Consider the following 263,559-nt stretch of genomic DNA (forward strand, 5'->3'; position numbering starts at 1 on the left):
GCGGAGGGGCGGAGCAGGCAGACACGACGGGCGCGCTCAATAGCTCACCCGGCGCGTCCTCCAAGCCCCCCCCCCCCCCCGCACGCAGGCCCCGGGGAAGGGGCGGGAGACGGCGGCAGCACAAACAGACACAAGCGCTCCACGTCCCATCCCAAAACAACATCACAAAAACAAAATAACCATACAATGATAATTATTATTCGCAATTAGAAAACGCCTAACATATGTATATGTGGCTTTGCAAAACAACAATGATAAGTGAATAATTTAAATCACAGTGTATATAATTCCGCTCACTCTTACGTTTAGACTACCCCCATCATAAAAAAGAAGAGATGTGCATACATGCACATCCCTGTCCAAATGGGGATCAAGCCAATTATGGCATAAACACAAATCAAGAAATTTTCTCCATAAACATCATGCGGGAAACTAGATATGAGATGCCCCAGCAGGGAGCCCCCAAAGCCCCTCCCACTAGAAGAGCAAAACAGACCCTTCAGGTGTGGGATGCTGCACCAGAAATCCCTAAGGTGGCAGAAAGGGAACATAGCTTGTGTTTTCATTGAGGCCTGGTTCCTTAGTTGCCTCCAGATCAAATATCCACCTTGCTTCACGTTGTAGAAGCAAGCGATCCATGTTACCACCTCTTGCAGAGTTATCAATTCTGTCCAGACCAACAAAGCGCACATGTTGAAACCTACCACCGTGAGCGGACTTAAAATGTTTCGCCACGGGAGTAAGGTTGTTATAATTTGGACTCTTAATACTTGCAATATGTTGCGAGATGCGTGTACGAAATTCATTCTTGGTCTTTCCCACATAAAAGGCCCCGCAAGTGCAGAGCAACAAGTATACCACAAGAGTAGTACTACAATTTACATAGTGTGAGAAACACCAATCCCGGCCATCCGGGAGGCGGACCGATCTGCCCACCTAAATGTAACGGCATACCGAACAACCACCACAGGTATATGTACCAGTCACCTTACAGTGCCTTTTGTTGGCCCGAGGATCGACAAAATGACTGTTAACCAAAAGATCCCGTAGGGACGGTGCCCTCCGGAATGAATAAAGGGGAGTTTGTGTTAACACCGTGCTCAATTTGGCATCGTTAGTGAGGATATGCCAATGCCTATCCAATATATACTATATACAATTATACTATTTTAATAATTACAAGCCTTTATTTACAACCCCCCCTCCCCCCCCCCAAACCAGTTATATATCTTCATGACATACATAGTAAAATTCCGTAAGGTAACGATTTTTAAAATGTCATTTTTTAAAAAATTTTATAGTGCATTATTTTGGCAACTTTAGGGTAGGGGTGAAAGGGGTTAAAAATTGTCTTTTTTTTTTTCTTGATAATCGCATGTGGGTGCATTTTTTACTTTTTGGCCACAAGATGGCTTTCCGAGTACTGTAAGCCAGTGTTCCCCAACCCTGTCCTCAAGGCCCACCAACAGTGCATGTTTTGTAGAAATCCAGAGGTAGTTTAATCAGCTCTGCTGAGACACTTATTACCCCACCTGTGGTAGTATGTGGTTTCCTGCAAGACATGTACTGTTGGTGGGCCTTGAGTACAGGGTTGGGGAACTCTGCGTGTAAACCATATGTGGAAGTACCGTTTGCTTTCACTTTTGTGAATGAAAGCCTATGTCTCGCTGACGCTGGCTCTCATTCAACACAGGCTCTGTGATCAGGCTCTCATTCAACACAGGCTCTGTGATCGGGTTTGGGAACAAGCTTTTCCCATTCACCGATCAAATTGCGATGGAAACGAACGGCAACAGCTCAGCGATCGGGTAGAGCGAGGTAAATAGACAAGTATGCATATTTACATCCCTGGTGTGCAAGTGAAGTTTCCAGGGGCGTAAATATGCATACCAGCGGGTGGGAACTGGTAAAATAGCATAGTAAGTTCCATCCTGCATACTGTGCGCAAATGGCATGCGATTTGGATGCAATGCTATCAAAATTCAAAAGCTTTTGATGTGTTTTTAAAGGAAGGGGATTTGGAAATGACTTGATGTATTTTTAATGTGTAGAGCTGTACAGAGGCACCAGTAGGATAAAAGTCATTAAAACGTTTAAAACGTTCGGGATGCGGTGGTGGACCAGCCAACCCAAAACAGACACAGGTACTGTCGATTCAAGTAATAAATAATTTATTTATATACTCCAAAGACAAGTTGCAACGCGTTTCACGGGCAAAATCCCGCTTCCTCAGGCAATAAACAACTGGAATGATACACAGCACGGAGTCCAAAATACCAGAGGTGCCAAGCGTATTTTGGACTCCGTGCTGTGTATCACTCCAGTTGTTTATTGCCTGAGGAAGCAGGATTTTGCCCGTGAAACGCGTTGCAACTTGTCTTTGGAGTATATAAATAAATTATTTATTACTTGAATCGACAGTACCTGTGTCTGTTTTGGGTTGGCTGGTCCACCACCGCATCCCGAACGTTTTAATGACTTTTATCCTACTGGTGCCTCTGTACAGCTCTACACATCAAGAATCCACCCTTGGTGGAAGGGTGGTACACCCTCTTTTTTTCCTCTATCCACAGAGAGCGACGTCTTAATCCTGAGTGGGGACAGGCTTGGTCTCCCCACCTGCCTTTTCAGTGGTTGCCTTGGAGGTAACCCTGGTTTGTAAGTACAATACTTACGTTTCATCATTATCATTCGCACTCCTCCAATACAAGCTACACTATATTGGGCTCTCGGTTTTCTACCTTTTATTGATGTATTTTTAAATATGGTTGTTAAAAATAGAAACGCATGAAAAATGCAAATGAAAAACAAATGCTGAAAAAAAGGCAGAAACGCACACAGCAGAAAACTCATGGTTTTCCGCACATACAGGCTAGGAACACACTAGGCAGAAACGCTAGCGTTGCAGAAAATGCTAGCGTTTTTGCCGCTTATGAATGTCTATGGGCCGCATGTAAAAACCGCATATGTGTGCGTTTTTAATATGCACAACTTGCTGCATAATTTCAAAAAAACGCGTGTATGCACGTAATGTATATCAATGGAGACGCAGTGGAATGTGTTTTTACACACGGGTTTTTTTTTTTTTGTTTGTTTTTTTTAATTATACTGTATTTTACTCCATTGATCAGAGAAATAATAATGTTAAACGCAAAACATAAACACAAACAAAACCACAGCAAAAAATAAATGCATGGTTTTCTGCACTGCCTAGTGTTCTTCCAGCCACAAGTGTGCTCCCAGCCTAAATCAGACCTTCAGTATACTCTGGCATAATGAAAGCTCCCATTTCTGACTTTATTCTAAACATACAGTCCTGCCCATAATTATTCATACCCCTGGCAAATTTTGACTTCAAGTTACTTTTATTCAACCAGCAAGTAATTTGTTGACGGTAAATGACATAGGTGTACATAGATGATGTGCAAGAGACATTGCGTATAAAAAAAAAAATTCTCAGATTTTACTTACATTTGATCAAAAAGTGTCCAGTCCAAAATTATTCTCAATCAATAGAAAAGCCTTTATTGCCTATTACAACAATCAAACGCTTCCTATAATTGCAGACTGGCTTTTTGCATATCGCCACATGTATTTTTGCCCATTCATCTTTAGCAATGAGCTCCAAATCTTTCAGGTTGGAGGGTCTTCTTGCCATCACCCTGATCTTTAGCTCCCTCCACAGATTCTCATTTAGATTCAAGTCAGAACTCTGGCTGAGCCACTCCGAACGTTAATGTTGTCTGCTAACCATTTCTTCACCACTTTTGCTGTGTGTTTTGGGTAATAGTCACGCTGAAATGTACACTGGTGCCCAAGGCCAAGTTTCTCTGCCTGATGTTGTCATTGAGAATCCTCATGTATTGCTCTTTTTTCATGGTGCCATTTACTGTGATTAGGTTCCCTGGTCCATTAGCTGAAGAACATCCCCCAAAGCATTAGGTTCCCACCACCATGTTTTCCAGGGGGGGGGTTCTTTGGGTTAAAGGCTTCTCCTTTTCTACGCCAAATGAAAAAAACATCATTGTGACCAAACAATTCAATTTTTGTTTCATCTGACCATACCACAGAAGACCAGAAGTCTTCTTTGTCCAGATGAGCATTTACAAAAGCTAAGCAAGCTTTTGTGTGCCTTATCTGGAGAAGTGGCATCCTCCTTGGTCTGCATCTGTGGAACCCAGCAGTGTGCAGTGACTGTTGGATTGTCTGCCTTGAGACATTGCTACCAGCAGAGCCCAGATTCACCAGGATGGCCTTGGTGGTGATCCTTGGATTTTTTTTCACCTCCCTCACTATCCTCCTGGCCAGCACAGGTGTCACTTTTGTTTTCCGACCACGTCCCCCGAGATTTTCCACAGTGCGGAACAGCTTGTAACTTTTAATAATACTTTGCGCTGTAGCCACTGGAACTTGAAAACCTTTAGAAATGGCCTAGTAGCCCTTTCCTGACTTGTGAGCAGCCACAATGCACAGCTGCAGGTCCTAACTGAGCTTCTTTGTCTTAGCCATGACTGTCCACAAACCAACTGCAGAGAGCTGCTGTTTTTCACCTGTTGAGTTGATTCAAACAGCTGTTCCCAATTTATCAGGATAATTAGGATGCTGTAGAACAGCTTGGACTATTTGGAATGGTATAGAACTTTGAATTTTACCACAGACTGTGACAGTTTGTGAAGGGTATGAATAATTTTGGGCTGGACACTTTTTACTCAAATGTAAATAAAAGCTGAGAATTTTTTTCCCCAAAATATTGCCTCTTGTACATTGTCTTATGATTAGGGAGGTAGTCATTTCCTGTCAAAAAAAATACTTGCTGGTTGAATAAAAGTAACTTTTAAAAGGGCCCTGAGCTCTAAAAATAAACAAAATTGGAACTTGTCTGGGGCATTCTCCAGCCCACCGTAGGTCGGGAGGTCCCCCGGCGTCATCCTGGCTCCTCTCCCGATCCCTCCGCTACATACCGCACCGGCGACACCCGGACACGGTGTCGAGCTCCCTCTTCCATAACGGTGACCCTCTTCATCATCACGCCAGCCGCTGCGCGTCATCACGGCGGCTGGCATGACAGTACTGCGCATGCGCGATTAAACCGCATGTGAAGTACTGTCACGCCAGCTGGCATGATGACGAAGAGCATCAGCATTAAGGAAGAGGGAGCCCAACACCTGGTGCGGTATGCGACGGAGAGACCGGGAGAGGAGCCAGGATGACGCCGGGGGACCTCCCGACCTACAGTGGTCTGGTGAAAGCCCCAGGTAAGTACCAATTTCGTTTATTTTTAGAGCTCAGGGTCCCTTTAAGTCAAAATTTGCCAGGGGTATGAATAATTATGGGCAGCACTGTATGTTGCTTTTCTGGTCATAGCCTGATCCTGTGCCTTTAATACTGTGAGTTGTTGACCTAGAACGCTTATGCAAGTCATGAATTTTGCCAGCATAGTGCCAACCTATGCCAAAATTTAGCTGCTTGCTTGATTCAGGTGTGTCACTGAATCTACTGAAAGCAAACACTCTGCATACAGACCAAGCAATAAGCATTTTTTTTTTTAAGTATGAGGTCAGTCTTAGCAGGTTTAATAACCCCTCTAAACAGGCATGGGCAGATTTGTTGAAACCCTTACAGCTGACCTGTGAAAAGCTTTAATTTTACTGAAAGGTGATTGAAGGAAAAGTAATTGTCTGTCTTGTGTATATCTGCATGCCACTGATATGTCACCAAGTAATGCAAGGATGAAAAGTTAAAAAGTACTGTTCTTTCTACAAAGATATCCTAAATGGCCTGGACTTATTTTTTGGTACCCCTAGAAAATATCATATTAATGGGAATAGAATGTTTGTTCTAATTACAGTAGAATCTCATTATAGTAAACATCTGGCTATAGTAAACTCATTCCGCAGGTCCTGACCATGCACCTATATGATACAATGTATAACCAATTCTGATAAAGTCAACTTTTGATATAGTAAACTACTTATGCACAGTAGGTCCCTTGAAGGCTACCTGTAAGGGGAATTTACTGTAGCTATTTAACATCCACATGTCTAATCCTACAATTCATCATTCAGATTATTTTAAACGGAAAGAAGTAGTTGCTGTATTTGCTGTCCTTATGGATCATGGGACCCGAGCACTGACTAGAGAAAACAAAGGGGAAGTTGTCAGAGTAGGCAGAAAAATGATAGTTAATCACATTGACGACAAAGGATACAATAACCTTTCCAAGCAGCTGAAGGCTATCTGAGAACAGTTGCATATACAGTAGAATTTTGTTATAGTAAACGAAATTTCTAGGTCCCAGCCAAGCCCCATTATACGTATATGGGCGTAACGCCTGGTATAGGAAACCCTGATATAATAGAACTTCTGTTATAGTAAACCATTTTTTTGGGTGCCTGCGGTATTCTGTATCCGGCTATAGTGGGAAGTGGGCAGGCACATGCATCATACATCAGTGGGAGACCCAAGAGCCGTGGGCGGGCTGGTAGCCACTTGTAGCCTGCTCGCTATCTGCACACTACTCTGGGCCTGCGTGGATTACCTCAAAAGCACCAGCCAGTGAGACCTATGCTTCCTGTGTAAGCTGCTGCCTGATTACTGAGGGAACTGCCGGTCATCTGCGACTTGCTTGTGCATGGCTGCAATGCTACAGTAACATCCAGGCTGCACAAAAATCTGGACAGAGAAGCACACTATCTGTATTGTACCTGAATTAAGTGGTGAGACCTTTGCTTCCAGTGCAAGCTGTTGCATGACTGCATGCAAATCCCTGCATCTTGAGCATTGTGGATTCTGTGATCTAGCTTAGGCTCCCTGCACACTGCAAATCCGTTTTCCGATTCCGATTCCGTTTCCGATTCCGATTCCGATTCCGTTTCCGATTTTCCTTGAATACATTCAACAGAAAAACGGATCAAAAAACGCAGCATGCAGTTAAGATTAAAAATCTGAATCGGAATCGGATGTAAAAACAGATTAAAAAGCGGAATCGGAATCTGAAATGCATGCAGTGTGCAAGAGGCCTTAGACAGTGTCTGTGCTCTCTTGCTGAAGCATTGAAAAGAAAAAATGGCACCATATTATTGACTGAATTAAGATACAAGACTATAGTATACTTTTGTGTTTAAGTTTAATAGTTTCTGATATAGTAAACTAATTTGCCTGGTCCTTTGGTGTTTACTATAAAGGGATTCTACTGTATTAAAGAAAAGTTTAAAGGGACTCTATAAAAATAAACAAAACAGCCCCTGGGTGTACTTACCTTCAGGAGGGGGAAGCCTCTGGGTCCTAATTAGGCTTCCCCTGTCCTTTTTCACCCTCCGGGATCCAGCGTTGGCAACCCCGGAACAGCGGTGATGTAAATATTTATCTTCCCGGCTCCAGCTCATGAACTCCGGTGGAAATAGCTGAGCGGACCCACCAGAGTCCATTGCAAAGCTCTTACTGCGCTGGAGCCGGGAATGTAAGTCTTGCCTGCGCTACATTTTCAGGGCTGCCAGCTCTGGATCCTGGAGGGTGAAGAGGACGAGGTAAGTCTCATTAGGATCTTGACGTTTCCCGCTCCTGAGGTAAGTAGCCTCCAAGGGCTGTTTTTTGTTTTTGTTTTTTTCTACAGTTTTCCTTTAAAGAGTAACTGTCGGGCAAAAATTATAAATCAATTCTTTATTTTTATCTAGTAAACAAGTAATAAGGATGCTAATCAGGTAATCCAAAAGTTAAAATCACTATTACTTTTATTGTTAAATTATCATTCCCCAGTTTACATGACTCTTATTTTGGTACACAGAAAATTTGGTACACAAAAGAGAAGTTGCAGGGCATGCTGGGTTGTCTTTTTGCTTTTCTACTTCCCCCTCAGACTTAACTAATGCAGCCTGATTGGCTGAAGCCTCTTTCCCTCCTGTTTTCCCCTCCCACACCTCTGTTCCTCTCTGATTGGCCAAAGTTTCTCAGGCTGAAACAATGCACTTTCTGTAGTGAAGGGCGGACAAATCAGGCAGAGGAGACTAAGGGCGGATATTACATCACGACTGGCTTCAAAATAGCCACAGTAAATATGGAAACTGTCTAGAATAGGATTCTCTACTCTTCCTTTATAAAATTCACAGAAATCATAACGTGGACAGTGCAATACATATGTTATGTAAGTAGAGCAAGTATTTATCTACTTATATATTTGTTTTGTTTTTCCTGATAGACGCGACTGGAGGCAGGGCTGCAGCCGTTAGCCCTGCCTCCACGAACGACCAAATCCACGACCGAGTCTTGCGGGGAGGGGAGGGATTTGTGAAGGGACCTCCGTTTTAGTGGTGCGATAGCGGCGGTTTAGCAGGGGCACACATGCCCCTGCTAACTATGAGCTCTGAAGCGAGAATTATTCTCGCTTCAGAGTCTCTTTAAAGGAGTTATCAGGCAAAAAAAAAAAAAAAAAAAAGTTTCACTTACCTGGGGCTTCTTCCAGCCCCATGCAGCCATCCGGTGCCCACGTAGTCACTCATTACTGCTCTGGTCCCCTTCCGTCAGCTCGTTTAGTTTTTGCCGACTTAGGGGTCGGGTGCCGCATTGCGTACATTTTTACGCATTCCCGCTGGTGCAGGAACATTAACACATACATTTTTACGCGTTAGTGGTTTAAGGCAGTGTTTCTCAACATTTTATCGGAGTGTACCCCTTTTAAAACCCTGTACTCACCAAGTACCCCCTAGCATAGTAAACATTGTCACAAGTACCCCTTGACAAATATATATTTGATCGTAGTACATTATAATTGGTTCTAAACCATTTCCAAGCCTTTACTATTGCTTTTAATTAGCTAAAATACTAATTTGGGGTTGTTTAAAATAAGATTTATCATTTTCTAAAACTCTAAATTTGTTATTCTTGGTTAAGTATATCAAGCCCGAGTACCCCCTGGAACCATCAGAAGTACCCCCTGGGGTACGCGTACCACACGTTGAGAACCTAGGGTTTAAGGCATAAAATGTTATGCATTAAACCACTAACGCGTAAAAATGACTCCTTTTAAACTTGTTTTTATGTGTAACATGGGCAATTGGCTCGATTTCAGACTCACCTGCGTGGAAAACATTCATCATTAGATTGGTTTGTTCAACAATTTCTGCAATAAAAATATTGTAATATAAAAAGTTTAAAGTCCGTGGCACTGTAACCATCTGCTTGGAAGTGGAGCACTAGGAAAACGCAAGCCTCAGAATGAAAGGAAGGATAGTGAGAATGGCAGAGAGAAAGCAAAGGACAAATTTCAAAGCGATGTAACCTGAAGTCCAAGATCAAGGTCCATCAAAGCCTGATCACTCTGTGGCTTTTTGAGTGACAATCGTCCCAATGAAAGACGATCCAGGAGAAAGAAAAATATAAAAAGCCAGGATGGAATTTGCTGATTGTATGCTGACAAAAGTGCAAAGTCACCTCAGCTCTATGTTCACAGAATAGGAATAGGAAACTGTCAAAGAAAACAACCACACCTAATGTGAACATAACATCTTGAGTAATGGTCATGCCTAGGAGAACTCCTGGAGAGCATGTGATTTATTTGATCAGCTGCTAGATTCTGAAAATTCTGATGTGCTGTGATCACATCCTGTTCTAGAACATGATCATGACTTGCAAATGTATTACCTGACAAAACTAATCACGTGCTTCTCTATGCATTCTCTTAGACATGACCGTCAGTGGTTGAACTGCAATCTTGAGTCTGTGCAGGGAACAAGTCTTTCTAGCTCATAATGATAGTAGCCCCCAGCCCCCCCCCCCCCCCCCCCCAAAAAAAAAGCTCCCTATAATGGCTAAAGTACATAGTGTTGTCCTATTTTTAAAGTGATAATCTATGATCCCAGGTGTGATGCCTGCTTGGCATCTGTGGGAAGACATGTAATGTGCAGTTTGATTAAAGCACGTTTAACCACTTAACGACCGCCTAACTCGGATAGGCGGCGGCAGGTCGTAAGTGGGTTTACATGGAAACAGCCGCTCGTACGAGCGGCCTTTCCATGTCAGTTCACGGAGGGTGTCTCCGTGAACAGCCTGTGAGCCTCCTATCGTGGCTCGCAGGCTAAATGTAAACACACGGGGAAGAAATCCCCGGTGTTTACATTCATATGGCGCTGCTGCGCAGCAGCGCCGTAAAGGAGATCGGCTATCCCCGGCCTCTGATTGGCCGGGGATCGCCGGTATCTGATAGGCTAAAGCCTATCCGTGGTGGTGCAGGACGGGTCGCCGTCCTGTGCCGTCTACAGTGAAGAGGAGAGGGAGGGTCCCCGCAACACGCAGATAGCCGGCGGCGATCAGACCCCCCCAGCAGGACATCCCCCCTAGTGGGGAAAAAAGCGGGGAAGTCTGGTCTCCCTGGCTGCAACACGATCTGTGCTGTGGGCTGGAGAGCCCACACAGCACAGATCTAGCAATACAAGCCTGGTCCTTAAGTACAGTTGGAGAAGTTTGTACTGAGCTACTATTTGCTGAGAGATGCAGAATTCTCATTGGGAGCCGCATGAATCACTTGTTTGTAGTGATTGCCGCTAAAAGTTGAGCAACAAAATATTGAGTTAGGAGTCCACTCATTTTTATCCATGCCACTTTCAGTTGTGTATTTATTAAAACATCCTGTTGAATCGGGACTAAAGAAAAGTCTGATTTTTTTTTTTTTGTTACATTTTGAAAATAATGATGAATGCAGTTATTGTTGGCTTTATGCAGCACTGTGTAATATGTTGGCGCTTTATAGATGCAATAAATACATTTATTATTTCAGAGACAATTCTGGGTTCTTTTTTTTTATGAAGTTTCCCACAAATTTGTTCATACCTCCATTTTGTTTAAAACCCATCTCCAGGAACAGGTGTAGAAACCCAAATTTAATAGATGTGTACTTGCAGTGCAAAAAAGTTACCTTTTCAGCTTTTTGCAGCTAAAAATGATATCTTAACATTTTTATCACATGACCAGAAGCTGTTGCAAGAGAGATTCAGATTTGCGGCTCTATGGGTTTCTGGATCACATCCTTAAAGTGAATTTAAGACAAACCTGGATCCTGCAGAGGTTGCCCACGCCGTCTTCCCAACCACCACGGCTGCCTGGGACACTCCTGAAGATCACAACCGCACTCCTCCCCATCCACAGGTGTCGCTGTGCTGCACCTGTGCGAGCACGGCCTTGCTTATGCAGTTGCACAGAGCTCCTCTTGGAGTGGCCCTGATATACAACGCAGGTGCGCCTGTACTTGCACACGGGCAGAACAGCCATGCACATGCATGAAGAGGAGCACAGTCACAATCAGAAATCCAACAACCTCTTGTTGGATTCCATTCAGGGGTCCATGAGCAGCAACAGTTGTCCAGAGGATGGCATGGGAAGCCACTGCAGGATCCAGAGGCTTCCCTCTTAGCTATCTGTTTTTTTATTTGAGGTTTGACTCAGATACACTTTAAACTGCTTAGAGTGCAACGTGGCTGGCACAGTCAGCCTGAGACGATTGCTGCCTAATGCACATAGAGGAAGTGGACAGTGTGTGCGCTCCTTACAAGGCACTTTACAAGTTATTGATTTGTAGCATAAAGCATACCTGAAACGAGATAAAAAAAAGTTACTTATCTCAGTAGAGTGAAGCCGCTGGATAGTCCAGAGGCTTCCCCTATCTTCCTACGCCCCTCCGTTCCAGCGCTGGCACCCTGTGTAAAATATTCTACATTAATGTTAAATATTGCTCCTGGCCGAGCTCCCCTCCGTGTGTACGAGCGGCCACACTGTGCTGGTGCAAAGTATGGTCTGCACAGTTGCAACAAGCCACTCGTTGCATCAGTGTCTCCATGCTACTGTTCAGGCTGAACCCTCTGGCACCTGTGCAGTGCTGCCGCGCTTGGACACAGGCGTGCAGCTGGCAGTGGAGGGGTCGGGGAGGATTAAGGAAGCCTCCCTCAACAATGTTATCTTTCTTTTTTTTCAGGTTTACTTATAAAAAGCATAAACAAGGCTCGACAGCTCTGTGCCTTCACAGATCTAGAAAAAATGCCCAAGTTAATAATCACTAAATATCTGTTCTGCCATTGCCTCTAAATTATAACTCTAGGCAGCTCTTATGAACGTATTACTGTTGCAAAAGAGAATGAGGAAGAGGAGCAGCACAGGTAACTGAGATGTCATTGCCTCAGTCACAGAGTGTACAGCGGAGAGAGGAGATGAAGGGTGGTGAGTGCTGGGGATGTTGCCAGCTGCTATAACAGCTGTACACTTGTGTGACTGCATACTTATTCACAGTGCCTCCTTGTTCTGTGGAGTAAAATGGAAGTTTTCCCCTAGCTGCAGTGTCTGTCTCCAGTGTGTAGCTATGGGCCTTAGTGCCGGATTTACTTTGGGCCTCCTCAAACACTCCATGCCTAACAGAAGTGCAGCCACAGTGACAAGTTTAAAAGCGTACATTTGAAATTGACGCATGGTGAAGCTGAAAGACGGATTACCCTGCGCCTGCTGAAAGTCTGAGTTGTTGCTTTGGCAATCAATGACACCAAGATTAGTCACTGAGCACTGCTATAGCCATTACATCTATGGTGGTGCTGAAATTACCCAACATGGCTTAAAAGGACACCATAGTGAAAATTTTTAAATTCTTATTTACACACATATAACATACATTTGTCCCAGAGTAAATGCACTATACATGTTTTACTTCCTATGTAGCTGTTGCCTGTAGTGGGAGTTATCTACACACTCTGTACCTCCTATGGACAGGTTTCCAGGTTTTCTCACAATTCTCTTATTTTCAAATGTACTTCTTGAATGGCAGTGGCATAGTCCAACAACCAGAACTGTGTGTGGACATGAGGAGGCTGGCTGGACAGCAAGACCATTTCTTGGGCAGGACGGCCATCCTGGGCGCAGACCGTGAAGTAGAAGAAGGGGGGCGCAGGCAAAAGGACATAACCGCTAGGGAGCTGGTGACACGCGGTGCAGCCAAATGGAAGAAGAAAAGATTAGTAGCTTGATCACCTTCCTTGACACCTCCTGGGCTGCCTGTGTCAGACGTCAAGTCATCATCATGTCATCACCACGTGATGTCCTGTAGCGGTACTGCAGGCTGTCAGTGCGCGGCGCCTATGGAGGATTCGGCTTTCCGGGCTCTCTTCGCCTGTATGTTCTGGCCCCTGCTTCCTCCTGGATGAGCGGTCACTAGTAAGTAGGCAGATCTACTTGTGACTTGTGGCTGTGTGACTGTCCCTAAAGAATAAGGGTTTGCAAGTCCACTGGAGAAGGGGGTGCAATTTTACACCCTCGCTCTGGGTGCAGTTTAGCCTAGAAACTGCCCTGCCCGACAGCATCTTTGTGTAGGTCTTTTGAGGGAAGACTTGTAACAATGAAGGGCCCATTTCCAAAAGTGCCAACGTATCTCTGACATGCACATAGGCACTTGCTCTGATGCCAGAATGCTTACAAATCCCTGTAGCTGAATCATGGATTTCTTCATTGGGCTGCATTTCACTGTCCATACACACAAGCAGGGAAACACCAATCGCCCCAAGTGAAATGAGCCCTTAAAGAAACTCAGCATCTCCCAAGAGATGGACTAATCCAAAACCTGTAGGTAAGATGTTCAGAAGTGCTAGATTTTAATACCTACTGTAAGTGACAGCTACATAAGAGTTTCAATAAAAATGGTGCATTTACGCTGGATGCATTAAGGATTTTTTTTAGGGGATATCTTCTTTTTCCATGAACAACAATCTACAGTAGTAAATTTACTACAAAAATTCATTTATAAAAATATAGCCATGTCCTCACGGTCTGGAACATCATTGTACCTCTAAACCATGACGTGCATTATAAATCACTCATGAATTTTTTTTTTTCCTTTTTACAAATACATCAGTCTCCATTTACAGAGAGCTGGGTTCTAACCAACCCTTAGGGCCCTTTTCCACTAGCAATCACTAGTGTTTGCGCTAAACGCTAGCGATTGCGATTCAGCAAACTCCTAATTTTTCCTGGCGATTGCGATTTTGCTATGCAATGCACTGCATAGCAATAATTGCTCCGCGGCGCGATCGCACTTTAGTAAACAAATTGCGGTAGTGTAAATTACCTACCGCGATTCTTATGTTGTGTAGCAAACCCTGGCGATTTTAAAGTCGCTAGCGATTTGCAATTCAGCATCACAATTGCCTCTAGTGGATAAGGGCCCTTACTGTTTTGTGTCTCGTTGGGATTTTAGAGTGAGACTCTTTTGGAGGTGTCTGTTTCCTTTGGTGAAGGGTCTGTGAGGGCCCATTCACACTAGAATCGCTTTTCTGAGCGTGTTGCGATTGATTAGCATTTTTTTTTAAATCGCTCCCATTCACTTTCATTAAAATCAATCGCAAAACGCTCAAAAGCGCTTCTAGTGTGAATGGGCCCTTATGCTAGGTACACGCCATACAATTTACTGTTACAAGGAAGGTATAGGAAAAACGCACACAATCGCTTTGTGCAGCTATTGCACTCACGGTTTTAAGAATACATACATTGTATTTATTGGTTTTTCGGGTCAAAGAGTTCACTTCCTGACTTGCGTCAGGTGGTGAATTAAAAAAACGCTCGGGAAAAGCGCTTTTCACAAATAAAAAAAAAATTGCGTCAAAATCCCAACGCGAATGCTAACACGAGCGGAATGCAATGTGAACGAGGCCGCAGTCTTCTTTTCAGGGTAAGTCTTATTTTGTGCAAAAACAGTGTCCGCACTATATAAATACATAACAATAATCATGTGTTGAATGTGTACCCACTCATTGTTCTGGACCTAATCTGTTACACTAGCTTCATCATTTTGGGGGAAATGCAACAGGAAACTATAAATGAGCTTTAAAGGTAAATATGAAAAATACAGTAGCAAGAAAAAGTTTGTGAACCTTTTGGAATTGTATGTATTTCTGCACAAATTGGTCAAAATGTGATCTGATCTTAATCTAAGTCACAACAATAGACAATCGCAGTCTGCTTAAACTAATACCACACAAATAATTACATGTTTCTATTGAACACACCATGTAAACATTCACAGTGCAGGTGTAAAAGGTATGTGAACTGGTTGAACCTCCTGAGGCAGCAATAACTTCAACCAAACGTCAGGGCCTGGACAGATTGCCATAATCGAAGGAAAAATTACTGCCAAAGTTTATCAAGACATTTTGCAGGAGAACTTAAAGGGAACCTTAACTGAGAGTGATATGGATGTTTCATGTTAAACAATACCAGTTGCCTGGCAGTCCAGCTGATCTTTGTGACTGCAATAGTGGCTGAATCACACCCTGAAACAAGCATGCAGCTAATCCAGTCTGACTTCAGTCAGAGCACCTGATTTGCATGCTTGTTCAGGGGCTGTGGCTAAAAGTATTAGAGACACAGGATCAGCAGGCGATTCAGGCAACTGGTATTATTTTAAAAGGAAAAATCCATATCCTTCTCAGTTTAGGTTCCCTTTAAGGCTATTTGTCCACCAGCTAAGGCTCAGCAGAATATGGGTGTTCCTACAGGACATCGACCTAAAGCAGTGGTTGCCAAACTTTTTTGTGTGAAGGCACCCTGGAAGGCTTTGAAATTTTTTCAAGGCGCCCCTCGGCAAAAAGAACTACCAAAATGATGTTATGACCCTTAGGGCCCTTTCACACCAGAGGACTTTATCGGCGTTTAAACACCACAGCCGAAGTTGGCGTTTTCTAAGGTAAAATGAAAGTCCATAGACTTTCATTTTACCTTTCACATCTAACTCGGCGTTTTGGAGCGTTGCGTTTCAACGCTCCCAGGAGCTTTTTCAGGGATGTTTACAGCCGAAGTTGGCTGTTGGCGTTTCAATGATAGTCAATGGAAAACGCCAACTTCAGCGTTTTCAAAGCGTTTTACAGCTGACTTTTTCACTTATTTTTATAGGAAAAAAAAAAAAGGACGTTTTCATATGAGCTGTAAAACGCTTTGAAAACGATATGTATTGGCGTTAAGCAAAAGGCTGACTTTTAGCCTTTTCTACCGCAGCCTCTAGTGTGAAAGAGCCCTTATCAGGTGACGCCCCGCTCCAAGTAGATAGTGATGCTAATTAGGCACCACGATTCTTCATGTTCAACCTCAACCATGATTGCGGGGACTAAAGGATAACTAGCAGGTAATGCAGCCGCATTGCATATCAATGCGTGGTTGCATTACCTGGTGGTATTGCATAAAGGATGGGGATGCATGCCGAGGCACACCTGAAAGGTGCCCGAGGCGCACCAGATCCCGTGACCTAAAGCATAGAAGTAAATCAACAACAGAATGGCTTAAACAGAACAAAATCCACCTTCTAGAGTGGCCTGACCTCAACCCGATTGTGATGCTGTGGCATGACCTCAAGATGCGATTTACACCAGACATACCAAGAATATTGCTGAACTGAAACAGTTCTGTAAAGAGAAATGGTCAAGAATTACTCCTGACTGTTCTGCACGTCTGATCTGCAACTACAGGAAACGTTTGGTTGAAGTTATTGCTGCCACAGGAGGTTCAACCAGTTATTAAATCCAAGGGTTCACATACTTTTTCCACCTGCACTGTGAATGTTTACGTGGTGTGTTCAATAAAAACATGGAAACATTTAATTATTTGTGTGGTAATAGTTTAACCACTTGAGGACCTAGGGCTTTCTACCCCTTAAGGACCGGCCACTTTTTTTCCATTCAGACCACTGCAGCTTTCACGGTTTATTGCTCGCTCATACAACCTACCACCTAAATGAATTTTGGCTCCTTTTCTTGTCACTAATAAAGCTTTCTTTTGGTGCTATTTGATTGCTCCTGCGATTTTTACTTTTTATTATATTCATCAAAAAAGACATGAATTTTGGCAAAAAATGATTTTTTTAACTTTCTGTGCTGACATTTTTCAAATAAAGTAAAATTTCTGTATACATGCAGCGCGAAAAATGTGGACAAACATGTTTTTGATAAAAAAAACCCATTCAGTGTATATTTATTGGTTTGGGTAAAAGTTATAGCGTTTACAAACTATGGTGCAAAAAGTGAATTTTCTAATTTTCAAGCATCTATGACTTTTCTGACCCCCTGTCATGTTTCATGAGGGGCTAGAATTCCAGGATAGTATAAATACCCCCCAAATTACCCCATTTTGGAAAGAAGACATCCCAAAGTATTCACTGAGAGGCATAGTGAGTTCATAGAAGATATTATTTTTTGTCACAAGTAAGCAGAAAATGACACTTTGTGACAAAGAAAAAAAAAAAAAAAGAGTTTCCATTTCTTCTAACTTGCGACAAAAAAAAAAATGAAATCTGCCACGGACTCACCATGCCCCTCTCTGAATACCTTGAAGGGTCTACTTTCCAAAATGGGGTCATTTGTGGGGTGTGTTTACTGTCCTGACATTTTGGGGGGTGCTAAATTGTAAGCACCCCTGTAAAGCCTAAAGGTGCTCATTAGACTTTGGACCCCTTAGCGCAGTTAGGCTGCAAAAAAGTGCCACACATGTGGTATTGCCGTACTCAGGAGAAGTAGTATGATGTGTTTTGGGGTGTATTTTTACATATACCCATGCTGGGTGGGAGAAATATCTCTGTAAATGACAATTTGTTAATTTTTTTTACACACAATTGTCCATTTACAGAGATCTTTCTCCCACTCAGCATGGGTATGTGTAAAAATACACCACAAAACACATTATACTACTTCTCCTGAGTACGGCGATACCACATGTGTGGCACTTTTTTGCACCCTAACTGCGCTAAAGGGCCCAAAGTCCAATGAGTACCTTTAGGATTTCACAGGTCATTTTGAGAAATTTCGTTTCAAGACTACTCCTCACGGTTTAGAGCCCCTAAAATGCCAGGGCAGTATAGGAACCCCACAAATGACCCCATTTTAGAAAGAAGACACCCCAAGGTATTCCGTTAGGAGTATGGTGGGTTCATAGAAGATTTTATTTTTTTGTCAAAAGTTAGCGGAAAATGACACTTTGTGAAAAAACACAATTAAAATCAATTTCCGCTAACTTGTGACAAAAAATAAAATCTTCTATGAACTCGCCATACTACTAACGGAATACCTTGGGGTGTCTTCTTTCTAAAATGGGGTCATTTGTGGGGTTTCTATACTGCCCTGGCATTTTAGGGGCCCTAAACCGTGAGGAGTAGTCTTGAAACGAAATTTCTCAAAATGACCTGTGAAATCCTAAAGGTACTCATTGGACTTTGGGCCCTTTAACGCAGTTAGGGTGCAAAAAAGTGCCACACATGTGGTATCGCCATACTCGGGAGAAGTAGTACAATGTGTTTTGGGGTGTATTTTTACACATACCCATGCTGGGGGGGAGAAATACCTCTGTAAATGGACAATAGTGTGTAAAAAAAAATCAAAAGATTGTCATTTACAGAAGTATTTCTCCCACCCAGCATGGGTATGTGTAAAAATACACCCCAAAACACATTATACTACTTCTCCCGAGTACGGCGATACCACATGTGTGGCACTTTTTTGCACCCTAACTGCACTAAGGGGCCCAAAGTCCAATGAGTACCTTTAGGATTTCACAGGTCATTTTTGTTTCAAGACTACTCCTCACGGTTTAGGGCCCCTAAAATGCCAGGGCAGTATAGGAACCCCACTAATGACCCCATTTTAGAAAGAAGACACCCCAAGGTATTCCGTTAGGAGTATGGTGAGTTCATAGAAGTTTTTATTTTTTTGTCACAAGTTAGCGGAAATTGATTTTAATTGTTTTTTTTCACAAAGTGTCATTTTCCGCTAACTTGTGACAAAAAATAAAATCTTCTATGAACTCACCATACTCCGTACGGAATACCTTTGGGTGTCTTCTTTCTAGAATAGGGTCATTTGTGGGGTTCCTATACTGCCTTGGAATTTTAGGGGCCCTAAACCGTGAGGAGTAGTCTTGAAACCAAATGTTGCAAAATGACCTGCGAAATCCTAAAGGTACTCATTGAACTTTGGGCCCCTTAGCGTACTTAGGGTGTAAAAAAAAGTGCCACACATGTGGTACCGCCGTACTCAGGAGAAGTAGTATAATGCGTTTTGGGGTGTATTTTTACACATACCCATGCTAAGTGGGAGAAATATCTCTGTAAATGACAATTGTTTGATTTTTTTACACACAATTGTCCATTTACATAGAAATTTCTCCCACCCAGCATGGGTATGTGTAAAAATACACCCCAAAACACATTATACTACTTTTCCTGAGTACGGCGGTACCACATGTGACACTTTTTTGCAGCCTAGGTGCGCTAAGGGGCCCAACGTCCTATTCACAGGTCATTTTGAGGCATTTGTTTTCTAGACTACTCCTCGCGGTTTAGGGCCCCTAAAATGCCAGGGCAGTATAGGAACCCCACAAGTGACCCCATTTTAGAAAGAAGACACCCCAAGGTATTCCGTTAAATGTATGGCGAGTTCATCGAAGATTTTATTTTTTGTCACAAGTTAGTGAAAAATGACACTTTGTGAAAAAAACCAATAAAAATCAATTTCCGCTAACTTTTGACAAAAAATAAAATCTTCTATGAACTCGTCATACACCTAACAGAATACCTTGGGGTGTCTTTTTTTCTAAAATGGGGTCACTTGTGGGGTTCCTATACCGCCCTGGCATTTTACAGGCCCAAAACCGTGAGTAGTCTGGAAACCAAATGTCTCAAAATGACTGTTCAGGGGTATAAGCATCTGCAAATTTTGATGACAGGTGGTCTATGAGGGGGCGAATTTTGTGGAACCGGTCATAAGCAGGGTGGCCTTTTAGATGACAGGTTGTATTGGGCCTGATCTGATGGATAGGAGTGCTAGGGGGGTGACAGGAGGTGATTGATGGGTGTTCTCAGGGGGTGGTTAGAGGGGAAAATAGATGCAATCAATGCACTGGGGAGGTGATCGGAAGGGGGTCTGAGGGGGATCTGAGGGTTTGGCCGAGTGATCAGGAGCCCACACGGGGCAAATTGGGGCCTGATCTGATGGGTAGGTGTGCTAGGGGGTGACAGGAGGTGATTGATGGGTGTCTCAAGGTGTGATTAGAGGGGGGAATAGATGCAAGCAATGCACTGGCGAGGTGATCAGGGCTGGGGTCTGAGGGCATTCTGAGGGTGTGGGCGGGTGATTGAGTGCCCTAGGGGCAGATAGGGGTCTAATCTGATAGGTAGCAGTGACAGGGGGTGATTGATGGGTAATTAGTGGGTGTTTAGGGTAGAGAACAGATGTAAACACTGCACTTGGGAGGTGATCGGACGTCGGATCTGCGGGCGATCTATTGGTGTGGGTGGGTGATCAGATTGCCCGCAAGGGGCAGGTTAGGGGCTGATTGATGGGTGGCAGTGACAGCGGGTGATTGATGGGCGGCAGTGACAGGGGGTGATTGATGGGTGGCAGTGACAGGGGGTGATTGACAGGTAATCAGTGGGTTATTACAGGGGAGAACAGATGTAAATATTGCACTGGCGAATTGATAAGGGGGGGTCTGAGGGCAATCTGAGCGTGTAGGCTGGCGATTGGGTGCCCGCAAGGGGCAGATTAGGGTCTGATCTGATGGGTAACAGTGATAGGGGGTGATTGATGGGTGATTGATGGGTAATTAGTGGGTGTTTAGAGGAGAGAATAGATGGAAACACTGCGCTTGGGTGGTGATCTGATGTCGGATCTGCGGGCGATCTATTGGTGTGAGTGGGTGATCAGTTTGCCCGCAAGGGGCAGGTTAGGGGCTGATTGTTGGGTGGCAGTGACAGGGGGTGATTGATGGGTGATAGGTGATTGGCAGGTGATTGACAGGTGATCAGTGGGTTATTACAGGGAAGGCCAGATGTAATTAATGCACTGGCGAATTTATAAGGGGGGGTCTGAGGGCAATCTGAGCGTGTGGGCGGGTGATTGGGTGCCCGCAAGGGGCAGATTAGGGTCTGATCTGATAGGTAACAGTGACGGTTGGTGATAGGGGGTGATTGATGGGTGATTGATGGGTAATTAGTGGGTGTTTAGAGAAGATAACAGATGTAAACATTACATTTGGGAGGTAATCTGACGGCAGGTTTGCGGGCGATCTAATGGTGTGGGTGGGTGATCAGATTGCCCGCAAGGGGCAGGTTAGGGGCTGATTGATGGGTGGCAGTGACAGGGGGTGACAGGGGGTGATTGATGGGTGATAGGTGATTGGCAGGTGATTGACAGGTGATCAGTGGGTTATTACAGGGAAGAACAGATGTAATTAATGCACTGGTGAATTGATAAGGGGGGGTCAGAGGGCAATCTGAGCGTGTGGGCGGGTGATTGGGTGCCCGCAAGGGGCAGATTAGGGTCTGATCTGATAGGTAAAAGTGATAGGGGGTGATTGATGGGTAATTAGTGGGTGTTTAGAGGAGAGAATAGATGTAAACAATGGATTTGGGAGGTGATCTGATGTCGGATCTGCGGGCGATCTATTGGTGTGGGGGGGTGATCAGATTGCCCGCAAGGGGCAGGTTAGAGGCTGATTGATGGGTGGCAGTGACAGGGGGTGATTGACGGGTGATTGACAGGTGATCAGGGGGGATAGATGCATACAGTACATGGGGGGGGGGGTCTGGGGAGAATCTGAGGGGTGGGGGGGTGATCAGGAGGGAGCGGGGGGCAGGGGGGGGGGATAAAAAAAAATAGCGTTGACAGATAGTGACAGGGAGTGATTGATGGGTGATTAGGGGGGTGATTGGGTGCAAACAGGGGTCTGGGGGGTGGGCAGGGGGGGGGGGGGGTCTGATGGGTGCTGTGGGCGATCTGGGGCAGGGGGGGGGGGGGGAAATCAGTGTGCTTGGTGCAGACTAGGGTGGCTGCAGCCTGCCCTGGTGGTCCCTCGGACATTGGGACCACCAGGGCAGGAGGCAGCCTGTATAATACACTTTGTAAACATTACAAAGTGTATTATACACTTTGTATGCGGCGATCGTCGGGTTAACATCCCGCCGGCGCTTCTGTATGGCCGGCGGGATGTTGCGGCGGGTGAGCGGCGCCAGGCGGAGGTGGAGGATCGCGTCACGGATGACGCGATCGCTCCGCCCATGCCCATACAAGGACCGCCGCCAATTGTCAATACGGCGGTCCTTGCGGCGTCCACTTCCCGGCCGCCAATTGTATATACGGCGGTCGGGAAGTGGTTAAGCAGACCGTGATAGTCTATTGTTGTGACTTAGATGGAGATCAGATCACATTTTATGACAAATTTCTGCAGAAATCCATAGAATTCCAAAGGGTTTGCATACTTTTTCTTGCTACTGTAGGTGAAAGCCCTGCTATGCCATCTGTAATGAGAAAGCTGTGGTTTTCTATTAGCTGGGAATAACACTGAGCTCCTTCAGCTCAACAGATTCTTGGTAGATCTAATTGGTGGGAGGTAAAAGAATGTTCAGAATATGAAGTTCCTGACCTCTCCCACTGACCACAGCAAGTTCAACCAGTTTACAGAAGTTGCCTTTGTAGTACATTTCTTTTAGCAAATATAGTTAATTGTTATAGTTTCAGCTAAATGTTCCTCCACTTAATCATATGTTTTTTCAGAATTGTCTCAGCAGCAACCAGGGGAGGACTGGGACCTTTTGGCCTGGAGGGAAAACACAAACTAGAGGCCCGTTTTCACCACAGCCCAAGCCCAAATGACAACACACATGTGCCCCACGTGCTATATGCCAGTAGTCACATTGGAAATACAGTAAGAACACTTGAGGGACAACGGCTGGGGTTTCCGTCGCATTCAGAATTTATCATCAGAATTCACCTGCAAGCAGCCCTTTTGGAGTCTAAGGATTGTCTGCAAGCAGCCCTTCTGGAGTCTAATGACTGTCAAAAACTTTTCAACTTAGACAATACCTTATGTAGCTGTGCACATGCAGTCATTTTAAAGAGACTCCGTAACAAAAATTGCATCCTGTTTTTTATCATCCTACAAGTTCCAAAAGCTATTCTAATGTGTTCTGGCTTACTGCAGCACTTTGTACTATCACAGTCTCTGTAATAAATCAATGTATCTTTCCCCTGTCAGACTTGTCAGCCTGTGTCTGGAAGGCTGCCAAGTTCTTCAGTGTTGTGGTTCTGCTATGAACTGCCCCCTCAGGGGGGAAAGAAACACACAAATGATCTCTTGAGATTCAAAAGGAAGGCTGTATACAGCCTGATTGTGTATGGATGTATTTTCTATGTGTGGACATACTGTACATCAACCTACTTCCTGTTTTTGGGGCCATTTTGTTTGTTTATAAACAAACTTTTTAAAACTGTTTTTAACCACTTTTAATGCGGCGAGGAGCGGCGAAATTGTGACAGAGGGTAATAGGAGATGTCCCCTAACGCACTGGTATGTTTACTTTTGTGTGATTTTAACAATACAGATTCTCTTTAACAATGATGAGAGACTAGACAGATTTTTTTTTTCCGATGGACCCAGCAGGCAAGCTTCTGCTCTGCACAATGCTGTGTATCCTTGTATAGGGGAGAGATAGGCTGGCACTAGATGTGGGTGGGTGGGCAATGGGTTCACCGGATTACGTACTCCATGTTCAGCGTGCTCTCCAGAGCATACACTATTGCAAATGACAATGAAGAAAGATGGAGGCACAGTTGAAGCAAATAGAAATACCTTTTAATCCACGGTGTGCTGACACGCGGGGTTACAGTGGGGGTGAGGGGATGCCTGACAACTGTTTCGCTAAAAAAGCTTCTTCAGAGGCAAAAATTGGGAACCAGTGCTGTGTATATTTACCAGCTTGCCTGCCCTCTAATTGCTCTGAAATTGGACGTTTATTTCTCTCAGCCAGCCTCAAAACATGAAACCAGGCACTGTACCAGCCCTAAATCATTAAATGAGAGGCAGCCTGGGGGGAAATCTCCCCCTTTCCCCCCTGGCCAGTCCTCCCATGGCAGCAACTAAGAAGAGCATGCCTTCATGAGTGAGTATTCACACCCTACGCTATCTTCAAAACAGTCTGTAGTGACATTACAGAATAGGAATTTATGAAGGTGGCTTACACTTCAACAAATGACCTATAGGGCTTTTGTACCTGTTTAGCCTGGCATTTCCGGACTTATAAAATTCTTCCTCTGTACCACGATGGTCTGAGCCATGCTTATGCGCTTTGAGTCCTATGGGAGAAAAGCGCTCTACAAATGTTATTTGTTGTTGTACTATTTTTTTTTTTTTTTAACACTATAACAAGATCTGCATCTGCTTATGAAAACACTGTTGATACAATCCTATGCAACAAGTCTATAATAGTAAAAACATGTACCCTCCTCTCAACTGAGTCAGAGAATACATTTGAAGAGAACGCCAGTGAAAATAACACATAATGAACAAAAGAGATACATTTTTACCTTAATTATGTAAAAATGATTTAGTGAGCGTTTGCCCATTGTAAAATCTTTCCTCTCCCTGATTTACATTCTGACATTTATCATATGGTGACATTTTTACTGCTGGCAGGTGATGTCAGTGGAAGTAGCTGCTGCTTGCTTTTTATGGCAGTTGGAAACAGCTGTTATTTCCCACAATGCAACAGAGCTCCCACAGTGTGATGTCAGCAATATGGTCCTAACATCACACTGTGGGAGGGGTTTCAACACAATATCAGCCATACAGAGCTCCCTGATGATCTGTTTGAGAGAAGGAATGGATTTCTCATGTAAAAGGTGATATCAGCTACTGATTGGGATGAAGTTCAATCTTTGGTCACGGTTTCTCTTTAAGTACATGCTAGAAGCCCTAACTTGGCCTCACATTTTTTATGAACATGATAGTAAATTATACAATGTGCAGTTTTTCACCCTCACAAACCTTATGTAATTGGGTAAAATGCATATGTTCCACCCACTTGAGACATGAGTTGGCAGCAGCAATACCCATGCAGCAGTGGTACATGGAAAATAGGAGTGACTACGATGTTTGGGAAGTATCAACAGGAAAGTACTGTAGTGCAGTGTGGTGACAATAAACAACCTCACATTAACCTTCCAACTACTGTGCCTAACACTACTCTTGCCTTTGGCTTCTTTCACACTGGGAATTTGCGTTATGATCCCTGTAAAAACAGTACAGCAACGAAGGAAAAATTGCAACGCATGTTATGCGCGCATTGCGTTGCTTACAGTGAAACATACAGTCAATAAAAAGTACACTTCACTGCCACCGTTAATGAGGGTTATGCTTACGCTTAATGCACAGATGTGAAGGTACCGTTACTTTATATACAGTGGGATGCAAAAGTTTGGGCAACCTTGTTAATCGTCATGATTTTCCTGTATAAATTGTTGGTTGTTACAATAAAATTGTCAGTTAAATATATCATATAGGAGACACACACAGTGATATTTGAGAAGTGAAATTAAGTTTATTGGATTTACAGAAAGTGCGCAATAATTGTTTACATAAAATTAGGCAGGTGCATACATTTGGGCACTGTTGTCCTTTTATTGAATCCAAAACCTTTACAACTAATGATTGGAACTCAAATTGGCTTGGTAAGCTCACCTACATACACAGGTGAATCCAATTATGAGAGAGTATTTAAGAGGGTCAATTTTAAGTTTCCCTCCTCCTTTTAATTTTCTCTGTAGCAACATGGGGTTCTAAAAACAATTCTCAAATGACCTGAAGACAAAGATTGTTCACCATCATGGTTTAGGGGAAGGATACAGAAAGCTGTTTCAGAGATTTTCACCTGTCTGTTTCCAAAGTTCTGAACATATTGAGGAAATGGAAGACCACAGGCTCAGTTCAAGTTAGGGCTCGAAGTGGCAGATCAAGAAAAATCCCGGATAGACCGAAGCGATGAATGATGAGAACAGTCAGTCAACCCACAGACTAGCACCAAAGACCTACAACATCATCTCGCTGCAGATGAAGTCACTGTGCATCATTCAACTATTCGGCGCACTTTACACAAGGAGATGCTGTATGCGAGAGTGATGCAGAGGAAGCTTTTTCTCCGCTCACAGCCACTTAAGGTATACTAAAGCACATTGGATAAGCCAGCTTCATTTTGGAATAATGTGCTGTGGACTGATGAAACTAAAATTGAGTTATTTGTGCATAACAAGGGGCGTTATGCATTGAGGAAAAAGAACACAGCATTCCAAGAAAAACATCTGCTACCTACAGTAAAATATGGTGATAATTCCATCATGCTGTGGGGCTGTGTGGCCAGTGCAAGACCTGGAAAGCTTGTCAAAGTTGAGGGACGCATGGATTCCACTCAGTAATAGCAGATTCTGGAGACCAATGTCCGGGAATCAGTGACCAAGCTGAAACTGCACTGGGGCTGGATCTTTCAACAAGACAACGACCCTAAACACTGCTCAAAATCCACTAAAGCATTCATGCAGAGGAACAAGTATAATGTTCTGGAATGGCCATCTCAGTCCCCAGACCTGAATAGAATTTAAAATCTGTGTTGTGATTTAAAGAGAGCTGTCCATGCTCGGAAGCCATCAAACCTGAATGAACTAGAGATACTTTGTAAAATGGAATGGTCTAAAATATCTTCAACCAGAATCCAGACTCATTGGAACCTACAGGAAGCGTTTAGAGGTTGTAATTTCTGAATTTCTGCAAAAAGAGGATCTACTAAATATTGATTTCATTTTTTTTTGTGGTGCCCATATTTATGCACCTGCCTAATTTTGTTTAAACCATTATTGCGCACTTTCTGTAAATCCAATAAACAATTTCACTTCTCAAATAGCACTGTGTGTGTCTCCTATACGATATATTTAACTGACATTTTTTATCGTAACAACCAATGATTTATACAGGAATATCATGACAATTAACAAAGTTGCCCAAACTTTTGCATCACACTATATACAGTATATATAATATTGCCTGACACACTTCAATGCACCAGTATGCAAATAGCCCAACACTAACCTCCACCCATCTTCTAACATCAACCTTCCCTCTCCTGTGCTTAACACTAACCTTCCCCTAATGCTGGGAATACACCATACAATTTTCTGTTAGATTCTTCTGTAATGCCAGGCATACACGGTGCGTTTATGCACCGGAATCGAGCCACTGGCTCGATGCCGGCGCGTCCCCGCTCGTCCGCACCAGCGCGTGGATAGATTCCCGCTCGTCCCTGTTGGGGCTTATCTGCCGCTCGTTTCTTTCTATTGTCCGCCCGCGGGGATCAAGTGCAGAATCGATCCGTCGCGGTGATCGGACACGTCGGATATTATCAATCGAGCCATCAGCGCCTCTATTGATAAGAAGAAAACAAACCATGTATGCCCAGCATTAGATTTTTCTGTTAGATTTTCCATTAGAATGCACAATTAGATTATTTTCTGTAGATAATGGTCATTATCTCTGGTGCATTGTCTTCTCCTGCTGAGTAGAACAATACCCAATTGCTAGGCAGATAGATGGTTAGATAATTTCCAATATGAACTGTACTGAGTGCGCCCAGACTGGTGCTGCTGCTCTCTAAGGCTGCTCCAGACATTACATCTCATTTCTGCTACTTTCAACCTCTTAAAGGTGGCCATACACTGGCCCGATTCCCGGCCGTTTCGACAGCAGATTCGATCCTGGGATCGAATCTGCTGCCAATCGTTCGCGGTAAACGCCGCCGACGATCCGATTTCCTCCCGAAATCGGATCGGTCCGTCGATCGCGCCGTGCGGGAAATTACCCTCGATCGCCCGCGGGTAAAATGCGCGCCGCTAGCGGCGGCCGATCCGATGAAAAATACATTACCTGATGCGGGCTCCCGGGCATCTTCTCCGCATCTTCTCAGCGCTGCACTCGCTCCATCCCGGCGCTTCCTGGGTCACTGCAGTGACCCAGGAAGTTCAAATAGAGGGCGCTCTATTTGAACTTCCTGGTCACGGAGTGACACAGGAAGCGCCGAGATGGAGCAAGAACACAGCGTGGAGAAGATGCCCGGGAGCCAGCGTCAGGTAATGTATGCGCGGGGGGAGGACAGGCGGCAGGAGCAGCTGAACAGATTGTGATCGGTTTCAGGCTGAAATCGATTCACAATCTGTTTGCAGTAAAGGCAGCCATACGATCCCTATCTGATCAGATTCGATCAGATAGGGATCTGTCAGCTGGTCGATCTGATGGCACATCGACCAGTGTATGGCTGCCTTAATGGAAAGACTGGACTGAAATTTCAGTGGATTCTAATGTATCACTTCTCCAGCAACACCTATAACCTTTCAGAACACCTGGATTACTTGGGATGGCAAAGATTTAAGCTGGATTGGATCTTCCTTGGTATCACACACTGCTGAACACTGCACACCTTGCTTGGAATTGACCTGAGACCTTAAAGACTTTCTGCCTCTTTGTGCCCGCCCTCTCCCCATCCTGTGAGTAACTTTCATCGATTATCTACAGCATCTATGCTCAATAGACTATATTTTTCTACATATATTATATATTATATCTTCAAACTCCTAAACAAAGGACTGTGTTTTCAAATCCATGCTGTCCATCCATACATCTCTGTGTAAGGACAATCCAAGTCTATACAGGCCCTTTGATCTCTGCAGGATACCAGCCGCAGCTGAGAAAGTTCACACCTTGACTCTAAATAGGGCCTTTCTCAGCAGGAGCCCTGAGCTGTCTCTTTTGTCCATTCTAATGTGTAAACATCAATATTCAGCACATACACTTCTCACTGTATACCAACCAAGAAATATTTATCCAATTGACAAATCAACAATAATTCTACTTAAGTCTGTTGGAGTCCTCAGAAAGGCTCGAAGAGGGTCCAGAGGACGTGGGAAAAGACGTTCTCCACTGCAGAACCAAAATAACTTTGTGACAAAATCTACAGAGTACAGCCAGGCAACAACCCTAATAGCTCCAGCACAATCCAGCAGAGATGACAGCCACACATCTGGAGATTGTTCTCTCCCGGAGCCCTCAATCTCAGACCCTAGCTCCCAGGGTAGCCCCATCAAGGCTGTCCTCTGCAACATCAGATCAATAAACAACAAAACAGCAATCATACATGATCTAATAGAGTCTTCTGATCTGGCCTGCCTGACTGAAACCTGGCTTTCTGAACCAGTTGGCCCCACCCTGGAGGCCGCCGTGCCAACAAACTATTCCGTGATATACTGCAACAGGAAAGAACGCAGGGGTGGAGGGGTTGCACTTTGCTTTAGATCAGCTTTGAAAATTAGACCACTTATTGTAGGACCTACCAACTCGTTTGAATGCTTTCAGCTGAGAAAAACATTAACATATTGCTGATCTACCGCCCACCAGAAAAATACTCAGACTTCCTTAAGGAACTTGTAGATCTCCTATGCAACCTAACACTGGACCACCCCAGATGGATTGTTCTTTGAGATTTCAATACATGGGTGGATGACTCCTCTTCACAATTTGGAATAGAGCTACCTCGTGCCTTACATGAACTGGGTTTCTTTCAATCAATCAGCTCTGCTACTCACAGGAAAGGTCACACTCTGGACCTCATATTCCATACTGGGCTGTCAATAGCCAATGTGGAAATTAATTCTGTTGCCTGGTCAGACCATCACACTATCCACTTCTCCCTCTCAATACCAGCTGTCAAGCACCAGGTCAAGAATCAAATAAAATATCGCCGCTTCAAAGGGCTAACACCTCAAGATATCAGAGATAACCTTAGCTTTGATGAATTGACTGAATCCAGTTTGGACCCTGATACTCTGGTGCTTAAATACAACAAATGTGTGTCCGCCACCTTTGAGACCATTGCTCCTCTGTGCACCAAATATCTTACTCCACACCATCATGCACAGTGGTTTAATAACGCCATAAAAGAGCTGAAAAGACAAGGCCGAAAACTTGAGACTGTGGCGCAAATCTCAGTCCCCAGAAGACAAACATGCCTTAATCTTCCACTCGAAGAACTACCAAAAGGTAATCACGGAAAAAAAATCATCCTTTCTATCACAAGAGATTGCAAATGCAGTTAACAAACCAGCCCAACTGTTCCGCACAGTGGAAAAACTCTGCAACCCGGCATGTCAAAAACTTAATATAGAATCTTCAAAGGACCTCTGTGACCAATTTGCCCATTTCTTCACAAAGTCTCCGCTATAAGGTCCGCCATCCAACTTACAGCATCTGAGCCTAATATAGAGCCGAAAACCATTAGCAGAGACAACGTAACACCTTGGTCAAACTTCAAAGAAATTGATGAAGTCACATCAAGCATCCTCCTTCACCTCCGCCTAACTACCTGTGACCTGGATCCTGGCCCAACACAGTTCATGTTGAACTGCCTCGACCCGTTCGTACCGGTATTTCTCAAAATTGTTAACTGTTCCTTACAATCAGGGATATTTCCTGCTTTACTGAAGGAAGCAATCATCAGGCCTCTCCTCAAAAAACCCTCCCTGGACCCTGATGCAATGACCAGCTACAGACCTGTCTCTAACCTCCCCTTTCTGGGCAAGCTAATTGAAAAAGCTGTCTACCTCCAGCTAGAAGCCAAAATCCTACAAAACAACAGTTATGACCCATTCCAGTCTGGCTTCAGGAAACACCACAGCACTGAAACTGCCCTCATCCAAATATGCAACCACCTGCTCATGGCAAGAGACAGAGGAGAGTGCTCGATCCTCATACTGCTAGACCTTTCTGCAGCCTTTGGTACAGTTGACCATGACATATTGATAAACAGGCTACAGGAATACTGCGGCATTGATGGCATAGTTCTTCAGTGGTTCCAATCCTTCTTGAGTGGCAGAACCCACAAAGTATCTATGGGGCCCTTCCTGTCCACCCCTGTATCACTTAAATATGGGGTGCCCCAGGGCTCAATCCTCTCTCCCCTGCTTTTCACGATTTACATGATACCGCTTGGAAAACGAATCCAAAAACATGGCCTGACATACCACTGCTATGCAGAGTGACGACACCCAACTATATCTTTCCTTCAAGCCTGGTGTGACAGACCCAACTCGAACTATAAACGCCTGCTTACGTGAACTACAGCAATGGATGAATGACAACTGGCTAAAACTAAATGCAGACAAAACTGAAGTCCTTCTGATTGGAGGGCAGAGCATGATAACAAAACAACTTAACTTGCAGTCTTCACCACTGGGAATAGGAGGCACGGATCTACGCAGCTCTAATCATGTGCGTAGCCTGGGAGTTCTAATTGATGGGGACTTAAACTTCAGAACTCAAATATTTGCTGTGGTGAAATCATCCTATTTTCACCTGAAGAACATTGCAAAAATCAAGCACCTCATCCACCCAGAAGATCTGCCAACCTTAGCCCATGCCTTCATCACATCCCGACTGGACTACTGTAATGCTCTCTACACTGGCCTTCCAAAAAAGGTCTTGTACCGCCTAAAGCTGATACAGAATACTGCTGCCAGACTGCTAACTAACCAACCCCGTCACTGCCACATAACGCCAGTCCTGCACTCCCTTCACTGGCTACCTATAGAATGGAGGGTCCTATTCAAGATCGGCCTACTGACATTTAAATCCCTGAATAATCTGGGCCCTGAATACATGAAAGATATGTTGCAGCTGCATAGCAATCCCCGCATTCTCAGATCCACAGGTTCTAATAATCTAGTCATACCCAGAGTCCAATTGGAAAATTTTGGTCCCAGAGCCTTCTGTCATGCTGCCCCTACGTTTTGGAACTCCTTACCTCAACAGATCAGGACAGCTCCATCTCTGGACGTGTTTAAATCCAGACTGAAAACCCACCTGTTCAGTCTGGCATTTGCAGAAATATAACTTTTGTTGTGTGAACACTTCATCCTACTACCAATTACTAAATCTGAGAGAGCCTAAGCGCTCTGAGTCCTATGGGAGAAAAGCGCTATAGAAATGTTATTGTATGGAATGCCTAGCCCATATAGCACAAAACAGAACAGAAACATTTAAGAAGACATGGAACTGTTGGTCCCAGTTCAGGGAATCGGAGAAATTTGAAGCAGTGGTACTAGGAGTGGGGCGCTGATGTAAGATAAAACAATCAGATACACACTCTAGTGGTTGATAGCACTATAATAAAAGCCTGCAGTGGCTTTTGGGAGGATAAAGCTATTATTAAAAAATGTGTCCTTAATATCCTTAGACGCATCCTAGGAGCAGAGCCATAGTATACAACAGCAACCAGGATGCATCTATTAAGGTATAATGTGGTCTAGTTGTTTTGTTGTTCAAATGTTATTTTAGTTATATATTCTTTTGAGTACTTACCTTAGAATGTGAACAGTTAACTTCTTAAAATATTGGTGTAATTTAGGTCTGGATGTTTATATGATGATAACTGACAATACTACAGTAATGCATTCCCAGAACTGATATAACGCTGTAATAGGAATCAGACTTAGATAGAATACATCGTGAGCCATGTATGTGATTTTTGTACAAAGTGATAACACAGTCTGCTTTCAACTGATGTTGTTCAAAAATGCATGAATAAATAAAGATTATTCAAAAAAAAAAAAAGAAATGTTATTGTATTGTATTATTGTATATGTTGGAATTTATCTATCTGGCAGGTAAATCTTACAGAGAATCTTACAGAAAATTGTATGGTGTATTCCCAGCATTATGCCTAGTACACATCATGCAATTTTCTGTTAGATTTTCTGTTAAATTTACCTGCCAGATAGATAATTTCCAACATGTTGGAAATTATCTATCCAGCCATCTATCTGCCTAGCAATTAGGCATTGTTCTACTCAGCAGGAGATAACCAAAAGACAAGGCACCAGAGATAATGACCAGTCTCTACCAGTACTTTACAGAAAATCTAATTACAGAAAATCCAACAGAAAAATCTAACAGAAAATTGTATGGTGTGTACTAGGCATTAGGGATTCAGACTCTGATAGGTTGGAAAAAGTGGTACTACACTGGTAATTGTATTTAGCTGAATAGACTACCAGGTAGAGGTTATCTGCTTTTTAAGTGTATCTGGCTACCTGGAGATCCATAGTGGCACATATTCTGTCTGAATCAGGTTGTATCACAGCACAATTCTCCTGGAGCTGATGGCCATTTTGCTTACACCTTCTGCACAGCATCCTTGCTACACACAAGACTCTGCTATTTACAGGACCACAATCGAGAAAAATGTTAACATTTAGAATATATTTAAACATGTACATTTTGTCCCAGGGTATAAATGCACTATAAATGACTATTTCTTATATCGCTGTCAAAGTAGCTAGTCAATACAAGACATTTGACAGGTTTTGGAGTAGTTAATCTTCTCATGGGGATACTCAGCGTTTCCTTTGTGCTTTACAACAGTGAAGTATATACACACAAGCTACTTGTTTGCAAACTATTTTAACAGTTGAACTAACGAGACTACTACATGATGAACTAGTCCAAATTTTTTTTTTTTTTTTTACTATCTACTGCAAGTCATAGCGACATAGGCAAAAATTTACTGTGGAAACAGCACCTTCTGCTCTTCGACCTCTTATCAGTATTTGACACAATTGATCATCCCCTGCTCCTCTAATCCCTGCAAACTTGGGTATCCAAGACTTGGCCCTAGCTTGGTTCTCCTCCTACCTCTCAAATCGTTCCTCTTATGGTAAGCATGCACGGGTCGACGGGCGCCTCGATTAGCCGCCGGATCGACCCCAGCCGCGTCCCCGCTTGTCTGCGCGTATCGATTGCCGCTCGCCCCGCCGGCACTTCCTTATCAGCGCTCGATTCCCTGCTCGATGGGATCGAGCGAGCAGGGGTCGAGCGGCTTGATCGGGCCAGCTGAATATTATCAGCTGGTCGATACACGGTACAGAAATGTACCGTGTATCCCCAGCATTAGACTCCTTTCAATGGTTCCTGCTCAACCTCCACCCCCCCTCACAGTTGGGGTCCTCCGAGGCTGACCTTGGCCCCTTGCTGGTTTCACTTTGCACCACCTCAATCGGAAAACTGATCTCTCTCCCTGGGCTTCAACTACAACCTATATGCAGATGACATCCAGATCCACCACCACCACCACGGAGAAGGTCGAACACAGTGAATCCAGCGCAGGAGACTTGGGCGCACAGGGAGTAACTTTGGCGCCATCAGAAGATGGAGCTGAAGTTACTTTTAAAACACAATAATTCGGTTTCCAGCAATTGCTGGAAGCCAAATTATTTAATTCCCTACCATCCATGGCGGCCTTGAGGGGGAATAGTATTTAACGCGGCCAGGATTTGTGCAGCAGCAGGATCAGCCATATAATGGCTGTATACTGCGCCCAAGTTTCCCGCGCCGATTTCTCTCGTGTGCTGAGAAGGTATCCTCCTGCCTCTAAACCATCTTATCCTGGTTGTCAGCCAGGTTCCTGAAGTTAAACCTGGACAAAACAGAACTATTTTACCTGCCCCGTGCAGTCTCACCCCCCTTAGACATCCATCTATGTCACTGTCAATGGTGCAATTATCCACCCAACTGCACAAGCCCGCTGCACCCTGGATTTGGCCCTCTCCTTCAATCCCCACATCCAATCTATTACTAGGACCTGCTATTTCCATTCACAAAACATCTCCAAGATCTGCCCCTTCCTGACCCCTCCAAACTCTTCGTCCATGCCCTCTTTTACCTGGACTACTGCAACACCCTCCTGTCGAGCATCCCTCTCAACTGCCACCCCCTCCTACAATCCATCATGAATGCAAAAGCCACACTAACCTATTCCTCCCACCATTCTGTCTCCATGACTTCCCTATCTATCTATCTATCTATCTATCTATCTATCTATCTATCTATCTATCTACTGACTCCAGATCCACTTCAGAATCAGCTTTAAAGGGGGTTGCAACACCAAAAATAAAAAGTCTAAAAAAAAAAGTTTTTGTCCTCAATATAATTGTATCTCTATCTATCTATCTATCTATCTATCTATCTATCTATCTATCTATCTATCTATCTATCTATCTATCTATCTATCTATCTATCTTTAATTTTTTAAATAGGGGTACGAATATGCCTCCCCCTCATTTTCCCCCCAATTCACCCATGCCTGTGCAGTTGCCGAAGTCACTGGACTGAGAGGTTGTGGGTAAGCCTGCTGAATTGTGGGGAAGTTTTTTTCCCTCTTCCTCGCCTCCTTTGTTTGAAAGTCTAGCAGTGTAGTGATGGAAGTCTGGATCTTTTCAATGAACCGGTTAATTTGAATCAGTTCTTTAAATCATTGAGTCTGCTGCTGTAATCTGATCCCTGAGTGAGCTTGGAGGAGTTCCTTCTCTCACTCCTTAGGGCCCGTTTCCACTATAGCGTTGCGGAATCGCCGGCGAATCACCGCAGGAAAATCGCATGCGGGTGCGATTCCACATGTGTTTTTGCTGCGATTTCGCATGCGATTTCGCATAGGTAAGGGTGATGCGATTTTAACCATGTCACTGCCTGTGTGAATTAACATGGGTACCTATGCGAAATCGCGGCAAAAAACGCATGGGGAAAACGCATGCGATTTCCCTATTAAATACATTGCGTGCGATTCGCCTGCATTCCACACGCAGGCGAATTCTGAGGGCCCTACCCTGCAGATTTTTTTCTGCACAGAAAAACGTGCAGGAAAACGCACAAGTGGAAACAGTCCCATCCACTTGCACTGGCTATGCGAATTCGCATGCGGGCACTGCATGCGAATTCGTGATAGTGGAAATGGGCCCTTACAGCTCAGCAGCTGCAGTTCCTGTTTCATCCACTGAACTGTTACAAATGAATCTTTCAGTGTGATGAATCGGATCACTCGGCTCTCAAGGAAGAACCAGTTCAAATTAACCAATCGTTCATGAACTGGACAATACTACTTTTTCACTATGATGCTTTGTTCACAACTCTTTTTTTTTCATGAATTGCGATCGCTGGGCGTAGTAATTCTCATTGCAATGGTATTACATTTCCGGCGGCAGTACAGCGCAACATGGACAGTGGTAAAAGCAGCTTGCGCGATCGCAAGCGCAGGTGTTTTGCGCTTGCAACCGCACTTGCTAGTGGAAAAGGGCCCTTATGCCTCATTCACACTATACGCACTGCTGTGCGCATTTCAGCAGCGCATATAGTATGCGATCAGCAAGAACATCAGAAGTGCATAAAGAGCACGTCTGATGTTCATACTAAGATGTGCTATCGCACTACTGAGCACATCGCTGATCCCATTCACTGCAATGAATGGGATCATCAGCGCAACGCATATGGCTTGCGATCGGGTGCACTTGCGTCCCAAACGCACAGCCATACACGTTGCCTAATGTAAATGAGGCCTTAGGGAGGATTACACATTGATGTAAGCTTGTTGTCAAGGTGATGTGTGCTGTGGGAGGGACAGCAGGGAGGGGAAAAAAAAACACTGGGCAGAAGTGATGTCACTTTTGGCATCACAGAGAAGCAGTCAAGATGGAAACCAGCATAAAAAGGTTTCTTTTTTCATATTACTTTTTTACTAAATTCTGCCAGCGAACACTAAAATCAATGGGAACGTTAGGCCAAACAAGTAATTTCCTACTGAATGATATTTAATTTTTTTCACTTAATATGGACTTCCAACCCACTTTAACCACCCTGGCGTTCTATTAAGATCGCCAGGGCGGCTGCGGGAGGGTTTTTTTTTTTTTAATTTAAAAAAAACTATTCCATGCAGCCAACTGAAAGTTGGCTGCATGCAAGCCCACTAGAGGGCGCTCCGGACGCATCATTCTAAACGCCTCCGGCGATCAGAATTAACAAGGAAGACCGCAATGAGCGGCCTTCCTTGTTTTGCTTACCTCGTCGCCATGGCGACGAGCGGAGTGACGTCATGGACGTCAGCCGCCTCTGATCCAGCACTTAGCGCTGGCCGGAACTGTTTGTTCCGGCTACGCTGGGCTCGGGCGGCTGGGGAGACCCTCTTTCGCCGCTGCACGCGGTGGATCGCCGCGTTGCGGCGGCGATCAGGTAGCACACGCGGCTGGCAAAGTGCCGGCTGCGTGTGCTGCTTTTTTTTTCATGACAATCGGCCCAGCAGGGCCTGAGCGGCAGCCTCCGGCGGTGATGGACGAGCTGAGCTCGTCCATACCGCCCGGCTGGTTAAGCTCCTATGTCTGGCCCACAAATCTATATACAAGTCCTGCCTGACCTATATTTCTGACCTGGTCAGCACATACACAACTGGCCACCCACTTCTCTCCTCCAATAACTTCCTCCTAACCACCCCACGCATCCTGCGGAACTCTCCCTGACTGCCCATTAGGCTTGCCCCCTCCTTCAATACCTTCAAACAAGCTCTCGAAACTCTTATCTTCATGAAGGCCTACCCCACCTCACAGAAGCCAAGAACCTCTTAATGCAGCCCCCCACCTGTAGTGTCAGCACCCCTCCCTTTAAATTGTAAGCTTTTGGCAGGGCCCTCCCTCTTTGATTGTGCATACTGCTCTCACTACTGTGAATTTGTATTATTGGAACTACTACTTCAGTGCGTTATCTGGCATTGTGTGTCTTACTGCTTATTACAGTACCTGTATTGTGTTGTCTGTCACCCCTATAATCATTGTCTGTAACCTTATTTATTGTCCAGAGCTGCGTAATATGTTGGTGCTTTATAAATATTTAAAAAAAAAAAAAAAAAAAAAGAATAGAGCACACCTTATATGTATGCATACACATGGCTTTTACATTTCACACGATAGTATTCCTTTAAGGGCCTGAGTACATTAATGTGTTTCTGTGCTGATTTCAGCAATGTGTATGGCCCAGTGCACACCAAAAACCTATAGCAGATCTGCAAAACGCTAGAAGTTTTTGAAGCAGATTTCTGAGCTGTTCTAGGCATGTGAGGGCCCATTCACACCTGAGCGAGAATCGTGCGATTCCCGCTCACGGCAAACCGCTAGCGGTTCTGCAAGAACCGCTACACAATGTAGCGAGTGGCAGTGTTCTCACTGCCGCGGTTGCGGTTAGCGATAACCGCAACCGCGCTGCATGCAGCGGTTTGCCGGCGACGAGCGTTCCGCGATTAGCGATCGTTTGCTCCAAAAACCGCCGCAGTGTCCAGTCATTTTTTCCGCGACAATCGCGGGAAAATCACTCCCGCGTTCTGCGATTGCAGGTGTGAACGGGCCCTAAGAGACGTTTTCTAAACATGCCTAGCGTTTTCTGGAGCGTTTTTGTGTAGCAGATTACAAATATTGTTACAGTGAAGCTGTTACTGAACAGCTACTGTAACAAAAACGCCTGGAAAACAGCTCTGATCTAGCGTTTTCAGAGCAGTTTGAGCTTTTCCTATACTTTACATTGAGGCAGAAACACATCTGCAAACAGCAAAAGTGCTGCAGGACCCAGGTTTGCGGTTTGCTAAAAACCTCAAACCTTTGGTGTGCACCATCCCATTGAAATACATTAGCCAAGCAGTTTCACAGGTGGAAGCGGTTTGAAGAACGCTTCAAAAACCGCTCGGTTTGCACGCACCAGGCCTATCAGTATGTAACACTGATGTGTTGCTGAAATCAGCACAAAAAAAGCACACGTGCTCTGGGTCTAAGCTTTGCTATGCCGATCTTGCTGCTTCTTCTTTGACTGGGTTACAGGGCAGATTTAGGCCTGGAACCCACTGAAAAACGCAAACGCAAAACGCAACCGCTAGCGTTTTGTCTGAGCGGTTTGCAAGCGGATTCATGCGCGTTTTGGGTTGTGTTTTGCAACATTGTATTTTTTTCCCCAGCGGGTGCCTAGCGTTTTGCGTTTTTATCCTGATTGGTCCTGTGAATTATTTTTAATTTTGTTACAGTGTGCTGAACCACAAAACGCTAGCAAAACCGCTCAGTTTAGGTTTTGCTGAGCGTTTCCGCTAGCGGTTCAATACTTTACATTGAAGCGCTAACGCTCCCAAAATGCTGCATGTCCTGCGTTTGCGTTTCTGAGAAACGCAAACGCTCCTGTGGAAGTTGCCCCATCCATTAACATTAGCCCAGCGTTTTGGCAAACTGCTAGCGTATCGCAGTGCTGCCAAAACGCTGCCAAAAGCGCTCCTGTGGGTTCCAGCCCTTATTGTGATATTCTGACCAGGATTCTATGACCTATGCTTCAAGTTATAGCATGACTGATCATTTAGGGATTCCAGAAAATAAGAACTGCAAGATGTGTATTATATTCCATTCAACTCTGAATTTTATATACAAGACTGATTTCTCAGTCATATACCATTCCTTAATTTACTGGATACCTATACTTAAGCCATTCTTGTGTCACATACAGATACACACTGTATTCAGGGCCTGTGCACTGGGTTGAGTTGTGTGGGAAGTGGTTTTAAACCTTTATTAACATATCTGTGATCTGAAGTCAGGTCTGATATTTGCTGTCCACACTCCCCTTCCAAGCTGTACTCATGAAGCAGAAGGAACTTTAAAAAGTAAAGCATGAAGAGCACAGACCATGATGAGAGCGGATCACCAAACCATGCAAGTAAAGGCACGTACACATTATTCAAACGACGGGTCGTCAGAACTGCCCACAGGGCGACAGTTCCCATGTGTGTACAGTCTGTTGGCAGGCTGATAAGGCTGGTTTTGACGGATCCGCTTGGCAGATCCATCAAAACAAGCCTTATCAGACTGCCAACAGACTGTACATACACGGAAACTGTCACTAGAACGGCCACCCTGCGGGCAGGTCGGACGACCCGTAGTTTGAATAAAACAGGCGTGTACGCGCCTTAAAGTGAACCTCCAGACTAAAAATCGACTCAGCAGCACTGAAAAGGCCTGGTGTTTTTTTTAACAGTTTCACAGCATCAGAACTTTGTTTCTCTTATACAAGCCTCATTTTTAGCTGCACAAAAGAAAACTGCCCGGGCAGTTTTCCCCTTATGCTGTGCAAAGCATGATGGGATTTCTGATGTTGTTCTCGTTCTGCTGTTTTGGTGCAATTTTTTTTTTTTACATTTTGAATTTGACATTTGAAGCCTAGCGCTGGCAGGGGTTACCAGGACACTGGACAGTTGCAACTGTGTCTCATGCTCCCTGTCACCTCCTTTCAACCAAAAAGATGGCAGCCCCCATGAATCACAAACATTTGCCTGTTCTTTTAAAACAGGGTGGGTAAAAGATTATATTACCTATCTATTCTAATTAACATAACTAATGTAACTTAATGACAGTATGTTTGTTTAGGCTGAAGTTCCCCTTTAAGGCTGCATTTCCACTTGTGCGGTGCGAATCACCACGGTAAAAATTTGCATGCGGATGCGAATGGATGACGATGTATGCGAATTTAACCATGGCAGTGCTGGTGTGCTTTTCCATTATTCGCATGAAAATTCGCATACCCAAACCTCATGCGAATTTCCTATTAAATACATTGTATGCGATTCGCATAGCAGTATGCGATATGCGAATTCTGATGGTTCTGCCATGCAATTTTTTTCTGCACAGAAAAACGCAAAGGAATCCTGACAAGTGGAAACAGTACCATTCACTTGTATTGCTATGCGAAAACGCATGCGAATTCGCGATAGTGAAAATGGGCCCTAAGGGTCTTTTTACACTGTGTCCGTTGCATTCCGTCACAACACGACGCAATTCTGTATTTTGTACCAGTGTCCATATTTGATGAATATCATTAGGTACCATGTTTGAATTCTTACTTTGTACAGCACCACAGAATATGTTGGCACTTTATAAATCAATAATAATGATATTTCAAGGGTGCTTTCAAATCGCACTGCACGTCTAATGAGCAATGCAACTTTTCAGCACTGTTGCATTCAGATCTTACCACACTGCAACGTGCTCAGTGTAAAAGAATTCTAAAGCTTTCACATAGAATGCTTAATGACAGATCTTGTGTACAGGCTACTGTGAAGGGAAAGTGTTTCAGGTCTAGGGAAAAAAAAGGAGTGATACACTGAAATATACTGTTCATCAGGGGACAGTTTGGGTTGTAACATTTATGCGTTTCCATGAGTCAAATGTGCTTGTTAAACTACAGTACAGCTTGATTCCTGTTCCTGTATATTCAGCTGCTGATTACCGGTAGGTCAACCAGAAGTGACAATATGCCTCCTAAAGTTCTTCTCCCAAATGTGGCTGGAAATTGTAGCAAGGACACTGACTGACAGAGGCACTTGGGTAAAGTATGGCAATTGGAAGCGCATGTACCTTTAGATGCATAGTTATTTGCTGATCTCCTCCATATTCAGTTGTATGCACAAGCCATGGACAGGAGCTTGTGGGAGGATCAATTGTAGTTCATATAAAGTAGTATATCAAGTCCTCATTTTCTGGGGACTTGATTCTCTATCAACAGGTGTAAGCAAGCAAATCAATAAAGCAAATTGTTAAATCCAAAAATACAGTACTATAAATAATCATAATTTACATTAAATGTGTACGTTCAGAATAATAGTGTTACTCGTGTAATTTAAATAGTGACATTTCACATTAAAATTATCTGAAGTGAGCTGGATAGGGAGCATGCGCCACTCCATGCAAGATTACAGGGAGCGAGGAGTGGACAGAGCATGCGCCACTCCATGCAAAATTACAGGGAGCGAGGAGTGGACAGAGCATGCGCCACTCCATGCAAAATTACAGGGAGCAAGGAGTGGACAGAGCATGCGCCACTCCATGCAAAATTACAAGGAGCGAGGAGTGGACAGAGCATGCGCCACTCCATGCAAAATTACAGGGAGCGAGGAGTGGACAGAGCATGCGCCACTCCATGCAAAATGACGGAGCGAAGAGTGGACAGAGCATGCGCCACTCCATGCAAAATGACAGGGAGCGAGGAGTGGACAGAGCATGCGCCACTCCATGCAAAATGACGGAGCGAGGAGTGGACAGAGCATGCGCCACTCCATGCAAAATGACAGGGAGCGAGGAGTGGACAGAGCATGATGCACCACTCCATGCTAAATTACAGGAAGCGAGGAGCAGACAGCGCATGTGCCTCTATGCGTAACTGGCTTGATGAAGGGCAGCCCCTGCAAAATGATGGAGAGGCAAGTATAAGCACCTCATACTACACACACTTGCACATATAATTAATATTTTTTTGGGGGGCAGTTCAGCTGCCCTTTAATTTAGGTTCCACCAGAGGTTTTACCTGCCCCTGTAATATTTGTCTATCCCATGAGATGTGGTCATTTCACTGCAACTTCCCTTTTTAATAAGAAGAGTGTATAGAGTACAGAGTTCATATCAACACAACAAGGTACGAACGGCAAGCTTGTTCTGCAAGTTTATAATAAGGATATTACATAATCTACAAACTCCAATAAACGGAAGCAAGGTTTGTGGCTCCATCAGTTTGTGGTTTTATTTACAAGTGGACAAAATTACAAAAATTAGTGTGTAAAAGACTGTTCAGGCCTGGCATAAAGCAACCTTCTTTGTAGCAGGCAACACTGAAATTATTATTTACTCCACACAACTTTGGTCTTTACAGGTTTGGGACAAACCCAAACCCAAATTGCCACTCTATTAAGTATTAATAGAAAAAAAAAATCTTTTGGCAGTTCCTTGTGCCAAATCGGTTAATAAAACTGTAGAGAGCACTTAGCTTACAGGTCCCAGGACCTATAGAATGGTTCAAAATACAGAAGCCACATGTGGCCTACTTGTACATTAAGGCAGCATTTTGAATGAAATGACATAGGAAGGCATGGCGAACTGGAAGGGCAGCACAGGAATGGAGAAAAGCTTGGATTTTTGCTGGGTTGGGTCATAGCATTTAACATAGACAAACATATAATGGTAACTGACTTCCACTGCTATAAAAATGATCTACAATGAAAATATATGTTATATGGTATGAATGATATAACACCATGTACAGACTTGCTCTCTTCCTATCAGGCTTACAATTTGCTGTGTGTTGAGAGGCAATCATAGAAGTGATGTGCAAGGATGTATAATCAAGCATTGGCAGCAACCCTGAGAACTAATCAGTGAAGCAGATTAGGTTATGATTACCTCAGAGTGGCTGGATAGTGTACTGGTTAAGGGCTCTGCCTTTCAAATGGGCAACCATGGTTCAAATCCTGGCAAGGGTCAGTACCTATTCAGTGAGAAATTCTTGGGCAAGACTTCTTAACACTGCTGGGTGGCCCCTTCAGCGCGCCCTTAGTGGTTGCAGCTCTTGAGCGCTTCGAGTCCAACAGGAGAAAAGCGCTATACAAATGTTAGGATTTTTTTTTTTAGAATTCGGGCGCACTTGAGTTTTTCGTCCATTTCCACTATCGCGATTTTGCCACACTCCAATCGCATGCCGTCAGGTGTACAATGCAATTGCAGTGCGTTTTCCAATGGGAGGAAACACAAACTCAGCAAGAAAATCAGATTGATTTGCCATATCATGGGAAAAATTGCATAGCGGTACACTCGCTATGCTATTTTCCTGCATTCCTATACATTGTATAGGAAAAGTGCAGCAGGCTGGCAATTATGATTAAAAAAAACTAAATTGCACTAGTGGAGAAAAAGCACCGCTAGTTACATGTTGACCGCAGTGCGGTACAAAACTGAAAAAAAAAAAAAAAAGTGAACAATCAGATTTTCAGATTGAATCGGAGCTAGTGGAAAAGGGCTCCAAGTGTGTATAAAACATACAGAGAATAGCAGCTTTCATCTGTGGCTCCTCAGTACATGATTACAGCTGCCCCAAAAGGAGTCCTGTTCCTCCATATACTAGCTGGGAAATCAGCCCAAAGTCACAAATAGATGCTTCTTCATCCAAGTCTGCAAATAACAGCCACTATATTACCGTTTACTACTCACAGTCACATCCTCCAATGTAGAATTTGTGTTAATTTGGTCTTTATGGAATGTCTTACACACTTCAAAATAAAATTTCTTGTTACTTTGGAAAATGCCACCACCATATGCTTACAGGATTCTTTCATGGACAGTGCATGAGGCATTCCTGGGCAGTGGCAAAGTGTTCAGAACTTTGTTATATAGCCCATTTCGGCACACAGGTTTCTTGGCCATTGTTTGTTACAATAACTTTATAGTCCCCATCTCCAAATCACTAGTGCAAATGTCATTTTGCAAAACGTTATGGACATTTTAATGAGATGTGTATCTGCAAAGTGTGAACTTTTCAAGATACTTGAGACATTCACTGATGGGACAGTCTGTATAAAGGGCCTGTGAAATTCTGCATCTTGCTCCATAATATAATCTCACATCTGGGCATTCTAGAAGCATTAACAGAGGGGCTGTGTTATATACTTATAGATATGTATGGACAGTAAGAGAGGTTCATCAAAAGCAGAGAAAGGAAAACTGGTGCAAAAAAAAAAAAAAAAAAAGGAGCAGACGTCCAGATCAAGGATTCTGACTGGTTGCTCCTGACAACTGTTTCAATACTGCACCTTTTAAGCTGGCCATACATTACTCGATCCACCATCAGATAGACCCCTCTCTGATCGACTGTGAAATCTTATTTCGGTGGGGCACGGATTCTCTTGATTTGATACAATTATTGGAACGGAAAGTCGATTGAGCCACAATATTGAGTAATGTATGGGCACCCTTAGGCACAGACTGGCTCCTATTCTCTTAGCACTGTGTTGATAACTCTGCCCTATTGTTTCTAAGTATGAAGAAGTACAGTGGGAATTTTCTTTTTTAATCATATGTATTTTCTATTCTGATTGATATAGAGCCCACTGAACTGATTGATATAGGTATTTAACAACATACACTTGATCAATTTATGAGACGTTTAAAGGACTCACGAGGCGAAATAGGGAAAAAAAAGTTAAATACCTGCATGACATTGGAGTGCACGGAGGACGTCCTCAGTGCCATACCCCGACCCCACAGCCTGGGTCGGGCTCTCCTGCCTCCACTAAAATGGCTGCCGGAGCTGGCCGCGGCTGCTGCTGTCTGTGAGGTGATAATACACTCTCTTAGCCACCTGCCTGCCTGTTGCTGTAGGTCTGTGAGGTGATAATACACATGCATTTCTCTCAGCCGCCTGCCTGTTGCTGTAGGTCTGTGAGGTGATAATACACATGCATTTCTCTCAGCCGCCTGCCTGTTGCTGTAGGTCTGTGAGGTGGTAATATACATGCATTTCTCTCAGCCGCCTGCCTGTTGCTGTAGGTCTGTGAGGTGATAATACACATGCATTTCTCTCAGCCGCCTGCCTGCCTGTTGTAGGTCTGTGAGGTGATAATACACATGCATTTCTCTCAGCCGCCTTCCTGTTGCTGTAGGTCTGTGAGGTGGTAATACACATGCATTTCTCTCAGCCGCCTGCTTGTTGCTGTAGGTTGGTAATACACATGCATTTCTCTCAGCTGCCTGCCTGTTGCTGTAGGTCTGTGAGGTGATAATACACATGCATTTCTCTCAGCCGCCTGCCTGTTGCTGTAGGTTGGTAATACACATGCATTTCTCTCAGCTGCCTGCCTGTTGCTGTAGGTCTGTGAGGTGATAATACACATGCATTTCTCTCAGCTGCCTGCCTGTTGCTGTAGGTCTGTGAGGTGATAATACACATGCATTTCTCTCAGCCACCTGCCTGTTGCTGTAGGTATGTGAGGTGGTAATACACATGCATTTCTCTCAGCTGCCTGCCTGTTGCTGTAGGTCTGTGAGGTGGTAATACACATGCATTTCTCTCAGGCACCTGCCTGCCTGTTGCTGTAGGTCTGTGAGGTGGTAATACACATGCATTTCTCTCAGCCGCCCTCCTGTTGCTGTAGGTCTGTGAGGTGGTAATACACATGCATTTCTCTCAGCTGCCTGCCTGTTGCTGTATGTCTGTGAGGTGGTAATACACACGCGTGTATCTCAGCCAGTGACAGCAGAAGTTACCCGGGCATGTCTGCTCAAGAGTAATCTGGCCAGAGATGGCCAATGAGATGATCATTCTGGTCTGTGTGCTAAATATAATAATCTTGGAATCAAGTCAATCAAAATCAATAGGAAGTTAATCTAATTGGTCCCATTTCATGCTGCATAGAATGTGCATACAAGCCAAAATTATAAGAATCTCATTGGCCATCTATGAATCCACTGCTGAAAGCAAAAATTCAGCTTCTTTGTTTCCTTAGCTGTACAAACTCTCTAAGCATATCAATAAAATGATAACTGTAAAAGCTCCGAGGCTGGAGGCACACTTGTCTATACAGAAAACCATGTGGTTTCTGCCTTCTCCTGCTGTTGCGGGGTTTTTGTGCGTTTGTTTTTATAAAATACTGACAATCAGCAAGTTAAAAATGTGTAATTTTTTTTACAAACCGTGTACAAATCACATGCCATTCACAGGCATTTTTGATTTCCCATAAGAGAGCATTGTATGCAAATCGCATTACAGTATTTTGGGCAGAAGGATTTTTCTCTGTCCCATAGACATACATTATGCATGGCAAAACACATGTGATTCAAATAAGTGTGCTCCCTGCGTAAGAATTTGTGGCTGGGACGTAAAGGAAAACATACTTTTCAGTCAGTCACAAAAGCAGAGAAATATGAATTTAGGATTGCAGGACAGACAAGAAATGGTTATCAATGTTACAAGGAGGTATATTTACACAGCCACAAAATCTTTAAAGGAACAGTATCGATTGACATGTTTTTTTTTTTTCATTTGAGATAGGAAATGTTTGGGAAGTGCTGCTAAGTACCGGTGTATACATTTGAATTCTTCTCTCTTCGTTTACGGTTATCTGATTCCTTTCACACTTTGTTGACAGCAATTCTGAGGGCAGACCGAACCATGAGAGGAGGGGAAATTCCCTCACCGTATCTGTGTGTGATAGAGAAAGCTATGCCTGACTAAGTTCTCTACAGAGAGCAGAGGAAATGTATCCTATGTGCAACATAAACATTTGTAACGGTGTGTGAAACATTTTACCTGACAGGCTTTAAATAGAACTCTGCTTCAATATTACACTGTTCTTCGCATGTCAGACTGCAGAGATTCACCTCTACAAATCAGACATTGCAAATACAGCTAAAATCTACACACAAATTGAATTACAGCTTTTGCCTCTGATATTTAAAATGAAAAGTTGGAAAATGTTTACACAGCTACTTAGACATTATTTATACATTGTCATTTTAGAACACTAGTTTAATAGTGTTCCTTTAAGGCTAGTTCCACACTGGGATGCTACATTGCCTTCTAACGTACATATAATGCAACCAACAACAACATTTGCAGTGGTATGTGATGTAACACACAAAGAAGCAACTGACCAATGTGCACCTTCATTGGCAAATCTTACGTGCAATTCTAGCAACACACTGCATGTTCTGCATCGTAACAATGAAATCCATTGCATTGCAGCGCAAATGATGAGAAATGTTCATAGACTGCACACCACATTTCAGTGTGCAAAACAGTGTCTGGTAAAACACAAGGTGTTATGTGAAAGTACCCTCAGACTGTAATCTCTTTGGCAAGAGGCTCCACTTGTCCTGTTTCATGCCTTTGCAATGGCCTTTCCAGAGATTATAATTTACTGTCATTATATAACGCACAGCGCTGTGTATTGTTATACTGGTGGTTTATGAAGGATAGTAATAATAATGGCTGTAGACTGAAAGGTAGTTTTTAATACCATTAATTTTAAGAATGTTTTATGTATCAATATATATCACTGTTTTTAATTAAAGTGGAACACTTAAAATGCACTTAAATGTAAGACGTTCAGATTTATGTACACAATGTCCACCAGAAGAAATGTTAAATACTGTCTTTCATTAACTATCGCTTCAATACCAGGTTATGAAATAGAGCATCCCTGTACAGAGTTGTATATAGCTGAGACAAAGCTGTAACTACGCCTGGATACAGGAACACCTAATGGACTGGAGTACTTTGGCAGAACATAACAACATACAGAATTTATCGCTTTAAGGTGACCACCAATGATACAATTTGCTGAACGATCAATTAAGTACAATTCTTCATATGAACGATCGTAAATGATCGTTTGGGACCACTAATGGACTAAAATCTCCTAACCAATCCGATTAATGAAATCAATCCAAATTTCGGTTCTATTTCATCTATCTGATTGGTTAGGAGATTTTTGTCCATTATTGGTCCCACATGATCATTCATATGAAGAATCGTAAAGCAAAAAGTATCAGTAGTGGCCACTTTTAGGTTACTGAAAAGGTGAAATGTCTGACATATGTATATAAAATGTACAGTGACCCTGTAGTGAGAAAAATATGGAACCTGCCTCCATTATTAACTTATAGATATGCCAGATGCATGGCTGCCATGCTGATTTGTTGAATCCCATCCCTGGAACCAGCACACAGTCAGGTAGGCGGAACACCTGATCTGGGTCAGTGATTTGGGAAGTATTTAAGGCAGAAAAACAACACAGCATCCAGGCACACAGCATGTCTTTACGAGGATTAATAATGGCAGCCTCTGTACTTCTCTTATTCGCTCTGATAGTTCATATTCTCCTGTCACTTTGTGTACAGATAATTTGCATCTCTTCTCATTACCATAGTAATCTACAATTGGTGAGCATTGATGTGTTTTACTATTAAGATTGGTTGTATTCTAATCATAGTTATATTGTTGTACAGCTCACTGCCGTCTTAGTAATGGCATTTATTTGTGCTTTATGTGTAATCAGGAGTTATCTACTCAAAATATTTCTACAATATGATAAAATTTGCAGTGTGGTATCCCACGGTAACCAATCACCTCTTACTTCTTTATACTGTTCTTATCTGTCACTATGGCTCTTATTCAATTCACTTTTACGCCTTAGTTTACTCCTAAGAGTTCATTTTTAATCTGTTCAAAATAATGTTTCAGCACTCTTTCTTTTTCTTGCTTGCTGGTGGCTTAAAATGCCTTTTATGGATATGGTGTAAAAATCAACGCAAAAACGAGAATCAAGAGAAAACGTAGGAGATAAAGTGGATTGCATATGGGTCTATGACCAGCTGCAACTTACACATCACCACATAGCACGCTCTTTGCACGCTCATCACATAGCACCATATATAGACCAGCTATGAAAATGGCAAAGCATGTCCTGGAATGTCCTGTACTGACTTGTGAAAGCAGGCATGGTAATGAAGTGGGTTAATGGCAAGCAGTATTAGCCAGTTCTTTCTGTGGTCACCTCTGAAGCAGGCTGGCCGATCCAACTATCCCCTCCCACACACCTCATAGATGAGGTCACAGCCTGCACACAGCTAATCTTGTGTGTACTTTATACAGAGCTCCTCTTGTGTTCCTGTATGTGGTGTGAATAGAGCCAAGAAGGGGGTGGAGTCAGTGTCATCATTTTCAGAGCAGTGGACTATTAACCCCTTGTAGCAGGGAAGAACACTTAGTGACTCATGACGGGATAGTGGCTGGCACTGCGGCTCTGGTGCACAGGAGGCTGCCTTGTCCTGACATCCTGTCCCGCCTGGGTGATAAAATGTATCCAAACAGAAAAGAGTGGGCAGATACGTCAGTCTCTCTGTATAAGTGCTGTTGGTACCAAACATAATCACGTCCCAAAATATTGGATCAGTAAAGGGCACTGTAAGAAGGTGGATTATCTTGTTACACACACACACTCCTTAAATGAACCCACTTGTACTTCTAGGGGAGGCTGTAATTACTTTGATCTTCTTCTTCTCTAGCTGGACAAAAGGATTCATTGTTTAACTGCCGCCTCACAAGTACGCAGAAAAAGCTTCTTGTTTTTTTTTTCCTATTAGTCAATGGTTGGTTCCGGAATTGGCTGCACTGAATCTGAAACACAAACTGGTCCCATTAGGACCGTATATGTCCCAAAGTAAGGCGCTCCTTCAGCTGCAGCCCCCCTGCCCCGATCAGTGTCTGTATGGAAATCCAAGGCGGTGTGTAACTCTCTGCATATCAGGGGTAGGAGCACTACTGCACAACATGGCACTGGCTAATTAGCGATCGTGCTGGCCATTCACTATGGGCTTCTTCCCATCCCCATTGGTCAGTCGCTGGTCCTCATTTTCCTCGCTGTCCTCTTCTTCATTATCACTGCGGTCATCCCCAGACATCTGCACAGAAAATACACATTTGTTCAAATACTCATTTGTGGTGTCCATATATACAGTCTATAGCATAGCAATAAAAAAAACTACAGAATTTATATCAGGGCTGTGGAGTCAGTACAAAAATCATCAGACTGTGCAATTTATGACACCACCAACTCCAGGTACCCAAAATTGCTCAGACTCCTCGACTTCACAGCACTGATCTATATCATATCTACTGGGCAGAAATTACGTTTCTGTAACCTTACTGTGCAGTTTATGGTTAGGTGCTAAATGTAGAGTCAGCAGAAAGGGCTCAGTACCTGGAAGTTCCGTGTGTCTGGCTATAGTACTGTCTACTGTAAAAGCTTCATATACAGAAGCATTCCAGGAGAAATTAAAGCATCCCTCGAGTTATATGCAATATTGCAGTTTATTTCAAAAACTTTTTTTTCATTTGCTTTAACCTGCTTTTCAATATCTCGTAATCACCTTATGTCATGGGATGAAGGGTTCATGCTCCTTATATAAACACCTCATTTGCACTAGAGGTGCACAAGTAAGATGTTTATAAAAGTCCATTGTGCAGGAAGTGGTTAAAGAGGAACTCCAGTGAACATTTTACTGTTGACAGGTGATGTAGTTGCTGCATGGTTTTTGGCAGTTGGAAACAGCTGTAAACAGCTATTTCCCACAATGCAGCGAGGTTCACCGACAGGAAACTGCCAAAAGTTCAAACTTTTCTTGTGGGAGGGGTTTCACCACAATATCAGTCACACAGCGCCCCCTGATGGTCTGTTTGTGAAAAGGAATAGATTTCTCATGTAAAAGGGGGTATCAGCTACTGATTGGGATAAAGTTCAATTTTTGGTTGGAGTTTCTCTTTAAATAAGCTTAATCTGTCCATAAAATGCTAAGCCTTATACACACACACACACACACACGAGGAAGCTCAGCAGAGGTGTCCGTTTCAGCTGAGAATGTAGGCTGTGTATAGACATCCCAGAACTCCCTTACAGATACAGCACGCCTAATCTCTAAAGCAGAGCAGGATGCAGCCGTTGGTCAATGAGGTTTCCCATTGGGTCTTCTCAACTAGACTAGTGCCGGATTTTTAGCAACATCCAATGCCCTTGTAACCACCTAACACTTGTTGTTCTCCCCCACTTATCCCGCCCACCAGAAGACATTCTGTTGTGCAATTCAATCGTAAAGGATCACACACCTGCTTAGGAGTGGTTGCTGGTTCCAGAACCCCATAGCCAGATAATTCATACCATCAAAGGGAGTACACAGTCTTTTTCAGGAACGATGTGACTTATTGCTCCGGCACACACGTGAGACATCTGACCGTCACAGCTGATAATAGTTTCAGGGTCTAACCAGTCCCCTTTGTCAAGGCATAGGCATATAGCCGGTGTACATGTTTAGTTTGCCTATGCCTTGACAAAGGGGGCCGGATAGGCCCTGAAACAATTGTCAACTGTGAAGATCAGATGTCTCATGTGTGTGCTGGAGCAATAAAAGTCACATTGTTCCTGAAATAGACTGTGTGCGGGGCCCCCTTTCATTGTATTCTGCTGTACAAGTCACATCATCCCCTCACACCCCTCCATAAAAACACACCATTAATCTTCAGGATAAAGACACATCTGTACAACATCAGGCCTTGATCCCTGCTAGAGGACAAACTTCATACAGGTGCATAAGGCCTTATTCACAAGCATCAAACTGAATGTTTATTGAAGAAAGTTTCTGAACACCATTCTAAATTTTCTAGCTTACATTTGAAGGAAAAAAAAATGTATAAATAATAATAATAATAGGAATACTTTTCCTGTTTAGTTCCTAATTATATTTGGTGGAATTCTCCTTTAAATTCCATCTGTTTTGATATGCTGATGCTACTTCCAGTTTTGAGAACTGACAACCACCAAAACAAAGATCCCCAGGCCAGTATCAAGTGAGCAATTGTTAGGCTCAGGGGAGGATCCGAGTTACTACATGTCATGCTTGTGGCCTGATGTGGCTTTATGCCAAAGCTCCAGCACCGCCATACCCAACCCTGTCACCAGCGCCAGGCTCTTTGACTGCACTGAAAAGATAGCAGGCTTCATGCGCCACATAGGTTTAATTCTATTTATAGGTTTAATTCTATTTATAGGTTTAATGCTACTTATAGGTTTAATGCTACTTATAGGCAGAGTTAATACCAGAATATACACACACACACACACACACACACACAGACACACACACAGACACAGACACAGACACACACACACACACACACCTTTAAACAGGTGATACTAATGGAATAATATAGTAAATAATACTTTGTATATGGCTACTTTGCTGTAGATCTCCTCTAAAGTTATTGTCCAGCTGACACTTTTATAAATACAGGATGTGTATATAACAGCTGAACCCACACACCCTTAGTATTGCCAAAGATCAAGCCACATTTCCGGTTTGATTGACCTAACCTCGTTGATAATCGATACACATTACAGCAATGACTATGGACTCAATAGAAGAAGACCCAACAGCACTCTGTTGTCCAAAGAAAAACACACTGGAGCATTTTAGCAAACTGTGAGGAGATGTGTAGTCCAGAGTCCCAAGACTTCCTAACTTTTAGGCGCTCCAAGCTCTGCACCTTTGCTACTCAGACACTGCTTTATTTGATCTGAGAAAGTGGACTGTGCTCTGCGAAACGCATTGTCGTTTTTGTGTCTGATTGTTAACATTTTTTCTTATATTGGTGTTGCCCCTTCTTAGAGGTAAGCCATTATGTTTATTACATCCATGATTATTTTTTGGAGCGCCTTCTCCCTCCCAGTGATTTTGACAAACTGCATCTGCACTATGTCCACAAATGATAAAAAGGTTTTCAAAATAAAGACTGCGAAAAATGGAGGTGACTTGCGTCATTTTGGGTTCTACTATTGCTACATCTAGAACTGGGTGCCTTGAGTCTGTGCAGGGAACAATGAAATCTTAAAGCTATCAACACATCGTGGAGCAAAAACAATTGGCCAGTGCCAGAAAAAAAATCAGTCCCAGTGGATGTTCATGGACCCTGTAACCGGATAATGTGCGGCTTTGAGTTTCCTCTGGCTCTGAATGCAGGTCATGTGATCGGGAGCTGGAGGTATGGAAGCAGAGAGCGTCTAGCTGCTGGGAAGAACAGAAGAGACGCGGCGAAGTGCTGGAGCAGGTAAATATTACACTGCTCTGCAGCACTGTGGGGAGAGGGTGCCAGATGGAAAAGGTGGAAGTGTGTGTGTGTTTTACCAGCCACATGGTGGAGTTTGTGTCCAAGGAGGGGTACCATGGCTAGTTGCTACACCTGTGCTTAAAGAGACTAACAAAATTTTCAGCCTCATTTCTCCTATCCTACAAGTTCCTATACCTGTTCTAATGTGCTCTGGCTTACTGCAGCCTTTTCTAGTTGCACTGTCTCTCTAATATATCTTATCTTCTTTTCTTTGTCAAGCTTTGTCGACCCAGAGAGGAAGGAGCTGCCTCTGCTGTGATAGGGAAAAATAATGCACGCCCCTGCAGGCTCACTCCAGCGTGCTTTGTTTATTTCTCACTCACAGACAGGTCCCTGCTCTCAGTCTCAGCTGTGTCTGTGAAGCTGTGGGAGAAGGGAGCTGCCTGTCACATGCTGACAATTTGTTACCCAAACACAAGTGTAGAGCCCAGACTCCTGGCTCAGAACAAACAGCTGTGTTTATAAAGGAGTCTCAGGATTCTTGTCACGCTTCAGTGACACAGAGCCGCAGAGGCAGAAGGTAAAACTTGTTCTAAACTTGTACATAACATGTGAAGGCTGCATTCACGGTGTAATAATAGAAACTTGTCATGCAAACATAAGGCAGTATACATCCTGTTTATTTTCAGTATACTTCCTGTTTTGGCAGTCATCTTTACGGTTTACAAAAAAGTTTATAAAACTTATTTTATCGAACAATATTGCGGCAGAAAGCGGCGAAAATGTCACAGAGGGGGCTAGGAGATGTCCCCGAACAGGCTGATATGTTTATTTATAGGACATTCCTTCAATACAGATTCGGACCGTGGCAATTGAAATCTACGCCCTGTTTATAGCTGCTTATTCCTGCCTGGGGGTAGATTTTAAATTGCCATACCGCACGGACCTGCCGTTCTCACTGCAGGCCACTTGCTCTGCCGTCGCTATGACGGCAGAGCTCTGTGAGCCGGTCAAAAGCCGATTTCATTGGTTCCTGACCCTGTGATCACTGTGAGCCACTCATTTGCTCACAGCAACTGCCAGGACGTTAGATCCCCCAGCCAACAACCAGTCTCCGATATGTTCACTGTGGAGTAACTGTGCTTTAGATGCACAAAAAATGTATGCCAGCAAGTTGTTATGTTTGCCATTAATCCCAGCAGAATATGGAGCTGAACTGAAGTGTAAAAATAAGAAAAAGTCAGCAACACCAGCTTGTGCATTATTCTTGACAGGTTCCTTTAAAGAGATAATCAGCTGTCATCAGTTGACGTTTTAGCTATTCCAGTACCGGAGCGCAGCCAACCTTACAGAAGTGATCTGACTTGGTTATTAAAGCTTTCATGTGTTATCTGAGCTAACTTTTATGCAGCATCACTAATGATCACCGCTCTGGAATAATTTAGCTTCTGCATTCCCACAAAGCATTGTGCTTGGTGCCCAACATTCCTTTCTTCCTGTCTGTAAGTTTCCTGCAGGCATTGCTTGGCCTGGGTGAGCTTTGTGGCTTACTGCAAAACTCTGCTTGTAAATCCTCACTTGGCAGTGGTACAAAGAGCAATAGGATAAGTCTCTGGATGCCAGTGCACGCAGGGGGCTTTCTTTCATCGCTGCTGAAAATTAGTCCCAATATGAGGGAAAGGGATGCGGGGAGATATACCATTTTACTGCCTGCAATTGGTGTAAAATCACTTTATACACATACATACATACATACATACATACATACATACGTACGTACGTACGTACGTACGTACGTACGTACACACACGGAAATGTCAATTCATGCCAGAGTCATCATAGCGTTAGCGTAGAGTCATAAGAACGGCATTAGATTATTTGCAAGCATTCCCACTCAATTTGTGAAACATACTTTATGACAGAGGATAATATAGGCGCAGATAGAGCAGAATGTACACTTGGGGTGGAGCTAGAATCAAGTGAAGAAATCTGTTGGGTATAAAGCAGAACTGCAGTAGTAGCAAACATTTAAAGGATTACTGTAGGGGGTCGGGGGAAAAGGAGTTGAACTTACCCGGGGCTTCTAATGGTCCCCCGCAGACATGCTGTGCCCGCGCAGCCACTTACCGATGTTCCGGCCCCGCCTCCGGTTCACCTTTGGAATTTCAGACTTTAAAGTCTGAAAACCACTGTGCCTGCGTTGCTGTGTCCTCGCTCCCGCTGATGTTACCAGGAGCATACTGCCCAGGCACAGAGCATACTGGGCCTGCGCAGTGCGTTGCTGGTGACATCAGTGGGAGCAAGGACACGGCAACGCAGGCGCAGTGGTTTTCAGACTTTAAAGTCTGAAATTCCAAAGGTGAACCGGAGGCGGGGCCGGAACATCGGTAAGTGGCTGCGCGGGCACAGCATGTCTGCGGGGGACCATTAGAAGCCCCGGGTAAGTTCAACTAATTTTCCCCGACCCCCCACAGTATTCCTTTAAAGTGAAACTCTGTGTCAGGCATGTAGGTATATCCACTCATGAATCAGCTCCAATGCCTTAATCTACCTCCACACGCTTCACCCTATGTGGTGCGTCCCCGCTTGAATGAGAGGTGAGAGACAACACCTACCCAACTTCGGTTACACCCAGACCTTTTAGTGTGCAATGTATTGGAGCTGAATGTAGGGTGAGCAAATAAACTTCCATGCACGGGTAAACAGATATTGCAGTACAGGAGGGCTAGGCAGAAGAGAGGTCAAGAACGGATCCGAGGTCAAACCAGGCAGCAAACAGTATTAACGATAATCCAGGCAATATGTCGGTTCAGGCAGCAGACAAGGGAGGTCTAGTAAATGAGCAGAGGTCAAAGTCCAGATAATCCAATATAATAACAGCAGGTAAACAGAGCACCCAGCAACCAGCAAGCTAGAGCTATCATGGGCAACATGCAACTGTCACAGAAAGGTTTAAATAGTGACAGCATCCAGTCAGTGGCCGGCCACATGCACACAGCAGCCAATCACACGCAGGCAATAATCCTGTTTGTCAGCTGACAGAGAGATCAGCTGACAGGTAGCAATACCTGTCAGATGACTACCCAGTACTGACGAAGCAAAGCATCCTAAATGTGTGTCAGCTATAGTGGTTAAGGGCATCACCTCTGACGTGAGAGACCAGGGTTCAATCCCAGCCAGGGTCAGCATCCATTATATTTATAAACTAAACCCCTGCCTAAGGGTCAGCTGACTATCCTGTCAGCTGACACTACCTCTGTCGCCGCCTCAAACCATACTGCGGCCGAGAGGAATGAGACATCCGCCCACCAGTATGCGCAGAGCGATCCCCAGTGGACGCATCACCAGCGGAGGACAGCTGCCGACATGCGGAAGTGCCAGGACGCAACCCGCTCTTGGTAGAGACAGCCGCTGGATCCAGGAGGCAAGTCCCTTACACTATTATAATAGAAAACTGCTACACAAAAGGCTTATTTGTAATGTAAACGTTTTTAAATAATATCTTTACAATTCAATCTACAGCCAGCTATGCAGCGCCAAGGCCTAAACTGCCACTATACCACTAATAAATCTGTGAAGCTCCGAATCCACCTGCTAACCACCTGGCAATCACTGGTACACAATGGGTGGCAAATAAATGCCCTCATGTCAATAAAACATGAATGCAAACCAAAAACTAAAGGAACAAGGAAACCTCCATATAGGGAGACATGGGGGATCTGAGGGCCACAATTTACAGTAATGTCAAACATTAAACATGATAAAATCTCCATGAAACAACTTAATCTATCATTTAAAAATAATAAATATACAAATATTCCTCGAACAAAAATATACAGGGGACAGAAATGGCACAGAGTTTTGACTTCTAGACAGATTCAGGTTAAGAACAAACCTACAGGCTCTATCTTGTTTGTTAACCAGGGGCGGTGGCGTAGCGGATTTATACACATTGCAGTGCTAGGTCCCTGGATCCCAGCCAGGGCACCATCTGCAAGGAGTTTGTATGTTCTACCCGTGTTTACGCGGGTTTCCTCCAGGCACTCCGGTTTCCCTTCCCACATCACAAAAACAGATAGGTTAACTGGCTTCCCCTAAAATTGGAGCTAGACTATGGTGGACATAGGACTATGGTAGTGATTAGATTGCAGTCCCCTCACTCTGCCATCAGTATGACGGCAGAGCTCCCTGAGCCATTCAGGAGCAGATTTAATTGGCTCATGACCCTGTGATCACTGTGAGCCAATCACATTGGTCAGGAGCCGATGAAATAGGTTCCTGACCGCCTCAGGGAGCTCTGCCGTAATAGGGACGAGCAAAGGGGTTACGACAACGGGAGTGCACGTGAATGGTGGGTCAGTGCAGTTTCTTCAAACCAGCAGTCTCTGATCCTTAAGGTGCTTGAGACTGCTGGTACATAAAGGGTTAGGTGGACAAGGAGTTTCATGCCTAAACACACTTATCTGAATAGCTGAACTTTTGGACACACACCACCATTACTATTGATGGCCCAAGAACATATACTGTTACTGTAGTGAGTGTTGGGCAATTCATGATTCAGTACTGCATATCTTGCAAATCTAATTCTTGTTATACAGCTGCCTATTAAGCATTCAAACAACTTACAACTTGTTAGGAATACTGATGATTATCACTGGAGATCATCAAAGCAATCCAATTTGTTGCAGACGTACACTTTGCTTTATCAAGAATGATCAAACTTACATTTCCAGAAAGCATTTTCCGAACCATTCTGACGATGAGATACGCCCAGTATATATGCAGGAACTGCAGTGTAAACATCAACATGTTGAAGAAATAGTAGAGGAAAAATCGTGGACAGTAATACAGAGGATAGACCACTGTGGCATAGATGATCCTACAAAAAACAAACAAACATATTGTTGACATTACAGGCAGCTAATGAACAGCTTTTATAACTAAACAAATTGTATCCAAAGCAACAGACAGTTATAATCATGTACAACTAACCCTGACACTAAACCTGTCTCATCTCTGATTATGTTACACTGAATGGCAGGACATATTCTTTTTCATTGGTTACGGTCAATGTTTGTAATCTATATTAGGCTTTTATTGTGGTCTGTACCCTTGTGTGAGAAACACCCACCTCACTTCCTATTTTTGGTGTCAGAAGAGAAATTAGAGAATTGACATAATGGATACAAATACAGCACAAAAAAACTACCATAGGTCCTAATGCACAAAATTGCAGTAATACTGCGGCGTACAGAAAGGGGAAATTACCCTTTCTTCCAGCAGCATGTACCGCAAGTTATGCTATTAGCACAAACCGCTATACTCAAGTAGCATGACCGTTGCTATGGAAACGAGTACTAACGGTAACGCTCGATAGTAACTGGTGTTACAGTAGCAGCAAATGCGCTACTGGAGTACTGTGGTCCGAGTGAATAGTGTAATTCATGCACTTTGCTGCCAGAAGGGTAATACAGCCATGAACTGTCTGTGCGCGGCAGTATTACCTCGATTTTGTGCATCAGGCCCCTAGTTTCTAACCCTTCCCCTCACCACATAATTACAACTTGAATTGAGGTTTATAGGAAAGGTGCCCATGTTGACTTCCTGTTAAAATTGCCATTTTCCTGGCTAAGGTATTGATCCTCTACATTTAATTCCGCCTGAATGCCTAGAAGAGAATGATCACATGCAGATCAAGTGTTCTCACTCCAGTACAAGTAATCCTTCACTTCCTGCTAAAAACATAATAATGCTAACATTTGCATAGCGCTTTTCTCCATTTGGACTCAAAGCGATTGAGAGCTGCAGCCACTGAGAGCTAACCCTGCAGTGTTAGGGTGTTTTAGAAGTCAAAAGGACTCCTTACTGAACACTCATTGGCTTACTGAATAGCTAGGCTAGTGCCCTAAGTACTCCATCCAGCCACATACCATCTACAAAAGTACCGTAAGTGTGTGCAAGCTGTGTGACTGCCGCTGTGTTATTACTGATCCATAAATTCTCTCTTTAGTAAGTACAGTGTGACATTCCCTTGTACCCCTATTGAGTACAATAACTTATTGTACATAAATGGCACCCGCAATGCTCATCCCATAATGAAAAACGACCAGCTAGCAGTTGAGAATATCCTACACTCCACCTTATCACATGAGATGACTCTGCTGCACAAGTCTCCACAGTAGGCTTACGTGTCATACAAGACTGCAAGGTTATTGTCTCATCTGGTCATATGTCTTCAGGGTGCCTTATCTAGACCTGGCAGTAGCTGAACTGCAATGGATGGCCTAACACAGTGTGGCACAATCTATAACAGTGCCAGACTAAGCAGTAAGATGGTGTGTGATGATCCGCAATCATTTAACAAAGGCATACACATTTTCACAGCTAACAACTTTAAAGGGACTCCGAGCAGTGCAGAAACTATGGAAAGATGCATATCATTTTAAAGCTCTCTTTCTCCTCTTTCCAATGATATATAAACCATCGCCCTACGCCTTTTAGTTTTTGCTATTTTCGCGATCGAAATTGCCGCGGCCGCGACTTCAATCGCAAAAACAGAGAAAACTAAAAGGCGTAGGGCGACGATTTAGGTGGCGTCAGAAAGAGGAGAAAGAGAGCTTTAAAATGATAGCCATCTTCCCATAGTTATATTGTATTACACAGGGCGACTTTTTCTCAAAGTCAGCAGCTCCATTCAGCAGGAAAAAGTTGCCCTGTGTAACACAATATAACTATGGGAAGATGGATATCATTTTAAAGCTCTCTTTCTCCTCTTTCTGGCGACACCTAAATTGTCGCCCTTTGCCTTATAGTTTTCTCTATTTTCGCGATCGAAGTTGCGGTCGCGGCAATTTCGATTGCGAAAATAGGGAAAACTAAAAGGCGTAGGGTGGCGGTTTATACATCATTGGAAAGAGGAGAAAGAGAGCTTTAAAATGATATGCATCTTTCCATAGTTTCTGCACTGCTCGGAGTCCCTTTAAATCTACGATATCTAGTTGAATGTATTTAAAAATTCTGAGAAAAACAATTACTAACCTACTAACTTTTACCTGTGTGTCACATAATGTCAGAATAAAGATGATTTTTTTTTCTACCCAGGCATCTGGTGCAGCTGGATATTCCTTGAATTATAAAAACAATTACTAAGCCATTGTTTTTGGCTCAGCAATTCAGTTTTAGAAAATGTTAAGACATTACACCCTCTGTCAATTTAGATCAAATTATTGATTGAATGTTCATCTGAAAGGTGGTAATTGATATTATTCAGGCATGGGTGAAGCGTCGAGGAATAAACGGTTGCATAGCTTTGTGCCTGATTGAACAGTACAAAGCTAAAGCCCCATCTACACCATACAATTTTTTGTCCGATTCGATTCAATTCGATTCAATCTGATATGTCCAATCAGGATTCGATTCGATTTAATTTGCCATTGTTTTGCAATGGCAAATTGAATCAAATCGAATCCCGGACATGTCGGATTGAATCGGATCAATGAATCGGACAAAAAATTGTATGGAGTAGACGGGGTTTAACAGTGGCAGTGATTCAATATATATCCGATAAAATCTGTGCAACAGATGATAACAACTGATTAAAGTCTAGTGGTGCACTGCGCTGGAACAAGGACACTGTGAGAGGACTAGGAAGGCTCTATACAGGGGTGCCCACACTTTTTCAGCTCATGAGTTACTTTAAAGCTTGCCGAGACCAGGAGATCTACCAACATTTCAAATGTTGCAGACTCCAACTCTAATACCACCCCAGCCCCCCCGTTATGAACAGCCCCCAGGTACAAGGTCCCTTCAGTATAGGTAGCCAGGTATCGATCCCTTCAATATAGGTAGCCAGGTATAGGTGGAGGTGGTAGTTCGGTATAGATGCCTTCAGTGTAGGTAGCCAGGTAGATATGCCTTCAGTATAGGATGTGCCTTCAGTATAGACACTTACCTCCCTCCAGCGGCGGTGTCTGGGGCTCGTCCTTTTCTTCCCTAATTCAGTCGCGGCAGGCTGGAGTGCAGAGCAGTGGCTGAGGGAACGCTCCGGCGGGGGGCGACGGGCAGCGTGCGTGGATAAGTTCTGCCCGGTGCCGCCCCCCAGCCATGATGTCACACCCGCGCTGCCTCTCTCCTCTCCTGCTCCCCTATTGGCTAGCGGCCGGCAGCAGAATTTGATGGGAGCTGCCGACCGCAAAATTTTATGTGACGCGCCCACATGGCTGAGATCTACCAAATAGGTGGTCGCGATCTACCGGTAGATCACGATCGACCTATTGGGCACCCCCGCTCTATAGGATCCAGAGTCTTCTTGTCATAGGTATAAAATTTGAAAGAACTGCCCACTCTGCACAGCCATGATACAGCACAGTGTAGGCTGACTAATGGTACAAATAACATAAAAAAACAAGACAAATACCTGAGTAAACAAGCCAACCTACCAGAAAGGGAAGATAACAAGTCGGCTGATGGCAAAAACCAAGGCAAATAGGCCGAACAGCACATTACAGGACTTCTTCCACTCAGCGTAGCTGCACATTTTTGCAGCCTAGAAAAAAAAATTCACAGTTAAACAGGATAGAAACCACAACAAACTTATAGTTGATGCAATTCATCATTGTACTATACCTCCAGTAAAACGTCGGACACATCATGGACCAGCATTGTCATTGTGCCCACTCGGATATACTTAACACCCCAGGAGAAGTTTAGCAGGAAGATGGTGGCACAGTGATGGACTACCTGAACATTGAAATCCTGGGGAAAAAAATATTGAAGACATTGGAAAAGATTTTGAAGACAAAAGTTAAAAGTTTTACAAGTTAAGCTGATGTCGTTCTGGGCTAGTATTTACCACATACAAAAAAAAGGAGACAGTTATGGTGGCAATTTAGAGAAAGCAGCGTTTTATGATATTTGTATCAATTATGGACTTTCACTTTACTTTTCCTTCTGGTGCTCTTTGATCTACTAATGACAGTTTCTTACTTCAGTAAATAATAAAGCACAAAGGCGTCAATTCACCAGAGGATTTACTAAGAGAAAAAAGGTAGGTAGTTTATCTCATGAGGTATTTTAACACTCTGGAGTCAATTCACCAGTGTGAGAGGACAGAGAGAAAAGTGTTCGATAGCAGGGGATAATGGAGAGATATGCATGAGGAAAGTGTGAGAAAGCAGAGAGTTAGGTAATCGGTATTAATGATTTACATGGGATACTTTTCCTCTCTGTAAGCTTGAAAGTGAAGCATTGTGGGTAGGAGGCGGAGTTTTACCACTACCTGACCAGAGTATTCCCGCCTTTTACTGCCGGATCATATCACAAATCATATCACGAGTGAGTCTGAACTTCTTCACCACCTCTGTCTCAGTAAAATTATCAAGAACTGTTCTCTCATGAAAAATACGAGGGGCGATTAAACAGACCCTCCTCCTGCGCCTTCGTCTCCTCATAATAGAAGCAAGCTCTAAGGCCTAGTGCACACTAGAGCGGTTCGGCTGCGTTTTGCGATCCGCTTGCGGCTGCGGATCTGCTAGGGTAATGTATTTCAATGGGCTGGTGCACACCAGAGCGGGAGGCGTTTTGCAAAAACGCATACTCCCGGGCTGCTGCAGATTTTGGATTGCGGAGGCGTTTCTGCCTCAATGTTAAGTATAGGAAAAACGCAAACCGCTCTGAAAAACTGCACTTCAGAGCGGTTTGTCATGCGGTTTTTTGTTACAGTAGCTGTTCAGTAACAGCTTTACTGTAACAATACATGAAATCTACTACACCAAAAACGCTTCACAAAACCGCAAAATGCTAGCTGAAACGCTACAGAAAAATAAGAAAAAGCGTTTCAAAATCTGCCAGCATTTTGCGGATCTGCTAGCGGTTTTTGGTGTGCACCAGGCCTAACCGAGTAAGCTCAAAAGGCTCCATCTTCCACAGCAGCAGCTGCTGTGTGAAAACCACGATATCTCCAGGTTCATTCAGGGGATAAAGAGATGAAAAAATAACGAATGGCCACACCCCCTTTCTTCCCTGGTGAATTGTGATTTGGAGAAAAACTAACTACTAACTATCACTTATTTATCTCATACTTATCTCACATGTATCTCTTGCATTTCTCTCTGTCGATATTTTCCCCTATACTTCTGGAGAATTGCTATTTGGAGATATCACAGGAGGTAAATTACCTCCCAAGAGATAAATAGGTTGGTAACCTCTGGTGAATTGACGCCAAAGTCTGGATAAGAGGGGTCAGGAATGCGCTTAGCAGGTCTCACAAGTGAAAAAACCCTTCCTTATACTGATAAAGAGTGGGGAGAGTAAGCTTGCTGGGTACCCACATCCTTCGTTTAGGATGCATGTTCTCTTAGTGCCCGCAGCAACCATTTAAAGTGAGCCAGGCCCTTTTTGCACTGGAATACCGTAGCCAGGAGACTTCGCTCTGAGCCATTTTTAAAAAGGAGACTGACTTAACTGAATTAGGGCCATAATGTTTGAAGTAAGCACAGCTTAAGTTGACTACATATTGAAAAAACTCTCACACTTTTTTTCATAGCATGAAGACTTGGAGTAGCATCAAGGCTTCTCTCTCCCCCTTCCCGTTTATAATTTGTTCAGCACTGACTCGTTTTCGAATCTTTTGTACAAATCATTCTGTAAGCCCTAAAGACAGGTGGAGTGTTTCCAATAGCTGTTTAGTAGAACAGCATGACACTTCTAGAACACATTTGGCAGTCAGCTGAGCTTCGCACTTCTCATGTGTTTCAGCAGCGGATCTGCCAGAGAATGAGTGCTAGGTCTATGCTGTGTAATGCAACTGATGGCAGCATATATAACCACGCAGACCAGTGGTTGACAAACAATGCAATCACTGTCCAACATGAAACTGCCACATGTAACATCTAGTGAGCGTAAGCCACCCCTAGATGTACATGGACAGACTTCACCACTGACTGCACAGACCTTTAAGTGTCCAGAACCATGAGAGCAGCTGACATGCAGTGGACTCACCTTGGTCTATTGGTTGTGTAATAGAGGCTTAAAAATCTCTACCTTAGCCATCCAATACTACAGCCTCACCTATCCACACTTCTACTAAACTATAAATCAATCAATCCAACAAGCCTGTGCCGTTTCTTTTTAATGTCTGCTTTTTAGGTTGCAGAGGTTTACCTTACTTTACCTGGGACATATTAGATCATACTGGGTGGCCGAGAGGTTATTCAGCAGATTTACTCAGGTGCATAGTGGGAACTATCTCCAGGCCAGCCTGTATTTATTAAAGGTAAAATCTTGCTGAAGGTGCTGCATGTAACTGCAAAAGCACAAAGTGTAAAGAGGAACTTTTGCGAAAAAGGGAAAAACAAATCAATATATTGCAAAAGTGAGAAGTTAAAGTGGATCCGAGATAAACTTTAACTCATTGCATAATTGTGTTTCTTTCATATAGTTTATAGGGCATTCATCAAGCCAAATACTTTTCTTGTTTTGTTTTAATACTCTTATTCCCTATAAACTAAACAAGCATCGCCCACAGCTTTTCAGAGAGACTTGGCACTCAGTCCCAGGTAGCAAGGGCTTATGGGAGCTCAGTCTGGGCAGGAGGAGGTTACTAGCCAGAGATTTCAGAGGCAGAGGAGAGGTGGGATGAGGAGGAGGGAGTGAAATTTTCCTCAGGCTGCGAGCTGGAGATGCTATCAGCTTGCCTCAGTGTAGTGTGACAAACAGAACATGGCTGCACTCATTGCATCACAGGAATAAATCATTATAAACTTTTGCAGCTAGATTTGCTGTGTAAACTATCTAAACTTTAGATAAGATATATAGACAAGTTACTTGTTATAGTTACTTTTTCATCTCAGATCTGCTTTAAGAAATAGAAGAGAGATCAAGAAACGATTGATTTTTGCTTTGTAATTTGTTCATATAGTTTGATCAACTATCAGCCTGCAGGTTGTCATCTTTACTATTGGCAGACATGACAAAAAAAAAAAACCAGACAGCCGCAGCTGCCATTAAATATAACCGCACCCCCTAACAATGTGATAGGCTAAAAGGTTGGTTGGGTTGATTTTTTTTGTATAGATATACATATGCACAGAGGGAGATATAGCTTGCTTGGCATTTGGAAACAGCCATTATTTCCCACAATGCAACAAAGCTCACAGACAGGACTATGGTCATGACATGACACTGTGGGAGGGGTTTTACCACAATATTAACCACACAGACCCCCCTGATGATCTATTCGAGAAAAAGTAAAGATTTCTCGTGCTAAAAGGGGGTATCAGCTACTGATTGGGATGAAGTTCATTCCTTGGTTACAGTTCCTCTTTTATTCACTAACCCTTCAGCAATTCTGACTGCAAGATCTAAGTGAGGGGTGCAGAGCAATTTGTACAAAATCCAGTCCAGGTTTGTAGGATCACTTGTGCTCTCCAATTAGTAACGTAACCAAAATCATAAAACTGAAACGAGGACAAAAGAAATCCTGCAATTTCCTCCAGCTTTCATTGTACACAGGGAACATTGCAGGATTTCCATTCTGATATCCTGTCTGCCTTCAGCCACACAGAAGAATGCTGGAGAGGAGGATGGAAACATTTCCAGCACTATACATTGGAATAACAGGGGCTTTCTACTGCACTGGAGGAGAGAGGGGAAGTGCAGAACGGCTGGCCTCATGTTTAAATATTTACTGCAGCATTAGAAGCACACAACAGGATAGTGTACAGAATGACAGCATACCTTTCTCCTGACATCAGAGGCAACACTGAACAGCAGCGACCAGTAGAAGCCCAGCTCCATCACATAGTACCAGTACTGAGAGGCCAGAACTTCCTGCACAGACACAAGACAACAGTCATTCTCATAACAGCCAAGATATTCTACATTCTAATGCATGTGCAGGGCTCATCCACAGGCACTTCACTTTCACGTGTCTAAACAAACTTCATTTTTGTAATGATAAATTATATTAGTACATTTGTTTTGTGTAGTATGTCTCTAGTGCAGACATGACATTACTTACATAGAGGCCATATTCAATGTGTGCTAAAGCCTATTCAGGGAAAGTCTTTTAACCTCCTTAGCGTTCTGGGCGAGCTGAGCTCGTCCAGAGATGCCGGAGGGTGGCGCTCAGGCCCTGGTGGGCGGATTTAAATATTTTTTTTTAAAAACACGCAGCAAGCACTTTGCTTGCTCCGTGTTGTAGGCGATCGCCGCTGATGCGTCGCGTAACGAGCGCCCCCCCCCCCCATGTGCTGCCTGGCCAATCAGTGCCAGGCAGCGCTGAGGGGTGGATCGGGACTCCCTATGACGTCACGACGTCGTTGACGTCATTCCGGCCGTCGCCATGGCGACGGGGAAGCCCTGACCGAGATCCCGTTCAGAACGGGATCTCCTGAAGGCCATCATCACCGGCGGCGATCAGAAGGGTGGGTGGGATTCCGCTGGGAGGGGGGTATCATGTAGCTAGCGCTAAGCTAGCTACATGATTAAAAAAAATTAAGTGTAAAAAACCATGCGCAGCTGTGCGGCTGCGCATTATCAGAACGCCAGGGAGGTTAAGGACATCTGAAGTGAGAGGGATAGGGAGGCTGCCCTGTTTATTACCTTTTAAACAATACCAGTTGCCTGGCAGTCTTGCTGAACTCTTTAGCTGCAGTAGTGTAAATCACACACGTGAAACAAGCATGCAGCTAATCAAGTCAGAAACCTCTGATCTGAATGCTCGCCCAGGGCCTATGGAGCGATAAATAAATAGGAACCATCACCTACAAAAAAAAAAAAAAAAAAATTCAGATAGTTACCTAAGGAGAGGGAAAGCTCTGTGTCCTAATGAGCCTTCCCTCTCCTCTCCCGGTGCCCTCGCTGCAGCTCAGGATCCCTCGTTTCAATCCCCCGCCACGGGGGACTTTGGCATACTGCACACGCACGGTGGCGTGATAGAGGGCGCTCTTACGTGCGCAGAATGGAGCGGCCCGTCCTCGGGAGAACTCGGGCTCCCGAAGACTTCCAGAAGCCTCCCTTCGGCGGTGGAGATAGCAGCATTTGACCAAATTGGTTGAATGCTGCTATGGGGAATCCTGCACTGGAATGGGCACAGGGAGAGGGAAGGCTCTGTAGGACCCAGAGCCTTCCCTCTCCTTAGGTAGCTATCTGGCTTTTTTCTGTAGGCGACTGTTCCCATTTACTTTAAGAGGCGGTGGTCAGGAGGACAGCCAGGCAATGTTCATTCTTTAAAAGGAAATAAATATGGCAGCCTCCATATCCCTCTCACTACAGGTGAGCTTTTAACATGCATTTAACAGGGCATTACTTTTAAATTTAGTAAGAAAAATTAAACAATAATAAAAAAAAGGTAAAAGAATTTGTACAGCACAAAAACACAGTGATATTGCCAATATGGATTTAAATGTCTCACCTGCTTTGGGTAGCCGACCCACACCTCCCACACATCGTGGAACCAGGGTTTCTGGAAGAGACAGGCATAGGGAAAACTGTGACAATCCATTTAGACCAGAGCAATGATCGCTTCATTCTCGCCAATATTTCAGTCCCCACATCTCTGCAGACTAAATGACTATTGTGAACCATTCAGAAATGTCCGATTATGTCTCCAATAGTTCCTTGCTTGACACTATTCAGTCTGGTTTTACAATGAGTAAAAAATTAGAGAAGCCTAGTATTTGTTTTCTTTTTTGTGATTTTCAGGTTTTATAATGGACTCTTATGGGCACAGGAAATGGGGGCCCTACCTTTATACGTAGGAGGCAAGGGTGCACAAAGCAGTTTATTTTGGGCTCCTATTTTCGGTAGGAGCGTAACAGGCCGCAATTGTGGTTATACAGAGTCAAGGCTGTGAGTTGGGCGAACAATACTAGCCGATGCTATTAGTGGCCAATTGGATAGTACTTTGGGCAGCACATGGTGTAATGGTCAACTCTCTCGCCTTACAGCGCTGAGTCCCTGGTTCTGAATGGAGTTTATATGTTCTCCCCGTGTCTGTGTGGGTTTCCTCCGGGCACTCCGGTTTCCTCCCACATCCCAAAAACATTCAGATAAGTTAATTGGCTGCCCCTAAATTGGCCCTAGACTACGATACATATACTACACAATACATACATAGGCAAATGACTATGGAAGGAGCCCTTCTGAGGGACAGTTTAGTGACAAGACAATATACTCTGTACAGCGCTGAGGAAGATGTTAGCAATATAGAAATACTAAAAAATAATAATAAAATACTTCCGCTACTGCTTAGAGTTAATACTAGCTAATCAGGTATTAATAGCCACAAGTCTAGTTAGTAGTTCAGTTACTGCTTCAGTGCTTTGGGTGCTGGGTAATTAGTGTTAACAATTCGGAAGGAAGTTAAAGAGAACCTGAGCTAAAGCTCTGGTGAATAAATAGATACTCCCCTAAGAAGAGGAAAGCCTCTGGGTCCTATAGAGCAGTGTTCCCAAGCCCTGTCCTCAAGGACCACCAACAGTGCATGTTTTTTGGAAATCCTTGAGGTCGTTAATCAGTTCTGCTGAGACACTAATTACCTCACCTGTGAATGTTTGTGGTTTCCTGCAAAACACGTACTGTTGTTGGGCCTTGAGAACAGGGTTGGGAAACTGTTCTGTAGAGGCTTCCCAATCTGTCCATGCCGCTGCTCGCTGGGACCCTCCGGGACATGGGTGCCACACTACTCTTGTGGCACGAGCATGATTGTGCTGTATCTGCACGTGCATGAGTGGCTCCGGCTTACAGCCCAGGCGCAGCCATACTTGCACAGGTGCAGTACATGTCCCTGCAAGGCAAGAGAGGAGTGCAGCCTAATGTTCTCTTCCGTGTAATTTTTTTTTTTTTTTGTGGGGGGACACCAGGGTTGTGGAGTGGGTACAACATTCATCCGACTCAAACTCAGACTCCTCAGTTTATGAAACCACCGAATCCAACTCCAGGTACCCAAAATTGCTCCGACTCCACAGCCCTGGAGGGCACTCGACAAAGGGGGACTGGAGGACAGGGTGGGACGCCTCTATAGGATCCAGAGGCTTCCCTCTTTCTAGGTAATTATCTATTTTTATGCCTGAGGGTCACCTCTGGTACACCTTAATGTAAGGTATTATGTGGGAGGGTTAGAGTTCAGCATTAGGAGGGGGGTTAAAATAGAGGACCGGGCAAGTCAATAGTAAAATATCGGTAATATTTCATTGCCAATCTTCACTATTAGCATCACCTGGCACCCAGTTCAACAGGTGGCGCCGTTATACGTACTCAGGGGGCAGGTTATCTCTCTCCTAAGAATGACTATGCTAGGTTAAAGGGAAGGTCCAAGCAAAATAAAAAAATGAGTTTCACTTACCTGGGGCTTCTACCAGCCCCATGCAGCCATCCTGCGCCCTCGTAGTCACTCACTGCTACCCCAGTCCACCGCTGGGAGCTTACCGACCTCGGAGGTCGGCGGTCCGCATTGCGTACGTTTTTACGCATTCCTACTAGTGCAGGAACATTAACACATACGTTTTTACGCATTGAACCAGTACCGCGTAAAAATGTATGTGTTGATGTTCTTGCACTAGCGGGAATGCGTAAAAACTTACGCAATGCGGCCCGCCGACCTCCGAGGTCGGAAAGCTGGCAGCGGGGGACTGGAGCAGCAGTGAGTGACTACGAGGGCACAGGATGGCTGCATGGGGCTGGTAGAAGCCCCAGGTAAGTGAAACTCATTTTTTTATTTTGCTTGAACCTTCCCTTTAAAGGAACACTATCAATCCAAGTGTTCTAAAAATGACAATGTACAAATGTCTAAGTAGCTGTGTCAACATTTTCCTACTTTTCATGTTAAGTAATAATAATGGCAGTATTTGTATAGCGCCTTTCTCCTGTCGGACTCAAAGCGCTTGCGAGGCAGCCACTAGAGCGCACTCAGTAGGCAGTAGCAGTGTTAGGGAGTCTTGCCCAATGAACTCCTTACTGAATTACTGGCTTACTGAACAGGCAGAGCCGAGATTCGAACCCAGGTCTCCCATGTCAAAGGCAGAGCCCTTAACCAGTACACCATCCAGCCACAAGTAACAGAGGCAAAAGCTCTAATTCTTTGTATGCAGGATTTAGCTCTATTAGGACAAATCATTCTCAAAAGGGTTGTCTTCTTCAATGCACAACCAGTGTTTTATTGCATATACGACTACAGAGTATTTTTCTCTGAAAACAAAAAAAAAAAAGTATGATTAGCAGTGGAGTCACAGACAATTAGAAATGTTTATAACAAGTTACATTTCCTCTGCTCTCTGCAGACACTTCAGTCAGAGACACAGGCAGCTCAGCTTTCTCTCTCACACACAGGGTTAACAGATGCACTGTGAGGGAATTCCCCCTCCCCTCACGGCTCACTCTGCTGTCATATTAGAGCAGACTTACTGTCAGTTTAGAGTAAAAGAAATTTGATATAGTAAACAAAATATTAGCAAGTATATTGTATACATCATTATTTACCAGCACTTCAGGAGCTCTCTCAATCCCAGGTTAAAAAAACATGTTAATCGATAGTGTTCCTTTAATGGAAGACATAAACCTACTAATCCTGTATCCAATCCCAAATGCCTACAGGCACTGACACCTGGCTAATGGGAGCAGCAAAAGGAAATTTCAGAGGGAAGAACAATAACACTGAAGCCAAACATGCAGCAATTGTAATATAAAAGCACACACTATGTTTTCACAGCTTTGCTTTACTTCACAGAGTTTAAACATGATAAAGGATATGTTATTCTGTTTCAACAATCTCATGATTATGGCAGCCTCCTACACAGCAGATATAGGTAGGTAAAACTGCTGTTTGCTGTTCTTCAGCTTGCATGTTGTGGCTTGATCACTAAACAATGATGTAGAAGCATAACAATGCAAATTCATAAATAACACTCCAGTAAATGCAGCCCAGTTACCACGGCAATAGAAGACCTGAGGAATGACGATTGGCAGTCTTGACTGGAAACTAGCCTCAGCAGCACTGTCTACTAATACCGAGTATGAATGGCAAACTTCATATATAGTTTAGTTTTCAGATTATCTGAAGAAAGTTTACTGCGTGTAGCTGTATTGTGTATGATAACATACAGAAACCGGGTATGTACAATTATTTATTTTTATTTAAGTATTTATATAGCGCCCACATATTACGCAGTGCTGTAGAGCGTATATTGTCTTGTCACTAACTGTCCATCGGAGGGGCTCACAATCTAGTTCCTACCATAGCCATATCTATATCGTGTAGTGCATATATCATAGTCTAGGGCCAATTTAGGGGGAAGGCAATTAACTTACCTGTATGTTTTTGAGATGTGGGAGGAAACCCATGCAGACACAGGGAGAACAGACAAACTCCTTGCAGATGTTGTCCTGGCTGGGATATGAACCAGAGAACCCAGCGCTGCAAGGCAACAGTGCTAACCACTACGCCACCGTGCTGCTACTGTATATGTAGGTTTGTGCAACATTTAAAACAACCAGGATTTAATAATCTACCAAGTTCCCTTTCCTATTGAATAACTGTTTAATTTTACATTACAGATGCACTAACCAAGCAAATATGTTGGGACTTACATCATACAGGACTCCGAATCCTCCAATCAAAGCACACAAGTAGAAAATGAATCGCCAGCTGAAAAAAAGACAAATCTGTGTGAATTCCATATAAAGTCTTCTTTAAACATTTCTATATGGTGTATGTTTGAACTGCATGCATATATTGAAAACAGACCAATAACCTTCACGTCCAATATCCTGCCAACTGCAGGATTGTTGGAAGCGGACTTATCAATGATGTCAATACAGAAAGCCTATTCCTCTGACACTTGCAGTTGAACACAAGTTAAATGCAGCCCAGACTTTCTGCAAAAGTAAAATTAAGCTAAAACACTTTTATTGAGCTGAGAAAACACTGCTGATAAACCAGAACAGGGATAAAAAGTTCAAAAGGCTAGTATTTCTTTTGCCATTGAATCAGGCAGATTTTATATTACAGTGACAAATATAATGATTATATTTAACATTAGGACTATGGAAACAAGGGTGCATGTCATATTGGTGCGGGGACAGCCGAATGACGGCTCTCCCTGCTGCCGCTAAACTTCGAGGCGGCGTTAAGTACTATTCTCCCTCTGAGTAGTCGCAACTCGGAGGGAGATGTAATTCGGGGTCTGGCATCCACCAGAGCCCCGAATTACCGCTACGTGGGGTGCGCATCATAGCATTGCTGCTATGAAGGCGCCCAGTTTCGGCGCTTGACTCTCAGAGCCGTGCGCCTAAATCAGCTGATTCGATGGAAACAATCATCTCATACGTTATTTGCAGTTCAGTTACTCATCAGAGGACGATCCAGACGCTTTCCACTAAGATAATACTCCATATTTTAACCCTTTCCTCCTCAAGTTTGCTTTAAGCAAATGTTTAACCCTTAATTTATAATTTTTGAGACATGTTTTATTAAAATGTAAAAAGAAGACAGGATGCCTTTGCTACCAAAGCCTTTAAAGGATACCAGATGCAAAAAATATAGGAGAAACGGGGGAAGATGGCATGTATGGTGAGCTGTCATGAGGCCCATCACTCTCTCCGTTCTCCTTTCTGCCTCTCGGATGCAGCTAATTGCCCTCTGGCATCCTCTTCCGGGATGGCGAAGTTCGGCATCACTGCGTGCGTTCCACAGTGTGTGACTGCAGCTGGGTGCGCTCCAAGCATGATCAGCGCAGGGATGCCTGACTTAGACGACCCGGAAAAGGGTGGCGGAGGGCAATTAGCCGCATCGGAGGGCCAGAAAGGAGAATGGGGGGGGGGGGGGGCATGAGCCTCACCATACATGCCAGCTCCCCCCGTTTCTCCTATATTTTTTGCATCTGGTATCCTTTAAGCCTGGGGTACGCATCTTCAATTTTAATTGGCCCATTATTGACCAATGTTACCACCACCATATAGTATGAAAGTTTACCTACACAATCAATTCATAGTATTCAAAATCTGTTCACCCTCATATTACATGGAGGTGGTAATGTTGGCTAATTATTGGCCAATCAAAATTGAAGGCGTGTACAAGGCTTTATTCCTATTCAGGCTGGTACTGTCCAAGGAAGGTTATACTTGCAAGCGTGAGGCTCTCTCACCAATGCAATATAAGCAGAGGGTAGTCTGCAAAGGGGGTGCTAGGATTCACCTCTCCCCAACCCACTTAAAGAACGCACCTGTCCAAAGTCAAGGGCAGGACCCTATCCCCACCTCCAGTGCCTATATTGATTTTTCCTGGATAAAACAAGTGGCGGTTCAGAACCAATCATTGTTCTGCGAGACTACCCCCGATAACTGATAAAATCCTGATGTACAGGCTGGGTATACGCTTGCTGGTAAACCCACCTAGAATTTCCAAAATGCAAGTATGTTAGAAGACGCTTGCTATTACTTACCCTAGCTGGAACAATGTGGCAGCATGCTAAGAAATTGGGAAACGTAATGTAGCATTAGAAGAAACTTCCTTTTGGTTTAATCTGGCTTTGCATCATCTGATAGATTTACAAGGCTTCAAATTTTTGCTGGGGGCAGAGGTCACTATGATAAAACTTATGCTAGAAGATCAAATTATATTTTCATTTGAAACTCTCAAAACCACATTTAATACACAGAATGTCTCTAGATCCTGCCACTTCCATATCTGCCAATACATCTCTACCTATCCCTCGACTGGTCCATGCTGTGGTCATCTCTCACCTAGACAACTGCAACGCCATCCTTTCTGGACTTCCAGAGACCAGACTCCGACCCTGCAACCCATTATGAATACAGCTGCCAGACTTATTCACTCCTCCAGTTCCCCCCCCCCCCCCCCTCGCAAGTCCCTTCACTAGTTCCCTGTACCCCGCAGAAATTAATTTAAACTGCTCTGTCTGGCATACAAATCCATCCAATATTCCCCCCCCCCTCTCTCCCCTTTTGTACATCTTGGATCTCATGCAGAGATACTCCCCCAACCCTATATGGGATGTCCACTCTCACATCACTTGCTCACTCACATGGCTCCAGGTTTTCTCCAGAGCAGCCCCTACTCAATGGAAGTTGCTTGCGTTGGACGCCACGCTGCCCTGCTGTGACTGCTGCGGGTTTGTAAGAGGGCCTCTACATCTTGCCGCCTGAGGGATACCTTGGGCTGCAATTGCATTAACTGCCAGGCCCACTGCCTTTCCATCCACTGTTGGTCACTGTCACGTTACCCTTACATACAAGTGAGCGCACTGTAAAAGCGTGCTGCTTTAGTTGTCCACCTGATGGCTTTGCATCTTGCTTGCTGCATCTCCTTGCAGGTGACATAACATCGGTAGCAGTTATTTGCCTGCTTTGTGACATAAGACTGTGTGCTGGCTTTGAAGTGTCGCTGCGCTGGTGCTGTCCAGCTCCTTTCTATGGGAACTATTTCAATGCTATACAGCATGGGTCCCCAACCTGGGGGCCGTGGCCCCCTGGGGGTCCTTGGGCAGATTTCTGGGGGGCCGCAGCTTCTCCCTCTCCCCCTGCGGCCGCCGCTCCTGTTACCTTATGAGCGGGCGGCCGCTTCCTTCCTTATATTTCTCCAGCCTCGGCTCTCCTCTTCGCAGCATGTCGTATTACAGCAGCGCTTCCTGCACGGCTGCTGTAAGGAGCCAAGGGAGCCAGGACAGCGGTTCCCATGGTAACGGTGATGCGTATCGCTGCTACAGGAAGCCGCTACCCCACCTCCTTACAGCAGCCGCGCAGGAAGCGCTGCTGTAATACGACATGCTGCGAAGAGGAGAGCCGAGGCTGGAGGAATATAAGGAAGGAAGCTGACGCCTGCTCATAAGGTAACAGGAGCGGCGGCCGCGGGTGGGAGAGGGCACCTCTGCTAGCTATACTGGGGTAATTACTGGGCTAACTGTACTAGCTATACTGTGGCAACTGTACTAGCTATACTGTGGCAACTGTACTAGCTATACTGTGGCAACTGTACTAGCTATACTGTGGCAACTGTACTAGCTATACTGTGGCAACTGTACTAGCTATACTGTGGCAACTGTACTAGCTATACTGTGGCAACTGTACTAGCTATACTGTGGCAACTGTACTAGCTATACTGTGGCAACTGTACTAGCTATACTGTGGCAACTGTACTAGCTATACTGTGGCAACTGTACTAGCTATACTGTGGCAACTGTACTAGCTATACTGTGGCAACTGTACTTGCTATACTGTGGTAACTGTACTTGCTATACTGGGGTAACTATACTAACTATATTGGGGTAACTATACTACCTAACTAACTATACTGAGGCAACTATAGTCCTTATACAGGGGCAACTGTACTAGCTACCTATACTGGGGGCAACTATACCTAGATACCTACTTACCTATATACTACACTCAAAATCAGGGAAAAGAGGGGGGGCTGCCGCCACTAACCACGCCCCCCCTCCCCCCGGGGGGGGGGCCCCAGAGAAAAGTTTGGTCGGGATAGTGGGCCCCAGGCTTAAAAAGGTTGGGGACCCCTGCTTATACAGGATCCTTTTTTTGGATGCAACTGGCCACATACTTTACATCATTTGAACTAAGGGGGCTGCGTGATACACAGCCGTGGTGTGTGTGTGTGGCGTGTGTTGGTTGCATGGCGAGGTGGCCATCCCACATATTTTTTTTTAGTTTGAACATTGTTTTATGGCTTATGTCGATGGTTCCTGTGATTGTACCAACCCCAAGGTTCATCTAAAAGACAAAAAGGAGACCAGGAGCCCAATGGTGCAGAATAGTGTAAGATTCAAAAAAGCAAATTGCTAAGGCTGTATATACTCACAAAGGTGGGTTGCAACTCCTTGCAACCACCGTCAGAGCAGGCGGGAAATTAACCGCCCCCGCTCGGTTTCCCAGGTCTGTGACTGAAACTGGGTGGTCGCACTCCGGAAGTTCTTTAAACCAGTGTTTCTCAACATTTTACTGGTATGTACCCCTTTTAAAACCCTGTACTCACCAAGTACCCCCTAGCATAGTTAACATTATCACAGGTACCCCTTGACAAATATATATTTGATCGTAGTACATGATAATTGGTTCTAAACACTTTCCAAGCATGTACTATTGCTTTTAATTAGCAAAAATATTAATTTGGTATTGTTTAAATAAGATGCATCATTTTCTTAAACTCTACATTTGTTATTATTGGTAAAGTTTATCAAGCCGAGCACCCCCTGGAACCATCAGAAGTACCCCCTGGGGTACGCGTACCACATGTTGAGAACCTAGGCTTTAAACAACTAAAAAACTATGACCTCTAAAAGAGGTATGACAAGACACTTAAAACTGCGGTGAAGGCGCCCAATGCATAAAAGATAGGCTAATAAGCTGTCAACCTTATAAACAGAGAGGTAATCTTAGCGCTCTTGAAGAATTTGAACCAGTTGATTGAAAAAGGTCTCTTATTCAAGCACATAAAATTGACTAATTTGGGCACATCATCAGCACGGAAGAAAAAACAGAGAAAGTGTAGCCAAACACTAGCAAAGCATTTGCTGACACACTATATAGAAAAACAGTCCAAAACGGTATGCAGATTACAGTTTTGTAAGTCTGCCACAATTAGGAATATATTATTCTTATGGCTGGTGCTTGTTTAATTATTAATTATAAATACTAAGCCTAGGGGGTTGGTATGCAGCCAAAAAAACGCAGAGAAGATGAGGTTGCCAATTATCTACAGTTATACAACTTGAAATTTCAAGTCATATATCATGAGTAAGAGGCATGCAGAGTAGTGGAGGCTCACACAGTCCATTCAGAGTAGTAATAATCATCAACGCAGCAGCAGTCTCCTTTTACCCTGCAATATAGATCGCTCAGTAACATCTTCATGAATGTCTGACATCACAGAGCTCTCATTCCTTTTATAGAATAATTTTCTGATTAAATGCTGCACAATGGGAATATTAGCAGATGGCAACTTAACCCCAGTGACCATTGTCTCTGAAATGAGATGAAAGCATTTTTTTGGCTGGTGTAGCACAGCACTAAGAAATTACATCTGATTGCTCTCCTGGGAATGGGTAATTATAGCCCCCAGAGATCTCATGCTGCCTTTAATTACACTACATTAAATGTGAGGCCCTTAAAAGTCAGCTAGTGTAACAGAAAGCTTCCCCAGTTAGAAACCCCTCAATAGGCTGCTCAGCAGAGCATACATGTAAGACCCCAGCTAATATTCCTCACTGCCTCACATATAAAGCCAGCAACTCAACATAGGAGAGAAAAAATAAAGATAACATGTAGCTTTACAGCCCCCCAGGCTACCTGGATTCCCCAGACATTGCTTAATTCCTCAATCAAACAATCTTTCATGAGAAAGATTACTCAAAGCTAGTTAATCATTTTACTGAAAATATTTAATTGGGAGCAGTTGCCTTTGGGAAGTTGATGGTGCTGCGTTTGCACGCAATGCAGCCAAGGTAAGTATCATTCATAATAACTAGAATGGTAAGAGTTCATCCACAGGGCGCAGCAGAGCCACACAAGGGAAATGCTCATTATTACTCACAGGGGAACCTCTAATCTGCTAACTGATTATCAAGATTTCTGCATAAAAAATGCATAACGTCTTCCCAGCAAGAGCTCCACATCAAACGCATGACATGGGGAGAAGTCAGAGCGGGCCTGGAAGAGCGGTGGCTCAGCAAGGTAGACCTCTGACCACTCCGAGTGAGAGACATTTATTGGCAGGCAAAACGTGAGCGTGTAATGGGTAATAGAACTGTACACATCAGTGCTCCATAAGAGTGCTTGTCATTTTTAGGCTATTAAAATGCATTTTTTCCCATTTTAGTTTGCTGCCAACTACAAATCTCCCAAACGGAAATACGGAGATCGCCCTTCTTTGCAAGGCAGGTCTCTCCCTGGTCTTGTCACACACTATTTTTGTACAGAAGATCCCAGCAAAACCTAGCTAGTCCTGGTCTTATCTAATGCTAGGTACACACAATGAGATTTTTCCAACATATCCGATCTGATTTCCCAAAGAAGTGAACGGAAAATCGATCGGAAAATGATCAGAAATAAGATCGGACATCAGATGGGACATGTTTAAGAATTGATCAATCTGACAGAAATTCTCATGTGTACCTAGCATGAGGCTATTGTTTGAATAAGTAAACAAAGCTACAGACAACAAGAACAGAACTTAAACCAGCTGCCATACAAACAGAACATAAAACAAACATGATACAGCTATATAGCCGATGACGCATTGTGTTGCTATTCGGAGGGACGACGGAGTGGCGGGAACATGACGTCATGCGGTGGGAGGGGGAGCGGTGTGCACAATGAAGTTGATCCACCAGGCAGATCGCTTGAGGGGCGGCAATTAGGGGCCACTATACACACGGCTGACTATCAGCTGAGGTGGTTGCTATCGACCACCACAGCCGACTTTAGTCATGCATGTGTACAAAGCTATAGTCTATGAGATTTCCTGTTGGGTCGCCTCATCTAGACTAGCTCCTAAGGATATTCCTGAGACCTCTTACCCATTTGCCAGTAATGTGAATTACCAAATTTATAGATGGGTGCAGCAGGATACAGTGGCAGAGAGATGCAAGTGTTCGTGATATGTGCAAATAAGGCAAGCCACTGGTTTGCAGTTTCTGCTGCCACTGACAAAGTTGAGCTCCACCAACCCATCTATACATTTCCATGCCAGATCTCAAAAGAGGAAGGATTCTGCTGGCAGTGTCTTCAAACTATATACAAGTCTACAAGCAACATGGAGAAGATGATAGAGATCACCAGTTACAAAAAAATATGGCAAGATCCTTCAGGAAGGCTAATTTTCACAACAGCGGAGAAGTGCACTCTGTATCAATATAGGAGGCAACGGATCAAGATGGAGAGCCTGGAGAAGAACCTTGAAGACATCAAGCAACCTGCAGAAGCAATACAATTACCGCACACTGTGCGGTTTATTGACTAATATTTTATACTACTTACACAAAGATACTGTAAGGGGTCTTAGGACTGCTTGTTACACTCTGTCAAGGCAACTGGTCAACAGGAAAAGCTTTTAAAATTTACAAATAAACAGCTTGCCAGGCATTATTATTATTATTTATATAGCACCAACATCTTACGCAGCTTTGCACAGAGTATATACTGTCTTGTCACTAACTGTCCCTCAGAGGAGCTCACAATCTAATCCCTACCATAGTCAGATGTCTATGTATGTACTGTGTGGTGTATGTATCATACTCTAGGGCCAATTATTAGGGGGAAGCCAATTAACTTATCTAGGATATTAACTTATCCTTTGCCCAGAGGAAACCCACACAGACACTAGGAGAACATACAAACTTCTTGCAGATATTGACCTGGCTGGGAGTCTAGCCTGGGACCCAGCGCTGCAAGGCGAGAGCGCTAACCACTACGCCACCATGCTGCCCCTCAACCTACATGCTGGTTTCCTGTCCTTATAATAAATAATGCTGGTGGCTTACCCCCCAGTCAAGGCAATGCACAGCGAGCGATAGTAAAACATACACACCTGACCACTATTCCCTATTCATTTTCATAGACTGCGGCTTCTAACGTACGAAGTGCCGCAGAAATCCACAGTTCTTTTGAAAATCACCCAGTGGACCACCCATAGAATTCAGGTTCCATCACTATATTAAAGGGAACCTTAACTAAAAAAAAAAAAAAAACCATGAGTTTCACTTACCTGAGGCATCTACCAGCCCCCTGCAGCCATCCTGTGCCCTCGCAGTCACTCATGGCTCCTCTGGTTCCCTGCTGCCAGCTAGTTTCGTTTTTGCCGTCTGGGAGTCGGCCGGCCACCATGCGTACATTTTTACGCATTCCCGCTGGTGCAGAAAGCTATCGCAGACATTAACAAGTACAGTTATACGCATTGTGCCTGTAATGCATAAAAATGTACTTGTTAATGTGTGCGATAGCTTTCTGCACCAGCAGGAATGCGTAAAAATGTACGCATGGTGGCCGGCCGACTCCTAGTCGGCGAAAACGAAACTAGCTGGCAGCAGGGAACCGGAGGAGTCATGAGTGACTGCAAGGGCACAGGATGACTGCAGGGGGCTGGTAGATGCCCCAGGTAAGTAAAACTCATGTTTTTCTTTTTTTTTTAGTTAAGGTTCCCTTTAAGCCCTACAGGTTCTGAAACTATCAAGGTGATCAGAATGTGATGCGTAGTAAATGTAGACACTTTTTATGCCTCACTTACTATATGGACTGGTCCAAGCCCTATCCCCAGGGCCGGATTTGTACTTTTTACCGCCCAAGGCCAACTATCACCAGGTGCCCCCCCCCCCCCCCTTCCCCCCCAAAAAAGAAAAAAACAACAACAAACACACTTTACCCTCAGTGACATGATTTACATCAAATATTAGAGAGTACAGTTACTAGCTACTGGCATCAGATTGTAGGTTCCTCTGTGGATAGTTGGTAACATGAAGGCAGGGATTAGATTGTAAAACCCTCTATGGAAAGTTAGTGACATCACAGCAGGGATTAGATAGTAAGCTTCTCTGTTTGTAGTTCGTGACATAATGGCTGGGATCAAATTGTTAACTCCTCTGTGGATAGTCATGCATGGTACACACAATGAGAATCTCTGGCAGATTTACTGCCAGATCGGTTATTTCCAACATGTCCGATCTGCTTTCCAATCGATCTTCCATAGAAGTGAATGTAAAAATCAATCTGAAATCAGATCAGACATGCTGGAAATAATCAATCTGGAAGTAAATCTTCCAGAAAATATCACTGTGTGTAACAGCCATTAGGAACATAACATTAATGATTAGATTGTAAGATCCTGTGTGGATGGTTATAGTAACATGAGGACAGGGATAAGATGGTAAATTCCTCTGAGGAAATCTAGTGACATGATAGCAGGGATAATGCAATTATCATAAAAGTAAAAGGTATTGGTATTGCTGGATTAACTAAAATAAAAAAACCCACATACACAGCCAAAACCTATATTACCTCAGGGATCAGGTGACCACCTGCACGTTGTAATCAGGCTACCTAACAAAGTCTTGTGACAAGACAACAAGCAGAATTCCTGTATGCAGCTGGCACCATGTGTCCTGTCTGGGAGACTCTTGTGCAGTCGCACACACCAGGGTCATCGGTGAGTGGGGGGAGGGAGGGGGAGAATTCACTTGGCCAGCCCAGCCTTTCAATACATTAAGAGATGCCTAACATTCCTGGGAAGCAGACATCGCATTAAGCTAACCTCTATTACAGTTCGTGTCTTCAGTTTCTCTCTGCCTGGCTGTTCCGTGCTTGTACCCTGGCCCCCTCCAGGATCTTTCTTCTGCCGCCAGCTGCCTCCATGTGTGTGTGACATGACGTCACATCACGGTGCTGGATAAGCCACTCCCCGAGCCACGCTATTGGATATCTTGGCTCCTCTCTGTTGCTTGTGAGCGCTGCGATTGGCTGCGCTGTTCCACAAGCCTATTTCCCAAAAAAAGAAGCCTGGGAGCTCTGCAAGTTGCGTCGGAGCCCCGCACATAAGTGCGGGCAAGAATATGTGATAGGTGAGAGCCCCTCCAGCCTGTCCGCGCCGCCCACTGCAGGGCGGCTTCAATCAGTGGTAGTGGAGGTGACTCATAGGACTGACTCAGAGGAGAGGAAGTGCGCTGTGCAGACTCCAGCTGGCGGCATGATGTATTATAGCGCGTTCGGGCGCTTCCTCTTCAGCTGCTACAGTACTGCCTCTGTCTGCACTGCACACACTTTACTGACCTTCAGTCGCCCCATACAATGCCAAATATCTGCCGCCCTAGGCCATGGCCTAGGTGGCCTAGCCAGAAATCCGGCCCTGCCTATCCCATAGAGCCATATCAATTCATATCATGCACTGATAAGGACCAATAACGCTGAAACAAGCTGTATGATTGTTGGGTTGGTGTGGCTCTGTAAAATGTATTAGCTACAGGCTCACCATACATCAGCGGTTCTGGATGTGCACCTGGCTTTCAGGGGCATGAAGATTATTTGCATATGAAGAGATGCATCATGGGAAACCACAGCTGCTCACTTACAGCTGAATTATTGCAAATTCCTTCTGTTTTAAGAAGGCAAAATTAACTTTAGCATTGCTTATTAATAGAGGACTTGGTGTCTTTAAGCCCTTTATACCTGCCAGGTGGTTCTGGGTAACCAAGAGCTGTCCACGTATTCCTCAGGTTTACTATGTTATGGTATTTACTAGTTATCATTAACCAGAAGACTTATAGCTGAATATTGATCTCCAGAGCATGCTCTGCTCTCCAATGTTTACATGTCTATCCCACAGCTCCTCCTCCCAGGACACTCTTCTGTCTGCCTTGGTAAACCCCATGGGGATACTAATGATGAAGAGTTTCCTTTCTGGGCTAAGAGCTATTTACAGCCACATATCACTGGGGGGGGGGGGGGGGGGCAGATTCAGAGACTGGGAACATTTACAGGCCTGGCTCTGCGTGTAGGGTGTGGTCAGAGAGACTCCACACATTCAGCAGAAACAGCTGACAAAGCTGCGGTGTCACAGGGAATCTAAATATGCCATTACTCTGAGAACGCTCACAGACAGACAAGTCACAGCAATGAAAAAGATAAACAATTAATTTCTAGCAATTCAACACCATCTTCCGTGTTCTGAAAAAAAAGTCTTCCCAGCCACAAACACAAGAAGAAGTTGAAACAACCAAGTCACATAGTGCGCACTCATTCACAAAGACTACACTGTACATTTCATTCTGCAAGCAATGCACACTCCACAAAGAATCCCACTACAGTCACACCCTGAAAGACAGATCACATACTACAGCTGCAAAGATAGACAGTACAGCCCCATCCACAAGGTGAACTAAAGCAGGTTAGTTTTACGAAGGTTGAGGAACAGTGAAGAACCCAAGCGAGCCAGAAAATCCGGACTGGATTTAAGTGATAAAGCTATGAAATGCTCAGGGCCCTTTAACACTGGGGTACGGGATTTTACCGCATTCCTACCGCAGGGCAATGTAAGTCTATGGGTTAAATCACATTGCCTGTGGTGCAGTGTGCCGGAAGTCCCCTAACGTGACTGCATACCTACGTTACCGTGCGGCACCTGCATCGATCTGCGGCAGACCGGAAGTCATGTAAATCTATGGCAACACAGTTTTAAAAAAAAAACAAGACTTACAAGGTGGCGTTGCGGTGAGCAGAAGCATATTTGTACAGTACGCTTCCATGCACGTCCGTATTTCCCCCCAAAAAAGGAGTACTGTATATCGAATAGAAGTCGACCTCGTGTATAAGTCGACTCCAACATTTGACCCTCTTAAGCAGAGATTTTTTATTGACTAACGTATAAGTCTACCCAGCAAAGTTAATGGCTGCACTTGGTAGAATTAACAGCTGCACGTGGGGTCCAGGAGGGGTTAATGACTGTATTGCATACATTATTGAAGCCATTAACTCTCCTGCCCCCCAAGTGCAGCAATTATTCACCCCATTCCTGGAGCCCAGGACTTTTCCCCCTGCCCCTTTCCTTGTTAATTGTTGAGGCCAGGACTTTCAGGCCTGTGTTTTCTTGGCATTTCCTTTATCAAGGGAAAATTACTGTAAATGGGAACATCACTAATAGTTACACGCATTACTCAGCGTGCTCAGTGTTGCTTGTGACTCGTGTAGGAAGTTGACCACTATACTTTTATTTAGTGAATCAGACTTACATTTCTAGACTTCTAGTTGTGTATATACAGTAAGTGCAAAAGAGCGTCACTCCCTGCTTGGCTGTCAGACAGAGAAGGGGATTACCGCATACTAACATGGTAATCCCCTAAGGCCTGTTTTAGGTGGTGTGACCTGGGGGCCGCACGGATGCCGCCAATTCTTAGTGTGAAACCGGCCTCAAGGAAATGTGGATTTCTCCCCTACCAGTTCTGTGCTGCACGTTTTATCACCACAGTGCTGCAGCGCATCGTATAGCTGGCAAAATTAGTTTTGCAACTCATCCACCTATTACTCATCCACCCATCCAACTATTCCACCGTCATACTCTAGCATTCCCTAGGATTTGCTGGATCACTTATATACTCCATCCTTAGTAAATCATCTCCAACGTTAACTGTCATCCACAAAGACAATGAACTCTCACCTACAAACAATAAAAAAATATATCCTCACTTAGTAAACACACAGTACACACTCCTAATCACAGAACAATGTGCACTCTAAAGGGGCCCATACACTCAGACGATTTTCTGGCCGACCGATCGATCCCGATCGATCGATCGCAAATCGGTTGTCCAATCGATCGCTCGATTCGATCGATCGATTTCGATGGATTTCCATCGAACTAACAGGGTGGAAAATTTAGGTCGATCTGATGAGATTGCTTATCAGTTTGCATTGGCCTTAATGGAAATCTGATGGCAAAAAAATGCCATCAGATCGAATTTCAATAGATTTCAAACTGAAATCTATTGGAATTCTATCCTGGTAAAAAATGTTCTAAAAACGCATCAGATAGATCATCAGATGCATTTCTTATCTATCTGCTGCCAATCTGACGAGTGTATGGGCACCTTAAGCCACAAAATCACATCATACAATCTCATCCAGAGAAGCATACTGTATGCTCACATCCATAAACATGCAAAGCACACAGGCACAAATGACAACATTTACACTGACATCAACAATCACTACCAAAGACTCAATTTACACACTTAAGGCTGCCATACACTTGGGCGATTGCCACCAGATAGACCAACAGATAGATCCCTCTCTGATCGAATCTAATCTGAGAGGTATCTAATGGCTGCCCATACAATGCACACAGATTTTGAATCGATTTCAGCATGTAATCGATTCACAACCTGTGGAGCTGCCGCTGCTGCCTACTCTCTGTCCCCATTTGGTCTCCTGCTGGCCGCAGCAATACATTACCTGATCTTCCAGCGTGAGTCCCCGGGTCCATGCTGACACTTTCTCCAGCTGGTCTTCTGCATCTTCTCTTCACTTCATAGTACACTAGCATCCACAACGATACATCGTACACTAGCATCCACAACGATACAAGGTACACTAGCATCCACAACGATACAAGGTACACTAGCATCCACAACGATACATCGTACACTAGCATCCACAATGATACATCGTACACCTTCATCCACAATGATACATCGTACACTAGCATCCACAGTGATGCATAGTACACCTTTATCCACAATGATACACAGTACACTAGCATCCACAATGCTGCATCGTACACTAGCATCCACAATGATACATCGTACACTAGCATCCACAATGATACATCGTACACTAGCATCCACAATGCTGCATCGTACACTAGCATCCACAACGATACATCGTACAGTAGCATCCACAACGATACATCGTACACTAGCATCCACAACGATACATCGTACACCAGCATCCACAACGATACATCGTACACCAGCATCCACAGTGGTACATCGTACACTAGCATCCACAGTGGTACATAGTACACCTTTATCCACAATGATACACAGTACACTAGCATCCACAATGCTGCATCGTACACTAGCATCCACAATGATACATCGTACACTAGCATCCACAATGGAGAAAAGCGCAATATAAATGTTATTTGTCTTGTCAATGATACATCGTACACTAGCATCCACAATGATACATCGTACACTAGCATCCACAATGATACATCGTACACTAGCATCCACAATGATACATCGTACACCAGCATCCACAGTGATACATCATACACCTTCATCCACAGTGATACATCGTAGACCTTCATCCACAATGATACATCGTAGACCTTCATCCACAATGATACATCGTACACCTTCATCCACAATGATACATCGTACACCTTCATCCACAATGATACATCGTACACCAGCATCCACAATGATACATCGTACACTAGCATCCACAATGATACATCGTACACTAGCATCCACAATGATACATCGTACACTAGCATCCACAATGATACATCGTACACTAGCATCCACAATGATACATCATACACTAGCATCCACAATGATACATCGTACACTAGCATCCACAATGATACATCGTACACTAGCATCCACAATGATACATCATACACTAGCATCCACAATGATACATCGTACACTAGCATCTACAATGATACATCGTACCCTAGCATCCACAGTGATACATCGTACCCTAGCATCCACAGTGATACATCGTACCCTAGCATCCACAGTGATACATCGTATACACTAGCATCCAGGGCTGTGGAGTCGGTCCAAAAATCCACCGACTCCGACTCCTTAGTTTAGGATTCCACCGACTCCGACTCCACGACTCCGACTCCTCTAATTTGCATATTACAATTTTGTTGATTAAAAGTATGTAACATGAAATTCGTTTCTTAACTGCCAACGCTTAGGAATTTTACAAGACAACTGAAGTGAGAAGGATATGTAGACTACTATATTCCCTTTAGACTAAAACTAGTCCTTGGTAAGAGTACTTGTAAAAGGTACAAACCGGAACAAAGAACATCTATCAGGCCCTAGGCAATGTAAGTGTGGGTACATGTAAGAGTGATGTGCAGGTACTCTGCAGGGGAATGAGGAGATTGTAAACAGACAACACCTCTGTGTTCAATGTGCACAGCATTCTCATTGGATCCCCTGCAGCTCTGTGGAGAGTGCATATGTAGAGTATAGTACTACTGTGTAACAAAGTAAACCTGAGACAGATGAAATTAAAGTTTTATACATACCTGGGGCTTCCTCCAAGGCTCCAGCCGCCTTCAGGATAATCAGTCCATCGTTGTCCTCCTCCACCACCTGCATCTTCTGCTATGAGTCCAGGTACTTGAGCCAGTCGGGCGTAGTGCGCATGCACACACTCCGCCGCCAGGAGCATACTACACCTGTGCAGCACTATTGCGCAGGTGCAGAATGTTCCTGGCTGTGGGAGCGGCATGCGGCCAGACAGCGCTGACTGGCTGAATTACCAGGACTCATAGCAGAAGATCCGGGTGGTGGAGGACAGTGAGGGACTGATTAGCCTGAAGGGGGCTGGAGGAAGCCCCAGGTATGTAAAAACTTTACTTTTCATCCGTCTCCGTTACCCTTTAATTTGTAGTCACCAAACCAAATTTTAATAACAGATCAAATTATTTGATTTCATGAGCAAAGAGAGTGCATACATTTGCATAAATCAGCATCAATGCAGAATTATTTCCATCTCGTTGACCATCTCTATTAGTGACACGGCTACACATCAGGCTTTATTCTTACAGCATAGATGTTATTTAGTATATATAAGAGATTCCTGTGTACACATCATATATACAGTCACAATCAGATATGTATATCTGACCTTAAAAATCGGGGACTGCTTTATTGAAGCAGCACAAGTAACTCATTTTGATTGGTTTTTGATTTCATTTTTGTGGACTAAGCACAGCTATTACTGTATATATACTGTATATATACATTATATTTAATTACTATTATCTGAGAAATAGAACATTTTATCATATTTTCTATTTTAATTACAGTTACAAATTCATTAGGAGTCGGAGTCGGTGCATTTTTTCCCGACTCCGAGCACCCAAAATTGCCCGACTCCACAGCCCTGCTAGCATCCACAGTGATACATCGTACACCTTCATCCACAGTGATACATCGTACACCTTCATCCACAGTGATACATCGTACACCTTCATCCACAGTGATACATAGTACACTAGCATCCACAGTGGTACATCGTACACTAGCATCCACAGTGATACATAGTACACCTTTATCCACAATGATACACAGTACACTAGCATCCCCAATGATGCATAGTACACCTTCATCCACAATGATACATAGTACACTAGCATCCACAATGATACATCGTACACTAGCATCCACAATGATACATCGTACACTAGCATCCACAATGATACATCGTACACTAGCATCCACAATGATACATCGTACACTAGCATCCACAATGATACATCGTACACTAGCATCCACAATGATGCATCGTACACTAGCATCCACAATGATGCATAGTACACCTTCATTCACAATGATACATCGTACACTAGCATCCACAATGATACATAGTACACCTTCATCCACAATGATACATAGTACACCTTCATCCACAATGATACATAGTACACCTTCATCCACAATGATACATCGTACACTAGCATCCACAATGATACATAGTACACTAGCATCCACAATGATACATAGTACACCTTCATCCACAATGATACATAGTACACCTTCATCCACAATGATACATCGTACACTAGCATCCACAATGATACATAGTACACTAGCATCCACAATGATACATAGTACACCTTCATCCAAAATGATACATCGTACACTAGCATCCACAATGATACATAGTACACTAGCATCCACAATGATACATAGTACACCTTCATCCACAATGATACATCGTACACTAGCATCCACAATGATACATAGTACACCTTCATCCACAATGATACATAGTACACCTTCATCCACAATGATACATAGTACACCTTCATCCACAATGATACATAGTACACCTTCATCCACAATGATACATAGTACACCAGCATCAACAATGATACATAGTACACCTTCATCCACAATGATACATCGTACACTAGCATCCACAATGATACATAGTACACCTTCATCCACAATGATACATAGTACACCTTCATCCACAATGATACATAGTACACTAGCATCCACAATAATACATAGTACACCTTCATCCACAATGATACATAGTACACCTTCATCCACAATGATACATAGTACACCTTCATCCACAATGATACATAGTACACCTTCATCCACAATGATACATAGTACACCAGCATCCACAATGATACATAGTACACCTTTATCCACTATGATACATAGTGCACCTTTATCCACTATGATACATCGTACACTAGCATCCACAATGATACATAGTACACCTTTATCCACTATGATACGTAGTACAATAGCATCCACAAACATACAAGGTACAGTAGTGTTATATAGATAACAGATGTTAAGTTACTTACATAAAATAGTGTTTGTAAAGTTTTGTGGAGCATGCCTGGCAGTCACTGTCCCGTTTCTGGACCTTTCTCTACCAAAGGTGCCAAGTGGGAGTTCAGGGGAATCTAAGTAACTTATCTCCATTAGTAAAGGTGTACAGTTGCCATATACGCAGTTCACGGTGTTGTACTTCCTCCTTTTTTCCATTACAAACTTTCAGCAAAGATATACAGTAGAGCAGGGATGTCAAACTAAACCCTCGAGGGCAGAGGACCTCATACATTTTTTAACCAGCTCAAATTAATTGATGGGTCTGAATCAGGAAAGGTGTGGTCCATCGGGTAGACCACATTCCTCTCTTTCTCAGTCCATTCTAAACACTGGTATGGATCTGGCCCTCCAGGCCTGGAGTTCGACACCTGTGCAGTAGAGGGTGTCAGAGATTCTTGTAAGCAGGGGTTGCTAAATCTGTTTTGTTTTTTAATCTAAAGGCTTTCTTATACTACAGCTCATGTCAAACTCTGACTCAACCCTGTCCTCAAGTACCACCAACAGTGCATGTTTTGTGGAAATCCACAGAGGTAGTTAATCAGCTCTGCTGAGACACTAATCACCTCACCTGTGAATGTTTGTGGTTTTCTGCGAAACATGCACTGTTGGTGGTACTTAAAGGGATACTGTAGGGGGTCAGGGGAAAATGAGTTGAACTTACAGGGGGGCTTCTAACGGCCCCCCGCAGACATCCTGTGTTGGCGCAGCCACTCACCGATGCTCCGGCCCCGCCTCCGGTTCACTTCTAGAATTTCAGACTTTAAAGTCTGAAAACCACTGCGTCTGTGTTGCCGTGTCCTCGATCCCACTGATGTCATCAAGAGCGCACAGCGCAGGCCCAGTATGGTCTGTGTCTGCGCAGTACACTCCTGGTGACATCAGCGGGAGCAAGGACACTGCAACGCAGGCGCAGTGGTTTTCTGACTTTAAAGTCAGAAATTCCAGAAGTGAACTGGAGGCGGGGCCGGAGCATCGGGAGTGGCTGTGCCAACACAGGATGTCTGCGGGGGACAGGTTGGAAGCCCCGGGTAAGTTCAGCTCATTTTCCCCTGACCCCCCTACAGTATCCCTTTAAGGACATTGTTGGGAAGCGCTGCTCTAGACCACCAGGGAAACTAAGCTATATTGTAGGTGAAGCTCTAGATCACCAGGGAAGCCACGTGGGGGAGGGAGGGAGCAAGCATTAGACACCAGGGGACTGTATGGGGGGTCAGTAGACACAAGGGAACTGTATAGGGGAGGCAAAGGGCCACAAGACCCCAGGGAACTATATGGGAGAGGGAGGGGGCACTAGACACCAGGGAACTGTATATGGGAGGGAGGACCACTAAACACCAGGGAACTGTATAGGGGAGGGAGGACTGCTAGACACCAGGGAACTGTATCAGGGAGGGAGGCATTAGACACCAGGGAACTTTATCAGGGAGGGAAGCATTAGACACCAGGGAACAGGTTAGGGGAGGGAGGAGGTCACTAGTCATTGAGGTTAGCCCATTCATTTTTTGTGTGCAAGTAAATTAACATTGTTTTGAGAATGTACCCCACTGTGTGAAAGAACCTGTAGGAGGATTTTGTACCAGGGGAGCAATTGTATTTGGAAAGTTTGACTCCATACTATATAGTCCCAGTTAAGGACAATTTGCTATATGAGGATTGAAGAACGTCGTTTCAATTAATTATGCATAAAAAAATCTTGTGGAAAAAAAACAACAACCTCCTAGTGTTTGTAAGATAAAGAAAAATATCTGCTGCACCAATTCATAGATTCTCACCAATTCAGTGACCTACAGCTGCCTGCTCGTGGCCAGTAGATATGAAATATTCCCTCTTCAGTCACCTGGACATACAAGGTGACTGATCACAGTGGCAGCTGAAGTCCCGCCTTCCTACTGGCTGATAGCCTATCATCTCTATGTGAGAGGTGTGGCTTCAAACTGCTGGGGCGGGAGTGAGTAGGCATCTGGATGTTGTTATAGAGCACATAGATATATGAATGTGTGTGGCAGGTATTGTTCTTCATTTTACAAAAAAAAAAAATGTTACCAAACTTTTTATGTATAAATTTAATTTTATCTTTTATTATAGGCATACAAAAACAGTGCCTGGACTGGGGCATTACACTTTAACAGCAGAGGTGACCTTTGCTTACCAGGATTCCTGAAACTTCTTTATGACTGCAGGCCGGTCCTGGTTCCGCCTCCTCCTGAACCATCTTTCTACCTGCACTGCTGTGCGACTGGCCTTCTTTGCAAGGCCATAGACTTCTGCCTGGAAAAAGAGAAGCTCACAATTATTTACATGCCACAGAGGAGGAGGACACTGTCTGCAGGGAAAGTTTATTTTCTCATCTCATTTGAATGCATTTCTTCCCTCCAACTTACCCCTACTACTTAAAACATATCATTTGACTGTGACCCCATCGATTATTGCCCGATATGCCAAGGGGACTGATCACTATCGATCAAATCCTACCCTATAATGGCAGATTCAATTTCAATGGATTTCAGTAGAAATGTATTGAGAATTGATCGAGCTTTTTCCTCCCCTCCCGCCCCCTACAGACATTTTCCAACATGTACATAACCAATAAACTGCCCAAAATTTAGGGCTGTGTGGTTGGTAAAAAAACAAACAAACCTGGACTTCAACTCCTCACCGTATGGTCCTGACTCCACTACTTTCCATGCTGATCGAAAGGTTGCAACATAAAACACATTTCATAACTGCCAAAGCTTTGCAATTTTAAAGCTATACTAAGATAGCATCAGCTTCTGGGAACAAAACCTAGCTGACACACTACCCTGCTGGCCATCACCCTAGCCTGTCATTGCCAGCATGGATAAGGAGGCTGGTAAAGTGTTGGTCTTCGATTTATAGCTAAGCCTTTGTCGTTATGTCCTTTTTATTTTGTTTGTTAAAGAAACTGAAAACATTCATTAACATTGAAGTTTACACAAAAAATAGAACAATAAGGTTATTGTATATCATCAATAGGCTATAATGTATAAAAAAAAAAAAATCAGATCCTTTGGTTATAAACTAGATCAAAGATAAACTACATAAACTAAATCCCAATTGGAAAACCCAAAACAACTTATGGTATATAAGTAGCTCTGGGTAGGAGTATATGTAGAAGGTGTATGTAGACAGAAACCCTGAACACCAATCAGGCCCTAGGCAATCCAATTGTGGGTACATCTAGACTTGCCAATGCACGTAATTCCTAGTACCACAAACAATACATTGACTTTCAATAGGTTTTAGCAGAAAATCTATTGAAAAATTGATTGAACTACGAGGTTTCACTGTTCGATGCAGTTCAACACTATGCCCATCAATCGACCACCACTCCTGCCTCATCCCGATCAATAGAAATGTTCTGTTTTGATAGCTTTTAGGCCAAAATCAATTGAAATTTGATCAGACATGTTTGGACAATAGAGATCTGGCAGATTGGAATAGTGATTACCGTAAATCATTTGGAAATTAAATGAGAAAATTGATGTATGTATGGGTACCTTCAGAGTGATATGCAGTTACTCTGCAGGAGAATGAGGGGATTCTTCCTCTATTACACATTCTTAATGCCAAATCTGAAGCAAGTTTATGGGTGATAGACAACACCTCTGTGATCAGTGTGAACAACATTCTCAGTGGATTCAAAAGAGCACTAATATACGAAGTTTCACGTGGCATGGGTCCCAAAGCTGGCAATAGAGCAGAGGTGAACCTTATGCGAGATAATGAGGCAATATATAGCTTCTGGCACGTTTGTGTAGAATTACTGCACTGTTAGTTGTCCCCCAATATCCTCTTGATGCTCATAAACCATCCAGCCCCGACTAGGAGTGTCAGGCCCTCTGACCTGATGCCTATTTCCGTGGTCACTCAGGGTCAGGGGAGGACTGGGAAGGATCATTTTGCAAAATAAATTAAAGTATGATCCTTTATTTATAAAAAAAATGATACCTATATCACATACAGTGTGTAAGGTAACAATATTTACAGCACAATTCTGATTTAATGCTCGGTTCCCTTAAAGGATACAGGTAAATGTGACATAGGGAGATAGACATGTTGATGTACAGTGCAAAGCACACAAATTACTATGTTGTGTCCCTTTTTTCTTTCTTTCTTTGCCTTAAAGAGCTAAACATCAGGTATGCAAGTGACAGTTTCTGTACAGGTCGGACTATAGCATACTCCTTAACGATAAGGAATTATAACCATGAAACACTTTCCTAGCAGTAAATGGCTTCTGAGAGCAGAAAAGTGATAAAGAGCCAACAGTTCATAGATTTTTAGTTCTAGCACACTTTAATGAATATTTGTTTTGTCTTGTAAGCATACAGGATTCAGTCTGACGAGGGCTTAAACACCAGAAGTTTACTCATATATATATTTTTAAGTTAGTTAGCCAATAAATGGTATTATTCTGATTCAAAACTTCTTGCTTCAATCAATATGTCATTGAGCAGAGGCAATGAAACCATAAAAACAAGTAGATTTAGATATAAAACTGTGGGATATCTAAAAAAATATTTTTTTTTAGGAGATGGAGGATAGATACAATGGTTTATCTCATCAGTTTATTTACACCTCGTGATTCCTTTAAAGATGCTGGAGCTCTGATTGTCTTAAGCTACATACACACGTTCAACAAGCGCACAGCATGCAAAAGACCACCCGCACGACACAACGAACCGCACGACCCGACTTACCGCACGACCGGAATGCCCGCACATCCGGATGGATAAACAACCAACTCATTTACATACTGTGCACGGAACGACAGTTTACACATTGAAAACAAGTACAAGTCATTTAAAAGTCATTGAAACTACTTGTACACACGGACCAACAGCACGATATCAGACGACCGTCGGCCAACATAGATCCGACTGTTGGTTTGGGTGCAACGCCTGTTATCTGTCGCTCGTCAAGTCGTTTGCACATGTACAGACGTCTGATTGTCGTTCAACAGTCTAAAACAGACTAAAATCGGACGACAATCAGGCAGTTTTGTTGAGCGTGTGTTGAGAGAAAAGTATGGTGGGAAATAATAATAAATAAAAAAAAAATCATTGATTCATTGATCCACCCTTGTAAATACCACCTAAACCTATGAAGCATAAAAACCCTCACTGGGCTAATGGTGACTAGCTCAATTCTGCCATTTAAGCCTTACCTCTCACTACAATGTTAAACAGTATGTAGTAAAGTAAGCCGATGGGCGGCGGCAAGGGCTGGGCCCAAACGACCGCAATACGCCCATCGGCGGGCGTTGTTATGTGGCGATCTCGTCATTCTTGACGCGATCAGCCGCCGGCGACAGGCTCCGCCCCCTCGCACTGTAACCCGCCGGCCGTTCTGAAGCGCCGGCGGGTTACTAGCTGCCCGATCGCCGCTGCCCCATGTATAATAGGCTTTGTAATGTATACAAAGCCTATTATACAGGCTGCCTCCTGCCCTGGTGGTCCCAGTGTCCGAGGGACCACCAGGGCAGGCTGCAGCCACCCTAGTCTGCACCCAAGCACACTGATCTCCCCCCCCTGCCCCCTGATCGCCCTCAACGCCCCTTAGACCCCCCCCCCTGCCCACCCCCCAGACCACTGTTTGCACCCAATCACCCCCTAATCACCCATCAATCACTCCCTGTCACTATCCGTCAACGCTATTTTTTTTTATTCCCTAAACTGCCCCCTGGGGACTCCTGATCACCCCCCCCCCCCTCAGATTCTCCCCAGAGCCCCCCCCTGTGTACTGTATGCATCTATCCCCCCTGATCACCTGTCAATCACCCCCTGTCACTGCCACCCATCAATCAGCCCCTAACCTGCCCCTTGCGGGCAATCTGATCACCCACCCACACCATCAGATCGCCCACAAACCCGCTGTCAGATCACCTCCCAAATGCATGGTTTACATCTGTTCTCTCCTCTAAACAACCACTAATTACCCATCAATCACCCCCTATCACCACCTGTCACTGTTACCTATCAGATCAGACCCTAATCTGCCCCTTGCGGGCACCCAATCACCCGCCCACACGCTCAGATTGCCCTCAGACCCCCCCTTATCAATTCGCCAGTGCATTATTTACATCTGTTCTTCCCTGAAATAACCCACTGATCACCTGTCAATCACCTCTCAATCACCCCCTGTCACTACCACCCATCAATCACCCCCTGTCACTGCCACCCATCAATCAGCCCCTAACCTGCCCCTTGCGGGCAATCTGATCACCCACCCACACCATCAGATCGCCTGCAGACCCGCCGTCAGATCACCTCCCAAGTGCATTGTGTACATCTGTTCTCTCTAAACACCCACTGACTACCCATCAATCACCCCCTGTCACCACCTGTCACTGCTATCCATCAGATTAGACCCCTATCTGCCCCTAGGGCACCCAATCACCCGCCCACACCCTCAGAACGCCCTCAGACTCCAGCCCTGATCACCTCGCCAGTGCATTGCTTGCATCTATTCCCCTCACTAATCACACTTTGAGACACCCATCAATCACCTCCTGTCCCCACCTGTCACCCTCTAGCACACCTACCCATCAGATCAGGCCCTAATTTGCCCCGTGTGGGCTCCTGATCACTCGGCCAAACCCTCAGATCCCCCTCAGACCCCCTTCCGATCAGCGATCACCTCCCCAGTGCATTGATTGCATCTATTTTCCCCTCTAACCACCCCGAGACACCCATCAATCACCTCCTGTCACCCCCCCTAGCACTCCTATCCATCAGATCAGGCCCAATACAACCTGTCATCTAAAAGGCCACCCTGCTTATGACCGGTTCCACAAAATTCGCCCCCTCATAAGACCACCTGTCAACAAAATTTGCAGATGCTTATACCCCTGAACAGTCATTGAGACATTTGGTTTCCAGACTACTCACGGTTTTGAGGCTGTAAAATGCCAGGGCAGTATAGGAACCCCACAAGTGACCCCTTTTTAGAAAAAAAGACACCCCAAGGTATTCTGTTAGGTGTATGGCGAGTTCACAGAAGATTTTATTTTTTGTCAAAAGTTAGTGGAAATTAATTTTTATTGTTTTCTTTTTTTTCACAAAGTGTCATTTTCCACTAACTTGTGACAAAAAATAAATTCTATGAACTCACCATACACCTAATGGAATATCTTGGGGTGTCTTCTTTCTAAAATGGAGTCACTTGTGGGGTTCCTATACTGCCCTGGCATTTTAGGGGCCCTAAACCGTGAGGAGTAGTCTAGAAAACAAATGCCTCAAAATGACTTGTGAATAGGACTTTGGGCCCCTTAGCGCACCTAGGCTGCAAAAAAGTGTCACATGTGGTATCGCCGTACTCAGGAGAAGTAGTATAATGTGTTTTGGGGTGTATTTTTACACATACTCATGCTGGGTGGGAGAAATAGATCTGTGAATAGACAATTGTGTGTAAAAAAAAAAATCAAAAATTTGTCATTTACAGAGATATTTCTCCCACCCAGCATGGATATATGTAAAAATACACCACAAAACACATTATGCTACTTCTTCTGAGCACGGCAGTACCACGTGTGGCACTTTTTTGCAGCCTAACTGCGCTAAGGGGCCCAAAGTGCAATGAGCACCTTTAGGCTTTACAGGGGTGCTTACAATTTAGCACCCCCCAAAATGCCAGGACAGTAAACACACCCCACAAATGACCCCATTTTGGAAAGTAGACACTTCAAGGTATTCAGAGAGGAGCATAGTGAGTCCGTGGCAGATTTCATTTTTTTTTTGTCGCAAGTTAGAAGAAATGGAAACTTTTTTTTTTTTGTCTCAAAGTGTCATTTTCTCCGCTAACTTGTGACAAAAAATAAAATCCTTTATGAACTCGCCATGCCTCTCAGTGAATACTTTGGGTTTTCTTCTTTCCAAAATGGGGTCATTTGGGGGGTATTTATACTATCCTGGAATTTTAGCACCTCATGAAACATGACAGGTGGTCAGAGAAGTCAGAGATGCTTCAAAATGGGAAAATTCACTTTTGGCACCATATTTTGTAAACGCAATAACTTTTACCCAATCCAATAAATATACACTGAATGTTTTTTTTTTTTATATCAAAGACATGTAGCAGAATAGCTTTCGCGCTCAAATGTATAGGACATTTTACTTTATTTGAAAAATGTCAGCACAGAAAGTTAAAAAAGTAATTTTTTTGACAAAATTCATGTCTTTTTTGATGAATATAATAAAAACTAAAACTCGCAGCAGCAATCAAATAGCAGCAAAAGAAAGCTGTATTAGTGAGAAGAAAAGGAGGTAAAAATCATTTAGGTGGTAGGTTGTATGACCGAGCAATAAACCGTGAAAGCTGCAGTGGTCTGAATGGAGAAAAAAGGCTCTGGTCCTTAAGGGGTAGAAAGACTGTGGTCCTCAAGTGGTTAATCGAGGCCAAAGCGAAGGCTATCAACTCCCCAGCCAGGACTTTCCATCTCCTTTGCCTTATCTAGAGGCTGTTCCTTCCACACGCTAATGTAAAGCTGAGTACCCACAGAAAGATAGCTCAAGGAACTCAATCCACAAATGATCAGTTCACAATCCATCTTTCAACCTCGGAAGTTGCGTGATGCAGACAGGACATTGAAACCATCGTCGGGTTGAAAATCCGGGCCCACCTCATGCAAAAAGAAGAGCATGGCCCAGGTGTCACAGCTCACCTGGGGTGCCATTTTGGTAACACAGTGTGTCTGTGCATCACTTGAATGCCTAGCTTTGTGGCACACCTATGCAGCATGCTCTGTGTCTAGGGCACACAAAGGGGGGCACAATGTATATAAGTACTCAGGCACATTGGCCTGAACCTCGATTTTACTGATTGGTCACCTGCCTTGACCTTTGGCTTATTCTCAACCACGCTGACATCTAGACTTCAAGTAGTACTTCTGAACTTCCGCTTGGTGTGGCCTATTCTCTACATCTCCAGTGGGGCAATCACAGGGGTACCAACCTGGTGATGGGGCAATCACAGGGGTACCAACCTGGTGATGGCTACTAAAAGGTTTGTTCTGAAGCTTAAGTAAATTTCTTTATTTTTTTTATTTCAAAAGTTTTTATTGAAAACGAAACAGATAATAGTATATTCAGTAGAGACACAGGAATAAACATACTGCGCATTTAAAAAAAAAAAATAGAACAGTATATAATATCTCAATATTATATACTGTTCTTTTTTGTTTTTAAAGCTGAAACTGAGCCCAGATTCAGCTAATAATAGCATAAAGACACTCTCCACTGTAAAAGAAATATCACAACAACCTTTTTTGTAAATCTTTATCTCCCCCCCCCCCCCCCCCCCTCTTTCTCACTTAGTGGCTCCTCACCTCTTTCTTGAAAGCACAACAATATCCACCTCTTTTACATACACATACATACATACCCAGTCATATTCGCCATGAAACATGTAAGAGACCCCCCCCCCCCCCCTTATATATCAATACTATACTCCTAATCCTAATCAACAGAGACATTACTCCCAACCTCCATCTAATGCCTATATTCCACTGACTCCTGAAATTCACACCATTTTTCCCACTGAACATTATACACCCCCAACTCATCCTTCTGTAGAGCAATCTGATTTTCTATATTCTTAACCAAATTAACTTTAATTATCCACTCTCTCATAGTAGGAGGACTCTGGCATCTCCATTTAATTGGAATTGAACTCTTGGCAGCTACCAATAACTGTGGTACAATCATTTTTTTATATCTACTAATAGGAATAGATGACCCATGTAACAACACTCTCACAGGATCCCATTCTTCACACTCCTCACACAATCTACTGATACAATCCAACATACCCTTCCAAAACTTTACAATAACTAGACACTGAATGAAAGGAAGCAGAAGCGTGCACCTTCCGTCCAGGGTTTTTAATCTCAAATAGTGACAGTGGTATAGATCAAAAGTACATTTCAGCGTATCAATGTGCAAAATCCAGCATGATGGGTGAACGTTGATGTGAAGCTTACGTGTCCATCCAGATGGCTGGTCTGTGGGAAGGAGGTGGGTGGGAGGCACTGAGGTGGCGAGCGACGGCCGTTTCGCGTCTCCTGACGCTTGGTCACGCTACGTGCCACATAACTAGACACTCCCATACTAAATATATATCAAAGTACCTTTTGCCCCACATCCTCTCCAACATCTATCAGTCACCTCACGATACATAACTGCCAATTTTTCTGGAGTTCTATACCATCTGGTCAATAACTTAAAATGTGCTTCTTTTATCCTAGAACTAATTGAAGTACCATGGCCTACTATACATAATTTTCCTTTTTTGACTATTATTTAACCTCCCTGGCGGTAAGCCCGAGCTGAGCTCGGGCTATGCCGCGCAGGGGGAGATCTCAGCCCCTGGTGGGGCGATTTTCATGCTGTAAATTGCTGTGCGCGCAGCCAGCACTTTGCTAGCCGCGCGCACAGCTTGATCGCCGCCGCTCTGCGGCGATCGGCCGCACGCAGCGGCGAAAGAGGCCCCCCCCCGCCAGAGCCCTGCGCTGCCCGGACCAATGAGTTCCGGGCAGCGCTATGGGCTGGATCGGAGGTGTCTGACGTCAGCTGACGTCCATGACGTCATCCCGATCGTCGCCATGGCGACAGGAGAAGCCAAACAGGGGAACGCGTTATATACGCGTTCCCCTGTTTGCTATAGATGCCGGCGACGATCGCACTAGAGGGACACATGCGCCCTCTAGTGGTGTTTCATGTAGCTACCACTCTGGTAGCTTTACATGAAACAAAAAAAAAATAAATAAAAAAAAAAAGTTTTTTTGCCAATTTGGCAAAAAAAATTAACCGCCAGGGAGGTTAAAGAGACGCCAAGATCCTCCTCCCATTTAACTGAAATAATCAGGAAAAACCTCAATCCCCTTCAAACTCTTTTATACAAGAGCGAAATCAAATGTCCAGGGGATGCTTCCAATACAAAATATTTTTCAAAACTTGACAACTCCCCACAAAAATAAAAAATTCTCTTCTCCGCCAGGAAGTGTTCTAGCTGTTTAGGTCTACAAAAATTAAAAGGGAACTGCCCATATTCTTCTCTTAGTACCTCTAAAGTTTTAATACATCCATTTCTCATAATATCTCCTAGGGTTACTCCATCCACACTCCCCCAAAATCCCAACCCCCCCCCCCCCCCCCCCCAAAAAAAACCCCCTCTCTTTACCCGGTGGAAAAAAAGAAAACTCCCCAAGAGGTGCTAACAATGACGATGAGACTACACCCGGTCCAGGAACTCTCTATTAACTACATCCCAAACAAACAAATTTTTAATCCAAAAGGGAGTCCATTTTGGTGTATCTCTGTATTTTCCTGGGAGCCAAATAGCCTTTGCCAGATCTATCCCTACCAACTCCTTTTCAATCTTTACCCAACTTTTCACTTTTCCCCCATATGTCCAATCAAAAAGTCTAGTCATAACACAAGCTCTATAATAAATTCTAAAATCAGGAAGCCCCAACCCACCCTTTTCTTTAGAACGTGTCAATCTCATATGATAACCTTGGCGCTTTTTTCCTCCACACAAAGCTACTAACAATTGATCTCAGGGATCTGAAAAAAGCCGCAGGCACACAAAATCGGAGTCAGACATCATGAACATCAATCTACGTTACACATTCATTTTCATAATATCTATGTGCCCAAACCATGAAAAAGACCTTCCTCCCCATCCTTCTAAGTCCTATTTAATAGCATTTAACAATGGAAGGTAATTATGGGTAAATATTTTAGATAAATCACTGGGTAGCATAATTCCCAGATATTTAATTGCCTCACTTCTAAATGGAAAGGAAAAATTACTTTTAACTTAATTTAACAATACCAAGCTTAAAGAGACTCTGTAACAAAAATTTCAGACTTTTTTCTACCATCCTACAAGTTCCTAAACCTATTCTAATGTGCTCTGGCTTACTGCAGCACTTTCTACTATCACCGTCTCTGTAATAAATCAATGCATCTTTCCCCTGTCGGACTTGTCGCCCTGTGTCTGGAAGGCTGCCAACTCTTCCGTGCTGGTCTGTTTATGCACACCTCTTTCCAGGCCCCTCTATGCACACTCCAATGTGTGTGTTATTTACATAAGCCAGCATCTCTGCTCTCTGATCAGTGAAAGAGTTGGATAAAAATCCTCCTCTGTTAGGCTGTGAAAGGAACTGGCTGACACATACTGAGGAATTACAGACACAGGGCAAAGCTGTCTGCAGGAAGAAATGATCAGCCAGTGTACTATTCAGTGCATGAGAGCTGCAGGGGACAGAAGGTAAACACACAAATGATCTTTTGAGATTCAAAAGGAAGGCTGTATACAGCCTGCTTGTGTACGGATGTATTTTGTATGTGTGGACATACTGTACGTCAACCTACTTCCTGTTTTCGTGGCCATTTTGTTTGTTTATAAACAAACTTCTTAAAACTGTTTTTGACTACTTTTAATGCAGCGGGGAGCGGCGAAATTGTGACAGAGGGTAATATGAGATGTCCCCTAACGCACTGGTATGTTTACTTTTGTGCGATTTTAACAATACAGATTCTCTTTAATATGTTAAGCGCCTCAGATTTAGAGGCATTAATCTTGAAATTTGAAAAAACACCATATCTCTCAAGCTCCCTTAAAGGGAACCTTAACTGGACGGGGGGTAAAGAGTTTCACTTACCTGGGGCTATTACCAGCCCCCTGCAGCAGTCCTGTGCCCTCGGCGCCGCTCTGGAATCCTCTGGTCCCCCGCTGTCACTTAGTTTCGTTTTTGACGACTCACCAGTCGCCGGCCGCCATGCGTATTATTGGACGCATTCACCAATGCAATTAGCGCTATTGCGGACCGCAACGCGTACAAAAATACGCGTTGCCGCATATCTACGCGTGCGGAATGCGGCAACGCGTATTTTTGTACGCGTTGCGGTCCGCAATAGCGCTAATTGCATTGGTGAATGCGTCCAATAATACGCATGGCGGCCGGCGACTGGTGAGTCGTCAAAAATGAAACTAAGTGACAGCGGGGGACCAGAGGATTCCAGAGCGGCGCCGAGGGCACAGGACTGCTGCAGGGGGCTGGTAATAGCCCCAACTAAGTAAAACTCTTTACCCCCCGTTCAGTTAAGGTTCCCTTTAAATTCGGTAACGATACCAATGGTTCCGATACATAAAACAAAATGTCATCTGCAAAAGCTGATAATTTATGCTCCTTTTTCCCAATTGTTATCCCATGAACACTCCCAACCTTCCTAATAGTACACAAAAAAACTTCCAATGTCAAAATAAATATAATGGGTGACATAGGACATCCCTGTCCCATTTCATTGGACAGGGAGAAGGCATCCGACGGGGCCCCATTTGCTCTAATCCGTGCCGTAGGATTCGAATACAATGCTTCTACCCACTTTAACATATTCTCCCCAAACCCCACATACTTCAAAGTAGCCATGATAAAATCCCAATTCACCCTGTCGAACGCCTTCTCCGCATCCGTCGACAAGACCATCATCTGACTCCCCTTGATAGATGACCATTTCAACAATGGCATAGCCTTAGCCACATTATCCCTCCCCTCCCTCCCAGGGACAAATCCCACTTGATCTAAATGAATCACTGAACCCAGTCAAGGCTTGATTCTTTCAACTAGGATTTTTGCAAAAACCTTCATGTCCAGATTCAACAATGATATGGGTCTGTAACTATGACACAATGGCTATCATTCATAAAAGTGTGTTTGGTAAAAGAAATCCGTGCGGGAAAATACCGCATTCGGTATTTTAGACTTCTGTGTGCTAATTCAGGGCTGTGGGGTCGGTACAAAAATCTTCCGACTTCCAACTCAGACTCCTCAGTTTCTGAAACCACGACTCCAACTCCGAGTACCCAAAATTGCTCAGACTCCGACTCCTCGACTCAGACTCCTTAGTCTAATACTTAACAGGGCTGTGGATTTTGTACAAAAATCATGTGACTCAGACTCCTCAGTTTCTGAAACCACGACTCCAACTCCGGGTGCCCAAAATTGCCCTGACTCAGACTCCTCGACTCCGACTCCAACTCCAACTCCACAGCCCTGTGCCAAGTCATAAAAATGTTTACAGTTGCGATAGCAGTGCAGTATTTTCCCGAACTAGGCTGGCGGTAGGCAGGCAGTAGGCTTGCGGAAACACAAGAAGCTGCCTGAGTTGATACATTTTCTCCTCCAGAGACAGCGTTAGAATAGAAGAGGCAGCCCCAGCGTCCCTTTACAAGTGCATTTTTTTTTTTAACTGCTTCTCCTTGCCCTGAATCTGCGCTGAATCTGTCTATTAGGGCTCTTTCACATTAGGGCAGATTTTCTGCGTTTCAACGCAAAGGATAAAGTTTGCGTTACCCAAGGTGAAATGAAAGTCCATAGACTTTCATTTTAGCTTTCACATATAACGTAGCCTTTTTGTGCGTTGCGTTACACTGCACCCAGGCGCAGTTTTTTGGCCAACGCTAGCTTTATGCGTTACAATGTTAGTCAATGTAAAACGCACACTATGCGCGTTTTTAATCCGTTAACGCAGGCAATCAGTCCCAGAATGCAACAGAGGAACAATGTAGAAAGTTGAAAACTAAAAGTAAAAAAAATTACCTGCGTTTTTCTATGTCCTGTAACGGATTGAAAACGGATTAAAAAACGCACACTCACTGCAGTGCAACGCATATCAAAACGCATTAAAACGCATACAACAAAACGTATGCTTTGAGCGTTCTCCAACGCAAGCTCTGATGTGAAAGAGCCTTTCTAAACAATCTATTTAATTGTCACAACTTAGAAGAACTTAAAAAAAAAATGTTACACATGCAGGCTTTCTAATGTGAAATTTATCTGAAAACAGGTACCCAAGGGGTTAAAAAACAAAACACAGTCTTGGTATTCTGGGATGCAGTTTTTTGTTCTGCTCTTAGGCCTGGGGCACACCAGAGGAGTTTTTCTGAGCGTTTTGAGTTTTTAAATCTGCTGCTAATGTTACCCTATGTGTCTGTGCACACTGGAGCAATGAGGTTTTGTAAAAAAACCCATAGCATTACATTGGGAAGAGCTTTTGAAACCTCTAAAAGCTCTTCCCAATGTAATGCTATGGGGTTTTTACAAAACCTCAATGCTCCAGTGTGCAGACACATAGGATAACATTAGCAGCAGATTTAAAAACTCAAAACGCTCAGAAAAACTCCTCTGGTGTGCACCAGCCCTTACTGCTGCTGCTTGGGAGGTCTGTCTCATTAACATAGCAGTTATCCGCATGCTTATCAGCTCTGCCAAGGGAGCGGTATTCTCCGTGCTGATTCCGCCTGCTGTAATCTTTATGTATTGACATATGGTGACGTGTTGAGATAATCACCGCCTAAGGCGGTAATTTCCCGCACTGCTCAGGAATGTTAGCTTTTCATGCGGAAACCGCTTTTATGAATAGACATTTTGCTAAATGGTCGGTAAAGTCATCTGTTTTCAGCATTTCCGCATGCGGGAATGCTTTATGAATGATAGCCAATGTTGGATCCGTCCCATTTTTATGAATAATAGTTATATGTGCTTCCAACACTTCTTTAGGTAAAAGATTTTCATTTTTAATATAATTGAAGAATCTACACATAGGAGTCACCAGAACATCACAAAAAGTGGAAAAATATATTTTTGAATATCCATCAGGACCTGGTGCTTTACCCAACTTCATGGCTTTTACCATGCTTACCACTTCCACCTCCGTATTTTTCCTTCTCCATGATTTCTCTCCTTTCCTGCGATAGTCTAGGCATACCTGAATCTTCCAAATATTTGTACATTTCTCCAAAAAATTATCCAACCTATTCTTAGAAAGCACATAAAGAGTAGAATAATATTCTTTGAATAAATTAGCAATTTTGTGTGCCTGCAGCTCCATCACCCCTTTCGAATCCTATCTTATATTTGAGACATCTATACTTTTCCTCTGTCCTTTTAAAGCTCTAGCAAGCCATTTACCACTTTTATTTGCATGTTCAAACCACTAAGCAGAAAAAAAAAATCCTGATTTTCTCCCTTAACCCACTCCAACAATTCAGACAACTTGTCTCTCGTCTCATTTAATTTGGCTAGGACTTCCCCTGATTCAATGTATTCTTATGCTTTACTTCCAGATCTCTTATTTCAGACATCAATCCTGTTATCTTCTCCCTATATTCCCGCTTTCTTTTGACTCACAAGGAAATCAACCCCCCCCCCCCCCCCCCCTCACCACAGCCTTATGGGCCTGCCAAACTATGCCCCCGTCCATGTCTTTCAAATCATTCTCCACTAAATAATTAACTATTGTATTTTTAACTTTATCCATAATTTTCTGATCATGCAGAAAATTGCAATTGAGTCTCCAATGCCAATACCTCCTGTTTCTCATTGTAAGCTCCAAATCAAACGACACACAGGTGCATGATCAGAGATGGTAATATTTCCAATATACGCACCTTTATTCTATCTAAAAATACTGATCCAAAAACATATCAATTCTAGTATATATTTTATGAACATTAAAAAAAAAAAAGAATAATCCTTCACAGAAGGAAAAAGCAATCCCCACACATCTACAAGATGCAAATTTCCTAAAGCTTTTTTTTATTACTTTACTAGCAACTGCTGAAAAAGCCCTAGTTCCTGAAGACACATCTATCCCAGGATCCGAGACCCAATTGCAATCCCCTCCAAATATCAAACAACCTTCCCTAAAATCTTCCAGTTTCTCCAGCACTGACCTGAAAAAAGTGGCCTGAGATCCATTAGGTGCATAAATATTAACAAAAGTATACATCTGGCCCAATAATTGACCCTTCAAAACATAAATCTACCCATATCACACTTTTTATCCAAAAAATCAATAGCAACTCCTTTAGCTTTAATTGGAGAATTAGCAAAATACCATTTATCAAACAGACAAGGGCATACCCGGAATCTTATCACCCCAAAAGTGTGTTTCTTGCAAAAAAAAAAAAAAAAAAAAAAAAAAAAAAAGAATTTGAGGCTTAATCCTATGCAACTCCATCCATAATTTCCCTCTCTTACAGAGAATCTGTATTGTTAAAATCGCACAAAAGTAAACATACCAGTGCGTTAGGGGACATCTCCTATTACCCTCTGTCACAATTTCGCCACTCCTCGTCGCATTAAAAGTGGTTAAAAACAGTTTTAAAAAGTTTGTTTATAAACAAACAAAATGGCCACCAAAACAGGAAGTAGGTTGATGTACAGAATGTCCACACATAGAAAATACATCCATACACAAGCAGGCTGTATACACCCTTCCTTTTGAATCTCAAGAGATCATTTGTGTGTTTCTTTCCCCCTGCAGCTATCTTCCACTGAAGTGTCAGGCTGTTTCTTCCTGCAGAGTGCAGACAGCTCTGCTTGTATGTAATTCCTCAATATGTGAAAGCCCAGCCAGCTCAGAGAAGGATTTATCCAGCTTGTAAAAGATGAGAAAAGAGAGAAGCTGCACTAATCTAAATAATACACAGGCAGTGTGCAGAGAGGGGCCTGGAGGGGGGAGATGCATCACAGAACCACAACACTGAAGAACTTGGCAGCCTTCCAGACACAGGCTGATAAGTCTGACAAGAGAGAGATAAGTTGATTTATTACAGAGATGGTGATAGTAGAACGTGCTGCAGTAAGCCAGAACACATTAGAATAGCTTTTGGAACTTGTAGGATGATAAAAAACAGGATGCAATTTTTGTTACGGAGTCTCTTTAACTGGCGAACCTAGCCCCTTTGTAGGAGAGAACTCTTAAATAATCACTCATCTGGGACATTTGACAAATGCTACAACATTCTTTATAAGTGAAGGAAAGAGAAGGGAAGAAAAAAAAAAAACCCACAAAAAAATGATACCCCACAACCAAATCCCAATTAACCTCATAGGACACCCCCCATTAGAGAACCCCGTTCTCCCACCCTCCAAACCCATGGAGAATGCCCCCAGAGGAATCAAAGGGGGCCCAGCCAACATCCCCTACCAGCCCTCCCCTCCCCCAGGAATATTTTCCACATTGTATCCCATAATCTTCAGCCAACCATTTTACACTGACAAATAAATCTAATTTCTTATTCTGCCATTTATCCTGCTGAGTAAAAGAAGCAGAAAACCGGCACAAAGGAAAACCCCATTTATATTTTGCCCCCGCCTTCCTTAATTCTTCCAACAATGGTTTAACTGTCCTTCTGATGGACAAAGTCCTCCATGATAAATCAGGATAATTGTACTTATATCCAATTCTATCCAAAGTCTCTGGCTTTCAGCATAATATCTTCCTTATCTGAAAAACGCAAAAGTCTACAGATCAGGTCTTTAGGACCTCTATAGACCCCTTTCCTAGGCCCCAGAGATCTGTGCACTCTATCAATCTCGATCAATCTATCATCTTTAAGAATGGCACAAAACATTTTTTGCACTCTCTTTAAGATCGGCTGAAGCACCATCATTAGAGAGCCCTTTTAATCTAATGTTTTGACAATATCCACCTAGGTCTCATCTATCAATACAGTTCTAAATACCCAAGAGCTTTTTTCCTTCATCATATTCTCTATAGATATGCCCCAACAACCAAGAGTTCATGTGTCAGAGGTCTACTGTGCGATTCCTGCACACTTTCATAATTTGCTTTATTTATGCACACATCTGATATGTAGTTTACAGCCTGAAGGGATATACCGTCTGTTTATAAAAAAAAAAAAAAAAACACACATTGATACTGATATGCATATATCACTGCTACATCACTTGTTTTCCAACTAAAGTTGTTTTGGTAATACCTTTAATGACTAACTGTAAAAGATTTCTTTGCAAACTTTCGAAACTTGAAGTTTCTTCTACAGAAGAAGAAACGTATTATTTCGAAAGCTTCCAAGGAAATCTTGTACAGTTAGTAATTAAAGGATACCTTAGTGCTAACTTAAATTAAAAAAGGACGTCTTATGTGTGTATGGTGAGCTGTGCGGATCCTAATTGTACCTCCTGTGCCCTGGGGTCTCCCTTCTTTCTCCTGTAATAATCCAATACCTCCTCTTCCTGGACGGCGACCTCCGACCTGGACATGCTCCCGCTTGTACAGTATGTACGCTAGGGTGCCTTGGGACCACCCTCCTAGGCGACATCATATAAACGTTTGCATGGGTCCCAAAGCACCGTAGCAGACATACTGCGCATGTGCAGCAAGTCCGGGCCTGAGGTCACTGACCAAGAAGAGGAGGAATCAGATTATTACTTGAGAACAGAGGGAGATGCCAGGGAAACAGGAGTTGCAGTAAGGATCCGCACAGCTCCCCATACACCCATCAGGCATCCTTTTTTAATTTAAGTTAGAGCTAAGGTATCCTTTAATGGTATTGCCTAAACAACTTTTGTTGTTACGTCTTTGGATTCTCTCCATGATCAACATCGGACAATATACAAATCACTTATTTTGTAATTTTTATTATTAAGATTCACTTGACTTTGCAGCCAGCTAAGCTAAGTGTAAAATGAGGAGTATGCTCATGTACTATCTAGAGCAGTGTTTCTCAAACCTGTCCACGTGACTCCCTAACGGTGCATGTCTAGCAGGTAACCTCACCTATGCACAGTATTTAGTGTCTCAGCTAGGTAGATTCCATGTAGCTGAAACACTAATTACCTCACTTGTGCATAGGGGAGGCTGCCTGCACAACATGCACCGTTGTGGAGTCACGTGGACAGGTTTGAGAAACACTGATCTAGACTGCAAACCTTTTAGACATTGAATGCCTAAACTGCAACACAAAACCTACTTATTTATTGTAAAGTGCCAACGAGGCAATTTTAGCATCTCTTCCACACAGGAGGCTCAACAGTGCACTTGCCGGGTGGTTCAGGCTGCTGGCCATGAGCGCCTTTTGGCTGCAATTACAGGCAGTCTAATTACAGTGTTTGTAACCCCATGTCCAACAGTAGTAGGGAGGAAGGTGCACAGGACCACTACACAAAGTGTTTCAGGAGTGTTCCAAGCTCAAAAGAGTTCCACCATACCAGTATTGAAAAAATTAGAGCAGCTGGGCACATCCAAATAAAACACGCATTTATTGAAACAGAATTAAAATCTGTGTCACAGTAGACAATGGCAACAATCCACCAGGAGAGAGAGAGGGTAAAACACGCAAAGGTGTCGACAGCTGTTTCGCACTACATTAGAGAGTGCTTCCTCAGAACAAATTAGAGTGCACTCTAATTTGTCCTGAGGAAGCACTCTAGTGTAGTGCAAAACAGCTGTCGACACCTTTGCATGTTTTACCCTCTCTCTCTCTCCTGGTGGATTGTTGCCATTGTCTACTGTGACACAGATTTTAATATTATATTATTACTGGCAGCGCTACTAAAAAGATACCAATATCCTTGTTCAAATGTCCTGAGAATCTGTGAGTTCGCTTGGATGTGTCCTTAAAGATGATGAATAAAATATTCCACTGCGCTCTTACACAGGATTCAATCTAGAAAACAAAACCAGAAACTCCACATCGCGTGATTCTGTCTGATTTATATGGCTTGATCACACCCGTGCTAGTGTAAAGCGTGATTCCACTCAAAATCCACCAGGGCTGTGGAGTCGGTCCAAAAATCCACCGACTCCGACTCCTCAGTTTAGGATTCCACCGACTCCCGACTCCGACTCCTCTAATCTGCATATTACAATTTTGTTGATTAACAGTATGTAACATGAAATTCGTCTCTTAACTGCCAACGCTAAGGAATTTTACAAGACAACTGAAGTGAGAAGGATATGTAGACTACTATATTTATTCCCTTTAGACTAAAACTAGTCCTTGGTAAGAGTACTTGTAAAAGGTACAACCGGAACAAAGAACATCTATCAAGTGTGGGTGCATGTAAGAATGATGTGCAGGTACTCTGCAGGGGAATGAGGAGATTGTAAACAGACAACACCTCTGTGTTCAATGTGCACAGCATTCTCAGTGGATTCCCTGCAGCTCTGTGGGGAGTGCATATGTAGAGTATAGTACTACTGTGTAACAAAGTAAACCTGAGACAGATGAAATTAAAGTTTTATACATACCTGGGGCTTCCTCCAGCCGCCTTCAGGATAATCAGTCCCTTGTTGTCCTCCTCCACCACCTGGATCTTCTGCTATGAGTCCAGGTACTTGAGTCAGTCAAGCATAGTGCGCATGCACACACTCCGCCGCCAGGAGCATACTACACCTGTGCAGCACTATTGCGCAGGTGCAGAATGTTCCTGGCTGTGGGAGCGGCATGCGGCCGGACAGCGCTGACTGGCTGAATTACCAAGACTCATAGCAGAAGATCCGGGTGGAGGAGGACAGTGAGGGACTGATTAGCCTGAAGGGGGCTGGAGGAAGCCCCAGGTATGTATAAAACTTTACTTTTCATCCGTCTCAGTTACCCTTTAATTTGTAGTCACCAAACCAAATTTTAATAACACATCAAATTATTTTATTTCATCAGCAAAGGGAGTGCATACATTTGCATAAATCAGCATCAATGCAGAATTATTTCCATCTCGTTGACCATCTCGATTAGTGACATAGCTACACATCAGGCTTTATTCTTTCAGCATAGATGTTATTTAGTATATATAAGAGATTCCTGTGTACACATCATATATACAGTCACAATCAGATATGTATATCTGACCTTAAAAATACGGGGACTGCTTTATTGAAGCAGCACAAGTAACTAATTTTGATTGGTTTATTTCATTTTTGTGGACTAAGCACAGCTATTACTGTATATATACATTATTTTTAATGACTATTATCTGAGAAATAGAACATTTCATCATATTTTCTATTTTAATTACAGTTACAAATTCATTAGGAGTCGGTGCATTTTTTCCCGACTCCAGGCACCCAAAATTGCACGACTCCGACTCCACAGCCCTGAAATCCACCACCAACATCAATGGGGCTCACCAGATGCAGACCACCTCGTTTTCCAGGTGGGTCTCAAGCTCAATCTGTGTCTCACTCTGCACGTCAGTGAAGCACACCATCCGGTTTCAATAAAACGTTTAATCTTGATAAAACTTTAAAAACAAGATACAAGAAAGCTCCTCATTGCATAGTATGTCTGCATAAATGAGCAATACATCCGCGCATCTCACGCTAAACACCTACTTACAGACTAAAGAATTGATATAGGTACGTCTCAATGGTGAAGCTAGAGCTCCTTCACAGCTTCCGAGCAGTTGTCCGGCGGCGTCCCGCACTTTAAACAATCCCCGCTGCTGCCACGGGCATCCCCAGCTCACCACCGGAAGTTTCCGCGGAGCCAGTGCGCGTGACGTCATCACGTCCGAAAACTTGCGGTGGTGAGCTGGGGATGCCCGTGGCAGCAGTGGGGATTGTTTAAAGTGCGGGACGCCGCCGGACAACTGCTCGGAAGCTGTGAAGTAGCTCTAGCTTCACCATTGAGACGTACCTATATCAATTCTTTAGTCTGTAAGTAGGTGATTGGCGGGAGAAGCATGGATGTATTGCTCATTTATGCAGACATACTATGCAATGAGGAGCTTTCTTGTATCTTGTTTTTAAAGTTTTATCAAGATTAAACGTTTTATTGAAACCGGATGGTGCGCTTCATTGACATGCAGAGTGAGACACAGATTGAGCTTGAGACCCACCTGGAAAACAAGGCAGTCTGCATCTGGTGAGCCCCATTGATGTTGGTGGTGGATTTTGAGTGGAATCATGCTTTACACTAGCACGGGTGTGTTCAATCCATATAAATCAGACAGAATCACGCGATGTGGAGTTTCTGGTTTTGTTTTCTAGATTGAATCCTGTGTAAGAGTGCAGTGGAATATTTTATTCAACAGTTTTTAATGATGTTTCAATAAATGCATGTTTGCAACCCCATGCCTGTCATAATTTGGCAGAAAACTGCAACATGTTGTATAGGAGTGCGGCCATGCTCAAATTTGGCTTCATAAGGGGGGGGGGGGGGGGGGGGGGGGACTCTTCACCACTGATACTGAGCACTAGCAAGTACCTGGCCAAGGTTTGATAGCAGTTGGTAGGCAGTGAATTCACCTTCTGCGTGAAGCAGGCCTGACCTGGCTACCATCCAAGTATAGGTAGTCAGATAACACTCTCCCAATGATTCCCCCCCTGCCCTCAACAGGATAGGTGGGAAGATTATTAAACCCCACATACAGGTAGCCAGAGGACCCACAAGCATAGGGAGCCAGATAACTCAAGTCCACCCCCCTGCCCCCCAAGCAGAGGTATGCAGATGACACCGCAAACCCCTTCAGTAAAAGTAGTCCGATGACCCCAATCCCCCCCCCCCCAAAAGTACAGGTAGCCATATGACCCCCCTCCTCAGTACAGGTAGCCAGATCACTCTACCCCCTTTCTCAGAACAGGTAGCCAGTTGACAATCCTCCATCCCCCCCAGTAAAGGTAGCCAGACCCTCTGTGATCCATAGGTGGCATGTACTGTATGGACTATATGTATTGTATGTATGGATTAGATTGCTGTTCACATCCCACCTGATCTATAAAGTTACATTTGAGCCCCTGGAGTTACCCTCGATCTGGAGTTAACTTCAGACCAGCATAAAATGTTTTGTTACATTGCAGTTCCACCTTTATCTTGTCCTAACCGGTTTTATCTGGTTTTTGAAGGACAAATTCATTGCCTGTGAACGAAGTGTCCACGCTTGGCTGTCTTGTATTGCACAGAAGTGGATATCATAGATTTGTACTGTGATCACGCGCCCATGACAGCGACCGTATATGCGTGTTATAGTTTAGGGAGTATAATTGGGTTGGAAAAAATGCCTGGACTCTGGGACTTTTCTGAGACCAACAGATGTGATGTATTGTGTCCCTATGGAGGATTGACGGAGTCCCCTCTTCCTTGGTGATATTGCTACAACACTTGGTAAAGAATGTTGGTGCATGCTTACTCATAATTACTAACATTAAAACGAGGATTCTGCAAACACCTTCTTAAAGATACATTTACATTTATAATAGAATTATAGAACAATAAATACTATTATTGTTTGAATTATTCAGTTTTGCCTATATTTCTTTTTAACCTACTATAAAGTAGAGTGTGCTTTGTAGCAGGGTTTAAAAACCCTATATTTTGTGGCAAAACACCCTCCTAATACATAGAGCTAGATGACCACCCCAGATGATTTCCTGCAAGTGAGAAGTCAGATGCCCCCCTTCCTCTATGCAGGCACAGGTAAGCTAGATGCCCCCTTACAGTGCAGGTAGCCAAGTAGCTAAACAATCCCCCTCCCAACTTGAAGTGTAGGTATTTCGATATACAACCTGATATACTCCCATACAGAGTGTGCAGCTGAGAGGTGAAGTTTCTCACTCACCTCTCCAGGATCCATGAAGATGTACGCGACCAGTCTTCCTCCTCCCAGGCAGTCAATCTTTATGATACGCCATAGAGAACACTTGTGAGGAGAAAGGTGGGTCGTGTGCTTCCTTGTGATTCACTTCACCCCTCCGCTGCGCACTCTGCATGCGTCTGTTTCTCGCCACAACTTTTCCCACGACACGCAACTCAAAAATGGCAAAGGTGCGTGTGCCCAGAGGGCACTCTGAGCACCCCCTTTGGCACACGTGCCATAGGCTTTTCATGACTAGTATAGCGTATAGCCTGCCCACTAATGAATTAATACATTTGTGGGATTGCGTTTCATCAGTCAATGGAAGTGGCATATAACTTTGCAGCTTAAAGAAAAAAAAAAAAAAAAAAAAAGTAGCAGGTGAGAGACAGTATTTTTGTGGCTGGCCCAAAAGTATTTGACGTCACAGGAAATGAGCAGAAAGAAAACTCAGGCACAAGAATTCATTATGGAAACCAAATCCCTAAGTATGCTGACAAAGCTACACCTTCAAACATCTGGCCCAGCACTCTATGTAAAGACAGACAGAGTCATTGTGCTTGCTGACAATGGAAAGCAGATAGCTGGCAGTGTCAGGGGTGGAACAAGGCAGGTTTTTCACACCACATAAATCACAGTTTGGTTCAATCACCACAGCTGGTGTCACATGATTACAGCACATGCAAGCTTGTGAGCCAGTTCAAACTGTTATGGTGATATAATGCAAAAGTAACACATAGCAACCAATTAAAAACAGCTTAACATGTTTGTTAACAATTACTGGAGTCTTTTTTTTTTTTTTAAATAAGCCTGAAAAAGGAGTTCTGAGCATCAGCCAGTACATGTCTATCCTATGAGTAACTAAATCATTTTCTCTCGTAGTTACACTACTAATCACACAAGGCAGAATATATGGAACAATGTCAGCAACAAAAGACCAAAAAAGGAGGCGCACAGCAAATACTACAATTACAGTAAAGTGAAAAATATACTCCATATAAACTTTTTTTCTTTTTTAACATGTGTAGAGTGTAGATGTAGCAATAGATTTGTTTTTGAGTCAAACATTTAGGAAAATGTGATGCAGTAGAACAGTGCTGTTCAATCTGATATTGCCTGTGTGCCGCTCTTGCTTGCCTGACCTGTTATTTGTGTCATTCCCCTTCCTGTGGTAGGCCCAACTCTTGTTTGTGTTTGGCTCCAGCCCAGAAGGTGGGACATTGATACTCTGAACCAGTGGTCCTCAAACTAAGGCCCACAGGCCGAATGTGGCCCCTTGAGGCTTTTTTACCGGCCGTCCACACACAAAATGTATTACATAAAGATGCGGACAGCTACATTTTTAAATATTGGTGGTCCGCATATAGGCTAGCAGTGCTGGCACCACCCATCCACATAGAAGCCAGAAAGCAGTAATTTGCTGGTTTCCAATCAAATTCCACATCAGGTGACACTGCTGTCCAATTGGACTGCAGGTTGTCACCTAGGTATGCTTCACTGTCAGGTCCGCAAAGACTTCTACATCATTTTATGTATACTCCGGCCCCCCAGCAGTCTGAAGTATGTTGACCCATCCCTAGACCCAAAACACTTGGGGACCCCTGCTCTGAACATTCCAGACAAAAAAAAAAAATCCTGGTGCTTGCCACGCCCCTGCCCATGAAGTTGGACAGCAAGAGCCAGCTCTCCCTCCACTCCATCATGTGATCCGCATGAATCTATCAGAAGTACTACTTCCACCTAGATTGTTTTAATCATCTTTCATGGAAAATTATTTGTAAGAAGATGTGCATAAAAACGTGTTAAAGCGCAATACGAGACGTAGTGTTACAAGGGATCAGTTGCCATCACTGCCTCCGCTATGCCACCTAGTGACTGGTGGCATATCCAATACCTATAATTATAAATGGTTGATGAGGTGGAAAAAAAATCTAAGTTGATGCAAGATTATACAAACTGTGTGAAGATTCCAAGGTGGAATTCATTCGGATGCATATATTTTCATACAAAAATGGAATGTCCTTCATAGGGGTTCTGGATTGCCATTTCTGATTTTTATTTTCACAACCCATCAATTACTAAATATGCACATATACATACACAAAAGGACACTTAATACGTGCATAATACTAAGAAGATAGGACAAGGCAGCCAAGGCCTGCATATATGACCTAGTCCTAGACCACACCACTGCAGTAACCAGTTATGGCCTGCAGGGGAGGGAGAGCAAGGAGACTACACCTGTGCTCTGTTACAGCTGAAGTTTTCATTTATTAACCTGCAAAAGCTGGTTTTGCATTTTTTTTTTTATAAAAGCAATGGATAAACTTGCGCTTCATCTCCTATATGACACTTGTTCACTGGCAGGTAACAAAGAACACTGGTCCATTCACACAAGTCAATGGCCTCAATTCACTAAGCTTATCTCCAGTCTTTAATAACTCTTCTAGAGTTGTTACCATGGTGATAAGGCATGTAGTATTCAGGAAACATTTTACCTCAGGCAAACCTAAAGTTAACTCTTCTGTCTAAGTTAACTCTTCAATCCTTAAAATAACTCCAGAGTTAAAGACAGGCTGTTTATTAACTGCATGTGAAAATATAACTACAGAGGAGGTAAATTAACTACAGAGGAGGTAAAATAACTACAGAGGAGGTAACTTAAAGTGGAATATAACCCTGCATTTCAACTTTGCTCTAAAACATCATTTACAGTATATTATATGCGACAAACACAAACCGAAAGGAAAGTGTACCAGCGAATACAATTACAAACACAAATGTCAATATGACATGCCCTATTGGTACTGAGTCAGGTTTTATATACCTGTTAATATCTTAGTCAATCTTAAAATGGCAGCACGCTATAAGTGTTACTCATGCAGTGAAGACCATAAATATGTACAAAAGTCGTATACTGCAGGGGTCCTTGCTGATCCCCCTCCACTCTCCCACAATATATGAGTGGGGTGTAGCTATCCCACAGGTCGACTAAAATGATCACTGCTAAGGGTGGTACGGACCTGAGCGTGGTCGCATGCTGTGAAAATATAGATCACTTTAGCTAACCCCTCATTGGTACTGGTCCTGTTTACCACCGTTAACCCCCCTGGCGGTATAAAAAATTCCGCCAGGAGGGAGCGCAGCAGTTTTTTAAAAACTTTTTTCTTATATCATGTAGCGAGCCCAGGGCTCGCTACATGATAGCCGCTGCTCAGCGGCATCCCCCCGCCCGCTTCGATCGCCTTCAAAGAACGGGATTTCCTGGAGGGCTTCCCCCGTCGCCATGGCGATCGGTGTGCTGACGCAGCTAGCAAAGTGCTAGCTGCGTCCAGCAAAAAAAAAAATATTACACAAATCGGCCCAGCAGGGCCGGAGAAAACCTCCTGCGCGGCTTACCGCCAAGGAGGTTAAGGGGAGGCTATTTACAAAGTGCTAGAAAATGTGCGTCGTGATGTACATAAAGACCCTAATGAGATCACATTTCACCACAAAGGCTTCTTCAGAAGGTGCTATACATATGTTACATAGTGCTATACATCATACACATCACCACAGAGTTAAAATCAAAATATGCCCCCCATATATCAAAGCCCAAGTCAGAGCTATCTGCGCCGTGTTCAGTGACCATATTTATACTAAGGAGGCAGGAACAGGAGGGATTCATCCCCATAGGCCATGCCCATTGTCCTCGGAAAAGTTACGATCTTATATATATCAAAATATACATTTTATGAGTAGGGGACCGTCATCCCCATCCTCGCTTACCTCATCCCACATCGTATCCTGGTGGGGGACTCGCATTTGGCCCCTCAACAATCCAGTCTGCATGGTGGACTCGACAATGCGTTCCACTCGGGGTGATAGGGGTGGAGTTTGCGTGTCAAATGGCCGTATGTGTCAATTCCGCGGCCAAAGGTACGCCTGCCATGCGAGCGGGTACGTCAGACGGCGCCGCCCATCCAGTCTCCGCATAACATCCGTTTGACGGAGAAGGGGGGAGGCGACCAGGCGCATCCCCTCCTGGAGGTCCACACCCCCGTTACCATAACAATGCACACATATAAACATCTCGTAATAGAGATGCAATTGTTAAATCTTATTTCAAGGACACCTCAAAGATTCGAGGGAGGGAGGAAAAAAGGACACAAGGCATGTAACCCCATATGGAATGGGGATGATAACTTACATATAAGTGCAGCAATATAAATACATAAAAATGTAATATATATAGGTCTAAGGGAGACCGATATGTCCCCTCTATAATGTACAGAGCGCCATGGACAGGGGAGGGGGGGAGAGAAAAAAAAGAGGTAAAGAATTTCCCAGTTCCAAAACACAGTATACATGTATATAAGAGAACATCTCCCTATTATAGTGCTGAAAGCAAGATTATTACATAGGTAAAATTGATCTAGTAGGGAGAGGGTGCATAGATTGCAGTTAGTACCGTCTAGATGCCAGTTTGTACCAGGTACATATAGTACTACAGAAAACACGCAAGATTGAAATCTTCATTCAAACCTTTTGGTGAAATCGTATCTAGACGAAAAATCCACTGGGATTCTATCTGCGTCAGTTTCTGGTCGAAATTGCCCCCTCTAAAGTCCCTTCTCCATGTCTGTATCCCCAAAACTGTATATCAAAGCGCTTGGGGGAATGGAACTCATTCATATGTCTTGCGATAGATGTATCTCTCCTGTGTTTGATATCCCCCACGTGTTCTAGAACACTGTCTTTAAGTTGTCTGGTAGTCTTGCCCACATACCACAGAATACAGGGGCACTTTGCCCCGTATATTACTCCTCTACTTTCACAGTTGATAAATGATTGTGTACTGAAGGTTCTGCCATTGGTGGGCACTGTGAATTGTTTTAAGGTAGGCATATATTTACAGGCCTTGCAGTGGCCACACCTAAAGGACCCCAGTGGTTTTGGTAGTAGCCAAGTTTCTCTTGAGGCAGAGCGTGGGGCATGGTTGCTGTGGACAAGTATGTCTCGTAATACTTGTACAAGTATGTCTCGTAAGTTAGATGACCGTCTATAGGTTATAGCTGGAGTATCGGGGAGATGTCTCGATAGATCCTTATCCTTCTGCAGGCTGGGCCAATAATGTCGTATTATTTCAAAAACCTTGTGTGAGTCATCTGTGAAGGTCCCTATAAGACGGGGCACTCTCAGTGTCTCCTTGGGGGTCGCTCTATACTTACAGTCGGGTCTATCATTGGAGTTTCTCAGAGTTACTTCAAGAGGAGTCTCATATGCTCGTTTATATGCATGTTCAATGACATGATCCGGGAAACCTCTTTGTCTAAAGCGTTGTTTAAGAAGTATACACTATCAAATGATTCGGGTGTTGAACAGTTCCTCCTAGCTCAGAGGAACTGTCCAATTGGGATACCCCTACGCAATGAACTTGGGTGGGAGCTTTCCCACCTCAACAAGGAGTTAGTAGATGTGGGTTTCCGAAATATTTCAGTCTGTATTTTGCACTTATCGACCGTAATTTTAAGATCTAAAAAATTTATTATGCTACTGTCGATCTCATATGTAAAGTGCATACCGATTTGATTGGAATTCAAAATCTCCACAAAGTCAATGAACACATCCTTATGCCCATCCCACAGTATGATGAGGTCGTCTATAAATTTCCCCCAATATAGAAAGTGGGATGTAAAAGAGGTGAGATCCTCAGAGAACACATGAACATCCTCCCACCAGACCAGGAACAGATTTGCATATGAGGGGGCACATGCCGTCCCCATAGCACTGCCCCTGAGCTGGTGGTAGAAATGCCCCCCAAAAAGAAACACATTATGTGTTAAAATGAAGTTGAGAAGGTTGATAAGCAATCGATTATGTGACTTGAGGTGTTGTCCTCTGGTTCTCAAAAAATACTGTACTGCTGCTAGGCCTAGTCGGTGGTCAATGTTACTGTATAGGGACTCGACATCGAGACTTGCCAGCAGTGTAGTCGGTGGTACCTCAATATCCTGTATTTTAATCAACAGGTCCTTTGTATCTCTCAGGTAAGAGGGTAAGGCCTCAACAAAGGGTCACAAAAACCTATCCACATATTTGCTCGTTTCATCTGTCAAATTACCACAACCTGATACTATTGGCCTCCCAGGCGGAGGCAGTTTTTCTTTGTGTATCTTCGGTAGTGCATAGAACACAGCTAGTCGTGGGAATTTAGTGGAGGTTTCCAACAGAGTATAATCTATTGGATCCAAGCAACCCTCAATCACAGCACCTTTCAATATTTTACAAAGACTCTCTGCGTGTTGTTTAATAGGATTTTCCCGAATGACAGCATATTGGGTCTCATTTCTCAGAATCGTCAGACACATTTGTTCATACATGTCTTTATTCATGATGACTATATCCCCCCCCCCCTTTATCTGCTGGGTTTATAATGAGATTATCATTTTTTCTCAGAGTATTCAGAGCTGCTCTCTCGTTTACAGTAAGATTATCATGTAGGGGGGTACGGACAGTGTCACTCTCCAATCTCTTAAGTGCTCTAGTCACCATATCGACAAAAGTGTAGATTTGTGGGTATTGCGATAAAGAGGGGCAGTATTTACTTTTGGACTTAATTCCACTTGGTAGAGCCAAAGATGGAATGCCAGTATCATTTTCCATTAATAGTTCTTGTAATGCTTCGAATGCTTCCTTCTCATGTTTATCTGTGGTCTTTTGCTTGGCCTCTTTTGTTTCATACATCTTAACAAGTGCCAGTTTCCGAGCGAAAAGATTAACATCCCTAACCCAGTCGAATGCACAGAATTTATTAGCAGGTACAAAGGATAGGCCTTTAGTAAGTAATGACACTTCTGTGGTTGTCAATGTATATGAAGATAAATTTACCACCCTTAATTGTGAAGTTGGGTCGTGTGTATTTACCACTGATGCATTAGGTTCTTGTGGCCACCCCTTTTCTGTCCTGTGTACCCCCACTGTTTGCAGTCTCTTAGAGCATGCTGCTCCTGCTTTGTCTTTATTTTTTGTGGGTCTACACATTGTAGGTTTGGGGAGGGTGGGGGGTGGTCTAAAAAAAGACTGTTGATTTTTATTTATCTTTTTATTGTGTGGTCCTCTCAGAGGATTACGTGCACCACATGGAAAATGTTTTTTCTTTTTTTTTTTAAAACCATGTTTTATTGAGAATATATACATTATAACATAGCTTTTGCAAGTTGTTTAACATGAAACCGAGCATGTAGTGTTAGATTACAGAACACATTTGAGGGTTTAGTGAAGTAAGGTGAGTTTGTATACTACACCCTCGGGAGGCGGCTCTTGGAGCACGTCTACTTGAGTAATTTATGGTTAAAAATGTTTTTTCTTATTCCGTGTTTTGGGTGATAACTGGCTGGAAGCGTTGGATTCACTTCCCGATTGTGTTTCTATATCGGATACATTTGGAATGTAAAACCTTACTGAAGAAATTGGCACAACTGGACAGTGACATCTTTTTTCTATCCAAGTGCAAGAAAGAAAATCTGATACCGAAAGGTATTACTATCAGAAACCCAGTTCAACATACCTTCAATACCCATTTTGCACAGCGACTCTGCTTCAGAACATCAGAAAGGATCAGGAATCATCTCATCAAGGTTTGTTACAACAAAAAGAAAATTACCCAAGATAATCTATGTTTACTCTATTCTACACTGCAAGGACCATCGTCAGAAAGCATTAAATCTACATTACAGAAATTCTACAAACAATTACAACACCATTTAATCCAAAACAAGAAAAAGAAACTCGACAGCCTTATGCTGGGAATACACGTTTCGTTTTTGCCTTCGTTTTAGCCTTCGTTTCGATTGTGCCTTTTGTACTTTTCGTTCCCGAAATAATCGAACGTACGGTTAATATCACCACCCACGGTTTCGTTTTTTTTTTTTCGATTCTGATGGTTTCGTTTTTCCAATGATCGAAGGCTGCAAAGAAATGAAACGAAAATCCCTTTTTACAGGGACGGACTAACATAAACGAACATATAATCGATCTGAACAGCCATCAAGCCTACCAATGGCTCGATTAGATGGATAAAGAGAGATAATATCAAACATGTTCGATCACTAGTCGTTCGTTTTTGGGGTCTATTAATCGAAACTATAATGAGATTATGACTATTTTCACATACGTTTTCAACACTCGATTCGTTTACTGAACGAATCGAAGGCTAAAACGAAGGCAAAAACGAAACGTGTATTCCCAGCATTAGACTGAAAGCTGAAAACATCATTCTAGAGAACAATACAAGTGTACCCCATTCAGAACCTATAACTGCCAATCTTTTACCTGTGGTTAACTTGTCCAGCTATAAACCAAGCCGGACTGAATTAGCTGTTCTATCTAAATGACTCACTTTTTGCCCCACCAAAAGATTTGATGAAATAGAATTTTGTAGTGACATGGAAGAATTTTTTCGGAGGATAAGGCTAAAGGAGTTTTTTCACAACAGACCTAATTATTCATCATTCGAAGATACTGAACCTGCGAATAGCAAAAACAAAAAGAGCAGTACCTGGACACCAAAATTAGGGCGGAACAAGAAATTAGAAGAGTATATTGACAACTTCAGAAAAAGAATCAAATTAGAGATACTGGACAAACAAAAACAGACACTCTACAACCTCAATACTCAAGAAAGGAAAGCAATACTGAGCCTTAAAAGCAATGACAACATAGTAATTAAACCAGCTGACAAAGGAGGAGCAGTAGTGATTTTGGATAAATCCAGCTATATTCAAGAAGCAAACAGACAGCTCTCCAACAACACCTACTACAAAAGACTAGAAACAAACCCCACGCTACAATACTCAAGGGAATTGAAGAATATGCTTAATGATCTTTCCTCAAAATCATCTAACATACTTACATTAATACCAGCTAATCCTAAAATAGGCACCTTCTACATCTTACCAAAAATACACAAAGAAGGAAATCCAGGTCGTCCTATCATCTCTGGTTTGGGGACACTAACAGAAAAGATATCTGGTTGGGTAGAAAACATTCTTAAACCCATGATAAGGAATACAGCCAGCTACATCCAAGACACCACTGACCTTCTTAACAAATTGACTGCCATGGGTCCGATCCCAGAGGGTGCTATCCTGGCTACAATGGATGTTGAATCCCTTTATACCAACATTCCACACGAGGACGGTATTGCAGCTTGCCAACATTTCCTTCAGCTAAATGATCTACCAACAGAGCCCACATTACAACTTATCAGGTATATACTAACTCACAACTATTTTTCATTTGGGAATGATATGTATCTACAGACAATGGGCAGTGCTATGGGAAGTAGGATGTCGCCCCAGTATGCAAATTTGTTTATGGCCAGATTGGAGGAAAACTTCCTTTCAACTTGTGAAATTAAACCATGGACTTACTTCAGATTTATAGACGATATCCTATTAATCTGGACAGCATCACAGGAAGAATTAATCAGATTCCACAAAAACTTCTCAGAGTACCACAAGAACATCAAGTTAACGCTCAGCTTTTCAACCTCCCATGTCAGTTTCCTGGATACCACAATTTATATACAAGATAGAATTTTACAAACATCCATATACCGTAAACCAACTGACCGGCATATTTACCTAAAATGGAAGAGTTTCCACCCGGAACACACCAAAAAATCTATTGTTTACAGCCAGGCTCTGAGGTATAACCGAATATGTTCTAATTCAGAGGACAGAGACAGACAACTTATGTCACTACGTAAAATATTCATAGATCAGGGATATCATCCACAAATCGTTGATGATCAAATATACAGAGCAACTTTAAAATCAAGAGAGGAACTGTTGAAGTACACCCCAAAGACTGAAAACAACAGAATCCCAATTGTGGTAACCTACAACCCAAAATTAAAGACACTGAGGAAGATATCAAAAGCCCTACAACCAATACTCCATAAAGACAAAGGCGGCCTTAGGCCTGAAGGATATTTTTCCTGATTTACCACTGCTTGCTTTCAAACAACCTCCCAATTTGAGACAAATGATTATCAGAAGTGCATTATCTACACCAGATACTCCAGGCACATTACCATGCAATAACACAAGGTGTGAGACCTGCCCTTATATCTTGAGCACAAGCCAAATACAAATACCAAACTCACAGAAATATCATCACATACAAGAACAATTTTCCTGCGAGTCATCCAATGTTGTATACATGATACGCTGCATGAAATGCCCCTCAAGAGGAATCTATATAGGAGAAACAGGACAAAAACTGCGCACAAGAATGAACCATCACCGCTTTAAAATTAATGAGGGTAAAATGGACACACCAGTGGGCCAACACTTCTGTGAACCAGGACACAGCATGCAAGATCTAAAAGTACTTGTTCTTAAAGAGAAACTCCAACCAAGAATTGAACTTTATCCCAATCAGTAGCTGATACCCCCTTTTACATGAGAAATAGAATGATTTTCACAAACAGACCATCAGGGGGCGCTGTGTGACTAATTTTGTGCTGAAACCCCTCCCACAAGAGGCTCTGAATACCGCGGTACTCTGGGCAAACTGCCACAATGTAACAATGTTCACAGACAGGAAATGGCTGTTTAAAGCTGTCTGTAACAGCCAGAGCAGCTAGAAACAGCTACATAACTTGCCCACAGTAACAATGTCACCATGTAATACATGTCAGAATGTGAATCTGGGAGAGGAAAGATTTTACAATGAGCAAACACTGACTAAATCATTTATACATAATTATTGTAAAAATGAAGCACTTTTTTTATTAAATTATTTTCACTGGAGTTCCTCTTTAAGGGTAACTTCAAAAATGATCAATCAAGAAAAGTTTCTGAGTACAAATTTATGAAAATGTTCAAGACATTAACAGAAGGTTTACATTGTGGAACAGGATTCATGACACCTTATGTAACATGATTGATTTGGCTTCATGATCTTCAGAAACCTGCTGGATTTCATGTATGGTTGCACTAACTCACTGGCTCCAGCCTGCTGATCACCTGACACCTAACGGATAAACAGTAACCAACCCAACTGTCATCTTCGTGTTTACCATTTATCTGCATCAGTGTTTTACTTCAGCTTACATCTGGAAATATGCCTGAAGAAGGGGACTAGATCCCAGAAAGCTTGCATCATTTAACTATTAGTTAGCCATTAAAAGGTATTATTTCTTACAAAACGTTTTTTTTTCTACCTATATATATCGGATACAGTGACAGTCTCACTCTAATTCGTAGTCATGTAAATATTTCATTTGCTCAAGGGTCTGTCTTGTTTTTAATTCATCCCAGCCAGTCAAAAACTGTGTATCGTCAGTGTGAGAGTGTAGTTAAGTCAAATTCCGCAGGCCTCTCACTGTAATGTGTTCCTTTAGATAAACACTAAAGGATGCTACTTCCCATGAGGATCTCACAAATTCTTTATAGGTTTTGAAAATATCAACAAAACACAGGTTCAATATCTGTATCATTCGTTCCAGATTCCCTATCCATGTCACTCAATGTTTTCTGCATTGAAAAAATCCCTAGCTTCCTTAGTAAATATATCAATGGATGGTAGCCCTTCGGATAAGTAGGCTATTCCACTAAGATCAGGCGCTCTGTACATTATAGAGGGGACATTTCGGTCTCCCTTAGACCTTAATATATATATATATAAATAAATATATATATATATATATATATATATATATATATATATATATATATATATATATATATATATATATATATATATATATATATATATATATATATATATATATTACATTTTTATGCATTTATATTGCTGCGCTTATATGTAATTTATCATCCCCATTCCATATGGGGTTACATGCCTTGTGTCCTTTTTTCCTCCCTCCCTCGAATCTTTGAGGTGCCCTTGAAATAAGATTTAACAACTGCATCTCTATTACGTGATGTTTATATGTGTGCATTGTTATGGTAACGGAGGTGTGGACCTCCAGGAGGAGATGCGCCTGGTCGCCTCCCCCCTTCTCCGTCAGAAGGATGTTATGCGGAGACTGGATGGGCGGCGCCGTCTATGACGTACCCGCTCGCATGGCAGGCGTACCCATGGCCGCGAAAGTGACACGTACGGCCATTTGACACGCAAACTCCACCCCCATCACCCCGAGTGGAACGCATTGTCGCGTTCACCATGCAGACTGGATTGTTGAGGGGCCTAATGCGAGTCCCCCACCAGGATACGATGTGGGATGAGGTGAGCGAGGATGGGGATGACGGTCCCCTACTCATAAAATGTATATTTTGATATATATAAGATCGTAACTTTTCCGAGGACAATGGGCATGGCCTATGGGGATGAATCCCTCCTCTTCCTGCCTCCTTAGTATAAATATGGTCACTGAACACAGCGCAGATAGCTCTGACTTGGGCTTTGATATATGGGGGGCATATTTTGATTTTAACTCTGTGGTGATGTGTATGATGTATAGCACTATGTAACATATGTATAGCACCTTCTGAAGAAGCCTTTGTGGTGAAATGTGATCTCATTAGGGTCTTTATGTACAGCACGATGCACATTTTCTAGCACTTTGTAAATAGCCTCCCCTAAAGGGTGGTAAACAGGACCAGTACCAATGAAGGGATAGCTAAAGTGATCTATATTTTCACAGCATGCGACCACGCTCAGGTCCGTACCACTCTTAGCAGTGATCATTTTAGTCGACCTGTGGGATAGCTACACCCCACTCATATATTGTGGGAGAGTGGAGGGGGATCAGCAAGGACCCCTGCAGTATACGACTTTTGTACATATTTATGGTCTTCACTGCATGAGTAACACTTATAGCGTGCTGCCATTTTAAGATTGACTAATTAAGATATTACCAGGTATATAAAACCTGACTCAGTACCAATAGGGCATGTCATATTGACATCAGTATATTATATGCAACCAGCATTTTTTTTTTTTACTAGACCAGCATTCGAAGGGTTACACAGAGCTTTAAAGTTCCTGGAGAGAACTGCAGACGCATTACAGAGATACATTTTGTTTACATAAATGTATCTAAGTGTGGAATGTTACTCACTCTCTCTGACTGAGAAGGAGCTGGAGGACAGCCAAAGAGTGTGTAACATTTATCACTTGTTACATTCTATTTAGTTAAATGTATCTATCTGAACTTCTGCATATCTCTCCACGGAACTTTAAACCTCTGTGTTTAACCCTTCCAATGCTGGTCTAGTAAAAAAAAAAAAAATGCTGGTTGCATATAATATGCTGTAAATAATGTTTTAGAGCAAAGTTGAAATGCAGGGTTATATTCCGCTTTAACTACAGAGGAGGTAACTTAAAGAAAACCTGTACTGAAAATTAAAAGTCAAAATAACCACACACAAGTCATACTACCTGCTGTGTAGTGTACTCATCAATCTCTTTCTCCTCTCCTGTGTCCTGTTTGTCCACTGTGATCAAGGGAATTCTCTGTCCTCCATTTTGAAAATTGCCATTACCCCATAACAGCTTCCTGGTCAGCACACAGTTAAACTGTAATATCGCCCACTTGAGCCATAGGGAAACATGGACACATCAGTTCTCCTCTCAGCTGTAACTGACAGCAACTGATATATTTCAATTCTGACAAAATGTTGTCAGAACTGGAAGGGATAATTGTCAGAAGAAAATGGTGAGCTTCTGAGAGGAACTGATGCCAAGGTAACTATGTAATGTTCATTTGAAGTTACCTCATGTGTTTATTTTAAATAATTTTACTCGCTACAGGTTCTCTTTAAGGAATGAAGAGAGAAGATAACTCTCTCTTATGTGGAGGTAAGTTTTCTCATGCCTTATCTCCAGCATGATCTTAGTGAATTGAGGCCATAGTCATCATCATTTTACATTTTCTAGATTGCCAAAACTGATTTTTGTTTTTCACTGGTAGTTTACAAAACGCAGACCTGTTCACACAAGCCTCCATAGGAGTGTGCAGGTTATATGGTCTTATTTATATTTTACTATTTTATGGGCACTGGTTTCATAAGAATATGCATAATAATGGCATCAAATGATTACAGATAATTATGATGGCTCCCAAAATGAGCTGCACCATTCACTGCGTGCAAAACAGGCTCTAATCAAGCATATTCAGGATGCACTTCCATACTGTTCAATATGCCATACTTTGCCTTGTGCCCACTAATGAGCGCGCACACACACAGCAAGACATTGGAAACCACATTCTAATTTGCACTGAACGCTTTGCATGTCTGTACAATATGTAACATGAGTGACTATACAGGCAAATTTTCCAGCTATCACGATGCTGTACTCGGAATATGTAAAAACTAAGCAAATCTCTATTTCACTTTCTGCTTACAACCAACCTGAACTTTGCATGCACCTTTTCCATTTACTCACCAAACATGTCCTGTTAGAAATCATTTTCATGTTAATGTCTTTTGCACCATCCTCTGTGGCCATATTGCATCTCTGCAACATACTCTTACAAATGAGGAGGGGACCATGCTAAATTCCACAAGTGCAATCAGTGAAGAAACAGCGGCAGATGCCCAATCTGCAAGAGAGGAAAGCAATGCACCCGGTGATCTGCTAGCCAATATTACATTAATTAAAGGGATACTGTAGGGGGAATCGGGGGAAAATGAGCTGAACTTACCCGGGGCTTCTAATGGTCCCCCGCAGACATTCCTGTGCCCGCGCAGCCACTCACTGATGCTTCGGCCCCGCCTCCAGTTCACTTCTGGAATTTCTGACTTTAAAGTCAGAAAACCACTGCGCTTGCACGCCCGTGTCCTCGCTCCCGGTGATGTCACCAGGAGCGTACAGCGCGGGTACAGACCATACTGGGCCTGCGCTTTGCGCTCTTGATGACATCAGTGGGATCGAGGACATGGCAACGCAGGCGCAGTGGTTTTCTGACTTTAAAGTCAGAAATTCCAGAAGTGAACCGGAGGCGGGGCCGGAGCATCGGTGACTGGCTGCGCGGGCACAGGATGTCTGCGGGGGGCCATTAGAAGCCCCGGGTAAGTTCAGCTCATTTTCCCCCGACCCCCTACAGTATCCCTTTAATATTACATAAGGCAGGCATAGTGTACGTGTGAACAAAGCAAGAAACTTGGGCCTCGGGCTGGTAATGTGCATGGCATAGATCGCAACATTAATTGCAGCTATAGTGACGCCCAATGTATAATTTGAACGCCAGAGTTCGTAGCCAAACTCCAAAGATCAGCGGGGTTATTGTTAGCATCCTGTACTTTCAAATGAGCTTATCTGCCTTATCTGACATGGCAGTCATGTGACACAAGGGATGTCAAAATCACAATCAACTTGTGATTATACACAAATGAGGTAGAATTAAACAGGCTAAACTCTCAAAATACATAAAGGGTGTATTTCTCTCGGTTTTCCTTCTGTCCTGTGCCAGAGTTCAGGTCCACTAGGGCTCTTTCACACCAGAGCCTTTTGTTCAGCCTTTTATCCAAGGTAAAAGGAAAGTCCATAGACTTTCATTTTACCTTTCACACCCGACGCTGCGTTTCGATGCGTTGCGGTACGACGCACCCGGGAGCAGTTTCCCGTCGGGAATCAGCGTTTTCCAGTCGTGTTAATTAATACTACCGCCGCTACTCAGCGGTGCACTGTAGATTCCCGACGACAGCCGCAGGCTAGTCAACGCCTGCAGGAGAACGGCTCCTGCATGCGTTGTTAGGTGTGAAAGGAGCCTCAATTCAGCAATATGGCAGCATTTCTATCCCCACGTGTCAGTGTTTGACACACTGTATTCCATTTACCTCCTCTAGATGGCACTGAAGTTCTCTTCTTCCAGTTCTCTTAACCTCCTTAGCGGTAATCCCGACTCAGGCTCCGAACGAAAATCCGCAGTTCAGAGCAGTAATCCTGTGCCTGAGTGAGTTATATGCAGGAGCTGCTGCAGATCCCTCTGTGGTATGTTTTTTTACTTGTTTTTAGGGTCTAAAAGCTTGTAAAAAAAAAAAAAATTGCATGTCTTTTAGACCCTAAATCTGGAAATAATCATAACGCCAGCGAGGTTAAGATAGCCACAATCCCCGCTGCTCCGTTGGCCTGCAACTCCATACTTTCACGACCTCCGGGGTGAGAGAGGGAGAGAGAGATTCTCTCTCAGCGTGCAGGGAGGCGGGGAAGAAGCAGGGGGTGCAGTCACGGAGAGACAGAGTTGCCCAATGGCAGCTGGGGAAGGCCTGCAAGAACACCCCCATGGGTGTTTTGAGCAGGGAATCCCTCTCCTCTCATTACTCTACGGAATATTGACAATCATTGTCAATTTCGAGGGGTTACAGTGCAGCGGTGGGGACACAGAGCGGCATGGGAGGTAGGGACACAGAGGCATGTCATGAGGTAGGGAACAGGTTTCTGTGTCCCATCTGCCCCCCTGTCGCACCGCCTCGGTTTCTCTTTAAGTTTCAGTCATTTGACATTACATTTAGGCGATGCCTAGGATGTATCCATGTTGAAACACAATATAAGTAGCCCCACAAAACTGGGGACACGCTACAAGAGGCACTGGCAAAGCATGTAAACACTACAAGGCCTCTACATAGCTAGCACAAACTACCAGGGGACACTAAAATACTGTGATACACTGGGAATGCACTGACACATTGGGACTGTTGAAGCTGGGTCAAGATACAGGGGACACTGGAAACTGTGACACACTGTGTGATGCATTAAAAAGCAGAGGTACACTTAAAGGAATATTAGCAGCTCCTTGTTTCAAATAGCTGAAATGGCCGCCATATTTGAGAAGTTAACCCTCCTGCTCCCTTTTCACTGCCATTATTCAGGGTTGGTGTAAAATTCATTAAGTTTGACTAATGTTATCTGAAGTCTTTCCACTCACCCCCTCCCAAATACTTAATGGGGTTGTTTGATCTAAGCTCGTGGGCAATCAAGTCTAATTAATTGAGTCCTTATCTGACTTCCATCTTCTGTTGCTTGAGACCGGCTTGCCGGGACAAGGAAGTACAGGAAGTAGAAGGATTCTGCCTGAAATTAACCCTAAAAATGTAAAAAGATGAGGTAAAATGAAAGTTTTCTTTCATAATCAACCACATGTTTAGCATTCATTTTTAACTTGCTTTTGAGCTGCCCTGAGAGTTAAAAATGATGCTTGGTTCCCTTTTTTTTCCAGAATTCTTTTTGGTGCACTGCAACTTCAGCACACAACATTATCTACCATATGGGCCTTCCACACTGTAAAGTCACAGCAAGGTCACTGCAGTTTAAACATATGTAACGGCTAACATGCACAGGATTCCTGCCAGAAAGTGAGCCAGTTGTTTGGCTTGCAGTGTATCAGCAAGACAGATAAAACATTCCACACTGAATCAGATACTGTCATAGTAATTATAGGAAGTTCAAAAATTATCACTGCACATGTCACAACTGCCAACAGTTTAACATAATGTGTCCTGTCTGCAGATAATACAGTACAGTGCTGTATAGCTTATCTCGTCTGAAGCCATTCTACCATGGAGAAACAGATAACTCTAATGACTTCATTAATGCTCATAACACTGAATATTAAAATGCAGTTTGGACTTAACGGCAAAGTGTACTTATAAAATATAAATTACTTTCAACAGCAACTGATTTGAATTTCTGTCTGGTAAACTGCAAGGTTCAGCATTGTATGGGAACACTTTTTTGGACTGTGAGTAGTTTGTTCAAGGATTAGCATTAGGTGGCGATTTCCTTTGCCTTATCGGCCACATACAGACAACTTCCAAACCTTTACATAAAATAAGAACATATTTGATTGTGATGATGTAAATATGGTGAGCGACAAGGAAAAAAAAAAGACCCACAACAGCTTGCTCATAAAGAAGAAAGGGTTGAGACGTTGAGCAGGGAAAGTGGTTTTTAAAATAACAGACAGTGATTTAAGCAGCTGAGACTGATGCTGAATTCTGTTTGCTTTATATTTAACAAGCGCATTGTACTTACCGTAATTCTAAGGCTTCAGCCTTAGAAACATTCAAAGATTCAAAGATTTGAAGTTATGGTTGTGAAAGGCAGGTTTGGATCCGTGTAGGGCTGCCAAACCTTTGAGCTAAATCCTGCAGGCAATGAGGCCAACATTTGCTCCCAGGAGTGTTTTTGGTCTTTGATTGTTTTTACTATTTACAATTATGGATAATAGAGTAGCAGTCCCTCAGGCTAGATTCACAGTGGGACGTTGCGTTTTGATGCCACGTTAAAGTCGCACCGCAAGCTTACAACGCAACGCGCCCAAAAAGTGGCAACGCAGCGTTACCGTCACATACAGCAGATACAGTAAAAAATACAGGCAATGAAAAGTATGCTTCCAAGTCATTACTGAGCATGTGCAAACAGTCCAACGCAGCTAATAACGTGTATAACGCACTGCATGCAGTACTTTTACTTAACGTGCAGCGTTAGACACCAACGCAACGTGTGCACTGTGAACAGGGCATTGATTTTTCATTGCAGTGAGTTATTCTGCGTTAAATGCTGTTTTAACGCGCAACTTTAACGTCCCACTGTGAACTTAGCCTCAAACTAATTGACTGGGCAGAAGTATCTGGTCACTTCAGTATTGGAGAATTGAGATAGTCCTTCTCTAATTATCATACTTCTACATCAGGTTGGAGGGGATCTGCTAATTGGTCCCATTTGCATCAGTTGTTATAATGCTTCATGAAGAAAAGAGGATTTACTGCCCCCTTTTAAGCCATTCCTCCAATTGACAGATTTTTAGGGCAGCTGTTACAAAAGGCACAAGGGAACTACCCAGGTCTGCTGGATCATACATACATACACATATACATATACACATATACATATATATATATATATATATATATATATATATATATATATATATATATATATATATATATATATATATATATATATATATATATATTATGGCACCCCAGAAATTGTACCAGAAATTCAAGTATTTCTCACAAAAAGGTATTGCAGTAACATGTTTTGCTAGACGGTGGCAGCACGGTGGCGTAGTGGTTAGCTCTCTCGCCTTGCAGCGCTGGGTCCCTGGTTCGAATCCCAGCCAGGGCACTATCTGCAAAGAGTTTGTATGTTCTCTCCGTGTCTGCGTGGGTTTCCTCCGGGCACTCCGGTTTCCTCCCACATTCCAAAAACATACAGATAAGTTACAGATAAGTTAATTGGCTCCCCCTAAAAAAATTGGCCCTAGACTACAGTACTTACACTACATAATATAGACATATGGCAATGGTAGGGATTAGATTGTGAGCTCCTTTGAGGGACAGTTAGTGACAAGATATATATATATATATATATATATATATATATACACTGTACAGCGCTGCGTAATATGTCGGCGCTATATAAATACTAAATAATAATAATAATAATAGACTAACATGTTTTGCTTGACAAAATTGTGGATAAATAAGATTGTTTCAAGCATTTGATGCGCCTTTAAACTCACCTGGGGCAAGTAACAGGTGTGGGCAATTTAAAAATTACATCTGAAAGCAGATAAAAAGGAGAGAAGTTAACAGTCTTTGCCTTGTGTGTCTGTGTTTGCCCCACTTAATTTCCTGACCATTACGCTGCTCAGGAGGTTTTGTAGCCTCAGAGTCCCCCAGGTGAAACCTATTAACCAGTTCACCCCCAAGGGTTTTTATCCTAACGGACCAGAGCAATTTTCAGTTGTCAGCGCTCCTCCCTTTTATTCCCTAATAACTTTATTACTACTTATCACAAGAAAATGATCTATACCTCGTTTTTTTCGCCACCAATTAGGCTTTCTGTGGATAGTACATTTTGCTAAGAATTTTTTTATTCTAAATGCATTTTAATGAGAAAAACAGAAAAAAAAAGAAAAAAAATCATTATTTCTCAGTGTTCAGCCTTTATAGTTTTAAAATTAAACATTCTCCTGTGGATAAAACAAACACGTTGTATTTGCCCAGTGGTCCCGATAATTAAACCGTTTAGATTATGTCCCTACCACAATGTATGGCGACAGTATATTATTTTGAAATATAAGTGGTTATTTTTCTGTTTGTTCTGGCCATAATTACAAGCCCCTATGTAATAAATTAAAATTAATTTTCCCCCATAAAATATAGAATAAAAAAAGCTGAGTCCCTAAGGCAACTATTTATTTATTTTTTTAAGCTGATTTTTTTTTTTACAAGTGTTTTTTTTGGGGGGGAGGGTTGTAAGTGTAATTTTATTAATGATGTGTATATACTTGAAAATGTATGTATTTTGTAAGTGTAATATACTTTTTGGCCACAAGATGGCGCTGGTGAACACTCATAGGACGTGTTCACTTTTTTTTTTTTTTTTTTTTACACACTTTATTAAACTGTTACATTTCCTGTTTATGTGAATGGACGTAGCCGCTGTTCGCGGTCACGTCCATTCACTCCAGGCACTGCGATTGGGTAGAGGACTGTTCAGTCCTCTTCCCCAATCGCCCAGCACGGGATCCCGACGGTAATGGCGGCGGTAGCGGCGGACACACGGCGGTAGCAGCGGCGGGAATGCGCGACGTATTAAAACGTCATGTTGCTGTTAATAGCGGTAAGCATGACGTTTTAATACGTTAGGATGGCGGTAAATGGTTAAATTCAATCAGAACATATTAACAAGCACTAGGCTAGCCTCCCTGCACAGCTCTGGTCTTCACTATGGGGAGGATCGTATATGACGTCACGACATCATGCGCAGTCCTGATCCTCCCCATAGAGAAGACCGGAGCTGTGCGGGGAGGCTGCGCCGATCGCTGGAACCAGGCTGGGTAATGTATATGCGGCTGGATCGGGGGAAATCGGGGGGTTCTGGCCACCAATACACCAATACTAGCTAGCCTACTGCTAGCTAATACGTTCTGATTGCATTTAATCTAATAGGTTTCACCTGGGGGACTCCTGAGGCTATTAAAACCTCCAGAGCGGCATGCCCGACACAGTGTCGGGCATACCGCTCAGGATTTTAAGGCCCATACACACGGCATACACGGCTATTCAACTGGTGAATCTCGTGTGACTTTCGTCTCACAAGCCGTTGCTTAGTCTGTTGGTGTCCTGCTGTATGTACAAAATTATTTTACCGACCTGCTTATTGTGAACAGAGCCCAATATAAGAGAGGCTGTTTAACAATTGGCTAATCAGTGAATACTGCCAACATTTCAAATAAAGTAATGGATTTTATTTACTGTGAACATCTCAGTGCAAATTAAATGCTAGGAAAAAGTTTTGGAGCTACTGTGAGATTCTACCATTAAGGTACAGCGGGAAACGGTGATCAGGGGGACTGCCTGGTGTTTAAAATTAAATAAACATGGCAGCCTCCATTTCCCTCTCACTTCAGGCATCCTTTAATTTATTTGTAGTCCTGAAAATATCTAAGATTAAAGGCTTAAGGTTAAAAGAAGAAACTCAGATATATAGGGATGGCAATGAATCAGGGACAACTGCCATGCAGGTATAAATGCATACAATTGTAATAATCTTGGTTATGAATTGTGGAAGCACAGGCACGTGTGGGGTTAGCTTGTATGTCAGGACACAGTGGCTGTTTGCATAAGGGAACTGCCATGGCCACACACACTTTCATAATCATGTAAAACTTTAATCTGCAATGTGATCACTTCCCATCACAGCATTGCACAACACCAGAAGCATCACTCTGAAGTGTGAGTATATAAATAGCAGAGACTAGGAACCTCCCCTCGTTAAACTGCTGACTGATCCAGCAATATGGCAGCAACTTTATGTACACACGGGGCTGACGCACAAATCTATAAAACAGGCAAGTGTACTGTGTTTATTACACACAAATATACGTCCAGCTACGTTTTCTACATATTAATGAGCTCTTGAAGTGGAACTAAACATTTCAGGGCCCCGTTTCCACTAGTGCGGTGGGAATCGCCGCAGTAAAAATTTGTATGCGGAGGCGAATTTCGCATGCGGTTGTATGCAAATTTTCATGCGAATTCGCATACGATTTCACATGGATGACAATGTATGCGAATTTAACCATGACAGTGCCTGTGTGCTTTCCCATTGATTCTATGCGAAATCGTATGCGAATTCGCATGAAAATTCACATGCCAAAACCGCATGCAAATTTCCTATTAAATGCATTGTATGCGATTTGCATAGCGGTATGTGGTATGCGAATTCTGATGGCTCTGGCGTGCAGATTTTTTCTGCACAGAAAAACGTAAAGGAATCCTGACAAGTGGAAACAGTCCCATCCACTTGTATGGTCTATGCAAATTGGCATGCGGCAAACGCATGCGAATTCACGATAGTGGAAACGGGCCCTAAAAGTTTATTCCCAAGTACTTGGCTCTCTGTTAGCGCAATCTGTAAGCATATGAACAGATTTGAGATCATGGGCCCAATCTAATTATTATTACTATTGATTTATAAAGTGCCAATATATTCCGTGGCGCTGTACAAAGTAAGAAACAAACATGGGGAACAATATGAATGATCACCTAACAGATAAGCATAATTAGCTCTCTGCTTAGTGGGATCTACTGAACGATGGAGAGGAGAGATGGAAAGTAATAGGAAGCCTCCCACTGTTGGGGAATACAATAGCATTCTGCGCCTAAATCCACTGCAACAACCTGTTGTAACCAGCTACAGCATGGTGGCATAGTGGTTAGCACTCTTGCCCTTCAGCGCTGGGTCCCCGGTTCAAATCCCAGCGAGGGCACCATCTGCACGGAGTTTGTATGTTCTCCCTGTGTCTGATGGGTTTCCTCCAGGGACTCGAGTTTCCTAAACATATAGATAAGTTAATTGGCTCCCCCCTAAATTGGCCCTTGAATACAATAAATACATAATATGGCTATAGTAAGGATTCGACTGTGAGCCTCTCTGAGGGACAGTTAAGTGACAAGACAATATACTCTGTACAGCGCTACAGAAGAGGTTGGCGCTATATAAATACTAAATAATAATAATAATAATCACCCCAGGCAGGGTTGGGTACAGAAGATGTACAAACATAAGACTGTCACCAGTAATGATGGTTTGTCCATTACCTGTATGAAGCATAAAAGAACATTTTTATATGAAAAGCTCCTTACATAAGGGATGCTATAACAAATAAATCTGTCTCGTCCTCTCCCATGCCTATTAGCCCATCATTACGAGTGGTCTCACTGAGCAACAATGAGGTACAGTGGCAAGGTTACACTTATCTGTCAAAACAAATAGCAGATAAGCTGGTTGTTATGGAGATCTGTGGCGTCACACACCTGCAATAAGCGCACAGCCTACAGTCAGACAGGGATCACACTTAGGGGTGTCGCATGCGTTCTGTCACAATGTGAAATCACATACATGCTTCCCTATGGACAACGTGCGTTTTTTTGCTTGCAGGAAAAAAAAAATACTGGCTTTGTTGCTTTTTTTCTGCATATCGTGTGAGATTCCTATTGCCAAAAGTCAGCGGCTGTCATCTGATGTGAGCCAAAAACACAAAGGGCCAGCCACAGAAAATGGTGCCATTTTCCATGGACTCAAGTACGATCCCTGCCTCAGACCAGAGTCCGAACACCTGCTCAGCACTCATGCTCAGAGATACAAAATGTATTATGAACAGAGGATCAGCCTGACATCAAGTAGCAATACAGGAAAAGGAAAAGGAAAAAAAAACATACTGTGCTGCGTGGAACCTAAAGCTCTACACTGTTATTTTTGGTTAAAATAGCCCTACTGTAGACAGTCAGTTTTCTTCTATGTAATTACTGTATGAAAAGAAAAAAGAAAAAAACCTTTCCTATAATTTGTTAACTAGGCATTTAAGCTTTGATGAAGTTAAAGGGTGGGTGCTGACACCCTATTTTCACTGTGGTTTCATTGCAGCCTGTATTTTGTACACCCCTCCCCATCTAACCACAGGCCGTTTTCTCAGCATAATATGCCATCAGACTCAACAATATATGCAATCTAAGAAGCCTAGAGCTGAACACTTCCTTAGACTTCTCTCACCTTCTTACATTTACCCCATTTGACCTGATAGGGCCTGCAATCCCCCTTAATCTACTGCTACTATAAGGGCTCGTTTCCACTATCGCGAATCTGCATGCGTCCAACGCATGCAGATTCGCACATGTAATGCAAGTGGATGGGCCTGTTTCCACTGTAGCGTTGTTGAGGTGCGTTTTTTTCAGCGGTAAAAAAACGCACAAAAAAGAGCCAACGAATTCGCCTGCGAGTGGAATGCATGCGAATCGCCGCTAATGTATTTAATAGTAAAAACGCATGCGTTTGTTACATGCGTTTTTACCCGCGATTTCGCGTGCGATTTCGCACCTTTTTCAATTTTATTTTGCCCTGGCAGTGTCATGGTTAATTTCGCATGGCACCCTGCCATGCGAAATCGCACGCAAAATCGCGGGTAAAAACGCATGCGGAAACGCATCCGCATGCGTTTTTCAAGCGTCGGAATGCCGGCGAAATCGCGTCACAACAGTGGAAACAAGCCCTTAAGCACCGCATAGTATTATGCTGATTAGCTTGTTACACAACCAAAATATTACATGGACATGCCTGACACGATACTACATTCGTTTTTGTACAATCTTAAAAAAATCAATGCAGTAGAAGGGCAAACTGAGTGAATATTTGGGGTGATCAATGAGATGCAAATCATTTCTCTTGAATTCCGATTTAATGTAAATTATATGCAGCTTGAAATCAGAATAACTTCTTGACAATTTTTATAGGTCAAAATTCAAGCTGCATAACATTTACAAGAAATTTGAATGCAAGGAGAAATTATTTGCATCACACTGATCATCCCTCGTAAACATACTTTGAATATTTTAAGTATTCCTGTATTTTGGTAGTCCTAAAAAAAAAAAATATTGCATTATTAAAGGGCACTTTTAAAGGCAACCTGAACCGAGTAAAATTATTTAAAATAAACACATGATGTTCCTGCAAATAAATATGACATACTTAGCTCGCCATCAGTTCCTCTCAGATGCTCACCATTTTGTTCTAACGCCGATTCCTTTCAGTTACAACAAGATGTAGCTAGAACTTGAAGCCTTAAAGAAAACCTGAACTGAAATTAAAAGTCAAAATAAACATACACAAGTCATACTTACCTTCCATGTAGTCTACACCTCAATCTCTTTCTCCTCTCCTGCATCCTGTTTGTTTACTGTGATCAATGGAATTCTCCGTCCTCCATTTTGAAAATAGCCATTACCCATAACAGCTTTCTCGTCAGCACACAGTTAAACTGTAACATCGCCCACTTGAGCCATAGGGAAACATGGACACATCAGTTCTCCTCTCAGCTGTAACTGACAGCAACTGATATATAACTGACAGCAACTGATATATTTCAGTTCTGACAAAATGTTGTCAGAACTGGAAGGGATCACAGTAAGAAGAAAATGGTGAGCTTCTAGGAGGAACTGATGGCAAGGTAACTATGTAATGTCCATTTGAACTTACCTCATGTGTTTATTTTAAATAATTTTACTCAGTACAGGTTCTCTTTAAGGCCAATTTCCATTATATAAGTTGCTGTTAGTTATAACTGAATGGACAACTTTTGTGCAAGGTACTGTCCATGTTTCCATATGACTCAAGTGGGCGATATAACAGGTTAAGGCCTCGTTCACACTATACAAGACAAGACAAATAACATTTATATTGCGCTTTTCTCCTGGTGGACTCAAAGCGCCAGAGCTGCAGCCACTAGGACGCGCTCTATAGGCAGTAGCAGTGTTGGTGAGACTGGCCCAAGGTCTCCTACTGAATAGGTGCTGGCTTACTGAACAGGCAGAGCTGAGATTCGAACCCTGGTCTCCTGTGTCAGAGGCAGAGCTCTTAACCTTTACACTATCCAGCCACAGTGTAACGTACACGGCAGCGCGTATGGTGTGCGATCAGCAAGAACATCAGAAGTGCATAGACAGCACTTCCAACATTCAGACTATGCCTGCTGCACAGCAGAGCGATACACTATCGCACTGCTGCACGCATTTTTGTCAAAGCGTATCTATGATCCCATGCACTGTAATGAATGGAATCAGCAGAGCAATACAGATTGAGTGTGACTGGGTGTGCTTGCATCCCAAACGCATCGCAATATGCGTTGCCTAATGTGAATGAGGCCTGACTGAGTTCTGACCCAGAAGCGGTTACGAGGTCATCTCCATATTTAGGACAGAGAATTCCATTGATCACAGTGGACAAACAAGATGTGGGAGAGGAGAAAGAGATTGATGAGTAGACTATGCGGGAGGTAAGTAGCACATGTCTATGTTTATTTTGACTTTTATTTTACAGTTCAGGTCTGCTTTAAAGAGACTCTGTAACCTCAAAAACATCCCCTGGGGGGTACTCACCTCGGGTGGGGGAAGCCTGGGGATCCTAATGAGGCTTCCCACGCCGTCCTCTGTCCCACGCGGGTCTCGCTGCAGCCCTCGGAACAGCCGGCGACAGACCCGACTGTAAAATCAATATTTACGTTTGCTGGCTCCAGCGGGGGCGCTGTGGCTGCTTTCAGCTCCGAACTACACGGAAATACCCGATCTCAGTCGGGTCCGCTCTACTGCGCAGGCGCCGGAAACTTGCGCCTGCGCAGTAGAGCAGACCCAACGGCGATCGGGTATTTCCGTGTAGTTCGGAGCCGACAGCCGTCAGAGCGCCTGCGCAGGAGCCGGGAAGGTAAATATTGACGTCATCTTTCACGGAGGGCTGCAGCGAGACCCCCGTGGGACAGAGGACGGCGTGGGAAGCCTGATTAGGATCCGGAGGCTTCCCCCACCCGGAGGTGAGTACCCCCCAGGGGATCTTTTGATGTTACAGATCCTCTTTAAGGCAATACGGATCACCTCTACATGCTTTGTACAGTACTTTTCAATAATGTTCATAGCTGAAAAACACCAGTTACCGCCAGTGCCTTCTCTCCACACTAATGTGGAATAAGAAAGAAAAATTAGCCTCTCTCAGTCAAAGCTTGATAAAAAGTTAAAAACTGAATCAAGAAGGCCTTTGATTTTTAATGATTATTATGATGTTTTCATTGAAATTAAAATCTAATTATGCAATAGGCAGCTACTTAGCTTTGCACTGCATTGGGCACTCAGGCAACCAGCCCTCCCCACCCCAAAACGGTCTATCCCTAAAGTCCTTCAATACTCACTTTCTTTACATTAGAAGCTGAATGAACTGGATTTTACACTACACTGACATGGCTGATATGCAAAATTCAGAGATCAAATTCAACTCCCTACAATGTAAATAAGGGTAAAGGGTACAAGACACCAGGAAACGTCTATCATTACTACTAAACCTACAACTGATTATTGTTTATTTTCAGGTAGGTCTGCTTTGAGTTGGTCATATTGGGTTCAAGTGAAACAAATTGTTTGAAGAAGATTTAAAAACTTGCTAAAATAGTTTCCTGCACTGAAGATAGTTTATAACTCCTGACTGAGTTTCAGAGTTTGATCAAAAATGCATTCAAGCAAGTTGGTAAATTTGCTCCAGATTGATTTTGCTCCATACAGATATTCAATCGGTTAGCCTACAAATCTGACTGCCTTTTGTGGTAACATTCAATTTCATAACAATTATTCACACTAATTGAATGTCTAAACCATTTTTAAATAGCTGACCCATGCAAAGGAACCTTTACTTGGCCATGTAAATAAAACCTGATTATGGAACACAGGACACTGCAGCAGCCCTTGAGAAACAGTGAGGAGAGAAGCAGCCCTGAGGATGCATATGCTAGTTAATAATAGCAAGCTCTGAAATAAAAATATGGATGAATCATACACAAAGAAAATGTATTTTTGAGTATTTTCACTATGTCCCAGTTTAGCAAAGTCTTCCATCTTCATTATTAAAGAACCAAATAACCGAACTTTCGAAGACTGGTTTAGAACTCCTTTATGCCAGAAAAGCTGGGACTTCTCTCAATTGAGACTTGTGTTATGAAGGGTGTGGACTTCCTGCTAATAAGGACCACTGTTGCTGGTTCTTGTTGTGAGGTTAATAGATTTTGGAATATCTGTTTTGCATTAGCAACTGAAGTACTGGGTGCAGTCCTCAAGCATTCCCTCCTTATCTAAGAAGCAGAACTCTCTCCTAGCTCATTTTTGTAATGCTGCAAAAGCTGTTTTGGTCTCTTCAGGGAGACTACCTATACATCTAAAGAAGGGTTTACTTTATAAAATCCAAGTAATTTACCAAAACAAAAAGAATAATTTGTTCCATTAAAACAGCAAAAAAAATTTCTTATAACCTGGCTGATCTGGTCTTTGACTCTTGTAAGATCACTCACGCCCTGATCCTTTGCTTTTTCTTCTTACTGTGCTTTTGCTCAAAGCACACCTGAATAGAAATATAGATATATATTTATGTGGGGCTTCTTCCGGCTTCCCAAATTTTTAAGGCCCCTCACTGTGTTCTGGGTTCAGGGTTCGCTCTGTTGTGCTGCAGTCACTCTAATTCAAGTTTTAAACCCGACTGGGTCAAGCACTATGGCGCATGAGCTGTCCAAGATGGGGGCCTCCTCAATCTGTTACATAGTCTTGCAACTGGGGCAGTCCATGGGCCATAGCGTGCAACGCAGATGGGTAGGAGAGTTTAATTGGGGTGACAGCTGCACAACGGAGGGGTTCCAGTGGACGCTTAGGGGCCTCAAAGACTTTGAGGGACTGGAAGTAGAACCAAGTAAAAATTAACTTACTTTCCCCAATTCAGGTGCGCTTTAAACAATTTTTGATAAGAGGCTTCCCGGATCCTCCTGCAGTGCACTGTTCCATCACTAGGTCCCTCTACATATATTAGCGTGTCAAATAGGTTTCTCAAGGCTTTGCTCCAAAGACGTACGAACACATCCATACTGGGCATTTGCGAGTAAGGTTCACACATGGCCAGTAGAACAAAGCCGCTCGTGCATAGTTTTATGTCCCCCATGAACACGTGCTGTGTTCTACTGAGTATGCGTACAACTTACTTGCGCATGCCCAGTACGGATACACTCAGATGGAAGGGAGTGTGGTCAAAAGAAGAAAAGGGTCCCGTCAAGGAACCATGGGCTCAAAAAGAATTTGGGAAGCCTCTGGACCATCCAAAAGACTTCCCCCTAATGGGTTAATTGTTCATACATATTCTACTCCGTCCCCGTCACAGCTTTCTTTAAACAAACATAATGTATAGGCTTCAAGGGTAATTTGAGATGGTACACACAACAGGGGGTATTTGGTAAACATGGGGTTCATTCTGTAAAAATGCTGAGACACACTGCTCTGCAGTAATGTGCTAGTTCTGGAGCCGCACTTCTGGCCTCTGTGCTTCCTCGGTGGAAAGCCCTGTGGTGCTCCATAAGAGTAAATGAAGCACTAGAGTCCCTGTGCTGACATTAACTGTGCTGAGGTTACACACAAATCTGTGTACTAAGTTTCCTTCACTGGTTCCTCTTCACACCAGACCAGTCAGTTGAAGCATTTCCAGTGTAGGACCTTCCTCTAGGTGACCATCCTCTTGTTGGTGTTAACAAATTAAGCTTTGTGTAACCCTATGCAGTTCAGTGTCCTCGGTAATTTTGTCACACACTCAGCATTTCTGTCTGTTGACTGCATTTTCCAGTACACTTAGCTGCTTCTCCTTCTCTGCTTACTGTTTATACTCCTAAACACAAATACTCGTATATCAATCTATTTTTGATATCATTCCATCTCTGGTGCATATGCTATAAATCCATTTGCTCATTTTCTATTATCTATACACTTATGACACGCTAAGAGGTATATAATAAACATAATGTCCATATAATCTCAGACATCCCCTAAATATTTAGGTTTAACTAAGGACCTACATGTTAATAGGCATTTTTTTTTCCTGTGTGAACGTCGAGTCTTACACAAAATCATATACAGGCCTTCCTTTATAGAGTCATCCTTAACTAGAAGTACTCTCATTGAATTATGAAAAAAACCAAGCAGATAAGTCGGGGAATATCCAAGGTCTCGCAGACATGAGAAATATAATAATAATAATAATGAACTAGGACCACACTTAATGGATACATGAAGGCAAAGAATGATGTGTAGTTTTACTTACCTGGGGCCTCTTCCAGCCTCTAGAAGCCTCTGTGTCCCTTCGTCACCGTTCCGCTGTCATCTAGCCTTCTGCAGCGGCTGTCGACCCGGCCGAGTCGGCGTGCTGCCTGCGCTCCTGTTGCTGGAGGCGTTCTACACAGGCAAAGCACTACGTATGCAAGTGCTGTGCATGAGAGTGCACACACCTGCTGACACCGCTGACCTTGCTCAGGTGCCAGCTAGTACGGAGCAGACAGCAGAACTGTGACGAGGGACACAGAGACTTCTAGGGGCTAGAATAAGCCCCAGGTAAGTAAAGCTGCACAACATTCTTTGCCCTCATGTATCCTTTAAGGTGGCCTTACACATATCAATTTTAGATTTTCCTGTTCGACTACCCAAAGTGGATCACTGTGATCAAATCTGCTGGAGATGGATTGCCCCCAGAATGTCATCAACCAATTTTCAATTGGTTTTGACCACAAATCAACAACAAGTATGGATCGGACAGAATGGAAAATCTAGGTCATCGACACTGTTGTCTGGTCAATTTTCAATAGATGCCAACAGGGAATGTACTGCAAATTGATGTACTATGTGGCAACGATGGAATCCTCTGAATCAATTCCTATAAAAGAGGAATAGATTGTTTTGCCACATCGAGTGGCAATCTATAAGTGTATTGCCAGCTTCAGAAGAATAATAGTGCACAGCAGTGAGCAAATGTGGGTGTAGTTTTTTTTACGGTCTGATGTGGCTGAGCTTCAAAGAACACATGATGTAGCCATTCTATCCATAGGTTGCTGATGGGTGGCCTAACCGAGATCTCACTGAGAAAGGAATGCATCCATTCATCAGAGTCTAGCGCTTTACTGAACATCCATTCACCAGACATCAGCAGTCTCACTGATAATGAAGCATAGGCTATGAACAAACATAACAGAATGTGTGTGGCCCAATCAGGTCATTTAGGGCCACAGCAGGCAGCAATAGTACAAGAGTCAACAGAAATGACTTAACCTAAACGTACTATTCCTATCCTGTTGGGCCAGGGATGAAAGTTGGCACTAATAAAAGGTGGATACAGGGGATTTTTTTTTTAACCATGAAGTAGCTAGAATTAAATCAACTAGATTTACATATTGATCAGCAAACTCATGGTGAATGCCTAGGAGTGTGTAAGAGGCTGAAAGCGACCAAATAGTCGCTTTACTAAAATGCTATGCAAGTCAGAAATTTGCCTTCTTAAAACAGAAGGTACTGTATTTGTGATAATTCAGGTTGGAGCAAGCTCAGGGATGTCCCACAATGCATCACTGCTGAATATGCAAATTATCTCTGTTGTCACTTAAAGCTAAACATACCTCCAGAACCACTGGAAAGCAACAATGTGTATGCTTACATAGCCAAACTAATCCAACATGCACACAGTCTGTTTCAGATTGGTTGATCCTCATCAGTGCACGGCATGGATTAACATGGCTCTATGGGGTAGTACTTTTTGGGCAACCTGTAACTATGGGCATTTCAAATCCTACCCATAGAGCTATATTAATCCATGCCAGATTTGGATTTTCATAGCCAGTTACTTTCTCCATAACAGGAGATGTCACGCCTCTAAATATCACTCCCCCCCCCCCCTACACACACACACGCCAGTTGAACTTCCAAGAGAAAGAACTATGGTAGCTGGGTTGCTCTCTTTGCCTGTACAACTACTTCCATATATCTGCATGTAGCTTGGTCTGTCCACTAAAGACCACTAACCTCATTAACTTATCCATTTACTAGAGACTAATGACAGAGGTGAAACTGTAACTTACACATTTATAGCCCAGAAGCCATCCACATGGGCAAGCCAGCAGTCAGGTCCCAACTGAAATGTAACTTGACTTCAAGGACCTGCTCTGGCACGATTGAGGCACGTGTTGCTGAATTATTAGCAGAGTGATGGTAGGAAAACTGCATAGTATGAAGCATTACCAACATTTTCATTTCTGTGGACTTGCTTCCACTTTAAATATTACTGTCTGTAATGCACTGGCAAGTCAGCACATCATTTACCTTTTTCCAGTCAGAAATATATGCATTTTTTTAAACATAGGCCAATTGTTGTACAGCAGCACTAATAATTGATACCTGCACTTACCTGAGATGGGTGTTTGGATCCCTTGATATAAAAATCTTCCAGGATTGGATTGAATGGAGCTTTTAGTCGGACTTTGCTCGTAATCCCCATGGCTCTGGCCACAGGTGTAGCAATGGCCCTGTAAAAGTAAGGTCACATAAAGTAAATAAGACTGATATCGTACCAAACAACAGTATTAACTCTGCAGGGACAGGCAGTTCCTGGCAGGCCTATGCCTGAACAGAAACTACCTATCCTTTATTACATTAAGTATAAAACATAACAAAACAAAAAAAATATCAGTTTGCAACCTTGTAGACATTTCAGGTTTTTGGTCTTTTTATTTTTAAATAAAAAACTGTCAGAAAACCTGAAAAATTTTACCAAACAGAATATGAAAACTGCCATCGCTCTTTTACTTTACAAATTGCTTCTTGCCTGTTTTTTGAGCTGACTCAGTTTATTGCGATTTCTGAATCAGAGGACCAGAACAAGTATAGAGAATGCTAGTTGAAAATTCTAGTTCTTCAATCAAAAAACCCAGCTTGGACAAATGGAATGTTTAAAGTGCAATTGTACTCATATTTAAGGCTAGGATTACAGTGGGTGATACATTCCCTGTAACAGCAGGAACTCAATGAATAGGAAAGTCACGCGCCACACAATTAAAAAGTATGCTTTACTGTCACTGTTAATGCACGTGTTTTAAGGTAACACATATGGATGCCGCATGCCATTAAAGGGAATGCTTTTGGCAGCACCGACTTGCATCCGATTCAATAATAAATTATCAAATAGAATGGTGACTTTCTCCGCATCTCGTTGCCAGAATAGCCTCTTGTCCTATTAATCTATATCTATGCACGCTAATTGCCATAAAGATATTATCCCATACAGGTCTTTCTTTTCGAAGTCCCTGGCTACGTCCCCCCCCCCCCCCTCCCCAAGCCTTGCTGCCAACATCTAAAGCTGGCCACTAACAGTCCAATTTCTAGCGAAAAATCGTTCGAGTGATCAGAAATTCTGATCGGATTGGTTGTAAATAATCTCCATTGGTGGACACAATCGAATATGAACGAGTGGAAAAAATGTCGCCAGAATGAATTTTCGTCGAACGAAAATTTGGATTTTCTTGGTGGTCGTGATAGATAGGAAGCAATGATTGGTTAGTTGATGGTGTAGTGAACGATTTTTCGTCCGATCAGAATTTCTGATCGATCGAACGATTTTTCGCTAGAAATTGGACCGTTAGTGGCCAGCTTTAGAATACATTTCAAGGTCACAGTTTGTTATAGATCGTGCACAAGGCTCTACTGTGAACCTGGCCTAAGCAGGGCATGAAGCACCAGGTTGCACCCTGCATTTGCATTGCAATTTCTTTATATATGTACTTCTACTCAACGATCACATAGATTCCTATGGCACTAATTTCTCCAGCCGTAATGCAATGTCTTCACAACAGAAAAACGAATATACAGCCATCCATGTTAGAAGGGCTCTTTCAACCAAACTTCCACTGTCACAGAACTTGGATTCTCCATAGGAATATGTGTAAAACTCATTAGAGATTACATGGTGCAGTGTGTCCTTGCTCTAAATACACAATTGATATTCTCAACACGAATAGGGCCCGATTCTATACCAGGTGATAAGTAGCTTGCAGATGCAAGCTACTCATCACCTTGCAATCGCACGAGGATTCCTATTGGCAGTTTCACTTGTGCGAAGGCCAATCGCTAGGGAGCATTACTCAGGTGAAAACCTGAGCAATGCTCCCTTTTTCTGGGTGATGGGGAGCGAGGTTTTACCCTGTGGTGCTGTCCTTCAGCACCACGGCCTTGCTCCCCACACATATGTGTGCACACCCACCGAACATCCACCACCATCTTCTGCTGCTGCATATGGAGGTCATCACATTTAAAAAGAAGACCCCCAGAGCTCCCCGTCGGGTTGCCACCGATGACAGAAGCCTCCTGCGTAGCTGTGCTGTCACCCATTAGCAATTTACATACCACCGATGAAGACCCGCCGCAAGTTTCCCTACGCTGTAATTCTAGAGCATGTGTCACTGTAATTCCTTTTTATGAGATCTCCGTCAAAGCTGAAGCTCCCACCGGGGGGTCCCTCTTGGTCCACTGTCTGAGCCAATGAAAATGGTCCAGACAGTGGTCCAATGGGGATGCTTTTTGCAGGTATAAGCTAACGCTCATGTCTGACGGGAAGCATGCCTTCCTGGCAGCATGAAAAGTATAACAGGATAGGGTGTAAAGAACTTGCAGGGTGATATCACCCAAGCCAGTTTTTTTAACACCCTGCCTAGGGCTAAATGCAATTGGGTCAGGCGACGTCATAGTCACCCGATTATCGGACTTTATTGGACTCACCAGAGTACATCATCGGCAAGTCTGCCAATAGTATCTGGCACATAACCACACAAACCACAAGTCCAGGAAAAAAATTATTTTATTTTCATTTAGGCTATAGAGTAGAAAGAGGATACATTTTCATTTGAGTTATCATGGGTTTCTGCATCCCTATAAGAGAATTTCCCTCACTTTCTGTTCCTACAGAAGTAAGCAAATCTATCCAAGAGAGACAGCAACAGATGCAACCATATTTGCTAAGCGAGGCACTCCCATCACGTTTTTATTGCTGTTCCTAATTTCCTGTATGTAGGACAGAAACGAAGGAGAATGTAATGCCCCAGTGACAATGCTGAATCCCAGCGGCTGATATCAGTTAGTGGTTCGGCAGGCATTATATGTTATAGGCAAGAGTAGAAAAACAGTAACTTCAAAAATGGCAACTGCAGCAGTAGAATCTCGTTATAGTAAACGCTGATATAGTAAAACCCTAGCTATAGTAAACTCGGTCATCAGGGTTCGACCATGTGCCTGTACGAATATACAATGTATGCCCAATCCGGATATAGTAAACTTATGATATAGCAAAGTGTACTATAAAGGGATTCTACTGTATAAGCATTATTCACAACAGCTTCTGCAGGAAAAAGAGATTACAAATGAAAGAACAAATCATATCCTATATCCACAATAACAATAATTACTTTTTTCCCCCCTTTTTTCCCTCCCACCTCACTACTTAAAATAATTAAGAATTAAACACCTCATTATTCCCACTGAATTCCCGTTAGAGCATCATGTTGAGTCTTCCAGACAGCATCCCAGTACCTTCTAGAGAAGGACCACATGTCAGAGCAATGGGCAAGCTGGTTGCGGTCCTTTTACAGGGAAGTATGGAGCACTCACTGGTCATCCTTTCCCATTGTAGCTGTTGGAGCAGGGGTGTGGCTGTTACAGCCACGCACAGGCCCGGATTCATCCTGGCACCTTAGACTTCACCTTCCATGAACCTACAAACTTCCATCAAATTGCACTGCAAGTGTGCTGGCGTGCCCAGCTGTCACTTCTCCCTTACCTTGCCCATCATAGGTTGCTACAGGTGTCCCTTAGCATTAGGGAGCCAGGAGGTACCCTCAGTATTAAGTAGATAGAGGTGCCCCTGACTGAAGGGAGATCTCGTCAGTGGAATGCATAGAGCAGGATGAGTAACCTCTCATCTACACTCTTATCAGGACTCTGCACAGGGAAGGAGGGAGACGCTCGAGGAAGGGAGTGGGCCACCTTTCCATCATCAGGCGCCTATAGGCACGTGCCTACAATGCCTTATGGTAAATCTGGCCCTGCACATTCCCTCTCCCTTATATCCTGTGGGAGGGATGGGTAGAGCGGGCGGTTGTGGGACATACTGCAAGGAGATATGGGAAGCAGTAGGGTGGGGAGTCAGGGCTCCTCTTCCACTCCACCTCCCTCCAATGTTCTCTATAGGAGGGTTCTGTGTTATGGCTGCAGCATCAGACAGTCAATAAGGTGCAAAGAAGGGTAACGTCATCTGAGCTGGGGACTCCTGTTAGGTGATTATGGGGGTGGGTCCCTTTTTTAATTTTTAAGAGCAGGATTAGGAAACGTGGGCTTTAACCTTTCATGCTAGTTGGTAAAACATTTATTTTACATTTTGCTCAGAATACCTCTTAAAGCTCTCGAGTTGGAATCCTAGCAGTACAGTCACCTCTGACAGCAGCTGTGCGCAGCATGTACTCTAGTCTACATAACCCTGAGCGTGAACGGCAAGCTCTAGCATTCCTTTAATTACGCCTGTTCCCTTCACTTATAAATAGTAATGTACAACTCATAAATTGAAGCAATAAAACAGACCTGTGCTACTCTTTTCCAGCAGCCCTGTCTCCATCCTCACATTACTGAGTGCATCATATGCATTATCCCCAATTCATGGCATACAGAAGTACTCCGGATAAGAGTCAGAATTCAGCCCTATGCTTGTCTGCTTATACACATTCTGGTGTACTATTTAGCAGACACCAACTTACCTTGTGAACAGAGCATTAAAGAATAATGCAGGAAACAGAATGAGTTTTTTTGGCAGATAGATGGCTTGATAGATGATTTCCGACAGGTCCGATCTGATTTTGATCGCTTTTTCTGATCTATTTTCTCATAGAAGAGAATGGAAATAGATCAGAAAAACGGTTGGAAAAACGATTAGCCAGAAAATCTGCCGGAAAAAACGAATCATGTATTTCCAGCATCAAAGTACAGACCTCAAACAAATGTTGCCTAAACATATCATTGCTTCAGCTGAGTCTTGAACCAGTGTACATATGAGCTGCCCAGTTCTCCACTGAGCAGTCCATTCTGTACTATGGAAAGGGCAGACCGCAAACAGGCGATATCCCAATGACGCAACAGCAGTCTATGCATCTCAGCAGATTACACTTCTAATTGGTGCCACTGTTCCAGATAAAATCCCTTTGGTAGTCAGTCACATGACCCAAAGATTTGTGCACAAAGTGTGGAGCCGCCAGAAAAGTGGGAGTTTATTCCACTGCACAAAGCTATCACCTGACCTTGTTCAACTTCTTCCGCCAGCTCATAGGAAGGGGCAGAAGCAGGTGTTGTTTATGGACCTCCTGCTAACATCTTAAAGGGATCCCAAGGTGAGAGTGATATGGAGGATGCCATATTTATTTCCAATTAAACAATGCAAGTTTCCTGGCTGTCCCCCTGATCCTGTGTGTCTAATAATTTTAGCTATAGACCATGACCAATAATGTAGATGAGGTACTTTGACTGAAGTCTGACTGGATTAGCCACATGCTTGTTTCAAGGTTGTGACAAACATTACTGATGTCAGAAGATTAACAGCACTGCCAGGCAACTGCTATTGTTTAAGAGGAAAGAAATATGGCAGCCTCCATATCATTCTCACCTCGGGTTCTCTTTAACCATTACCGCGGCAGGTGCTACTGCAGCAGCAGGGACATGACGCTCACGTCTGTGCAATCTTTAACCATTTGTGTGGGCGGAAGCGATGGTCCGAATGCCAGGGGGATTGGAGGCAGGGGACAAAAGTCCCCTGAGCCAATCTGTGTATGTCCGTCTAGAATGATTACTGTTTTTATTCAAGAACAGTGATCATTTTCAATTGGTGCCGCTGCGCTGCCTCCCGCTCGCTCCCGCCGTTGAACGCTAGATTAACAAAAGTTCCCATTCATTAATCTCCCTTCTAGGCCACCATGATCACAGGCATCAATGAGTTGCCTGCTTCACTTCCACTGTAATGCATTACTTCCTATTAAGCGTACTTATTGTACACTTATAGGAAGTAATGCACAAGGACATCTTGTGGCCAAATCGTAAAATTACACCTACATACATTAGGGGCTAAAAAAAAAAAAATGTAATATGTATGTCAAGAGGGTATATTATTATTAAATTATGGGCATGTGATTAGTGAAGGATGTATAGCTGAAAAAAATGCACCTTTATTTCCAAATAAAATATTGTCACCATAAATTTTACTAGGGATATAATTTAAACTTTGCAATAACCGGGACAAATGGGCAAATAAAATGTGTAGTTTGTATCCACAGTAGAAGGTTTCATTCTAAAACTATAATGACCGAAGAACGAGGAAATGATAACTTTTCTTCATTTTTTTCCTATTATTCCCATTAAATTACATTTAGAATAAAATAATTCTTAGCATAATGTACCACCCAAAGAAAGCAGATGACTGATTATAGTTCCCACTGCAGGAAGCCTCCTTATTCCCCTCCCTGCACCCCCCTCCGCAGGAAAATTTCCAATACACAACTGTCTCAAGAGTGTCAGCCAAAGCTATCATGAAGAACTGATTTTTAAGGTCAGACCTTCAGTGCGCGATTCCACTAGAGCAGCGCGCGTCTGCGATACGCGAGCCGGCTCTTCCGGGTCTGCGGGGAAAGCACACAAATCCCATCAGCCGTGCATAGCACGGCTATGGGATCCGCAGCCTCCCGCGCCGATTCGGATGGAAAAGCCGGCCGAATCGCTAGCGGCAGCGATTCGGCCGGTGTTACCATTGCACCCTATGGCAGAGTTTTCCCGCACTATCCACCTGCGGGGAAACTCTGCGGATTCGCGGCGGTTTCCGCTCAAGTGGAAATGCGTCCTTATACACATGGTCACATGTAGGGATTGGGACTCAATCCACAGGGCTAAAGTTCAGTGCATGAACTTACACAGATGTGCCCCTTGACTACAGTCAAGCAATGTGTACTGTTGCTATGGGATGGGTGACAGCTCACTGCAAATAGAGCAGCTTCCAGTGGGCAGGGTAAGGATGGAAACATTGCACTCTGCCGTTGCTACTTAAGGCCCCTTTTACACACGGGGCTTGATTCACTAAAGGGTGAAAACTCATATCACGGGCGCGCTAGCGTTTTTGCTAAATCGTGAATTTTCAAAATTCGCAATTGCATGAGGAAATTCACAAATATGCGTGAAGATGCGAAAACCCACGCAAAACCGCTAGCGTGGCCATGATAGGAGTTTAGTAAATCAAGCCTATGGTGCGGCGATTCGCGACTCTCTAGCCCACAGCAGTTTGTTGCAGTAGCCATTAGTCTCTGCGGCTAGCCACAGTACCCACAATGCTACGAAAGTGCTCCCATCAACGCAGTCTCTGCAGTGCGTTGCCAAGCGGTACAGTTTGGCGCATGATTACATTAGAGTAAATGGCACTGCAACAATCTATTACTGCATTAGAGTCAATGGCAACTCAACAATCATTTGTGATGCTTTGAATTGTGGTAATCCTTAAATGGTTTCTCCATCCTGCTTACAGCTGTCTCTTTGGAAAGCAGTTTTATGTAGTATGCCAAGGTGGAAACTTTTGCACTAGGGCCTGTAGCTGAACAACCAGGCTACAGTGCTCATCAGTATCCAGCTTGTTATTTGTTGGTAGACTGAAGGTTGGCCTTTTGAGTGGGACTAAAGGTGCGTACACACGCACTACATGGGGCAACGACGGGTCCGTAAGACCCTCCCGCTGGGCGGACTTTTAGCCAACAGTAGTGCGTGTGTACGTGCTGTCGGCGGACTGATAAGGCCGTTTCTGAACAATTCGCTCAGCGGATTTCTGACAAATTTACTGTCAGATTATTTCCAACATGTCCGATCGTTCAGAAACAGCCTCATCAGTCCGCCGACAGCGCGTACATACGCACTACTGTTGGCTAAAAGTCCGCACTGCAGGAGGGTCTAACGGACCCGTCGTTGGCGGCAGTAGTGCGTGTGTATGCACTTTAAAGGTGTGTACACACAAACCATTAGGCTACACAAAGTCCCCATAGAAAACTGATAGGACTGGACTGGAAATGCACAGATTTATGTGTGATCAAATCTGTAGAAACACATACAAAACTGATGCCAACTGTAAAAAACTGACAGGACAGGTCTGGACACCTTTTTATGTGTGAACCAAGGCTCAATTTCAACTGCAGGAATCAGGACTGGGGGAGGAGGGACAATGGCACGGCATATGACAGAGCAGGTGCAAGCAGGAAAGGTAATGAGGAAAAGAATGTGTTTGGCTGAGACGATCCAGCTCCTCTGCTAAATACTGACGTCAACAGACTTCGCTATCTCTGAGGTGGTTATGTTATTACATCGAAAAGGCAACAAAGCTCTAGCGGTGTCACAGGTTCCATAGTCATAAATAGACTGTTGCACAATTTTGGCATAACAGATGCAAAATTACATTTTACACATTTGTAGAACACCAGTTGCTGTAAGTTATTTGAACTGGCAACATACAGGGCTAGGTTAGCTGAGAGAGAAGGCTTTAGTGCAAGGGTCCCCAAACGTTTTGGGTCGAGCGCCGGGTCGACATACTTCAGACTGCTGGAGGGCCGGAGTATACATAAAATGATGTAGAAGTCTTTACGGGCCAGACAGTGAAGCATACCCAGGTGACAACCTGCAGTGGACAGCAGTGTCACCTGATGTGGAATTTGATTGGAAAATCAGCGAATTACTGCTTTCTGGCTTCCATGTGGATGGGTGGTGCCAGCACTGCTATTCTATATGCAGACTACTAATATTTAAAGATGTAGCTGACCGCATCGATAGGTAATACATTTTGTGTGTAGGGGGGCCGGTAAAAAAGCTTTAGGGGCCACATTAGGCCCGCGGGCCTTAGTTTGAGGACCACTGCTTTAGTGGCATACTCTGTCGCCTTAATCCATGGCTGCACTGAGCCTCTTCAGGATGCACTGTTTGCATCCTGTCGCTGACTCTGTGTTTACTAAACGTGACTATGAAGCAATTCGTGCTGAATGAGCACTAAGTGCTGCCTCTGTGTTTACAGTACATCATGAAATAGCTCATTGAGACCACAGCTTAAAGTAACCCTGCAGTGAGTCATTACCTTCCTATATGACAATCAGGCTGTATAGTATACAGTATAAGCCGTACTGCCCCTTCAGCACTTGCTGATCCCACTAACGTAACCCTGTTGAGCCTTGGTGTGGGACAGTGTTTGGCTGGACTTCCTGGTTTGGAAGTCTAGCAATGCCCACTCCACCCCTCCCATACCTCCCCCTGCCCTCTATGCCCACACCTGCCCCTATCATGCCTCCTTGGGTGACATCATTCCGTGGCCTCTGCACCAGTACGTTGGCCAAACAGATTTCACATGAGTATGGATGAAAGGAGAGCGATAATACGTGTGATTTTGATCCATCTGTGGTGACCATCAGGGCAGTGATAGCAGCCACTGTTGCTGAGCTAGTAAGGCTGCATTCTCAATCACAAAAAAGTTATTCTGTTTCTTGCAGGAGGAGGAGATGCACTAGACCAGGGCTTCCAAACCCTGTCCTCAAGTACCACCAACAGTGCATGTTTTGTGGAAATCCAGGAGGTAGTTAATCAGCTAGTTTGAGGCACTAATTACCTCACCTGTTAATGTTTGTGGTTTTCTGCAAAACATGCACTGTTGATGGTACTTGAGGACAGGGTTGGGAAGCCCTGCACTAGACAGACACTTAATAGAGACACATATGTTAACTACACACAACTCAGTGTGTGGCTAATTCATGCAAATCATATGCACTGAATATTGGAGGCTGAACTACAGTCTTAAAGGGTAAACTTACAAACATATGTACAGTTATTTATATTAGAGTGCTCCTTAAAGTTAAATGTATTACACACACCCTCCTCTAATATCCAAAACAGGCAGGTGCAGCATAGACCCCATGGTATGGCCGCCCATTCAAAACAAGTGACATCACCATGGAAGTAACATTGGTTTGAAGTGGTTGCACAAGAGGGAACTAAAGCGGAATATAACCCTGCATTTCAACTTTGCTCTAAAACATTATTTACAGTATATTATATGCAACCAGCATTTTTTTTTTTTACTAGACCAGCATTGGAAGGGTTACACAGGGCTTTAAAGTCCCTGGAGATTTTTGCAGACACATCCGAACTTGAGTTAGATACTTTTTGTTTACACAAATGTATCTAAGTGTTTATTGTGAATCATCTCTCTCACTGAGAAGGAGTTGGAGGACAGCCAAAGAGTGTGTAACATTTCTAAATATATACATATAACTAAATAGAATGTAACTATCTGAACGTCTGCACGGAACTTAAAACCTCTGTGTTTAACCCTTCCAATGCTGGTCTAGTAAAAAAAAATGCTTTTTGCATATAATATGCTGTAAATAATGTTTTAGAGCAAAGTTGACATGCAGGGTTATATTCCGCTTAAGCAATTTTGCATCTGGATATTGCAGAAGAGAAGTGAGTAGCAACATTTATCTTTACTATAGGAGGGGGCGAGATCTTATCTGAAGGATAACTGTACTGAATTGGTAAGTACCATTACCATTTAGGGCAGGCATGTCCAAAGTCTAGCCAGTGGGGCCAAATGCAGCCCACTGAGCCATTTCTGGTGGCCCGTAAAGCTCTCTATAGTTTTTAATCCCATGCGGCCTGTAGGCCGTAGCTGTGGTGCTGCATGCAGGGGACAGCAGCAGAAATAGCCACTGAATAGCAGTTGCCACTGTGCTAACTCAACATGGTATATGTGTTCTTGCCCGTGGAAATGTCACATGAATAGTTTACCTAATGGCAGGGCTGGTTTTAGACTTTTTGCTGCCTGAGGCAAACTTTTGAGGATGCCCCCCTCCCCATATCGATTTGGAATGAACGCACTGTTCCCAACAATTTACTTTCATGTTCTCACATAACATGCTGCAGCTCAACACTTGGCTGTGAGTCTGCGCCAAACTGCTCACCCTTATTCACTCCATTCTTCCTCAGTGAGGACAGAAGTGTCACCTCCTTACTTCTGCTGTGCAAGTCAAATGGAACACTGCTGCTCTCCTGCCTCCCACCTCCTCACTCACTGACAGACTCCTCACACAGTACAACAAGCTGCTTTTCCCCACTTGCTTTTTCTCCTCCTACTCTGACTGCATGCTGTTAGTGTAAACACAGTACAAACATGCTGCCCCTGTAATCTCTGCGCCTGATGCAAATGTTTCACCTTGCTTCATGAGAGAACCGGACCTGTCTAATAGCAGTCAGCAAACATTGTGTTCACTAGTTCGGCCCCCTAGCAAGCTCAAGAACTGCAATATGGCCCTTGTCCTTAAAAAAAGTTTGGACACCCCTGCCTTACGGAACTCTTTGCAGAATAGATCCATAGATTGCTGTTCCCACCTATTCTTTATGTGTTTTGGGTTCCTAAACATTACATCTGCACTACTGAACTTTTATCCTTACTCCTCCTTGACCCTGGATATATTTCACAGCCACAAAGACGATTTATGATCAGTTAGCGCTGAGAGAACAAGCAACAAACTGGCATTTACAGCACTTGCAATTCAAGTAAAAATAGTACAGTGCATGTGCAAGAATTCCCCCCCTGTATGCAACAGTACAGGAACATCTCCCATAAGATGCATCTGCCTGCAGGAACAGTGGTGTACAAATAACTGAATCATCACACACAGAGCACATCACTATTTCCTGTATGTGAACACTTTCATTCAGTATTATTTAGCACCTCTGTGGGTATATTTAAAGGCCATCTGACCTGAGGCAAAACTTCCCAAGCTAAGCACATAGGTACGTTCATGCTGAATCCACATACCATTCTCCATTCATCTCCTCATCTCCTTCCTTATGGGCTTATGGTGATGTTCCTTCCCATCACCCATCATAGCAGTAAGCCTGCCCCTTCACTGTTTGAGAAAAAAAGAAAAAGGGGAATAGGACAACGCAGAGATGTATGTGGATTGGATCCAGCAGGAACGTACCTCTGGGCTTACCTTAGGTAGCCCTGCCTTGGGTCAGGTGTCCGAATGATAAAAGTACTTAATAGTGCCAACACATCTTCCGCAGCGCTTTACAGAGTACAGCTTGTCATTCAGGCCTGGGGACGACTAGCAGCGCTCCTCTAAGCACTTGTGAGCTGAATAGTTCTTGCTAATGTAATGCTATGGAGGATTAGAAAAAAAAATTACACACCTTGAGTGGAATCACACCCATAGCATTTCATTAGCAAGAGCTTGTCTAATCTCGAAGGCTTAAAGAGAACCCGAGGTGGCTTTGTATAACGTTAGTGGGGCACAGAGGCTGGTTGGGCACACTAACACCAGCCTCTGTTGCCCCATGGTGTGTGTCAAAGACCCCCCTGCTCGCCGCTATACCCCCGCAATGCTGGCGACACGCAGCGTGTCGCCAGCACAATGTTTACCCTAGCGCTGTCTATCAGCGCCGCTCCGCCGCCTCCTCCGCATCGCCGCTACCCGCCCTCGTCCCTTCCCTCACGCTGATTGGAGGGAAGGGACGAGGGCGGGTAGCGGCGATGCGGAGGAGGCGGGGGAGCGGCGCTGACAGACAGCGCTAGGGTAAACATTGTGCTGGCGACGCGCTGCGTGTCGCCAGCACTGCGGGAAGGATAGCGGCGAGCAGGGGGGTCTTTGACACACACCATGGGGCAACAGAGGCTGGTGTTAGTGTGCCCAACCAGCCTCTGTGCCCCACTAACGTTATACAAAGCCACCTCGGGTTCTCTTTAAAAAAGCGCTGCTAGTGGGTTCTAAGAGAGCTCACAATCCAATCCCTATCGTAGTCATATGTCCATCGTAGTTTAGGGCCAATTTAGGCAGAAGCCACTTAAATGATCTGGGGATGTGGAGGTTTTGGGGATGTGGGAGGAAACGGGAGTGCCCAGAGGAAACCCACGCAGACACGGGGTGAACATACAAACTCCTTGTAGACAGTGCCCTGGCTGGGATTTGAAGTGGGAACCCAGCAGTGCAAGGCTCTTCTATCCAATACGCCACAATGTGGTTTTCTTCATCAGACGGTGGACGAAGTGGCGCGGCACGCCCAGCGCGCCGAAAAATGGGTGTGGTCATGGACCAGAATGTGGGTGTGGTCACGAGTGGAGACAAATTTACATGAACTTAGCAATGGTGAGACATTAGCTTAGGACAGTGGTGGCGAACCTTTTGGAGGTCGAGTGCCCAAACTGTAACCCAAAAGTCACTTATCTATCGCAAAGTGCCAACAGCAATTTAAACTAAATACAAACGGTTTAACTCATACATGAACATTATGGAAAATCCAAGTAAACTGGTAAGATAAACAATTTCATCCGTCCGTCTCCTGAAAAATGTATTCATTTTTTTTAGAACCTCCCAGTTTTATTTTCTGTTTTAAAAAGCTAAAAAAGTAGGTTTACAGCTAATGTCTCATATGCTGATGATTCAGCTTTTTCCATAGTCTCGCAGTTAGCAATCATGTGACCCCCATCAAGACAAATTCAGCAATCATTAAGGCCCCAAACATGACAAATTCAGCAGTCATGAGGCACATACATAGACAGCATTTTACATAAATAGGCAGAAAGCCCCACCTTAATATGGTAGACACCTCTCACCTGGCTTCTGAATTCTCCTCTACTGGCTGCTGTGCCTGGCAATACTGTTTTTGGCTGGATTGGGAATGATGTGTGGGCTGAAAGGCCTGACAGTGATGCTGTGGCCAGGCTGGCGGTGATGCAGTGCCCTTTTTGACAGTGATTCTGGGCTGGTTGGCTGGTGGTGATGCTGGGCAGGCTGGCCTGATTAGTTTAGGTAGTAAGAGGGAGCAGTGACAGGCACCCCCCAGGTTAGGTAGCAGTGACAGGCACCCCCCAGGTTAGGTAGCAGTGACAGGCACCCCCCAGGTTAGGTAGCAGTGACAGGCACCCCCCAGGTTAGGTAGCAGTGACAGGCACCCCCCAGGTTAGGTAGCAGTGGCAGGCAACCCCCAGGTTAGGTAGCAGTGGCAGGCAACCCCCAGGTTAGGTAGCAGTGGCAGGCAACCCCCAGGTTAGGTAGCAGTGGCAGGCAACCCCCAGGTTAGGTAGCAGTGGCAGGCAACCCCAGGTTAGGTAGCAGTGCCAGGGACCCCCCCAGGTTAGGTAGCAGTGCCAGGGACCCCCCCAGGTTAGGTAGCAGTGCCAGGGACCCCCCCAGGTTAGGTAGCAGTGCCAGGGACCCCCCCAGGTTAGGTAGCAGTGCCAGGGACCCCCCCAGGTTAGGTAGCAGTGCCAGGGACCCCCCCAGGTTAGGTAGCAGTGCCAGGGACCCCCCCAGGTTAGGTAGCAGTGCCAGGGACCCCCCCAGGTTAGGTAGCAGTGCCAGGGACCCCCCCCAGGTTAGGTAGCAGTGCCAGGGACCCCCAGGTTAGGTAGCAGTGAAAGGGACCCCCAGGTTAGGTAGCAGTGAAAGGGACCCCCAGGTTAGGTAGCAGTGAAAGGGACCCCCAGGTTAGGTAGCAGTGAAAGGGACCCCCAGGTTAGGTAGCAGTGAAAGGGACCCCCAGGTTAGGTAGCAGTGAAAGGGACCCCCAGGTTAGGTAGCAGTGAAAGGGACCCCCACTTTAGGTAGTGACAGGAACCCCCAGGTTAGGTAGTGACAGGAACCCCCAGGTTAGGTAGTGACAGGTGCCCCCCAGGTTAGGTAGTGACAGGTGCCCCCCGGGTTAGGTAGTGACAGGTGCCCCCCGGGTTAGGCAGTGACAGGTGCCCCCCGGGTTAGGCAGTGACAGGTGCCCCCCAGGTTAGGCAGAGACAGGTGCCCCCCAGGTTAGGCAGAGACAGGTGCCCCCCAGGTTAGGCAGAGACAGGTGCCCCCCAGGTTAGGCAGAGACAGGTGCCCCCCAGGTTAGGCAGAGACAGGTGCCCCCCAGGTTAGGCAGAGACAGGTGCCCCCCAGGTTAGGCAGAGACAGGTGCCCCCCAGGTTAGGCAGAGACAGGTGCCCCCCAGGTTAGGCAGAGACAGGTGCCCCCCAGGTTAGGCAGAGACAGGTGCCCCCCAGGTTAGGCAGAGACAGGTGCCCCCCAGGTTAGGCAGAGACAGGTGCCCCCCAGGTTAGGCAGAGACAGGTGCCCCCCAGGTTAGGCAGAGACAGGTGCCCCCCAGGTTAGGCAGAGACAGGTGCCCCCCAGGTTAGGCAGAGACAGGTGCCCCCCAGGTTAGGCAGAGACAGGTGCCCCCCAGGTTAGGCAGAGACAGGTGCCCCCCAGGTTAGGCAGAGACAGGTGCCCCCCAGGTTAGGCAGAGACAGGTGCCCGCCAGGTTAGGCAGAGACAGGTGCCCGCCAGGTTAGGAAGAGACAGGTGCCCCCCAGGTTAGGAAGAGACAGGTGCCCCCCAGGTTAGGCAGAGACAGGTGCCCCGTGTATGTAGCGTCAGGTGCTCCCCAGGTTAGGTAGTGACAGGGACCCCCCAGTTGCGGGCGGCAGCGGCGGAACACTTTCTCTATCCTCCGGAGCGAGTGAGCTCTGTATCTGCGTGCCGCTGCTCTGGTCTAGCCCAGACCAGAGCAGCGGCGCACAGAGAGAGAGTCACTCGCGCCGGAGGATAGAGTAAATGTCCCGCCGCTGCCGCCCGCAACGCTAATTTCTAAAGAGGGAGCAAGAGAGAGGGGGAGCCCCAAGGGTGAGGGGGAAGACTTCCCCCCCCCCCCTTCCCCACCACTGTCCACATGCTCCCTTTTCTCTCTCCGCTGCCACCCCAGGGTGGGTGGCCGCCACTTCCGTATTCGGGTAGCTGAGGGGGGGGGGGGGGGGGAGCAGCTGGCCAGGGGAGTGTGCATGCCCCATTTTGCCAGACGTGCAGACTCCCATGGTTGGGGACAACTGCATTTAATCTGTCTAAAATAAACCTTCATTGTAGGAAGTATACAAAACAATATGTGGAGACAGCCATTGTGCAATAGTGAGGAGGTAAATCGAATGAGAGAGAGGGAGCGAAAGAATGCTAGGTAGCAGTGGCAGGCAACCCCAGGTTAGGTAGCAGTGCCAGGGACCCCCCCAGGTTAGGTAGCAGTGCCAGGGACCCCCCCAGGTTAGGTAGCAGTGCCAGGGACCCCCCCAGGTTAGGTAGCAGTGCCAGGGACCCCCCCAGGTTAGGTAGCAGTGCCAGGGACCCCCCCAGGTTAGGTAGCAGTGCCAGGGACCCCCCCAGGTTAGGTAGCAGTGCCAGGGACCCCCCCAGGTTAGGTAGCAGTGCCAGGGACCCCCCCAGGTTAGGTAGCAGTGCCAGGGACCCCCCCAGGTTAGGTAGCAGTGAAAGGGACCCCCAGGTTAGGTAGCAGTGAAAGGGACCCCCAGGTTAGGTAGCAGTGAAAGGGACCCCCAGGTTAGGTAGCAGTGAAAGGGACCCCCAGGTTAGGTAGCAGTGAAAGGGACCCCCAGGTTAGGTAGCAGTGAAAGGGACCCCCAGGTTAGGTAGCAGTGAAAGGGACCCCCAGGTTAGGTAGCAGTGAAAGGGACCCCCACTTTAGGTAGTGACAGGAACCCCCAGGTTAGGTAGTGACAGGAACCCCCAGGTTAGGTAGTGACAGGTGCCCCCCGGGTTAGGTAGTGACAGGTGCCCCCCGGGTTAGGTAGTGACAGGTGCCCCCCGGGTTAGGCAGTGACAGGTGCCCCCCGGGTTAGGCAGTGACAGGTGCCCCCCAGGTTAGGCAGAGACAGGTGCCCCCCAGGTTAGGCAGAGACAGGTGCCCCCCAGGTTAGGCAGAGACAGGTGCCCCCCAGGTTAGGCAGAGACAGGTGCCCCCCAGGTTAGGCAGAGACAGGTGCCCCCCAGGTTAGGCAGAGACAGGTGCCCCCCAGGTTAGGCAGAGACGGGTGCCCCCCAGGTTAGGCAGAGACGGGTGCCCCCCAGGTTAGGCAGAGACGGGTGCCCCCCAGGTTAGGCAGAGACGGGTGCCCCCCAGGTTAGGCAGAGACGGGTGCCCCCCAGGTTAGGCAGAGACGGGTGCCCCCCAGGTTAGGCAGAGACGGGTGCCCCCCAGGTTAGGCAGAGACAGGTGCCCCCCAGGTTAGGCAGAGACAGGTGCCCCCCAGGTTAGGCAGAGACAGGTGCCCCCCAGGTTAGGCAGAGACAGGTGCCCCCCAGGTTAGGCAGAGACAGGTGCCCCCCAGGTTAGGCAGAGACAGGTGCCCCCCAGGTTAGGCAGAGACAGGTGCCCCCCAGGTTAGGCAGAGACAGGTGCCCCCCAGGTTAGGCAGAGACAGGTGCCCCCCAGGTTAGGCAGAGACAGGTGCCCCCCAGGTTAGGCAGAGACAGGTGCCCCCCAGGTTAGGCAGAGACAGGTGCCCCCCAGGTTAGGCAGAGACAGGTGCCCCCCAGGTTAGGCAGAGACAGGTGCCCCCCAGGTTAGGCAGAGACAGGTGCCCCCCAGGTTAGGCAGAGACAGGTGCCCCCCAGGTTAGGCAGAGACAGGTGCCCCCCAGGTTAGGCAGAGACAGGTGCCCCCCAGGTTAGGCAGAGACAGGTGCCCCCCAGGTTAGGCAGAGACAGGTGCCCCCCAGGTTAGGCAGAGACAGGTGCCCCCCAGGTTAGGCAGAGACAGGTGCCCGCCAGGTTAGGCAGAGACAGGTGCCCGCCAGGTTAGGCAGAGACAGGTGCCCGCCAGGTTAGGCAGAGACAGGTGCCCGCCAGGTTAGGCAGAGACAGGTGCCCGCCAGGTTAGGCAGAGACAGGTGCCCGCCAGGTTAGGCAGAGACAGGTGCCCGCCATGTTAGGCAGAGACAGGTGCCCGCCAGGTTAGGCAGAGACAGGTGCCCGCCAGGTTAGGCAGAGACAGGTGCCCGCCAGGTTAGGAAGAGACAGGTGCCCCCCAGGTTAGGAAGAGACAGGTGCCCCCCAGGTTAGGAAGAGACAGGTGCCCCCCAGGTTAGGCAGAGACAGGTGCCCCGTGTATGTAGCGTCAGGCGCTCCCCAGGTTAGGTAGTGACAGGGACCCCCCAGTTGCGGGCGGCAGCGGCGGAACACTTTCTCTATCCTCCGGAGCGAGTGAGCTCTGTATCTGCGTGCCGCTGCTCTGGTCTAGCCCAGACCAGAGCAGCGGCGCACAGAGAGAGAGTCACTCGCGCCGGAGGATAGAGTAAATGTCCCGCCGCTGCCGCCCGCAACGCTAATTTCTAAAGAGGGAGCAAGAGAGAGGGGGAGCCCCAAGGGTGAGGGGGAAGACTTCCCCCCCCCCCTTCCCCACCACTGTCCACATGCTCCCTTTTCTCTCTCCGCTGCCACCCCAGGGTGGGTGGCCGCCACTTCCGTATTCGGGTAGCTGAGGGGGGGGGGGGGGGAGCAGCTGGCCAGGGGAGTGTGCATGCCCCATTTTGCCAGACGTGCAGACTCCCATGGTTGGGGACAACTGCATTTAATCTGTCTAAAATAAACCTTCATTGTAGGAAGTATACAAAACAATATGTGGAGACAGCCATTGTGCAATAGTGAGGAGGTAAATCGAATGAGAGAGAGGGAGCGAAAGAATGCTGAAGTTTCTTTGGTGTGTAAACATTTTGCTGTAGACAGATCTGTTTGTGTACAGCTATGGAGTCACAATGAAATGATGCATAGAGAAATAATGTGCCTCTTACAAAAGAAGGTGTGGAAGCCTTTGTGTTCCTAATGAGAATCAGTAAATTTCTAGTCAGAACGATTCCTCAGGCAGCTAGAAAATGAAAGTAAAGCTATGACTGGCCGATGTGGGGTTGTATCAGTACACTCCATACATAAGAGGTATATAACCGTCTTGATAGGATATTCCCTCTCTCAACAGACATTACAGGATATAATGTCATATAATACTGTGTGAACTCTGTAATGACTTCACAGTCATCACTTCTTGCTACACACTCCCTACTTCCTGCCTGTGTCTAAGCTGGTGAGCAACACGCGGAAGTGACTCTGAGTCATGATCCCCTCAGGAGACATGGCCCAAGGCTACCAATGGCAAGCAGTGTATATGTAGAGCATGAAGATAAGTTTCCACACAGCCAGTCACAAGAACTAGTCATGCCTGAGAAAGACATTGTACTGGTACCTGCTGACTGCACTGCAGAAACTCACAGAATACTAAGGCACCACTTAAAAGGGGCACAAGGGCTTTTTCACATATATTGCAGTACCTGCAAATGGTTTAAACAACACATGCAGTACTTCTTTACATGTCCTTCTCTTTTCAGAAAAAAAAGCTCTGCTCCTTTATCACGCTCCTTAATTTGTAAACAGACATTTATCTCTGTTTTCTCTTATGAAGTGTGTTAGGGCAAAACAAATAAGAGTACACACATGCACTGAAAAGAGTGTTTCGTTCCTTCGGGTGACAATTTGAGGTTGAGTGCTGCCCAGTTATAATGCTAGGCTACAACCTCACAGCACAAAATGGTGGTCGCTCAAATCAGGGCAGAACCAAAGCAAAATGTAAACCTCTGCTCAACTCACAGAAAGCCAGTGGATGAATACAACACCTCATGCTCAAACTCACAGAAAACCAGTGGATGAATGCAACACCTCAATATACAAGTTCATTGGTCCACATATCCACAAGAAAGAACATGTGGATAAGCCCCTCAGCCAGCAGCAAAGCCAATCTTAATGACACATACCCAGTCATAGTGTTCAATTCTAGATACGAGGCTTCTATACCTTATGTCTTCTGTTGCTATGAAGGGGTGATAAGGGTGTCCAACGTGCACCTTTTAAGTGTCTACCGTCCAAGCCTTAGATTATTTAACCCATGAGAAAAAGTTCCAGTATTAAAGAAAACCTGTACGGAAAAAAAAGTTCCCCTGGGGGGCACTCACCTCAGTAGGGGGAAGCCTCTGGACCCTATCGAGGCTTCCCCCGTCATCCTGTGTGCCATGGCGGTCTCGCTGCAGCCCCCGTAATGCACAGGCGACAAATCCGACAGCCTGTGCAATATTTACCTTTTCGGGATCCAGCGGGGGCACTGTTGCAGCGCTTCTGATGAAGATAGGCGAAAATAGCTGATCTCCGTCGTGTCCGCTCTACTGCGCAGGAGACTTGCGCCTGCGCAGTAGAGCGGCACGACGGAGATCGGCTATTTTCGCCTATCTCAGTGAGAAGAGCGGATACTGTGCCTGCGCTGGAGCCAAGAGGTAAATATTTACCGCTCCGGGAGGATTTTCTCTGCCGCTGTGGGACTGAGGAGGACGGTGGAAGCCTCAATAGGATCTGGAGGCTTCCCCCACCCGAGGTGAGTACCGACCAGGGGAGTTTTTCTTCATTACAGATTATCTTTAATCTGCCTCACCATCATGTTTTGAGAACACACTGGGCCTGATCCTATTCACGGTTTCTCCTAAGTTTTCTCCTAGGAGATAATTTATCTTCTGTTTAAAATAACTTTTCAGCACTCTGCAATTGAAAAAGTACCAACAAATAGGTGAAAGAGTGCTGTCAAAATTATTCTGAATATTTTCTTGCTTGCTGGTGGCTTAAAGAGACTCTGTAATAAAAAACCAACAAAAACCCTCTGGGGGATACTTACCTAGGGAGGGGGAAGCCTCAGGGTCCTGATGAGGCTTTCCCATCCCTGTAGCTGCATGCAATCCAGCGCTGGCTCCCCCAAATCCTCCTGCCATCCTCCCCCGACAAGGATTGATTTACTTACCTCTCCGGGATCCAGCGCAGTAGCGGCTCTACTTTGGGCTGGGCGGAAATAGCGGAGTCAGATTGTATCCGCTCTACTGCGCAGGTGTAAAAGGACTCGCACCTATGCAGTAGAGCGGATACGATCGGGTTCGGCTATTTACGCCAACCCGAAGGAAGAGTGGCTAGTGCTGGTAGAAGCAGGTAGAAAGGCAGTTGGCACTGCAGCAGTACATAGTCAGCATGGAAGGGGATTAGGCAGGTAAAACACACCTCATCCACAGTGTTATAACTTGCGTGCTCTAATCCAAGGGAAGTACATACATGGAAGAAGGAGCAGGAATGATCGGCACTGCAACGTAGATTTATTCTTCAAAAAGTGAGGCACAGTCCGAATGCATAAATACAAAACTGTAGTGCAGCATACATGGACATACCGGTGCTCAGAGGTGTGATGGTGCCGGTGGGTGCTGGGCACTGCTCGCCTCAGGCGAGCAGTCACCATCACACCTCTGAGCACCGGTATGTCCATGTATGCTGCACTACTGTTTTGTATTTATATTGCAGAGAAGGGAAGAAAAAAAATCGGCACTAGATGCTGACTTGGCAGGTCAGGAGCTACAGGTGCAATATCCACTGTGCCTCCAGTGTAGTAGTATATCCAAGTAAAAGCAAGTAAGGTTCTCCGGGCACCAGAAGGATTTGCAAGTCACCTTTCATAAACTCCCAACATCTTCAGTAGATACATGCAACAAATCTAAGCCTTACAGCTGTTTCACAGGATAAATCTACGTCTTCAGAGGCAGACGATACCTCTGAGCACCGGTATGTCTATGTATGCTGCACTACTGTTTTGTATTTATGCATTCGGACTGTGCCTCACTTTTTGAAGAATAAATGTACGTTGCAGTGCCGATCATTCCTGCGCCTTCTTCTTCCAAGAGTGGCTAGTGCACCTGCGCAGGATCACGGAAGGTAAATATTTACATCGCCACACTTCGGGAAACCCATGCAGGCTAACAGAGGGACGGAGAAGCCTCATTAGGATCCAGAGGCTTGCCCCTCCCAAGGTAAGAATCCCCCAGAGGTTTTTTTTTTTTAATTACAGGTCTACTTTAAGAAGCATTTTATTGATATGATCTAGAGATATCACCCAGGAGAAAACTTGGAGAAAAAGTGAGCTGGATCAGGCCCAGTCACTCCTATGTGAAATTCTTCTTGCTCTGTTGAGTGATACACAGCTGCAATGTAACTGTGTATTATCCAGATCCCACTTTATCGTTTGTCGAGCCAAATGTATTTAAGTACAAAATCAATAATAAAACTGCCCTTCATTCCTCTTGGTGATGCTCCACAGAATAATAGTTGGATCAGCACATTCCTATTATAAATGGGAAGCTAGGGACGTATGCACAGATATCACCATAACAGTCTGAAAGGGAACCAGAGACGCCAAGAATTAAAAAAAGAATAAAGATTTTATACATACCTGGGGCTTCTTCCAGCCCCATAAGCCTGGATCGCTCACACGCCGCCATCCTCTGCTTCATGTATCGGTGGTACCGGGTCCCGTCACTTCCGGCAGACGTGGCCAATTGTCCGCATGCACAGGGGCTCCCTCCATACCGTTACGCATGCGGCTGCGCAGTATGGAGCCGCACGCGTAAGGATATGGAGGGAGCCCCTGTGATGTGGACAATTGGCCGCGTGCTGACACCGACTAGTCGAAACTACGGGACCCGGTACTGGCGCATACAGGCAGCGGAGGACGGCGGTGTGGGAGCGATCCGTGCGTATGGGGCTGGAGGAAGCTCCAGGTATGTATAAAATCTTTGTTCTGGCGTCTCTGGTTCCCTTTAAGCCTCATCTACACCATACAATTTTTTGTCTGATTCGATTCAGTCAGACATGTCCGATCGGGATTCGATTTGATTCAATTTGCTATTGCAAAACAATGGCAAATTGAATCGAATCCCGGTCGGACATGTCGGATTGAATCGAATCGAAATCTGACAAAAAAATTGTATGGTGTAGATGGGGCTTTAGGGTTGGTCCACACTTGTCAGGTTGCAAAGCAGAATGAGTTATAAAACTGATCCGTTTTTCAAAATGTTGTGCTTTTGCAGCATACGTTTCCAGTCCGTTTAAACATGTCCTTCCTTCCTGTGTGTTTCTATTGGATAAAGAGTTCCGCAAAGATGATGCTGAGGGGAGGAGCAGGCAGTAGGCAATCTGCTTTGGCATCAGTTTTGTGTGCAAAAGTTCTCTGTGTAGAGGGAGATCAGTTTTTGTGTTGCCTTCCATTGCCTCCACAGGTATCCAGTCTCTGTGAAAATCTGAAAAATCCAGACTCTCCGTTCAGTTTTCTAAAACAGAGCCCAAGGATCAATTTTCTGAAGTGAGTGAAGAAGGTTGCCATTTAACATTGGTATCCGTGGCTCTGTTTTTGCCCACGAAAAAAAAAAAAAAAAACTGAGCCGTGGATACGATTTTGAAAGAAGTGTGAACTGACCCTTACCAAGATGAAACAAAAGTGTTTGGACAATACTTTCCAGAGACGGATGATGCCTTTACAGAGAATATGCATAATTGAGATTGCTGCCGGATTCCATAAAAAAAAAAACATTTGGCCATAAAAATGTACTCCAATCCCTGGCTGGCAATCCCTCAGCCAGTTCCTGACTCCATGGCTGTGCAGAGGGTCCATCAGACTGTCGCCCGTGCTGGTGAGAGAACAGGCACGGAAAGGGGAATGCCACACAGTAAGTAGGTAGCATGTGCATGCACCACTTCGTGTTACAGGCTAGCGCACCTGATAAAGTGAGAAGGCCACACAACCCTTACAAAAATGAACACTGGAGGTGGTAAGCGATGCAAAACAGTGATTATCTAGTCAGCACACCCCAAACTGTCCTCTGATCAATAATTCAATCAAAATGGATCAATGATATAATCATTTAGCACTCCCTACTTTCTACAATCCTTCTCATTGCTGCCCCTCTCTGCTCCAGTTGGGAAAGGGATTAAAAGTAAATAAGCTTAAGGTGGCCTTGGGTGAAAACCTGCTAATCAATTTCATCAGTTTAATGGAATTGATCCATTTTATCTGATCGGATTGTTTAGCAGGTTTTGACCATTCGTGGGCATAACTGATCAACCATACCAATGATTAAAAACAATAGTTTGGCTGTGGGACTGTATCGTTAATGGCCATCTTTAACCACTTAAGGACCAGGGGATTTTCTTCTGATCGGTGCTGCGTGGACTCTCCAGCCCGCAGCACCGATCAGGAAACAGCCAGGGCGATCAGACTTCCCCCCCCTTTTTTCCCCACTAGGGGGATGTCCTGCTGGGGAGGTCTGATCGCCGCCGGCTACCCGCACTTTCCGGGGGGGGCTCTTCAAAGCCCCCCTCCGGAGCGCTTTCCGCCCTCCCCGGCTTTCCCTCCCTCTCCCTTACCCTCTGAGCGGCGCAGGACGGTTATCCGTCCTGCGCCTGATAGGATAGGCTTCTGTCTATCAGATGCCGGCGATCCCCGGCCAACGTCACGGCGCTGCTGCGCAGCAGCGCCGTGTGATGTAAACAGCGGGGATTTCTTCCCCGCGTGTTTACATTTTGCCGGCGAGCCGCGATTGGCGGCTCTCCGGCTGTTCACGGAGTCACCCTCCGTGAACTGGCATGGAAAGCCGTTTTTCATGCTATACCACTAACGACCCGCCGACGCCTATGGGCGTTAGGCGGTCGTTAAGTGGTTAAATGCATTCCTTGGTATGGAGTAATGTCACCTATGTGGCTATGCTGGAAGAGAAGTGGTTATGATCTGGGAGGGAGTGTTGGCAGAGTAGATAGTAATCTACAACCATCACTTTAACCAGCCTCAGAAAATCTGTACTATACAAGCAATACATGATCTGAAAGGGTCTCCAGCCTGCCAAGGTTCACACTGGAGTTCAGAATTGCATTTGAAGTACATTAGTATTATTATGTACCGTATTTATATATAGTGCTGACAAACTCTGTGGCGCTTTTACAAAATACATAATCACGTCACCAACTTTAAAATCTTATTTTTGTGCCGATTTAAAAAAAAAATGGTAGCTGTGTATGCAAAAAGCATTTGTGTAGTGCAATACACAACATTCAACTGGTATTTATTTTCCTTGTAAAGCCTTAAAGGGACACTTAAGCCAGAAAAAAAAAAAGTTTTACTCACCTGGGGCTTCTACCAGCCCCCTGCAGCAGTCCTGTGCCCTCGCAGCCACTCACTAATCCTCTGCTCCCCCGCTGCCAGCTAGCTTCGTTTTTGCCGACAGGCCTGTAAAGACTGGCCATGCATAGCTTTTTCTGCATTCCCGACTGTAATTAGCGCCATTGCGGGCCGCAACGCGTACAAAAATACGCATTGCCGCATTACGAACGCATAGATAGGCGGCAATGCGTATTTTTGTACGCGTTGCGGCCCGCAATAGCACTAAATACAGTGGGGAATGCGGAAAAAGCTACGCGTGGCCAGTCCTGACGGGCCTGTCGGCAAAAACGAAACTAGCTGGCAGCGGGGGACCAGAGGATTAGTGAGTGGCTGCGAGGGCACAAGACTGCTGCAGAGGGCTGGTAGAAACCCCAGGTGAGTAAAACTCTTTTTTTTCTGGTTTAAGGTTCACTTTAAAGCAATTCTACAATTGAGTGGAGCACAAAAGTGGTGTCATACTGGTCTATTTATACTGACTAGCACCTCCGAATAGTCCCATAGAAGAATTTCTGGCCCCAAGCTATGTTCCAGACTGCTGCTGGTACACATAATACCCTGGACTACGCATCGTCATACTGCCTCCCAAATTACGACATAAGTCACATGAGATCATGGCAAGGGTTGCTGAATGGTCCGTCAGTGGTTGCGTGAGTGCAGTTGTGTACTCACGGCACTTTTTTTTTTTTTTTTATATAACCGGAATGTCCTAGGTTTATTTTATACTACTTTAGGTCTACTCAACTGTACATTTAGGTCACAAGTTTAGTTTATTCCATTCGGGACTAGTTTTGTAGCTGCTGTCTGGCACTCTGTAGCAGGTAGAAGGAAGAGTATGTTCCCTCACTACAAAGCTCCACCCCTCTTTGATTAATAGAGTAGAGAGAGCTGAATGCAACTTTTTCTACAAATACATGTGTTTGTGGATGCAGAGAAGAAGAAAACAAACTGATTTAGGCCACTTACACAACAAGACGTTGCGTTTTAGGGGACGTTATGGTCGCATAACGTGCCCCTAACGCAACGCATGGTGGTGCGGGAGAGGACGGTAGAGTGAGCCGCGTTAGGCAGCTCTATCCGCATAAGGTCTCCCAGGGTGGCGCGGATTGGCCGGCGGGACCACGTGATGCGGAGCGAGACACTCCGCATCACGTGGTCCCGCCGGCCAATCAGCGGCCGCCAGTGCAGTGCATATTAAGTAGCTATGTGCGCGGCTACTGTAGCGCATCTCCCCGCCTCCTCTCCGTCCCCCATTGAGCATGTGCAAACAGTCTACACTTTCACTACAACGTGCATCGTTACATGTAACGCAACGTGGGCAGTGTGAACAGCCCACTTGTGTTACATTGCTGTGCGTTGGGGGAGCGTTACAGGCTGCACTAACATGCGCCTGTAACGTCCCTGTGTGGAAGCGGCCTTAAAGTGGATCTGAACTCTTGCACTGGATAGAAGGAAAACATATAGAAATGCGTCCTCTATTGTGCCTACGCGAGTACCGCTCTCAATCACATCCACGTGGTCCAGAGCATACTGCGCAGTACAACCCGGACCACTTGGAGGTGATTGAAAGCAGCGCTAGCGCAGGCGTAGTAGAGGACCAACTGGTGGTCGTCCTGCACAGTCAGGGCCTGGGAGTTAGCGGCTGAGAGCGGAGATGCAACGAGGGACATAGTGGATGCCAGGGGATGGAGGTAGCCCCGGGTTAGTGGTGGTGGTGTGTGTTTGTGTGTGTGTGTGTGGGGGGGGGGGGGGGGAGGGAAAGCACTATATGACTGATAACTCCTTTAAATGAAAGTAAATGTACCTTATGCTAACAAATCCAATTTCTTGGTAGGCAGAGAAGCATATTTCAAAGTGTGTTTAGAGAGGCGGATTCGTTTATTTTTGTAAACATTAAAAACAGGTCCCCCTTGTGCCTCTTACTCAATCCCTGCTTGATGTGTCATCCTCTGCTTTACTGAAGCCTGTGTCGCCTGCATTTGCTGCCATATGGGTAACGCTCACATACAGCAGCAAATGCAGGCGACACAGGCTTCAGTGAAGTCCGATAGTGAACATACAGCAGGCATAGAGCAAAGCTATGCACGCACGCTCAACCCAAGTCACTTGAAACGTCTGATGAACAACAGATTTTACCTAATCGGATTTAACAATCGCGTTAAAAGCCAAACTACAACTAGCAGACGATATTATGTAATTTTACTGTGGTAGATTTGGTCTTCAGATTTTTAAGGATCAGAATAAAATGCCATTAATAGTTAACCTGATGCAGCACCTTGAACTTGCTCCAGGATAGGAGCGGTGAATGTTCTCAGTGTGGGTGCCTGCAGCTGCTGTCACACAAATACAACTTTGCTAACTTTTCGGTTATTCTTGCATTGCTCTAATAGGATTTATGAAGGCTGCAAGGCCTTGCCTGTATCAGAAGATCATTTTTAATAAATCTAAGCCAGTGTTGCAGCATCATTCTGATGATTGCTCTGGAATACTTTCTGGATTTTGTAAGCTCTCACCGAGTAGGTTTGCACTTCCTTCTCAAAACACACTGATGGGTTAACTGGCATGCGTCCATAAGGTGACTGTGTTAGGTTGTGTAACTATAATACTGACATTGGACTGTAATCTTCTACAGGGGTCAAAACTAGTTTGAAAAGTTTTAACTATTCTGCTAGGAGCTGCCTAACATGTATGTTGGCACTACAATGTAAAAACACTGAAAATAAAGGCCCATAAAAACTCAGAACTTTGGTCGCCCAAAATGATCGTTAGTGATCATTTTGAATGCCTCGGTAGAGAAGGCCCAATACCTGCTGACTGGTCGTTAATAATCAGTCGTGCTTGAAGAGCAAGCCCAGTTGCTACTGTTGTTCCCTGCTGTAGGCAATCAGCAGCTCATGCCTCCTAGCCCTTCCCTCTCCATAGAGCAGAGCATAAAAAAGGTCATCCTATACAATAATTCCCCTTTCCCTGCATCCTCCTGTGTCCGTGCGTCAGGCGCCTGGCGTGAATGCGCAGCACACGAGTGGGCTTTGGGCACGTGCAGCCATGTGCGTGTTGTGGCCGAGCATGCGAGGTTGCAGGCGCTGCATGCAGCCAATTTGCCTTTTTTTTTTTTAATTTATACTAGTCTGAAATAATTAGGATTGTTTGTTTTAGCCTACACATTGTTTCAGTTGTGCAGCCAATGTAGTACAATACACAATACACTAGATTTAGGCCCCATTCACACCTAAAAGCGCAAATCGCTGGAGATTACCATGTGATTTTACGCGATTAACGCGGAAATATCACTGGACACTGCAGTGTTTTGGGTGCGATTGCGATTAGCGGTGCTATGCATGCTAATTGTGATCGCTAATCACCGGCAAAACGATGCATGTCACGTGTTTGCAGTTAACGCTAACCGCGGCAGTGAGAACACTTTGGCTAGCAGTTTTTAAAAACCGATAGTGTTTTGCGCTGCGTAGTGGGAATTGCACGATTCCCGCTCAAGTGTGAACGAGCCCTTACACTGGTTTTATTGCGATTACACAGTAAACGAATGCCCTGCCTTACTTTGCAGCTCCTTCAGCTGGGCCTGGTAACCAGGTTTTCAAAGGAAACAAAGCATAGCATTTTAAAAACTTGTCAAATGAGCCTCCCTTCTCCCCTTAAAGGGTACCAGAGATACCACACTCGGGAAAAAAAAACAACACATACCTGGGGTTTCCTCCTGCCTGATCGCTCCCTTGGCGCAGTCCGCCTCCTCCTCCATCTTCCGTAAGGGGTCCCAGTATCTTCGGACAGTCAGTGCATGGGCAGTGCATCAGTGCGCGCTCCCCCGTCTCCCTCCCACGGCCAGGAGAGTTTTGCTCCCAGCAGCGGGAGCGTGGCCACACATGTGCAGTGAGTCCCGAATGCTGAGGATACCGGGACCCCTTACGGAAGATACAGAAAGGGGAGGACGGTGCAGAGAGAGCGATCAGGCTGGAGGGAGCCCCAGGGATGTATGAATTTTTGTTTTTATGTCATCTCAAGTTCCCTTTAAGGGAGGTTTGTACAATGTTGGGGCTTTTCCAGGTGCAGCAAGCATTTATTAACCTATGGGGTGCTGCTCCATAGAGGAGTAAATGGGGTAGGGACTGGGGGAGAGGAGGGAATAGGAAGGTAATAGGAGGGAACAGCACAGCAATCCTGCTTCTTCCTGGACAAAATGTGACTTTAGCCAAAAGTCTAATTTTTCAAGCAGTGATTACAGGGACTGGGGGAATGAAGAAAGGAACAGTACAGACACAGAGGTATGTGTATCCAGCACTGACATACCTCTGTGCTTAGCTTGGGTAGCTTTGCCTCAGGTCAGGTGTGTTTTAAAGTGAACCTTTATTGAAGAAGGAAGTTGATTTATACTTACCTGGCGCATCTTCCAGCCCCCACAATCTATGTGATCCCCCGCTGTTCTCCCGGTTGGCACCGCAGTGTCGCGGTCACCTAATGCACTGTTCTGGCTGCGCGGGCCTCCTCAATTGCGTTCCCATGGCCCAGAAGTGTTCTGCACCTGCGCCGGTCATAAAACTTGCAATTGCACAGGTGCAGAATGCTCCCAAGCATGGGAATGCGATCAAGGATGCACACAGTAGTCACCAACTTCTTGAGAGAGCATCTAAACAATTAAAATTCCTGATTAGTTTTTATTGCTGTCCTCATTTCCCTTCCAACAGAACTACCAGTATTTAAATTAAAGGCACAAAGACCCATGGAGATCCCAGAGCCAGTAGCGGAGTGAAAATCTCTCCAATGCAAAGTGCAGGTGTTTCGCTACATTTGCACACGCTGCTCATTAATTCCTAAAAAAACTCCATGCAGTATTGACTTGAAAGCCCACAAATGTGATACCGTAAAACTTTCATATAATGGCATATTGGAATTAAAGGAGATTTTTACAGTATTGTGGTTGTGGGGTGTTAAAATGTGAATTTAACCCCTTAGAAACCTAGAAAACTGGGTGCTAGTCTAATTTAAGGGACCCAGCAGAAATCGTCATAGGGAGCAGTTCTCCAATCACAGCACAAAGCATTGTAATTGGCCAAATAGCGTGGAGTTTGTTTACTACAACCTATTGGCAACCTAGCAGCGCACCCAATCATGTTAGCTGAATTCCATGAGGTATCCTGCTGGGTCCCTTGAAGTAGACTAGCGCCGAAAACTGGGCCTGAGGGCTGGGGCACACCGAGCAGCTTTTTTGAGCGTTACGCGGATACGCTAGGGTAATGTATTTCAATGGGGGTGTGCACACCACAGCGGGAGGCGTTTTGCAGAAACGAATCCTCCCGGGGTGAGGCCTTTTTTGGATTGCGGAGGCGTTTCTGCCTCAATGTTAAGTATAGGAAAAACGCAAACCGCTCTGAAAAACGGCAGATCAGAGCGGTTTGCCAGGCGGTTTTGTTACAGAAGCTGTTCAGTAACAGCTTTACTGTAACAATATATGAAATATGCTACACTGAAACCGCAGCAGCAATCCGCAAAACGCATCATAATAATAATAATAATAAAAATTTAAAAAAAAAACGTTTAAAAATCTGCTAGCGTTTTGCGGATCTGCTAGCGGGTTTTGGTGTGCACCGGGCCTTACAGCCCGACAACTGGCATTTTTGAAAGGACAACAAAGATGGCAACCTCCATATTTGTCTCAGGTTTGCAGAGCATGTTGAAAACAGATGCACAACTTCAGATACAAACATGTTCAACTGGTACTAAGCAGAGCCACAGTATTGCACTATCCATCTAGTGAAGTACAATCTTATGTAAGCAAACTTTGCAGCATAGGGGTTTGCATCAAATGCGGCAATCTTTGTTGTGTTGGAACTGCATATAAATATCCCTGCAGAAGCAATAACATTCAGAACACAGCTAGGTAAACATTATATTTGTGTGGCCTCTGCTCATGCAGCCTTGGAATCCTGGAATCATATTATCACCTCCTCTGCCACATTCTGTACATTTCTGGACTTGTTGCTCCTCCAGACAGCAGAAACACACTACAATTAGGTATATATAACTGCTTTCCATCCCTTATTCTAGGCACTACCCAGGGGACAATACTTTCCAGCTGAATGGAGGATGTGGAGGCCCTTTTCTGCCTTGAGCACGGCCTTCATAGTGGATGACATGAATAGAGCAACGTGTCCACCCACCCTGAAGATGAGCAGCAGTCAGAAGTCATTTCAGAGCATGAATCAGTCCCTGTACCGCTCAAGCCCGCACATAAAGGCAGCGGCTGGTTCTTAAACGTTATTCAACAAGTTGCAGAGAGAGAGCGAGCGAGCTGCTTATGGAGGCTGCCTGGATTAGTAGGAGAGCCAGCTCGCTAGACGGCAAGTCTGGGGAGAAGAGGTGAAGAAGGGGGAGGGGGAGACGACTCTTACCTCTCAAAGCAGAATCGGAGTAGCATGAAGACCAAGGCCAAGGGGATGGTGATATAAAGCTGGGAGGGGGACGCCGATCCCGTCCCCTCGCTGTTCTCCAGGTCATCCCAGGTGTAGTTGCACGGCAGCCAGATTCTGTCCCACCAAAACCAGTCACTCAGGGTCCGCAGCATCCTGAAGAGGGGAGAGAGAGTCAGACAGGGAGAGGCACGGGGTGGCAGCGCTCCCTCCTCTGCTCCGCACACAGCTACTACAGCCTGAGTCCTGTGACTGACACCCTGCGCTGAAAGGGGAAGTGATTCATTCTGGGATGTGCTTTTTTTCCCCTCTTCTTACTCCCTCTCTTCAAGGTTTTGCGTTTTTTTTTTTCAAACCAAGCTTTATAAAGAAAAATAGAGTCCGGTTCGGACACGACGATGATGCAGGATGTGGGGGGCATGTGCGTTCTGCTACATCCTACTTCCGTGCCTCTTGTGCCACCAACAGCTCTAGCCGCTACACAGACCTAACTGCAGATCAAACAGTGCTGGAGGCAGGGCAGCAATCAGCCTGCAGTGTGTACTCACCAGAAATCAGCCTGCAGTGTGTACTCACCAGCTACTAGTAACCAGCCTGCAGTGTGTACTCACCAAGCTACTCAGTAATCAGCCTGCAGTGTGCGCTCACCAAGCTACTCAGCAACCAGCCTGCAGTGTGCGCTCACCAAGCTACTCAGCAACCAGCCTGCAGTGTGCGCTCACCAAGCTACTCAGCAATCAGCCTGCAGTGTGCACTCACCAGCTACTCAGCAATCAGCCTGCAGTGTGTACTCACCAGAAATCAGCCTGCAGTGTGTACTCACCAAGCTACTCAGTAATCAGCCTGCAGTGTGCGCTCACCAAGCTACTCAGCAACCAGCCTGCAGTGTGCGCTCACCAAGCTACTCAGCAACCAGCCTGCAGTGTGCACACTCACCAGCTACTCAGCAATCAGCCTGCAGTGTGCACTCACCAGCTACTCAGCAATCAGCCTGCAGTGTGTACTCACCAGAAATCAGCCTGCAGTGTGTACTCACCAAGCTACTCAGTAATCAGCCTGCAGTGTGCACTCACCAAGCTACTCAGCAACCAGCCTGCAGTGTGCGCTCACCAAGCTACTCAGCAACCAGCCTGCAGTGTGCGCTCACCAAGCTACTCAGCAACCAGCCTGCAGTGTGCGCTCACCAAGCTACTCAGCAATCAGCCTGCAGTGTGCACTCACCAGCTACTCAGCAATCAGCCTGCAGTGTGTACTCACCAGAAATCAGCCTGCAGTGTGTACTCACCAAGCTACTCAGTAATCAGCCTGCAGTGTGCGCTCACCAAGCTACTCAGCAACCAGCCTGCAGTGTGCGCTCACCAAGCTACTCAGCAACCAGCCTGCAGTGTGCACACTCACCAGCTACTCAGCAATCAGCCTGCAGTGTGCACTCACCAGCTACTCAGCAATCAGCCTGCAGTGTGTACTCACCAGAAATCAGCCTGCAGTGTGTACTCACCAAGCTACTCAGTAATCAGCCTGCAGTGTGCACTCACCAAGCTACTCAGCAACCAGCCTGCAGTGTGCGCTCACCAAGCTACTCAGCAACCAGCCTGCAGTGTGCGCTCACCAAGCTACTCAGCAACCAGCCTGCAGTGTGCGCTCACCAAGCTACTCAGCAACCAGCCTGCAGTGTGCACTCACCAGCTACTCAGCAACCAGCCTGCAGTGTGCACACTCACCAGCTACTCAGCAATCAGCCTGCAGTGTGCACTCACCAGCTACTCAGCAATCAGCCTGCAGTGTGCACTCACCAAGCTACTCAGCAATCAGCCTGCAGAGTACACTCACCAGCCACTCAGCAATCAGCCTGCAGTGTGGACTTACCAAGCTACTCAGCAACCGGCCTACAGTGTGCACTCACCAGCTACTCAGCAATCAGCCTGCAGTGTGCACTCATCAGTATCAGTAATCAGCCTGCAGAGTGCACTCACCAGCTACTCAGAAACCAGCCTGCAGAGTGCACTCATCATCAGTAATCAGCCTGCAGTGTGCACTCACCAGCTACTCCGCATTCAGCCTGCAGTGTACACCCACAAGCTAATAGTCTACTCAGCAATCAGCCTGGAGTGAGCACTCAACTCCAAAGCTAGGTCTACGGTGTGCACTCACCTCCAAAGCTAGGTGTGCACTCGCCTCCCAGCTAGGTGTGCGGTGTGCACTCGCCTCCCAGCTAGGTGTGCGGTGTGCACTCGCCTCCCAGCTAGGTGTGCGGTGTGCACTCGCCTCCCAGCTAGGTGTGCGGTGTGCACTCGCCTCCCAGCTAGGTGTGCGGTGTGCACTCGCCTCCCAGTTAGGTGTGCGGTGTGCACTCGCCTCCCAGCTAGGTGTGCGGTGTGCACTCGCCTCCCAGCTAGGTGTGCGGTGTGCACTCGCCTCCCAGCTAGGTGTGCGGTGTGCACTCGCCTCCCAGCTAGGTGTGCGGTGTGCACTCGCCTCCCAGCTAGGTGTGCGGTGTGCACTAGCCTCCCAGCTATGTGTGCGGTGTGCACTCGCCTCCCAGCTATGTGTGCGGTGTGCACTCGCCTCCCAGCTATGTGTGCGGTGTGCACTCGCCTCCCAGCTATGTGTGCGGTGTGCACTCGCCTCCCAGCTATGTGTGCGGTGTGCACTCGCCTCCTAGCTAGGTCACTTCACCTCCCAGCTATGTCTGTGCTATGCACTCACCTCCCAGCTGTGTCTGTGCTATGCACTCACCTCCCAGCTATGTCTGTGCTATGCACTCACCTCCCAGCTATGTCTGTGCTATGCACTCACCTCCCAGCTATGTCTGTGCTATGCACTCACCTCCCAGCTATGTTCTACCGATCGCAAGGTCACTGTGATCAACACAGTAATCGTGGTGCCCTGTACAAAGAAGTGTGATCTGTTTTTAATCCAATTGCAATGTACAGCATGCTTCAGTTTTCCTGCATTTGCAATTAGGCTAAATCAATGGTAGTGCATGCAAATCGCATAGCAAATGTTGTGCTATGCGATTTTCTATACGAACTCCCATTTGAAAAGACTTCCCTTGGCTTTTTTTTTTTTTCCACATCTGTAAATGCAATTGCGCTTACTGATCGCACCCATAATCACAGCAAAATGGGCACTCAAAAACATACGAAAATTGCAATCTCACAATTTTCAGTGTTGAAGGGCCCCAAGTGAGAACAGTTATAGAGGGGAACCATCTATAACTGCTGGCTGATATTGGTGGCCGCATATATGATAGATATTGGGGTGTCTATGATTGGTGGCCAATATCAGGGGGGGGGCACATATGGCTGATGGATGTTGGAGGCCATCTATGACTAGGGGCCTATTCTGGGGCCACTTATATGACTGCCGGGGGATATTGGGGAACAACTATGACAGCAGGCAAGCAGAAATGTGGGTCCACCTAAGACTGCTGGCAGATATTAGGGGCCACAAATGACTGCAGGTAGATATTAGAGGCCACCTATGACTGCGGGTAGATATTAGAGGCCACCTATGACTGCTGGCAGATATTGGGGGCCACCTATGACTGCTGGCAGATATTAGGGTCCACAAATGACTGCTGGCAGATATTAGGGGCCACAAATGACTGCGGGTAGATATTAGAGGCCACCTATGACTGCGGGTAGATATTAGAGGCCACCTATGACTGCTGGCAGATATTGGGGGCCACCTATGACTGCTGGCAGATATTAGGGGCCACAAATGACTGCTGGCAGATATTAGGGGCCACAAATGACTGCTGGCAGATATTGGGAGCTACCTATGACTGCTGGCAGATATTGGGAGCCACCTATGACTGCTGGCAGATATTGGGAGCCACCTATGACTGCTGGCAGTTATTGGGAGCCACCTATGACTGCTGGCAGTTATTGGGAGCCACCTATGACTGCTGGCAGTTATTGGGAGCCACCTATGACTGCTGGCAGTTATTGGGAGCCACCTATGACTGCTGGCAGTTATTGGGAGCCACCTATGACTGCTGGCAGTTATTGGGAGCCACCTATGACTGCTTGCAGTTATTGGGAGCCACCTATGACTGCTTGCAGTTATTGGGAGCCACCTATGACTGCTTGCAGTTATTGGGAGCCACCTATGACTGCTTGCAGTTATTGGGAGCCACCTATGACTGCTTGCAGTTATTGGGAGCCACCTATGACTGCTTGCAGTTATTGGGAGCCACCTATCACTGCTTGCAGATATTGGGGGCCACCTATCACTGCTTGCAGATATTGGGAGAAACTATGATAATTCCAATATTTTTATAGCGCTCTTCTCCTGTGAGACGCAAAGCGCTTGCGAGGCAGCCACTAGAGCACACGCAGTAGCAATGTTAGGAAGCCTTGCCCAAAAGCTCCTTACTGAATAGGTGCTGGCTTACTGAATAGGGAGAGCCTAGATTTTTACCCAGGTATCCTATTACAAAGGCAGAGCCCTTAACCTATGACCGGTTGCAGATATTGGGAGCCACCTATGACACCTAACAGAGACAGAGGTCACTTGTGACTGCTGGCCCAGGCATGGGTAGCCCTGTAAGTGCTTTAAGATAGAGTGACCAGGATGCACTGTCACTCACCTCACAATCCCTCTTGCATGGTCTTCTTTCTCATCTGAAATTCCTATAAACTTGACCTTCCCAGTTCCACCTTGCCCAAACTGTTGACCAATCAGTAAGAGGGAAGCAAGGCTAGGGATGGAGTATTATCAGGGGTTGCTGCTTAGCAAGGAAGTGGCCCTATGTTCTGTAGCTGGCCCCCAAACTGCCCCCTGGGCTAGTCCTCCCCTGGCACTTTTCTCCCTGGAAGGTAACGCCTTGCATATCATACTATTAGGTGGTTATATAAGTGGAAAAAAAATATTTTGCAGAACTAGATAAACGCAAATATGGAGTTGTTCCTTTAAATGCAGAGGCCATATTGTGTGCCAGAATTGAATTAGCACGGAATGTCTTTTTCCTATAGAAGTAAGTGTTGTCCTACAAAATGCAGAGAGAGAGAGGGCATATGCTTTTACGATGTATACAGTCAGTGTATATGACTTAACTGCATAGGCAATTCGAATGCGGCTTCTAATATAAAACAGTAGGACATATAAAATGTAGCCAGACGTGCATGCTATTATAGGAGATTATCATCATTCTTAAATTGCTGTGGCTAAGCATATGCAAATGACATGCATGACCTTTATTTAAAAATGTTTATGAATGTTTAATGCCTTGTAACGGCATGTCAACTATAGTTACAGTTACAAAATGGTTATGTCGAATTTATAATGTGACAAGAACAACCCTAATTAATGGTAACTGACGTACAGGATAATTGTCAGCTGTCCAAACCAGCTCATGTTCCAGCTGTATAATTGGGTGTCCTCATTTGCACTTGCCTTATTTTACTCCTTATTTAGGCGCAGGTATATGTACACTACAAGCTGTCACACTGTACTTACACTGATGCTAAACAAGCCACCGCCTGTACTATTGTCTACTAGCATAATGTGGATTGCAACCAACTTCACTGCTTCTACATGGTTAAAGTGAGCCTGAGCTCTTGCACAGGACAGAAGGCAAACCGAGATATGCACCCTGCATGTATTTAGAGAGTTCAGCCTGTTTAATCTGTGACTAATCACAAGTTGTTATTTGATCTCTTCAGCTGTGTCAGCTCCTGCAACAGCAGAGAGCTGATTGGTATAAAAATATGTCTGCTTACATGAAAGCAGGAAGTAGACACAATGCATATTTATTGCAAGATTTGTATCAACTGTAACAAAGAAATGTTCTACTAAACGTCATTATGCTGTTGCATATATTTTACAGTAGAGAAGAAGTTCAGAGTTCAAACACTACCGGGGCTGCGTGTCCGCCAATTACCGTCATGTAGCCTCCCCTCCCCGCTAAAAATCGTGGCCTCTATCTGGAGTACAGAAGACAAATGGCATTTTTCACGACACGGGATTATAACTTTATAGAAGAAGGGGACTCAATGAACATGTGATATTCACTGTAGGGCCACTTTAAGGGCCCGTTTCCACAACGAGCGAATTGCTGCATTTCCCCGCATGCCATTTCGGATGGGCAATGCTGCCTATTAAAATCATTAGGCTGCTGTCAGATATGCATGCGGGGATGAAAAAAAAAAAATAAATCGGATTGTGGAGAGAAAAAAAAAAAAAAAAGATTGGATGGCATGCAGCAAACAAAAGAAAACATGGAGAACGCATGCGAATCCCTATAGCTGTGCATACCGTGATCCTTTTAACAAACCACTTGTTTAGAGCTAGCAGGCCTTGGCCTTTGCATTCCACCTGTCATACCACCTACCTTCCCACATACACAGCTCTGCCCTGTTTGCCAAGTGTGTAGGAAGGTACATGGCCCTGTGCTGTAAAGTCTCACCCCAACCCGGCCTATTGGGGACAGATATGCCTTCATGGGCTGTGTCCATGCCCCTTTCCCACTCACTTCTGAATTCAGAACTGCTTCTCTGCTCTAAACGATATGCCACAACATAATAACCTTTAAAGAAAAACATTTATTTACAGTTTATATTACAGCTGATACAAATCCTGCAATACATCTGCAATGTGTCTACTTACTGCTTTCATGGGAGCAGACATATTAACATCCTGTGCTTTCAAATGAGATTATCTGCTGCTGCAGCAGTCAGCTGACACAGCTGAGGGATCAAATTACAACTTGTGATTAGACACAGATGAGGGAGAATCAGACAGGCTTAAAGGGAACCTTAACTGAGAGGGATATGGATGTTTCCTGTTAAACAATACCAGTTGCCTGGCAATCCAGCTGATCTTTTTGGCTGCAATAGTGGCTGAATCGCACCCTGAAACAAGCATGCAGCTAATCCAGTCTGACTTCAGTCAGAGCACCTGATCTGCATGCTTGTTCAGGGGCTGTGGCTAAAAGTATTAGAGACACAGGATCAGCAGGCGATTCAGGCAACTGGTATTATTTTAAAAGGAAAAATCCACATCCTTCTCAGTTTAGGTTCCCTTTAACTCTCTACATACATACAGGGTGCATTTCTCCACGTTTTCCTACTGTCCTGTGCAAGAGTCCAGGTCCGTTGCAATGACATTGCGTGCTCCAGTGCTCTTTTTGCCCACTACTCTGGCCTTTTGCATGAAAGTATAGAAGTATAGAAGTATAGTTTTAGTGGCATTAGAACCAGATGTTCAGCCAAAACAGTTTTATTTTTGGTTAGCACAGGTTTGCACAGCTCTCAAATGTGCCTTTTTTCAGAGGAACAGTTTGTCTTTGAGAACCAAATGCCTCAGTCAATCTTGTGTCCGCATTTTTCCCTCTTTCAGGACTGATGTACAGATCTGATCTGTATAAATACTGTATATACATTTCTCAGGGACTTGAATGTGTTACTTCAGTGTTTCTCAGTGTTTTACTGTTACTGTAAACTTCATTTCTGTTCTCTAAAATGATATGTTGCTTATTTTCAAATGCCAACATGAAGGAAAAGTAGCGATTATAGAAGTACCACTGTGGTTTGAATTAGGAAAATGTGTGTCTTGCCCAGCCGCACAAGGGCCCCTTGCCCTCTAGGGCCCATATGCAGCTGCATCACAGTTAGGGCATGATTATTCTGTCAGCTTTTCTCTGTGTATTTCTCTCAGAAAAGCAGGAGGAACAGTGATATTTGCTTGTGGCCCAGCCATACACAGGTATGAAATATGTGCTACATTAAGGCCTGGTTCACATTAGCGTTCCCTGTCCGGATCCGCCTGATCGGATCCGGACCTTATACTGTACAAACGGAACGTACGTTCCGCATAGCAATGCAAAGGCTATGCGGACGTTCACACACGTACGTTCCGTACACTCCGGAGCCGGATCGGATCCGGATTCCGGAGGCTTTTCCAACATGCGCTATTTTTTGGGTCCGGCTCATCCGGCCCATGCACCCGGAACGGATCCTAACTGCACCATGCGGATGTGGAAACCTATGGGGAACGGAAAGCACAGAACACACAGGATGCAAACACCTGACGTTCTACTCCACTTCCTATGCAGATTCTAGCGGCCATTTCGGATGGGGACACATGGGCAGCAATGGAGCAGCAGTGACTTACGTGCTGGAGCTGTTTGGCAGTATGTAGGAGGTGGAGGTGAGGCCTACAGCGGAGGACCTGATTGTACAGGTGCACCTTCTGCAGACCCCAACAAGTTTAGGTACTTTTGTTTTTCCCCCCGGATCCGCATGGCAGCCGCGTTCACACCGCAAGAAATGCGCATGCAAACGGACCGGATCCGCATCGAATGCGGATAGGTGCCGTACGGCTCCCATGCGTATCAGGTCCGGCTCCGATGCGGATCCGGTCCGTTTGCGTGACAGAACGCAAGTGTGAATGGGGCCTAACACAGTGCCTACAGAATGTAACCTCAATACATGTATTTTCATGCTATCAACATTATTTGGTTCCAACCTTAATCTGTTATGATTATGGCCACTCACATGGGGCCCCTTCATTTGTTTAGCACCGTTGCCCACTGTTGGCTTTGTCCGCCACTGGTCTTGCCCATGAATTCTTTGAGGTATGTGTGATAAGGAAAATCACAGGGGTGTACCTGGGTTGTGGCTTTACAATGCTTTCTAAACACTGGGGATACTCTCATCACTTCAGACATACAGAACCCCATTAAAGTGAACCCAAAGCGGGTTTGTGGTAATGCTTTCAGTTCGGTTGTATTTATTACAAGGAAAAATGGCAAACATTATTTCATTTTGCTTACTTTACTGTTGTGTGCATATAAACACACAATCATTACACTACTTTTAACTCTGTTTTTTTTCCAACCAGGGTTCCTTGAGGACTGTGCAGGGATTTTATCTCCCAGGCATTTTCCCTATGGTAAAACAGCCTTCAGGAGAGAGTGCTGGCTCACGTGGCAGAGAAAGTTTCCAGTATACTTTCTTGGGTCATATGCGTTCTTTTCACTCTGCCCATCCCAAACTCCAGCCTCCCTACTGGTTCAAAACTAGCAAAATGGTCATATGACTGTGATTCAACCACTACTGCAGGGAAAGAGATCAGCAGGACTGCCAGGTAACTGGTATGGTTTTAAAAGGAAACATCCATATCCCTCTCAGTTTAGGTTCCCTTTAAAGGGTTAGAGACTCTTGGTAATATTTATTCCAGTATGGTACTTAAGTGGTTAATGAAGAGCGCTAAAGTTGCAAGCATCATTATTAGGAGGCACAATAATAATATAGCACACTATAGTAGGGGGCACTCAAAGCAGTTAATTTGGGCCCATAACCCAATTGGTAATTTGCACCATAGACCACAATATGACTTGTGTGTTGGTATATGGGTAAAGGGCTCGAAGTTCAGTGTCCTCAGCATTCACATTAAACAGCTTGCACTTGTAAATGGGGGAATAAGCACACAAGCCACCCCTCCGTTGTGGAAAAACTCACCGGATATGCTGGCCAAATGGGCCCGTGAGCATGTCAGGGGTATTGGCCACCCCCCAGCCACCGTGGCAAAGTCAGCTGGGCTCTTGTAAATCCAGACGGTCACCTCCAAAAAAAGACGCTTGACATAGCGTAAAAGTGCAAGGGATAGGTAGCCCACGTTTACGATACTTCATCTTTAGCGGTGCAGCTACTGGGGTAAGGGCTAAGGTGGACTGTTCAGAAGCTGTCACGCACTATCAGAACCGTGCGCCTCCCCACACGTGTATGCCCGCATGTACTGGACATTTTGTACTATATTTTATCCTGACTAAAACGTGGGATACCTATCCCTTGCACTTTTACGCTATGTCAAGTGTCTTTTTTTGGAGGTGACCGTCTGGCCAATACCCCTGACACGCTGACAGACCCGTTTGGCCAGCATATCCGGTGAGTCTTTCCACAACGAGGGGGTGGCTTGTGTGCTTATTCCCCCATATACAAGTGCAAGCTGTTTACTGTGAATGCTGAGGACACTGAACTTTGAGCACTTTACCCATATGCCAACAAACTTCTCTCAGCTTATCATCTAAGCAGGGAGCGCTCCACTTGTACATTACGGGTGTATATGTTTAGTTCCAAGATTTTTATATTCTACATTTTGTATGTTTTATTAGCATATTGTTATTTATGCCCTTGTGAATTGTGAGCACTATTTTATGATACTTTTTTCTGTTTACAATATGAATTGTGCCTATGGGGACACTGACTGGATAATTCTTGACAGTTGGATAACTCCCACTAATTTTAGAGTTCTGCAAGCGTTTAAGTATAGACAAACTCTGAATAGGAGATAGCAGTGCATGGGGTTCGGCTATCATGTAGCTGAACCTCGGATATCGACAAGGGGGGCTCAAGTAAGAGGAACACGGAGTTTAACTACCACAAACAGGTCCCACAAACAGATCCCAGGTCATCAAGCTAGGCGCTATCCTATCATAACCAAGGACCACCAACACGGGCCCCACAAGGATGCGTCCCATCACCGATCTTGTTTTCCCTATATACAAACTGCTGATCCACAGAAAGCTCTGTCAGTTATCAAATTTGCTGACGACACCACCATTGTTGGCCTCATCACCAATAAAGATGAGCAGGCATACCACCATCAGGTCGACAGAATTTGCCATTGGTGTAGGGAGAATGGGCTGGTCCTCAACACTGCAAAAACCATTGACATTATCATTAACTTTAGGAAGCAGCCCCACCCCACCTCCAATCCATAGTGACGGCACAGAAGATGCCCCCTTGGCACAACAATCGCCAACGACCTGAGTTAGAAGGCCCACACCACCTCCACCTAGAGGAAAGCCCAGCAGATGCTATTCTTCCTCTGCCAACTGAGCAAGTTTTGTATGGACCAGAAACTTCTGACAAGCTACTACTCGGCCACAACTGAGTCTGTACTCTGTTCTTATATCCTGGTCTGGTACGCTGGCTCTCTGCTAGTGACATATGCAATCTACAGAGGGTCATCATCAGATCAGCAGAGAGGATCATCTGGAAACCACATCCCCCTCTGAACCTCCTCTACGACACCAGACTGAACTCCAGAGCACTGTGGATCGCCAACGATCCCTCACAACCAGGCTCCCGCTTTTTCAGTTGGCTCTATCAGGCCAGAGGTTTCCGTCCATCTCCACCAGGACCTCTAGGAACAGGAACACCTTCTTCCCCTCAGTGGTCAACTCACTGAACGCTCTTCATTCACTCTCCCTCCTCAGACCCCACCACCCTCCTCTTATACTATTCTTCCTCTACCAACTGAAATCGTCTTTTTAAGCATGTCTAAACTGTTGAACTCTATACCTTTTGTGAACAATTTTCAGTTATGTAATGGCTATATTTGTATTCAGATTATGCTAACTTGTATCTCTGTTATCTCTTGTGTGTCCTTACCTATACTAAACGCCCTACATGTGCCAATCCCAAGTGTGGGGGTAGAGGGGTAGTGTTAGACATGGGAGGCAGGGAGTTAGTGTTAGGTGTAGGTAGGGGATGGTTACTGTGATAGATGGGGTAGGGAAGGCAATAATAGGATATCGGTAACATTATTGATATTATACAATCGGCATGATACGGCGCCCAAAATACAGGATGCCTTTACACAGGGGCACTAATATAACAAGGGGCCTAGTAATAAGAAGTGGTAAAATAAGGAAACTATAAAATGTGTGACACTATAATAGGGGGTAAATACTGGTAAGAAGAAGGCGGATTCCGGAACTCCGGTTGCATAAATATTTTATTCAAGCACGGTCAGATTCACAGCAGATTACAAACGTGCCAGTGTCGACAGCTGTTTCGCGTGACCCCACGCCTCCTCAGGACACCAAGGCTCCCTAATAATAGGGGGTAGTAGGATAAAGAGCTCTATAAAGGGGAGAAATGTAATTGTAGGAGCTATAATAAGAAACACTATAATGTAGGCTAATATAATTGGAAGCACTATGAAGGCAGATCTGAGACACATTGAATGGGGGCTAAAGAAAGAGCCCATAACAATAAGCCCAAAAGTGTTTAATCACAGGACCAAGGCAAAATAAAGAGGGGAGACTGAGCCCATACAGAGGTGCGGGCATGTTTGCAGACACCCATGTCTCTCCTGAGAGGCTCCGTGTGCCAACAATTTATTCTCGTAGCGACTAGTTTCAGATGGTGATCTCTGAACCAGAGGTACTTGTGCAGTGCATGCACAGTATTTTATTTCCACCTCTCTGTATGTGGCTCCCTGTTCTCACATTCTCCAATGATCTGGAGCACGTATCTTTTTACAATGTTCACTCGCTTTGTTGTAGCAGCATCACATCCCTCACTTATGAGTTGGAGGAATCGAGGTAGGTGGGCTTCATATAAATGCTGCTAAACAAACAGCTACTGGCATTCTGCAGTCATGTTACAAGCGGTGCAAAGTATTCTTGTGTTATATTGCACACAAGAATACCTAAATAAAGGCCATAAGATGTGACATCACATGGCGGGCAGGGCCAGCAGGGAAAACAAAGCTAATGGCCGTTGCTTGGCCAAATTGATTTGTCTGGTAGATTTCTGTCCGGGCGTTGACGGCTGCTATATACACACCGGATTATGTTCAGAGGCCACCTTCGCCAACTTTAATCTACCATTTGTACAGGCCTTTAGAATGTATTTATTGTTAACACAGCAAAAAGTAACTGCCCCCCCATGTTTAACTGCACCCTATGTAGTTTCAGGCTCCTAGACCTGCAGGTGACCTTAGGTAAGTCCGCCCTCAAGCTTTTTAGCAAATTAAATATGTTTTCACTCGTGAATATGCATCCACCACCAATATAGGCATGTCTGAATAAGACAAACTTTGTCACAGCTTAGGGGCTTATCAACATACCAGTGCATATGTAGAACTAACAACCTCTGTATTTAGTGCTTTAGTTTTTGCTCTGTATGAATCTTCCCAGGCTACTGAGCTCCTTGTATGTTGGTTATTGATTGAGTGGGCCACCATTTCAAGCTACCCGCAGCTGCAGTCTCTCAGCCACTAAATTACAAACCAATATATCAAGTTTTTGAAGCAGTAAAAAAGCAAGAAAAACTAGGAGTGATGAACCTCAGTGTCTGATACAGCTAGGTCAATACTTTTATTTAAAGTATGGCGAAAAATTACAGTTACATTTTAAAATATGTGCAAACATAAACAAATAAGAATTGCATTTCTTTCAAGGTAAAATGAGCCATAAATTACTTTTCTCCTATGTTGCTGTCACTTACAGTAGGTAGTAGAAGTCTTACAGAAGCGACAGGTTTTGGACTAGTCCTTCTCTTCATGGGGGATTCTCAGGGATTTATTTATTTTCAAAAGCATTTAGTGAATGGCAGTTGCTCTGTCCAACTGCCAAAAAAGTGTGCAGCAAGCAGGGAAGCTGCAAGCATCATTATTTAAATCTTTTTTAGGTTATATCTTTATAAAGAATAAAAACCTTGCTGGTAATCCCCCATGAAGAAATGGACAAGTCCAAAACCTGTCGCTTCTGTCAGATTTCTGCTACCTACTGTAAGTAACAGCAACATAGGAGAAAAGTAATTTATGGCTCGTTCTACTCTGGAAAAAATGTACTTCTTATTTGTCTATGTTCGCACATATTTTAAATTTTACAATTTTTCGCCATAACATGCCATGAAGTCCTCCTTTAAGATTAGCTGCAGTAATAAATATAGGGTTATTATGGAAGTGTGAGGGCAGCCAATGGAGTAGTGAAAGGAATAAAGCTGGTTGCAAGCACTGTAGCCTGTGTTAGGTTAATGCTAGGTATAGTTAAGGAATCCGTATCATTAGGGGGTTAAAGTCAAGTTAGGTCAGGTTAGATGGGGCGGGGCTGATTTAGGGATACAGTACCAAAATATTGTTGAGAAGGAACGGATCAGCAGAAGTCTGCCATCAAGAGTCACAGACTGCAATAAGGAAACCATGGAGGAACTAGGCCATTCTCTGCACTATCCAAAACAAAAACATTAGGGCCCCTTTTACACTATTTTTTGCATTGTGTTACTCTTTCTGCACGCAGGATAAAGCAACAGCAAAGAAAGTGTAAAGGGTACTGTACACAAACCGCGTTGCGCTGGAAGCTTCAGGTTCGCCACCAAACCATCACAAACTTAACAGCATGTTATGGAAGTCAATGGGCAACTCAAAAAATGTAAATTTGTTGGCGGTGGCGCGCATGCGCTGCATGACGCAAATACAACAGGAAAGCTGGGAATCCTAGTGAGGTACTTCCTGTCCAGCAGGAAGTACATCACTGGGTGTTGGGCGGCGCTATGCATATGACCCTGTCGGTGCACTCTGCCACAGGGTCATATGAATCCATTTTTTGGCGGTGTGGTGCAAGGGAGGGGAGGTGCATCTCACCGCAACGCTCTCCTCAGGTATAAAACCGGCCTGAAAAAAAATAATTTTACTCTAACAACCAGAGAAGCGAAGAAACAAAGCAGGTGAATTAGCTCTGTAGCAACACAATATGCATTTTTTTCCCTTTTTTTCTGGGAAAACGAGACAGAAATGGACAATTAATAATTTAGCATTCTAAAAGCTTGCAAGTAGAGCTATAGTAATGTTGCTAAAAGCCAATCCTATTAAAATGATTGCACTTTCTATAGCTTATTGTGTGGTAGCTGGTTGGCAGCTTCATTTTCTCATATAATATTTGTGAAAATGATCGGAGAGAGAGTTGGGATTTAATTGTACCCTGACGATAGACAGACAGTGTAGCTACAGAAAACAAAGCGTTGTGGTCAATGGATCGTACTCAAAATGGGAGACTGTTAGTAGTGGGGTCCCACAGGGGTCTGTTCTGGGTCCAGTGCTCTTCAATTTATTTATTAATGACCTAGTAGATGCAGTAGTGAGCAATGTTGCTATTTTTGCAGATGATACAAAATTGTGCAGAATCATCAACTCTCAGGAAGATATGTCATATTGCAACAGGATCTGGATAGGATGGCTATATGGGCACATACATGGCAGATGAAATTCAATGTTGACAAATGTAAAGTCATGCATTTTGGACGTACTAATGGTCTAGCACCATACAAAAAAAAATGGGATACAGTTGGGGACATCAAACTTGGAGAAGGACTTAGGAGTACTCATTGACAACAAGTTAAATAATCGTACTCAATGCCAAGCCGCTGTAGCTAAAGCTAACAAAATTTTGGGATGCATTAAAAGGGAAATAAAAACTCGAGATGCTAGCATAATATTGCCCCTGTTTAACTCTCTAGTAAGGCCACATCTGGAATATGGAATTCAGTTCTGGGCACCACATTACAAAAAAGATATTGCAGTTTTAGAGCAGGTGCAGAGACGAGCAACAAAAATGATACGTGGGATGGAAGGTCTCGCTTACCAAGAAAGGTTAGATAAACTGGGTTTATTTAGTCTAGAGAAAAGACGCCTTAGAGGGGATCTAATTAACATGTATAAATACATCAGAGGGCAATATAATAGCTTGACGGATGAGCTTTTTGTCCCTAGGCCTTCTCTAAGGACTAGAGGACATAATCTGCGCATGGAGGAAAAACGTTTTAGCCATTTATTTAGGAAAGGGTTCTTTACAGTAAGAGTGATTAAGATGTGGAATGCATTGCCACAGGAAGTCGTTATGGCAAACTCTATACCTGCATTTAAAGGGGGCTTAGATGCTTTCCTTGCGTTGAAAGACATCCATGGCTACAATTACTAGGTAATGCCTAATGATGTTGATCCAGGGATTTTATCTGATTGCCATCTGGAGTCGGGAAGGAATTTTTCCCTTTAGGGGCTAATTGGACCTTGCCTTGTAAGGGTTTTTTCGCCTTCCTCTGGATCAACAGGGATATGTGAGGGAGCAGGCTGGTGTTGTACTTTATACTGGTTGAACTCGATGGACGTATGTCTTTTTTCAACCAAAATAACTATGTAACTATGTAACAGACCTCAGGGCCCCAATGCAGAATTTGGACCAGACATTTTCAAATAGGCAGTCATACATAACAGCATACCAGGATTCTCATTTTCTTTTTACTGCATTAGCACATGGGCCTACAGAGAATACATAATTCACCATAATGTTTCAGTGGAAAATAATAAAATACACAATAAAACTCTACCTGAGATATGAGGAAGGATGAGACACTCAGCCAACACACATGATTCAATCTCTTTGAAGATAAGAACCGAAAAACAACATGACTGCCAGACAATTTACAACAGTCATTAACTGTATGCTTGAAACAACAATCAAGCATCTGGTTGGCTAAGTTGGCAAGTCTGCAAAGGACCACACCCACCAATTTCCTTTGCAGTAGTTTTTTTATCGTTTGGCCCATTAAGTAACTACAAGAATAAAGACTCTGCATAATATTATGGCAAGAGCTGCAATGCTGTTAGTCAGGTGATCTCCAGGCAACCGATAATGTTCACCAATTGTTATCAATTTACACTAAGCTGCCAAACAGTCCAGGAATGACCGGTCAGCAGGTTTACTTAAAAGGTGCAACTTTATTTCCTTGTCCAAAAAAATCCCAGCAGTTTATACAGCTTGTGATAATTGCATTCATACAGCACTGCCCTAGTTTTCATTTTCCCTAAATACCAGATAAAACTTTGGTCAAATGCCACCGCAATATTGACGTCAAAGATAAGAATTGTAAAGGTTTATAAATATAATTAAAGCATCTGTCATGGCATATTTTTCCTTTCTATTCACATTTATGATGTTTTGTAAACTAATGTGAAGTTCATTAGGGGAGATGAAGGAGGTGGCAATTTTAAATTCAATTACCTTCTTAGACTAATCTATATAACACAAGCTGTGCAGGTGAAATCTGGATCTTGGCAGTTTGTCGCACAAAAATAACAATAACTTCATAATGGTGTCTGAGAAAAAGACTATATGTATAGAAACATACAAGTGCAAGTAGCAGAGGATGCAAATGTCATGCACTTTATTTTATGAAAATAATCTTTAATCGGGCATACATGCTAAAAGAGCGCTGAGGAAATTAAAAAAAACTTGATAATACTGGTAAATGTACCCGTATTCTAGCATTTCAGCGCAAATGATGATGGTAAAACATACCGATATTTTACTACAGTTATATACAACCCTATTCGCACACTGAACCCTCCCACTACCAGCGCCTAACCTTAACCACCGACTCGACATGCCTAACCTTATCCAACCCCCAAACCTAATGTTAACCAGCCACCCCCATGTTTAATGTTAACCCCCCACCCCCGCCTAGCCTTAACCACGTCTCCATACCTTATTTTAACCACACACACACGCAAACCTAACCTTAACCAGCGGCCAAGTAACAATGGACTAGGCCGCTGATGCTCAAATTAGCCTCCCTGGCGGTAATCCCGAGCTAGACTCGGGCTAGCCGCTGGGAGCTCTATGCAGAGTGTAGCGCACAGCGGGAGCTTTTACTCACCTCCCGGGGGATCCAGACGTCGGAAGCTGTTCTCCTTCCTGTCCTCCGAGGCTCTGAATCACTCTGATGAGATCGCAGTAATTGATCTCACCAAACAGTTACAGCGCTACCCGGAGGACTGAGGTAAAATTGCAGTGCTACCCGGAGGACTGAGGTAAAAATGCAACGCTGGAGCCCAGGGGGGTGAGTTAGAGCAGGGGATGCTGCTGGCTTTCTGGCAGCATGATATTTTTCCTGATTTTAGGGTCTTAAACCTTTTAAAAAAGACCCTAAAATCCGGAAATAATCATACCGCCAGGGAGGTTAAGCAAGCCTGAAGTGAAAAAAAAAAACCAGATACACACCTAAGGCTCTGGAAGGCTCTGGGTCCTATAGAACCTTCCCGTTCCTCTCACAGCCCCCTCGCTAAAGCACCGCATCACCCGCATTAGCAGTATTCGACCATTGGGTCAAATGCTGCTCTGTGCCGCCACGGGAGGCTTTAGAAGGCTTCCGGTGCTCCTGAAGATGGGCGGCTCCATACTGCGCAGGTTTGCTTTTAAGATCAGGCATGACGGGTGACCTAGTGACCTTGAGGGACATCTGTACACACTATACTTCTGCCTCGGCCAAGAACAGTCTAGTATGTATATGGGGCATTTAAAAAGATCAATTCATCCACCTTGATTTGAGGTTCCAGTTTTAAGAGGACATATCTGCTTTTTTATTTTTTTTATTTCTTGTGGTGTTGGGAGGAAAACCACACATATATGGGGAGAACATTCAAACTCCATGCAGATAGTGTCTTGCCCCAGGCTTAAATCAGGGACCCTAGGTCGAGAGTGCGATCCACTATGCCACCATGCCAGCCACTCCCTGATCTAGCAGGTTTCTGGTGTTAGCAATACCTAGCGATCTGGATGTAGAGTCTCGATAATTACATCCACAATGATCTGACCAAACAGTCGGGCACCAAGACAAAGCACTATTACAATCTAATCTGTCTAATAATCAAGATTTTATAGGTGAATAACAAAAGTTTGCATTGGGCCCCCAAATGTCACTATACTCCATCAGCCCACTGCTCCATGCATTCGGTAATGTCTAAAATGTCACCAACTATAAATACATTGAAGCTTTTGCAATGATGAGCACAGCGCATTGCTCATAAAGGATGTGTGTGCCTTGTGTCGCAATCCACAGGTGGGGGAAAATAGGATGCACACAGCGGCCAAAGTTCAAGCTAAAATGTAGGTTAACAAATTGTGGCCATGGCAGCTGAGCCAGCACTGCGGGATTGTGTAATCCATCCAGCCTGGACGAGGAGAGACTGAGGGGGTTGCGATAGAAACCTTTCACATACATTACAAGACTTATTCCACAACATTCAACAAGGCGAGCTGTGCCAGGATTAGAAACAGCACTTTATTACTGAGTGCCAGGATCAGCAGAAGCGTACAGCGAAAAAAATGGCCCCCCTTGCTAACAGATAGACTTTTCAGCAGATGTGGAGCTGGCACACACACTAGAAAATAGAGTAAGTTTTTAAGCATTATAGAAAATATCATCTGCTGTTTCCTATTCGGTAGGAAAAATCTGCAGCTCATGGAATAGAGGACTGTATGAATGGACAGAGAGAATTACTTACTTTTTTCCTTCATGAGCAACTTTCTCCAGTACGTGGAATCCCAACTCTGTCAGGTCAAGAGAAGAGGGACATTAGTGTCTGCAAATGAGTAACTGTGCTAAGTAACTACAGGTTGTAGATGATTAAATTGTCAGGGAGGGGAATACAATCACTAAAGGGGCCGGAGCAGCATCACACAAAGACAGGATGTCCGAAGGTCACTTCAAAGCTGTGATCTGACTGCCTGCCTCCCAAAAATATTCTGTAGGAGTGGCATATGTTCTGCAGTCCAGACTACCTACGCTTCATGCAAATCAGGGTCACTGGCAAGACTGAACACTGTGCAAAATGCTAGTAAATTTACAGTTCAGCTCAGGTAGCTCACCAATGCAGTACAGCAACCTCTCCAGCAGTGGTTTAGTGTACTCTGTCCGGCACAAGTAAACAACAGCTTGTTCACACCAACCCCCCTGCCTGCTGACTGGACAATGACAAGGCATTACCACAGTGGTTAAACTAAAGACTGTCATACACCATTGATATCAAACAAATTCAATCACTCTGATGGAATCTGCTAGAAATCGATACCAGAGGCAGCCCAATTAGTTAACACCGGATAGAAGATAACGTTCGGCAGTGGGTCGGGAGCAGAAGCAGATCAACAGCCTTACCGTTACCGTGCACTGCTGTGGTTCAATAGATTTTTAATAGTTTTGATACTGAAATCTATTAAAAATCTATGCCTGTGGTAGTGATAGATCTATAATCCCATACCCTCGGAAAAACGAAATTCGTGGTAATGAATGATACACCACAGATCGTTACTATATCGGCCGGTGAGTACAGTCGCCCCACAACGACCGCTAAATATTATTTAGTATTTATATAGCGCCAACATCCTCCACAGTGTTGCACAGAGTATATAGTCTTGTCACTTAACCGTCCCTCAGAGGAGCTCACAATCTAATCCCTACCGTACTTATATGTCTATGTATGTATCAAAGCAGTGTATGTATCATAGTCTAGGGCCAATTTTTAGGAGAAGCCAAACAAATTAACTTAATTAAATTAACTGTATGTTTTTGGGATGTGAGAGGAAATCTGAGTGCCTCGTGGAAACCCATGCAGAAACGGGGACAACATACGAATTCCATGCAGATAGTGCCCTGGCTGGGATTCAAACCGGGGACTAGCAGCATATTAGTGTTTCCTAAAAATCCAAAAGCTACTGTTTACAACTACATGTAAAAAAGGGGGCCAGGCATATTTGGGTACCTGGGGAAGCCGCAAGTAGAATATCCGCAATACTGCCAATATTCTACCAAGGCTTCTGCCTCCTCCTAATGCTGGGTACACATGTTGCGATTTCCCGCTCGATCCGCGGGATCGATTCGATTATTTCCAACATGTTCGATCAGGTTTTGATGGATACAGCCGTCGATTTTGCATACTTAATATGCAAAATCGACGGCTGTATCCATCGAAACCCGATCAAACATGTTGGAAATAATCAAATCGATCCCGTGGATCGAGCGGGAAATCGCAACGTGTGTACCCAGCATAAAACTAGCCCTACTATTAACCTTATGCCTAACACTACCTGCCCCTTTTTTAATGTAATTTGTGCCTCAGCAGTCTTGCACCCAAATTATATACCAGGTGCCGATGTAGCCACGTGGCGGCATCCAACTTTCCTGTCTCGACTGTTTAAACATGCAATGCAAAGTAACCAATTCTCTCACTCTTATTGTAACAGGTAGAGGCATCTAAAGGATGCAAGGTGGCCAACTAAGGTATTATTCCATGAACCAGGTGCTAACGATTAATGGACGTTAGCACCTCTAAAGTGGCATAATTCTATTTGAAATGTACAAACCGCTAAGAACCACTTTGTATCTGTAGAAAAAGGGAATACAGTTTCTGCTTTCATACTATACATTTGCTTCTAATTTTACTCAGACAGTGCCCTGATATTTGTATCATATATTAGTGGTATGTCATGCTGTTTCTGAAAATGACTAACCATTTTTTGCCTTTTGAAGACCAAGTCCTGCCCATCCCCATTTCTGTTTCTAGTGGCCAGCTGATCATGTGACTCAGCCACAGTGGTCAGCAAGCTTCCCTAAACAGCCTTGCTTCCATGTTATATAGCTGAGAAGTGTCCAATTAAGATGTCACTTGACTTGCAACTGCTTTGATGTAATAAACGACAAAAAAAAAGTTACTACTCAGCTATTAAAAGGGCAGTAGAGTTGCAAAGTGGTCAGTGTGCAAATAGGCCTTTAAGTGTCAAGGTGCCCACAAACAGGACACCATTAGCAAACATACACAGTCCTTTGACACAGTTTGACTCAAGTCCATACACATGCTAGTTGAAACAGTTTCGGCTGTGCAGTGTGATCCGAGCAATCACAGACCGGGCGACATGCCTTGTTCATGCCCGGGTGGATTGCTAGCCGAGCGTATGGTGGGGTGGGACTCAGGGGCTGCAGTACACATGCTGGATTCTCGGGAGAGGTGGTCGCTATCGGCCACCTTGGCCGTGTTTCAGTGAGCGTTTGTACAGGGCTAAAGTCCAGGTTGACTTCGCGTTGACACCAGTGTCCTATTCATTAGTATAGTTGGGTCATCCCAAGAGAAAAGACCCAGCGCTGTCTTCAAATGTATTCAAGCTCTTTATTTTAAGGCATCAAAGATACAAACCAGGCAAGTTAAAGAGACACTGAAGCGAGACTAAATCTCGCTTCAGCTCTCATACATAGCAGGGGCATGTGTGCCCCTGCTAAAATGCCGCTACCCCGCGGCTGAACGAGGGTCCCTGACCCCCCAACCCACCCCCCGCATACCTTGGTCGCAAGTTGGTCGCAGATTAGCCCTTCCTAGAGGCAGGGCTAACGGCTGCAGCCCTGCCTCACAGCGCGTCTATCAGACGCGCATCGCCGCCTCTCCCCCGCCCCTCTCAGTGAAGGAAGACTGAGAGGGGCGGGGGAGAGGCGGAGATACGCGCTGACAGATGCGCGTGGGGCAGGGCTGCGGCGGTTAGCCCTGCCCCAATGCGGAAGCGCTCCCCCGCATTACGGAGGGGATTTGGGGGGACAGGGACCCCCGTTAAGCCGCGGGATAGCGGCGTTTTAGCAGGGGCACACATGCCCCTGCTAGCTATGAGGTCTGAAGCGAGATCTATTCTCGCTTCAGACTCTCTTTAATGCGACGTTTCGAGAGGAGCCTCCTCTCTTTATCAAGCCAACAAGCCCTCTGAGTTAATACAATCACCCTTAAATAGTGGTAGCTCCACAAAGGAGCCAATCAAAATGGCCTGGACGCCTTGTCCAGAGGGCTTGTTAAAGAGAGGAGGCTCCTTTCAAAACGTCACATTAACTTGTCCTATTTGTATCTTTGATGCCTTAAAGAGACTCTGTAACAAAATTTTCATCCTTATTTCTTCTATCCTATAAGTTCCTCTGCCTGTTCTAATGCGGTTTGGCTTACTGCAGCCTTTCCTACTTGCACAGTGGCTGTGTTATCTCTGTTATATGATCTAATCTCTCCTCTGTCGGCTCTGTCGGGCTGAGGCACTCAGACTGGAATGTGCAGGGCTGCTTGTGATTGGCTAGAAGCTATACACACCCTCTCCAGGCCCCCTGCAGGCTCTGTATGACTCACACACTCTGCTTATGTGAGCCTATCATAAGCTGGTTAGTTTGTTTGTAAACACGAAGTACATTTCTCCCAGAGTAAAATGAGCCATAAATTACTTTTCTCCTATGTTGCTGTCGCTCACAGTAGGTAGTAGAAATCTGACATAACCGACAGATTTTGGGCTAGTCCATCTCTCTATAGGGGATTCTCAGCATGGCCTTTATTCTTTATAAAGACTTTCCCTGAAAAGGATTAATACAAAGATGCTGGCCAGCCTCCCTGCACGCTGCACACTATTTTGGCAGTTGGACAGAGCAACTGCCATTCAGTAAGTGCTTTTAAAAATAAAGAAAACCCTGAGAACCCCCCTATGAGAAGATGGGCTAGTCCAAAATCTGTCGGTAATGTCAGATGTTTACTACTTGCTGTAAGTGACAGCAACATAGGAGAAAAGTAATTTACGGCTCATTTTATTCAGGAAGAAATGTACTTCTTATTTTTATGTGTTTTAAATTATAAGATTTTCGCGACCGTTCCTCTTTAAGTCAAACTGGATGTTAACTGAAAGTGAACTGATGTCAAAGGTACCTATATATACTAGCACTAATGATCAGTGGCCATTTTTGCAATCTATCTGCAGCCAGCAGGTGATGAACCATTTGTGTCTACCCAAAGTATGATCAATCAGTTTGGATTTTTTCACACGATCTTAGGAATAGTAGTGCAGAACTACTGAAACATTATCTCCTTCATAATGGAGTTTCTTTATTCACCGCTAGATCATTAAACATTTGTCCATAGATTGTGTGCTGAACCAATGCCATTGGGAAGTATATTGTAGACCGACCAATCCCTGCTAAGATAATAACCACCCTAAAAGTAGCAACATCATAAGCCAAGGAAAGGATATATTGGAGCTCTTTTTGAGGACATCAGGAAACTTAGCAAGTATTGCTTCCTGCCGAGTGCTCTGTACGTAAATACTGCTCTTGGCTGGTGCATTGTCCTTTCCGGCATTATTAACCTTCCACCATCTTCCCCCTGTTTGGTACATTAACCCTGACTTGGAACCCATTAGGCTTCTACTATCTTGATATCCTAGCTGGTTCCATTTTTACCCTCTATTTCTTTAATAATTCCCTCACTGTTGCCCTTACATTGTGCCCTCAGGAACAGGAGGAAAGGAGGGAGCAGTCATCCTGTATCTAATAAATGCACCATGAGATTTTTTTGGTAGAAAGATGGTTCGATAATTTCCGACAGGTCCGATCTTATTGTCGATCGTTTTTCTGAATGGAAATCTATTAGAAAAACGATCAGAAAATAGATCGGACAGTAAATCTGCTGAAAAATCTCATCGCGTTTGTATTCCCAGCATAAGCTTTATCATTCAAAGGATCCCTGGGCAGCATAAACCGTAAATATGGCCCTGGCAGATAAAACCAAAACAGCTGAAGGTCTATGGGTAGTTTACATTTTATTGATCCAACATTAAACAGATCCTTCAAGAATCCCTTTGCACATGAGGTGTCTGTCAAAGGTTACTATTTCCCTTGTTTACTTTTTCAGCAAAGTGAGCAAGGGAAGGGCTTTGTAAACTGCATTTAGATAGGTTGGGCTGCTACATGGATAGAGTTTGCTCATTTTATCTTATCTATACATAAAACAGGCCCCAGTAGGACTGAGTGTAGCAAACAACTTGAAAGTAGCATTCAACTGTAAGCGGGCACCTTTTGTTGAAGTTGTTCACGCTCATGGGAGCACAGTTCCCCAATCTAAAGGTTGGAATGAGTTCCCCAATCTAAAGTTTGGATTGAGCAATTTAAAGCACAGTAGTGTGAACATGTATTTTCCCATTATTCCATAATGTTTCCCATTATTCCATAATGTTCACATCAAATGATTTCTGATTTGTAAATAAAATGTAATGTTAAACCGGAGAAACACAAGTAAGCATATAATACATATTTATAATTATAGTTCTAATTAAGGCTCATCAAACACAGATATTAAATAAAACAACAACAAACAAAACATAGTATGGCTATTGCTGAATAATTGAGGTCTTACTTGCAATACTGCCTATATTTTCTGAAGGTAGTGGCACATGCAGCCTCCTCAGTCTGCCAGGTGCCTGCCTGTCTGTGAGCCAAGACCATGGTGCCATTTTCTAGTTTCACCAATCCTATCTCCCATTCACCATTGTTAGGTGCATGTGCTGCCAGGGTGCTGCCATAGTCCTAGATCCAAAGACAGACAGAAGCCTGGGAGAGGAAGGAGGACGCACACCCCACTACCAAAGGAAATGGGGTGGTAAGTGTTGCAGGCTAGTACTGGACTAGTCATCACTTGCCCTACTATGCTATTTTAATGTTTGGATTTGTAGAGCTTTAATTTATTCCTGGATTTAAAAATTAAAAAAGTCCTAGAGCATACATGTCAAACTCAGGCCCACGGGCCACATTTGGCCCTCGGAGCCATTAAAGTTGGCCCTCAAGGGGTTTCCTGACTTTGCATTATGTATGGCCCACTCTGGACCAACAGGGAAGCTATATTGGAGGTGAAGCCCTAGAACACTAGGGATGCCATATGGGGGATATGGGCAAAATAATTATACACTATGGAACTGTATAGGGGAGGGTGGGGGGCACTAGGCACCAAGGAACTGTGTAGGGGAGGGAGGGGACCACTAGACACCAGGGAACGGTATAGGAGCTGAAGGGGTCCATTAGACTGGTAACTTTATAAGGGAGAAAGGTGGCCAGTAGACACTGAGGTTGGCCCACGACTAGGTCCCAATGTACAATTTCGGCACACTTTGTATTTGGAGTTTGACACCCCTGTCCTACAGCAATAGCCTTGGGAATAAGAGACTTGCTTTGAGGACAGGTAGATCCCATGCATGTCTATGGGCTCTGTCCTAAAGTTAGCCTTGCAATAACCATACATGGGAAGATATATCACAGTGTACAAAAGTGATAAATATTTTTATTCATATATTTTTATTTTTTCCCAGAACACAAACAGTATTCACTTGTGATAGAATCGTTTCTCTTTTCAATGAGGAAGGAAGCAACTGCTGATTGGTTATACAGTACATATTTCCCAACCTGTAGAAAAATATAAATACTTCTGAAACACAAGTGCTTGTTTTAACTTAGTAGTCAATCAATAGACTAAGCTCAGCTTCAAGCAAATACTGTTTGAATCATTGCATCACAGGTAAAATCACCTCATGTCATTCACAAAGGAAAAAGGAGGGCATCCTAGCTGCATAAGGCAGCAAAGTCCCTTTTCCACTAGAGCATTTGCGATTGCTTAATCGCAAAACCGCAAACCACTAGTGATTTTAAAATCGCTACAGTTTGCTTTTTAACATACCGCGATTCTTTCTTACTAAAACGCGATCGCGCCGTGGAACTATTTTTGCCGCGATTTTGCTATGCAGTGCACAGGATAGCAAAATTGCAATCGTCGGGAAATCGCTGGTAAATTTTGGACTTTTGTCGAATTGCAATCGGTAGCGTTTAGCGCGAACGCTAGAGATTGCTAGTAGAAAAGGGCCCTTAAAGGGACAGTTGTGCTCATTACCGCTGAAACAAGTCCTGAAAACTGAAAACTTGATAAAACTTACACCACTACAATTTCCTAAAGGGGACCTCACCCCTTTAAGACCTCACATGTTGCAAAGCACATTAGCAGGCACTTTGCAGGCTTCTCTCATGTCCCCACCCTAACAGTGTAACGTTTAAAATCACTGAAAGATTTGGGAACATGCATGCAACTGTGACTTGGGAGCAGCTGAACCATAAAAAGGGAAGGGGTGCAGCATCCCAGGACCTCTGACCATTTGGGGACACTGCCCACAACCACCTTCAGGTGATTTTAAACTTAGGTTAGGGTGGGAACCTGAGAGAAGCCTGCATGCTGTGTCCCTGCTAAACGTGCATTACAACATGTAGAACTGCCGTTTCTCCTTAAAAGCGAAAGGTGAGGTCCTTTAATAAGTTGTGGTAGTGTAAGTTACATTAGCTTTCAGGACCTGTTTCAGCTGTAATGAGCATAATTGTGGATTAAAGAGGCTTTGCAGCCCTATGCAGCCAGTGTCAGTCAGGCATGGCTTGGTTTAAGATGCCTGCCTTCCTTTTTTCTCTGTAAATAACACTGCATGTTTCTTCCTTCTGGGTTGGTTGTGGGCAGTGTCCTCAGGTGGTGAGAGGTCCTGCGGTGCTGCTCACACTGCACACCTTCCCTTTTTATGGTTCAGCTGCTCCCAAGTCACAGTTGCATGAATGTTCCCAAATCTTTGGATGATTTTAAACTTAGGTTAGGGTGACAAAAGACATAATATTTTATTGCACTTTTCTCTTGGTGGACTGAAAGGGCTTTAGCTGCAGTCACTGGGGCACGTTCAGTAGGCAGTAGCCGTGTTAAAGTGAACCAGAGACGAAGCACCCTCATGTATTTTACCATATATATCAGTGGGAACATTAGAGAAAACACCTACCCTGCTCTATGCTTCATCCTTCACTGCTCAGCTTGCTTGTTATCAGCCCTGATAAAATCCCTGACTGAGCATTCATTCTGGCTTTGCTCAGGAATCATTATAGCTGACTGAGGATGGGGGGGGGGGAGGAGGAGCAATCCATGCGGATGGGGCTGGAGGAAGCACCAGGAATGTATAAATCGTTTATGTTTGTTTGTCTCTGGTTTCCTGTTGTAGTGGGAGTTGCATACGTTTTCAGCACCTGTTTCAGCTGTTGCCTAAGAAAGTCTATGCAGCCCTATGCAGCCAGTGTCAGTCCGGTACAGTTTGGTGTAAGATGCGCTGCCTTGCTATTTTTCTCTGTAAATAACAAAACTGCGTCATGTATAGCTAGTATTGAGAAGTAACACACCATGCTACAGATTACAGTAAAGCAGTGCATACCTTCTCACAGGGGATCAAGTCATTCCCGGTGTGTGTGTGTGTGTGTGTGTGTGTGTGTGTGTGTGTGTGTGTGTGTGTGTGTGTGTGTGTGTGTGTGTGTGTGTGTGTGTGTGTGTGTGTGTGTGTGCGCACGTGTCATGGTTTTCAATGTCAAGACTAACCTTCCTTACAATTGTAAGAAGGTCAGTTTAATGTGAAATTCCACTTTTGTTGATTTAAAAAAAAAAAAAAAAAAAGCAATCGCTTTAGTTCAGATGTATATACTGTATTACAAAAATGTTGCATGGTTCCGGACGTGTCTTTTTATGAGGGGTACCAACGCATGTTCAGGTGCAAATAAACCCTCACATTCTCCACAACATAATTCAATGCACTAGAGTGTGCAGTGTCTGGAAAAGGTAACCTGCTATCAGTTTGGGCTTTTTTGCACACAAAAAATAGTCACATTGAATGGAAATGACCCATTGATTTTACATTGGCAGTTTTAATGTATTTTTTGGAAGCAGAAGTAAGCTGTGGAGCAGGGGCATAACTAGAAATCACTGGGCCCCCTTGCAAAACTTTGGATGGGGCCCCCTCCCTACCTTACGTCTCCAGCATCACTACAGTACAGAGCACTTGGGGAGGGGTAGAGAGGTTGGGGGCTGGGCTCTGTACACAAGCACTGCAGCACGATCTACAAAACTCTGTGTGATTCCTTCTCAGTGGCTAAACAGATGCAGTCATTATAACAATTGTGCAGAGAGCAGAACATTTTTTTCTCTCCCTGCCCTTAGTTGTCCATCTCTCAGGACAGGGAAAATAAACTTTTCCCCCCACAGGGCCCCCGGCAGCTTCTGGGCCTCCTGCGGCTACATCGCTTGCAGGGTCTATTGTTACGCCCCTGCTGTGGAGACATCTGCACACAGACTAGAAGTGCCTGAAATTAGCAAACGTGATCACTTTGGATGGCCAGATGCGTATGTGCTCTTACATCTGATAGGGTAGGTGGGAACTTCCTATGGCACTTCTTATGTGGTAGGAAGGGACTAGACACTAGAGCAATCATAGCATGGGCATAGCAATCACCCCTGTGACCCCTGCCATCGCAGGGGGGGCACAGAGGCTTTGGGGGCCCTCCTCCTCCCTTTCCCTAACCGTAAGTGCAACCAATTAGCAAAGGTTTTCCCAATTCACTCACAAAAACCGTGTGCAGGAGTGTGTGCAATTTTTTTCTAATTTCCAGAGGCAGCTTCACAGCAGAACACTCCATGCTATCATTTTTGCAGGGGGTCTTTATTAAGTCCAGTTATACCCCTGAATCATAGATTCTTCAAAATGCTTATTTTACCTTTCCAGAACACAGCAGCAAAGTACCACCACCACTGAAGGAGGCCAGCACTGGACCACCACTGAAGGACAGCATAGGCAACCACTGATAGGGGGCAGTTTAGGACCACTGCTGAAGGAGGACAGCATGGGCAACCACTGAATGTGACCACCACTAATTCTCTAACAACATTTTTTTTCCCACAAATGTCTGATACAGATCCTGCTTTACGAAAAACTGGTGAAGGAAATATTAGGAAATATTCTGATTGCAATATTCACTTACAATAAAAAAAAAAAAGTTCACAATAGAATTCATTACACTTCTGTTTTGGAGAAAGTTACATCAACTATATGTGAGACTACCTCGCAGATTCATTTGGTTTGGGAGCCCTGGACCGTCTGGGTGGTCTCAAATATTCCACGATAGTACATACTCCCTATTTGATTTATTAACATCTGGGCGATTAACTGTATATTGTTTTGTTATTATTGATTTCTGGCTAATGTTGTTCACCTATAACTGTTGTACATTCAATATTGCTTGATGTTAAAAAAAATTCTCTTTTGAAAAAAAAAAAAGAAAGTTGAAAAAAACAACAAGAGTTCGCATACAAGACCATGCAATTTTATATCTAGCACCTTACTTCCCAAACTCTTGGCCAGAATGGTCTATCTTGTCCATTATTGAAACTTGTATTTTGTCATCAAAGCACAGAGGTCTGAGAGATCTGGGAGACAGTGGGGTCAGTGGCTAGGGGAACAGTACAGGTGTACAGCCAGGAGCACAGTACAGCTATGTGTGTTTTATGCTTCCCTGCTGTACCTCTCTGCATAGAATACTTTAAAGAGGGACATAATGTTAATACAAATAGGGGGCATAGGGCCTGATCCAATTTGTTTTTTTCTCCCAAGTTTTTTTGTAGGTGATATTTTTATATCTTTTTTTCTTTTTCTGTCAGGTTTGCATTATGAAATAAACCTTCTGAATTTCAGCTTCATGGCAAACCCCACTACACACAGTCTGTCCACAGACAAAAAGCAGTGCTAGCTAGACGCAAGTGATTCCTCGTTCATACAAGGTCACAACATAAATAATAATAGCCGAGAGAAGAACTATACTGCAGAAGACTAAAAATGTAAATGTCCATTCAACTGAAAATATGGCTCGGGCCCCACTGCAGATTGAAAAAGAGAGGAGGGCTGCAAATAGTCTTTCAAAAGTGATTTTGCAGCGCTCCTATCTTTTGCATTGAAGTGCAATCACTCCAAAACTGCTGCAGGACCTGCGATTGTGATTTGGACCCATCCCAATCACTCCTGTGGGTTTCCCTCCATTCACTTTTTTTCAGTAGATTGTTGGCAATCCCAAAGCGCAGCTGAAAGCGCTCAAGTGGGCCACAGGCCTAATGCATTTCTTGACATGGTGATCTTATGTCCCTAGGCAGGGTGAATAAGCCTCAATAAGTTCAGCTTCAAATCCCTTTCAAAGATAAAGTAAGGGTTACTTTATCTTTGAAAGGTATTTGAAGCTGAACTTATTGAGGCTTATTCAGAAGTCATGAAACAAATTAAAAAGTTAAGTTCTAAGGCATGACTTGAGGGTAAACCTTTGCATTTCTTTTTATAACCCAGCTGCTGCATGAACCCCAAAGGTTCAGCTTTATATGGCCATTTGCAACAATGTGCACACATGAATTACTGTAACTGGCTGCTGATGCTAGAGTTCGTTATTTACCCTCATATCCCTTCTGTAGCCAAGAAATCATCATTCGAACATTCCACACAGATCACCTGGCAGAACTAAAGAGGTCACCACCAGTGATAAATTTCAGACTGTAAATCAGGGAGAGGAAAGGTTTTTACAATGGGCAAACACTCACTAAATAATCTATAAAAGAATATTGTAAAAAAATATGCTATTTTATTCATTATGTTATTATTCTCTACAGTTCCACTTTAATAGAGCACAGGGTAGGCCTTTGTTTTTGTTAGAAAAATTGCCACCTGCATGGTGGGGCTCCCCAGGCATATGGATCTGCAGGCTCAGATGAGTACAAAAAAACTGCATCTTTTATTGAAAACGGACAAAAAATATGACACTTCAAAACATCCACAGAGACAACTGATGCGTGTCGGGCTTACAATCTGCCCTTAGTCATGGATGTATAGGAACTTATTTGAGAATTACCATAGGGGGGATACAGACACTATAATGGACCTGACTTATCAAGATGGCCAAAGAAAGCTGCAAAAAAAAAAAAAATGGAGACAGTGCTCAGAACAACCAGTCTATTACCTTTCCGGACCGTGCTAGTTGAAATCTATGCCGTTTGTGGGCGTTTATTTCTGATAGGACATAGATTACAACATCCCTGCCACGCATTCCCGCTGCTACCACCAATCGCATTGCTCTCTTGGTATGACAGCAGAGCTCTGTGAGCTGGTCAGGAGCCAATTTCATTGACTCCTGAACCCCGTCATCAGATCGGCTCACATTGATCACAGGGTCCGGAGCTAATGAAATCAGCTCCTGACAGTTACAAAGAGCTCTGTCGTCAGAGAGATGGCAGAGTTGGTGGGTTGAGGTGACGGGTGACGGGCGATTCTGTGCGGCATGACAGTGGCGAGCCCCGGTATTTGGTACCAGTGTTCTTTAGTCCTTAAGGGGCCAGAGACCGCTGGTACCTAAGTGGTTACGTTATTATTCAACTTTAAAGCTGGAACCTACTGTAATTGGCTGCTCTTGGCAGCTTTCATGACATTACAAGTTTGCTTAAACTGTAACTCCAGCCCTTTTTCTTGGTTGTAGAACTTTTTTTGTCGTCATACAGGAGATTTACTCCCTGCTTTCATGGTTAAAGGGATAGGGTACCGGGACAATCTAAGCTGTTTTAACCCTATCACACACTACCAAAAGGACTTTTATTGTTCCTATTAGAGACATGTCATACTGCTTCTTGTTCTCTGCGACTGTCCCTAGGACAGGCAGTGAGGAGAAAAGTTGTGAAGCATGGTGAGGTGTAACCCAATTCCATACAAGTAAAAATGCCACCAATTTAAATTATTTCTGCACTGGGCCAGTCAAGACAGCAGCAGCGACAATGTGCACCATGTACTTAACTAATGTAATATGTTAGCGCTTTATAAATACAATAAATAAATAAAATGTACTTTATTGTGCAAATAGGCCATAAAGTGCAAAGGAGTGAATAGATCCTTAGTGACCAATCACTGATTAGCTGTTATATTGCTGCAAACTGGTTTTGCGTGGCAAGGAAGTTGATGCACAGTTTTGCATCACCAAATGTTATATAAAGGCAGTTGGGTTGGAATTATAATGTACATGTAACTCTCTAGGGAAGCCTGCTAACTCTGTGACATTAGCCTGCCAAGGCAGGTCAAGTTCAACCTGCGTGTCACAACCCCCATCTAATCCTACTTCAAAGACGAGGCAGCATTCTATATCTGCAGACCAGTATGCTTTGCTTCTTATTTTCACTTGGTGCTTTTAATTGGGAACATGACATCATTTCTCTCATAATAAGCTGAATACAACTCTAAAATTATTCCTAAGCACTTTCTTACCATCAAAGGCGCAAATGTTTTTCTTCTCTTTAAGAGGTCTAATTAAAATTATTCTGAGAAGCACTTTGTCTACAGCCCATACTGGCGTAGAAGCCAGACTTTACAGGGAGAAGAGTCCTTCATATATGAAGTGTGTTTGAATATTACTCAGCTGTCTCCAGATATTTCAAGTGAAAACATAGTTACCTTTTCCTTCTCAAGCTGCTCTGCTATTCTGTTCTTTAAGTGAATTTCTCAAATAATTATAAATTAGAACCTGGTCTTCTGCCACACTTCAGTAAGCAAGAGCTTTCTTTCTTCAATAAAATATCAAGCAAACCTGAACTCATGCTAAACAAGCTTCAGAAATATAACATAGGTGAATAGTCTTACTTCATAAAATTGAGATACAAATAGAGGGACACTCCTGGCCACACCTCCAGTCCCACCAGCACCACACCCAAGTAACGCATATCAATAAAAATTTATGAACAAAGTCTTCATTCTCACTACTGAATCCAGACTGGTTCTTCCTATGTTCACTACCTTTCCTTCATAATAACATTTGATAATAAGCAATACATCAATTTAGAGGATGGGAATAGAGTCTAGAGTCATAAACCCAAGCAGGGAAATATAATTACACTGATCTGTACAACAGTCGTAAAAGCAGGACAAAAAGCAGGACAAATGAGAAAGAGGGACATAGGGCTGTAGTTGTAAAAGAGAGGCAGCTGGGAGCTAGGCTTACCTGCCATATATATGCAGCGAGCCAGTTGTGTGTTGGCTCTCGACAGCCCAGACATTGCTTTGCTTGACTATGGCTCTCTTCACTTTGTGCCAGTTTGGCCAAATAGTCAAGAGTCAGGATATGTGGTCAATGGTTATCTAAACTCTAACCCTGGCATGGTTAGTATTGATGCAGACCCCATATGGCTGAGACAAGACAATTATTTGTGCGTAATGACAAGCATGTAGACATAATTGTGCCATCATTGGATGTTTAAATGCATTTTCTTTTACGTTTAGTGTACTTGAACATAAACATGTTTGTTCTAGCTTTTCCAAACTGAACCATCGATGTTTGACATAAATTTAACATTTTCCAGAAATCAAACAGCAACAGGTCTGCACAAGACCTCGTTTTTCTATCACTGCATTCCAGAAAATGCAGACAGGTCAGGGAATGCTGACTGAGTGAAGAACAGAAGGACACTAATGAGGTCATCCTGTATGGAAGATCACAGTACAAACCTACTACACACTATAGTTTAGTCCACTGTCTGGTGCAACCGTGCAAGAAAGATCTTTCATTCACCAATGACCTTTGTCAGCAGAAAGCCTGAAGGGTTGGGGTGGAATCTGTCAGGCGTGCATCAGGTTAGTGTCGTGGTTCCAGGTCAATATTGCACAATAGCAAATAAAAGTTCATTCACTGTGGTATTGGCACACTGAGCTGAAATAGGATCAGCAAGCTCTGTTTCAATAGACAATGCTGCTGATTCTGCAGAAATTGCTCTGCCATGTCTATGGCTTTAAGGTAACTGCAGGATTCATTTTTCCAGCTCATTCAATCACTTTGAAATCTGTGATCTATTGGAACTCTGCCAATCAATTTCAGATAGTTTACTGGTGGAAAGAGTGATCAGGCATGGCAGTAAATGCTCATCAAACTGGCACGTGGGAGGAGCAGCGGAAGTCATTGGCTGCACAGTGCTATATTGCACTAAGCAATACAGCATTACTGGCGTAACTCAATCAGCTAACTCTGCTGAAATCAACTGACTAAGCCATTATTGCCCTGTGTATAGCTACTGTAAGCTTTAGTATAGAGAGGACAGTCTGCCAGTGCTTACCTGTTTAAAATTAGGCTGGCTGATTTCTCCAGAAGAGCCCTACGCTCCGAAATGTTGGCCATATATTTTTACATAGAACCAATAAAGATTTACTACTAAGGGTGTCATCCCTCTTTTTCAGCTGTTGCACTCTCCTTAAAAACTATAGGTATGATCCTTTAGTGTGTGTGAACCAATACTACAAATATGTATCAGCACAGCCTGTGTGGAAAAAAAATGCTTTGCTTACCCAGCTGTTTGAAACAATTTTGTCGAAATGGGGGGGGGGGGGGGGGGAGGTAGAGCTGTACTATATAGCTAGTTTACACACACACACACACACACACACACACACACACACACACACACACACACACACACACACACTTGAAGCTATATTTCTGCTTTCTATCATTCTGAACACATTTTACTCACAGCATTAGAGCCAGTGAAGATTGTTTCTGTACGCTAGATGTGCTGGACACAGCCCACAGTGTCTCTTCTCTGTCGTTTTTTTTTTCAAACAAATGAAAAGATGAAAAAAAGCCTTTGTGTTGCTATTTGTTGGTAATTACTGGAAATATACAGTATGTAGCTTTAGAGAATTTTAGCTAACTTTGATAGCTGTCCTTTAAGTTTGCCCTAGAAGTAAAACTGCAAGCTTCCACTTTCATTTCAAATGGCTGGGAAGGAAATCAGAATCAGTCCCTTTGCCATGACAAATTGATTTGTAAAATACATGAGCAAAAGTGGAACCAATCAGACTGACTGGGCTCATGGAATATAAGTACCTGGCTCTACCTCATTCAAACCAACAAGAGAGAAAACCACGCGGATAAAGTTCAACACTGCTTGCTTGTTTTCCTGGGTTAACCTGGGCTGAAGGTTTCACATGTGTACAGAACATACATTGTTACCTTGTGACTGCTAAATATGACCTAGCATGATGCTCTAGGCACTTGTGCTGTGATAAGATCACTACACTACAGAGAAATACACATGGAAGTAAAAATGCATGTTTGGGTGTGGCTTATGTCTCCTCAGTGGAACAAACCCACAGAATTGATTACTGACCTTTCTTGTAATTTTCCTCTCTTGCCATGTTTGCCTGAAAATAAGCCCTACCCCGAAAATAAGCCCTAGCTGCAATCTGGAGCACTCTAGAAATATAAGCCCTACCCCAAAAATAAGCATCAGTAACCTTACAGAGGAGAAAGAGGCCAGCAAGTGGGAACCAGTGGGCATCAGTTCTGTCATCCCAGCACACAGCAAGGTTATCAGCTGTGAGCAAGGATGGCAGGACAGGTGCCTGATCAGTACATTGCACAGGAGGAAGAGGCGGCAAGCAAGTGGGGACATATCGGAGCAGTGCCAACTGGGCACTAGTTCTGTCACTCGAGCACACAGCAAGGTAATCAGCTGTGAGCAAGGATGGCAGGACAGGTGCTTGATCAGTACGGTATATTATCATGTAATGCAGATTACCATAGGAAGAGGCCAGCAAGTGGGGAAAAAAATCAGTTCAGTGACAATCGGGCACCAGTTCTGTCCTCCCAGCACACACCTAGGTTATCAGCTATGTAAAAGGATGACAGGGCAGGAGCCTGTAGTACAGTAGTGGTAGCATACCTTCAAATCTAGCAGAGGAAGAGGAGGCACAGTGGGGAAGGCAGAAGGACACAGCACAGAAACTGTACAGTAATATATGACATCCCCTTAAAATAAGCCCTAGCGCATCTTTTGTAGCAAAAAGACACACGTTGAGTTTATCGAAGAGTACAAAACTTTACACGTTCAAGCAGTGAAGTGCAGAGAACCGCAAACAACAACTGTTAGGTACCAAGATGAATAACAAATGCATCACCCTCCATTAGGCACTCTAACCCAAATAAGTGATACTAGCGCCACACATGTATGGAGGTAAACTCGATGTTTCATAGAAAGTATAATAGTACATGAAAAGAAAACAAAACCAAGAGCAACAAGCTCAAAAAGAAAAAAAAAAAGCAGTACATGGAACACAAAGTTCATCAACCCGTGTAAATCAATCAGGAGAGTCCCATCCACTCTTAAATTGAAAAATATACACATCTATTTAATGACATCGAGAAATGTATAAAAGTTGACAAACCGCTCTTCTTAAATTCCCAGATCTCAAAGCGTACCAGTGCCAAAAGATCTACTTTTTTTTTTTTTTGGGAGTAGAAGACTAGCTAAATGCCTTATTGCCCATCTAGTGCAAGGCTTTTCAACCTGTGGTACACGTAGCACCAGTGGTACTTTGCTGTTGGCCAGGTGGTATACACCAGGTTTGCCAGCGTACTTCAGATCAGTGGGGAAGAGAGCCAGGCGAATGGTGCACAGTGATGGCGCACATACAGAAAGTGACATCACTGCTCACTTCCTGTAATTGAAGTATACGCGCCATCACCGCGCACTGTTTGCCTGGCTGTCTCTTCACTGCGGCTGGCTTACCAATGATCTAAGGTGTGAACTATTCCGCAGGGCAGCACTGCAAGGGGGGAGCCAAACTTTTTTGGTGAGTCACTGCCTAGCTCTCAACTCTGGTGGTGGGGCCAGGATACGTATAATTAAGTGGGGGTGGGGTGAGTGCTGGGCTGGGGCAGGATATTTGGGCGTAGCCAGCGTCATCAGAATTTTTTATTTCACCAAGCGCGACTGGGTCGCGCCCGGAATCGTTTTTGGCACAATACATGTAGCTCAGGAAGAAGACCTAGATAGGAGACATAAGATAGATAGCCGCAAAAGCAGAGGCATCAAGTTAACATTACATTACAATACAGTATACATCACATTCCCCAGTGTGTCCCCGGGACGACTGGCAGTAATGTGGGCCGGTTGGTGTGGTCAACTGGTCAGCCGTAGCGCAGCTAGCCCCGCAGCTCGTTGGGGCTTGAGTTGTCGGTAGTATGTGTAGGGAATTTAAAAGGTTGACCGCCGAGGGGAAGTAGGAGTTTCTGTGTCTCGCAATCTTTGTAGACATGGCCCGAAGTCTCCTGCCTAATGGCAGCAGGCTGAAGTAGCAGTGGCCTGGGTGTGAGGGATCATTGGCAATCCTCAGCGCCCTGGATTTCAGTCTTTTGTTGTGTAGTAGGGCAAGTGAGGGGAGGGGGCACCCAATGATCCTCTCTGCTGACCTGATGACCCTCTGTAGTTTGTCCCTGTCATTGGCGGTGGCGCCAGCATACCAGACCAAGATGGAAGAGCAGAGGAGCGACTCAATGGTGGCGGAGTAGAAGCTGGTAAGAATTTATTGAGTCACGCCGAATTTTCTCAGTTGGCGGAAAAAGAAGAGCCTTTCTCGGGCTTTCCGTTGGGTGACGGTGATGTTGGGCTTCCAGCTGAGATTACTGGAGATGGTAGTACCCAGGAGCCGGGCACAGGGCACTCTGGCTACCTCAGTGCCCTCAATATGGATTGGAAGTGGGGGCCGATTTCCTAAAGTCAATAATTAGTTCAACGGTTTTCGCAGTGTTAAGTACCAGCTTGTTCTCCTTGCTCCAGTTGCAAATCCTCTCCACCTGCTGGCGGTACTCCTGGACATTATCCTTGGTGACAAGGCCGATGATGGTGGTGTTGTCGGCGAACTTGATGACCTTGACAGAGTCTGCCTCGGATCTGCAATTGTTCGTGTAGAGGGAGAACAGCAGCGGTGATAGAACGCAGCCCTGAGGAGCACCTGTGTTCGTGATCACAGCTTGAGAGTGGATATCGCCCAGTCTGACGACTTGGGACCTGTTGGTAAGAAAGTCCGTGATCCAAACTTGTAGGCTTGGGTGGACTTCCAGTACAGCTAGGTCCCGTTGGAGAATGCGTGGGCAGATGGTATTAAAGGCCGAGCTGAAGGCCAGGAGAAGTATCCTAGCATACTGTACGTGTCTGGCCTGTCAAGGTGGTCGTTGATGAGCTCCAGGCATATATTGATCGCGTCATCAGTGGACCTGTTTGCCCTGTAGGCAAACTGGTGGGGGTCTAGGTGAGGTTAAGTAGAGAGCTTAAGGTAGGCTAGGACCGCACGCTCCATGGTTTTCATGATGACCGACGTCAGGGCCATGGGCCTAAAGTTGGTAAGTTCAGGGACCCCTTGTTTCTTAGGGACAGGTATGATGGTAGACCTCTTGAAGCATGCGGGGACCTTGCCTACCTTTGTATCCTAAAGAGGTTTCTCCCTTCCTCCTCAGCAGATGGGAACCAGTGCTGGGAGCCCCAAAGTTCTCCTCGTCGGTGTGTGCGCTTGCGCAGTAGCTGCTCTCCATTCAGGCTCTAGCAGAAACAGCCAAGCCCGATCGCATCCAAACTACTGTGCAGGCACACTGGTGGTACTTTTTGGGTGATAAAAGTTGTAGAATTAGTGAAAAGGTTGAAAAGCCCTGCTCTTGTGTCACACACACACACACACACACACACACACACACACACACACACACAATTTGTTTTCCTTGACTGCAGTGCTTCAGTTTAGGTCTTCTTTAAAGTGGTTCTGTGGGATTCTAAAAATCAAACAAGCCTGACACCTGGGGCTTCTATCGGCCCTCTGCAGCTGTAATGTCACGCGCAGTTCTCCTACTGTGCTCCGTTAGCCGCCGCCGGTCCCGGTTTAATATTCATTAGACAAATAATGCTCACTCCCGCTCGCGTCATCGGGAGCTTACTGTGCAGGTGCAGTACGAAGTTTTATTGTACTACGCCTGCGCAGTAAGCTCCCGATTATGCGCGCATAGTATGCCGATTATGTGCGCGATTATGGCCTCGCAGCCACAGTATAATCACTCGCGTGATTATACCTTGACCGGAGGCGGGGAACAGAGCATCTGAAGAGGACAGTTTTTATCACTGTAGTGGTCCTTTAAACAGTTGAAATTTGACAGTTGGAAAATGACAGTTTAAAAAAGACAGTTACAAAATGGCAGTTGAAATTTGGCAGTTGAAAAATGACAGTTTAAAAAAGACAGTTACAAAATGGCAGTTGAAATTTGGCAGTTGAAAAATGACAGTTTAACTGCCATTTTCCAACTGCCATTTCTCAACTGCCATTTTCCAACTGCCATATTCCAACTGCCATTTTCCAACTGCCATTTTCCAACTGCCATTTTCCAACTGTCATTTTCCACTGCCATTTTCCAACTGCCATTTTCCAACGGGCATTTTTAACTGCCATTTTCCAACTGTCAAATTTTAACTGTCATTTTCCAACTGTCATTTTCCAACTGCCATTTTCTAACTGCCATTTTTCAGCTGCCATTTTTCAACTGCCATTTTTCAACTGCCATTTTCCAACGGCCATTTTTAACTGCCATTTTCCAACTGTCAAATTTTAACTGCCATTTTCCAACTGCCATCTTCCAACTGCCATCTTCCAACTGCCATCTTCCAACTGCCATCTTCCAACTGCCATCTTCCAACTGCCATCTTCCAACTGCCATCTTCCAACTGCCATCTTCCAACTGCCATCTTCCAACTGTGATTTTCCAACTGTGATTTTCCAACTGTGATTTTCCAACTGTGATTTTCCAACTGTCCATCCAACTCCATCGTGAGGAGGTGGACTAGTCCAAAACCGGTTGGCTCTGTCAGCTTTTAAAGTGGACCTAAACACAAAGCTTCCTCTCTGCTCTAAGGCGATAAGCAACAGCATAATAAATTTAAAGAAAAACATTTCTTTGTTACAACTTACAGAAATCTTACAAAAACCCTGCAGGGTTTACTTTCTGGTGTCCTAGGAGCACAAAAGGGTTAACCTCCTGTGTTTACATATTAGCCCAAACTATGGCACAGAATGGCACACCTGACAACCCTAATTTACACATGCTGTTTACTTTCTGATAAGGCCTAATTAGACGGGCTAATCTCTCTAGACCAGGGCTTTGCACCTGTGATACGTGTACCACCGGTGGTACTTTGCTGTTGGCTAGGTGGTACACACCAGATTTGCCTGCCACTTTATTGCCTGCATGCCATTTGTGCTGGTCCTGTCCTGTCTCCACAAATTTTGTCTCCCCCTCCCTCGCTCCTTGCTGTGCAGCTCTGCAGCATACTTCAGACCTCAGATCAGTGGGGAAGAGACTGGCCAACAGTGCACAGTGATGGCGCACATACAGAAAGTGACATCACTGCTCACTTCCTGTATTTGAAGTATACGCGCCGTCACCGAGCACTGTTTGCCTGGCTGTCTCTTCACTGTGGCTGGCTTACCGATGATCTGAGGTGTGAACTATATCGCAGGGCAGCACAGCAGGGAGTGAGCAAGGGGGGAGCCAAACTTTGTGGCGAGTCACTGCCTAGCTCTGAGCTCTCTGGTGGTGGGACCAGGCTACCTATAATTAAGCGGGTGTGGGAGGAACTTATTTACACTTCACACTCGTTTACACTTAATCAGTTGGTTTGCATTAGTGTGTGTTGGTACGCGTTAGAATGCGTTTTTCCCATAGCAGTGCATTGGAAAAAAGCTTTCAGTTAAAACGCGTTATGTGTGACAGGTGCCATAGGAAAACATGGGCATTACTTTGAAAATCAGTTTTCTTTCAGTTATAACTGAGGGCAACTGATTAAGTGTTAAAGGGCCCTAAGGCTATCTATATTGGCAATCTACCTCTAGATTGCCAATACTGACAATATGTAGGCCAGCAATCTAATTGTAGTCTTTTCCCCCACCAATGCCTCCTACTTTTCCCCTCCCAAATGCCTCTTTTTCTTTAAGTGTACCTGTTAGAAAAAAGTGCCCTGGGAGGTACTTACCTCAGGGAAGGGGAGGCCTTTGTATCCTAAAGAGGTTTCTGCCTTCCTCCTCAGCAGATGGGATCCAGTGCTGGGAGCCCCATAGTTCTGCTCATCGGTGTGCGCATGCGCAGTAGCTGCTCTCCGTTCAGGTTCCAGCAGAAACAGCCAAGCCCGACTGCATCCAATCTACTGTGCAGGCACACTGGTGGTATTTTCAGGCAATAAAAGTGGTACAATTAGTGAAAAGGTTGAAAAGCCCTGGCCTAGGGCCACAAAAGCTGTTTTTTTTGGCAATGATGCCAGTGACGAACGTAAATCGCCGCCATGGCCGTTAGCAAAGTCTGAAGCTCACGACATTTCGCATGCAGGCAGGCATATTGTTGTACTTGCACTCCAATTTTGGGTTCCCTACATCGCTGCAAACCAGAGTTATGGGTGTGCAAATGTGCTAAAATCTCCCATAGGCTTTCATTGGGGCCTAGGTTTTGAGGGTACAAAAGCGCAGGTCTCTACCAAATGGTACGGCTGAGCGGCCCCACATTTTCAGGCTTTGTACAGAATTTAAAAGGGCACAGACGATACTTACGTGTACCTTTAAGAAAAAGTTCCCACGCCATTATCCTCTGGAAAAGTTTCCACGCTATAATCTGTTATGTCCCACGACGACAGTATCTTGCGATCTTCAGAAATACTTACAGGACGCATTCTAAGCTATACTAACCGGCTCATGAATGATCTGGTTCTCTTTAATGAACTGAATCGGCTCTTTTTCCTTTGAAACTTTAAAATTGATTTTCTCAAAAAGTATAAGGTCCTCTTGTTCCCACTGTTCTTCTTAACATTCCCAGCAATTTTGGTGTTTCTAGCTTTTAAGGGGGCTTTGCTATTAACCGCTAAAGTCGGTGGGCGTTTAATGTTCCCACGGTCAGAAGGAGAATTTTAAAATCGATTTTCAGATTCATGGTTCCTGGCACATGCATGCCAGAATACCTGTGTGATACTCCAACCTTTCACCTCATAGTACAGATCCACTTATAACTTTTAGCCCAGGAGTCTCCTCCCTGCACTCTTCTTTCTGACGAATTACCTCATGGTTCATTTATTTTTCTCCAGCTAATACTATTTTTTTCTTTGCGGCAAGTTTCGTTTTTTATAAATAAACTTTGGTGACATTTTTCACTTCCTGAAAAATGCCTATAAAAGCACCAGTCTTTCACTATGAGAACACAGTCATAATAACCGTTACTACACTAGGCATGAATACAAAGTAAATATGCTGCATAATGTCAATTAAATAAATAAAAAAATAAGCAACACGAACACAATAGTTCTGTATCTTGGCAAAGCAAACAAGTTTATATACAGTAAGTACTATAAAAAAAAAACTCCAACTGGCCAGACATCCTCTGTTTATCCTGCACACCCTGAACAGCACATTGGAATTGTCCAGTCTACACCACTGACTGTGGTCTAAAGGCTTCGCTGCTCACAATGGCTTGTTTTGGCCTTCTCTGCAATGAATGGACTTCAATAGATAACTTTATAGACTCACTAATGATTTGCAGAACAGAACCAGACAACTGCTCTTCATAGCTTAATAAAAAGAGTGTGGGGATTGACTTAACGCTTTTTAAGATGTTAGTATATGTGATATGCCAACACAGTACTGTACACTGCAGACTGACTGATGGGATACACAACTCTGCCTCTTGCCTAACAAAGCAAACCGACAGGATAACTTACCTCCTATACAGTGTTACATGCCTCCAGGCATTCCATGTAGAAAACGTAGTACCGTATATTCCGGCGTATAAGACGACTGGGTGTATAAGACGACCCCCCAACTTTTTCAGTTAAAATATAGAGTTTGTGATATACTCACCGTATAAGACTACCCCTCTTCCAACATACACCAAATTTGAAAAAAATCATATACTGGTGCTGTACTGTATGTGGTACCCAGTATATAACAGTATATAGTCAATTGACTGGTTGGACTGGTCAACTCTCCCTCTCCCTAAGACGGTAACATGATAGGGGGTATCACCCAGCATCAATGATACCCGGCGTATAAGACGACCCCCACATTTTCCGAAGATTTTCAAGGGTTAAAAAGTAGTCTTATACGCAGGAATATACAGTATTTTTGAAATCTGAGAGTCATGGCTGCTTTCTGTATTATATGTTTATTTGTATGAATATAATTTGTATGAAATATTATATATATATATATATATATATATATATATATATATATATATATATATATATATATATATATATATATATATACATACATATACACACACACACACACACATATACACACACACACAGTGGGATGCGAAAGTTTGGGCAACGTTGTTCATCGTCAAGATATTCCTGTGTAAATCGTTAATGGTTACGATAAACAAATGTCAGTTAAATATATCATATAGGAGACACACACAGTGACATTTGAGAAGTGAAATGAATTTAATTGCATGCACAGAAAGTGCGCAATAATTGTTTAAATAAAGTTAGGCAGGTGCATAAATTTGGACACTGTTGTGATTTTATTGTTTCCAAAACCTTTAGAACTAATTATTGGAACTCAAATTGGCTTGGTAAGCTCAATGACCCCTGACCTACATACACAGGTGAATCCAATTATAAGAGAGTATTTATAGGAGTCAATTGTAAGTTCCCCTCTTTTAAATTTCTTTGAAGGGTAGCAACATGGGGGTCTCAAAACAACTCTCAAATGACCTGAAGACAAAGATTGTTCACCATCATGGTTTAGGGGAAGGATACAGAAAGCTGCCTCAGAGATTTTCAGCTGTCTGTTTCCACAGTTAGGAACATATTGAGGAAATGGAAGACCACAGGCTCAATTCAAGTTCAGGCTCGAAGTGGCAGACCAAGAAAAATCTCGGATAAATAGAAGCGACAAATGGTGAGAACAGTCAAAGGAAACCCACAGACCAGCACCAAAGACCTACAACATCAGCTTGCTGCAGATGGAGTCACTGTGCATCGTTCAACCATTCGGCGCACTTTACACAAGGAGATGCTGTATGTAGAGGAAGCCTTTTCTCCACCCACAGCACAAACAGAGCCGCTTGAGGTATGCTAAAGCACATTTGGACAAGCCAGCTTCATTTTGGAATAAGATGCTGTGGACTGATGAAACTAAAATTGAGTTATTTGGGCATAACAAGGAGCGTTATGCATGGAAGAAAAACAACACAGCATTCCAAGAAAACACCTGCTACCTACAGTAAAATATGGTGGTGATTCCATCATGCTATGGGGCTGTGTGGCCAGTGCAGGGACTGGGAATCTTGTCAAAGTTGAGGGACGCATGGATTCCACTCAGTATCAGCAGATTCTGGAGACCAATGTCCAGGAATAAGTGACAAAGCTGAAGCTGCGCCGGGGCTGGGTTTGACTTGAAAACATAAGACTCCCCTTTGCTGATGCATAGTGCCAGTCTAGTGCCAGGGCACTTCAGAGGATAATGGGCTTCAGTGCATAAATCTCCACTCTGGGGTAACTGCACTCTTAGGGCTTTAGTGATAAAGAGCTTTAGTGAACAAATGCTGTTCCTCCCTTATTTAAAGACTGACTGCATTATTAAGGATAATCTCAGACTAGAAAAATTAGTCTATACACACAGAGATGCCTGCATGACACTTCTGCTTGTTTGTGATGTTAGCACTGGAGATAATCAAAGAATCCACCTAATATGCAAGTCTGTCACCCACGAGTACTAAGACAGCTCACGGTGACCCAGAACCACTAGGAAAGCATAAGGGCTAAAAGAGACCGAAACTCTCTCGTAGCCACCCTGGCGTTCTTTTTCCTCAGGATTTCCGTGCAAAAAGTGGTTCAATTAATTTCCCATAATTTTCAACCAATTTTTTTTTTTGCAATCTTTTTTTTTTGTATTGAATTCAATACAGGTTATTGTATTGAATTAAATTTAAAAAAAAAAGTGTTTGCTGCGAGATTTTGATGATGCTGTGTGACACTGGTTCCATCAACGCCGATCGACGGGGGACATGTGATCTCCAAGGGAGAAGCAAAATCCGCCAAGGGACATGGAAGAAGGCACCGGGGAAGCTATCAGAGGTACACGACGAGGGATCAGCATGCCAATGGTGAGTATAAGACCCAGATGTATAGCCAGGTATAGTTAGCCAGATGTATAGCCAGGTATAGTTAGCCAGATGTATAGCCAGGTATAGTTAGCCAGATGTATAGTTAGCCAGATGTGCAGCCAGGTGTAGTTAGCCAGATGTATTAGCCAGGAATAGTTTAGCCAGATGTTTTGCCAGGTATATAGGGAGCAAGATGTTTGCCAGGTGTATAGGAGACAGATGTGCAGCCAGGTGTATAGGAGACAGATGTTTGCCAGGTGTATAGGAGACAGATGTGCAGCCAGGTGTATAGGAGACAGATGTGCAGCCAGGTGTATAGGAGACAGATGTGCAGCCAGGTGTATAGGAGACAGATGTGCAGCCAGGTGTATAGGAGACAGATGTGCAGCCAGGTGTATAGGAGACAGATGTGCAGCCAGGTGTATAGGAGACAGATGTGCAGCCAGGTGTATAGGAGACAGATGTGCAGCCAGGTGTATAGGAGACAGATGTGCAGCCAGGTGTATAGGAGACAGATGTGCAGCCAGGTGTATAGGAGACAGATGTTTGCCAGGTGTATAGGAGACAGATGTGCAGCCAGGTGTAGGGAGTCATATGTATAGGGAGCCAGGTTTGCGGGTGCCTCTGCCCCCCCCCCCCCATTGCCCCCGATGCCCCCTGACTCTGGCCGGGTGTCCCTTCTGTGGGGGGGCTCCCCTTCTGTGCTGGCTGGTAGTGGCCGGTGGGGATCCCCTCTGTGGGGGGGATCCCCATACTGTGCGTGCAGGTGGCTGGGTGGCCCTTCTGTGTGTGTGGGGGATATCCCCTTCTATGGGGGCTAGTCATGGTCTGTCGGGGACATCCCCTTCTGTTGTGGGGGGAGGTGGGTGTCCCCATCTATGAGGGCTGTGGGTGGCCTCTCCCTCCTCTTCCCCCCATCCCTTCCGATCCCCCGTGCCCCCCCCCCCCCCCAATCCCGTGTCTCCCCCGTCAGAAGCCCTGATCTACTCACCTGAGGGCTTGCTCCTGCGGCGGAAGCGGCGCACTTCCTCCTCCATCGCGAAGTCTCGTGTTCTCTGTAATTACTGTACGCGGCTTGGTGACGTCACCAAGCCGCGTACTGTAATTACAGAGACCGGGACTTCGGCGATGGAGATGGAGGGTGTGCATCTCGGCCAGCGCAGGAGAAAGCCCTCAGGTGAGTAAAGCAGGGCTTTTGACTGACAGGGGGGAGACACGGGACGGGGGGGGACACAGGATCGGGGGTGAGGAGGGCACGGGGGACAGAGAGGGAGGAGGGAAAGGCCACCCACAGCTCTCATAGAAGGGGACACCCACCTCCCCCCCCCCCGCACAGAAGGGGGTGTCCCCGACCGGCCAAGACTCGCCCCATAGGGGGGATACCCGCCCCCCCACACACACACTACAGGGTCACCCGCACGCACATTACGGGGATGCCCCCTCCCCCCCCCCTCCCCACAGAGAGGATCCCCGCCGGTACCGGCCACTACCAGCCAGCACAGCAGGGGACACCCCCCCCCACAGAGGGGATCCCCGCACCAGCCACCCGCAGCACAGAAGGGGAATCCCGCATGCTGCTGAGCACATTCTCTGCTCCGATGGCTGCACAGGGATTCCCCAGGGTGGCTGGATGCTAGTTCTGCACGCTGTGGGTAGCACAGATCGCTACCCACAGCGTGCTGACAGGCATCCAGCCATCCTGGGGAATCCCTCTGATGAGGGAAAAGTGCAGCCGGCGGGGCAGAGAAACAATAAATCTCCCTGGCAGTATTGACGAGCTCAGCTCGTCAATACCGCTTTCAGCAAGTTTTTCCTGGACGAGCTGAGCTCGTCAATACCACCAGGGTGGTTAATAAACAGCAACTCTGAACATAATTTGGCCTTCCAAAAACAGAAGGTATTTGCAATGAAACAGCTTTAATTGAGAAACTGTGGTTTCCCATGATGCATCACTCCTTAATATGCAAATCATCTCATAACCATGAAAGCCAGGCACACATCCAGAACTGCTGCTGTATAATGAGCCTATAGCCTACAAATTCTACAAAGCCACATCAACCCAACATGCATACAGCCCATTTCAAATCTAAGCTCAACAAAATATTTCCTCTCCCCGATTTAAGTTCTTATCACCAGTGGTGACATCTTTACTGCTGGTAGGAAGCATCACTGCGGAATGTTTGTATGTTGCGTGTTCTGAAGTAAGCAGAAACAACATCTGGTCTCCCAAAGTGATCTGGGGCAGAAGGCTGCATAACTAGGCTAGATTTTCAGCCTCCTGCCAAGGAATTCTTTTGGCCTTTCACTTCCTGGGATGTTTGAGAAACAACAATGGTACTATCCAATACTCTTCCTTTGAAACCATATGTAAAGAATATCCACTTGATAAAAGGTTTGTGTCCTACATTTATGTTATGCTAATTACAACTGACTCGGTACATAACTGGCACAAGCATGTTAGAAGCCCATTAGTCTCATTGTTGTCCAACTCTTCCAAAAATAGCGTTTATGCATCTACTAAAACATCTCTTAAATACATAGATGCTAGTATACCCCAGCCCGTGTAACTATGTTTTAGCCCTTCTCCTCCGGTCTCTGCTTCAGAGGTAGCCATACAATGGGAGATTTATGGCACATATGGTGGCCACGTCCAAAAGACCAACTATTTTGGAACCACCCCTGAAGTCAGATTTGTCTCATATCCTCTATACATTTGCCAATAGATAATTGTATTTATTTTATTCAGGAGCAAACCCTCGGGAGTGAACTTTCCCACCCACAGGTTTATTCAACATATGATGGCAATAGCTAAAAAACATTTAGCCGCCAACTGGAAGTTTTAAAGTGGACCTGAACTCTTGCACAGCACACAATGAAAAGTCTTTATTCCACATATAGTTGCTGAAAGATTCACTTCTCTGTGTTCTGTGTTTCAAAGATTAGAGTGTCTAATTAGCTCTTATCAACAGCTCTAAATAGACTGCAGGAGAGCACTGCCTAGGCAGCTCTAGAATACAGGAAACACTGAGGCTTAACCCTTTCAATGCTTCTTGCAAGAGTGAAACCTCAGGGTATTTTTTTAGGATTTTCATAAATTGTAATACATTTTTTTCCCATAACCGTATTCATGCTGTGTTTAATCTTTTAGAGCAGAGAGGAAATCCTGAGTTTACTTCCACTTTGAGTGAGCCATGAAAAGTTCTTAAGAATCCTGCAGCATCTCACCTCTCCTGCTGGTAGCAGCACGCTCCTGGACCGCAACAAACGTTCAATAGCCAGTAGCTGTGGATTTGTACTGTTCTGTCAAAGACCTGTAATTTCCTACTTGACCTGTGGGTGGAACCAGGAGCACAGCTCTCTGACAGCGCACACACACCAGATAATGCTTGCCACCAATTATGCAAATTATGACTCAATAGTACATTTATAAGGACTGTGTTTCCCACCCCAATTTGTCAGAATATTTCAGTTTTTCCTGGTGTTGCTGTGTACCTGGTACTTTGTTGTTCTTGGTGTCTCGGTCTGCAGCAGCGTGTAAGTGCATGGTGTGGGACCCACAGGAGCGTTTGCAATTAGGGCAAATCAGAATTGCAGATCTTACAGCATTTTATTAAGCAATTGCGCTCCAATACAAAGTATATCAGGGCTGCAAAATTACTTTTCTAAAAGCGACTTTTGTAGCAATTTGGCGGCCGATTGTGTTATAGTTGAAAAAGGATTAATATACGTATCCAGTGCCCAGAGGTCTGCCTTGTGCATGTAATCCCAGCCTCTAGCAGAAGTGGTCACAGATGCTTCTCTGATTGGAGCATCTATGACCTTTTTGCTAGGGGGTGGGGCAGGCTACAAGCAGATCCAGACATTAGGACACCTGGTGGAGTACATATGAAAACGGCATCAATAGATTTGGGAGCAGGATACAGCTGGTATATGGCTGATCCTGCTTCTGCACAAGTCCGGGTCATGTTAATTACTATTCCCCCTCCAGGCCGTCATGGATGGTGGGGAATGATATAATTTCGGCTTGTCGTGGAGCAGGAAAGCACAGAGACGTTGGCACTGCAGTCACTGTCCTCTCTTTGGGGAGAAGGAAGAAAGGGGAGAAGGAGGCAGCATTGTCACAAACAGCCGGGTATGAATAGTGTGGATTTTCAGCATGCTCAGGCATCAACTATGTCTAGATGCAGGAAAGAGGAGAAAAGCGCCGGCACTGCTGTCACACACTTTATTCAAAAATCCAACAGTGTACATAATAAAAATGTATTGCAAAATAGTGGCACATACCCAGAGTGGACGTGGATAGGATGTGGTGGGTGCAGAGGATGAGGAGCTTTACAGCCGTTTCGCGCTCATGCACTTCTACGGAGGCTGCAAGGGGGAACTGGCGTGGGCAGACTTAAATACATTTACTAAGTCGGCGTGCGGCGTCCTGCCGCTCCAAGGCACGCCTTCCTTCCATCACAGCTTGCCCCGCTATTGGCCGCTCGGAATATGAGTGCAGCCTGGGGCAGGTGAAGTCAGGCCCTTCCTGGCCCATATGGGAGACACTATATTAGGTTTCCCTGGCAACCTATGCAAACCAGGCCAAACAGACAGTAGATCAGGAAAACTTGCCATCTTGTGGCGAAAATAGATATTACAGCCTAGGGCTACAAAATATAAAATTAGTGCAAGAAATCCTGCATATAATTCGGCTTCCAGCGATTTCTGGAGCCCGAATTATTGTGTTTTTTAAGCAACTTCGGCTCAGTCTTCTGACGGCGCCGACTTTACTCACTGAGCGCCGCTATAGACTGATTCCCATTATAGTCTATGGCGGTGCCGGCTGCGCCCAAATGTAGCAGCGCCGAAAAGCACTGCTCTGACCTGGTGAGTATAATAAAAATTATCCCCGGAGCTTTTGCATGATTTCAAAGTGCAGAACCTAACCCAAGCAGGTCCCAGGTTGTACTGTGGATTCCCACATCTCAAAAACATATAGAAAATTGCTTCCCCCCCCCCCCCCCCCCAATAACTGGCCTGAAACTTCAATAGTCACATAAGACGGTGACTTACTATGGTAGGGATTAGATTGTGAGCTCCTCTAAATGAACAGTTAGTGACATGCCTATACATACACTATGTATAAGTAAAGATGCCAATACTGTTAAAAAATAATAATCATTAAAATCAGCAACAGTGAGCACTGGGCTAGCCCTGGACTTTAGTAAGAAGTCTTGTTCTGTACCTGTGAATAGGTCTGGTTCCCTATGGCTTGAAGTATGTCTCCTACCTTGTTTGCAGTTATGTCAGACAGAAATTAGGCTAGCAGGGTTGTGTCTGCTGAGACAGGACAGAGGCACACAGCTCCAGAGAAGCAGGATACAGACAGAAGCAGCTCCGATAACTGATCTCACAGGTGAGATTTACCCTGTCAGGTGAACACACCCATACTTGCTGTCAATCCCACCCAGCGGCAGGCTGCTGTCACCAAGCAAGAAAGAGAGGGGGATGGTGCTAGAGAGAGAACCGCAATCACTAAAACACACTCAAGCCTTCGCACTGAGTTCACAGTCTTCATATAAATACTTCACCATTAACAAAAAGAGAAATAAATGTAACAATAATATATAGTATACTAAGTATAGAAAGGAAGTTCAGGTTACACAGTGAGGAGGACAAGAGTAACCTAACAAAAAGTTCTAAGCCAGCTTAAACCATATTAAAAACAAATATGCTGAGGTCATTCTGCTTGCTAGTATTGCTGCATACATTCCTTGTGGAAAAGAGTCAGAGGTATTGTTACTGTAGTATTCTTTCTATAAGACCCTCTTCTTTTATTGATAGGGTTTTTGCGCTTTTCACTGTACTGTATATGTTGATGACCTATAGGTGTTGGTTTACACAGTAACATACTTTGTTAGGCTACAAAAAGAAGGAAACTTATACATCAAGGTCAGTCTTGATTTTATCTAGGTAGGTAAAACTAAGGCCAGGTGACTGGCTAATTTGGTTTGTTTATTTTTTTCCAGTTGTAACTCACATATCTATGAATTATCTAGAGTTCATTTGCTAAGCCATTATATTGACCATGGATACTTTTATACATAATACAAGTTATTTACATCTCCTGTAAGTTGGTTTTTTTTCAAAACTGGCATTAGTATTGGTAAAATTGTCATGCACGGCCTGCATACAGCAACTTTACAGACGTTTAGTTTATCAACCCCCTTATCTGTCTTAATGTGAGAGGGGGGGGAACATACTCACCTAAGAAAAGCGAAGCCTCTGGATTCCTAATAGCCTTCCCGGTCCTTTCTTGTGTCCCCACATTCCACCGCCAAGCCCCCCTTTGCAGCAATCCCATTGTCATCAGTATTAGGGTCCCCGAGTAGCTCTGTACTGCGCATGCGCGAGCATAGACTTGTTTGTGTGTATCCATACACTGATCGATTTCTGCCATCGATATACGGCCGATTCAACCTTTCTGATCGAATCGGCTAGAAATCGATGCAGCAGGTAGCGTGATTGATCACCTTCTGAACTGATATCGATCGATTTACTCGGAAAATCTAGGTCGATTGGCTGCTGGCGGCAGATGGATGGCCCATAGAATTGCATTGGATCAAATAGTGCAGCAATGCATTTGGATGGATTTTCAATAGATTTCATACTGAAATATATTGGAAATCTGTTCCTAGTGTGTGGCACACATCAGACAGATGCAACCTGATAGGCATCTGACAGGAATCTGATGGTTGAATCTGCTGCGAATCTGCTGCAAATCTATACGTGTGTGCGTATCTTAATGCTAGGAACACACAATGAAATTTACTGACAGATTTACTGTCAGATTGATTATTTCCAACGTTTCTGATCTGATTTCTGATCGGTTTTCTGATCGATCGGACATGTTGGAAATAATCTGACAGTAAATTTGTCAGAAAATTGCACCAGGTTACTTGAGCCATCTCTCCTCTTGGGCGAGTATGTAATGCTAGGAACACACAATGAGATTTTGTGGCAGTTTTACTACCAGATTGATTATTTCCAACATGTCCGATCTGATTTCCGATCGATTTTCCGTTCAAATCTATGGAAAATTGATTGGAAAATCGATCGGAAATCAGATCGGACATGTTGGAAATGATCAATCTGGTAGTAAATCTGCCAGAAAATCTTATAAGACTGGTTTTGACGGGTCCGCTTGGCGGATCAGTCAAATCCAGTGTTATCAGCTGAACGACAGTTTTACACATGCCCGATTTGACGTCCAAACGACCGGTCGTTTGTAAAAACCCAACGTGTGTATGTACCTTAACAGGCATAAAGCCTCATCTAAACGTTATAATTTTCCATCAAATAGACAGATCTATTAGATAGGTCTAATAAGAAATTGTTTCAGATCAATTTTGCAATAGATTTTGCTTTAATAAGTACCCAAAATCTATTGCAAAATCTAATGCAAACCGATTGGACCGGTTGGAAATGAAGTAATAGATCCTTCTAATAGATCCGATCTGCCGGAACATTGTACTGTGTAGATGAGGCTTAACATTGTTTCACACACTACAGGTATCTATTTACTCATAGTTTCTCTCTCAGTTGTTTATCTTGTTAATTTTTGTTTAAGATTCTTTATTTAGAAAGTCAAACAAAGAGAACAGTAGTACAAGCAGAGGCGTTTCTAGGGTCCTTGGAGATCGGGGGCACCTGTGGGCACCAGGCGGGGAGGTATATGGTAAAAATGGGCGTGGTCATGAGGTGAGTGGGCGTGGCCATGGGTGGGGCCAAATGTACATGAACTTAGCAGCAGTGTAAGCTACAGATAACGGGCCTGCCCATCGAAATATTGGATGGAGCCCCCTGTCCTTTATTTAGATAATTTACAATCAGTATAGGCATAGATCAAAGATGTATACGCACATACAATTTTGATTGGTCAATCACTGACCCCCAATTTTACCACCCCCGTGCAGTAAGTGGGCCAAGAGACAATGAATTTTATGAACAGAGCTAAAATTGGCTAATCAAAATTGTATGTGTGTACCACAGGCTTTACAGCTAATACTGTACATACTGAAAGTAGCAGGGATCAGCATACAATACAGCTGGTTTACAATCAGTAAAGGCACAGAGTAACACCTTACACTGTACACACTGGAGGTAAATCAGCACACAGTGCAGGCACTAGAGAACAGCGTATACTGTACATACTGTAGGCAGCAGAATTCAGCACACTGCAGCTAGCGTGCCAAAAATATGAGAATCACGTTGTGCGGCGCGCTTATCACGCCGCACCGAAAAATGGGTGGGCCATGGACCAGAATATAGGTGTGGTAACGGGTAGAGACAAATTTACATGAACCTAGCAATGGTGGGACATTAGATTGACAGTGGTGGCGAACCTTTTGGAGGCCGAGTGCCCAAACTGCAACCCAAAAGTCACTTATCTATCGCAAAGTGGCAACAGCAATTTAAACTAAATACTGTACAAACGTTTTAACTCATACATGAACATTATGGAAAATCCAAGTTGAAAATAAACTGTGAAGATAAACAATTTCATCCATCCTAATCCTGAAAAATATATTCAATTTTTTAGAACCTCCCAGTTTTATTTTCTGTTTTAAAAAGCTAAAAAAGTAGGTTTAATGCTATTGTCTCATATGATAAGGATTCAGCTTTTCCCATAGTCTCGCAGTTAGCAATCATGTGACCCCCAACAAGACAAATTCAGCAATCATGAGGCCCCCAACAAATCATGAGGCCCCCAACAAGAAATTCAGCAATCTTGAGGCCCCCAACAAATCATAAGGCTCCCAACAAGACAAATTCAGCAGTCATGAGGCACATAAATAGACAGCATTTCACATAAATAGGCAGAATGCCCCCTTAATATGGTAGCCCCCCAAGTTAGGTAGTGAGTGACAGGGACCCCCAGGTTAGCTAGTGAGTGACAGGCGCCTCCAGTTAGGTAGTGAGTGACAGGGACCCCGATAGTGAGTGACAGGGAGCCCCTTTAGGTAGTGAGTGAGTGCCAGGGAGCCCCTTTAGGTAGTGAGTGAGTGCCAGGGAGCCCCTTCAGGCAGTGAGTGAGTGCCAGGGAGCCCCTTCAGGCAGTGAGTGAGTGCCAGGGAGCCCCTTTAGGCAGTGAGTGAGTGCCAGGGAGCCCCTTTAGGCAATGAGTGAGTGCCAGGGAGCCCCTTCAGGCAGTGAGTGACAGGGAGCCCCTTTAGGCAGTGAGTGAGTGACAGGGAGCCCCTTTAGGCAGTGAGTAAGTGACAGAGAGCCCCTTTAGGCAGTGAGTGAGTGCCAGGGAGCCCCTTTAGGCAGTGAGTGAGTGCCAGGGAGCCCCTTTAGGCAGTGAGTGAGTGCCAGGGTGCCCCTTTAGGGAGTGAGTGCCAGGGAGCCCCTTTAGGGAGTGAGTGACAGGGAGCCCCTTTAGGGAGTGAGTGACAGGGAGCCCCTTTAGGGAGTGAGTGACAGGGAGCCCCTTTAGGGAGTGAGTGACAGGGAGCCCCTTTAGGGAGTGAGTGACAGGGAGCCCCTTTAAGGAGTGAGTGAGTGACAGGGAGCCCCTTTAGGGAGTGAGTGAGTGACAGGGAGCCCCTTTAGGCAGTGAGTGAGTGCCAGGGAGCCCCTTTAGGGAGTGAGTGAGTGACAGGGAGGCTCCCCCCCCCTTACCTCGCAGCAGACCTCATGATCAGCGGCGACTCGACCAATCGTGCGGGCGCCAGACGCACCCGCTCGATATGCGGAAGTGATGTCACTTCCGCATATCAGTGCGGGCGCTGGGTCCTAGCGCCCACACGATTGGTCGCCAGCTCGCCGCCTGATCCTGAGGTCTGAGTGACGCGGCGGCGGCGGCTGGAGGGAGCCGCTGACAAAGGGGGTGGCCGGGCGGAGATCTGTGGCACCCCAGGACAGATTGGGGGCACGTGCCCCCCCAAAATAGGGCTAGCGACGCCCCTGAGTACAAGTATCAGAAAACATGGCATGTTCAGCATATTGCGTGTCTTGATAGCAAACCATTGGAGCTTAATCAGTGCCTCCAGCATTAACAAAAGTGAAAAGTGCATCAGAAACCATCCTAATTATATCGAAAACGTATGACAAGCCTCATCCATATGGAAGTGTTGGCACACATACAAGTACATGAAGTGCATTACACATGGCTGTCCCCATGTGCAGGTAAAACTACAGTAATCCCTATACTCGTGTGAAAAGGCGAATAAAAATGGGGCGGTGGGGATGAGGGACTCAGGTGCCCAGTGTGATCTCTCACCCTGGCAACCCCACATAATAGTAACCAAAAGGGATATACAGACTAGGCCAAAAACCTTCCATTTAGACTTGTGCCTAATAGGGATGATTGTCTCAGTGTACTAGAGCAACAGAAAAAGAAAGGCAGGAGCAAGGAAAGAAATGAAAGAACCGTAGAGGAGGAGGAGGAAGGCCGCGCCACCTCCTAAGACCACCGAGAACTCCCAGCAATGCGGGGGGGGGGGGGGGATGGAATACAGAACCCGGGTACCAGTACCATCTATCCTGGTCCAAGAATTTGAATCTATACTGCCATAAGTCTATACTGCCATATACTATACTGCCAAATTGTGGGGATTCTTCTGAGAAAACAAAAACAAAAAAGATCATATGGTCATTAGAACCCCCATTTATTTAATGTATTGTATTTATAAACCACCAACATATTACATTTAAGGCGATACATTTGTTGTCATTGTGGCAGCTTTTATGCTCGGTACACACAGAGATTTTATGGTTGATTTACTGTCAGATCGATTATTTCCAACATGCCCCATTTGCTGTCCGATAGATTTCTGAGCATTTTCCGATCGATTTCCTATTAAAGTTAATGGAAATCGATCGGAAAGCAAATCGGACATGTTGAAAATAATCGATCTGACAGTAAATCGACCATAAAATCTCATAGTGTGTGCCAAGCATTAGGGAGTACACGTCAGGTGATCCAAGATTGGCTGACCACTATAAGCACAGTGGGTAGTTTTTGATGTGAACACTGCAGTGTCTGTGGTTTGTTGTAACAACTGAACTTCTGTCAGACTGAAGGGATGGAGTGGTATAAGGAACTTATCTGTGAATGCTGATGGTTATGCCGAGAACCGGGCGGAATCTGCTGCTTCCGGGTCTCGGCGCTCGTTCCCCGCTGATGATGTGCAGGCTGGGACACAGGCCGCACTTCCTGATAGACGGAGGGCGCGTTCTCAGTTCGCCCTCCGCAAAGGTAAACAATAGTCAGGTGACTGTGGTCAGCTAACAGCACAAGCATCAGCTGATTATTCAGCTGACTCTGAGGGCTTGTTTCCACTGTAGCGGTGCGGAATCGCCTGGATTCCACCGCTGAAGAAATCGCATGCGGCTGCGTTTCCGCATGCAGATTTACCCGCGATTTCGCATGCGATTTCGCATGGCAAGGAGCCATGCGAATTTAACCATGTCACTGCCTGTGTTAAGTTCCATTGGCTTTCATGCGAAATCGCATGCGAAATCGCGGGGAAATCCGAATGACAAAGCCGCATGCGATTTCCCTATTAAATACATTAGCGGCGATTCGCATGCATTCCGCTCGCAGGCGAATTCGTTGACTCTTTTGTGCGTTTTTTTACCGCCGAAAAAAACGCACCTCAACAACGCTACAGTGGAAACAGGCCCATCCACTTGCATTACATGTGCGAATCCGCATGTGTTGGACACATGCGGATTCGCGATAGTGGAAACGAGCCCTCAGGCAGGTGTGTCTGCTGTGATTGGATGTGCGGAGTGTGGCTGGCCACTGATTGGATGGAAGTTGTATTTAAACGCGCAGAGTGCTCCCAGTCATCGCCCGTGATAAGCATAGTTGTGGCTAGTTGCTGGTTGCGCACTCATACTATCCGAATTATCTGGCATTAACCTTAGCTTGTATTTGACCATTATTGTCGACTGTTTAACTAACCCTTGCTTGTTACCTGGATACTCTTGCCTGCTGCCTGGACCGACCCTTGCTTGTTACCTGGACATTCTTGCTTGGTGCCTGAACTGACCCTTGCTTGTTACCTGGATACTTTTGTATGCTACCTGGACCGACCTTTGCTTGTTACCTGGATACTCTTGCATGCTGCATGAACTGACCTTGCTTGGACTCTCTTGCTTGCTGCCTGAATCAACCATTGCCTGTTTCCTGAACTGTCAAAATCGCTGGCAGTCGTCGCTGAGGGCCTCATCCTCCTAAATCAAAAGGTACTAGTCCTGTGTGATACTTGTGAACTGTTGAACTTTGTTATACTTGCCTCAGTGTGCTTCTGGCGAGTTACCGTCCACTCTACTTCAGTCTGGATGCCTTGCACGTTAAGACCTGGGGGTAACCGTAGTAAGGAGACAAATAAAGTGTCCTGTTCACACAGGGGGCTTGTCTATAGGTGAAGACCGTGGGCTGGGCTCAGAGCCGTGGCACTAGATTGGGGCATAGGGACTGATTGTGGACATAACCTGTCAAGCCTTACAAGTGAAAAGTGACGAAGCTGATCATGTGCATGACTTGTTAGGTGGTCTACTGCCTCTATGGAACCCTCAACAAGTTTTATGACAGAATCACTCAGATGTTTAAGTAATAATGATAACATTTGTATAGAGCTTCTCCTGTCGGAGTGCTTCAGAGCTGCAGCGACTAAGGTTGCACCCAATAGGCCACCCTGGCATGTTATGCAATCCTTGCCCAATAGGTAACTGGCTGCAGCAAACACTGATCTCCTGTGCCAATGGTGTAGCCTTTAACCAGTCCACTATCCAACCATTTTTATTTTTTTTTCAGTAGGGGCTTGTTCACACTAAGAGTGGTTTCGCTTTTTTTTTTTTTTCTGTAAGCACTGGCGGTTTTTAAAATCGCTTTAAAAGCACTTCTGCAATGTTGCTCTATGTGAGTGTTCTCACATGAGCGATGAGTTTTCTTTCCAATCGCAAATGCGGCTCCTGCACCATTTCCAAAACGTTTGTGCTTCAATACAAAGTATAGGGAAATATCAAAGTGCTTGAAAAAGCGCTTTGAAAAGTGATTTGCCCAGCACTTTCAAGAATAAATACATTTGCCTTGATTCACAAAAGAGTGCTAACTGTTAGCACGGCCATTTTCGCGTCAAACATTTTCGCACAAAAATGTTTAATTGCGCGCGAACGCGAAAATTAACGCGAAAACGGCCGTGCTAACACTTACCACTCTTTTGTGAATCAAGCCCATTGTATTTATTCAGTTCCAGGTCCAAGAGTTCACTTCCCGAGTGTTGTCAGGAAGAATAAACAAAGTCGCCGGACAAAAATCGCTCGGAAAAGCGCTTATCAAAACGTGAATTGCTCTGAAAGCTAAAGGAAAATCGCTTTCAAAAGCGCTCACAAAAGCGCTTAGCGCTTGCGATTTATAATGTGAACTAGGCCTAAAGGATATCTCATCACTGATCTAGATGCTCACGTATACGTTTAACATGTCTTAAGCTGTTGCAATACCAACCAGATGTAATCTCATTTTCAGTTTGGAACTTGTTCCCAGACCCAGCTGGAGGGTACTTATAGTCACTTTCCCCTGAACAAAGAGGACATTTGGAATGCTTTCACATACCAGGTAGGAGGGTTAAAGTGCTCATACACTTCCTGGCAACCAGGTTCAACCATCAGATAGACCCTTCTCTGATGAAAATCAGATCAGAGAGGGATCTATTGCTACCACCCACTGTGGACAGATTTCTAATAGATTTCCATTTCACCAGACACTGGTTAATGCTGATTAATTCAATATAATTCTACTTTGATTTCTTCACTTCCATAAATTATAGCAAGAGTTGGAGGTGTAGAGTTGCGACCAAAGAGGAGCAGTTTTAAGACCGATACACTGGCAGAAACATACAGGAGCTTGGAAGAGAAAGTATGAAATCCAATTGATAAAATTATTCTCTTAAGAGGAAGAGGTCTCAGATTTTTATAATCTTATTTCTTGAAAGGAACGTTAAGACTAATTATAGGCAGCTAAACTGAACCTCCTACTTTAAATTGAAGGTCACTCTTCCTGTGGCAGTCTGAGAATGTTTTATGATCCGTGAGCTGTTGGCAAGATATCTAGATAGACAGTCTTCCACAATTTCTTCCAAACCATGGAAAACTTAACCTCCCTCCCCTTCAGATGTGACACTGCTTAGCATCCCTCGGAACCTCACATTTTTTGAGGACTAGTGCGGTTTTTGTTGTAGATTTAATTGATTTAATTGGGAGAAAATGGGCCATTTTTAAAAACTGATCTACAAGTACAAAATGGTATTAAAACCTTCTAAGCTCAATAAGACCATTGATATTGCCTCCCAAGATTTTTGAGGAACGTCTAAGTCATTTAAACCTATCTGAGCCTAGTTAATGGTCTTGTGAATCCTTAAAGGGAACCTAAAGCGAGTAAAATTATTTAAAATAAACACATGACATAGCTGCAAATGAATATTACATACTTACTTCACCATCAGTTCCTCTCAGAAGCTCACCATTTTCTTCTTACAGTGATCCCTTCCAGTTCTGACAACATTTTGTCAGAACTGAAATATACCAGTTGCTGTCAGTTATATATCAGCAGTTGTCAGTTACAACTGAATGTGCAAGGTAATGTCCATGTTTCCCTATGGCTCAAGTGGGTGATATTACAGTTTAACAGTGTGCTGACCAGGAAGCTGTTATGGGGTAATGACCATTTTTAAAATGGAGGACGAAAATTCCATTGATCACAGTGGACAAATGGGATGCAGGAGAGAAGAAAGAGATTGAGGAGTAGACTACACAGGAAGTAAGTATGACCTGTATATGGTTATTTTGACTTTTTATTTTCAGCTCAGGTTCTCATTAAGTGCCCAGTTATGACATAATCATATAAGGGCTTTTACATGGAAGTACAGCATTATCTTGTTAAAGTAAATGCTGATATAGTAAACATTAGGGTATAGTAAACGAAATGTTCAGGTCCTGGCCAAGCACCATTACAAGTATATCGGAGTAACGCCTGATACAGTAAACCCTGACATAATAAAACAAACCTGCGTTATTCTGTATCCGCCTTTAATGGAAAGTGGGTGGGCCCATACAGCTGTCGGAGACTCATGAGCCATGGTCAGTGGGCGGGTTGGCAGCCATTTGTAGCCTGCTCACTATCTGCACACTACTCTGGGCCTGCGTGGATTACCTAGAAAGCACCAACCAGTTAAAACCTATGCTTCCTGTGTAAGCTGCTGCCTGATTACTGAGGGAACTGCCTGTCATCTGTGACTTGCTTGTGCATGGCTGCAATGCTACAGTATCATCCAGATCACACAGAAATGTGGACAGAGGAGGATGATATCAGTACTGTATCTGCAATAACTGATAAGCAATTCTTCCTGTGCAAGCTGTTATGCAATTATTAAATGGAAATCCCTGCATATTGAGCACTGTGGATTTAGATCTAGTTAAAACATTGTCTGAGCTTGCTTAAAGGTGCCCATACACTTACTCGATTTCCCGACGATAGACAGCAGATTTGATCACTGATCAAATCTGCTGTGAAATCGATGCGCAAACGCTAACCGATCAACCAATTTCCATCTGAAATCGATCGATCCCGTCGATCTGTCCACGCTGAAAATTTCGCTCAATTGCCGGCGGGTCAGGAGTGCGTCGATAGTGGCGTTCGAATGTCCGACGACCGACGCTAGCAGCAATACCTTACCTGTTCCCCCGGGGTGTGTCCCCGTGGTCCCTTCTCCGTGCTGGGCTCCGGCTGGCTTCACTTACTTCCTGTCAGAGGAAGTTTAAACAGTAGAGCGCACTCTACTGTTTAAACTTCCCCCGACAGGAAGTAAAGTGAAGCTGAAACCCAGAGCGGAGAAGAGACAGCGGAGACCGGGGGACTCGCGCTGGCCAGATCAGGTAATGTATGCTGGGGAGGCGGCAGCTTCACAGATTGTGAATCGATTTCATAGTGAAATCAATTCAAAATCTGTTTGCAGTGTAGGCAGCCAATAGATCACTCTTTGATCAAATTCGATCACAGAGGGATCTATCTGCTGGTCGATCTGGTGGCAATCGACCAGTGTATGGCTGCCTTTAAGCATACAAAAGGAAAAAAAATGACTCCCAATTATTGACTGATTAAGTATACTATAGCACTGTATCTTTTGTGCATTGTTCTACTCAGCAGGAGATAACCAGAAGACAATGCACCAGAGATAATGACCAGTCTCTACCAGTACATTACAGAAAATAATCTAATTACAGAAAATCTTACAGAAAATCTAAAGGGGCCCATACACTCAGCCGATTATCGGCCAATCGATCGATCAATCGCAAATCGATTGCCTGATCAATCGATTTGCGGCCGATTTCTTATCATTTTGCATTGGACCTAATGGAAATCTGATGGCAAACAAATGCCATCAGATCGATTTTCAATAGATTTCATACTGAAATCTATTGGAAATCTGTTCCTAGTAAAAAATGTTCCTAAACACATCAGATAGATCTAATAATCTATCTGCTGCTAATCTAACGAGTGTATGGCCACCTTAACAGAAAAATCTTACAGAAAATTGTATGGTGTGTACTAGGCATAAGGCTTCACTTGACTGGTGACAGTTGATTAAAAAGTCATGTGATTAGCAAACTGGCTAAAAAGGTTTTGACAAACTCTATATAAATCTGAAAAAGCCAACAAACCTATGAACCTGCTTTTTATCAATAATTGGGGCCAATAAAACACATTCAACCTTTTGTGGACCCATTCGTAACCTGCACCCGAACTGCTGACAATTTACCCAACTTTGGCCAGCTATAGATCATGCTTTTGCCTGTTCATTTGTACACTGCCATCCCTGTCCTGACAGGACCTTCCTGTTCTAGATACTGGTCTGGCTCTGAGCTTACTTCAGCCTGCTGTATCCAGCAACCTCTGCACCTCTGTTGCTAGCTACAGCCTGCCTGAGACCTGCTCATCATTCAAGCTACCCCGGGGCTGACATTCGTTGCTGACATGCTACTCTTTTCGCACTGCTAACATTCACATTGTCACATTGCATTATAGAGCCTTGTTCCAACTCACAGACTAGAAGCTGAAAGATAGATAACACTACTAAGTTTCCAATAAAACCGCTAGGGCGCGCTCAGTAGGCAATAGCAATGTAAGGGAGTGTAGCCCAAGGACTCCTTACTAAATAGGTGCTGGTTTACTGAACAGGAAAAGGAAAGATTCGAATCCAGGTCACCCTTAACTGTAACACCAGCCAGCCAACCAAGAAACAATCCTGATAAAATTGATAAAGTGACCGACTGATAACTCATGGGGATGGATGCCTTCTGTATGAGAGAACTAATATAATCATTACATCCACGTGCAGGTGTGGCTTTTATAGCTTTAGCATATGTCATGCTGCTAGATACTTTGCCGCCTCTGTCCACATTTTCCACTGCAAATTCACTTCCTGATGATTTGATTAAACCTATTCCAAGCTGCATACAATTTGCATGTAAACTGGAATAATTTGCATTTCACTGACCATCTCTCGTCGTTATGCTTTTTTTTACCTATACGTGCTGTGGCTTCAGATCCAAAACGTTTTTTGGCTTACCAAAAGGGGGATGCCAAGCACGCTAATCACTACGCCGCTGTGGGCAGCACGGTGGTGTAGTGGTTAGCACTCTCGCCTTTGCAGAGCTGGGTCCCCGGTTTGAACCCCAGCCAGGGCACTACCTGCAAGGAATACAAGATCACTTAAAATACAATAGTATAGTTCCACCCCAAATGCAATATCAAATACAATTCACAAAAGCTATATGACGGGGTTTTAAATGAACCAGGAGTCTTTTATTCTTCAATTTTCAAATTTCTTCAAGATTGCGGACAAGTAAATAGACAACCAATACAGGACTCCACATCATAAAAATCAAACTACCTGCAAGGAGTTTGTATGTTCTCGCCGTGTCTGTGTGGGTTTCCTCTGGGCACTCCAGTTTCCTCCCACACCCCATAAACATACAGATAAGTTCATTGGCTCCCCTCTAGATTGGCCATAGACTACGATACATGCACTACATGCACTACTTTTTAATCTTGATATTAATAAAACAGTATTACCCTATGCAAGTACTCTTTTGAGTTTAAGGGACATATGTTATGCTGAGGAAGATTGGAGGATACAGAACTAGGATCTAACAAAAAAGTGCTTATTGCTGGTCTATGGCCTCGATTCATAAAAAGCAGTGTGATAAAAACAATCTTGTCGGGAAAATACCGCACTCGGTATTTTCCCGGGCAGTGTGCTAATTTATAAAGATTTCCCCAGCTGCCATTGAAGGTCGGTAAATTACCGCAGCCCATTGAGCGGTAGAGTAGAGCAGTGTGCCAATATCGCTCTTTTGCCCTGTAGAGATGACCCATACAGACTTTCCCTGCACTAATGACTCATACAGACTTTCCCTGCACACATGACTAGCACATATGACTCATACAGGCGACTAAAGGTGGCCATACACTGGTCGATTTGCCATCAGATACGATCGACAAATAGATCCCTCTCTGATCGAATCTAATCAGAGAGGGATCGTATGGCCACCTTTACTACAAACAGATTGTGAATCGATTTCAGCCTGAAACCGATCACAATCTGTGGAGCTGCCGCTGCTCCCCCCCCGCCCCCCTGCATACATTACCTGCTCCGGGCCGTCCCGCTGTCTTCTTCTCCGCTCCGGCCCCGTCACGCTCCGGCTACTGAACTTCCTGTCCAGGGGAAGTTTAAACAGTAGAGGGCGCTCTGCTGTTTAAACTTCCTGCCGGGACAGGAAGTTCTGTGTAGCTCTGGAGCCTGAAGCCCGAAGCGGAGAAGAAGAGCAGGGGACTCGCGCCGGCTGGAGCAGGTAATGTATTACCGCTGTATTGCGTCGGTCGTCGGGCATTCAAATGCCGCTAACAACGCACTCCCTACCTGCCGGCGACCGAGAAAAATCTTCCGCACGGATGGGTCGACGGGAATGATCGGTTTCGGACGGAAATCGATCGCTGTCATCGGTGTGCACGGCGATTTCACAGCCGTTTCGATCACTGTGATCGAAACGGCTGTATATCGGCGGGAAAATCGTTAGGTGTATGGGCCCCTTTACACAGACGGCTCTCTGAACAAATGACTCACACAGACTTCGGCTCCCTGCACTTTGCATTGTAACACCTCACCAGAGGTGTCGGTAACTTGTTAAGACCTCAGCAGAGGTGTCGGTAAATATCGCCAGGCTTACCGCTTCTTGAAGGCTTTATGAATTGACATTTGCTGACAATTTACTGATGTGTTGGAGGTAACTACAGCAAAGTCAGTAATTTATCTCCCTGGTCGGTAATGTCAGCTTTTCATGCGGTAACAGCCTTTATGTATTGACACATTGCTAAGTGGTCGGGAAAGTCTGCTGTTTTCAGCATTACCGCATTGAGGCCAATGTCGGGTCAGCCAGAGCATCTGGTGAGAGGCTTGTATTCTCTAGTGGTGGCGGTTCACTAAGTTGGTGACAAGCATGTGGGAGCACCAGTGGTGACTAATTTATGTGAACGTACTGCACCATATATCCTACTGCACTATATATCCTTTTGTGTTTTTTCCATCGGAGTCTGTGAAGATTGTTTTAGAAGAGTGGAACAGAAGGAATATTACTGGGTGGGCCAAATGCATATATGCTAATCTGTAATACGGTTAGCCTACATATCTGGTCAGCGCAACCTGATTGTGTAATTTATGGACTGTTTTATGAACTGATCGGATGTGTATTGGAGAAGCATTCCTTTGGGACTGTTACCATATAGAAAAATACTGACTGTGTTGAGTGCTAGACTTTGTAAAAAGAATATTGCTGTTAAAGGGACATACTCCTGGTTATGGTCATAGAGACCCACAGATAGCAAATTTATATTGTACATAGGATTGCATAGACTGAAGGAGCGCACCACTCATTTGTATAATTTTATATAAATACTAAACAATAATCATTTATCTGTTACAGAACTGGCATACAGGCCACATTGAAAATGTATTGAAAGACATCTTTTTTACTTTAATAGTAAGTTTAGATTGACACTTTTTTTTAATGTTCTGAAAATGCTATTTGGCACCATAGTATATCTGGCAATAATTATCAACTGTAACTTGTAAAGAATGTTCGGGCCTACAGCTGGAAACATTGCCAGAATACCAGCGTCTTAAAGAGGACATACTGTATACAAACTTTGCTTATTTAGCACTTGTAGTTCACTGTCATGAGTGTAATACGGTGCTGGTAGTAGCATTTTTCAATTTAAAACTGCATGCTTAACAGGGCAAAATCTATTTTTCTTCCAAGATCTGCCTCTTATTACAATGAATTCTGGTCCATTGCTCTAAGGCGCCCTACAAACTTTGCCGATTATTTGTTAACTGCACCACAACTTTGCCGAAAGGCCACATTGCAACTTGAGGCATTACACGTCATACTGTTAATGCACTGCATGCAGTGCGTTACTGCATCGGTACCTGCCACAATCAAAGCGATAGCCCCATAGGACTATCATTGTTTCTGAGTCAGATTTAGTGCAATGCAATGGCAGGAGAATGAAAGCACCGTCCCTGTCTTCTCTCCTGCTGGTTAACAGTGCTTGGCATACCCCTGACACCCCACATGATCCACTTTCCTTCCTTCTAATTGGTGCACTGAGCAGGGTGGAACATACCAGAACTCTTGCCTGCTTCCCAGTGTGATGCACATGATGCCTGGAACAAAAGGAGGCACAAAGGGCTCAATTCACTAAGAATTACCGCATTCGGTAATGCAAAAAACAGCTGATTTTACCAAAAATCTTATCAAATGTTAATTTAATGAGGCTTTTACTCCATGGCAAGCTGAAATTACCAACCAGTGAATTAAGTAAATTACCAAGTTGTGTGATAAATACCTCAAGAAATGTCATTTCACAAAGATTGGAGCATGCGGTAAAACCAAAGCGAGATGTTTGGTATTTATCTCCAGGAGGAGTCACCCCGTCCTTTTTCCTCCATTGGTGCGGATATACTGCCAGGTGGGACAAGCTTTCTGCCCCCAGGCAGCAGAGAAAAGATTCGGCACAGAGGAGGTTTCCCCTGCAGCCCTTTAGACAGTAACCATTTAGACTCCTGTTCCAAGATGCCAAGGAGCAACTGGGGTAGTCATCCAAGCATGGTGTGTCTTATGTTTATTTAAAGGTCACCTAAACTCAGGCTATAGTGAACCCAAAGTAGGTATGGAGGCAGCCATATTTATTTCCTTTTAAATAATACTAGTTGCCTGGCAGCCCTGCTGGTCTATTTGGCTTCAGCAGTGCCTGCATTACACAAGAAACAAGCATGCAGCTAATCTTGTCAGCTCTGACTATTATGTCAGGAACACCTGATCTGTTGCATGCTTGTTCAGGGTGTATGGCTGAAAGAATTAGAGGCAGAGGATCAGCAGGGCAGCCAGGCAACTGGTATTGCTTGAAAGGAAATACACATGGCAGCTTCCGTATCACTCTCACCTCAGGTTCTCTTTAAAGAAAATGTTAAGAAAGACTCAAGCACACATGATTCAGAGATGCAGAAAGGGGGAATGCAGATCTAAAGGGATGCCTCTTACTATTGCAATGCTGTCACAGGACAGAAGTAGAAAAACATCAACATAGCAGAACACAGCTTCCTGCTGAGAGCTACTCCACAAGTGGTTAGACTTCTACTGTTTACCAAACAGGTCTTAGGGTATGGAAGCCACGTTGTTCTGTAAATTACTGAACTACTGTTGCATGTGTGAAAATCTTTGTGTATACTAAAACATTTTTTTGTTTTTCTGCATGAGGTAGTTTACCTCACATGAAATGTTAAAAAAAAAAAAAAAAAAAAAAAAAAAAGAGAGGGTTTCCGGGCACCAGTTTGCATAAGTAGTCACCTTTAATCTATACTCCCGACACCTTCAAAAACATACATGCAGGGAGCAAACTGCAAATCGGAATCTGAATCGGATGTAAAAACTGATTAAAAAGCGGAATCTGAATCGGAATCACTTGCAGTGTGCAAGAGGCCTTACAGCTGTTTCGCAGGATAACCTGCTTCTTTAGAGGCAGCAATACAATATGATATATTTACCGGACATTTGTTATCGTAACAACCAACGATTTATACACACATATATACATACACACACAAACAAATAAGAAGTACAGTATGTTTCTTCCAGAGTAAAATGAGCCATAAATTACTTTTCTCCTATGTTGCTGTCACTTACAGTAAGTAGTAAAAATCTGACAATATTGACAGGTTTTTGGCGAGTGCATCTCTCTGTAGGGGATTCTCAGCATGGCCTTTCTTCTTTATAAAAGACACTCCCTGAAAAAGATTTATAAAAAGATGCTGGCCATCCTCCGTGCTCACCGTACACTTTTTTTGCCAGTTGGACGAAGCAACTGCCATTCCCCAAGTGCTTTTGAAAATAAAGAAATCCCTCGAATCCCCCATGTGGAGATGGGCTAGTCCAAAACCTGTCAGTTCTGTCAGATTTCTACTAGCCTCGCCACTGTCACATTACACCGATCCTTCGCTCACTGCACTGGCTACCAGTAGAATGGAGAATACTCTTCAAGATTGGACTGATGACATTCAAATCCCTGCACAATCTGGGCCCTGGATACATGAAGGACCTGCTGAAGCTGCACCACACCTCTCACAACCTCAGATCAGCAAGTTCTATAAACTTGGTCACTCCCAGAGTGCACCTCAAAAAATCTGGAGATAGAGCCTTCTGTCATGCTGCCCCTACTCTTTGGAACTCCCTGCCACACCCAGTAAAGACAGCACCATCCCTGGAGCTATTCAAATCCAGACTGAAAAGCCACCTGTTTAGCCTGGCATTTCCAGACTTATAAAATTTTTCCTCTGTACCACGATGGTCGGAGCCATGCTTATGCGCTTTGAGTCCCATGGGAGAAAAGCGCTTTACAAATGTTATTTGTTGTTGTTGTACTTACTGTAAGTGACAGCAGAATAGGAGAAAAGTAATGTATGGCTCATTTTACTCTGGGAGAAATGCACTTATCTGTATACATTTACATATGTTTTAAATTTTAAGATTTTCGCACAGTGGTCCTTTAATCAGCTAAAATTGTCATCAGTTAAATGTGTTCATACTGAAGACTACAGAAGTGGAGTCCAAATGTGGTTACTTGTAAATCCACAAGGGGGCAGCAAAGTAACATGCCATTTAATCTGCTGAATGCAAAGCCTTTCTATAGCCTGCTGACGATATGTCATTACTGGTTTAATCCCCAATTGGAATCACCAATAGTCCCCTGAAGCCTTGTTGCACATTTTCAAATAATTAATTATTTATGAACTGGTTCCATAATATTCTGAGGATATTTAGGCTACAGTTATTAATTTTTCATGCTAGTCTGTTTCCCATGTAACAAGTGAAGAGGAATTAATACACCAGATTCTTTTTTTTTAATCATTTATCATTATTTTTTTAAATAAAATGTACTATTTTTTTTGTTCCCGCCCCTCCTTTCCCCTGCCAGCCAATGACAGCAATCGCTGTCATAGGCATAAGCCTATGAGAGACGATCGCTCCTGAGTCTCCCAGGGGGACAGCCGAGTGACACGGCTGTACATTGTAAATAGACTGCAGTTTCGGCGTCTAACAGTCTCCTAGCGGCGACTATCAGAAGTTCATAATTTTCTTCTAACAACGATTCCTTCCAGTTCTGACAAGATTTTTGTCAGAACTAAAATTTATCAGTTGCTGTCAGTTATAACTGAAAGGACAACTGATGACCAAGGTAATGTACATGTTTTTCTATGGCTCCAGTGGGAGATATTACAGTTGAACAGTGTGCTGACCTGAAAGTGGTTATGAGGTCATCTCCATTTTTAAAATGGAGGACAGAGAATTCCACTGATCACAGTAGACAAACAGGACATACCCTCTTTCCCTGAAACTAAGACATCCCCTGAAAGTAAGCCCTAGAATGAATTTCGAGCATGCTTGAAATGTAAGCCCTACCCCGAAAATAAGCCCTAGCTGCAGTAAGGGGAAAAAGTATGACAACTTGTGTTTCTGCTGGAGCCGATGGTCTCATGGGCAGGACCAAGACTCTGTCAATGGGCCAATCACTGCACTTGCTGCTACTCAGCAAGTGCAGTGATTGGCCCAATAACAGAGCCATGGTCCCGCCTACGATATCATCAGGTCCAGTAGAAACACAAGTTACCATACACTTCTTCCCCATAGTCTAAATATCGGGGACATAGCAGCATGGAGCTTGGGGGCATCGGAGGATTAGGGGGAAAAAAATCACAGGACATGGGGACAGTGCGACATGTAGCTAGGTGTAAGAGGAGGATGCAGGGGGGCATCGGAGGACACAGGGGACACTAGGAGCACATAGGGTTACATGGGACTCAGGAGTTTAAGGAAAAGAGGAGGACGTGGGTGCAGAGGGGGACACCAGCAGGTACAAGGAGGACACAGGGGCACACAAGAGGTACAGTGGGGAAGGCAGGGTGGACACACAGCACAGGAACTTGTGTGCTCATACAAATATAAGACATCCAGTGGAAATAAGCCCTAGCACAAGATTTGGAGCAAAATTTAACATAAGACACTGTCTTATTTTCAAAGAAACACAGGTAGGAAAGGAGAAAGAGATTGATGAATAAACTATGCGGGAGGTAAGTATGACCTATGTATGTTCATTTTGACTTTTAATTTTCAGTTCAGGTTTGCTTCAAGGCTTTAGAGAAACAAATTATCTTCATTTGCATGACTGCATAGTCCCCAACAGTCCCGATTTGGGCGAGACTATCCCGGGCTCCGTCCCCTCATCCCGGATTCCGCCCACTCCTGCTTAAGTCCCGTTTTAGCAGACACACTAGGTGCCCTTTGGATAATTACATTGCTCTGCCTCAATCCCCATAACTGCTGTCTCTCTTCCTGCTCTGGAGACAGCCTGATGATCTCACACACACACACACACACTTGTGGCTTGCTTGAAGCTAATTGGCTGTGTGGACTGACACTGAGCTCAGTCTAGCTCCGCCCCTTTTTCAGAAACCCAGCAGAGCACATGACCCAGACAGAGAGAGGAAGCAGGAAGCTGAAACCTGCTGGAGGAGGCAAGTGAATCAATGCAGCTGCCTGGCATGGTCCTTGTCACAGTGACTGCACAGTGCAGGAGAGATCCTGCAGAACGTATTACATCCTGCAGTTCCTTGTTACACAACTGATAAGTACTCTGACCCCTGCCTCATGTGTGTCCCCGCCCTGCCATGCTGTGTGTCCCTCTCAGTGTCCCCTCCCTGCCATGCTGTGTGTCCCCCTCTCCAGTGTCCCCTGCCATGCTATGTCCCCATCTCCAGTGTCCCCTGCCCTGCCGTGTCCCCATCTCCAGTGTCCCCTGCCCTGCCATGTGTCCCCTCTCCAGTGTCCCCTGCCCTGCTGTGTCTTCCTCTCCAGTGTCCCCTGCCCTGCTGTGTGTCCCCCTCTCCAGTGTCCCCTGCCCTGCTGTGTGTCCCCTGCCATGCTGTGTGTCCCCCTCTCCAGTGTCCCCTGCCATGCTGTGTGTCCCCCTCTCCAGTGTCCCCTGCCATGCTGTGTGTCCCCCTCTCCAGTGTCCCCTGCCATGCTGTGTCTTCCTCTCTAGTGTCCCCTGCCCTGCTGTGTGTCCCCCTCTCCAGTGTCCCCTGCCCTGCTGTGTGTTCCTCTCCAGTGTCCCCTGTCCTGCCATGCTGTGTGTCCCCATCTCCAGTGTCCCCTGCCATGCTGTGTGTCCCCCTCTCCAGTGTCCCCTGCCATGCTGTGTCTTCCTCTCCAGTGTCCCCTGCTTCATGTGTGTCCCCTCTCTGCCCAGCTGTGTGTCCCCATATCCAGTGTCCCCTCCCTGCCATGCTGTGTGTCGTCATCTCCAGTGTCCCCTGCCATGCTGTGTGTCCCTCTCCAGTGTCCCCTGCCATGCTGTGTGTCCACCACTCCAGTGCCCCCTCCCTGCCATGCTGTGTGTCCCCTGCCCTGCCGTGTGTCCCTCTCCAGTGCCCCCTCCCTGCCATGCTGTGTGTCCCTCTCCAGTGTCCCCTCCCTGCCATGCTGTGTGTCCCTCTCAAGTGTCCCCTGCCCTGCCATGCTGTGTGTCCCTCTCCAGTGTCCCCTCCCTGCCATGCTGTGTGTCCCTCTCCAGTGTCCCCTCCCTGCCATGCTGTGTGTCCCTCTCCAGTGTCCCCTCCCTGCCATGCTGTGTGTCCCTCTCCAGTGCCCCCTCCCTGCCATGCTGTGTGTCCCTCTCCAATGTCCCCTCCCTGCCATGCTGTGTCCCTCTCGTGTCCCCTCCCTGCCATGCTGTGTGTCCCTCTCCAGTGTCTCCTGCCCTGCCGTGCGTCTCCCTCTCCAGTTTCCCCTGCCATGCTGTGTGTCCCCATCTCCAGTGTCCCCTGCTTTGCCATGCTTTGTCCCTATCTCCAGTGCCCCCTGCCCTGCTGTGTCTTCCTCTCCAGTGTCCCCTGCCATGCTGTGTGTCCCCTTCTCCAGTGTCCCCTGCCATGCTGTGTGTCCGCTGCCATGCTGTGTGTCCCCCTCTCCCATATCTCCCAACTGTCCCTCTTTGGGAGCCCTGTCGCTCTTTCCTCCTCATTTGTCCCTCTCACAGAACTGATGAACAGACCTACTGAAAAATGTGTTAAATTGACTCTAAACTTTTTACTCATCCTTTAAACTCATATATTTCTTATTTCCATGTGTTATGAAGGAAAATGAACCAGGATAGAAAGGACCAGTGTAGTTTAAATTATAAAATTACATACTTTTCTTATGAAATCTTTATGGTATGCGTGACTAGGGGTGTGATGGGGGCGTGATTAGGGGTGTGGCAGGGGTGTGGCTTAAGTGTCCCTCTTTCTCATTTCAAAATGTTGGGAGGTATGTGACTGTGAAAATTAAAACTGGGCAAAATGGCTTCCAATATACAGCAACAATCCAGTGCGGCCACAGACAGGTTGATTGATTGATGCCTGCTATTCCATATTTTATCCCAGAATCTATTGCATTACCTTCAGTTAGCAGGTACAGGCTACAAAAATTAGCTTTGAACTATTTTCAGTGGATTGCAATCAGTTGTGACTCCATAGTGAGTCCTTTTGTGTCTTGAGGCAAGATAAAATAGATTGTGTTGGTGGCTCCCTCTAGGGGACGTTTAAGATAAGCTTCTTACTTCAAAGTTAAATGTAATTTTGCTTTTTTAAAGCAAAAAGGTATTTGCAATAATTCAGCTGTAAGCAAGCAAATGTGGTTTCCCATGATGCCTCACTCCTGAAAATGCAAATTATCTCTTTCTGCCCCTGAAAGCCAGGCTGCACATCTAGAACTGCAGCATCACACAACTGAAACAAGCATGCCAGTAATCTAGGCAGACGTCAGTATTAGACATTATTAGAAGCTTATTCTACCTAATAAAACACAAGTGTCTCTGCGTCCCATGTCCGTGTGTGTCTTTTCTTGCAGTGCGCATGTGCAGGGAGGGATGCAGAGACAGAGAGCTGCTTGCATGGGAGGACGGGGCCAGAAGGGGCGGGCGTGCTTACGCACGGCGGGTGAGCGCACGCATGCTTATATGAGCGGTGACCGTTTTTAAATGGGCTAAGGTCCCTAGTAAAGTGAATAAATAGGTTAGCTTCCATATTCCTCTTACCTCAGACTAAGGGGAAACTATGATCTGTATGTTTCGGGAATTTGAAAAGGAAACCTTTAAAGGAATCTTCAATCAAATTATGCTACTACCCGCTCTACTTACCCGGGGCTTCCTCCAGCCCTAAGCAGCCACAATGTCCCACGCCGCATATCGGCTCGCAGCCGCCAGCCTAGGGTCCCCGCTGGTGCAGAGGCAACTGCGCCTGCACGAGCACCGATGTCAATCACCTTCACATGGTCTGGAGTTTATTGCGCAGGTGCAGTACACTCCGGACCATGTGGGGTGTCTTACAGTGGCTCTCGCGCATGCGCAGCAGTGGATGACCTGGAGGTCGTCCACTGCACCGGCAGGGAACCCGAGCCGGCGTCTACAAGTGGAGATGTGGCATAGCAGCTGTCAGGGGCTGGAGGAAGCCCCGAGTAAGTAGAGCAGCGGGTAGCATAATTTGATTGATGATTCCTTTTACTGACGGGCATAAAATGAATTCTTTATTTTTATCTGGTAAACAAGTAATAAGGATGCTAACCAGGCAATCCAAGTTAAAAATCAGTCTTCTCCGTAAAACCTCATTCCCCAGTTTCTCTGGCTCTTATTTGGTACGTCTCCTGCACAAAGGAAGTTGCAGGGCATGCTGGGTTTTATTTTTTTCTACTTCACTTTCCCCCTTAGACTTAACTAATGCAGCCAGATTGGCTAAAGCCTCTTTCCCTCCTGTTTTCCCCTCCAACACCTCTGTTCCTCTCTGATTGGCCAATATATCTCAATGCTCTTTCTACCGCAGACCTGGGTGGGAGTGTCTGAAGACTGGGAGGGGGGCAGGCAATGTTACTCAGAAAGAGTAAGGGAGGACATAATGTCAGGATTGGCTTCAAGATAGACACAGACAAAATGGAAGATCCTATAGAATTTTTTTTTCTCCAAATCAAAATGTGGACAGTGCAATACATATGTTATGCAAGTAGAGCAAGTATTTATCTACTTCTATATAAAACAAAAGTTTGCTTTCTTAAAACAGAAAGAATTTATATATGTGGGTTTTTTCTGAGACAGTATGGCTGACAGCTCCACTTTAAAAATGACTTATGAAAGAGATGCTTATAATCTATTTTTACTCACCTGGGGCTTCATCCAGCCCCTAGAAGCCATTTCAGTCGGAGCAGTGCTTTTCAGCGCTGCTAGATTTGGGCGCAGCCGGCGCCTCCATAGACTTCAATAGGAATCACTCCTAGTGCAGCGCTCAGTGAGTAATGTCGGCTCCGTCAGAAGACGGAGCCGAGGTTGCTTAAAAACATGATAATTCGGCCTTCAGCAATCGCTGGAAGCCGAATTATTTCATTCCCCCACTATCCATGGCGGCCTGGAGGGGGAATAGTAATTAAATCGGCCCAGACTTGTGCAGAAGCAGGATCAGCCATATACCGCTGTATCCTGCGCCCAAGTCTACCGGCGCCAATTTCAAATGTACTCATTTCAGTCCCTTGCTGCAGCTCTGGTCCTTCTCGGTGTCCTGCTGGCACCCCATAAAGGGCGACAACCCGGCGGTGGGTTGGTGCTTCTGCACCTGCGCGCGTTCACGTCATCTGGCACGTACTGCTTCGACGCAGTTGTAATCGTCGCCTTGGGTGTCCTTTAACTGCAGTCCGAGCACCTGATCAAACTTGTTCAGAGTTTATGGCTAAAACTATTAGGCCCATATGCAATTCACTTTTTCACCTAAGTTTTCTCCTAGGTGATATTTTCATAAGTTGTTATAAAATGCTATTTAATCCACCAGCAAGTAAGAAAATGCTCAAAATAATTTTGATAGTACATCTTCACCAACTTTTTGGTACTTTTTCAGTTGTAAAATGCTGAAAATTTAGTTTACAGAGAAAATGAAAATTATCTCCTAGGAGATAACTCAGGTGAAAAAATTAATTGCATATGGGCCTAATGCTTCATACACACTTGAGATAAAAGTCTTTGTGTGCAGCATCTTGCAAAGATTTCTGTCTGATGGGGAGTTCAGCTCCATAGAATAGACTGTGTATGGCTCTCATACTACATGGAAGGGGGTAAAATTGGTCTGTGATCTTGCATTTTCCAAAGACTTTTATCTCAAGTGTGTATGAAGCATTAGAGTCAGAGGATCAGCAGGACAGCCAGGCAATCTGCATTGTTTAAAAGGAAATTAATGTCAGACTCCATATCCCTCCCAGTTTAGGAGTCCTTTTTAATGCGGTCACTAACGATACAATTTGCCAATCATTTACCAACGATTCTTCATATGAACGATCGGAAATGATCGTTTGGGACCACTAGTAGACAAAATTTCCTAACCAATCCAATCAGATTGGACAGGATCAATTTGATTAATCTGATATGATTGGTTAGGAGATTTTTTTTCCTTTAGTGGTCACAAACGATCATTTCCAATCGTTCGTACAAAGAATCGCTTGTAAACGATCGTTCAGCAAATTATATCGTTAGTATATGCAGATTCCTGAACAGGAGCAGAACTTTTGATAACCTCAAGTCAGCTTCAGCAGCTCCGCAGTAGGGTTTCATCTCCATATAATGATAGTTTCTCTATTGAATTGCCTATCTTAAAGTAACATTATAAGAAAAAGTATTTTCTTCAGGTCCTCTATACAAACGCCTACATTTAATACCATGGGCCGAATGCAATTAGCTTTTTCTCCTGAATTACTGTATCTCTTGGGTGATATTTTCACAACTTGTTAATAATGTGCATTTTTAACTACTTGCCGATCACTCCACACAGATTTCCGTGAACTTGGCGGCAGCCCCAGGACTGCTCCAGGCGATTGTCGTGAACAGCTTTCAATGGGGCTAGCAGGAGATCGCGTGCGCCGGTACGCACACATCTCTGATTGGAAGGCGGAGCTCCGCCTTCAGTCTCCCAGCGGCGATCGCCGATAGGAGACTATTAGACGGCACATAGTACAGTGTTGCGATCTAAGGCAGTGCTGCACTGGGGACAGCCATGTGACGTCACACAGCTGTCCCCCTGGGACAAAGGAGAGCAATTGACTCTCATAGGCTGAAGCCTATTACAGCCGATCGCCATGATTAGCAGTGGCCCAATTTAAGAAAAATGGCCTGGTCTTTAGGGGGGGTTTAACACCGCGTTCCTCAAGTGGTTAAGCCATCAGCAAGCAAGAAAACACTATAAAAAAACAAAAAACAAAACAAAAACAAAAGAAAAATAAAATGTTGCTTGTATTTTTTTTTTTTTTTTTACATACTTTCTGGACTTTTTTTCTTTATTGCAAAGTGCTTAAAAGTTTTTTTTTTTTTTTTAAAAAGAAAAAATTCTCTCGCAGAATAATTTGAGGTTTACACTCATAACGTGTGCATTATGCAACTGACCACTGTGAACCTATCCTCAAAGTGTCAGTACTCCCTGCCAGTCACGCAGTTTGTGCAGGTGTGGAGAACAAGGGACATTTTGTCCCTTCTCTATGCAGTTTATTCCTTCTGCAGCAAGAGGAAATAGAATAGTTTGTCTTTACTGAATACTAGTGCATCTTAGAGTACAGATTCCAGACTAGAAAAGTAATGCAACTTGGGTTGACAGGAGGTCTTGGAAATTCATAACCAGCTGCAATTACATTACATACGTAAGCCCTTGTGTGTTACCTTGTCTATTGATTCCAAAGCTAGGGCACATAACCCCAGTGACAGTGGGCATCCTTGCCAGGTGCACTTCCCTGTTTAAAGGAGCAATCCAGTTTTAACTCTTGCTAAAAGACCACCATTTCCAGCTTTGGCTGCTAATCATATGGCAGTTTTGCTGTCCACTACATAAATTGCTTAAAATGAACCCGAGCTGAACCGTGGGGCAAAAAAAGTAAACACATACCTTTAACCCTCCTGGCGGTAACCCCGAGCTGAGCTCGGGGTAAGCCGCCGCGGAGGATATCTCAGCCCCTGGTGGGGCGATTCGCCCCATTTTAAGTGCTGTACGTGCAGCTAGCACTTTGCTAGCCGCGTGTACAGCTTGATTGCCGCCTCTGCGCGGCGATCGCCCGCACGCAGCGGCGAAAGAGGCCCCCCCGCCAGAGCCCTGCGCTGCCCAGACCAATGACTTCCGGGCAGCGCTAAGGGCTGGATCGGAGGCGTCTGACGTCATTCCGATCGTCGCCATGGCGACAAGAAAAGCCAAACAGGGGAACGCGTTATATGCGCTTTCCCCTGTTTGCTATTGATGCCGGCGACGATCGCATTAGAGGGACACATGCACCCTCTAGTGTTGTTTCATGTAGCTACCACTCTGATAGCTTTACATGAAACAAAATAAAAAAAAAAATGTATTTCTGCCTATTTGGCAGAATTAATTAACCACCAGGAGGGTTAAAGAGGGACACCTGGATTTTACAGAGTTTTCCTGGGTGCTCCTTGGTCTTGCAATCGACCCTTCTTAACAACGGGAACGCACTCCTCTTGTGGCACGAGCACGGCTGTGCTGCACCTGCATAGCCACACCTGCACAGTAGCACAAAGCTGTTCGTGCACAAGCAGCTCCAGCTTACAGATTAGGCCCAGTCATACTTGCACAGTACAGCCGCGCTCGTGATTGAAGAGGAGAGCAGCCCTGATTAGATTTCTGGCAAGGCCTTGTCAGAAATCTTTAGGGGCTCCTCGAGCGGCAACAGAAGACGCCATGGAAAGCCTCTATACTAGGATCAAAAGGCTTCCCACTTTTTAGGTAAGTATGCGCTTTCTTACCTGAGGTTCCCTTAAAGCTGAGTTCCCCAACCCTGTCCTCAAGGCTCAACAACAGTACATGTTTTGCAGAAAACCAGAAACATGCACAGGTGCAGAGCAGAGCTGATTAACTACCTCTGTGGATTTATACAAAACATGCAGTGTTGGTGGGCCTTGAGGACAGGGTTGGGGAACACTTTAAAGGACAGCTGAAGTGAGAGGGATATGGAGGCTGCCATATTTATTTCCATCTAAGCAATGCCAGTTGCCAGGCCCTCCTGCTGATCCTCTGCCTCTAATACTATTAGCCATAGCCCCCGAACAAGCATGAAGCAGATCAGGTGTTTCTGACAATGTCACATGTGACAAGTCTAGCTGCATGCTTGTTTCTGGTGTTATTCAGATACTACTGCAGAGAAATAGACCAGCAGGGCAGCCAAGCAACTGGTATTGATTATAAGGAAATAAATATGGCAGCCTCCGTATACCTTTTAAAGGAGAATATTTCATGGCACATACGATCAAGAGCTGCATTGATTTTAGATGTTCACCACTAAAATGTATGTGTGTTCTGTATTTGTGTGTCACATGTGCTGGCAACACTGACTGTTTCTTGTATTAGCTACACATCTGCTGGAGAGTAATTCATGGCCACTTAGATTTTCATAGTTATTGGCTCCATCAGCAACTCTGCAGCAAGAGTCATAACATTTGGTAATAGAAGAGACTTACAACTACCACAAATCTCTGCTGCGTGGTGCTCATGTGACACAGGCCTCACACCTTAAAGTGGGCCTGCACCCAAATTTACATGTACAGATTGCTTTCATATCCCAACAAAGATTAAAAAGTGAACCTCCAGGCTAAAAATCTACTCGGCAGCACTGAAAAGGCTTGGTGTTTCTTCAACAGTTTCACAGCATCAGAACTTTGTTTTTCTTACCAAAGCATCATTTTTAGCTGCATTTTTAGCTAAGCTCCACCCATCAAAAAAAACTGCCCAAGCTTTTTTTCCCCTGATGCTGTGCAAAACATGATGGTATTTCCTATGTTGTTATTTACGTTGCCTAGCAACTGGGAGGGGTGATCAGCACACAGGACAGTTGGAACTGTGTCTCATACTCCCTGTCACTTCCTTTCAACCAAAAAGATGGCTGCCCTCATGAAATCAAACATTTGCCTGTTCTTTTAATACAGGGTGAGTAAGAGATTATATTACCTATCTATTTTAATTAACATAACTAATGTAACTTAAAGAGAAACTCCAACCTAGAATTGAACTTTATCCCAATCAGTAGCTGATATCCCCTTTTACATGAGAAATATAATGATTTTCACAAACAGACCATCAGGGGGCGCTGTATGACTGATTTTGTGCTGAAACCCCTCCCACAAGAAGCTCTGAGTACCGCGGTACTCTGGGCAAACTGCCACAATGTAACAATGTTCACAGACAGGAATTAGCTGTTTACAGCTGTCTATAACAGCCAAAACAGCTAGGAGCAGCTACATTACCTGCCCACAGTAAAATGTCACCAAGTAATAAATGTCAGAATGTAAATCGGGGAGAGGAAAAATTTTACAATGAGCAAACACTGACTAAATCATTTATACATAATTATTGTAAAAATGAAGCACTTTTTTTACTACATTATTTTCACTGGAGTTCCTCTTTAATGACAGTATGTTTGTTTAGGCTGAAGTTCCTTTTTAACAATATTTTTCTCCCAAGAAAAAGATTGGGTTGCTTTATTAGTGAAAGGCATCACTGAAGCCACCATTAGGCAGCAATCCTACCGTGGAACTAAAGTCAGAACTTTCACTCTGCTATTAAAGAAAAGCCACTGCTTGATAACCTTTAGAGGACAAATGTTATTTATTACAATTTATGGAAATCTTAAAAAAAAAAAAAAAAACCTTAAGTGTTTATTTCCTGCACATTTCTGGGAGCACAGAAAGGGGTAAGCTTCAGTGCTTACTTATCACAGAGCCGTTGCACAGCTCACAGTCCTGAATTACACTTGCTGATAATAGATAATTGGACAGGTTGATCTCCACACAGCAGTCAATTTCTTAGCAACTATGAAGACTTTATTGTGTACTGGTTAAGAGTTTGGGTGCGCTTTAAGGCCTGCCTCCCAGTGACGCTGAGGGAATGTGATGTCATCTGTTACCTGCTGTGTGACTGGAGTGGAGGATGACAGACTAACAATAAAAAACACAGATGTTATCACCTGTGTAGAACATGATGTTCAGTATACCATCTACCTAGCTACTGATAGACGTTTCTCCTCTCTACTACTGGTGATCAGTTCCATGTATCCACTACTACCCAAACATTGGAAGGGTTAAGAGACGTGAGCAGCCCCAGTCCTGAGCGCATCCAGCATTTCAAGGCTGTTCACTGGATTCCAGGCCCCGTGTCCTCCTGTGCTCCCAGAATCAGCTATTTTTGGCTAAAGCACTGCACTCTCAATGGGCAGTTTGCCATCTGCGTTTAAGACGATACACAAGTCAGTTGTATTTCTCACCTCATCTCACAGCTGGGAGATTTGTGGAGCTAGGATTTCCTCAGTGAAGCAAGGCTGTTGAGCAGAAAGCCACGCCGAGGTGACAAAAGGCAGAGGGGTTTGTGCTGCCGCTGCTGCTCTGGACTGTGACAGCATTGATTATACCCTGGATACAAAAAGTGAACACATTATGAAGTAAGCTTATTACAATGGCTGATTCATTCATATTATCCATTACATTTACATATTACAGAGCTCTTACCAACTACAAAGTATGGTGTGAAGTGTTTAAACCTTACACATACTCTAATACTCTAAAACTATAAATCAAAAGAGATAATAATGGGTAATGGCTTCAAAACGCTTGAAACTCAAGAGAGAAGCAATTACAGTACTGACAAAAGCACTATTGTGCAGGTAAATATGCACCATAGGTAGCAGTAATAATACTGCCTTCTAGATAATGTGACAGTGCGCATCAGTTATAACTAGTGGCCCAGAGACCTTGTCAGCCCACCAGTGCTATACATGTTTCCTTCCTGGGAGAGAGTGAAGAGGGTAATGAAGGGAGAGATGCCCAGTATGGCCACTACCATTGGGTGGCACATCTTGCAGGGCTGGGGTCCCAGATTACTATTTATATGGGGTTTGTACGTTATCCCGGTGTTTGCTGTAGTTTCCTCCATTCACTCCGGTTTCCTCTCACATCCCCAAAACACACAGGAAATGCATTTCTCATCAAAGGTTTGCCTTATGGTGCCTATACATTGTAAATTTTTTTCATTTGTTTTAATTAGATAATTTCATTCCATTATTTCGTTAGATAGAATATAAAGATTATTCCAACTTGTCCGATCAAATTTTTATTGAAAAAACGGGATCAATCGTTCATTTTTCTTGATCGAATAAAAAGATTCTTTTTGACTTCCTTTCAATTCAATCATTTTGGTCGAATAAACAGGTAAAGTGAACGCTTTTATTGTACCGTGTATGGCCACCATTAAACTATGATAGACAAAACATTTATATTGCACTTTTCTCCTGGCGGACTCGAAGCACCAGTGCTGCAGCCATTAAGGCGCGCTCAGTAGCCAGTAGCAGTGTTAGGTTCTAGCCCAAGGACTCCTCACTGAATAAGTGCTGGCTTACAGAATAGGAAGAGCCAAGATTTACACTCGGGTCTCCTGTGACACTCACCAGTACACTATCCAGCCACTGATAGAGACATAATACTGTGCCAGTGGTAGGGACTTCATTGTGAGCTCCTAAGAGGGACGGTTAGTGACTGTATGCATGTTGGATTATTGTGGCACTGTACAATTAACAAGCTGACACATCTTTGCCAGTGGATCTGGAGGTGTAGTTAGCCTACATGGACAAGAAAGGATTATTTGCATATTGAGCAGTGATGCATCGTGGGAGACATCATATGCTCACCCCAACCTGAATAATTGCAAATACCTTCTGTTTTAAGAAGGCAAACGTTTGTTTTGCAGAACATTGTATTAAGAGGGTTTTTGGTCCTTTGTAGCCCTTTACACACTTCTAGGAGTTCTGGTTCACCATGAGCTCGTTGGGTAATCTGTAACTCTGACATGAATATAGATTTCATAAAGTGCCGGGGAAGAGGTCAGTGCTATATAAATACACAATCACAGTAATAATTATACCTAACATCCCTGCTGCCACATTTGCCACTGCCCAGCCTCCCTTCTGTTCAATCAAAATTAGATGTGTGTAGAGTGTGTGGGCCTCAATCTGAAAGGGCACTAAACTGGGCTGGAGAGTAAGCTGGAGAAATGCATCAGCCAGTTGGACCTTGTTCAGCTAATTGTCAATGTGAGATCACAAACAGATCTGACACGGCTTCCCCAGTCTTTTTGCATTGCTAATATACCATAACAACCTCTGTAAGAGCAAAACAAACACACATCCTTCAGAAAAGCCAAACATAAACACTGAAACAAAAATAAAAGTGAATCCTATACCAAGAGATAGAAAACTGCTTTCAATAATTCCAAGCCAAGTTTTCTGGATCAGTGATCTTACAGCCTTGGGGAACCGAAGTGAATAAGACCCATTGCCACCCTGACTTCAATCTATAATGTTCGTTTGTTGGCTGTACCAGTTCTGACTATGTACCCAGATGTGCTGCTTTACAGCCAGAAGTCTAGCATTTTAGAAGGAAGTGAAGATGGTGGCCTCCGTAGCGCTCTGTGATAGCTGCACTTTTAGTGGTTAGCACTTTTGCTGTTCAGTGATGGGTTCTGGATTTCATCCCCACTGCAGCAGATCTGATTGATGTCTGCACATTTTTGGTGTTTCTGTTCACACCAACATACTGGCAGACTGACTGGCTTCAGACCAAAAATGGTCCTGTTTTCTTTATGTGTTTGTGACATGGGGACAGCAGACTGCAAACTGCTTTGGGAGAAAAGACAAATGGCACAACTTCATTGTAACCTGTGGAAAACATCAACATTATAACAGACATGAGAAATCTCACCCCTTCTTTATGGCTAGTTTGCAGGAATGACTGTCTGACAGTGCTACGGTGTGTGTGGCATTCGCGGGTGGCTAGAGGCAGCCAGTTCAGTCACATTTGACCCACCAGTCAGATATTACAGTATGTCCAAAACATACCCATGCAACCCTCTTCTACGAATCACCCCCAACTGTGAATGTTCAGAAACAAAGTATCTGCTTATCCCCAATTCCTGGGAAGCTATACAATTCAGCCATTCATGTGATGTAGCCATTAATTTACATGTTTTCCTGTATATAGCAGGGCTGCCTGCACACATTACAGACGAGAGAAACTTATTTACAAGAGAACCAAGTTTCCTATTTGACTACTACTGGCCACACACGGCAGTCTTTAAAGTTGTTGGAAGTATCAACAGGATTACTTAGAGGGGAACTGAAGTGAGAGGTATACAGAGGCTGCCATATTTATTTCCTTTTAATCAATACTAGTTGCCTGGCAGCCCTGCTGGTCTATTTCTCTGCAGTAGTATCTGAATAACACCAGCAACAAGCATGCAGCTAGTCTTGTCAGATCTGACTTTAAAGTCTGAAACACATGATCTGCTGCATGCTTGTTCAGGGGCTATGGCTAATAGTATTCGAGGCAGATCAGCAGGGTTGCCAGGCAATTGGTATTGATTAAAAGGAAATAAATATGGCAGCCTCTGTGTACCTCTTACTTCAGTTCCCCTTTAAACTGCAGTATAGTAAAGTAACCACAAGATGTCACTGTCTGTAAAGTGATGCAATGATCTCTATGGCATTATGGCTTCCTGTATTCCTTCTGTGTTTCTCTCTGTTCTAAGTAAGCTGCATTATCTGATGGTTGTGTATGATTTATTTCTCAACATGTTCTTCAGTAAAGAGTTCTAACTTGTTATACTGGGTGCCTATCTGTGTGTACCGACCACTCTGCTCCATCAAAAGTGACCGATGCAGCTAATGTATCAGGATGAAAATGCATGTGTGCTTACAGACAAAACACGTGTTTGAACAGTTGCTTGTTCCATTTTAGAGAGAGAGGGTAACTCTGTGTATTGTAAATTCGGAACACTGTGTTTGTGCAATTTGGAACTAAGCCTGCGCAGTTCTCAATCTCTCCGTGCCACTTGGGAGAAAAGGCATTCAACAAAAATATTCCTTGAAATATGAAGAGGGGATGGGGAACCAGGGACCCCTGAGCAGTGGCGTAACTACATTTTATGGGGCCCCATAGCAAAACTTTGATGGAACTTCCTTCCCAATGTTCACACCCCCTTCCCTCCCCTTAGTGCCCTTCACGGCCATAAGGGTCATAAAACTAGTGTGGCTAGCATAATCTTCCCACCCAGAACAAGTGTAGCCACAAAAGCACCTGATCTGAAGTATAGTCCCCTGTATCGGAGGAAGGGAAGGTTAGTAGTTGGGGCCCCTCAACTGCTTGTGGCCCCCCTGCGACTGCAGGGGTGGCTCCCCTCTAGTTATGCCCCGCCCATGAGGACAAGAGCAGCGGCAGCACACTCAGTAGCAGGTAATCTAGCCCACCATGGGATTTCTTAACTTTGGGGTCAATTCAGGGGTGCATTAAAGAAAACCTGTAATAAAAAAAATCCCTCTGGGGGATACTTACCTTGGGAGGGGGAAGCCTCTGGATCCTAGTGAGGCTTCCCCTGTCCTCCTCTATGCCAGGGTCCCCCCGAAGTGCGGCGATGTAAATATTTACCTGCCGCGATCCTGCGCGGATGCACTAGCCGCTCTTCGTTCGGGTTAAAGTGGAAATAGCCAAATCCGATCAATCCGCTCTCCTGCGCAGGCGCGAGTCTTTTTGCACCTGTGCAGTAGAGTGGATACTATCGGGCTCAGTTATTTCCACCTAGCCCGAAGGAAGAGCCACTACTGCGCCTGCGCTGGATCCCGGAGAGGTAAATATATCAAGCCTTGTCAAGCTTGTCGGGGGAGCCAGCGCTGGATTCCCTACAGGGGAGGAGAAGCCACATTGGTACCTTAAAGCCAGTGGTTACCTATTTAAAAATCAAAAAGTCAGATACTCACCTAATGAGAGGGAAGGCTCGGTCCTAATGAGCCTTCCCTCTCCTCTCCCGGTGCCATTGGTGCTGCGCTGGCTCCCCCATTCGCGTCCGCCGCTGCAGGGACTTCGGAGGTCTTCGGGAGCACTCGGGCTTCCGAAGACGGGCCGCTCCATAATACGTATGCGCGAGTGCGTCATAGAGGGCGCTCGCGCATGCGTAGCATGGAGCGGCCTGTCTTCGGGAGCCCGAGTGCTCCCGAAGGCTTCCGAAAGCTCCCTTCGGCTGCGGAAGAGGCAGTATTTGACCGAACTGGTCGGATACTGTCACGGGGGATGCTGCGCGGGACCGGGCACCGGGAGAGGGAAGGCTCATTAGGACCGAGCCTTCCCTCTCCTTAGGTGAGTATCTGACTTTTATTTTTAAATAGGTAAACATTCACTTTAAGGCTTCCCCCTCCCGAGGTAAGTACCCCCCAAAGAGCTATTTTTTTTTAAAGTACAGAGTCTCTTTGAGAAGATTGGTTCAACATGTTACCTGATCACTGTATTTGGAACCATTATTAGACCTCTTTTCCACAGATGGCTGTTCTGCTCGTTTGTTGAGCAGTTCAGCCACAAGCGCCATGCAGCTGCAATTACATGCAACCGAATGGCAGCGATCGGTAACATCATACGTGACAAACGCCGGCAAAAAAAGTCTAATTTCGCATCTGAGCACTTCTACATGAAATCCACCTGTCCCCTGCCTGTGCCAAGCGCTAGCAAGTGCCTGGCCAGAGGACAGGAGCAGCTGACAGGCACTGAATTCACTGTCCTCAGCTGCTCGTAGGAAAGAGGCCATGCACTGTGCATTATGTACCATCTGCAGACTGCAGATGGGTCACACAACCAATGTTTTTTTTCAATTGGAAAGGGGGCACCTTTTAGTGTAATAATATTTAGGAAAATAACAGGTCCCAGTGGTACTTCCAGCTATTAGGAAGAAAGATTCAAAAGCAAAGTCACATTACACACCTCCATAGAGGCTGTAACAATTGCACAAGCGTTCTAAACAAAGAAGAAGCAAAAAACAATGAACTTTGAAAATGTAAAAGCAATAATGTAGAACATGCAGGTTCAGCATAAAAGATTGCAGTGGTTATTTTGCATTCATATAATGCTGATGTCTTCAGTGTGTATAGTCACGTAATGGTTACTCAGTGGAGTTCACAATCTAATCCCAACCAAGGTCATCATCATCATCTTGCAATAGGAATCTATTGTAGTATATAGCAGACCATACATGCATCAATTTTCCTTTTTGATTCCCAGCAGGTTCAATCACTCGGATCAAATCTGCCATGAAATCTATTGTACCAACATGTCCGATAGATCAAATTCTGATGGATTTTGTACTAAATTGATTGGAAGCATTGAGTGGACAGGAACATTTATGTTGATCAGATCAGGGCAGGGCAGTAATTGGTCGAGCATAGCATTGCACTACACACAACAGAGCGACACTTCAGTTTGAGTAAGTTCAATAGTCTGAATGGCTGTGCTGCATGTGGAAGGAATGGATCGCAATCCAATCAACTTATGATCAGAGAGGGGAAAACTGATGCATTTATGAGCACTGTAAAGAGAACCTGAGATGAGATTGATATGTAGGCTTCCATATTTATTTTTAAGCAGTACCAGTTTTCTGGCTGTCCCACTGATCTTTTTGATTGCAGTAGTGCCTGAATCACACACCTGAAACAAGCATGCAGCTCATCCAGTCAGACTTCAGTTAGAAACACCTGATTTGCAGTCTTGTTCAGAGTACAGAGACAGACATCCAGTCATTTTTACAATGAAGTCATGTCAGCCAACATATCTCTCTCACCTCAGCTTCCAAGGGCATTAATTATCAG

At 44.4% G+C, this 263,559-nt stretch overlaps 1 protein-coding gene and 1 long non-coding RNA gene across 7 annotated transcripts; one reads left to right on the forward strand and one right to left on the reverse strand.

The window, feature by feature from the left end:
- Positions 1–42,250: 42,250 nt before the first annotated feature.
- CERS3 (ceramide synthase 3) lies at positions 42,251–227,535 on the reverse strand. 4 transcript variants are annotated; one of them, XR_011030243.1, is made up of 12 exons: positions 196,031–196,218; positions 176,933–177,106; positions 145,969–146,086; positions 91,447–91,565; positions 71,767–71,824; positions 67,595–67,645; positions 65,917–66,009; positions 61,807–61,935; positions 61,620–61,726; positions 57,907–58,060; positions 45,601–49,985; positions 42,251–45,488 (listed from the first exon to the last, which is right to left on the reverse strand). XR_011030243.1 is itself a non-coding variant. In XM_068275104.1 (12 exons), the coding sequence occupies exons 3-12, from the start codon at positions 177,103–177,105 to the stop codon at positions 49,869–49,871; spliced, it is 1,119 nt and encodes a 372-aa protein (XP_068131205.1). In that variant the 5' UTR covers position 177,106; positions 196,031–196,076; positions 227,441–227,527; the 3' UTR covers positions 42,251–49,868. The 4 variants fall into 4 exon arrangements, 3 of the variants coding, with proteins under 3 accessions (XP_068131205.1, XP_068131206.1, XP_068131207.1); XM_068275104.1 differs by adding an exon at positions 227,441–227,527 and having other exon boundaries at positions 42,251–49,985; positions 196,031–196,076; XM_068275105.1 differs by adding an exon at positions 196,395–196,428 and having other exon boundaries at positions 42,251–49,985; positions 196,031–196,076.
- On the forward strand, positions 124,751–141,463 carry LOC137563092 (uncharacterized). Of its 3 annotated transcripts, none has more exons than XR_011030245.1 (3): positions 124,751–124,885; positions 127,474–127,521; positions 141,382–141,463. It is a non-coding gene; the product is annotated as an uncharacterized lncRNA (long non-coding RNA). The 3 variants fall into 3 exon arrangements; XR_011030244.1 differs by lacking the exon at positions 141,382–141,463 and adding an exon at positions 137,122–137,744; XR_011030246.1 differs by lacking the exon at positions 141,382–141,463 and adding an exon at positions 131,173–131,261.
- Positions 227,536–263,559: the final 36,024 nt, after the last annotated feature.

Source organism: Hyperolius riggenbachi, chromosome 3 (genome assembly GCF_040937935.1).
Source record: "Hyperolius riggenbachi isolate aHypRig1 chromosome 3, aHypRig1.pri, whole genome shotgun sequence".
Classification (NCBI taxonomy): domain Eukaryota; kingdom Metazoa; phylum Chordata; class Amphibia; order Anura; family Hyperoliidae; genus Hyperolius; species Hyperolius riggenbachi.

Coding starts and splice junctions, on each gene's coding strand:
- CERS3 (XM_068275106.1), bottom strand. CDS start 177,105: ATGCTGCGGACCCTGAGTGACTGGTTTTGGTGGGACAGAATCTGGCTG. Junction 67,646..71,766: donor GATTCGGAGTCCTGTATGAT/GTAAGTCCCAAC, acceptor TGTCTCTTCCAG/AAACCCTGGTTCCACGATGT. Junction 49,986..57,906: donor GGAAAATGCTTTCTGGAAAT/GTAAGTTTGATC, acceptor TTTTCTGTGCAG/ATGTCTGGGGATGACCGCAG.